Source organism: Hyaena hyaena, unplaced genomic scaffold, assembly GCF_003009895.1.
Source record: "Hyaena hyaena isolate Hyena2069 unplaced genomic scaffold, ASM300989v1 scaffold_0, whole genome shotgun sequence".
NCBI lineage: Eukaryota > Metazoa > Chordata > Mammalia > Carnivora > Hyaenidae > Hyaena > Hyaena hyaena.
Genome location: NW_024080632.1, coordinates 4,702,772 through 4,984,708, shown reverse-complemented (window position 1 = coordinate 4,984,708; position 281,937 = coordinate 4,702,772). Strand labels below are relative to the sequence as shown.

General features: G+C 42.0%; 10 protein-coding genes, 2 long non-coding RNA genes and 1 pseudogene across 22 annotated transcripts in view; 8 read left to right on the top strand and 5 right to left on the bottom strand.

Annotated features, from left to right (window-relative positions):
* PPP1CC (protein phosphatase 1 catalytic subunit gamma) overlaps positions 1–21,078 on the top strand; it is a 21,451-nt gene extending 373 nt beyond the window's left edge. Inside the window, exons 2-8 of the mRNA XM_039243478.1 lie at positions 11,024–11,155; positions 12,116–12,346; positions 16,506–16,610; positions 18,240–18,463; positions 18,669–18,803; positions 19,733–19,793; positions 20,686–21,078. Of these exons, the coding sequence (XP_039099409.1) occupies positions 11,024–11,155; positions 12,116–12,346; positions 16,506–16,610; positions 18,240–18,463; positions 18,669–18,803; positions 19,733–19,793; positions 20,686–20,756 (959 nt within the window). The 3' untranslated portion in view covers positions 20,757–21,078. The remainder of the gene's footprint in view (positions 1–11,023; positions 11,156–12,115; positions 12,347–16,505; positions 16,611–18,239; positions 18,464–18,668; positions 18,804–19,732; positions 19,794–20,685) is intronic.
* A 21,326-nt stretch (positions 21,079–42,404) lies between these two features.
* On the bottom strand, positions 42,405–49,040 carry LOC120229928. Its single transcript, XR_005527885.1, has 4 exons — positions 48,916–49,040; positions 47,922–48,047; positions 45,938–46,073; positions 42,405–43,049 (listed from the first exon to the last, which is right to left on the bottom strand). It is a non-coding gene; the product is annotated as an uncharacterized LOC120229928 (long non-coding RNA).
* HVCN1 (hydrogen voltage gated channel 1) lies at positions 46,162–82,380 on the top strand. 3 transcript variants are annotated; one of them, XM_039229175.1, is made up of 8 exons: positions 46,162–46,182; positions 47,565–47,644; positions 52,683–52,722; positions 71,919–72,200; positions 76,696–76,794; positions 79,386–79,617; positions 81,634–81,746; positions 82,056–82,380. In XM_039229175.1, the coding sequence occupies exons 3-8, from the start codon at positions 52,702–52,704 to the stop codon at positions 82,119–82,121; spliced, it is 813 nt and encodes a 270-aa protein (XP_039085106.1). In that variant the 5' UTR covers positions 46,162–46,182; positions 47,565–47,644; positions 52,683–52,701; the 3' UTR covers positions 82,122–82,380. The 3 variants fall into 3 exon arrangements, with proteins under 3 accessions (XP_039085106.1, XP_039084949.1, XP_039085033.1); XM_039229018.1 differs by lacking the exon at positions 46,162–46,182 and adding an exon at positions 47,064–47,121; XM_039229102.1 differs by lacking the exons at positions 46,162–46,182; positions 47,565–47,644 and adding an exon at positions 47,313–47,534.
* Positions 82,381–82,425: 45 nt separating this feature from the next.
* TCTN1 (tectonic family member 1) lies at positions 82,426–110,653 on the bottom strand. Its single transcript, XM_039228905.1, has 15 exons — positions 110,369–110,653; positions 107,046–107,166; positions 100,491–100,621; positions 98,999–99,150; positions 96,924–97,011; positions 95,058–95,167; positions 93,526–93,552; positions 89,600–89,734; positions 88,946–89,071; positions 88,468–88,553; positions 87,788–87,928; positions 86,180–86,342; positions 84,111–84,236; positions 83,361–83,505; positions 82,426–82,512 (listed from the first exon to the last, which is right to left on the bottom strand). Exons 1-14 carry the CDS (start codon positions 110,586–110,588, stop codon positions 83,362–83,364), a joined length of 1,770 nt encoding a protein of 589 aa, XP_039084836.1. The 5' UTR covers positions 110,589–110,653; the 3' UTR covers positions 82,426–82,512; position 83,361.
* Positions 110,654–117,353: 6,700 nt separating this feature from the next.
* On the bottom strand, positions 117,354–125,639 carry LOC120232907. The gene is made up of 3 exons (XR_005528682.1): positions 125,561–125,639; positions 123,450–123,516; positions 117,354–117,383 (listed from the first exon to the last, which is right to left on the bottom strand). It is a non-coding gene; the product is annotated as an uncharacterized LOC120232907 (long non-coding RNA).
* Positions 125,640–135,210: 9,571 nt separating this feature from the next.
* Positions 135,211–173,895, top strand: PPTC7 (protein phosphatase targeting COQ7). The gene is made up of 6 exons (XM_039244769.1): positions 135,211–135,746; positions 157,824–158,003; positions 163,064–163,262; positions 167,097–167,220; positions 168,854–168,983; positions 170,091–173,895. The coding sequence occupies exons 1-6, from the start codon at positions 135,524–135,526 to the stop codon at positions 170,147–170,149; spliced, it is 915 nt and encodes a 304-aa protein (XP_039100700.1). The 5' UTR covers positions 135,211–135,523; the 3' UTR covers positions 170,150–173,895.
* A 1,131-nt stretch (positions 173,896–175,026) lies between these two features.
* RAD9B (RAD9 checkpoint clamp component B) lies at positions 175,027–205,981 on the bottom strand. 7 transcript variants are annotated; one of them, XM_039247728.1, is made up of 11 exons: positions 205,813–205,943; positions 203,892–203,962; positions 202,953–203,105; positions 202,573–202,687; positions 195,107–195,206; positions 191,921–192,027; positions 185,617–185,723; positions 185,471–185,535; positions 184,814–184,936; positions 183,309–183,549; positions 175,027–175,149 (listed from the first exon to the last, which is right to left on the bottom strand). In XM_039247728.1, the coding sequence occupies exons 1-11, from the start codon at positions 205,847–205,849 to the stop codon at positions 175,045–175,047; spliced, it is 1,224 nt and encodes a 407-aa protein (XP_039103659.1). In that variant the 5' UTR covers positions 205,850–205,943; the 3' UTR covers positions 175,027–175,044. The 7 variants fall into 7 exon arrangements, with proteins under 7 accessions (XP_039103659.1, XP_039103589.1, XP_039103210.1 ...); XM_039247658.1 differs by lacking the exon at positions 175,027–175,149 and adding an exon at positions 175,220–175,924 and having other exon boundaries at positions 205,820–205,981; XM_039247279.1 differs by lacking the exon at positions 175,027–175,149 and adding an exon at positions 175,220–175,924.
* Positions 205,982–206,069: 88 nt separating this feature from the next.
* VPS29 (VPS29 retromer complex component) lies at positions 206,070–215,064 on the top strand. Of its 2 annotated transcripts, XM_039252095.1 has the most exons (5): positions 206,071–206,142; positions 208,207–208,218; positions 210,465–210,656; positions 214,116–214,351; positions 214,588–215,064. In XM_039252095.1, exons 1-5 carry the CDS (start codon positions 206,140–206,142, stop codon positions 214,703–214,705), a joined length of 561 nt encoding a protein of 186 aa, XP_039108026.1. In that variant the 5' UTR covers positions 206,071–206,139; the 3' UTR covers positions 214,706–215,064. The 2 variants fall into 2 exon arrangements, with proteins under 2 accessions (XP_039108098.1, XP_039108026.1); XM_039252167.1 differs by lacking the exon at positions 208,207–208,218 and having other exon boundaries at positions 206,070–206,142.
* A 1,043-nt stretch (positions 215,065–216,107) lies between these two features.
* On the bottom strand, positions 216,108–226,039 carry FAM216A (family with sequence similarity 216 member A). Of its 2 annotated transcripts, none has more exons than XM_039251974.1 (7): positions 225,502–226,039; positions 223,946–223,983; positions 220,448–220,563; positions 219,215–219,341; positions 218,949–219,135; positions 218,312–218,394; positions 216,108–216,481 (listed from the first exon to the last, which is right to left on the bottom strand). In XM_039251974.1, exons 1-7 carry the CDS (start codon positions 225,591–225,593, stop codon positions 216,363–216,365), a joined length of 762 nt encoding a protein of 253 aa, XP_039107905.1. In that variant the 5' UTR covers positions 225,594–226,039; the 3' UTR covers positions 216,108–216,362. The 2 variants fall into 2 exon arrangements, with proteins under 2 accessions (XP_039107905.1, XP_039107835.1); XM_039251904.1 differs by having other exon boundaries at positions 219,215–219,344; positions 225,502–226,037.
* GPN3 (GPN-loop GTPase 3) lies at positions 225,728–240,492 on the top strand. The gene is given in 11 exon segments (XM_039219989.1): positions 225,728–225,772; positions 225,871–225,935; positions 225,937–226,090; positions 226,138–226,401; positions 230,004–230,112; positions 235,410–235,577; positions 237,013–237,137; positions 237,987–238,102; positions 238,229–238,325; positions 239,200–239,328; positions 239,877–240,492. Coding segments are annotated over 11 exon segments (1,335 nt in total). The 3' UTR covers positions 239,940–240,492.
* Positions 240,493–243,945: 3,453 nt separating this feature from the next.
* On the top strand, positions 243,946–253,982 carry ARPC3 (actin related protein 2/3 complex subunit 3). The gene is made up of 7 exons (XM_039256157.1): positions 243,946–244,041; positions 246,178–246,277; positions 249,884–249,960; positions 251,733–251,801; positions 252,609–252,735; positions 253,091–253,185; positions 253,665–253,982. Exons 1-7 carry the CDS (start codon positions 244,036–244,038, stop codon positions 253,725–253,727), a joined length of 537 nt encoding a protein of 178 aa, XP_039112088.1. The 5' UTR covers positions 243,946–244,035; the 3' UTR covers positions 253,728–253,982.
* Positions 253,983–259,952: 5,970 nt separating this feature from the next.
* LOC120223988 lies at positions 259,953–260,105 on the top strand (annotated as a pseudogene).
* An 11,134-nt stretch (positions 260,106–271,239) lies between these two features.
* ANAPC7 (anaphase promoting complex subunit 7) overlaps positions 271,240–281,937 on the top strand; it is a 21,789-nt gene continuing 11,091 nt past the window's right edge. Inside the window, exons 1-3 of the mRNA XM_039241085.1 lie at positions 271,240–271,427; positions 275,343–275,529; positions 279,095–279,214. Of these exons, the coding sequence (XP_039097016.1) occupies positions 271,327–271,427; positions 275,343–275,529; positions 279,095–279,214 (408 nt within the window). The 5' untranslated portion in view covers positions 271,240–271,326. The remainder of the gene's footprint in view (positions 271,428–275,342; positions 275,530–279,094; positions 279,215–281,937) is intronic.

Genomic DNA, 281,937 nt, shown 5'->3' with positions numbered 1-281,937 from the left:
CGCGAGTTGGCTCGTGGGGCCAGGGCTTGCAGCCGGAGGCAGGCCGGCCGCGGTCCGGCTCGGCCCAGCCCGCAGACCCTCACGGCCCCGCTCATTCATTGCTCGGAGGTGCAGCCTTCTTCCCAGAGATTTGAAAACTCCGCTCCCCACCCCCACGCTTCCGGTCCGTACCCCCTTGCGCCCCGCAAAGGGACCGGTCTTTGGAGGAGAGAGGGCTGGGGGACCCGGTCCGACCTGCTGGACGGCATGTTCCTTACTTTCTGGTACTCGTCTTCTCGGAAGGCAATTTGATGGAGCTGTGGGTTCCGCCAGCTTCGGGGCTTCTTTCCAATCTTATTTTGTGTGTGGGGCTGGTGTCCGGTGGCCCATTTCTTAGTACTTGGTGACGAATGTTCCTATCTCCAGAGGATCTTGGAACCCATCCCCTTCTGCCCTCCCAAATACGCTTCTTAAGTTATCCTTATCTTGAAGAGGTCTCCGCGCTCTTTTCTGAACGTGCCACTGAACATGAAACCAGCGATGGTGACAGTTTCGTTAATGTTTCCAGTGTGCCAGGCTCTGTATTAATGAGGCTTTGCATTCGCCTCATAATTACATTCAGAGCAATAGTCAGCGTTTCTAAAGCGCTTACTGTGTGTCGAGACATTCTTAGAGCAGTTTCATTAATTCTCCAACAACCTTGAGAGATGGGTGCTGTTCTTTTTTTTTTTCCTGTTTTTCAGAAGAAACTTAGATACAAGAGAGAGTAAGTCACTTGACCAAGGTCACACATTAGTGACAGTCAGGTTTCAAACCCAGGCAGCCGGGAGTTAGAACTTGGTGCATCCAAGCCACCTTGTGTCTGAAGGGAGATGTTGGCGGTTAAGCAAAAGTTAAAACAAAGCTTGGCTTTTGCTTGACCTGAGACTCTTGAGGTGCCTGACAGTTGATTGATACTGATGTGGGAGACAGATGAAGTTTGGATTTCAAAGAGTGTCGCTGAAGTGAATCCCCCCACCCCACCCCAGCCACGTCTAGTAATGCTATTGTCTTTTTCTGAGGCTTTGGGAGATTTCAAATCTCTTTCTTTTTTGGGCGCTGGAAATGTAGGTTTAGCCGAGTTTTAACTGCTTTTTGCCTTTATACTGTCCTCTTAAAATATTGCACCGTAAAGCTTGAAGCATGGAGTCCAGAGCAAGAACAATTTGGGTAACTCTGGTTCTAGAATTTGCAGGTCTTTTAAATTAAGTCCTTAAAATTTAGAATCCCCTGGAAACATACTAATCCGTGCTGGGTTTTTGGGTTTTTTTACTTTATACTTTCTTAAAACAAATGAAAACCCCACTGAATGTGTATAAGGATCCCTGAAATGTTGGTGGCATTTGTGAATGAAAAACTTGTCACTCATTATTTACTTGGCATTTATTGTAAGAACTATATTTTTCATGCTAGTTAACATAGTCCTTTGATTTATAAGAGGCCACAGAAACCAATTAAAACTGCAGAATGAAAGGAATTTTTTATTAAATGTTATCATTTTAAATCTTTAACTTCTGTCTGTGCAAGGTTGTGTGTTTATTAGATGGGGTCTAGTTCACTGAGGAAACAAAAAATTGGAATTTTTGTTGATTAGTATCATCGGAAGTTTAAAAACCATTTAAGTCTTATTAACTTAAGGTCTTTTTAAAGTCATGCTAAGAAATTTGCCTTGATAGGGGTGCCTGGGTGGCCCGGTCGGTGAGCGGCTGACTTCGGCTCAGGTCATGATCTCGTGGTTTGTGGGTTCGAGCGCCACGTCGGGCTATGTGCTAACAACTAGCTCAGAGCCTGGAGCCTGTTTTCGGAATCTGTATCTCCCTTTCTTTCTGACCGTCCCCTGCTCGCTCGCTCGCGCGCTCTCTCTCTATCTCAAAAATAATAAAACATTTTAAAAATTATTTTAATAAAAAAATTTACCTTGATAAACTTAGATCATCTAAAATGAAATTAATCATTTCCTAATAGTTCCTCTTTACATGTTATGCTGCACTTGAAAACCAGATTTTTTTATATTTCATTTTTCATTGAAATTAATATAAGAAAAGCATTGTATCCTAATGCCTCCGGAATGGGCTACCTGCACAATACTGTATGCTTAAATTCCCTTTTTCTCATCAGTGTTAATTTGGCAGATAAATGGTTGAAGATGATCCATTGAGGGAGGAGATTTTATATTTGTACATTTTATATACATATTCATGTTAGAAGTTGATAATACATTTTGTGATTTTTCTTTTTTGGTAATGCCCCCAAAACATTTTTCCCTATGAATTTTAATTAAGATGTAAATATACCTGAAAAGGAATGTGAGTTTTGTGGTCTCTTTTGTATGTTCATATAAGGTGGAAGATTGGGGGCGCCTGGGTGGCTCAGTCAGTTAAGCACGGACTCTAGCTAGCGTTCATCTCACAGTGTTCCTGAGATTGAGCTCAGGTCATCGGGCTCTGTGTTGGCAGTGTGGAGTCTGTTTGGGATTCTCTCTCTCTCTCTCTCTCTCTCTCTCTCTCTCTCTGTCCCTCCCCTGCACTCACTCCCGCTCTTGCTCTCTGTCTCTGTCTCTGTCTCTCTCTCTCTCTCAGAATAAATAAATAAACTTAAAAAAAGAGAAAGGTCCAAGACTGTGCAAGCTTAGTTGAGAAGTGGCTTAGTAATAGTACTGAAGGCAACTCAAAGCGAGGTCTTATTTAAAGAAAACAGCATGTTGATTTAGAGTACAGCTTTGCCATTATTTTCTACTCTAAACTCTTGTTTTTCCTTAGGTGAGGAATCATTTATGTATCCCACCTTGGAAGCTTTATCCAAGCTATGGCTTGCTGATGATAAAACTTGAAACACTTTAATTTTCAGTTATTTAAATAACTGTACAGTAAAATTTGGGAGATTTAGAGAGAAAATAAGCCTGTTGTTGATTTGGTCTGATATTCCTACCATGTTAGAGAAGAGTGAGGGCAGAGTACTGCTTTGTGAGCGAGCTGGTTCAGGGAGCAGTGATGGCTAGTATTTTTCTTACACAGCAGGCAGTGAGACTTATTTCACATCCTGATGTGCAGAAAGCATCGTTTCCATGAAGATGGCCATTGTCAGACTGCAAGACCCTGTCAGGCTTTGCATAATCATCCTGCTTACTTTAGTGATTTAAATGATGACTTCTGCCCCAGCCTTCAGAAAGCGCCTACCATTTGTATCCTCTGATGTGTTAAGAGTTCATCTGAAAATAGTGTTGAGATACTCTAAAACTCCAAAATTCAGTGAGCCATGGATTTAGCTCTTTGGTGTAATATGAAATATGTTTATACACTTCTTAAAATTCTGATCAAAGAAAACAAAAGTAATCTTTTCTAATGAGACCTGCAGTTACTATTTTTTAATAGGTCATAATTTTAACAATACAGGTTTTTCTTGGAAGCAGTTATCATAGGGCATTTTGTTGATAAAGACAGTGATATCAAAGCTTGTTACTCATTCCCTAAGTTAGAAGTCTGTGTTGTGAGGCCTCTGCTCTTCCCTCTCGTCCCTTTCCACCATGTCTGCAGTAAGCCTCACCCTCTCCTGTGAGGTAGGAGAGGACAGATCTCGTGAAGACAGCACCTGAGGCTTGCACCAGTCCTAAACCACTTACGGCCGAAGTGCCGCCTTGTTTGTCAGTAACAGGAGGCATCATGAAATCCTAACGAGATGGTGTGGGTCATCATGTGTTTGAGTAAATGTTAGCCACAGGAGCAAGGGCCTTCTCCCAGGCTCCTGAGATGGAGACCGTGCGGGGCCACACATTAGAAATCTGTTGTCGAAGTAGAGTTGGTTGTGAGATTGTTTTATGTCTTTGACACTGCAATCCTATAATCATCTTCCCTCGACCTGTCCTGCAAAAATATGTGCGAGTGCCAGTTTACTTGAGGTAGGTGAGGATTACTGGTCCTGAAGCAAGGCAGTGGTTGATACTGATTTTATACCAACTTGACCATTTCACTTCATTTATAAGTCAGGGCTATTAGGAGACCTTAAAGATTGAAATGTGAAGGAGACAATATTCTGATGTGAATTGCTTCAAAACTGGAAAAGTCTTATTCAACATGAATAAGGAAAGATTTCATATTTTTGGACTTCATGGAATTCTGGGATGAAAGTTTTAGGATCAGACCCCTGTTTGCAGAGCATGTAGGAACAGATGATTTACTTAGGGATCTTGATTTACCTGAAATCTCCACAAATTCTCCTCTGCTCTAAGGTTTGCAGGCATCCCTTATCTAGAGTGGAGTGGGTGTCACTGATATTAAGACTTATGAAAATGAAAACTATTCATAAAACGTAGGGTCAGACTTCAAGTCTCATCAATGGTGTTTTATCAAAATGAGTTGTTAGACTGAAAAGATAAATGTTTTTCAGTAAACTGGGTTCAATCAAGGTGTAGAAAACTCAAGCTATTTTGAGAGCAGTAGATAGTATTTTGCAAATATATCCTATTTGTCTTGAAAAAATTGGTATCACTTCTAAATGCCCAAAGTGAATAACTAATGTAATACTGTGTGTCACCTATATGTCAATTAAAAAATAAATAAATAAATGCCCAAAGTATAATGGCAGCATCACCCAAAAGTGAGAAGTCTTCCTGCTAATGACTTTGCAATGAAACCAAATGATTCTTTTTTTATTAAAAAAAAAAATTTTTTTTTTTTGTTAATGTTTATTTATTTTTGAGAGAGTGCAGGCAGGCGTGGGGCAGAAAGGGAGAGACAGAATCCAAAGCAGGCTCCAGGCTCTGAGCTGTCAGCACAGAGCCCAGTGCGGGGCTCGAACTCACGAACCGTGAGATCATGACCTAAGCCAAAGTCAGACGATTAACTGACTGAGCCACCCAGGTGCCCCATTAAACCAAATGATTCTTGATAACATTTTTGTCTTTTTTATTTTTTTCAGAAAAGAACTGTTATTTGTGGAAAGTTTTAGTGTTGCTAATATTCCCTGTTTGTCTTGGTTTAAAGTCTCCTTTCCTAAATCTGTCTTGTATTTAGTGAGGTTATGGATTCTGTCATTGCGGTGAATATGATGTGCAGTAGTTTTAAGATTACCACCTACTTTAATAAGATTATCTTAAAGCAGCAAAATCTGTTGGCTTATTTTTATGCCAGTTATGTCATTCATAGATTCTAAAACTTCATTGTAATTCATCTGGGGCTTTTCTTTCTGTGTATGCTGTTCCTTCAGTAGGACTTTGAACAATTAAGGGACTTCTAATTAAAGAGCAAGAAGAATACTTTTTATTATTCATAAATAATCCCAAAGTAGTCTTAAATTTCCTTGCATGGTTTTGGGTTTTTTTGGTTTTTTTGGGTTTTTTTTTGTTTTTTTGTTTTTTTGTCTTTGCTTGTTGCCAGGCTGTCAGAAAAGTTAGTGAGAAAAAGCTGGTGTTGCAAATAACCACTGATACCATTCTTTTTATTATTTCAAATTTTGTCAGTTTGAAAAAATTTCATGGAAGTTTTTATCATATGCTCATGTTAGTGATTTGCCAAATAAATAGATTGATACGTTTTTACAGAACAGCCTTTGCTGTTAACAGCCATAATGCATTTTTCAGAATCCTCTTTTTCTAGTCAGATAAAGGGAAAAGTTTTTGCTCCACAAAGTTGTATGTTTAAGGTCTAAATTAATGTGTTAATGTATTGGTCACTTACCCACATGTTCACAATACCTAACTGATTTCCATGCAATACCTAGCGTCTTTTTTTTTTTTTTTTTAATGTTTTTTCATTTATTTCTGAGAGAGAGAGAGCATGAGCAGGGGAAGGTCAGAGAGAGAGGGAGACACAGAATCCGAAGCAGGCTCCAGGCTCTGAGCTAGCTGTCAGCACAGAGCCTGACGTGGGGCTCAAACCCACGAACCTTGAGATATGACCTGAGCCGAAGTTGGACGCTTAACCGACTGAGCCACCCAGGCACCCCACCTAGCGTCTGTCTTTATGGGAAACACTCCATCTGGAAAATGAAATTCTTATTTGTTGGAATATTTTGGATTCCTTTGGCAATTGTTGAAATAATTTGATATTTACTATTTGAACTTAGCCTCACTGCTACTTAGGAAGGTGACATGGGGTGGCCACTCTTGAATTTCCCACCTAGGGTCTCTCTTTGTGCACCTTTCTCCCATTATACATAGAGTACAGTGAGGTCTTTAAACCTCAAGTTAAGTGTTGACTGATGTTTATGGAGTAGAGCTGCACTGTTTGTAATTCTCTTTGTAGCTACTAGTGATAAAATAGAGATATTTTTATTTAAAAAGGCTTTGTCTTTTTAATGATATTGAAAATACTATCAAGGTAAACTTTTAGTTTTATAATCTTCATGGAGGGACAATTCTCACTGTAGCATTTATAACAAGATGCAGTTGCCTAGTTAGTCTTACTTTTCATGTCCTCACAAGGGAAGAGAGAGAGTTGTTGTCCATCCTGTTGTCTGGGTGTCCCAGCTTCCGCCAGAGGGTCTGGCACATGCTATAGACTCTGCAACTGTTCTCTTGAATGTTTGAAACAGTTAATAAGTATTGACAGTCTTAACAGATTGCCTCATAGAGTTCTGATTTAATACTTCTCGTTTGTAAGGATGCCTTATGATTTTATATCCCCTGTTGTGGAACTGTCTTAGGGAGCAGCGACCATATATTAGGGTTTTGGTAGTTTGTCCTATAAAAACTCCTTTGGTTTGGAAGTTAAAGAAGAACAAATCCTTAGTTGGAAGGGAAGTAGTATGGTTCTTTGGGGCCTAGTGTACCCATAAGCTCTGTGACCTTGGACCAAGTCACTGAACCTCTCCCAGGCTATAACAGGTGACACAGCCTAACTTCATAGGGTTGTTGTGAGGATTAATTGACAGTGTAAAGCCCTTTATTGCATTGCCCAACATGGTAAGTGCTTGGTAAATGTTACCTACAACCAGGAAGTAATTCTTTTTGATGGACATTGAAAATAGTGAACATCTTTTTTTTTTTTTTTATAATATTTTATTTATTTTTGAGAGTGAGAGCACAAGTAGGAGTGAGGGACAGAGAGAGAATTCCAAAGCGGGCTCTGCGCTGACGGCAGCAAGCTCAACATGGGACCCCAACTGTGAGATCATGACCTGAGCTGAAGTCAACGCCCCGCCCACCACGCCACCCAGGCACCTCCCCCTCTATATGGCCATTTTAAAGAAATACCTAGTGTTTATTTGGACTGCTAAAACCCATTTTGAAATCTTTATCTTCTAATTGTTAGACAAATCACTTTCAAATTGAAATTTAAGAGTAATCCTAGATTTTCACAACTAGAAAAATACTCTATTAAAGGCTGATAGGAAAATGACACTATTGCTTTTTAATTTAAAGCACAGACACATGTTTGTTTTTTAACTAATCAAAAGTACCTAGTCTGGTATGCATGTTTAATTCTAATACTGCAGGTCATCAGTACTTAGAGATTTATCCAGATTTCATTCATGCAACACATTTTGAGCACCTGCCACATACTGGCCGTGGGGATGTACACTGCAGAGCAAGTGGTGTGGTCTTGGGGTTCACAGACTACTGGGGGGTCCAGATGAATAGCTGAAGCAAAACGGCAGTTACAGTACAAAGTACCAAGTGTGATGTGTGCTGAATGGTGTCCAGGTGTTGTGAGAGCATTTCGGGAAGTAATAAGGCAGGCTTATGAAGGGAGAGGAGTTAGACAGAAGAGCTCTCCAGGGCAAGTGATACCTAAGCAGCCTTGAAGGATGAACAGGTATTTGTCAATTGGTAGATGATGGTTTTGGCAAAGTTTCTTTTTTCATAATTTTATTCCTTGAGCTAATTGTAGGAAAGTCAAGAAGCCTTGAGACCGTGCTATTTTTAATGAGCACTGTTCTTCAGATATAAAATCTTGATTTGTTCTGGAAAAACTGCATTTAATCCTTATTCACATTAAGAATAATCTTTAAATTATCAACAATATTGCTTTTTACTTATCTGTACACCCCACTCACAGGACAAACAGGAAAACAGAACAAGAAAACTTGTCATAAGCTATGTCTAAAGGTTGTAGTAGGAAGCCTCGAAAACCAGTAAAATTTCCATTAGATTGATTTAATCTGATGGAATTGATTTACTATGATAGCATTCTCCTATAAAAAGTATAGCCTTTGTTCCATATAGGTGTAAGGTATTATTGCATACTCTTAAAGTGGGCCATTTATTCACAAGTGTAGGGCTCTGCTGAAAAAAAAATTGAGGTTGAAAACCAGAAGCTTCTAGGAGTCTCCTCCTAGCCAAAAATAAAGTTTCCTGCTGGGCAGTCTGCCCAAGCTTCTGGCTGACTTGTGGTAGAATTGCTAATGATTGGGGTTTTCTGGGCAGTGAAGCAGGAATCCCACCTTCTTTCCATCAGGAGTGTTTCTTGAATTCTTTACTGTGTGTGTCTAGAGAGAAAATTACTGTGGTTCTGGGAAAACCATTGTTTGTTGCTCAGATGCTGTAGTATTATATGTGTGTTTAATACCTTCCCTCAAAGGTTATCGTTTCCAAGCTGTCCTCTTTGTTGCTTCTCATTTCATAATATTTTTATCGGAAGTGGAGGCTGACTGTTGTTTACTTCAGTTACATATTTTGAGGTTCAAAGTAGTGATTTGCTCAAGGCTATAGAACCAATACAGAAACTTGGGGCTGTCTCCCAGTCCACTGCTCTCTCTCAGCTTTTTCTCTTCATTGTGTCCTTTAAGAGTTTGGCCTTGCCATCATGTCTTCTTATTTACTGTCTTTCATTGGAAAAAAATAATAACCCCCTACACACAGTGCTCCAATCCTGCTCAAAATTTGTTGCTTCAGAGAGCTCAGGGTTTCAGTGCCTATTCAGGCTGAAGAATTGGTTTGCCTAGGACAGTATTTCTCAAACTTGGACATAGTTGGGTGGGTTTTTTTTAAATAATTTATTTTTGGTAGAGCATGTGTGAGGGGGGGAGAGAGAGAGACAGAGAGAGAGAGAGAGAGAGAGAGAGAGACGCGGGGCTCAAGAGACCCATGAACTGTGAGATCATGACCTTGAGCCAAAGTCAGACACTCAATTGACTGAGCCACCCAGGCATCCCATTGACACAGACATTTTTAATGGAAAAAAGTTCTCAACAGACATCCGGTTTTTTACTTGTAATTTTTATCACTCTGTAACATTAGATATTTACAGAACAAAGCAGTTAAACCTACTACTTTTATTAAGCTATTAGACTGAGCAATTTTATAATTTGAATATAAAGCCTCCAAAATTGTTAAAATTTAAACTATAGCAACAATTTATTTATTTATGTATTTATTTTTAGATGTTTATTTTTAAGAGAGAGTAGGGGAGGGGCAGAGAGTGAGGGAAACAGGCTCCGAAGCATGCTCCAAAGCATGCTCCAGCCAACAGTGGAAAGCCCGACACAGGGCTTGAACTCCTAAACCGTGAGATCATGATCTGATCGGAAGTCGGACATTTAACTGAGTGAGCCGCCCAGGCGCCCCTAAATTAGCAACAGTAATTTAATCTGATGGGTTTTGTGGTTTTGCTAAAACTAAATCACTTTATATTGGGTTTAATTGTGGAAGGGTGTAACCTGACATTCTGTATTTAGTCTGGTTCTGTGTTTTTGCTTCACTTGTAGTTTGTAGAATGCCTGCTTAAGTCTTTTGTATTAGGACTGATTGCAAGTTGAGGATAATCAATCCCTGTGTTTAACCAGACCCTGCTGGTAAGCAGGCCACTCGATAACTGTAAAGTTAAGGTAAAGTCAGTAATTCCGTGTTTTTTAATCTGTAGTTAGTGACTATCTAATCTGTTACAAGTGAAATCAAAACAGAAAATGTCATTTCCTGCCCACCTGCTGATGACTTAACTGTTCCATAGCTGGAGTGCTCTACTTTAATAGTGAGCAGAACTCCAAGAGTGCTTGCATGTGGGTAACACCTAGTGCTGTACCATGATTTCTGTCACCCTTTTCTTGCTTTTTTATCTGTTCAAATTACTAGGAAACCTTCCTTACATCATTCATGGGGCATCCTTTGTACTGTAAGGTCATGATTGTATTCACAGATGCAGACCCGAAGATTGCACAGCAAAATATGTACAATGAGCCTAAAGTGTGTTTCAGTGAAATGCAAACAACACTTAAATATTTTCTTTCATAAGACTCTTGAGATACCTATATCATCCTCTGAAAAACACTGATGAGGACAGGCTTCTGCGCATTTCCAGTCTCACATTTTAAAACAAGGAATTCTTGGGGCACCTGGGTGGCTCAGTCAAGTGTCCGACTTTGGCTCGGGTCATGATCTCACGGTTCGTGGGTTCGAGCCCCGCATCAGGTTCTGTGCAGGCAGCTTAGAGCCTGGAGCCTGTTTTGGATTCTGTGTCTCCCTCTCTGCCCCTCCCTCACTCATGGTCTGTCTCTCTTTGTTTCAAAAATAAATAAAAAACTATTAAAAAATAAAAACAAACAAGGAATTCTTAGAACCAACTCAGTAACATGACAATTTTGGAAACCTCCTGCTGTATAAATACTAATTCATTTATAAGGCTGGAGAGGAGAAGATGAGACGGGGGCAAAAAGAGATAGCCTGGTGGGCGGGCTGTAGGTGAACAAGGCCAGTTACGTGGCTTGGATGCAAAACGGAGACTCAAGCTGTGCCACAGGGAGTCTGATTTCAGCAAGGAAGGCCTTTGCTAACGGTAGTCACACACAGTGTGGCACCTTGTTCAGGGCGCCGTAAGAAGTCTTCACTTGGTATAGAAGATGCACCTAAATAATCGATGAAATCCTGTCTCAGATTTTACAGTTATAATTAGGCATTAAAACCATGTTCTTTAGAAGTGTTAAGAAAATAAAGTCAAGGCAGGAAGCCAGTTAAACTGTGTGTTTGCCTCCTCCTCCTCCTCATTAAAACTTGTGTCTTTTCAGATAATTGTAATTTTTATGTTACATTGGATTTTGACTTCATTTGTCTAACTGGGGTTTTTCTCCTCTACAGTAAGAGGGTCCAAGCCTGGTAAGAATGTCCAGCTACAGGAGAATGAAATCCGAGGACTGTGCTTAAAGTCCCGAGAGATCTTTCTCAGTCAGCCTATCCTACTAGAACTTGAAGCGCCACTCAAAATATGTGGTAGGTTTTGGCACCTGAACAGCTTTTGGTTACGCGATTGATTGACTCAAAGATAGAGAGTTGAGCTTGTATTAGCCAGCAGAATCCTTTGCTATTTATGAATAACCTGGAACTGCTTAAAATGAAATAATTTTAGCTGTAGAATAAATGCCTCTAATGGATTTAGTTTACTTAGATGTGCTTCGGATTTTCTAAAAATTATTTCACTAAAGGGATATAAACAGAAAGGAAATGAAACTAAATAGAGAGCTAAGAAAAGGTCTGAACTATATGAGTATATAGGGATTCTATTTAAGCTTAAAGTAAGACTGTTTATGCTTAAAAATAGACCTTCCTTGATAGCATTTGTCATCTGTTTCTACATGATAGATGCAGATAATCTGTATAAAAACTAAAGTTCATCTGAGTAATGTTATATATTCTAGCATACTTGACTACATTGATAAAGCTTATTTGGATGTTTTTAAAGTAGAATGCTCTTTGACATTATCTAGCAGGGAGAAATTGAGAGCTGAATGGACTGGTGGGCACAGTGTACATGTGCCCTTGTTCACACAGCCCGGGGCCCAGTAGCAGTATGGCAGTTCTGCTGACACGGTACCTGTGGACTGAGCTGCCGGAGGTCTCATATCAATCAGCCAACCTGAAAGGAAAGCCATGTTACTTGGCGAAAAGACCTACCTGGGCATTAATAATTCTCTCCACAAAATTAATTCTTAATTACTTGAGTTTTGTGTGAGATTCTGGACATACACATAATACTTAAAATTTTTAGTGAGCTCACTCGAACTGAAATATAATACAAGATTGAAAATTAGTAGTGTTAGCCATCAAATTTAATTCTGATTATTAGAGAGCAATCGCATTATGCAGTGAATGTTTAAAGACTCTGTCCAAAGCTTTGTTAGTGGATTCAACAGGAAGTGTGAAGTCCTCGTGTAACAGCTTTCTTGTTTCTAGGTGATATCCATGGACAATACTATGATTTGCTTCGACTTTTTGAGTACGGTGGCTTCCCGCCAGAAAGCAACTACCTGTTTCTTGGGGACTATGTGGACAGGGGGAAGCAGTCGTTGGAAACTATCTGCCTCCTACTGGCTTACAAAATCAAATACCCCGAGAATTTTTTTCTTCTCAGAGGAAACCATGAATGTGCCAGCATCAATAGAATTTATGGATTTTATGATGAATGTAAGTACTTTCTGCCTCTAAGGAAGAGTTACTTAAACTGAGATATGTGGTCATAAACTGAACTATCACATAGTTCTGTTAGGATTTATGAGTGCTCAGATGATATTTTATAATCTCTCATGTTTCCTATTAATTGTTTTTATCTTAGTTTTTTTCTTTCTTAGGGTAGTAAAATAACACTGCTGCTGCAGTGTAATAATGCCCTAGATCTTTTGTGATGTGATTATTAGATTAAGAAGTCATGTTCTCAGTGATGGCTTCTTTAAGATCATTTTTGTGAAAATTCACAGATAACTTAATTCTTAGTACACTCTGAGAACCTGTCCAAATACTTTTTTTTTAATAACTTTATTGAGGTATAATTTCATTCCATAAAAATCTGTCCTAAGTGATTTTCAGTAAATTTATAAGGTTGTACAACTATCACCATAGCCTTAGGAAAACACTAATCTGCTGTCTATAGATTTGCCTTTTCTGGATATTTCATATAAATAGTATCTTGAAATATGCAACTAATTGCTTTTTATTTTTATTTTTTTAAGTTTATTTAGTTTTGAGAGGCGGGGAGGGGAAGAGAGAGAAGGAGAGAGAGAATCCCAACCAGGCTCTGTACCACCAGCGCAAAGCCCTATGTGGGGCTCAGATTCACAAACCTTGAGATTATGACCCGAGCCAAAGCCAAGAGTTGGACGCTTAACCAACCGAGCCACCCAGGCACCCCCAAATAATTGCTTTTTAAATTTTGTGATGTATTTTTTTTCCTTCTAGCACATGTGTACCCAGGACTAATGGCAGTTACTGTCCTAAAACGTGCTGAAAGGAGAAAGCAAAATTATAAAACAAGAATTTATTCGTATAATATTTTACACATATTATAATCCGTTTGGCTTGTTTAATTGAAGGTGCACTTTGAGTTGGTAATTGACAAAAGCAAGATTTTTAAAGCCTTAAAAATTGCCAGTTTTGGTGGAGGTCTTTTTTGTTGTTACAGTGTTAAGTATAAAATGTTTTTACAAAAGCTTTGAGCCCATGACCCCATCCTCCTTTTGGGCTCATCATTTGTGCTAGGAGAGGCTTCAGGCTGGGAGGAGAGAGGTGGCTGAGGAATTTGGGTTACTGGTGTTTTCCAGTGATGATAACAAGACCGGTAAAGAATTGTCACTGTGGCTCTCCCCTAGGCTGTGGCCATAACCTGCAATGTGTTTTTCTAGCTCAATTGCACATAGCTCATTTGTTAGAGGCGCACTGCTAGAAAGATTACATTTCTAGACTTAGCTCTACTACTCTGGTACCCTCTCCCACAATTGTACATTTGCCTGGTGGTCTAAGGCCCGGAGACCCAGCTGGTAAGGTGAGGTGGGGAGGGGTCACCAAAGAAAAGTCTTGTGGGTTCTGAACTGACCAGGGCAACTGAGTCTGTGGCAAAAAGGTTTGTTGTTGTTGTTGTTGTTGTTGTTTTAACTAATCTCTACACACAGCACAGGGCTTAAACTCACCACCCTGAGATCAAGAGTCCGATGTTCTACTGACTGAGCAGCCAGGTGCCCAAGAAAGATGTTTGATTTTGACAGTGGATCTATCAGAGAAGTACTATTAAATAGTAAAGCAGTTACTACTCCTAAGGTAGTGAGATGAAAGACAGCGAGTTTTATAAATTGTGTTTTGGATATTTGTTACAGTTGCTACTTTTTAGAAAAGGTTTTTTTTAGGGGCACCTGAGTGGTTCAGTCACTTAAGCATCCCACTCTTGATTTCAGTTCAGGTCGTGACCGCAGGCTCCGCACTGGGCGTGGAGCCTGCTTAAGATTCTCTCTCCCTCTGCCCTTCCCCCCCCTCATGTGTACGTGCTCACTCTCAAAGAATAATTTTTTGAAAAGGTTCCTTTTATACACTGTTCAGCAAGTACTTTGATGTTTTCATTGATGAAGTTCAAATCCGGATGATCTCTTTGTTGTGACATATATCCAATCGAGAGGATACTAGCTACGTTCTTTTCAGTTTCTGTTTAATGCAGAGGACTTTAACAATTATTTTAGATGGTTGGCATCAGTGTTGATTGTTGTTTGGTCATTAAGACCCATTAACTCTGTACTCAAGCTCCCCCCAATCCCCCATTGGGCAGGTATAACTTGCTGTCCAATCTACTTGTGGGCATAGAGATGTCCTCGGCATAAGTGGCTTTCAGTTCGTGGTTTGCAGATTTTTTAAGAAACTTAATAATTTCATTAAAATTTTATTTTAAATTATAATGAAAATTTTTATTCAAATGTAGACTTTCAGGGAACAATTTAAAACCACTACTTTAAGTGATAGGCTTATTTCACAAGTATAATAAACACTCTTGTATACTACGGTTTCTCCCCACCCCAACTAATGACTGCAGTCCTGGAAAAGCTGAGGTATCTGTTGGATGAAATGAGAATGTGTGTTATCCTTTTCTGATACCAGAATGGTCTGATCTTTAGTAATAAGAAACTGCATTAGGGGTTCTGGCTCAGAATCCCTGGATTTGGAAGCTTGAAGAGATGTTGGCAGTTATTCAGGCTAAACCTTTCTGGAGCCAGATGTTCCTAGGGGTGTGAAGTAGCTTTAGAGAGGAAACTGTAGAGAGAGCAGAAAGCGGGGCCGCAGGACTTAGTTAAGATGCTCAGAGGCAATAGGAGGAAGAAACCTCATTTTTGTTGAAGAAACCAACAAAGACAGCAAAGGAATCTACAAGACAAGCTAGAGTGTGTTGCATGAATAAAGAATCAGGGAACAGAGCAGATTTAAGAAAGGAGAGTGTTCATCGGCACTGGCAAATGCAGCACATGGGCAAAGGAAGAATCCAAGTGAGCCATTGGATGGTCCATCCGAGATACAGTGGACAGTGGGAGCTAGAACCAAATCACTTTTATGAATGGAGGTTAAGACCAGCCCAGCCTTGTTCTTCTATTACCATTACTAGAAATTGGAGGTGGTGATTGTGGACAGGTTCCCTTTCAGCCTTTTGTAGAGAGGAATTCTGTTCAGCTTTCAGAAACCTCCAGTGAAGGAAGATGAGGGATAGGGAATTAGTGACCTCCAAAGAAATACAAACAGGGTGAACTGTAGGGAGAGTTATACCCAGTCACAGAGAAACAAACTATTAGGAAGGACTTCTCCTGAAGAAGGAGAAGTCAAGTATTTGTTGAATTTACTTCCAGACTCTGCTAAATTCCTTACCCAACTTGATTTGCAGAGTGGAAGGTGTGGTTCAGGAACCTGCTGCTTGTGCCAGTCTCTAATTTTCAAAGAATGTTTAGTTTTAAGTCTGTAGATGTCCCTAGAATAAGAAAGGAAAAAAGAGACAAAGGACAAACTTGGCTTTAGGAATGAACATTGTGCTTTCATCTTTGGCTTTTCTGGTATGGAGGGTATAGGAGACAAAGGCACCCAACAATTGGGCCATTCTCAACCCAGCTCTGACAGATTTGTGCTTCCAAGGTTTACGAGTAGGTTTTTAACTTGGAACATGATCTTCTTGTGGGAACAGTGCCTTAAAAGGCATGCTTCTGTCCAGATCACGCTGTGACTGAATGAATGAAATACAGGGCTGGTGAAGGGAATATAACCATCCTATAACATCGTTTCTCTGAGGAGTGTTCTGAGCCTTTGTGGCAGTGTTAGGAACGGTTATCCTGGGTGCCTGGGGTAAATCTGTATTTCCCTATCATTGTTTGTGCCTGCTACTAAGAGTATGTAGGGCTAGGAATATCCGGTACCAGTAGGATATTGATGATGGTGGGAGATGGGATGGGTGTTAATTCTCAGAAGCTTCCTCAGAAGGAAGATGGTAATGACACATGTGTAATCTGTTCATAATTGCCTTTAGACATAGGAGCTACCTGTGGGTTGAGATTGGACAAAACAGACTAGATTTCAAACAGTTGGTGCTACCAAATAATTATTGAGGGTTAATGCTAATCTTTAATCATTGCATCTGGGATTCTGATCTCAAACTTCTATGGAATTTTAAGGTATATCTAGTTTTGCTAAACCTCCTCTAATGGGAAGTTAATAAAAGCCTAGTTTTTGTTAACTTAAAAGGTAATTAGCACCTTGCTTTGGGAGAAATTGTCCTGAGAGAATGAACCTATAGAACACCAGTTTCTTTTTAACCATCCTAAAATTTTCACAGGTAAAAGAAGATATAACATTAAACTATGGAAAACTTTCACAGACTGCTTTAACTGTTTACCGATAGCAGCCATCGTGGATGAGAAGATATTCTGCTGTCATGGAGGTGTGTGGGCTGACTGTTGTTCCAAATAGATTTTGTCCCTTCTAATGGGTGTGTGTACACTTTGACATTTATGAGTTGTCATTGGGATGACTTCATCTGAACTCTCCTTTACGTATGTGTTACATCATGGGTCCAGTCTGGCACATCCAGGATCATTTGGCCAGAAATCTAAAGTGAGAAATTGATTTGTTAACAAGGAATTCTAGGCTCTAACAGGTGACTTGAACGTAGAGCAGAAAGTATTTTTAAATATAAAATGAGGAGCGATTAATATCCTCCAGAGTACTGAAAATGTGAGTAGACTTTCCTTCGTCTGTTTTTTGATCCTCTGCTTTCAGAAATTTTTCTGACTTGGACTTTTTTTCTTTTTCTTTTTTTGGGGGGGTTTGTTTATAATTTTTGAGAGTGTAAGCTGGGGAGGGGCAGAGAGAGAGAATCCCAAGCAGGCTCTGTGCTGACAGCTCAGAGCCCAAAGGAGGGCTCAGTCTCATGGATCGTGAGATCATGAGATCATGACCTGAGCAGAAATCAAGAGTTGGATGCTTAGCCAGCATACACAGCATACACAGGTGCCCCTGATTTGGATTTTAAAAGTGATTTTATTTTGCTCAGTGGTTGTGCTCTGTATAACATGATTAAAATAGTAATTGCAAGAAGAATTTCTTTCATCTCTAGGCAGAAATTAGATAACCATCAGAGAGCCAAAACAATATATTTTAATAAAGCCATTATTCCTGCCCTCCTATACTTTAGCTAGTTTGGGTAGAGCTGGGCATGTGTTTTCTAAATTGTTTTAATTTAATTTATTTTTTTAAAGTAAACTCTGTCCTCATGATGGGGCTCAAACTCATAAGCCTAGATCAAGAGTCTCATGCTCCACCCACTGAGCTAGCCAGGAGCCTCTGGGCATGTGATTTTAGATTCAGATGAAAGTTAGCTGCATCTGAACTGGTCTGATAGATTTGATGGTCCTTGGATAGCACACATTCCCTGGAAAGCTACATCACACCTGAGCATCTGTACCCTCTGTACACAATCATTACTAATGGTCAGTAGTAAAATCTGGAGTATACATTGTTCATTATCATCGTCAAAGAGTTGAAGAGTAGTTGTTTATAAATCACTGCATCTTAATTTTATACCATTTAAAAATACTGTGCCCTCCAGATTGGTTCATGTAATAAATTCTAGTGCTTTTTCAGTTGAGTTTTTTTTAAGCCAAAGGTAAATAAGAAAGCATAGCCATTTAGAAAAATCCTAACCTGGGGCGCCTGGGTGGCTTAGTCGGTTGAGCGTCCGACTTTCGCTTAGGTCACGATCTCGCGGTTCGTGGGTTCGAGCCCCGCGTCGGGCTCTGTGCTGACTGCTGGCTCAGAGCCTGGAGCCTGTTTCAGTCTGTGACTCCCTCTCTCTCTGGCCCTCCCCTGCTCATGCTGTCTCTCTCTCTCTCTCTCCTAGAAATAAATAATACATTAAAAAAAAAAAAAAAGAAAGAAAAATCCTAACCATAGATTTAATTTGAGCCTTCCAGGTTAGAGCATTGCATCTCTGAGTAAGTAAATGGAACTGGTAAAGTGCAAACATCCTTTTTAAAGTTCTATTTCCTTCCATTTTTTTCTCATTTAATAGGTTTATCACCAGATCTTCAATCTATGGAGCAGATTCGGCGAATTATGCGACCAACTGATGTACCAGATCAAGGTCTTCTTTGTGATCTTTTGTGGTCTGACCCCGATAAAGATGTCTTAGGCTGGGGTGAAAATGACAGAGGAGTGTCCTTCACATTTGGTGCAGAAGTGGTTGCAAAATTTCTCCATAAGCATGATTTGGATCTTATATGTAGAGCCCATCAGGTATTGATTTTGAATTTTACATGTACACTTAACAGCATGTGTGTGAGCACAGATTCTCATTGATTTTAGTGGGTAGGTATTGCTTATTCATACAAAATGTCTCTGCAAGTGACCTAGAGGATATCAGACGCAATGAGAAACTGAAAAGTGGTTTTACTCACCTGTAGATTACACCTACTTACACTGAAAACATTTTCTCTCCAAGGTGGTTGAAGATGGATATGAATTTTTTGCAAAAAGGCAGTTGGTCACTCTGTTTTCTGCACCCAATTATTGTGGAGAGTTTGACAATGCAGGTGCCATGATGAGTGTGGACGAAACTCTAATGTGTTCTTTTCAGGTACAGGATGTTTTCACAATTGTTTCTTACTCTTATGTCTGAATTTTACTGATTTTAAAAAGTTGCTATGCTCTGCCTGCTGTTCATTTATGTTGAATAGACTTACTTTCCTGTAACCAGTGTTTGTCGTAACTGAGTAATAATTGGACCCCTTTGAAAGGGAAAACAATTGTTCAAGAACCTTTCCTGTGGTGTTGAATTTAACTGTTTTTGCATTATTTAAATGGGGTAAAAACAATTTCCTGTCTTCTTTACTATAAATCTAAAACCATAACATCAGCGTAATGTATGTGAGAATAGAAGTAACTGCCACGTGCCAGATGTGCCGTGAGATCACTCCCTTCTCCCACCACTCTTCTCTCGTTTCTACAAACCTGTTGATCGTCCGTGACATCATTTAGCCTTCACTTGTCACAGAAGCATTTACATGTAAAGTCTGCCCGAGTCTTTTTCTCATTTGCTTATTAGGATTAAACTTGTACAGCTTCAGGCTAGCCACAGCCCCATCATAAACACAAGTAAAGCCATCGAAGTCCAGTGGCAGTAAAATATTATTTCACCAATGAACTCGGAGCACTTGCAGTCCCCAGAGATTGTGAGACTCAAACATTGCTCTAAAGAACTTTGCCTCTGTGTGAGAAGGGATAGCCTAAAGGTACTTATAAGGTCTGACTTCAGAAAATTGTTATTTTCTCCAGAAACAAAAATAATTTGTCCATTCATTTAATGTGTTCATCATAGCATTTTTAACCAAAATGTTCACATCATGTTGGTTTATAGTAATATGTTAGTAGGGCTTTCAGCATTTCGGGGGCAGTTTTAAATGGCCAAAAATGTTTCTGAACAAAGATTTGAGTGAGATTTAAGAAATCTTAAGATTTTGGGTGGAGAATATTTCCTAAAATGCACCATCTTTTCAATCTTTGCAGATTTTAAAGCCTGCAGAGAAAAAGAAGCCAAATGCCACGAGACCTGTCACACCTCCAAGGGGTATGATCACAAAGCAAGCAAAGAAATAGATGTCATTTTGACATTGCCTAGTTGGGACTTGTAACATATAGTATATAACCTTCATTTTTAAAACTGTAATGTGTATTGGTCAGCTTGCTCAAATAGTGTGTTTGTGGGGCCCCCCCCCTTCCATTTTTTGAGTTAATGAATGGCATTTGCTGGTTATAACAGCAAATGAAAGACTCTCCACTCCCAAGGAAAAATGTTTTGTTTTTTAATTGTCTCTTCCTTTTGCAAACAACTTTAATGATGGTGTTAAAGCTGTACACCCCAGAACAGTTTATCCTGTCTGAGGGGTAAGTGTACAATTGATCTTTTTAAAATTAGTTCAACCCACGAATAATGTAAATGCTTGTTTTCTTTAGGATATAAAGAGAGCCCTAGGGTGCTCAGTCTGTACATGTTATTGTCATAAAATGCATACTGTTGATACAAACCACTGTGAACATATTTTTTTTAATTTTGTTTCAAAGGGATTGCTTTTTTCTCTCATTGTCTTGTCATGTACAAACTAGTTTTTATAGCTGTCAACATTAGGATTAACTCAACCTTGCCAGCATCACTGGTATGATGTATATTTAATTAAAGCACACTTTCTCCTACCGTATACTCAAAATGACGATTAAAGCCATTATTTTAAATGTTTGTGACTCTTTCCTAAAGCCAAAGTTTCTGTTGAAATGTGTACTGGCACACCCCTACGTACAAGGCAGCGTGGCTGTGTACACACACCACCTTGGGGATTCAAAAACAGGTTTTTGGTTTTGAATAGCAATTAGTAACATAGTGCTGTTTAAGCTATTAATAATTAAAGTTAATAACATTTTGTACAATTTCCATATAGTCTATTCATTAAGTAATCTTTTTACAGTTACATCAGGCCTGAACCCGTCCATTCAGAAAGCTTCAAATTATAGAAACAATACTGTTCTATACGAGTGACCGATTATGCTTTCTTTGGCCCACATTCTTTATTCTGCGGTGAAGTTGAGGCTTATAAGTCAAAACAAAGGAACTAACTTACTATCTGCCAATTTATACAGAACTCACAGTATCTATGACTTTTTTAAACTAAGATCTGTTAAAAAGAAATCTGTTTCAACAGATGACCGTGTACAATACCATGTGGTGAAAATGAATTCAGACTTATTAAACGACGAACTTGTTAAATTCTCTCAGTGTCTATTTATCAGCACAATACACCCAGGAGAACTGTTGATGGCATATTGAATAGATTTTAATGAATAAATTGCTCTGGAAACCACACAGTTTCAATTTGGATTTGTTTTCCTTCAAAGAGTCTGTTTTGCAAAGAGGGATTATAATGTGGATGCTCATGTTTGTGGAGTTCTAACCTGGATGGAACTGCGTTTCCGAAGTGGGGTGATGAGATGGAGCCCCACGGCCCTGTTGTTTGGGAGGGGCGGGGCTTGGTGCACTGCCACGTCCCCTGCACCCATGGTTTTCTCTTGGTGTGGGCTCAGCTGAACAACTGCTTGCTTTTTCAGGTTCAACCACCAGTGTTTGCATTACCAGTACTTTACTGTCTTCTCCCTTCCCTAGTTCGTTTGGAACACGGTGTTGTGTCATGTTACATGTGTCACAAGTGTGTCAAGTGGATATTAATTTGTTAAAGTGCATTAAAAGCGGGTGAAGAGCACATCATTTGCAAAGCACTCTCTTCTGTCAAAAATCGGTTCATCTCAGGGAACTGGAGGAAGAAGCTGTTTCAGCCAGTGCCGGCACGTGGAGGGAAGAGCACAGGGCTGCTGGGGCCCGGCCTCCTATCTCCACTAACAAGCTTTGGTCCTGAGGCATTGACCACGTCTCATCTTCCTCCTCCTCCTCCCACCCATGCTCCTCTGTTGGTGAGGGGGGTCGAACCCCCAGAACCCTTGCACCTTTCTATTCCACATTCTACGACAAATCCAAACTTGTACTATTTTTAACTTTCTTGTCCTGTTCTTCCAGATCTCTTTAGGAAGAAAGATGAGCAATAATTGGTTATGTCCAAGGCACATTTCATGTGTTATTTTAATCTGTGCCCTGGACATTGTAAATTGTGCCACTTCTAAGATTTCAGAATTCTAAGGTATAAAATTGGGTTATCTACTCTGCTCGGGTTATAGAACGTGTCGTGTGGTTGCTTGCTTAAAATTCTTTCAGAAAGAATACCTAGCACCAGGTAAATAGAGAACAAAGTTCATTTTAGGACATGAAATCTTAGGAGAGGCTCATAATTTGAAACTAGCATGTGCTGATAAAACTTGAGGCCTTGCCTTATAATTCCCAGTCCTTGCATTTCTCTTTTCTTACTTAACCTTCATGTGCATCTGAAGTCCCATCTGCCTTTATCATCCAGTGGTTACACTCCGTCCAAGTTTGGCTCTCCTTCTAGCTTTGACTTAAATGTTGAGCCACAGTGTCTCTTACAGAACAGGGCAGTCCCTGCTTCATGGTGAATCTTGAACGCAGTGATAGGATACACTCAGAATAATGCTTGACTCATAATAGTATTCCTCACTCTCTGTTGCTTTATAATTAATCCCAGTTGTGTCATGGTTGAGTTATCTCTGGGCTCTAAGTAGCAACCTATATCTAATGACCTGATACTAAGCTCAAGCACTTGAGCACTGACTGTACATAAAACCCCTATAGGTATTTTCAGCAAATACAGAAGAAGCAAGCAGGATACATGAAGTTGCAGTTATTAGTGTAATATTTTAAATCCTAGTCTGCTTCTGTGTGATTTTTTTTTTTTTCTAACTATCCCTGCTCTCAAGATGACGGCACCATTATAACACCATTCCGAAAGGTAATAGCTATCTTTATGTAGCTAAATAGTCTATATAATATAATTGAAACCCATCTTTTGAAATCACTGGTTGGTGCCTACTTGTCTAGGCTTGCCCGCGTCTAGCTGCGGGGAACAGCACAGAGGCTGATGTGGCGTGCTTTTCAAGTAACAGACGCATAAATGGAACACGGGATGTGGGAACTGGAGAGAAATGATGGAGTCCTGAGCCATGGAGAAGACCCCGCATTCAGACTGAGGAAAGGGAAGAAATCACATAAGTTTCCCACTGTGGGACCATGGTGGGAGGTTTTGAAAGGAAACTTCTGGGAAGTACAGATAAAAGAATAGGTGGCAAAACTAAGGCAGGGTGGGCTGGAGCTCTTTAGAAAAAGGTTCAAAGGTTTCAAGGTCTCTGCCCATTTCTCCCACCTCATAGAAAAAGGCCCAAAGCTCATTCAGCCTTGCAAACCAGTTAGCTGGAATCTGCAAGGATCATGATTTGCTTTTTTGAGTTCTGCAAGTCAGATGTACACATCAGCCCAGACGAGAAGAATCGGAAACCCCAGACTTTGGTTTCCTAGCCTGTAAGATAGAGAACTAGAATACTGATGGGATTGTGAAGATAGGAAACCTACAAACGGTGCCTACATCTTGGCTTACGTATAAGGAGCACTCACTAAGCAGCTATAAGACACCAAAGAGTATTTCTAAGATTTACATCAATGGCAGCAGAAAGGAACTTAATTAGGAAAACTCAACCCAGGCATAGGCAAAAAAGTCAATTTTCATTCATCTTTACTGGATTACGTATGTGAGCTTCAGATGAAGAATGAAAATGAAAACCTGCTATCCATGCCTTCAACCTCATCCCAAGACCAGTGGAATGAAGACTTAGAATTCCTGTCATCCCTGAATTAGCATGTGATTGACGACTGGGTGGTCACAGAGATGATAGCTGTTGATTTGATCAGCCAATCCCTGCGGTAGCTTGAACTGACCTGGCATTCGGATTTATTGCACTTATCTGAATAATTTCACATACAGGTAAGCTCTTCAGTTGTACAGATTACGTCTGTTTTTGGTCAGTTATTCGAAGTCTAAATAAGTGTTATAAGATGAGCACTTAAGTTAATTTTGAACACTTTTGCGATCGAAAAGTTAAAACTAAGAAAGCAATAAGTAGGAAAATAAATGTTATCTAGTTAAGTTCAGGAGGAACTCTATATTCTTTAAACCAACAAAAGGTTTTAAGAAGTTTTAAATACGAGGCATGCAAACTATTGGAAGTTAGCATGGCAAAAATCTTAAGTGCTTTTGAAAATACTCAGAATGCATTTTTTTTTTTTTTTACAAATAGTTTATTGTCAAATTAGTTTCTACATAACACTCAGTGCTCATCCCCAAAGTGCCCTCCTCCATGCCCATCCCCCCTCCCCCCCACATCCATCAGTCCTCAGTTTTTGTCAGCATCAGAATGCATCTTATAATGCACAAAGCTTGAGATGGAGGGTTGTGTACAATTAAATCGACATCAGCCAGAATGTTTAAAGTCTAGGAACTGAGGAAAACCCAAATCATTATCTTACTGTTAGGACACAACATTCAATTGGGTAGTAGGGCCAGCAAAAGGCCACTTGCTCTTCCACCAACCTGATGCTAAGAAGGTTTCATTCCTGCCCAATGTCAAACTTTGGAAAATTCTGACAGTTTGAATAATTTTTTTTTTTTTTTTAGCTAGAGGGCACATTCATTTTTGTGTCCCAAGCAGCCAGTTTCTTTAAGAGTGATTTAATAGTGTATTTGGCTGTGACCAAATACAGAATTTTAACAATCGTTCAGGCAAGATGTGGATTTGGTACAACTGTAGCAGAAATCCTAGAGAGCCATTTTAAGATGTATTCCCTTTCTCTTCTAGCCACCCAGTTAGCGCAGTATCAAATACCGCATCCACCTAAGAGGACCAGCCTACACACCAGTTGTTCAGGGCTGGTGCACAAGAGAACAGTAACCAATCGTTATGTTCTTGGACAGACAGACTGCTTGACCTTTCCAGAAAAAGCCTGGCAAGTTAGGTAGGTGTGGCAGGAGAGTGGGTGGGATAAAGAGGTTTTGGCTGTGGTTGGCAGAAGTTCGTTTGCCATCTGCTGGAGATATGCTCCATTCACCAACTCGCGAGCTTTTAGAGGAGTCCGATTCTTTACCTGTTAGTTACCAGAATGAAGGCCTGTCTTTCCAGTTTTGATAACCTGCCCACAAACATGCGTCTTCCTTCACATGTTGAGTGTTGAGTGCTAACCCTCATGATAAAGGGGTAGCCGGAGATGGCTCGAATAATCACCTAGTTGGGAATCCGTGCAGTCTAAGTGATAAAGCTGCGTGGATTGGGACGTTTTGCCCACCAGCTTGGCTTAGATTGGTTTCAAGTCTGCCTCCTGTTCCTATCACTCTGCTAGGGCCATTGGGTATTTCTCAAGGCAGTGGGATAAGGACGAGAGGGGAGAGAGAGCCAGCTATCTCAAGATTTGCTGCAGTGCACATTGCTTATTGGGTGTACGTTTTGGTCCCCTCTGCTTTTACGTTTATACAGAGTTGAGAAAGGTGATTTGCATTGTTTTCCCAACTCCAAAAAGCTAGCATTCCTCTAAGACAATGCTGTTCAAACTCTCTTGACAGGTGGAACCCTTCAAACAAAATCCTATCAAAGGCATACGTAAAGTGAATAAAATCAGAATGGCTCTGTAAAAGTAGAGGCTGGGGGCTCCTTGTCCCCCACCAGCTTCAGTCCCCAAAGATTGAAACCACTGCTTTAAGAGAACTGCTTACGGGCCTGGGTTTGTAGACCAGCGGCGGTAAGGCATCAGTACAAACTCACACTCTTTAGAACTTTCTCAGCTTTGTGATCTCTTGTCTAGCATCTAAGGAATTTAATCCAGGTACTCTCCTGATAGTAAGTCAAACAGGTAGTCACTTTGGGGTTATTTAGCTTGCTTGCTTTTCTGAGTGTTGCATCACAGGACACAGATCAGAAAAGCATTCTGCAGATCTGAACACAGCGTCCTTTTAGGAGGCCAGGGTGTTTCACTGAGTGGCTCCACGACCATTGTCTTTGTTTCTGGATGTGTGTGTGTAATTTAAGTCAATGTATCTCACTGTGTGTATATATATTACCGTTTTATGTGTTACATACTTTATATGCTGTATATTTTTTAGTGCATTTTTTGTGAAGTATCTGAATAGAAATATATATATGTATATATATTTATACATCTACATCCATATATATTATACGCATAATACATATATGTGTATATTTATACATATATAAATTATGTTTATATATATTTGTTACATACACACACACATATATATGTAAAACACCCATGTACCCACCACCTGGGTTAAGAAATAGAATGTTATATCTTAGGAGCCCCCTGGGTGTACCTCCCCAATTACATATACTCCCACCAGAGTTAAGCACTGTCTTGAATTTGAGATTAATCTTTTCCTTGCTTTTTATTGTGTGTGTCCCTAAACAATATATTGTTAAATTTTGCCAATTAAAAAAATTGTTTTAATGTTTTTTTATTTATTTCTGAGAGAGAGAGAGAGCCAAGTGAGCAGGGGAGGGTCAGAGAGAGAGGGAGACCCAGAATCTGAAGCAGGCTCCAGGCTCTGGGCTAGCTGTCAGCACAGAGCCCGACGCGGGGCTCTAACCCACGAACCATGAGATCATGACCTGAGCCAAAGTCAGATGCTTAACTTACTGAGCCCCCCAGACGCCCCTAAATTTTGCCAATTTTTGAGCTTTATATGCTGTATGTATTCTTTCGTGAGTGGCTTCTTTCAACATTTAAGTAAATCTCTACACCCATTGTCGGGCTCGAACTCACGGACCCAAGATCAAGAGTCACATGCTCTTCCAACTGAGCCAGCCAGACACCTCTCAATATTTTATTTAGAGATTTATCCATGTTGACATGCTCAGTTCTCATAAGGTTTTTTGGGGTCTGGGCGGGGTTCCCTTCCTTTTTTTTAGTTCTCCTTTTGTTCTATTTGTTTGAAGTTACATTTTTTTTAATGACTGCTCTTTTAGTAGTTAATCTAGTAATTCTAATATGCATTATTAGTGTTGGAAGTTACTCTCTTTGCTTTTCTCATTCTCTCTTCTTTGGAACTGAAGATAATACAGGGGTTAGACCCCATTCTTCCATTTCCCAGTAACTTCTCTCTCTTTTCCATCTCTGTCCCTGTGATCTGCATTCTCTGTCTTCAGCTCTAGCTTCTAGTTTACTAGTTTTCTCCTCACTCAGGCCTAATCTAATCCAGCCACTGCGTTTTTAAATTTTAATTATTTTTATTTCAAGTTCTGTTTTCAAAAACCTGCTCAGTCATTCTTTGTTCTTCTTTTTCCCCTGCTGATCTTTTTAAACTTTTGTGCCATTTCTCTAAGTATAATAACCATGGTTGTTTTATATTCTATCTGATTATTTCAATATCTGAAGTCCCTGGGAATCCGTTTCTATCATTAGTTACTCCTCCTGGGTTTTCATTATTGTCTCTGTGTTTTGTGATTTTTTTTTTTTTTTTTTTTGAGCGGGAGTTGCCCATTTTCCTTGCATCTTTACCCGTGGAGAGTCCTTGTGGCCTGGCCTGAAGTTGAGTTCTGTCAGTCAAGATTGAGTTTGCCTCTGCCGGTAGAGTGGGCCAGTGATCATGTAGAAATTTTAAATTCCTCACTTGACACTTTTCAGATCATGCAGGTGTCAGGAAATTAGGCCTCAAACCTAGGGGTCCTCGTGAATTCTCAGAAGAGAGCTTTTCATTTCCCTCTACCCAGTGCCAGGGTCTAAACAGGCAGGTTTCTTTGCTGTCCCCTTATGTGTAGCAGTGATATTTCTTTATCTTTATGCCTCATACCCGACTATATTCACTGTAATTAGGTTGAACCATGTGAGGATACCTACAGAATTCAGCAATGTCATAAAAAATGGCAGCTTTCTAGTAGCCCCCCACCCTCCGCCCTTTAGTAGGTTCTGGACTTTATCCCCCTCCCCAGTAGCCCTAGAGAGTCCCAAGAACCGCAGCAGAAGCCTTGAAGACAGAAGCCATTTTGATGCTCACCTGCCTCCCCCAAGCCCAAGGTTCTCATTTCCACTCTGTTTAGGATCAGTCTGTTAATCCCTTTAATGCCAGCCCTGTAGTTTATTTTTTTAAAACCTAATTTTTATATTTAACCTTTTAGGTGTTTTAATCAGGAGGGTCACTCAGGGTCTTTCTCCATACTTTGGCCTCACCAAATCTCTCAGCTCATTTCTATGTCAGTAGTTGGTCTAATTAAGTTGAACTCTTGGCATTGTTTTCCCTGTTTCATGAATTCAGACACACCGCCACTTAAACCCAGAGGCTTTAAGGCCTTGGGTGCCTGTCTGGTTTCTCTTTAATAGTTTCATCCTTTGGTCCTAGACCCCCCTTCAAATGGGAGTTGTTTTTTACTTCATATTTAAATTGTTGGAAGTTACCACCTGCAGATGCTTTTAAGGTCAGAGTTTGATGTAGAAAATAGTTTACTGGATAGGTATGTTGCTACTGTTACTTTTAAAGCCTCCTGGTGATTTCCTGTGCGGTTTTCCTCCCGTAAGAATTTTCTACCATTTGGCTTCCACACCGGAAGTGAAGCTGCTGTCATGGAGAGATTAATTATCAGGACTGACAGAGGCCAGACAACGGATGTGGGTCTGTGAGCTCCCTGATACTGTATGCACTGTATTACCTGTGAGTGCATATGTGAATCTTTCTAAGGAAAGGATTTACAGTTTCATCAAGTTTGCATAATTAGAGGGTGTAAGTTGGTGGTTTAAAATGAGTGAGTGGGCTTGGGTACTACCTCAAATTTCATTTGACTTGAAGGTGGACATTCTCATAATTACTACTTTAATTCTAGAGCACTTCTAAAATACAAAGATAAATTCTTAGGCCTAGGATTGTTAATTCTCTCTCTCCCCTCCCCCTCTTTGGTCTCTTGTTTTAAAATGGTATTTATGCACTCTTATTAGTAATTATTCTCACTCATGGTTTCTTTGCCAAGTAACAGAGATCCCATTGGTAATAACTAGTATTTATGTTATAGACCACGTTCGCATTCATTTTGATGAATAAGTAGTAGAAGCATACATCTTCCACCTAAACGGAACTTTGTGAGTTGTAAATAGTTCCTCAACAATATAGATGGGTAAGATTCAGTTTAGGCTTTCTGTTCCTCTAGGAATCATTTGTTAAGGGGGTTCCAGGATGGCTGGCTCAGTCGGTTAGTGTCTGACTTCAGCTCAGGGTCATGATCTCATGGTTTAGACTTTGAGCCCCGCATCAGGCTCTCTCTGCCCCTCCCCAACTCGTTTTCTCTCTCTCCTTTCTCTCAAAAATAAACATTAAAAAAAATTTTTTTAAGGAATCATTTGGTAGGAAGAAGTAGGAACACAAACTCAGTATTATATAAGGTTTTCTACAAAGTAAGCTGCTCCAGCGACTTCCTACATAAACAGAGAGAGGTACCCGTTTTTGTAAGGAGTTTGAATACATGTGGCCTTGGGCTGGTTGCACTAGCTTCCCAGTCTAGGAACTCCCCACGGGCAGCAGCATTCACTCCTCCCAAGGGCTGTGCTGGGCAGTGTTTGGAGCACGGGCTCTGCAGCCCAGAGCCTGGCAGGGGATGGGGGGGGGGGGGGGGGGGGGGGGCGGTCCTCACTGCCACTTCTGGTTGTGTGGCCTTCCTTAGGTGAGTCATTTAATCTCTCAGTGCCTCGGTGCTTCCCTTGGATAAAACAGGGATGATAACATCATTTACATTAGTGAATGCTGTGAGATTAAAATTAAAAGCTAATACATGTAAAGAACCAAGACCCAGACCATAATAGCTGTGCAATAAATATGATGCATTATTATTTTATTATTATTTATTATTATTATTATTTTCTGACTATTTCCTGCCATCACATCCAGGAAGCATTAAATGAATGCTGTGAAACAGTTAAAGTGAAAACAAAAAAACAAAAAACCTTCATTTCCCGCCCCTCCCACCGCCCGCCACCCATCACCATCATGTACTTGGTAACCAAACATAGAATTAGTTTGTGAAAAGCGCTGTTAAAAAATTCCATTCTATAAAGATCTACAGGCTTTCTGCAAGTAACACCAAGCTAACCAGAAAACTGTAATTTTATACAGTCTCAACAAATCAGTTATATATTAATCTTTTTAGCATTTTTAATCTTTTAAATTAATTTACTTTTGAGGCATAATATATGTAAATCATTTTCCAAAACTACAGGCACCAGAAGTATTTTTTTTTTCGTTTTTGTACTTTAGTTTTTAATATTAATTGATGGTATCAGAATAAAATTGTATATTATACATATAACAAAAATATATAGTGAATATATTATGTGGAAAGAAATGTATTTTGTGTACTTTATTCTTTAATTTGTGTTATAAATTAATGACTGTCACATAATAGGAGGCTAGAGACATGACAGACAAATTGTGGGTTCCAGCCCAATGTCGGGCTCTGTGCTGACAGCTAGCTCAGAGTCTGGAGCCTGCTTCATATTCTGTATCTTCCTCTCTCTCTGACCCTCCCCTGCTCACGCTGTCTCTCTGTCTCTCTCAGAAAAAAAGAAGAAGAGACAGAGTAGTGATGAACTAGAAAATTCAGGGAACATTGGCTAAAAAAATGAGTTTATACCTCCTACATGAAAGTCACAGTGAATTTGCTTACTCCTGTTCATATCAGCTTTGAGCCTTTGTGACCATATTATTTAAATAGTGATTAAGCAAATATTAGATATATTTTCATCAACTAATACACATCAAAGGGATTATAGCTAAAATACTATACATTGGTTTGTTGCTTTACTTTTGTGTTTATTTTCAAATTCTTAGAATGCACATTAAGAACACATTGTGTTTCATTTCCTATAATTGGATATTGTCTCTTTTATATTTAATATTTATGGTTCAATGGTTCATTGTATTGCCTTACACAAAAATACTTAAAATAGCTCTATGCCTACAATAGTTTTCTATTACTGCCATAATAAGTTACTGCAAATTTAGAAATTGAAAACAATTTTCATTTTTATCTCAAAGTTTCTGTGGGTCAAGGATCTTAGCACAGTGAGTCTCAGCTAGTTTCTCAGCTCTGATTCTCACAAAACTAAAATCAAGGTGTTGGCTAAGCCACCTTCTTTTCTTCACCATCTGGAGAAGAATTTGCTTTCAAGCTCATTCAGGTTGTTGGCAGAAATCAGTTCCTTGAAGTTGAAAGACTGAGATCCCTGTTTCCTTTCTGGCTGTCAGCAATGGGCTGTCTTCAGCCCCCCTCTCTTTGCTTGGGGCCATCCCTGTCACAGAATCAGTCATGGAATCTTCTTGACTTCTCTGATTGCTATATCTCAGGCACCAGAAGTATTAAAGTCAGTCTTCCCTTCATCTGGTTTTGGTGCATTGTCCAGGGGTGTGCCACGCATATGCCAGCATGTATGAGCATGTGTCTCCATCTTTTTTATTTTTAACACAGACAATACTGAAACATTGTTTTCGTTACTTAACTGTATACTGTAGACACCCCATATTAGCATATTACAGAATTAACTCATTCTTTCATCTCAACCGTTGATCCTAATGTTTCAAGAAGGTTATTAGAAGAACATTCTTCCTTTTTTGGAAATAGGAAATTGTGAAGTCAGGAGTAACAATAAAAAAATGTGGGGGATGGGGAGCCTTATCATGATCCGATACAGGGACCTATTTTATGCCAGCAGAACTGACCGTATTTACCTAGAAGCATTTGTTCTTGTAACAGGCCACGTTCCCAACCCTGGTTCCTCAAGTCCAGGTTGAGGAGTGTCTACTGATTGTTGCCAAAAGAGGGAAATGAGCTCAGTGGGCCCCATGCAGCCCTGTGATTGTGCCAGGAGGAGGCAGGGGCCACACCCCTGAAACCAAGCCAGGGCTGGACCTTGAGGGACCTGGGGCCGGGGGGGAGGGAGGGGAGTGCAGGGGTTTCCCACTAGGCAGTAGCTAATGGTCATGTATGTGACTGAAAAGTTTTCGAGGATAGACGCTGTCAAGTCTTCTAAGCCACCATTTTCCTCCCCAGAGACAAGGAGTCCCTAATTCTGCACATTTATAAGGATAAGTTGCTCCTTTTTTCCTTACACACTAACTTTTTGCACACTTCTACATCTTGCTTTACGTGAGTCTACTAATAATAGGTGTTGGAGATCCTCCTATAGCATGTGTACTAGGCATGTTGCTGCCTTCTGCTTTTTAATAACTGCACAGTGTCCCTTTGCATGGCTTTTCTCTTCTTTGCTTAACCAGCTGCCTGTGGATGTGCTGGTAGGTGGTTTGCTACTATAAATGACACTAGAAGAAATACCGTTGACCGTACTGAGGTGTGCACGTGTTCACTTCATGTGCTATGTTTGAATGCATTCCATGAAGTCAAATTGTGAATCAAAAGGAAGGTCGATTTTTTTTTATTTTTTTTAACTCTTCACTCTGGAAAGACGTCAGATATGTACAAAAGTAGACAGAAGAGCCCTGAAGCCCCCTGCAGCCGCCACCTCAGCCGTAACAGTCGCCAGCTCACATCTGAGCTTCTATCATCTCCTTCCCTCCCCAGCCCAGTCGTTGTGAACACGCCCTCCTCATCACTGCATGCATAGACACCTCAGTTTGTGCTTCTGAAAGACAGTTTTTAAAACTGTAACACCATTATCCTCCCTAATATCTAGTCAGCATTCAAATTCTGAGATCCACGAGTTTATAATGATACAAAAATCCCAGGGATCACACAATGTTCGTGCTTTGATTTTGTCCTGCTGCTTTCATTTGTCACCTAGAATATGTCTACGCCCAGGGCGCCTGGGTGGTTCAGTTGGTTTTGATTTCAGCTCAGGTCATGATCTCACAGTTTCTCGGTTCAAATCCACGTTGGGCTCTGTGCCGACAGTGGAGCCTGCTTGGGATTCTGTCTCCCTCTCTCTGCCTCTACCCTGCTCACTCTTTCTCTCTCAAAAATAAACATTAAAAAAAAAAGAATATGTCTCGGGCAAGAAGGCGAGAAACTTCCCTTCACCTGTGACTTGATTACCTGAATTACAGTATCTGCAGGAAAGTCAGGATAAATACTTGGCTCTTCCCTTTTACCAACTTTGAAAACAAATGTGTCCCCCAGCATCGTCTCACAGGTGACCGGTGTGTTAGGATGTTCTTTTGTTTTGCTCTGGTTCCATATCGTGATGAACCCTTGGAATTCAGAATATTTTAAATGTTTCGATCTATTGTAATTAATAATTTTGCTCATGTTCACAGTCACTATCCTTAGCCAGTCAGAGCCTCTTCACATCTCCTGTGTCCTTTTTTTACCCCGCGTCCTTTTGACGTGACCCTCCTAGTTGGTATCTTTGCCTTCCGCTCTAAGAGGTTCTAGGTGCATCTTGAGCTTGTCTCCATCTCTCCAGAGAGCCATGATTCCCTTCAGAGGGAAATGGCATTTAGTCTGGGTAATAAGGTCGATGTTCATTGCCACTGAGCTGTTAGTTTCTAGGGCCTTTCATAAGCCAGAATATACATATTTTTAAAGAGAAAATACGTCATTAGTTTTTGCTAATATTTCCAGTCAAGATTTAGGATCACACAATTTTTACTTTGATTTTACACTGTTATATCTCCTGAATAGTGAAGATCTTCGTTCCTAACAATAGTAACATAATAATTTGCTTCATCCTGTGGTCCCTCTAATGGTTTCAGAATAATACTGTATGAATATTACTAACATTAAGACTACTAATTTTTTTCCTACAGTTCTTCTTGTCCTTAGTGTCATTTCTAGTCCTTCTGGGTGCATCAAGTGCTGTTTTAAAGTCACCTGAGATGATTCTTTTAAAGTTACATTTATTTAATTTTGCTTTTGTACTGAAGGATAAAATATTTACATGGTCCCAAAGTCAAGTACACAGAGCAAGGTATATCCAAAGAAGCCCATCTTCTCTCCCTGCCTTCTCCACCCTGTCCTGACCTCACTCTGTTTATCCTAAGTGTGTGTGCTCGTGTGCATGACCAATATAAGTAATCCGTCTGTATATTCCTAGGCCCCCTGTTCCTTCCAGAATGGGGGGATATCACACACTTCATTACATCTTGCATTTTTCCTCAACAGTTTCCCTTGGAGACCATTCCATGGCGGTATTTGAGTTATTCTCACCCTTTTCCAGCTTTGTGATGCTCCAGGGTGGGATGTACCATAGTTTAGTCAACCAGGTCTCCACCCGTGGTCACTGGGGCAGTTCCTGCCGCACGCTGTCACGGCAGTGCTGTGGTAAGCAACTGCACATACATCTTTCTGTGTCGCTGGCCCGGTATCTTTGGGATGGGTCCACAGAAGAGGTATTGCTGGGGCAAAGGGCAGATCTATATGCTTTTTGTTAAGTTCGATATATTAACTTGCCCACCTGCCTGCCAGCAGCAGCGTTTGAGAGTACACTGGTCCTTTGAAATGCATGTTTGCAAGACAGTGGCGCCTGGTTTGCTAACCCTGTGTGTTACAGACGTCCTTGCTTGGCCCTTAAGCTCCTGGTTAGTAACTGGTCACAGGAGGTAGATGCGGGGCCTCACTGACCAGGTAGGCAAGGAAGGGATAGAACTTGCTGAGTTAGAACCAGGAACCAGGGCCATTTTGATGCCAAGTCTCTCTTGGTCTTTTCATTTCTTCTGTGTTGTTGCAGGTCATTTCTTTGAGTTTATGAGCACATGCCTGTATTTGTGAGTGTGTGCATGTCTACACGTGTCAGACATCCCATCCCAATAACCTGTCAGCAAGTGCCTTCTGATTACAGGTCAACACACCCCCAGTTCCTTCTTTCAAAGACAAATATTGTTGAATGGCTGAAATGTCCTGAGTGGACACTAGAGGTGCCAGAACAAACCCGTCACCCTTCTTGGCTTCAGAATTATTTCTACAAGGGCGAAGTTGGAAATGATTAGGAAAACACAGGGCCTCCCCAAGGTGATGTGGATGGGAATTTCAGGCTGAGGAGGGGATGTATCCCTGGGCTCGAGTATCCCTTTCCCTCTCAGATCTACCCTGGCAGGCTCTGTTGCTTACAGTTAAATACTCCCCCAACTTTTTAGATGCAGGTAATCCAAGCTGGTTGTCGTGGACACTTCAGACAGAATAGTTGTCTCTCTAACTTGCTCCCCACCGTCTCCATAGAGCCAAAAGTTGAATGGAATTAACCCACAACTCCTTGACAGAGACTTTGGCTTAACAATAGTCAGCCCTGGGGCACCTGGGGGGCTCAGTCAGTTAAGCGTCTGACATCGGCTCAGGTCATGATCTCACGGTTCGGGAGTTCAAGCCCCACGTTAGGCTCTATGCTGACAGCTCAGAGCCTGGAGCCTGCTTTGGATTCTGTGTCTCCCTCTCTCTTTTTCCTTCCCCGCTTGCACTCTGTCTCTCTTTCTCTCAAAAGTAAACATTAAAAAAAAAAACAAAACAAAAAACACCAGTGATCAGCCTAGCCCAAACCCTCTGGCGCACAGTATTCCCCTGGCCAGAGTGTATTTAGAGGTGAAAGATAATCCAGATTGATCTAATCAAAACAGAGGGAAGCCTAAGCTTTGTGATCCAAGAAAACAAGTACTTTTGGGGCGCCTGGGTGGCTCGGTTGAGTGTCTGACCTCCGCTCAGGTTATGATCTCTCAGCTCATGGGCTGGGGCCCTGCGTCTGGCTCTGTGCTGCTGGCTCGGAGCCTGGAGCCTGCTTCAGATTCTGTGTCTCCCTCTCTCTCTGCCGTCCCCCACTCACACTGTCTCTCTCTCAAAATAAATAAACATTAAAAAAAAAAACAATTGGTGCGCCTGGGTGGCTCGGTTGGTTAAGCGTTCAACTTCGCTCAGGTCATGATCTGATCGGGTCCTGTATCTCCCTCTCTCTCTGACCCTTGCCTGCTCATGCTGTCTCTCTCTCTCTCTCTCTCTCTCCCCGAAATAAATAAAAAACATTTAAAAAAAATTTTTAAAAACAATTACCTTATTCCTTAACCTGGTGGTAATGACATAGTTTTTATAGTACTCGGCATAATTATTTGAGTGTCTGTGACATTTCTTAACCAAGAGCTGAGATTATGTAAAAATGCTCTCAGTACTGTGGGGAGCAGGTCTGAGGAAGGCGAGTGGAAGTGGAGACACTGTTACAGCAAGAGGCAGTGGTGACACGACCCAGGGTAGCTGCAGTGAAGACCAGAGGATGTGCCCCAGCGACATCCGGAGGCAGAATCGGGGGCTTCGAGTGACTCACGGGGGGGGGTTTTGGGGTTGGGTTGGTATTATCTATGTTCTTTTTTTTTTTTTTTTTTAATTTTTTTTTTTTTTTTTTTTACAAATAGTTTATTGTCAAATTAGTTTCTACATAACACTCAGTGCTCATCCCCAAAGTGCCCTCCTCCATGCCCATCCTCCCCTCCCCCCCACATCCATCAGTCCTCAGTTTTTGTCAGCATTCAAGAGTCTCTCATGGTTTGCCTCTCTCCCTTTCCCCCACCATTTCCGCCCTTCTTCTCCCGCTTGTTCCTCCGTCAAGTTCCTCCTAATCCTCCTTTACGTGCAAACATATGATATTTGTCCTTCTCTGCCTGACTTATTTCGCTCAGCATAACACCCTCAAGGTCCATCCATGTTGCTACACATGGCCAGATTTCATTTTTTCTCATTGCCATGTAGTATTCCATGGTATAGATAAACCACATCTTCTTGATCCATTCATCTGTTGATGGACACTTAGGTTCCTTCCATGTTTTAGCTATTGTGGAGAGTGCTGCTATGAACATTGGGGTACATGTGCTCCTATGCCTCAGCATTTCTGTCTCCCTTGGGTAAATTCCTAGCAGTGCTATTGCTGGGTCATAAGGGAGTTCTATTGTTAGTTTCCTGAGGAACCTCCACACTGTTTTCCAGAGGGGCTGTACCATTTTTAAACTTATTTTTAATGTTTTATTTATTTCTAGGAGAGAGAGAGAGATAGCGTGAGCAGGGGAGGGTCAGAGAGAGAGGGAGTCACAGACTGAAACAGGCTCCAGGCTCTGAGCTGGCAGTCAGCACAGAGCCCAACGCGGGGCTCGAACCCACGAACCGCGAGATCATGACCTAAGCGAAAGTCGGACGCTTAACCGACTAAGCCACCCAGGCGCCCCACCAAGGTCCTTTTCTAACGTGGAAAGTCCACATGCCTAACGAGAAAGAAGTTCTATTTTCATTCTAAAGACAGCAGGCAGTGAAGCATGGTGTTGACTGGTGGCGATTTGGGGACAGAGAACTGGTTTCAAATTCAGCAGCAGTGACATGAGGCAAGTCAACCTCTCTGAACCTCCATTTCTTTCCTTAAAATAAGACACTCAGTGGCTGTGTAAGTAAGGGCGGGCACACTAAGCATCTCCTCACACAGGGCCAGGTGCAAGTGGAACAGCCCGTCAGTGGAAGGGCTCCGTTTGGTCGTTATGAAAACCTGGAGAGACTTTGAACACCCAAGATGGCGGCAGGGTCTGGGCTGGATCCCAGGTCACTGGTTCTCAGACTGGGTGCCAGTGGAACCCTCTGCAGAGCTGACAGAAATATAGGGCTCCGGCCTCGCCTCCAGAGACTCTGACTGGGAAGTTGGGGCCCAGGACTATGTGGTTTTATGGAGTTCAGTATCAGAACGATGCAGACACTGGGTTCACGGACCACACTGGGCATTCACATTGCACCAGGCCCTACTATAATGAAACACACAGATATTCCCCGACCCCCTGCCCAGGTGGTGAGAAAAAGAGGCCTGGGGGCGCCTGGGGGGCTCAGTCAGTTACGCATCTGACTCGATTTCGGCTTAGGCCATGAGCTCATTGTTCATGAGATCGAGCCCTGTGTTGAGCTTTGCGCTAACAGTGCAGAGCCTACTTGGGATTCTCTCTCTCTCTTTCTCTTTCTCTCCCCCTCCCTTTCTCTTTCTCTCAGAATAAATAAGTGAACAAAACAAAACAAAGGCCTGCCATCCCTGCTTCTTTTCGTAGGCAGTCTTCTGATGGGAGTGACAGGAACACCAATCAAACTGGCTGCAGCAAAGAGGGAATTTATTGGCTCGTGGGGACTCACACGTGCAGGGGACTCACTGTGCGGGGACCTCTCGTGTGCGGGGGACTCACAGGTGCAGGAACTCACACATGCGAGGAGCTCCGAGCACAGCAGGGTGTGGGCTCCACTTAGCCACCAGATGCCTCTGCTCTTTCTGTGTCGGCCTAACCCCCAGGCAGGCCTTCTCCACATGATGCCCCCCGGATCCAGGCTCCCCCGTCCTTGCAAATGGCAGTCCCAACAGAGGAACTGTCAGAGTCCCGGCTGGAGGCTCCTGGGGAGCCCCAGTGGCCTGGTTGGGTCAGCCACTCTGGAACCACCTGGACTGAAACACAGATGCCAAGCAGGGAAGAAGTGAAGATGACCACCACACTCCAGAGGAGAGCTCTGATGAGAAATATCCCTACACGCAGTGAGCTCTCACAGGCATGAGCCCCCTATTGCTGGAGATGATCGGGCTGTGGCCAGAGAGCATTTGTAAGGGGCTACCCCAGGAAGGGAAGTTTTCTTCCAGATAGTTCTCATGCCTCTAGACCTCAGCTCCTAAGGTGTCTGTCTTCTGCCTTTTCCTAACCCAGGAAACCCAGCTTAAATCTCACTTTCCCAAGAAGCCTCCTCCCCCAGCTGCCCTGTGGCCTTGCCGTCTTCCATGTTACTGTGGACAGAGTGGGCTCAGGTCCTGCCCTGCTGCTTCATAGCTGGGTGGCCTTGGACAAGGGACTTCATTCTCTGAGCGTTGTCTGTCCCACCCGTGTAGTACCTGGCATTTTCTCACAGTCCTCTCTGCACGTCCACAACCGTCATTGACTTTCTAGCTGGGCGCACGGTGCCCTAACCGCCACATTCCCCGTGTTCCCTTGCAGCTCGGTGTCCTGGGACTAAGGGCTGCCCGTGGGGTGGGGGCAGCAGTGTCAGAGGCTGCTCTGAAGAGATGGCTGGCGAGCCTCTATGGTCTCTTGCTGGGTCCTGCTGCCTGGAACGCAGATGCTGGCGTCTTTGACCAGGACGAAGGGCCTGGGAGTGCTCTGTGGAACGGAGGCACCTTACCTGCCCTGGAATTGCTGCCTCCAGCCTTTGGCATGAGAAGTAACTTGTGGCTTGTTTAAGCCACGGGTCGTTTGGGGGCCTCTATTACAGCCTCCAGGGGCTGACGTGGAGACTAAAGGAGGGAGAACGTGCTCGGCGCGCCCAGCACAGGGCCTCGTGTGCAGTTGGCGCTCCTGCAGTGCGCGTGGCTGCTCTCTTCTCCCAGTTGTGGTTATTACTGTCCACTTCCTTCTGCCTCACATCCGAGTGGCTGGTTCACGGTCTGCCTCCTGCGCTAAGGCCGTGCACCTTCATGGCAGGGACTCCATCTTCTGTCTGTCTCTCTCAGCTCTGGCCGGGGTTCCTTGGATGCAGACGATGGAAACCAGCTGAGGCTAGCTCACCAGCTTCCTATGCCCGGCACCCACAGGGTGGCAGGGGCGGTCGGCACCCAGGGGGGCACGGACAGGCACCAGCAGCCGCACAACCCACCCTGATGTGAGCAGATGCCAGCTGTCTGCTGTCTCCCTGTGTCTCTCCCACTGCCTCTGTCTGGGTCACGTGCCCACCTCTCAGCTAGAAAGTAGGGACACCTGGGTGAACACTTCCACTGGACCTGACCCAACAGGGGTACATCCGTTCCCCAAACAGAAAGAGGATGCTGTTACCAAGAGAAAGTGAAATGGCCACTAAGCAGCAAATGCCCAAGTTTGGACGGGGTCTGGATGCTCTTGGAAGTGAGACATAAAGACCCTGACCCAAACAAGAGTCACTTCTCAAAAACAGGGTCTGTACATGGCTGCTCAGGGTGAATGGGTGGGGGGCTCGGCTGCAGCTGCTTCAGGGCCCAGGAGCTTTCCACCCCTGGCCCTGCCCTCAGGCTGCGACTAGGAAGGCGAGAGGAAGGCCACTCCTGGGAAGAGGACACTTCGCAGAGGCCCCAGCAGACAACCCCCCGGGTCTCAGTGGTCAGAGCATGGCATCACACGCCCTTTCCGGAAACATAATGGCAAGGAGGATGGACTCGCAAAGGTGAGTTTAGACTAATCTCCCGAGTGCAGAGAAGTTGCGGGGAGTCTATCCCAGGTCTGCTTCTGGGCCGATGTGGGACCCATCTGGTCGAACCTTCCCCAGCTGGCAGGCTACACCACATTGTTGAGTAGTTTCCATGAGTAACCAGCAGGTGGAACAAGGCAGTGCTGCTCAATCCTTTAGTTTGAGGTTCTGCTCATCAACACGAGAGTCAGAAAATACTTCCAGGGTCCTCTGTCCACTTCACCCCCGTCAGTAGGCAGGAAAGATTCCAGAGAACTGTCGAACTCACCCCCCAAACATTAGCACCCACTGCTCCTGCCGCAGGCGAGGAAGGAGCCCACTGAGAACCCTGTATGGAGAAGCCTCCCATTCCAGCTCTGCCCCTTACCTGCTGTGTGGCCTTGCACTTAACTTTCAGTCTCTGTCTTCTCCACGAAGTGGGGACTGGATGCTCAGCACACCCTAGTCTGACGATCTTATGTTCCAGGTGCCATCTAGGCTGGGGGCTGTGTGGGCTGCCAGCCCTCCGTCTGTCATCCCGTCTCTAGGCTCCCCTTCATGAGCAGCCATTGTTCCGTGAGGGGTTCCTGTGTCTCTTCTCCACGTCCCTCGGCTTCTGACACGCTCACACTGCTGGCTTCCTGGCCTCTGGGACCCACACACTGATGGCTTTCCCTTTTACCTCTGCTTAAAGACAGACCTCTTTGTAGTCCCTCTGCAGGAAGGGCAGAGCCCTCTAGCTCAGCTGGACCCTTTGTCTACACCTGAGGAAGGAGAAGGGTCTCCGCCTGGTCCAGGGTTTTCAGCTATGAGCTGATGATCTTCTCAAAGAAAACCTCAGTGTGTTTCTCTACATTCCATACTTTTGTTCCAACAGATGCGTGGGTGCTCTACCCCCAGGAGTTGGACACTAACTGCCTGGAGTTAGCGCAGACCTCACAGGTTAAGTGCTCAGTCCCGCAAGACCCCACCCCCACCCCCACCACTGCAGACACCAATCGCATAGGTTGTCACCTGTGTCTCTCTTACAAATCAGAGGTTCCCATGACCCCTCCTCAGATTTGATAATTTGCCAGGATGGTCCACAGAGCTCAGGAAAACAGTTTACTTATAATTTAGGATTTATTCTAGAAAGACACAACTCACAAACAGTCAGATGGAAGGGATGCCTAGGGCAAGGTATTGGGGAGGTGGCATGGAGAGCTTCCACGCCCCTTCCAGGGACGCCGCCTTCCCAGCACCTCCACGTGTTCACCAACCAGGAAGCTCTCTGGCCTCTTCCCCTTAGTTTTTAACAGAGTCTCCATCATGCAGCCCCTGTTGATTCTGTCACTGGCTACCGGTGACTAACGCAGCCTCCAGCCCCTCTCCCCTCCCTGGGGAACAGGTGGGGGTGGGACTGAATGTTCTAACCCCTGGCCACCAGCCCCCCATCCTTAGGGGCTCCCAAAGATGCTAAGACGCTCCCTGTGCTCTTATCACTTAGGAAATTACAAGGGTTTCAGGAGCTCTGGCCCGGAGCCACGGATGAAGACCGAAATGTCTGTTTCTTCTGTCACAACATCACACCCCAACACACTCCGCCGAGTTCCAGACTCAAATCCTACTGCCCACATGACGCCTCCACTTCGACAATCCAAACCAAACATTATCACAGACAGCTGGGGTGTCCCTTCCCAGGGTTTTCCATCTCGGTGAGGGCACCGCAGGGTACTCAAGCGCGTCCTCCCCCCACCCCCACCCCCCCCACATCCAGGCCACACACTGTTCTCGTATCTGCTCTACCTCTGGAATCCATGCCCTTCTCTGGCCTGCACTCCCACGCCTGCCTTCCCTAAGATCCATCCCTACCCAACCAGAGTTAACTGCAGTAAAAGCAAATTCTATCAATGGATGAAAGAATCAAATAACTGTATGGCTACAGCCACTCGATGGGATGTTCAGCCATAAGGGAATGAAGTACTGATCCACGCTTCAACATGAAGGAGCCTCAAAAACACACCGAGTGAGAGAAGCCAGTCATGAAAGGCCACATATGGTATGACTCCATATATAGAAATGTCCAGGGGCACCTGGGTGGCTTAGTCGGTTAAGTGTCCGACTTCGGCCTAGGTCATGACCTCACAGTTTGTGAGTTTGAGCCCCGCATTGGGCTCTGTGCTGACAGCTCAGAGCCTGGAGCCTGCTTTGGATTCGGACTTCCTCTGTCTCTGACCCCTCCCCTACTCATGCTCTGTCTGTCTCTCAAAAATAAATAAATGTTAAAAAATTAAAATAAAAAAAAGAAATGTCCAGAATAGGCAAATCCATAGAGATGGAAAGCAGGTGCTTTGGGCTGGAGAGGAGTTGGGAATGGAGACCAACTACTTAATGGGTACAGGGTTTCCTTTTAAGATAATGGAAAATTCTGGAACTGAGCAGTGCTAAAGGCTTTACGTCATTGTGAATGTACCGAATGCCACTGATTGTAAACTCTGTAATGGTTAAAGTGGTAAAGTTTATGTTATGTGTATTTTACCACAATAATTTTTTTAAAATCAAACTATGTCCCTCCCCTGCTTAAAGTTCCCATGGCTTCTTGCACTTCATATGAACTCCAGTACTTCCTGTTGGCCTCTGCTTCCCTCTCTGACCTACTCTCTTCCCCTCCTCCCATGTTTGGATAATTCTGGTCTCCTTTTGGTTTCTCAACAGGCCAAGCTCTTTCCCACCTCAGGCCCTTTGCACATACTGTTCCTACTGCTAAGAAGCCTTTCCCCTCCCTTCATGATTGGCTCTACCTCAGTTTTCAGTATTAATTTAAATGCCACAGAGAGGCCTTCCCCAACCATCCTACCTTGGTGGGACCTCAACTCTACCCCCACCACTATAACTCTCTGTCATAACTCCCTGGTCATTTCTTTCATAACCATCATCAGGTCTTTGTGTGCATCCCTATGGAGAGAAAGTTCCACAAAAGGAGGCGGGACCTGTCTGTCTTGTTCTCTGTGTTCTCAGTGCCTGGCACATAGTTGGCCCTCAGAAGCTTATTTCCTTAATTAATTGAAAGATCACCCAGCTATCAAGGGAAGGGATGGAGGGAGAATTTAAACCCAGGTCTCTTCGATGCCAACTTCTATGTTCTTTCTACTTCCAGATGATTCTGAACTGTGTATGATGCAGAAGCTTGAACCAAGTATCAGAGAAGGGGGTCAGAGTTAGCCATGACCTTTAAAAAAAAAAAAAGCATTGTTTTTTTGTGGGAGAGAGAGAGAGACAGAGACAGAGAGAGAATTCCAAGCAGGCTCCATGCTGTCAGCCCAGAGCCTGACACAGTGTGCAGTCTCAAGAACCCTGAGATCATGACCTGAGCCAAAATCAAGAGTTGGACACTCACCCTCTGAGGCACCCAGGGACCCCTGGCCATAACCTTTTAATGTAGCTATGTGATCATGCATAGGAATGCAAGCCTTGTTTGGCCGTCACTGCTATAGATGAGTCCTATCTGGTGGCAAGGCAGCCTCGAGACCCAGACACAGACGTAGCTCTGGGAAATCCAAACAGGGCCCCTGCTGAGGTCTCATGGACTCCTCTCTCCTCCTTTCTGTGTTTTGCGTTCTCCTAAGTTCTGGGTTTTGCCCTAGGAAGGGAAGTGATCAACGGCAGCAGCTGAAGACACTGGCCAGGAGGAACCAAAACCAGCCGAGGCAGCCCTCTCTCTTCCCACCAGAGTAAAGCCAGAACTGGCCAATGCCCTGGCCCAGTGCCAGCCAGCCTGGGGCACAAGCAGACCCAGAGCAGGGGGCGTTTTGACCTTCCTTAGAACGTCCATGAACATCAAAAGGCGGGCACACAGAAAGCTCCTGGAACCGTGACAGACACATACTTGAGCAAGTCGGGCTTACTGCTTGGGAAGAGATGTGAAGGTTGGGGCAGGGGCTCCCTTGTGCAAGAGAACTGTGTTAGCCTTGCCCAAGCCAAGTCCTTCCTCTAAAGCTGGAGCTGCTAGTCTCTTTTGTGTCATGAGTCCTCCCCTCAGGGTAATGTCTTTAAATCCATGATATAGAATGCATTCCATTACCAAAAACCCATTATCTTGAAATGCAGTTATTGAATTATTTTTTAAAATGTGATAAGTAAATGAAGTTATTTGCTAACATATTTAAACTATGAGAACTAACAGCTGGTTTAGTTACTTCGGTAATTTTGCAGTAGTGGTGAAGGGTGAGTTATATTTGAAGGTGTCTGCAGTAACTATCTTGTGATTTGAAGACTTCTGTGACCTCGATCTATGACGAAGTCGTGGGTACTGCCAATACAAGGATGATTTGCTACCTACATTCACCATGGAAGGAAATGGCTCAATTTCAGTTAGAGGTTATTGAAAATGAAGTAATTTTTCCCCATCCTAGACTACTGGCCTCTTAGACTCTGGAGCATAGAGGAATGTGCCCCACTCTCGCCTCCCCAACTCAAATGGGAGCTCTCTTAGGACAGAGCTGTTCCTTCATCTTATATTAAGCGTCAAAAAAGAGCCTGCCTACCACACGGTGGGCATCCAATGCTACTCGGTTGAGTCTCTTGGATTTTCTAGGTAGACAATCACATAGATTACAGATCAAAGGTTTTCTCTTTTTCTTTTTCTTTTCTTTTTTTTTTTATATTTCTAGGAGAGAGAGAGAGACAGCGTGAGCAGGGGAGGGTCAGAGAGAGAGGGAGTCACAGACTCAGAAACAGGCTCCAGGCTCTGAGCTGGCAGTCAGCACAGAGCCTGACGCGGGGCTCGAACCCACGAACCGCGAGATCATGACCTAAGTGAAACTTGGACGCTTAACCGACTAAGCCACCCAGGCGCCCCAAAGGTTTTCTCTTTTCAATCTTTGTCCTTCTCATCTCCTCTCTGGTCTCACTGCCTTAGCTAGAGTCTTGGTACAATGTTGAATAGAAACCCTGATGGTGGGTGCCCTTATCTTATTATGCTCAGTATTCACTTATTAATTCATGCAACAGAAATGTAAAGCACCTACTACGTGCCAAACTCGGAGCTGGGGATAAAGATGTAACAAAGTTGAGCTCTTTTCTTGTCCAGCTGAGAAGCCTGAGTAGTAGAGGTATTTCTGTGCACAGAAATCCTGAGAACATTACTAAATTCTCCAGACTTGCTGACCTGCTCTCTCAGGATCCTGATCCCTAAAAGGTGTGGAAATAAGTCCCTGCTGGTGGTCCCAGTCCCCAGAGCATAGGTGAGGCTGGTGACTGCTGGCCTCCCTGGGGCCTGCTGCAGAGCTGGGCAGGGAGGCATCACCGGGAGGGAGGGATAATGAGAGATGCCTCCAGCAGGGGTCAGCCAGAAGATCAGGCCTGGGCCAAGGTTGAGCCTTGCCTTCCTAGGGCCTGTTGAGGCCACCACCTGTTTGCACTAAGTTGTAACTATAGGCAGGACCAATTGTTAAAACCCATGGAAGGAGGATCACAGCTTCCAGGTGGCGGGGTGGAGGGGTTTAGGTGGGGAGATACCTGTTACCTGTTCTCTCCACCTCTTCCCTTCCCAGACCATGAGGGAGTGAATGCAGGGGCCCGTTCAGTGCACATATCCTCTCCACTCTGTCCAGCTGGCATTGGTGGGGGGGAGGGACATTTTTAATAAAATAGAAGGTTGAGGGGTGTCCAGGTGGCTCAGTTAGTTAAGCAGCTGACTTCAACTCAGATCATGATCTCACAGTTAATGAGTTCAAGCTCTGTGTCGGGCTCTGTGCTGACAGCTCAGAGCCTGGAGCCTGCTTTGGATTCTGTGTCTCCCTGTCTGCCCCTCCCCCACCCATGCTCTGTCTCTGTCTCTCAAAAAATAAATAAGCATTTAAAAATTAAAAAAAAAAAGTTGAAGTTTAAAATGGACCAGACTGTGGCTTAGGGATCAGAATAAGAATGTTGTAATAACAAAATGTGACTGAGAAGTCAGATTGAACTGAGATGTTTTTAAGAAAGCCTACTGCCCAGGAAGAGGTTGGGGGCAGGATTGGGAAGAGCAGACTCAATGGAAGCCAATGGAAACAACACCCCTGGAGACTACAGGCCCCCAGAGATGTCCCCATTCTAAGCCCCAAGACCTGTGAATACCTGGGGAAAGGGTGTGATTAAGTCAAGGGTGTTGCTGATGGGCCCAGTGTAATCAAGGGGGTCTTCTTTGAAGGGAGGAAGGCCAGCTCTAGAGGAGATGGGATGATGAAAGCACAGGTCACAATGAAGCCACCAGCTGGAAAAGACAAGAAGTTCCCCACTGGAGCCTCCAGAAGGAACACAGCCCTCCCACCACCGCAACTGTAACCCTATTAAGACCATTTCGACTACCGACCTCCACAGCTGTAAGATTCGGGACTCGTGTTGTTTTAAACCACTGGGTTTGTGGTGACCTGTCACAGGGAAGCTCCCAGGACGCCCAGGATTGAGACTCCTCCCACCCCAATTAAACCAGAAGCAGGGAGGTGCGCAGGAGAGTGCCTCTGCCCAGAGGAGTTTGGGACAAATGGTCTTTTTAGGAAGACGGAAGCTCCCAGAAACTGATGCCAGCACAGCCCCGGAATGAAGTGTGAGCGGCGTGCTGGAGGAACCCGGGGGGGGACACGGGAGCTCCGGGAAGGTGGGTTCGAGTCAGCCTGGCAAGGGGGCTCGGCCTGTAGCTCTGTCCTCCTTGCCAATACCAGCCCCCAGCAAGGACCCCCGCTCCACTGCCAGACACAGGCCCCCATTCAGGGGTGTCCTGACAGCCTCAGGGTTGGCCAGACCCTGAGGACATTCTGCCCAGTCTCCCACCCCTACGTGGCAGATGCAGCGCAGGGGACCGGCAAAGCCACCCAGAGCCACCCCGAGGTAATGAGGGCGGGGGCGCCGCCAGAAGTCAGGCCCCGCTTCCCCGAGGGTGTGCGGCGGGGAGGGGAGTGTTTCCGCCCCCACCGCATCCCGCAGGAGGAAGGAAGCGGTTCCCTCCTCCCACCCCTTCCCTCAGGCTCGCCTGGGACAGGGTTCTCGTGACTCGCGCTTGGCTTCCACGGGCGGACCTTTGTCCATCCGCGGGGCCGCGGGAGGCCCAGGCCAGGCTCGGGGCCGCGCCCGGGAGCGCGCCGGGTGGGGGGCGGGGCGAGCCGGAGACCCCCGGGTCCAGGGCCAGGGGGACCGAGACGCGGGCGGGGGTAGGGGGCGGGGCTAGGGGGCGGGCCGGAGGGGGCGGGGCGGAAGGGGCGGGCGGGGCGGCCGGGCGGGCCCGAGCTCCAGTCGCTGCGGTGGCCGCGGGCGGGAGGGGCGCGGTAAGTGCTGCGGCGCTGGGACCGGGTGGGGTGGAGGGCGCGGCCCCTACGCCAAGGCCTCCCAGCCAGAGCCCTCGGGGAGCGCGGACCCTGGCCCGCGTCGCCGCTCCCCCGCCAGCACTGGGACCCCGCCCCCAGATGCCCCAGGTTCCAGCGTTCAGCAGCGCCGGCCGAGGCGGGCGGACGGTTATCCCCGGGGGACCCCGCGCACCCCGTCCGGAGGGTCCTAGAGTCCAGAGGAGGGGAAAGGCAGGAAACAGTATGCCGCAGGGCCTGCGAGGGAAGCCCCTCTTGGCCTCAGTCACCTCCCCTTGAAAACGGGAGCGTTGATAAGAGCTGCCCGTTTGTGTGGCGCGCTGAACGTGGGGACAGGTGCCTTCGTTCATCCCACGCGGAGCGCGGCAACAGGTGAGGTAAGTACCATCCTTGTCTCCCTCTCGCAGGCGAAGAAACCGAAACTCGGGCCAAGCCACTTGCCTTGGGTCACCCAGCCGAAGGAGGCCGAGGCAGAACTCCCACCCAGGTCTGTGTGCACCCCTGAATCCTTTTATTGATCATCCTAGCCTCTCCCTGCCCCGCTAGGGAGGCTGCAGGCCAAGAAGGGGCGGTAACCGCAGTACTGGGGGCCCAGGGGGGAGGCTCTGATGAGGGGGCAGCAAAGCCTTCACCTGCAAACACTTGAAGCACTCACCTCTTGGGGCAGGGTGGGCTGAGGAGCAAGAAGAGAGGGCTGAGGACACGTTAAAGCCCAGGACACAGAGGTACAGCCGCCCTCCCCCCACCCCCAGGAACTTACAGACCTTTACCCAGCACCCCCGCTGAGTGCAGGGGTCCTTGCAGGCTTGGCCTCGGGACTTCACCTCTCCATGCCCGGGTTCCCTCGTCTGTCCCGTGGGGTTGAGCCTGGTACTTCCCTCACAGGGTTGCTGAGAGTAAGCGAGATGATTGGTATAAAAGCTTAGCCATGCGCCTTGCCCAAGTTTGCTACCGAGCCGTGTCCCCGTCCAGCCCCACCCCACCCCTCTGTCCTGGACACCTTTAACCTAAGGTCAGTTAGGGCGACCTGAGACCTGCAGTGTTTCCAGAAAGCCCCGCCACCAGCTGGAAGCTTGAATAAGACCAAATCGGGCAGCGGCAACTTCTTACCCTCTGAGTACCTCGGGGAGTGTAGGGACAAGGTTTTGAAAATCTTTGGGCTGAGGCTTGCACAATTCCAGAATTGCTCCGCAGTCCCCAAGCCCTCCCTATTTCTGGTTTAGTAAGAAGGAGGAAGTCTAGAGTATTGTAGCCCCAAAACCAAATTCTTGCTCTTCATCTCATGTCCAGCATGTAAGCCAGCAGCAAGTTCTACTTCTCGGCCTATTCTGAATCCGGCCATTCCTCTGCATCCCCGTGTATTCTGCCTCCTCTCGGCCTCCCTTCCACCACCCTTGACCCTGAAATGTTCAGCGTTGTTTACCACGCCCTCTACAAGATTAGACCCTTGCTTCTTGCCCACCGCCCCCTTCCTGCCGCCACACTGACCTCCTCTTTCTTCCTTGGACTTGGTGAAAGCTTTTTGTGTTTTGTGTTTTTTTGCCCTTTTAGGGCCTGTGCACATGGTCTTCCTTCTCCAGGGAATGCTCTTCCCAGCCATCTTCTTGTTACTTAACTTCTCTGCGACTCTGGGACTGCTATACAAGTCTCCTACCCAACTCTTCCCCCACTTCTCCACCTGCGGGAGCCACACTGGCCTGGTCTCTTCTTGCATTGCTGTTTGGCCTTCTTCCCACACTTAGCTTTGGGTGATGTTACCTTATGTGTTTCCCTGGTTCTTTCTTTGTCCATCCAGCTAAAGTATCAGTCTGTCAGGGCCTGGCCTTGATCTTCTTGGCTTCGGATTCCCCAGAAGTCAGCACAGTGCCAGGCACACGGTAAATGTTCCAGTTCTCTTGTACAATTGCAACCAAGTGTGTGCACCCATCAGGGTTCTCCTTTCGTTACGTAACAGAATTCTTTCTGTGTTTTGACATCACACCTCAGAATTGACACGCCGTCTGTCAGCCCATTGTGTTCCTCAGCTTTTCCTGAGGGTGGGCCTTGCGGGGTCTTTCCAGGTTCTAGCTGTCATATCCAGCTTCACTTGTCCACACTGTACATGTTTTTTGCTATCATATAATTTCTTTGAGATAATAGTTCCCAAACTGATGTGTTCAAGTCAAGAGTATGATCATTTTGAAAGCACTTGCCGCTTCTCTGCAAATGGCTATTGAGGAAAAACTATGCCTGGCAATGTGTGCAAGTTTCCCTCCAGCCCCACAAGCATTGAGTTTTATCACTTTTGTCTAGTGTAATGGGCAGTTCATGGTAGGATTAAATTTTCTGTTGCTTGAATTAGTGAAGCTGGGGTTTTTTCTATATTTGTGCTGGTTCTATTTCCTGTCTTGTGAAGGAAGGAAATCTCCAGGCACCTTAATTGTTCCCTTCATCTTTGCTTGGGCTAATGGTTCCACTTCAGCCCATCTCATGAGAACAGGCCGGGGCGGGGGGGTGCCCCCAGGGGCCAGAACAGGAACACACTGAGCTGAAGGCTAGCAAGAAACTCTCTGGAGTCCCTTAAGCCCTCAGCATGGTTCTGAGGAGAGAAAGAACTTTCTTCTTTTTTTTTTTTTTTTAAGTCTATGTGAATTTTTTTTTTCCAAAATGATCATTTCTTCCCCTCAAATTATAAAAGCACACAGTGTGCAGAGTTATTCATTGGAACATTGGGGCAGGAAAAGATGGGGAAATAATCTAAACGCTGATCACGAGTGGGACTACATACATTTTCTACAGGAAAGTCTTGGGCTTTCATTCCAGAGAGTGCACTTGATCTAGCACACACTGATATAGAACAATCTGAAATACTGTGTTAGTTTCCTATGGCTGCTATAACAAATCACACATTTGATGCCTTAAGACAACACAGATTTATTAGCTTACAGTGCTGGGCATCAGAGTTCCAAAATCAGTCTCATTGGGCCCAAATCAAGGCATTGGCAGGGCTGCATTCCTTTTAGAGGCTCTAAAGGAGAATCTGTTTCTTTCCAACCTTTAATGTGTTTTAAATGTTTGTTTATTTTTGAGAGGCAATCAGAGCATGCGCAGGGGAAGGGCAGAGGGAGGAGGAGACACGGAATCCGAAGCAGGCTCCAGGCTCTGAGCTGTCAGCCCAGAGTCTGACACGGGGCTCGAACTCATGAACCGTGAGATCATGACCTGAGCCAAAGTCGGACGCTTAACCGACTGAGCCACCCAGGAGCCCCTCCTTCCAACTTTTAGGGACTATCTACATTCCTTGGATTACAATTCCTTCCCTCCATCTTCAAAGCCAGTAGCATAACATCTTCAAATCTCTGGCTCCAGCTTCTGGGTCAGTACTCAAATATCCTTCTGTGTCTAATTCTCCTGCTCCACTCTGTTCACAAAGACCCTCCTGATTACATCGGAATCCTTAATGTAATCACATCTGCAAAGTGTCTTTTGCCACGTAAAGGGACATATCCACAGGTTCAGGGGGCGGCTCATCACTGAGCCTGCCACACCCTAAACGCCTAAACGGAAATAAGTGAGATTCATAGCAGTATGTGTGGGCTCACATTTGTTTAAGTTTTGAAAAAAGAGAAAAAGTAAATATAGCTGTGCTTGTGAAGGCATCGAACACCACTGGAGGCCACATAGGAGACTGGTAAGAGCGGCTGCTTCTTAGAAGAATGGCCAGAAAGGAGGCGTACTTGTCATGTATTTTTTTTATGTTATTTCACATTTTGAAGTTTATTTTGAGAGAGAGGGTGAGCAAGGGAGAGGCAGAGAGAGCTTGGGAGCCCCTATTTTACTTTTTAAGTATCTGCATATGTCACCTACATTAAAAATAAAATTTTTAATGTTTATTTTTGAGAGAGAGTGCACATGAGTGGGGGGAGGGGCAGAGAGAGAGGAAGACAGGATCTGAAGCAGGCTCTGTGCTGACAGCAGAGAGCCCCATGTAGGGCTCGAACTCACAAACCATGAGATCATAACCTGAGCCGAAGACAGACGGTTAACTGAGTGAGCCACCCAGGAGCCCAGAAATAAATTTTAAGAAGTAGTACAAACTCATTTTAAAAGTTCAGAACTTCTAGAAGTCAAGAGAAAGAAAATTCCCACACTCCCTTTTTGTCCAGCCATAACCACTGTGAAGAGTTTGGCTATATCCTTACAGACCTATTTTTTAAAATACATGTGTAGGGTCACCTGGGTGGCACAGTTAAGTGTCCGACTCTTGATTTCAGCTTAGGCCATGATCTCACAGTTTGTCAGATCAAGGCCTGCATCGGGCTCTTCGCTCATAGTACAGAGCCTGCTTGGGATTCTCTCTCCCTTTCTCTCTGCTCCTGCCCTTCATTTGCTCTCGCTCTCTCTCTCTCTCAAATAAAAAATAAAAATGCATATGTAACTTTTCATGTAGATGGAGTCATACTGTATACACTATGCTGTAATATGAATTTTTAAAATACATTTATTTTGAGAGCTTTTGTGCATGTGAGAGTAGGGAAGAGGCAGAGAGAGGGAGAGAGAGAATCTGGCAGAGTGCCCATTAAGGGCTCAATCCCACAAACCATGAGATCATGACCCAAGCTGAGGTTAAGAGTTGAATGCTCAACCAACTGAGCCAGCCAGGCTCCCCTGAATTTTTTTTTATCTTACTATATTATTCACCTCTTTCCTTGTCTACATACGAAGATTTAATAACACTAGCATTGGCCACTGCTCAGATGTACCTTCACTGACTTAACCAGACCCTCATTGGTGTACATAGAGATAATTTGATGCTTTCCAGAGCATCCCCAGCTCTGTAATGTATGTTTGTGTTTTGGGGTTTTTTTTTAGTTTAAACTAGAGTGAAAGTCACATAACATGAAATTAACCATTTTACAATTTGGTGAACGTTAGGTAAGAATCCCATGGCATTTAGTGCATTCCTAATATCATGCAACTGTCCCCTCTTTCCAGCTCCAGAACATTTTCATCAAATCAAAAAGAAACCCTGTACCCTAAACAGTCGCTCCCTGCCCCCCATCACCCTCCTCTGTGGCAGCCAGACAGCAATCTGCTTTCTGTCTCTGGATTTATATATTCTGGGTATATTTACATATCATTGGAATCAGGTAATATGTGATGTTTTGTGTCTGACTTCTATGATTTAGTGTAAATCACTCATGTTGTAGCATCGATCAGTACTTCATTTCTTTTTATGCCTGGATAACATTCCATTGTATAGATACAATTGATTTATTCATTCATCCCTTAATGAATACGTGGGTTATTTCCACCTTTTGGCAATGAGCATTTGTGTACATGTATTTGAGTGCCTGTTTTCAATTCCTTTGGGTATATACCAAGGATGTGCATCCTTCCACAAACACTTTGAGCTTTATGCTATTTTCAGCGGCTGTTAACGTAAGCAAGTTAAAAATAATTTGTAACAAAGTGTTGCAAAAGCACATACTAAGAGAAACGATAGCAGAATGTCAGATCCAGACAAATGTTTTCTTGTTTTCCAGATCCAGAGAGGACAGGAAAATGGCCACCCGGGATGAAAAGGTAAATTAATTCTGGTGGACCAGCAGCATTAAAGGACTTCCTGGCCTTGAAGACAGTTCTGCTTGGTGTTTCAAACAGGATAAAAGGAAAACACCTGCTTGGGGGTGTTTCTGCTATACCAAAGTGTTTAGTCACAAAGGTGAAAACTCTAGCAGGAATTCACAAACCTTTAGATGGCCTAATAATCTGAATTAGACCACTCAAACACCACCTCTGCATTTTTTTGGAATGTTTGCTTATTTTTGAGAGAGAGAGAGAGAGAGAGATAGAGAGCATGCACACATGTGTGCACAAGCAGGGGAGGGCCAGAGAGAGAGGGAGAGGGAGAGGGAGAGAGAGGAAGAGAGAGAATCCCAAGCAGGATCCACACTGTCAGCGCAGAGCCCGATGCAGGGCTCAGACTCACAAACTGTGAGATCATGACCTGATCAGAAGTCAGACGCGTAACTGACTGAACCACCCAGGCGCCCCCTACCTCTGCATTTTAATAACCATGTGTTATTAGGCTAAGACCTTCACCTCCCTGAGTCTCTGTGTCCTTTTCTGGAAAAGGGAGATAAAATTACCCTTGTTGGGAGGAGTTGAGGAGAACCGTGGTTTCAAAATGCTAGGCTGATAGTGAGCCTATAAAGGCCTTTTCCCTACTGCCCATGTTACCATTTTACACATAAAGGCACTTGCACAAGATCACACAGGTAGGCAGTGGCTCAAGTAGAATTTCGCCGTGGCTTGTCTCCGAAGAGAATGCCTTGCTTCCTGTGTCATGAGACCATCCCAAGCAGAGCTATTAAACTCTGTCCTTGATATCTGGATGCAGGTTTGTTGGGTTTGAAGGGACATCGGTTGTGAACGGTGAAGATCAGGTAGAAAGGAAATGTTGGCTTCCATTTCACCTGTTCACTAGGAGGTTCTGGGGGCCTGGCCAGGTAGAGCCATCAGGGCAGTGTTCGAAGCTCAGGGTGCAGCAGGGTGATGAGGGCAGGGTCCAGGAAGCAGGGCCATGAGATGACAATGACGACCGTCCTATATTTCATTAAATTGATGACCCCTTTAATTGTAAGGTTTTCAGATTTTAGGGCTGTTGACAGTGTAGTGGGGGAAATGTCCAGGGCTAGGATGCCACCAACTCTGATTTCAGAAATGTTGAAATCTGAGGAAAAACCTGGAGAAAATGTTCATCGTTGAGTTAGTGAAGCAGGGTGGCAAAAGTTGTGGTAATCACACGAGCACCACCTATGAGGTGCTCAGTCCGTGCTGGGCATGTGCAAAGGGCTTTCTGTGTATTTGGTTTTTTAATCCTCACAATAGCCCTATGCATTAATTAAGTACCATTAATTCTTTCCCCCATCTTGCAGATAGGGAAATTGAAGCCCAGCAAGGTTTAGCAATTTGCCCAGGGTCACAGAGCTGGCACGAGGTTCAAACCCATGCCGTCTGGCCGCCGTGTCCTAATTACTGACTAGTGGTTGTGCCCCGTCTGTCTTTCAAACACAGTCTTGCCCGAAGACAGGATAGGTCTCCAGAGGGAGGAGCCTGAGGAAGGGCTCACCCCCAGCAGGAAGGGAGCAGGGAGTGGGGAGCACAGGGGCTACATGGGCTCCCTGAGGAGGATTCCTTCCCTCATTCATTCATTCACCCATTCACCTAACAAATGTGTATCAACACCAGCCATGTCCTGGCACCAACCATAGCTATCAGGCCGTAGCAGCCAAGCTGAAGACATTGGTCTCTGCCCGCCGGTGGCTTCCTCTCTAGCTGAGCGACCCTTGTCAAGTCACAACACTGAATGTGTGAAGGTGCATATGGGGTGAGTGGTAAAGGAGAAGCCATGGTTAGTGTGGGCCCCTCACAGGCCACTGAGACCTCCCGATCTTCAGATCCGAGGCCTCCCGGACCTGACACCAGGCCTGAGGAGGAAGACCGTGTGCAGCAGCCAGAAGGTGGGGGGCCAGCTGGGGCAGCGTGGCAGGGGCCAGGACGTGCTCAGTCCGGAGAGACCTGACCAGGCCAGGCAGAGCCCAGGGGACACGGGAGGTACTGGTGGTGGTGCTAAGAATGGTGAGCAGGGCAGCCACCGATGGGGCCTGGACTTGGAAAAGCCTCTGTGGTGTCCTGTGGAGATGGTGGAAATGCCAGAAAGGACGTACAGGCAGCAAGGAGGGAGCCCTCCTGTGGGGAGCAGGGGGACACGCACTGGCCCTGGAGAGAAGCGAGCGGGTTGGGAGGGCTTTACGATCTCGGTGCCCAGCATCTGGGAAGGATGGAAGTGGCGTGTACACAGGATGTGGGGCTCATGTTCAGAGGAGGAAGTTCCCTTTCCTTTGGAGGGTCGTGGACGGTTCTTTGAGCTGGGCCTTGGAATTTGACCTTATGGGGTCCAAGGGAAAGGCATTTCCAGCAGAGGGAACAGCATCAAGAAGGGCCTGGAGGCAGGCTCATGTAAAGTTCCACAGAGCCAAGGGGAGTTGGAGGGTGAGGTGATGGTGAAGGTCCCCGAATGCCCAGCTGAGGACTCTGCACTTTGACCATGAAGAACCCTAGTTCTGGAGATTTGCTGTCGGTCTGGGAGATGCTAGCTTACCCCCTGTGCAAGCCAGCCTTGAATTGCTCTGTGGCTCCAGCGGGTAAGCCCCAGTGAGAACAGCTCAGGGCCAGAGAGCCTGCGTTCCAGTCCGACATCTGTCCGTCCCTTGTGGGCTGTGTGACCAGTTTCCGTGCCAGCCTGAGCCTCTGTCTCTGCGGTCGTGAGTGAGGTCGACAGTCATCACCACGTAGAGTTACAACTGTTCCTCATAAGGTGCTGGATGCATAGTGCCTGCCACCTGATAGCGAGGAGCTCCAGGATTCCAGTGATTGTTATCAGTCAAGGGCAAATGGAAGCCATTCCTTCTTTCCTTCATTTGTAGTCCCTTTTAAATCCGGCAAACCAAAACAGCAAGTGGTTATGCTTGCTCAGTGCTGGTTATTTTGTAGTGGCACCTGTCCATACTGTTGTTTTGAACAAAATTCAGTAGTGTGTGTTGAGCATCATGAAAATGTTCATAACCAAACCTGGTCATCTCACTTAAGAGGAAATAACCCATGGAAAGAAAACTAATAGCACCATATTTCTTAGCACATAAGGTGCCATCGGTGATGGATGCACCATTATTTTATGTGTTACAAAGAAAATACTGCTATTTACTGTGACCTTACGTAGTAGAGCGTTGAAGCTGGTCAATTGTGAGACATTCAGATTTCAGGAATGTCGAAATATGAGAAAATACGGTCTTTGAATTGGTGATAAAAGTACTAAAAATGCGGAGCAATCAGTAAGTGCAATAGTGAGAGCATTAAGTTCTTGGTGAAGTTTTTGGCCATTAAAACATCTGGAGCGCCTGGGTGGCTCAGTCAGTTAAGCGACCAGCCTTCCCATTTCAGCTCAGGTCACGATCTTACAGTCGTGGGATACAGCCCTGCATCAGGCTCCAGCTGGGTGTAGTGCCGCCTTAAGATTCTCTCTCTCCCTCTTCCTCTGCCCTGCACACACTCACTTGCTCACTCTTAAAAAAAAAAAAAAAGGCATAAATCTGATGCACATAACTAGAGGGAACAATAACATATGAGATTGTCTGTGGTCTCTCATTACAATTGTAAAAGAGACCTTAGATGGACGATAAGTCCGTTGTATTAGGATGATCATGAATGTATTTCCTTTTGCTCATGTCTTCACAAGGCTAAAAGAAATAGATCTAGAGTAAAGGTCTGTTCGTCGGGGTGAATGACAGCAGATAAAGTGGGGGTAAGGGGTGTCCAGGGAATCTGAATGAAGCCAGGGAGCTGGTGGGATGGGGTGAGGGTTGAAGGCGCAGAAGCAGCAGATGCACAGGACAGGGGTGCAGAACCAAGGACACGCTCTGGGGGTGGACCATGACGACAATTCTTGGGGTGGAGGGAAATGACTGGGGAGGGGGGACAGAGGAGCCTTTTTGTCGTGACCCAGAGGCCAGTACGAGGGCTGGCCCCAGTGGCTGGCATTGTCAGGGGAAGATTGAGCCAGGACCACTTGTAGCACCTGAGCCTCTATTGATTCAGAGAAGAAGTTCCTCCAAGTAACTTACCCTTGTGGAGTTAACTCTGTGTGTGTGTGTGTGTGTGTGTGTGTGTGTGTGTGTGTGTGTGTGTGAAATGTGTTTATTTTGAGAGAGAGTGTGTGTGTGCATGAGCAAAGGAGGGTGGGGGGAGGAGAGAGAATCCCAAGTAGCATCTGTGTTGTCAGCGCAGAGCCCAGTGTGGGGCTTGAACCCACAAACCATGAGATGATGACTTTAGCTGAAGTCAGAAGCTTAACCAACTGAGCCTCCCAGGGGCCTCAGTTGTGGGTTGGGTTTGGTTTTGTTATTTTAGTTTTCAAGTTAGTTATCATACGGTGTAGTCTTGGCTTTGGGAGTAGAACCCCGTGATTCATCTCTTACATAGAACACCCAGTGCTCACCCCAACAAGTGCCCTCCTTAATGCCCGTCACCCATTTAACCCACCTCTCAACTGTGTTTTTAAAAAAATGTAATAGAATTGCCTTGTCCAGCTGCCCTAGTGTTTGATCATGGTGGAAGGTAATGGTGTTGTGGGAACAACTGGCGGGGGTTTTAGCCCTGGTTCAGACCCAACTCGCTGCAGCCGGCTCTGCAGAGAGCCACCACTCTGCACCTCAGAGTTCCTCTTCTGTGAAATGGAAACAGAAACACTCCCTCTCGAGTTGTGGGGATCAAAGAAGCTGGTGCATGAGAAGCACTGAGCAGGGCCAGGCTGCAGTGCAGACTCAACCCACGGGAGCTGCTCCCTGGGTCCTGAGGAGGAGCTTCCTCAACCCCTTCTTCCACTCAGGTGATTGTGTGTCACCAGCCACATGTGGGGATCCTGGGAGCCAGCGTGCTTGGAAATCGCTATAGCCCTTTGCTCATTTCTCATGAGCCAGAGGCACTGGGTTTATGGTGCACATTCTCAACTTTGGTTGCGTATGGGAGATCCCAGCACCCAGGCCACCTCCAGACCAATCACAGTCTTGGGGCCTGAGACCCAGGTATTGGGTTTGTTTGTTTTTTTTAAACCTTCCAGGCGGTTCCAAAGTATAGCCATGGCTGAGAGCCACTGGTTAGTCTGTGGCTGGGTGGGGTCTCTCTCCATGGGCCACTTCACATGAGGGGTGTCCTGAATCCTGTTTATGCCCAGTATCCAAAGCATCGCTAGGATGTTGGAGCCACAAATTTCCTGGATGCCTTGGTCTCACACTGGTGATAGGTCTTAATTTCTGGCTGAAAAACTGTTTTTTTTTTTTTTTCTTTCTATGCTTTCGTTTTCTTTATGCTTTTGTAAACAACATGACTTCTGCTTCCCAGTGAACATGGCTGATGTCACAGACCTTGGACAGGCCTGTCTCCTCTCTGGCAATCCTCGTTTCCTTACCCCAGGGAAACAGACTGGGCTTGGCCTCCCCGTACCTGTATCTTTAACACTCAACCCATTGGTGACTCCTGCAATCGGTCGTTTAAGCAGCAAAATAGAATAAAATGGAAAATACAAGGGTGCTCACACTCAGAAACTTGAGTGTCGGTTGTAGAACACGTGTGTGTGTGTGTGTGTGTGTGTGTGTCAGAGTGTACTAAAAGGCAGGATGTAAAATGTATTTTTCTCCTTGAGTAACACTTGGCTGAGCTCCCCGCGTGGCACTGAGCTCCTCGCAGCTGTGAGCCTGGTCTGCGCGGTGTTCATCAAAGAGATTGTGCAAGGGGCCCTGAGCCAGGCAGCCTGTGGCAGAATCCGAGCTCCGCTTCTCATTCTTGCTGGCCATGTGACCCGGGGCACATTGTCTGGCCTCTCTGTCCCCCATGCCCTCCTGTTGACGGAGACCTCACGAGGTCCCTACCTCACGAGGTTGTTGCAGTGTATTATTAGAGGACTTTGTACAGAGTTCAGAAATGGCAGATGCGGGGGCGCCTGGGTGGCTTAGTCGGTTAAGCGTCCGACTTTCGCTTAGGTCATGATCTTGCGGTTCATGGGTTCGAGCCCCACGTCGGCCTCTGTGCTGACTGCCAGCTCAGAGCCTGGAGCCTGTTTCAGAGTCTGTGACTCCCTCTCTCTCTGACCCTCCCCTGCTCATGCTGTCTCTCTCCTAGAAATAAATAAAACATTAAAAATTTTTTTAAAAAAATGGCAGGTGGGGGTGGGGGGAAGCGCTCACTGTGCATCACTGCTACCAGATGTTATTTCCCGCACCATCTCCACCCAGCCTCACCATCCTCTTCCCAGGTTGGCTGGCCACTCTGTCAAGACAGGAGGGATCCTGACCCCACAGGAAAAGCAGAGAAGTGCTGCAGCCTTTCTAGGAGGACAGGGGGCCACCGGCCGGGCCCCTCGGCCCCTAAGCAGCAGCCCCCACAAGCGGGTCAGCCATCAGTGGTGGTTGTTTTTGCCAACCTCAGACTTCCTCCCCACCCTAGAGAAGGAAAAGCTGCCACGCTTATTTAAAGACTTCCCTGATTTTAAAAATAGGCATTCCTCTGAACACCAATCTCTGGGGGGTTGGGGGCGTGGCCCTGGGGTAGGTGACCTTTCTGCTGGAGGCCCTCCTGCCTCCCTCCCCAGAGGAGAGCTTTGCTCCAGGCATTCAGTCCACCATCTAGGTGTGTTCAGGCGTGGAGGGCCCAGATGGTCTCCCACACAGGACTCGCTCAGTTTCTCTGGTGGGGACAGTGTGAAGTGTCCCCTGGGAAGCCTCTTAGAGACTCAGGGCTTGAGGTTTCTGCTGGGGGCTGGTCAAGGAGGTACCTTCTGTCCAGCACTTAGAAAATTCCAGACTCCCTGAAGGAAAGCAAGTGTGCAACATAAACTGCGTTGTGTACACAAACGGTCTAGGCCCACTGAGCTGTTCTTAACAGTAAATGGTGGAACTCTCCAGGTGCCGGCCAAGGGCCAAGCAGGCCCTTTCTAAGGACAGCGGCCTCAAGCCTGTTCTGCACAGAGAGTGACAGGATTATCTTCCGAGTAGTGCTGTCTAGCTGCAGGTAGAGCTGTCATGTCCTCCACTGAGAGGTAGATGTGGGGCCAGGCGATGGCAGAGGGCGGGAGAAGGGGCGCCACTGGGCTTAGTGCTGAGTGGTCCGAGGGGGAGGGGAGGTAGGCCCTGGGGACAACTTCTCTGACCTTCCCTGAGTGTGTTTTAAGTACTCTGGACTGGAAAACAAGAGACCCAGGTACCCTTCTGGGACTATTCGTTGACTGGTGGCATTTGCCTTGTTGCAGGGCCTCAGTTTCCCCATCTGCTAAGGGAGGGAAGACAGCATCTCAGGACCTTATTTTCTACCTCTTACAAAATCATCATCTTGTTGCTTTAAAAAAAATCAGCTTTTCCACCATATTTTCCGCTCATTAGAGCATTTTAGAAGGAGCAAACCTGGGAGACTTGAGTTCATATTTCTGGCTTTACCAGTCACTTATGTTTGTTTTTAGGTATTCTGTTCCATTGTTTTGTTTCTTTTTTACTTTCTTTTTTTTTTTTTTTTTTAAGAGTGAGTGGAGGAGAAAGGCAGAGGGGGGAGAAAGACAGACAGACAGACACCATCTTAAGCATGCTCCATGCTCAGCATGGAGCCCGAAGCAGAGCTCAATCCCACCACCTGGGATCATGACCTGAGCCTCAATCAAGAGTCAGTCACTCAACCATCTGAGCCACCTAGGCACCCCTGTTTTGATTTTCTTATTCAGGGATTACAGTTATTTGTGTGTTTGTGTGGTGTCATTATATATATTTATGACATTATTATTTATATTTATGTGTGTGTATATATATATATAGTGTCATTCTTCCCCCTTCATTCATTACTCAATTCTTTGTAGGCGGGATCTCCCTCCAAAAATGGCGGGATTTCTCATGATTAAATCTAATAGAATTCAATTTGAAAGTTTGTTTTCACCCTCCAACCCAAGCAGACTCCCTTCCCAAAGGGAACTATTTAGTTTGGGATATTGATTTTGTCTGTCTTTAACAAAGATGGTGTCATATGATACAGTCTGGCCTGCAACACGCTGCTTTTCCTTTGGATTTCATACAGATCAAGGACACCGTTCTGCGTCCACGCTTCCAGGTACAAGGGCTCACTGCCGAGTGTGGGTCTGCCGTTGCGTGTTTAATGATGGACTTTGAGGTCATTTCCAGCTTTGGGCTGTTGTAGCAGGACTATTGGGAGCATCCGTGTGCTTGTGTGTGCGTCCCTTGTCACATCAAATTCTAGGCACATTTTCCGTTTTGATAGAAACCGGTTAAGGCTGATCCCCGCCTTCGCTCCCATGCCTGGCACACTGGAGATGCTCAAACATCTTTTCAAAAGATGACAGGACCTGTCCTGCTGCCCTTCTGAGAAGGGCGTACCCGTTTACACGCCCCCGTCCCTTGCCCCCGTCATCCCGCCATGCCGTGCAACTGTGGGCAGTTGGTCCTCCCTCCCTGCATCTCAGTTTCCCCTTCTCTGGATTAGAGAGCCTGCTGTGCACCCCACCCCCTGCCCTGCTTCTCTCTCAGGATTGTGACAAGCAACGAGCAAGAGCAGAGGTGGGTGGAGATGGCCTGTAAGCCATGAGCAAAAGGAGGCAGCTGGTGCCAGAGTTGGCTGCAGAAACAGGCTTTCCCAGGTGCTTTCATGACCTCTGAGAGCCTGCTTTCTCCTTGGAGTCCAGGGTCATGGGGGGGGGCCCATCAAGTAAAGTGGGGGGCACACCATCTGAGGCTGCCCGTCGTAGGCCGACTTGGACTCAGGCACACGCTCTCTGCATTCGCTTCCTGGAGCTGCTGTGATAATAGCCACACACTGGGCGGCTTAACACAGCAGAGACGTCTTCTCTCTATTCCGAAGCCTCCAAGTCTAAAATCAAGGTTATTGGCAGGGTCGGTTCCTTCTGGAAGCATTGAGGGAGCATCTGTTCCATGCTTTTCTGCCAGCTTCTGGGGGTTGCTGGCAATCTTTGGGATTGTTGGCTCGTAGATGCAGCACTCCCGTCTCTGCCTCCGTCCTCCCATGGACCCTCCCCCACTTGTCAGGACATCAGTCCTTGGATTTAGGGCCCACCCCAAATTCTGGTTGATTTCATCTCAAGACCCTTCATAGTTACACCTGTGAAGACCCATATTCCAAGTAAGGTTATATTCAGAGGTTCTAGGTGGACATGACTTTTGGGGCAGCCACAGTTCAGCCTGCTATACCGTCCTGGAAGGCAGATCTCCAGTCATTGGCTGCCTGCCTCTTTCTCGGCCTGTGTTCTTTTTTTTTTTAATTTTTTTTTTTAATGTTTTATTTATTCTTAGGAGAGAGAGAGAGACAGCGTGAGCAGGGGAGGGTCAGAGAGAGAGGGAGTCACAGGCTGAAACAGGCTCCAAGCTCTGAGCTGGCAGTCAGCACAGAGCCCGAAGCGGGGCTCGAACCCACGAACTGCGAGATCATGACCTAAGTGAAAGTCGGACGCTTAACCGACTAAGCCACCCAGGCGCCCCTCTCGGCCTGTGTTCTAAAACACGGTTTCCGGGTCATCACAGCCCAGGGGCAGATCATGGCTCTGCCGTCTCCTAAGTTGTGACTTGGGACAAGCCACCTTCTTCAGCAAGACCCAAAATGATGGCCTGAACCTCAGAAGGTTGTTAGGAGTAAAATTAAGTAGTTCGTTTAAGGAACTTTAGTGGTATGTTAATATAATAAAACAACAATAATTGAGAATAATAGATGTTACTGCTATTGTGTCTTACTGGAGTTTGGGGGGCAGGAGATATTGAATAATATACAAATCAGGTCCCCAGAAGTAGGCTCTGGGAGGGAGTAGGGAAATGGGGACTTAAGGGACATTGGGAGTCCCCCCAATTTCTTTTTAAAGTGGCTTTTTCTGTGATTGTTGGATGCCCATGAAATAGGGACTCCCTCCCCCCCACAGATGGCAGCTTCAGAGCCCGTAAAAATAGATGTTCACAAGAACATTTTCTTTCTCTCCCTCTTCTAGGTCTGTTTCCCTCATTTCTCCCCCTCTCTCCCAGGTAGTAATCTTTCTGCTATGATCCTTGACATGTGTAAAAAAATAAGTAGGCAATACATTTACCTCTGAGGGGTAGCTCCTGCGGTTTGCTGTTAATTCATTTATTAAATAGTTAATCACACCCCTCTCTGTGATGGGGGGGGTGAGGGGGGAATGTGACCCCCCCCAAGTTTGCAGACCAAAGCAGGACACAGACGACACAGGCCCCAGCACGAGTTAGCAAGTAACAGGACATGGAAACAGGAAGGACTCTCACCCAGCAGGTAGTGGCGCAGGAAGGCCTCCCTGGGGAGGTAAAATCTAGACACAGCTGTAAACCCTGAAAGAGCAATCGCGTGCGACAGGCAAAAGATGGCCCAGATCGTGGGCACAGGCGCGTGGAGTTCTAGAGCCAGGGAGTGAGGTTTGTTCTAGGACCACAAGCATTGGCAGCAGCTGGGGTGTGGTGGAGGCAGGGGCCCGAGGAGACCGAGAGAGCCTTTTGCCTTTGTCCTGAAGGCAGTGGTTGGGGATGGGGGGGGGGGGAAGGTAGAGGACTGAAGGTCCTGGGGGAGGAGGCAGGTGAGTGCAAGGACACAACCGGGTTGTCACCACAGAAGGGGGACCCTGGCCATCGCTGTGTGGAGAAAGAACCAGGCAGAAGGCCAAGTGAGCAAGGAGGCCTGTGCAGATGTCTAGGCAAGGGGTGATGTCAGTTGGAGAGGGGAAGAGGGAGAGGGGCGAGAGCCGTGTTAGGAGGTTAGATTGCTGGGGCGCCTGGGGGGCTCAGTCAGTTGAGCGTCCAACTTCAGGTCAGGTCATGATCTCACAGTTTGTGGGTTCAAGCCCCGCGTCGGGCTCTGTGCTGACAGCTAACTCGGAGCCTGGAGCCTGTTTCGGATTCTGTATCTCCCTCTCTCTCTGACCCTCCCTTGCTCACTCTGTTTCTCTCTCTCTCTCTCAGAAATAAATAAAACATTAAGAAAAAAAAGCGGGGGGGAGGTCAGATTGCCAAGGCTCAGGGAGGGAGAGGAGCCCAAGGTGATCTTTGGCTCTGGGCCTGGGCGGCAGGGTGGGTATGACACTATGCCCTAGGGGAACATAGAGGGAGTAGTGGATGGGGTGCAAGGGAGATAAATGGATTCAGTGTGGTCACAGCAAACTAACCTGGCAGGATGCCACACATCACACTGATTTGCACATGAGACTGATTTGCACGTGTTCTCAGTGTTGAGAACACAGGTGTGCTGAGGACTGCCAAAGGGGGAGGGTGGCCCTGCACCCGCACTGGGTCGGGTGTGGGGTCTAGGGGACTTCTGGTGGTGTGGGGGCAGGGCCATGGAAGCTGAGGAAGGTGGCCGGAGATGGGAGAAAAATCAAGAGGCGAGATCGTCAAACCGAAGCAAGTCAACAGTGTGAGAGGATGCGGTCCGGTCCAGGTGGGAACCACGGTTGTGAGCTTTGCTCCAGGTGACCCTTGAGAGAGTAGTGTCAGGATAGGAGGGGCCAGTGGAGGTTAATGCAGGGGAGATGGAGATGGGTGTGTCCAGTGCCACGGACCCTACTGGGCTAGATTCTTGGGGTTGCCAGCGACAGAAACAACTCAGTCTAGCTTAAGCCTGGAAGGGAACCTGTCGGTTTGTGTGACTGCAAAGTCTGGGGGTCACAGAGGCAGGCAGTGGGCCAGTGAGCAGAGAAGCGAACTACCCCCGGCCACGGATGACGTCCAAGGGGCAGAAATGAGCATTTGGGTCCCTGAAGGGGAAGGATAGTGGGCATTCATGGAGGGGCTGCTCCAGGCCGGGGCCTCAGGCTCATGCTCGCTGTAGCTCACTGAGGCAGCCCTCCTATCTGCCCAGGCAGGGTGTGGAGGAGCCCAAGAGCCCCAAGTGGGTGGTGAAAAGTTGCCGAAGCCCACAGCATTTTCATGATCAGCGATATCTTTGACCTTTTCTGAAACTCCTGCTTTTGGTATGTCGTACTTTTGACTTAAAACCAGAGTTGTTTTCTGCTCTGCTGGGTGCCATAAATATTTTCATCCCAAATTACAGAAAGTTGCTTTTTACTGGTCGCAAGGTTTCAGAAAGAAAAATTCTGTCTCCCGTAAAATATAAATGCGGTTTTTGCAAAGCACCCCAAGGCTCCCATCATGCTGAGAAAACTAGCCCCGGAGGTTTCTGTCTACCAGGTGAGGTGTTTTAGGGGGAAATCATGCCAGTAGCTGCCCAGAGAGCTTCAGGACAGCCGTGGAGCTGGCCCTTGGCAATGGAGGGAGGGTCTGGACTGAGATGAGTGACAGCCCAACATGGGAGACAGGGTACCAGTGTCCTCAGCTAGCAGATGGTGGGCTTCTCCTCCCAGTCAGGTGTCACATGAGACTCTGGGGACACAGGCCTTCCGTTTATGGGACTTAACTGCTACCGTGGAAAGAGGAGTCATAGATAAATGGCCACACACACAAAATTCTGATTAGAAACTCTCATGAGGCTCTCTCAAAAGAAAAGAATATAAGGAGAGGCTATAAAATTGAGAAGGGGTCTGATTTAGATTTTGGGGGCCAAGGAGGGCCTCTCCAAGGAAGGGACGTTTCAGCTGAGACTTCAAACATGAGTCAAAGTGAGCCAAGCTCAGAGTTGGAAGAAGAGTAGTCCAGGCTGAGGGAAGATGCTGTGTGAAGACCAGGCGTGGGGAGAATGCAGAGGGCTGGGGGACAGAAGGGCTGCAAGAGTGGGCACATCATCAGAAGGATCTTTAATTTTGTTTAAAAATTTTTATTTTTTTAACGTTTATTAACTTATTAAGAGAGACAGAATGTGAGTGGGGGAGGGGCGGAGGGAAGGAGACACAGAATCTGAAACAGTCTCCAGGCTCCGAACTGTCAGCACACAGTCTCATGCGGGACTTGAACTCACAAACCGTGAGATCATGATCTGAGCTAAAGTCAGATGCTTAACTGACTGAGCCCCCTAGGCGCCCCTGTTTTAACATTTTTTTGATTTTTTTTTTTTTTTTTTTAAAGAGAGAGAGTGTGTGCAGATGGGGGAGGGTGGGCAGAGAGGGAGGGAGACATAGAATCCAAGGCAGGCTTTGGGCTCTGAGCTGTCAGCACAGAGCCTGATGCAGGACCCCAACCCACGAACCGTGAGATCATGACCTGAGTTGAAGTCAGACACTTAGCTGACTGAGCCACCCAGACACTCCTAATGTTTTATTTATATTGAGAGAGAGTGCGAGCCAGGGAGAGGCAGAGAGAGAGAGGGAGGGAGAGAGGATCCCAAGCAGGCTCCACCCTGTCAGTACAGAGCCGTATGTGGGACTCAGTCTCTTGAACCGTGAGATCATGACCTGAGCCAAAATCAAGAGTCGGAAGCCTAACCAAGTGAACCATCCGCGTGCCCCAGGATCTTGGAATTTTATCCAAAAAGCAGGGGGCAGGGATAGGATCAGGTACTAAGATCAGGGGTGAGGGTTTATGAGGCCTGCTTGGGCTGCAGGTTGGAGAATGCATTAGAAGAACTAAGTCCCGGGAGAGAAATTCTTAAGGGAAGTGTTGCAGTCTTTGGGATGAAGGCTTGGACTGAGGAGAAGGAAGAAATGAACATACGTGGGGACAGGAAAGCCACACAGGCTCCGAGATTGTGGATGCGGTAAGAGTCAGAAGGTTCACTCTCTGGAGGCTATGCAGTGGACTAAGTTCTCCTTGGACCTCTTCGTATCTGAGAAGTCTCAAATCGGGAGCTCCTGAGGCACCCGAACCGTATGGGAGACTTAGCCACCTGGAGTCAGAGTGGGGAGATCAGACTGGTTAATCCCTTTGGACTCTAACCCTTCTGAGCTCGTGAAGCCTTCCATGAAAAAGTCTGAATATGCATCAAAGGTGTAGTGTTAGAGAGAGATCGTTTTATTTTACTTTGAAAAGTGTAAAAATATAAGAGAATAAAAATACTGTTGAGTACTTATATAATCCTCATCCTGAATTGACAGCTGTTAACATTTTGTCATATTTTCCTCAAATCTTTTTGTAATTTAAAAAGATGTTCGGAGGCACCTGGGTGGCTCATTCGGTTGAGCATCCAACTCTTGATTTCGGTCATGATCCCAGGGTTGGGGGATGGATCCCCATTTCGGGCTCCACACTGAGCATGGAGCCTGCTTAAGACTCTCTCCCCCTCTGCTCCTCTCCCCTGCTCGCATACTCTATAAAATAAAAAAATTTAAAATAAAATAATAAAAAGATGTTTTTCATAGAGCATTCAAATGCTTTTTGAACCCTTCCATTTTTAACCCTACGTCTCCCTGAGCGCAACCACCATCATGAATTGGGTATCTCCTTCCAGTTCATTAGTTTTATGTTTGTTCTCCTTAGTGTTCAGTAAGTTTCTTGGATCTAAATGTTTATACTTTTCCATCAAATTTGGAAATTTTTTCAGTCATTATTTCTCCAAATATTTTTCTGTCCTAAGCTCCTTCTCCTTTTGGTGCTCTACATACATGCATATTAGACCACCTGACACTGTCCCTGAGGCACTGGGTTTTTTTTTCCCTGACTTTTTTCTCACCATGTTTCCCCTTGCTATTTTCTATTGCTCTGTCTTTAAATTCACTTATCTTTCATCCTGCATTATCCAATCAGCTTTGAGCCCATTTGGATTTTTTTCAGTAGTTTCCATTTCTCTATTAAGATTCTATATTTGGGGGCACCTGGGTGGCTCAGTCAGTTAAGCGTCTGACTCTTGATTTCAGCTCAGGTCATGATCTCATGGTTCATGAGATAGAGCCCCGTGTCAGGCTCTGCACTGACAGCGCGGAGCCTGCTTGGGATTCTCTTTCTGTTCCTCTCTCTCTGCCCCTTTCCTATTCCCACTTGCACATGTGCTCATGTGCTCTCCCTCTCTCTCTGTCTCTGTCTCTCTCCCTCCCTCACGTTCTCTCTCAAAATAAATAAACTGAAGAATTTTTTTTAAAGATTCTGCATTTCTTCATTAAGCTCCTGTTGTCTTTGAAATCCTTAACATATTTATAATAGCCATTTATAAGTCTTTGCTGGCCAATTCTATCATCTCGGTCCATTTTGAGCTAATATAATGTTTCTACTGGTTATGGGCCACATTTTTCTGTAATTTTTTATTGTATGCTGTCCATTTATAAATGCTACATTGTTAAGTGTATTTTGTTGTCCTCTCTAATAGAATTTGAGTTTTGTTCCAGTAGGCAGTCCTTTACCTGGGGAATCTGCTGAATCTTTTCAAGGCTGCTGCTTAAGTGTATCTGGGACAGGTCTAAGGTGGTTCTTACTGTAGAGCTTTTCTGGAATTTCTTCTGAATGCCCAGAGTCTTCAACAAGATCTGTACTCTGGATATTTGGAACTCACACATCTTCCAGCCCAGCTTTGGATCATCTCTGGCAGCTTTTTAGCTGTGGAGAATTCAGCCAAATTTGGATTTTTGGCGCTCCTTCTCTGTAGAGCTTCCTTTTCTTGGGTACTTTGCCATGCAAATTATTGAGGGCGGGGGGGAGGCTCAATAGCCTTGAATGATAATCTTTGCTGCCACAGTCCAGAAAGTAACTCTAGGCAGGAAGAGAGGTGGTTGTGGGGTTCACCTAATCTCTCAGGGATCACCATAAATTTCATGTATTTTACCCAGTTTTATAGGTTTTTTGTTTGTTGTTGTTTTTTTTTTTTTTTATGGCAAGAGGCCTAATCTGATACTGGTTACTCTGTCATGACCAGAAGCAGAAATCCCATTCTTTTGTATGTTTGCACTCCCACTTTTTTTAAATGTTTGCTTATTTTTGAGACAGAGACAGAGTGTGAGCCAAGGGGAGGGGCAGAAAGAGAGGGAGACACAGAATCTGAAGCAGGCTCCAGGCTCTGAGCTGTCAGCACAGAGTCCAACGCGGGGCTCAAACCCACAAATCGTGAGATCCTGACCCGAGCCGAAGTTGGACACTTAACTGACTGAGCCACCCAGGCGCCCCTACCCTACACTCCCATTTTTACACATTTCCAAAACAGCATATAGTAATATTTTGCGTGTATTTTTAAATTTTATGTAAGTGGTATTATATTCATATTCTATATCTTTCTTTTAAACTCAATATATGTTTAAAGATCTACCCACATTTCTGTGTTTGTTCAGTCCCTTAAACATTTGAGTGTTTTCAAGTGTGTATTACGCACAAGACACTGGGTATGCCATTTGCACAAGATGGAAAAAGTTCAATTTTTATGGAGCTTAGGGTCTGGGGAGGTAGGCAGATAATACACAGGTAGACATATATATATATATATATAATGTCGCCAGTAAGTGCAATAAAGGGAAGTGAAGCAAGGTAAGTGGACACAGTGTGTCTGGCGAAGGGCAACCAGACAAAGTCTCAGTGGAGGTGATATTTAAGCAGAAGCCTGACCTAAGTGAAGGTGTGAGACATGCAGATGTCTAGGGGAAGACATTTCCCGGGAGAGGGCCTGAGTGCATTGAAAAAAAGCATTTGAGAGTTTTAAGGAAGGTCATGAAGTGATCTTGTTTATGTTTGAGAAAGTCCTTTCCAGTTGCTGTGTGGAGAACGGATGTTGGGAGCAGGTGGGAGGCTGCTGAGGTAATCTAGGCAAGAAAAGGCAGCAAATGATGGGGAGAAGTGGTCTTCCTTGGAAAGTTAGTTTACAGGCAATGCCAACAAACTTTTCTGTTGGCTAAGTATTGAATGAAGAGGAAGACATTTAAAGAGTGAAGCCAAAGGCCTAAGGATGCCATTGTCCTAAGGAGTTAGACAAATAAAATGCCGTAACCTGGGTTGGGGACGTTTGGGTGGCAAATGAATAATTCTGCCTTGAACTTGCTGGGGATAAAATAGCTCTTAGATAACTAAGGGTGGTGTCCCTCGTTGAGATGGGGATTGGAGCTAGTGTTTACGTACGATCAGCGTACCGATGGCCTTAAAGCTGCGCCGCTAACCAAGAAGCCCTAGGAACTGAGTACAGAGAAGAGAGGTGGTCGTAGGCCCGAGCCATGGAAATGTCAATTCTTAAATGTAAGGTCTTCCTCTTCTGGAATCCAGCGGAAGAGACTGGTAAGAAGTAACCACCGGGGCGGGAGGAAAACCAGGAGAATATGGAATCCCAGAAGCCAGTGAAAGAAGTGAGGGAGGGAGAGACCTACCGCGCTTAGTGCTGCCAAGCGAGTATATGGACGTCATCAGGCACCTATAGAAATGTGGTTCGTTCGTTTTAATTGCTGTGAGGTATTCCATCATGCGAATGGAGAAGGCTCATTCTTCTGTCTCCCACCATTTAGGTGAATGTTTGCAGTGAACGGTCTTGAGCAGATCATTGATTTGAGCACACATGGAGGAGTTTCCCTTTGGAGCCTTTCTAGGGATGGAATCGCTAGATTATTAGAAGGATATGCACCATTTCCGCTTGACAAAACAGTGCCACATTGCTTCCCACAATGGTGGTGCCAGTGTCCATGCCCATGTTCAGTGTTCAAGAGCCACCCCCCCCCGCCCCCGCCATTGCTCCACATCTTTGCCAACATTTGCTGTTGCAGACGTTAGAAGTCTTGCCATTCACATTTTCCTGAGTACTAGTGGGATGGTGTGTCTCTGCTACTTGGGTTTCCTTTTATGTAACCTGCCTGTTAAAATCAGGCAGTTTTCAATGGAGTTGTCTTTTTTTTTTTTAAGTTGTATGATTTCTCTCTCTGTATATATTCTGGACGCTAAACCTCTGTCTGTTAAATACATTGCAAATATGTGTGTGTCACACCCCGTCTGTGGTTTGTCTTAACTTGGTAGGGTAGTGTGTGTGTGTGTGTGTGTGTGTGTGTGTGTGTGTGTGTGAGAGAGAGAGAGAGAGAGAGAGAGAGAGAGAGATAAAGGCTTTTTATTTCTCATGTTGATGTTGTTTTTAGAGAGCAGCAGCAGCAGGGGAGAGGGGCAGAGGGGCGAGAGAGTATCAGCAGGGGAGAGGGGCAGAGGGAGAGAGAGAATCTCAAGCAGGCTTCATGCACAGAGTGGAGCCCAACGCAGGTCTTGATCCCACACCCTGGAATCATGAACTGGGCTGAAATCCACAGTTGGACACCCAGCTGACTGAGCCACCCGGGTGCCCAAAATAGATTTGAATTTTGATGAATCAAATCTATCTGTTTCCTTTGTCTTGTGTCTTACTTAAGGAACCTTTTTCCCTATTTGAAAATCATAAAGACACTTCCCTGTATTTTGTTTTGAGACTTTTAAAGTTTTTTAAAAAAATTATAAATGTTCTGGTTAATGCATCTAAAATTTATTCTGTGTAGGGTGTGAGGTGGGGATCTTTTATGTTTGCCTCCTCTCGTGAAGGCCAGGCCTTCTGCCCTGTCCAGTCTCTTCCCTCAGATCTGCACTGCTGCTGCCATCACACCCAGTTTCCTACAGGGTATGGGTCTGGTTGTTGCTAATCCACTGGTCATAGTGCACACTCTTGGACTCACGCCTGAAAGTTTTCATTCTTGAACTTCAAAAGAAATTTGCTATCTGGTAGGGTAAGCTGGGCAAAGGGAGGAGGATCTTTTGGTTTTTCGGCCCTGATGTCATTTGTCTTTAAACAGCTGTCCATAGGTGCACTTAAAACAGCACTGGCTGAACTTAGGAAAAAGCTCTTTGCCACTCACATTTCAAGAACTAATCTGTGGCATAAAGGGAGGGGCCTCACTTTTCCGTGAAACTCTGGGTACTTTTACTTTTGGCTTTCCACACCCCTGCCCCGCCAACTCTCACCTCCGGTTTTTCAGGTTGTGATGTCTCTGAACTATGGGGCCACTCTTCCGGTATTTACACGTGGTGGGTATTTTGTGACTGAGCTGTGGTACCAATTTCATTGGTTACTGCCAACCAGACCATAGTGACAGGCCTGACGGGTTCTGGGGTTTCCTGTTGCCTCATCGGCACTGAGACCCTGGATTCCAAAAATAAAAGCACAAGAAACCACCGTGACCTCACGGTCTCTGCGTGCACTGTGCTCTGAGCGCTGGGGCTGTTTCCCCCCATCACCACCCCCCCACCGCGGCCTGGCCCAGCCTGGGCCCTGCTCCCCGCCAGAGCACCGTGGGATCTAAGTGGCCTGGACAGGCTCTGAGGGCCGCCCCCCCACCTGAGAGCTTGCTCGCTGTCCCCTCTCTCCAGGCCGTCTCCCGCAGGGCCAGAGTGGCTCCAGCCGAGAGGATGAGCAAGTTCTTGAAGCACTTCACCGTCGTTGGGGACGATTACCATGCCTGGAACATCAACTACAAGAAATGGGAGAATGAGGAGGACGAGGAGGAGGAGGAGGAGCAGCCACCGCCAACCCCTGCCTCTGGCGAGGAGGGCAGAGCTGCCGACCCGACTGCGGCCCCTGCCCCGGCACCCAGGCCCCCCCTAGACTTCAGGACTACATTGAGGAAGCTGTTCAGCTCCCACAGGTTTCAGGTAGGTGGGCAGGGACCCAAGATGCCTGGGGTGGGGCAGAGCCATCAGCCAAGAGTCACGAGGCCAAGGTGGGGACCCGTCTCCGCCACCGTACGCCTGCTGAATGCTCACCATGTGTCGGGTGCCCCGTCCGGCGCGGGGCAGATTCCGTGTTGTCAGGGATAAAAGAAGTCACAACGCAAAGTCAGCTAAAGGTACACAAAATGTAGTATGTCCCTATTCGGCCACGAGGAAGGAGGAGGCACAGACACCTGCTACAACGTGGATGAGCCTTGACAACGTGGTACTCAGTGAAGGGAGCCAGACACAAAGACCACATAGTGCATGATTCCATTTATGTGAACTGTTCAAAGTCGGCAAATCTGTAGAGACAGGCAGCATATTGGTGGTTCCAAGTTGGAGGGAGGGTGGAATGGCAACGGGCTGCTTCCTGGATACAGGTTTCCATTTGGGGTGATGAAAACGTTCCAGAACTCCATAGTGGTGATGGCTGCACCGCCTTGTGAATGTGCTAAATGCCCCTGCACTGTAAGCCGACTTTAAAATGGTTCACGTGTTATGGTAGATTTTAGCTTATGCAGATTTTACGATGTATACACAAAAAGTAAACTAACAGGTAAGCGTTGGAGGCAGAAAAATGTTCTGCATTCATTCGGCAAACATTGAGTGTGTGCCCCGAGTTGCACGAGGCTGAGACGGTCCCGCGTCCCACAGACACATCACCATGGGGGCTTCAGTCTCTTATTTTGTGGAGCGATCTGCAGAGTGTGGCCCGCGGCTGCCCTTGGGGTGCGGTTAGGAGAGAACATGAGAGGGAGAGGTGGACTCAAGAGCAAAGTGTCCGTTGGCATCTTCTGACTTTGAAGGACAAGTGCAGGTTGAGTCTTGCTGGCCCCGTCTCAGCCCCCAGCCCTGAAGTGGGCAAGCAGTGTCTGGAAACACGTTCTGAGAGCCCAGAGCAAACGGAGGCCCAGGGACCCCAGGGAAGCACGCAGCTCCTTGTCAGCCCAGGTCCTGCAATGGAGCCATTTCGGGGACCCTGTTGCAGGAGTCCTACACCCAGATAAACCAGCGCCTCCCTGGAGCTGACTTCCCTCCTGGAAGCAGAAACAGCCCCTACCTCTCCCATCACTGCCTTTGTTCCAGGGTAAAACAGGAAAAAAAAATTTAGACAAAGCAGGACAAACAGCCCAACAAGCCTCGCAGCTCAACGCTTTTCTCTGTGGCTGTGACAGGAAAGGAAACGTGGTATTAAGTTGTTGGGGTTGAAATCCCAAACCCTCAATTTCAGGAGCGGAAGGAAGGAGGCAGTTTCCCTCCAGCTGCAAGGGGGCACCCTGGCCCTCCCAGCTCCGGGAGGGCCTCCATCTCCTGAGGGGGCCCCAGGGCTGGCCCCCTGTGCCAGGAACCCTAAGGACACTCCTACAGAGAAGCCTGATGTGACTTACTCATTCACTGGACAGTCACTTCTCAAGCCCCATGTCCCAGGGGTCCAGCAGCAAGCGTGGCACATACATTCCTGTCCTTATTCTTGGGGGGCCCACGGCCTGTGGAGAGGCAGGCACTCCAGGAACCATCACCCAGATTGATGCTGATTATGGGGGAAGGGAAGCCCTCGGTAGGAAGAGAAGGGGGCTCCCAGACCTCCTGGGGGCAGGCAGCCACCTGACCCAGGATTGGGTGTCAGAAGACATGTAGTGGAGGAGGTGACCTTTCAGGTGACACCTGAAGCTTAGGCAGGGCCGAGCTCTGTGACTGGGGAGGGGAGGGGCTTTTCAGGCCCTTTCCTGTTTGCAGAGGGCCAAAGACAGGAAAGGATCTGTCCTGTCCCCGGCATTGAGAAGGGTCCACGTTGCCTTATGTGTAGCAAGTAAAGGGATAACTTGGCAAGAAAGGAGGTGCTGGAAGGTCATCTGTGGGCAATGGGCAGCCCTAGAAAGTCTGAATGTGTGGGTGGGAGTGACACAACTAGATTTGTGGAGAGGCTCAGGGAGACCACCACGGAGTGGGGATACCAGTTGAGGGGTTTGATTCTTGCATGAATCTGTGGGCAAGAGGATTCTGGAATCCGTTTCTTGGGTGCATTCTCTACCCGTTCCCATGGGTTGAAGCAGCCTAGGTGACCGAATATATAGTGAATATATAGTTAATTGCCATCACTTTTCACACTGGATGATACAAGCAAGGGAAGAAAGAATATAGGGTGTGTTGGGCCTCTGTGGAATCCATGGGTGGACAGGGTAGCCGAGCCGGGGAGGACAATGTGAAGGTCAAGGAGCTTCACTTTATTACCTGCTCACTGTGGCCGGGCCCTGTGCCTTACAAGCACCCTTCACATGACCTCATGTAATGCTCCCTCTGTCATTCTAGGGTGTAAAATGTGGTCAACCCCATTTTCCCCTAGGGTATGCTGAAGCTTAGAGTTAACACTTGAGAGATGTGCCCAAGGTCTAGGCTAATGCAGGAGCCGGCCCAGGGCTGGCGGCCCCGCAGCCTGCACTCTCATCACGGCCGTCTTTACCCCATCTGGGTTTGGAATCTACCAGCTTCCCTGAACTCTCAGCTTTTCTCTTTGTGACCTGACTCCCCTAAGAAATAGCACTGCCCTTGTGAAGTGACCATTTCAGGGTCTGGGGATTTGTCACAACGGTCAGGATTGGGGCCCAGACATTGTAGTTTTGTGACCTTGGGTCTGTCTCCCCTTTTTTAATTGAAGAGAAATTCACACAAGTTAATCATTTTATTATTTTTAAGTTTATTTATTTTGAGAAAGTGTGCACGCCAGATGGGGAGAGAGAGAGAGAGAGAGAGAGAGAGAGAGAGAGAGAGACTTCAAAGCAGGCTCCACCCTGACACAGTGTAGAGCCCAATGCAAGGCTTGAACTTACTGTGAGATCATGACCCGAGCTGAAATCAGGAGTCCTTTGCTTAACTGACTGGACTGAACCAGCCAGGCACCCCTAAAGTTAATCATTTTAAAGTGAACAGTTCAGTGGCATTTCATGTATTCACAATGTTGTGCAACCCCCACCACTGTCTGCTTCCAGAATGTTTTCATCACTCCAAAAGGAGACCCAGTACCCACTAAGCAATAGCCCCGTGGCCCCTGGGGACCGCTGATCTGCTTTCTGTCTGTACGGATTTGTCTGTTCAGGACTCTTCATATGAATGGATGCAGACAACATGTGGTCTGGGCGTCCTCCTCCTTTCTCAGCATCGCGTCTTCTCCGTCACTCACGCTGTAGCGTGTCAGTGCTGCTTCCTTTTTATGGCCGAATATTCAGTCGTCTTTTAATGTCTCTGTGCCTTGGTTTTAGACCAGATGAACTCTCACATCCCTTCAGCTCTAAAATAAAACCAGGGATGAAGAAAGAAAGAAAGAAAGAAGGGAAAGGAAAAACAATCCACCAGAGGCCAGAATCTTTATTTGAGCTACTGAATTTAAATATGTGTCAAAACTTCATCACAAAGCAGTTTGTGAAAGCAACTTTGATAGTAAACCATGTCATCAAACACTTGAATTACTGAAATAATTAGCTACAGGCTGAAATGAAATAAAATATGAAAAGGTTTACTAGTCCATTCTTACACAGGCCTGTTTAGTTTCAGCCCGAAACTGCAGGCACAGCCAAGACAATGGCAGATGGACTTGTGGGATCTACCTGAGAACGAAGATGTGGGAAGCAGGGCCCTGAGGGAGGCCAGGGAGGGCCCACAGTTCCCAAGGGAAGAGAGGGGTCACATAGTGTCCTTTGGGTTTCCTCCCATTGCTGCCATTTCTACCGCCAGACACTGTCACCCCCAGCCTGCCCTTGGAGCCCTCACCAGCGTCATGGCTGCCTCCGTCACCATACCCCCCACCCCGGCCGTGGGAGCGCACCCTCACTGCACCCTGTTTTCACGGAGCCCATGAGATGGTCCTTCTCACACCACTCTCCTCAGTCCCCAGGAGACCCAGGACTCCCACTGCCCTTCGCCCCCCAACGAGCACACACGAACTGGGCCAACTATCTGTGGCTCCGGACGGAAGCTATTTTATGTGTCCCATGGACATCACTGTAATCCAATTGCCTAAAGCAGGTAGTCCCTGGAGGGCCTTCCATGACTCGGATCTGTGAGGCAGATCTTTTTAATTATTTATCGAACATCTGGTCTGGGCATACCTTGGCAAGGGGATCTCTAGAAACAATAAAATTAAAACTTAAGAAACATTTTTTTGCCATCTAGGAATCAGCAGTTTGGCTTGAGACCTGCTGAGAAACAGTGAATGAATACGGAGACCAGTGGTGACTGAGTGTCACTCAGCCGCCCAGAGAAGCTCCAGGGGGACAGACACTTCTGGCGGGGGTGGGGAGGTGGGGGGAGGGGCGGGCAACAGGCCTGGAAGGCGCTTGGCTGTGGGCAGCAGCGTCCCATCCTTGGCATCTTTACCCAGGATGGTCTCCCCTAGATGTCTCCAGCCTAATGGTTTCGTGCACCTTCGCTTGGTCTGCAGGTTATCATCATTTGTCTGGTCATCCTGGACGCCCTCCTGGTGCTCGCTGAGCTCATTCTGGACCTGAAGATCATCAAGGCTGACGAGAACACCGTCAAGGTAGTGTGTCAGCAGCCCTTTAATACGGCTCAATTCTGTTACCCTTCCTGCCGCGGGCAGAGTGGGAAAGACAGCACCCGCTGGGAGCTGCAAGTCCTTAACAGAGTAGGTTGACTGGGTGCTTTTAACCAAAGAGCAGAGAAAATATCTTTGTTTCCAAACTACAGAAAGCATTGACTACAAGCAGGAAACCTTTTCGTGTGACGGCTCGAGTCTTGAGTGGTGCTCGACCGCTGAGCAGGAGCCTGCCACTGCTCCTAGAGGGAGGATCTGACCGAGAGAGGGATACTGTCCCATCTTTAGGGGCAGAGCACCTATTTCTCTGCCTGCCAACTTTCTGACGCGGTCCCCAGGCTGGAGATGTGCCCACTGTTTACTCCCCAGTTCACAGCTGCTGCCTGAGCCCGTCCCAGACATTCGTCCAGCCTTCCCAAGGCAGCTGCTAGCTTTTCTTCTGTGGCCAGCCTGAGTCCTTCCACAGATGGAGGAATATTTTTCCTCTCCCTCTAAGCACAATCAGTGACATAACTGCTGTACTCACCATCTTGTGACTTTTTCTTCAACTTTTTATTATGTAAAATGGCAAATAAACATTTTGCTGTATTTGTTTTCTCTCTCTATATATATATCCACAAACACACCCATGTATTTTTGACCATTTGAAAGTAAGTTAGACATCAGGGCACCTGGGTGGCTTAGTCGGTTAAGCGTCCAACTTTCGCTTAGGTCATGATCTCGCGGTTCGTGGGTTCGAGCCCTGCGTCGGGCTCTGTGCTGACTGCCAGCTCAGAGCCTGGAACCTGTTTCAGTCTGTGACTCCCTCTCTCTCTGACCCTCCCCTGCTCACGCTGTCTCTCTCTCTCTCCTAGAAATAAATAAAACATTAAAAAAAAAAGAAGAAGAAGAAAGTAAGTTAGACATCAGGACACAAATATTTCAACTTGCCAAAGAATAAGGTCTTTCTGGGGCGCCTGGGTGGCTCAGTCGGTTGAGTCCAACTTTGGCTCAGGTCATGATTTTACAGCTCATGAGTTCAAGCCTCGCATGGGGCTCTGTGTTGACAGTTCAGAGCCTGGAACCTGCTTCTGATTTTGTGTCTCCCTCTCTGCCCCCCTCCCCCATTCTCTTTCTCTCTCAAACATTAAAAAAATTTTTTAATAAAAAAGCATAAGGTCTTTCTCCTACAGAACCATAATATTATCAATGATTCCATAATAACCAGTTTATATTCAAATGTCCTCATTTGTCCCAAGACTATCTGTTATAATGTTTTGATTTTTCTTTTCCAAACTAGGATCCAGACTTCTGATATTATACTTGGTTGTATCTCCACAGGCTCTTTTAATCTAGAAAAGCCTTTAATTTTTTTCCCTTAGGACACTGACTTTTTGGAGTCCATCCAGTCATCTTGTTAAGATGTCCCGTGTTCTGGATTTGTTTCCCCAGAGGTCCTCAGCTTGTTCCCTTATTCCCTGTACCCCATAGGTGAGGTCCAGAGGCACAATTAGCAAAGAGTTGTTGGCTGGTGAGGGGTTTTCTTTATAGCAGAGCACATCGCCATCAGTGATCCTCGGTGGGACCACATAAGGTAGTAACTGCTGAGCTGTTCCACCTTCCCTTTGCCGTTATAGATCATGTGCATAGTGACACTGGACTGCCACGCACAGATATTCTCCACCAGTTAGCATCCACTCAGGTCACTGCCTGAGTCCGTGAATACACTGGGGGATGCGAACTCAGAGTTCCATCATTCATTTTGCATCTAGTAGGTGGTGGTGTTTTTTGTTTTGTTTTGTTTTTAATGAAGAAGAGCTTTCCTTTTCCCCCATGTGTGTATATGTATCACTACGGACTCATGGAATTTTTTGTGTGTATTCAGTGTATGATTATCAGTCATTCTGTTAAGTGTTCACATTGTCCCAAATTTGGTCATTGTGAGTCTCTTCAAACTGACTACTGTATCTTTTTAACATGACTCCATTGGCTCTGAGCATTTCCTTGCTTTCTGGCCCAAGATGACGTCCTACCTGAGTTTGTACTTTCCCCGTCCTAGAATGGAAATGGTTACTTTCAGGAAACCTAGTGTTTATAAATAAAGATCTGGCAAACCTCTTCAGTTACCTTGGAGATCATTTCTAGTCAGTATGCAGGAGTCAGCCTTGGTCCTTCGCACAGCGCTCCGTATGGAGGTACCATAATGCATCTGACAAGCGCCCTCTAATATTTCTATTCTACAAAGAATATAAAAAATCTTTTGTCTTTAAATGATGCTGCGGTGAGTATCCCTACGACGTGCCTTTGTGCCTGCATGAGCTTAGCTGCAGGATAAATTCCTGGGCCAAAGGGCATGGCTTTCAATGCTGCCATTGCCCAACTACCCGTCAGAGGGCAGGCAGGGCAGAGCCCCGGTCTGTGGTGTCCCGGCCGTATTTCCAGGTCGAGAACCGCGCGCGTGGAGTTTGGGGTCAAATGAAGGAGTTCGCCCTTCGGTGGACGGGCAGGCGCGCTCAAGGCCAGCTCGTCTGGGTGAGCTGCCCCGGCCCGTGACGGGCCCCGGATCCGTGCTCACTGTGCCACCTTGTCCTCTCCAGGTGTTCCACTGCATGAGCATTGCCATCTTGACCTTCTTTATGATGGAGATTTTCTTCAAATTGTATGTCTTCCGTTTGGAGTTCTTCTACCACAAGTTTGAAATCCTGGACACCATCGTGGTGGTGATCTCCTTCATCCTGGACGTCGTCCTTCTGTTCCATAAGCACCAGTTTGAGGCTCTTGGCTTACTGATTCTGCTCCGGCTGTGGCGGGTGGCCCGGATCATCAACGGTACGTCCCCTGCACTCCCAGGTTGCAGAGGGGACTGGCGGGTGGGCAGCGCCTGGGAGTGGGCCCGGAGGCTGTGGCTGCTCCTCCTCCTGGCCAGCATTTCCTAGAGAGAAAGGAGGCGGTCTGAGTTGGTTCCCACCACCGCCTCTGTGGCTACGGATTGATACAGAGTCACATGCTCGAAGAGGAACCACATTTCTCCTTTAAGCCTTGTTTTCACAATTATTAGAAGATATTTATAGAAAGGGTCAGACAAATGCCTCGTTGGTCCATCCAGCCTGGTCCCCAGAGCACCTTTGTTGTTAGTTTGGTGTTTCCCGAAGAATGTTCCACCGCACCCCGTCCCACTGGGAGGGGTACCGTCCAAAAGGGGTGCAAGTGAGCTGAGAAACGCTGTACACTAGATTCTGGCCCTTTGAGGAGGTCACAGCACTTGTGAGCATGAGGAAGACTCTGAAAACTCTGTTTCCCAAACTGACCAACTGGGCGGTTTGGGGGGAAATCACCCCTCTGTTAAGGGGTGCTGCAGACTTTAGCTCTAGAGAACACACTTGGGGAAAGACTGCTACCGTATGCCTCACACACACCCTGCTGGTGCGGGGAGGCTCCGTTTCAGAGAAGCCATGTTTCTGCTGTTATTGGGTGGACATAGTGATGACCAACTGGATGAGCCCTCACTGAACGAGGCAGAGTTGTTCCGAAGCCTGCCTGTGGACCCACCGCACCAGAATCCCCTTCAGTGTGTGTGTTTTTTCACTGGAGAGTCTGATGCGGAGTCTGGGGTGGACTGTCACGGGGCTGCCTAGTTTTGAAGCACTACCAGGTGATCTGGGCGTCCAGCCAGGCTTGGGAATCCCTAGACAGGGCCCAGTACGACAGGCTGCAGGTCACTGCCAGGAGAGTGAAGCAGGCAGGTCCTGGGACATGCAGCTCCTTCACTGGGCAGCACAGAGTCCCACCCCAGCCTCCCATGCTGGCAGGTGAGGGGTCACATGTGCTCCGATGCAGGGCTCTGCCTGTGGGCACTACGGGCTCCCATGGGCTTTAGGAACCAGGCCAGATCTATTTTGAGGTTTATTAAGAGTATTCATTTGGGGGTGGGGGGGAACGCCTGGGTGGCTCAGTGGGTTAAGCATCCAGCTCTTGATTTCGGTTCAGGTCATGATCTCAGTTTGTGAGATCGAGCCCTGTGTTGTGCTCTGCACTGAGAGCAAGGAGACTTGCTTGGGACTCTCTCTCTCCTGCTCTCGAACACAAAATAAACAGACATTTAAAAAAATTAATTTGGGCTGTCAAAGGAAATCAAGGAAGCTTTCCACTTACTACTGAATAGGCTTATGCTAACAGATTATTTCACTCATCAAACAAATACCCTGTGCAAAGGCCACACACGATTGAAGTGGATCAACCTTTACGAAGTGTGACTGACTCAGGAACAGCTCCTACCCATTACTGTCCCATCACACCACTGTGAGATAGGCTTTTACAGACAAAACCAAAAGCCTGAGATCACACTGTGGTGTGGGCATTTGGGAGCCATCCGATAAGGCCGATGACCCCATGTCAGCCCAGACTTAGTTGACTGCCTGGCAGCTGAACTGGCCACAGCTGTGGGAGGCTGAAAGTCAGGAAAGCGACAATCCCAGGGCCAAGCTTGAGTGTTCCCAGCCTCGTACTTTTGTGGCTCTGGTGCACTGCCGCTGAGCCACGCTGCGTGAACAAGCTTGGTGTTGAGAAGCTTGGCCCCTCCGTGGTTGGGGACTGGTAGGACTTACCCCGTGCGAGCTGGAGGGGGAGCTTCAGCAGCCAGTTCACGGCTGCAGAAAGTTCATGAAGAATAGTCGTTTGGGGAGCACCTGGGTACTGAGTAGCTCAGAAATAAACCCTCCTAGTTCTGATGCCTTTCAGGGACTGACCGTGCTGTCACCAGCTGGACACATTTATAAAGAATACAGGGTTTTTTCCAAGTGGTTCAACTAGAAACCTCTATCACAGAGACCCTCAATTATTTTACAGGAATAATTATCTCCGTTAAGACACGTTCAGAACGGCAACTACTGAGGTTAAAACAGATGAATATACAGTTGGCCGCCAAGATCCAACACCTTGAGTTCAGCTGCTCTGAGAAGGTAAGGCAACACGTGTGGGGAAAATGCCACCTGTTTACCTTCAGTTTGTGCTTCTCCCTGCCAGGCCCTTGCTCAGACACTGCCCTTGGCCCAGGCTTCCTATTCCTTCAGACCCAGGTTAGGCATCCCCTCCTCCTCCAGAGCTACGCCCGGTGTCGCTCCTCACCCACTGGACCCCACCTGACTGAGGCAGGGCCCGCTGACAGACTCCCAAAGGGAGTGCCGCTTCCGTGGGGCCCGCTGAGTCCTCACCACCTCTCTGGTAAGGCTCAGAAGGTAAACTGAGTTGTCTACTTTTTGTAATGACAGGAACAAGAAATTGAAAGGCTTAACAAGCTATTGAGACAGCACGGACTTCTTGGTGAGGTCAACTAGACGTGTGCCCGCTCCGCCCCAAAGATAAGGCCCTGCTTCCACAGGCTTGTGTCTCTGAGAGAAGACAGCTGCGTCTCCTGGGGCCGTTTCGGGAGAGGTTTGGTTCAATACCTTTGCCTCCCCTCCCCTCCGCTTGGATTCTTGGGGGGAAGGGGGCGGGCAGCCTGAGAGAAAGGCTTGCCCTTCCTTTCTTGGTGTGACCAAGAGCTTCCCATCTTCACATCACCATGTATCATAAACTATATTTTCTCATGTTGAACACTTTACTCTTGCTTGAAAACGAACAACGAAGCTGGACAACTTCTAGTTGTGTATAAAATTTTATCTCATCAAGTGTACTTTTCACATTTCACGCGCATACTGAGGAATCAGGGCGTTTCATCTAGGTGTTCTGAAAGACAAAGGAAAAAAGAAAGCTACCTTAGCTACCAGCCCATTCTAGAAAGTCTTATCTTCCCAAGCTGTTCTCAACAGCTCCTCTTGGTGCATATTCCCCCGGCGAGGCTGATCTCAGGTACCCAGCCCCTCCTCTGCTGCACCCAGCTTCTAACTGGCTCTACCGAGTTCTGCCACCTGACAACTTTTTTCTCTATTACTGTACAAAAGAAACTCCTTCCCTCGGGCTCTCCTATTCTTTGCAGCATCAACTGCTAGGAACTGCTCTGTGGCATCCCGCACAGCACACCAGTTGGAGAGCTCCCGTGACTGCCACCGAAATAGCAATTAGACCCAAGACTCCATGTAATGAAGGTGACACTGGGGAAAGATCCCCTCGTGAGGCCCTGTGCTCTACGTGCATGATTTTGTACAATATTTTGCTATTTTTGTATTCGTTTCCACGGGACCGGAAAAGGAAAGAAAACCTGGACTACAATGACTATTTTAAAAACAAGTCACGTTGAAGCAGAGGATGGATAAACCCTCGATGCCTGAGCTACTTCAGGGTCTGTCCCCTGTACCATCTTCCCGAAGGTGCAATTTGCTTTCCGCACATGACCTGTGTGCTGACAGTGCTGGAAATCACCCAGACCAGATGGTGCCCCATTCTAAGGTCACACCAAGTAGAACAGAATTTCCAAAAGGAAAAAGGAGGGAAATGAGTGGAGAGGGGAGGCGGGTGGGTTGAGGGCAACCCCACAGGTCAGAGGTATAACACCACAGGAGGTCTCCAAGGGAGTCCAGGCCCCATAGCACTTGATTCTAGAGGGTATGGTGTCATTTCCTTGATTAAAAACTTACGTCAAACAAATGGGAAGAAGAAATTAAACGGCAGCTTGGCATTGATGGTTGGCCGAGCTCGGAAGCCCGCCTCTGCAGGTGCAGACACATCCACAAAAGTAACCGCAGTGGAAATAAGAACCGTTCTTTCATTTCCTGAGTTGGTCTGTAATAAAAAGAGCGATGCAAGCCCTGCCTTCCAGTGTGCTAACAGGATACCAAAGATGGGACATCTCGTGTTCTCTTCCACACGCGACCACGGTCAGTGCATCTCATAGGTAGGTGGAGGGCCCACCAGCCACTAACTTGGATGAAAGAGACCACTTTTACCCAGGTTGTCCTAACCCCTCAAAGTCCATCACAACTCAATTTTCAGTGAATTTTAAAGACTGAATCTAAACAAGAATGCTGATGTGAATTCAACTGTTGTCAGTGGAATTTTCTAATGACTGCTAAATCGTTTTAAGAATCCACATTGTTTAAATTTCAATAATTTTTTCACAAAATAAATTTTATTATCACAGTTGAGTTTTGTCTGGATTTAGATCTTAACCAATACCTTTATTTTTTTAAGTTTTGAGAGAAACATGAGAGGGGCAAAAGGAGAAAGAATCTTAAGCAGGCTCCATACTCAGCGTGAAGCCCAACACGGGGCTCAATCCCATGACCCTGGGATCATGACTTGAGCTGATATCAAGAGTCCTGATGCCCAACCAGCTGAGCCACCCAGGGGTCCCTTGACCAATACCTTTGTACTCAAGTCAGACCTACCTCAGGAAAGGAAGATGCAATGAGATTGGCAGTGACATTAACTATTTTAGCCTGTGGGTTCAGTAAGGATCCGTACTTTGTCCACTTCACTTCTATAACCAAAGCCACTGGGAGCTGGCAGGAATCCTGCAAAACAAAATGCCATTCATCAGTCTGAACATTACACAACCTCATGTCAAACTTAATCTGCAGTTCAGAGTTTTAATTATAAAATGTTTCACATATTACAAAATGTTCTGAACAAGAGAGTGAATAGACTCTAGAACTTCAGATGAAAACAGCTGAAAGCACATATTTTAAAGCACTCAGCGCTCCAAAAATATTTTAACACCTAAAGCATCATTTTCCCATGCTCTCCCTTGTTTCTAGAGAGGCCAGCCTTTACTTGGAAGTTGTGGAGATGCCGACACCAAACTGTGGAACACTGGGCTTCAGATGCCCCAGCTGCAGCTCCGAGTTTCTCTTAGGGGAGAAGCTGGCATCGGGTGGGGACAGGAGAGAGGATGGGGTTATTCACAGAAATTAAACCTAACTGCGTATCATGTTAAAACGCACCTGGAAGAAATGTAGATGCCTGCTTTCTGTTTATTTAATTTCATCAGTTGGCGATTGAAATGGCACACAAGGGTGTACAGACGGGTCTGTGAGTTGTCAGATACTGACCCTCCTGTGAACTGAGAGCACTGCTCCCCAGTGGCCCTCCTGAGGCCTGCGCCCAGGGCGGCATGGGCCAGTGGCCGCCCAGCCTTCCTCCTGCCTTTGCGTCTGGTTTGCTGGCAAATGTGATGACCGCTGAAGCTGCCTGACGGGTAGCAGGGATTCCACGGTCATACTCTACTTCTGTGTATGTCTGACATTTTCCCCACAACACATTTTTTAAAATCCGCCTCTTCAGGGCACAAAAAGCTAGCAAGCCTGCTAAATTTGGTGCCTGCCAAAAAAGCACTGGTGGAACTCCCTAGCTTGGAACTGCCTTTTAAGAAGTTTGCAGGCGGAAAAATCCCTGTGACCCTCCTGTTATTAGGAGAAGATGCGAGACGCCGCTGGGAGAAACCGAGCTGCTGAGCACAAGCTCTCCTGCCTGCCACTCCCGGAGTTTCCTGGAAGGAGGTACAAACCCGCTCCAAGCCCTCTGAGCTCCCTGGACCAGCAAAGACCCTGCAAATGCTAATGTCTGCCCTGCCTCTCTTCCCAACCTGTTTTCCCTTCTGAGGGGGTCCTAATAACTGGATGTCTTAACCCATCTGCGAGAAGCCAGAAGCAATTTGCCTCGTTCCCTGAGGTGGCAGAGCCGAGCCAAGACTTAGCTGAACAGCAGGGACTTGAGTAATCATGGGTCTCTGCCGGGGACTCAGGAGGAGGGCCGGATCAGAGCTAGAGAGCTAGTCCTCAGCCCCATTGTCCTCATGCTATAAATACGCTAAGCAGATAATGAGAGGCCCGAGAAGCTGCCACAAGCAAATGCTGGGCAATTAAAGGATAAGATGGAGAGCACGCCTCCGGTGATGGGGACCGGCCCACACTCTGACGGCTGAGACAAAAGAAAAAGGTGGGCAGAGGAATCACATGTGATCAGGAGCCTCTCTGTAGGATGTCAACTTCCATTAAACTCTTCGGGGAACTTGGGAATGGAAAGCTCGCACGTGTGGGCTGCCTTTATAGACCAGGGAACAAGAGACGGGAGACCAATGCGGACGGAGTCTCCCTTTTGTGACAGTCCTCATACCCCTGTCCTGTCACGACGCCTTGTGTCACACCAACACCGATCGTAGAACAGTCAGGATGGTGATGGGTGGTAGTTTCCATGTCTGGAGTGCCCACTAGGCGCCATGACTGTCACCTCATTTGATTCAACCGCACCACGAGGCTGACACTGTAGCCCTCATTCTCTATTTCACAGATGAGGCTCAAACCCTCAATGGCAAGAGTGCTAACAAGGAGCAAAATCCATTTTCAAGACCCAGGCCTATCTGAGGACAAAGCCTGAGCTGCCTCTATCTCCCCATGGGGTGGAGGAGCAGTGGGAGCAGGAGAGACCGCTCGCGTGCGGCCTTCTACTCCCCGTTTACCTTCACGTGGGGCGCCTGGGTGATGAAGTGGATGGGTACCCAGGCCAGCACATCCTGGGCCTGGGAATTTCCAAACGGGGCCACATAATCCGGGAAGCCATGGCCCTTCAGGAGGCTCTTCACTTTCTGCACTGCGAGCGGACACGTGATGGCTTTGGTCAGTCTTGTGGGAAGGAAGAAGAGGTTGATGCAATGAAGCTGTTGAGCATTCTGACCGTTTTCACAGGCCTCAACAACACACGTGCCCTCTCTCCAGCTGCTTTACTTTCTCACTCCAAATGGATCATTTGACAGGAGCCAAAGCGTCTCTTAACTCTGAGAAATCTTGGTTAGCTCTGTACAAGAAGAGTTTCCGTGGCCAAGAGTTTGGGAAATTCTGCATCCCCACGTCCCTCCTGAAGCACACTGCCATATTAAAGGCTCTGAGAAGCACTCACGGTAAGGAATCATGTTTGTAACTTTAATTTCGTGTTCCTCAAACTAGTGATTGGACCACAGACATATCTCTACTGACTCTTGTGGAAATGTAGTCCCTGGAACTCCGAGAAATACTGGTCTAAAGTGATCAGAACCAATAATGTAAATGGAATGTGTTGGTCTAACCAAAACAATGCTATAATTACCCTGAGGGGATTTGGGGGTGGGAAGGGAGTGGGTGGTATGGTGGGGAAAGAAAGGGAGAAGAGCCAAATCTTTGTCTTCCATAGTGGGGACTCAGCAATTCGTAAAACCACAGTATCAAGAAGTAGTATTACATAAAGGTTATTCACAGATTTGGGAGTAAGTTTCCAAAAACTCAGCTACAGGAATTGCACGAGACTGCCTGCAGAGTGGGGGAGGCGAGGGTGAGAACTGGTGTCTTTATAATAAGCCGTGCAGAGCTATCTGACGTGTTACGTTACATGCATGTTTGACGCTAACACGATAAAAACAGAGATCTCAGGCAGGCTTCCTCTCTCTAGGCTTGTTGCACCGTGTATATTAAAATTCAGAAATCTAGAAAGGACTTTCAGGGACAGCTTTTTTTTTTTTTTTTTTTTTTTTTTTTTTTTTTTTTTTTTTTTTTTTGCTATGAACTCAGGTGCTATGTAAGCAACCTTAAAACCAAACCTCCAAAAGTCTTGGGATTTTTACTCTGTCACATCTGATAAGAAAAATGATTTTAACAATTTTCCTTTGAGTCATGACAAATGGCTGATGGTTGTGAAAATTAAAATTAGAAAACAAAGGTACTGGGGCACCTGGGTGGCTCAGTTGGTTAAGCATCTGACTTTTGGCTCAGGTCATGATCTCGTGGTTCATGGGTTCGAGCCTCGCGTCAGGCTCTGTGCTGACAACTCAGAGCCTGGAGCCTGCTTCAGATTCTGTGTCTCCCTCTCTCTCTGCCCCTCCCCTGCTCACACTATCTCTCTCTCTCCCAGAAATAAGTAAAACATTAAAAAAAAAAAAAAACAAAGATACTGTCACAAGTGCTAACAGGTCACACTGTGGCTTTCATATGACCTTCTGGGCTGATGGGGAGGTTTGATTAAAATAGGGGAAGAGCAGGAATACTTTGTCTTCTGATCAACACAAAGAAGTTCCAGAAGAGACAACTTCCTCTCTTACCTTAGTTTACAGCCAGACTGCATATCGTAACCAAACAGTACTGGAGTCCGGATCCCCTCGAGTGCTAAGCAGTCTTGCTCCATTGTGCTTCGAAGAATAGTAAGTTGTCCATATCTGTTCATGGTCTGAATAATCCCGGACATTCACAGAAAGTTAAGAGACAATCATCCAGTGATAAAGCAGTCCGAGTCTCAGAAGACAGTGACACATGTGTGACATGAAGTGACACCCAAATATCCCTTCTCTGGGCATCTGCAATTTTGACAGTTATTTTCCAGGACAGACTCAAAAATGGTTCTATTTTCCTTGATTAGGAGATCCTCAGAGGAGACTCCTCAGAAACCGTTCCTCCTTTAAACTATTTCCAGCTTTTCAAAATCTAAATTTGTTTAAGAGTCTCTGTTTAAGTATGCAATTAAATACATCTAAAAGTCTGTCAACTTTTCTGTCTTAAGATTTTCCATTATAAAACACGTTTTCCACACTGTTTCACCCCCAACCACCAGTGTCCACACAGCCCCACGTACTGTGTGGCCAGACCCACCACCCACCAGAGCTGACCTGAGAGTCCTGGCCAGAACCAGCCTCCAGCTCACAGGGTCCTCAGCAATAAAGAGAAGAGCGACACACACACACATGGACAGAGAAATCAACCACCTCTACGGAGCCAAAAAGGATATCCCTTCTGAGGCTGAAATCCAGCAGCTAATGGGAGACCCACAACATAACCAGGGTTTCCACTGAGAGGAACTGGCTTTGTATTTTGCTGAAAGACAATGAAGAAATCCCCCCAAATAATTCTCAATTTAATAAGGAAAAAGGGTGAAAATAAAATGCTTTCCACAGTGATATCTAGGATTTCCAACCAATAAAAGAATTCCTCCCCCCTACCCAGAACTATAAATATATCTTCTCAGTGTAGGAGTAGATCATTCTATAAAAGAACAAGCTCACATGGAAGAGAATCTTACTCCCAGAAAGGAAAAAGATACAAGGACTCTGCCTGATTTCCTCACAAACACATGCTACATAAAGCATAAAGCCCTTTGTTTAGTACAAATGGATAGATGGTAATAGTTCTAAATTGAGATTTTTCTCCCAAGAAGTTATGATTTCTTATCTGATATTAAATACATGTACAAAACTGATCAAACCTACCTGAATGAAACGAATTTCAAACTTCTGCTCTAGTGGAAGCGATGCGCTGCTCACTGTCCCCAGAAGGAGAGAGAGATCAGCTTTGGTTATTTCCCCTGCGTCTGTATACGTGAGGCTGTACTTTACCTAAAAACAAAACGGTGCTCCAAATCCACCTGTTCCCATTGCATTTCCGTAGCTGTTATTAATAACTCAAAATACATACAGGAGGCAAATCCTTTCCCATTTCTCTACTCATGGGAGCCTTTCTGTCCTGGCCCATTAGATTTCAGGATGTGTTGCCTCGGCCCCGCCCCTCCCCCCCCCCCCCAAGCTGACAGGGTCCTCTGAGCCTCTCTGTACCGAGTTATGTGTGTTCCAAATTAGCAGGTTTGAGCAAACTGATCAGTCTCCACAGAGGAACTGTGTGTTTTAAAACAAGAGCAACAACAACAAATTTTGGTATATTCTTGAAGTCACGTGATTCTTTCAAAGACCCTAAAGAGGCATCCTCTGATGACAGAGCATGAAGGCAAGCAGGAGGGCAAGCCAAGGAAACCAGTGCGTCAGGATGGGCCGGAGCCCCCTCTGAAGGGCGTCCAGTCCCTCCCCCGGGGCCATGCAGCCAGAGTCTGCTCCACAGACTCAGCTTTCAAAGCCAAACCAGGCACCTACCTCAAGAACGACATTAGTGCAGATTTTAACATCCCCAGCCTCGACAAGAGTCTGGTTCAGTACAACCATGTCGTCCAGTTGGGTCAGTGTTTTATTCAGAGACTCCTTGAGGATGGACTGAACAGTGATAGGGATCTGCAAAATAAAGGAGACGGCTCACGGAGGGTGCTGCCCAACAGAGATGAATGGGTTACAGTAACAAAACACTGGAGACAAACCTCCGCCAAGACTGCCAAGCAGGAAAAAGCATGATACACAACAGTGTGCATATTATAATTCCACACTTGCAAAAATACATTTGCTTATATGTACATATATTTACATAAAAAATACTAGAGAAGGATATAACCAAAACTTTCAAAGTGGTTATCTCTGAAAATCTATGTTCACACAAAAACTCGTACACAAATGTTCACAGCAGCATTCCTAACAGCCAAAAACTGAAAACAGTGCAAATATCCATCAACTGATAAATGGAAAAATGTAGTATATCATACAAAAGAATATTATCCATCCATAAAATACACTAAAGTGCTGATTCATTCCACAACATGGATGAATCTTGAAAACATGATGCTAAGTGAAAGAAGCCAGACACAAAAGGTCACATATTACATGATCCCATTTATCAGAAATTTTCACAACAGGCAAATCCACAGTGACAGAAAGTAGATTAGTGGCTGCCTAGGGGTTGATGGAGAGGATTAGAGAAGAATGAGGAGTGCCTGCTAATGAGCACAGGGGTTCTTTTTGAGGTGATGAAAATGTTCTGAGTGGCTCGGTTGGTTGAGCATCGTCCGACTTCAGCTCAGGTCATGATTTCACATTTTGTGAGTTCAAGCCCCGCTTCAGGCTTGCTGGAGCCTGCTTGGGATCCCTTGTCCCCTCTCTCTCTCTGCCCCTCCCCAACTCACACGCATAGGCGCGCTCTCTCTCAAAGTAAACATTTTTTTTTTTAAATAAAGGACATTTTTCATTTATGGCCATTGCCAGCAGAGTAATAAGCCGCAAGCAATCCTTTAAATGGCTCAACCCTCTAGGGAGTTGGGCCTCTTCAGACCATGTGACAGATCTGAGGTCTGCTTTAAATGTCAGTGCTCAGAAATCACTGTTTAGGAAGGAATCTAACTTGTATTTGGCTGTTTATATTGCTTTGAACTTTGCCCTCAATCATGTACCATGCTGTTTATAATTCAAAATTACTAGGTATTTAAACTGTCATTTTACAGATAAATAAATAGTTCTTACACGTCTGCTCCCATGACCAAGAGGACCTGTAACTGTCCTTATAAGTCAGACCTCTAAGAATGTGACATGGCTTGGAAGCAAAGACAAGCTGTCATGTGACAACAGTGGCAAAAAGGTGTCACCAAGCACCACAGCGCCCTCTGCATAGCAAGCCCCACCAACTGATGTAAGAGCTATATTGGGAGTCCCTTGCTATGAGTCAATGAACTCTTCAGTTTACATCCTCAAAAGACAACCCTGGATTTTTCTGAACCTACCGATCCCTGGTTCAGCATCAACACTGGGTTCTAGGAAAGTGCACACCCTTCCACACCAGCCTCTGACGAAGCCATGCTGGTGGTATACAGGCGTAGTTGGCAAAAACCAAAGGGCCCAGGTTAGACAAGCGTTGGAAAGACTGAGGGATGGGGGTAGGTGGCAAGAGCTGCACTAGCCTGTCAACAGCCACTGGAATAGTCACTGAAGGAAAATGGTAGGGCTGCTGCGGTTTCCTGAATGTCCTACTCAGTCATGTTCCATCCCCAAACTACCCTGTGGCAAAGAACTGCAGCATACATAATGGTGGAATTACAGAGCCGTAATGTAATCTTTCATGATGGCTCAACAGATACAACGATTCCAGGCAATCCTAACAGGCTGCACTTAATGGGGAGCCTGGATCCAATTTTTATACTCTCGATCCTCTAACAAATCTTGGAAGTTGCCTTTTAAAAATCTTCATAAACAAACCTCTGATATCCGTCAATATGTTCGTCCTTTAGAGCACAAGCTTTGGTATCTGAGTTCGAATATGTCAGAGCAGAGGAACATGGATCTACCCCTTATTTTTGGGTCTGCACCCTATGCCTATGAATACAGTCCCTAAGGAGGCCTAAGGCGATGGCCTTGTCATGGTCTCCCAAAGCTTGTGGAATTGATTGAGCTTGGTTCAAAATTCAGCTTCGCCATTATTATCGAACTCACAGATCTGAGTTCGAAGCCCCAGTGCCACAGGGTACAGAGAAAGCAGGTGTGTGAAGCTTGTAACTTGGGGCCTGGCACACAGCACAGCTTGCCCAGGGTTGTGGTGGAAGAGTTAGGTCTTTGGGGATTCCTGTCCCAGCTCTGCCACTTCCCCACTGTGCAGCCTTGAGCAAGCGGATTCAATTGCTCTGTCCCTCACATGCCGAGAGTGACAACAGGACCTACCTCCAAGGACTGCTGGGACTAATGGACTAACGGACTTCAGACGTGCACAGGACTGGGCACGGTGCTCAGCACGCAGCACACCCCTTCCCATAACACCCGTCATCCTCACACTAGGCCTTCCCCGCTTGACTGAACCAATCCCCTAGGCATTCATTCAATTAACACATAACCCACTGAGTACCCAGTACACACTAGGCACCGCCTTAGCACTGTGGATATGTCATGAACAAGATGGACAGGATCGCTGTCCCCACAGACGGTTCAAATTTTGAATGGTAGCATCAAAGCACTTTGATTTGAGGTATTTGAAAGCTAGTCTATTGTATGGTTTTCAAACTGGGTTCCTGGTAGCCATAGGATTCCTCAGAGGGGCCAAACAGGAGGGAGATGGGGAGGCCGGGCAGATGGAGGGCTCTGGGCCCCACCCGTGCTCCAACCAGGCACTTTGGATTCAATCCAAGTTACACACTAGGGAGAGTTCTGCTTTAGATCACATTTGAAGGAACTCTGACCAAGACTGAAAACACGTTCAGAGATGAGGAAATCCAGGCCTACACACAATAGTGTGAAGTCCAAAGTCACACAACTACTTCCTTTCAAATGTCTACCTCAAACACTTTTCCGTCTAGAGACTTAACGAAATCAATTACAGTAGGCATCACTGTCCCAAGTGCTCCCTGGGCACGAGACGCTGTGCAGAGCACCTATGTACATTCTCCCACTCAAGCCTTATACCTGCCTCTGGGGTAGACACCATCTGCTCGACAACTGGGGAGAGTGAGGCATACGTCATACGAGAAAATAATGGCAAAGCTGAATTTTGAACCAAGCTCAATCAATTCCACAAGCTTTGGGAGACCATGACAAGGCCATCGCCTTGGGCATCCTTAGGGACTGTATTCATAGGCATAGGGTGCAGACCCAAAAATAAGGGGTAGATCCATGTTCCTCTGCTCTGACATATCCACGAAAAGACCTTGCCCTCCTGACCACAGCCTAACAGAGCCCCTAGAATGGGGTCGAACAGTATCGACACCCATACCTCAACCCCCGAAGCTACACCACGAGTGTTCAGCTCCTACACAGGTAGGGACATTCACGTGACCATTCACTGTTTCTATCTTCTACCCTGGACAGACGGCATCCTGGGAGCTAGCCAGCTCTCCTGACAGGAGACCAAGAAGATCTCAAGGGATGCCTGGAAAGCACAGAAGCCAATCACACCCATCGTCAGTAACATAGCTAAACCATTTAAATATGAAAAAGTGCAAACTATGAAAACAGGGATTTTGAAAATCTGTCCCTTTTGTAATTACAAAAGGGCCCCCTACTAAGGAGTTTCCCTATTTCATTTCTATTGCCTTTTGGCAAATATTTTTGTTACTGGCAGTAAGGTACCCTTCTAATCATAAGTGTATTCATTTCAACGGGCTCAGAAATAAAACAGAGTATTATAAACTATCTTACTTCCCACCAAGAAATACTCTTACCTCTGCCTTTGTTCTTAAACCAGGCACCTAAACAAAAAGAAACAACAAATTTGGTGAAGTACAATCAAAAGAAGCATTTTTATTGCTTTTTCAGACCATAAGTTAAAGGATATATTCATCTTATTACAGACTCCACAAGGGAGAAAACAGAGTTTCCTTAATCAAGACTTGCCACCTCCATGTTTTTATATCTACGTCAGAATCCAAAGGTAACTTTATGTCTTGCTTCTACATCCACTTCTTTCAGACTGCAGGCTTAATGGAACAGCCCGACAGAGCTGGTCTCTGGAAGCCTCCATGCTTCACTGTAATCATTATGTACTTTCCACATGGTCACCAGTGACACAGCGCTGTGGGAGATGTGGCTCCTATCCTCCGGGGATACCCTCCTGCACCTGTCCTCACTGGAAGGCCACTGTCCCTGGTCCAGGAGATTCCACAGCCTCCCAACTGCTCTTCCTGCCTTTAGCCCAAACCACTCAATGGCGAGCTCCTGCGTCCCCCACACAGCAGAGCACTCCTTCCAAAGGCCTCGACTTCCCTTCGCTTTCCACCCTGTCTCCCCCAACCTCACTTCTCATCACAAGACATCCTACCAGGCCAAAGGGAGCTTAGGGGTGGGGGCTGAGTAGACTTGTTTGGGGAAGCCCTGTGCTGAGAGAGCTGAGTCTGCACACTTGAGGCACTACTTCCAGAAGCACCATGAGAGGTCAAGTAACTGCAAGAATTCACAGACCTACATGGCTGACTTATGAGAAGAGGGGAAGGGAAGGGAGAGAAAAGCTTAAACTTGATTCTGAAAACAGCAGCCCAGGTGAATACTGATGTCATGGACCATCTTCCTCCCTTCCCGTTCCCCAAAAACAATGAAATCAGGAGCTGGGCGTTCACAGCAATCATATGGTTTTTCATCATTGAAAATAACCTTCACCTCTTACAACCCTCCATGCCATCCACCAAGTGGGCCAGTGGCCTCTCCTACTTACTCCTTTCCAGCTTCAGTCACTGCAACCAGAAAGAAGGGGCCTCGATACCACCGTGACCTCTTCCCCTTCTCCAGCAATCCTATTTCCTACCTGTCCTTTCCTGCTTATTTTCTCTGCGAACCAGAACGTGGATTTTCTATTCTTTTCCAGCCTGTTTCTCAGAAAGGTATCTTTTTGGTGCTAGTGTGATTATTTCTGCCACAGACATTAAGATGTTTTTATAATTTCTGAAATTTTCAGTTCTTAAAGTCTTTTTTTATTCAGGAGACAAACACTATCGATTACCATCAAAATAAATGAAAGCCCACCCCCACAAAACCCACAATGACTGAAAGCAAAATATGAGCTAACTATATAAAAATAAAAATTATTTTAAGTGATTATTTCAATATCTTTGGTAACAGTATACCGAAGAACTAAAGAGGAAAATTTTAACTTGAGTTGTCAATCATGTACTGAAATTATTCTATACTTGTCATATTTCAAAAGGTGCAAAGAACAGAAAGCCAACCTGACGAGTAAGTTTCACTTCAAAATAATTCTTACCCTCAAAATTTTAGGGCTGCTGTAATAAGCCATGCTCAGGGCTTCGGTTTCTTCACACTGTTCCAAATGTATCCTTCTGGTGCACTTAACAGCTTGGTTCACCAGAAATGCTAGAAATCATAACATTCCCCAGGGGGAAAAAAAGCGAGAGAGAAATTTTTCAAGTGTCCAATGGTAACTAAAAACTTGTAATTGAACTAACACCATAAAATAAGTTAGAACACAGACATACAACATGCTTAAAATAGGGTTTAAAAATTATATTTTGAATAGGTTATACATTCACACAATTCAAAAGGCACAAAAGGCTATTGAGAGTCTCCCTCCAGCCCTTGTCGCTTCCGCCATCCCCTCCAGCCACCACCAGAGACAACTGCTTCTCTCCAGAGACAATCAGCATCAAGTTTGTTGTGTATTTCTGGAAATATTCTATGCAAATAAAAGCGTGGGTATACGTATTTTTAGTATTTCTTTCCCCTTTTGGAAACAAATACATGCTATACATTCTGCCCTTCACTTTTTTTCACTGAACAATATATTTTGAAGTTCATTCTACCTCAGAGTATGATGAGATTTCTCCTCCCATTTTTTAGGGATAATTAGTACTCTATTAATATATCTGTCATAATTTATTCAACCAGTTCCACACTAACGGATGCTGAAGCCGTCCCTGGCTTTGCCATCATGAACAACGCTGTAATCTACGATTTTGCATGTGGGCCAGAAGCTCTGTAGGACCAACTCCTAGAAGCAGAACACTGGGTCAAAGGGCATACTCATTTGCAATTTTGAGACATCCTGCTAAACTGCTTTTCACAGAGGCTGTACCGACTTATGGTCCCACCAGGTATGTAAGATCAATGCCTACTTCTCCAGAGCCTTAAATTTCTTAAGCTGTGCCAATCCATTAGATGGAAATGGTACCTCGCTTTGGTTTTAATTTAGACTGTTCCTTTTGTGAGCAAGGTTGAGCATCTTTTCAACAGAATCCATTTCCATTCCTGTACGAAATGATGTTTCATCAGGCCACATGCGACCACACACTACTCAGCTAGCTTCTTCACTGTGGTGCCACCTTACGGATTGGAGAGCTGTGCCAGCTGCCTCTCACTGCCAGGATGGTGACTCCACAGCGTCTATGATGCTCCTAAAAGGAGAAGCAGGCCCCATGGGAGGCAGCTGCGTGGGCAGCATCCCTGCTCTGCCACTGCCTGAGCAAGAAACTGAATGTTTCTCGGTTTCCTCATGGAAAAAACACAAGCAAGCACTTAATACAATACCCAGCACAAAGTAAGTGTTTAATAAACATTTAGCTATTGACAAATTTTAGCTCCAGTAAAGAAACAACTTCCTCCAAACTTGGCAGGGTTAAACAACGGTGGGCTGGTTTCGGGTAGTGAGTTCCCCATCACTACAAGTACTCCTGCAGTCATATGATAGAAAAGATGTGGGGACTGGTTGGGAATCTGAACTGCATAACCTTTGAGACCTCTTTCAAAGATAGACTGTTTCTAGTTATGAAGCCTGTTCCATTATGACTACTATAAATTAAAACTAAGAGCAAACTGGGGCGCCTGGGTGGCTTAGTCGGTTAAGCGTCCGACTTTCGCTTAGGTCATGATCTCGCGGTTCGTGGGTTCGAGCCCCGCGTCGGGCTCTGTGCTGACTGCCAGCTCAGAGCCTGGAGCCTGTTTCAGTCTGTGATTCCCTCTCTCTCTGACCCTCCCCTGCTCACGCTATCTCTCTCTCTTTCTCTCCTAGAAATAAATAAAACATAAAAAAAAAAAAAAAAAAAACAAAAAACAAAAAACTAAGAGCAAACCCTGCTTATAGAGAGAGGAAAAAATGCCCACTGTCTTGTCTTACCTGCAGGGTTATCATCAGTGCAGAGAGACGACGTAAGGGGAGAAGGAAATCTCAAGAATGAATCTGAAGTCTGCAGACGAACCCCATACTGTGAACAGACCAACCAATAGCTATTATGGTGCTATTAAAAGCATTCATTCAACACTTACTAGACACCTACTATGTGCCAGGCAGCATTACAGGCATCAGGAACACATTGATGAGCAAAAAACAGATACAGCCCCGCCCACATGGAGCTTACACTCAGGTGCTCCATCCCTTTCTTTTAAGGATGTATGTCTCTGTGTGTGAGCATGTTATTGTATTTGCAGCGTTTTTTTATTACAGAACTCCTCCGGAGAGGAATGTAAGAAGCTGATATAGTATCTGCCAATGCAGACAGGAACCGGGTGGCCAGCAATAGAGGTGAGAAAGGTAATTATTTTTTACTAGCAATACTTATTTAATAAGAGATACAGTATGCATTAAAATAATAAAAATGATAGGCCTTCTTTCCCAAAACCAAACAACATGAAACTTTCCCCAGTATTCAGAACAAATTTACAGCTATTGGGTACACAGCCAATTTTCTTGAATGTTGATGCCAGCAAGGATCTAGGGAAACAAGCCCTCTCCTTTACTGGGCCTGGGAGTTTAAACTCTTGTAACCTTTCTGGAGGGCAACCTGATAACAGAGATTTTAAACTTCCATTCATTTTGCCTAAATTAATCTGGTTATAGGAATGTATCCTAAGGATTTAATTAGACAAGGATATACTTATCTATCAGAATGTTCCTTATAGATTATTTATAATAGCAAAAACTGGAAACAAATGTCTGTTAATAGTGGAATGGTTCAATAATAAACAATGATACGTACAAAGAAGGTATACTTTGTATCAGTAAACTCTAGCTCCAACAGTAGCTGTGACAAGTTACTTTCCTAGACGAAGTTTTTCTTTTTCTCGTCAGTTACATGGGGACAAGCTGTATCACTTTCAGGGTTATGTGAAGTAATGTCTGGAAAGCTTTGCCCAGTGCCTGGCACATGGAAAATGATCAAGAAATGGTAACTTTTATATTGATATGGGAAGATGCATAAGATTTATCGCTGTATAAAAAAGGAAGCTTACGGAACAACGTAGAAAACTATAAATCCTACTTCTGTACAATACTATACACACACACATACACACACACACACACACACACACACACATATATTTATAGATGCATTTAAAAATGCATACACTGGGGCACTTTGGTGGCTCAGTCAGTTAAGCGCCCGACTTTGGCTCAGGTCATGATCTCACGGTTCATGGGTTCGAGCCCCTCATCGGGCTCTGTGCTGACAGCCAGCTCAGAGTCTGGAGACTGTTTCAGATTCTGTGTCTCCCTTTCTCTCTGACTCTCCCCTGCTCACCCTGTCTCTCTCTCAGAAATAAATTTAAAAAAAAAAAAAAAACATTTAAAAGTATACATAAAACATTAAAAAATAAAAATGCATACACTAATCTATTAACGGTGATTTGCAATGTGCATTTTCATGGACACTGTGGCCTTTCCATCATATGTACCTCAATACTTTTACCTTTCAGAATTAGCACGGAATGTTTTTATATTTCTCTATTAAGATGCTTTCAAAAAATCTGAAGTTTATTCAAAGTTAATGTATATTACATTGAAAGGTTTACTAATGAATAGAATTTAAAATAGCTCATATGTTCCTAAAATCTGTAAAACTAAATATAGCTTCGAGAAGAGGACCAGGCACCCAACTAACCCACTCTGGGTCCCCAGCAGCATAACTCATGCACTCTGCTGTGTCTTTTGAGGTGGAGAAGCACAGAGAATTCTGCAGAGACAAATGCAGGCTTACTAAAGAGTTAAAAAAAAAAATCTATGTTAGAATTCATCTACTCAATTTTAATTTTTGTGATCTTTGATTTGTAGGCACTAACATGATGTTTTTCCCTCTATAATGTGAATTCTGTCTTGGGGAAGCCAGTTTTGCTTAAGAACATACTGAAAAATTGACTTACAAGGACAGGATATTTGCAACAAGATGAATGGACTTAATCAAGTTCTTGGCTCACCTCGTATTTAGCAGTACCTGGGGTGTCCGACTGGGTTGTGAAAGAAATCTCTGATTCTGAATTCAAGGAAAAGCCATCAGATGTTTCCATCAATTTATCAAAATTATTTTCATCAGGCACTTCTGGATTAATAAAGGATAATGCAGGTTTATCTGTTTTTAGAAAAAGTATTTTAAATCAGCATACAATATAATATGAGCATTATATATAATACATAATATTTTGGAAACAGCTTTTAGTAGCACTAAGGCTGATGTGAGGGGCGCCTGGGTGGCTCAGCCAGTTAAGAATCCGACTTCAGCTCAGGTCATACTCTTGCAGTTCATGAGGTTGGGCCCTGCATCAGGCTCTGTGCTGACAGCAGAGCCTGGAGCCTGCTTCAGATTCTGTATCTCCCTCTCTCTCTGCCCCTTCCCCACTCATTCTCTTTCTCTCTTTCTCAAAAATAAACATTAAAATTTTTTTAAAGGCTGATATGGAAAAAAAAGCATCTCTTTCCATATTTACTTAATCCAAAATTTCTCGAGTCTTAAGAAATAAACAGTATCCTCAGACTTGGCCTATTTCTCTAACAGTGTAGAAGTAATGGTTTGTAAAGCTTGCAGGCGAAGCACAACAAAAGCCAATAATAATCAGTCTTTCTCCAGCCCGTGGACCAAGGAGCTGGCTGCATCAACCTCTGAGGTGCAGCTCTCTGCAGATGGTGACAGGGACGAAAGACTGTTTCTACCCTCACTCAGCCACCTCCAACCAACGCCCAGGAGAACAATGTGCTGTGCATGGAACAGAGAGGAGGAAATGGGCTGGTATGCTCACTCGCCTGGTCTTACGTCATAGGACCCGACAGTAACTGACCAGTCATTACTTTAGATTACCAATCGCAGAGCATTCGCCTGGTTTTCAACTGCAAGAGAATGAACTCAAAATATAAAGACGTTCTGAAATGATGATGAAGTTTAAGATAAAATCATAAATCTGTCTCTGATCTTGGATATCTTGGTAACATTTTATACTTACATGTACTTTTGGCTCTAGATACCTATCTGAGCTCAATGCTCAGATAAAAATAAAGATCCTGTTTTCATGCAAATATTCTTAGTAAAAATAAAAGAGAAAAAAGGAAATTGAAACCAAAGCTGAACCTGATTTTCAACCATTAAACCAGGAGGCAATAAAAAAATACATAAATGTACACACAACCTAAATAAGTCTAAATTCCTATGCATGCCTACATATTATAAACACCTGTGAAATAAAGTATGCAACTTCAAAAGACAACTGCATAAGCACATTAGTTTTAATGAAACGTGCATGCCCACAAGCCTATAAAGTTATTTGTAGTCGCCTATGAAAAGGCCTCAGAAGATATACCTGAGCCAAACCATAAAATAATTGCTTGAAATCTAACTGAATGAGACATTTTTCCATAAAAGAACTTTCTAAAGAAAAAATTTCCAGGGCTTCTCAAAGTATATTACCATCAAATACTTACAGTTTGTAATATGAATGCAGAAAATAGATGGATTAATCTGGTCGACGAGTTTAAATATCCTTTGAGGTGGATTTGCTGTAAAATTTAATAAGTAGATGGCTGCTTTATGACTACAAAACTGACTATCACCCCTGGAAATTAAAAAATAATAATAGAAAATTTTAAGGCATATGCACACAATCTTAGCAAGATTATTTTAAAACTGTCAGATGCTTGTACTGTACTATGTTAACAACTACATGGAAGATATTTATGAAAGTGTGATGTTAGAACTGAATCCATTTTTATTTGGTTTATTCAGTGTTAAAATGTTTGGCATTTGAAACCTTTTCCTTTAACAGAGAAAATATTAAGACAAGTAGAATAACCTTTAAGGAAATCTTGTCAAGTACGGAATATAGATCAGGGAATAATTTTAATGTAAATGAACCTTGTAAACTCTGACACCATCAATTATAAAAGTTTGCAGAACTTCAGATTTTTTTACAAGTACCCAGAATGGATCCAAAGTTCCTTGTTTATAGAATAAATCTGCCTTCAAAAGACTGAAAATCAGAAAATGTGAAGTCATCTGGAAGTTTGGGGGCTTAGAAGTTAGGGTACAGTCAAGACTTCCACTGATCCCAGACTTGACAAACTCTAATCATTTTGATACAGGTAGGCTGTGAAGATAGTAATGTAACAAAAATGGGATCATATTCTACATGCAGCCTTAAGGCCTTTTCTCAGTATATACGGCCCAACATTTCCCATGTCATCAGTATGTTTTTGCATTATACGAAATGGCTTCATTCTATACCAAAGTATGTAAGTAAGATATACCCCAATTTTTTTTTTTTTTTTTTGCCAATTCTCTACTGTTGGCCTAGGTTGTTTCTCATTTTCCCCAATTACATATAACACTATAACATCATCCTTACACATATTTATGAATCTCTTCAGCTATTTCTTCAGGCTGTGTTCCCTGAGGTAGAACTGCTGGGTCAGAAGGTAGGTGTACTGTTCAAGGCTTCTGAGACATATTGCCAGATTCCCTCCAGAAAGGGAAGGCGCGTACTCACCAGTACCGCAATAAGAGTGCCTATGTCCCTGTACTCTTGCCAAGAATACATATTATTCAGTTTCTATGCTCTGCCAACTTCACAGGCAAAAATCTGTTACCTCATTGTTTTAATTTGACTTTTCTCATTTACTAGTGAGTGTAAACATTTTTCCATATGGTTATTGCTCACTGGTGTTTCTTCTTAGGTAAGGTGCTTCTTTATACCTACTGGACACTTTTTATTAGAATGTTTGTCTTCTCATTGGTTTGCAAGAATCAATATTTTTAAGAATCTCCTTTGTCATATGTTGTACATTTTTTCCATTTACTACCTTTCAATGTTATGGTGCTTTTGTCATAAATAACACATAAATATGGTGTTTTTTAATTTTTTTAAGATTTTATTTTTGGGGCACCTAGGTGGCTCAGTCAGTTAAGTGTTGGACTCTTGATCTTAGCTCAGGTCTTGATCTCAGGGTTGTGAGTTCAAGCCCGGCATTAGGCTCCATGCTAGGCATGGCTCCATGCTGGGCATGGAGCCTTACTTAAAAAAATATTTTTTTTTAACCTAAAGGTTTTATTTTTAAGTAATCTCTACACCCAACATGGGGCTTGAACTCACAACCCCGAGATCAAGAGTCACATGCTCCACCAACTGAGCCAGCCAGGCACCCCTTAATTTTTTAAATAAAATTATTAATCTTTTCTTTTATGGTGTGCCTGTGGGCTTATGCTTAAAAGACATTCCTTAACCTAAGATTAACAAATGTTCATCTATATTTTTCATTTATTCATTAATTTTTTTTTTAACATTTCACCCTTTGATCTATTGGTAATTTACTTTGGTATAATGCTATAAAGCAGAAGTCTAACATTTTTATTTTTCAATAGTTATCATCTTACATCATTTAATGAATGATCCAAACTTTACTCCATTGTTGTAAAATACCATAGTTACTATATATTAAATAAATAGGAAAAAAATACACAACATTATGTGGGTTTTTAAAATCAGTACACAGAACTGATTTTTGGCCTTTCTATTCTCACCCCATGATTTACCTATCTATCTTGAAGTAATATGCATTACTTTCATTATTATAATGTTACATGTTTGAAAGCTGATAGTTTGCTCTTCTTATTCAATGTCTTGGCCATTCTCAGGTTTATTTTTCTAGATGAATTTTCAATCATGTTGATGCATTATCCCTCCTCCATCTGACAATGGAATTACACTTACACATTTTTTAAACTTTTATCTATTTAATTATTTGAGAGAGAGAGAGAGAGAGAGAGAGTGAGCAGGGGACAGGCAGAGAAAGAGAGAGAGAATCCCAAGCACACTGTGTGCTGCCAGCACACGAACCACAAGACCATGACCTAAGCTGAAATCAAGGGCCAGATGCCCAACGAAGCCACCCAGGCACCCCCACAAATTAAGTTTTTACAAGTTGGTTTAAGTGTTTACATAATGATTCTTCTCATCCCACTACAAAAATTCTCTCTCCATGTATTCAAATTCAAATATTTTAGGTCTTTCACCATATTTCAGTTTTCTTCACACAAATTCTAAGTACTTATGTTTTATGTGACATTTCTATGGGGTGTTATGAATAGAAGCCATTTTCATTGTATTTTTTTGATGGTTATTGCTGAAGTATAAGGAAGCTATCAATTCATTTTATAAGTGGCCACTTTTCCAAAAGCTCTGTATAGTTCTAATGGCATATCGGTCATTACTGTGGGCATAAAGAATATTTCTGAAAACCGGTAAGTAGTATTTATAAGATCCAGCACTGAAAAATTTACGAGACCTACTGGGTCTAAAAGGCTGCACAAGAGTTAGAGAATACAAGGATGGCATTGGCCAAGGATGGGTAATGTACTGATGGAGTCTAGAAAACTCTTGAGTACCAAAGTTAGGCTGTGTAGAGGAGACAAGATGGGGGTTAGTGGGAAATAGGATCTGAGTTTGGGGATAGATCTGAATTCAGGCTAAGAAGTCTGTAGTTAACGAGAGCTTCTGAAGGCTTTTTTATGGCAACTGACAAGATGTGACCTCATACAGAGGGAGTAGCAGTGGACAGACGCAAGTCCTAGTGTAAGGAATCCAGTAGAATGGGACTCCTCACTCTTCCCCTTCCGGTCTGCCCACTCTCAAATCCCGTGCAGTGGAGGAGTATCGGTTCTGCGTAGGTCTCTCGTCATGACCGTCCCCGTGGAGAGGAGGGCACCTGTTCACACCTCCAACAGTTTCTTACTTGGTGCCCTGCCACCAGGCTTAGGCCCTGTGACCCATCATCATCCGTGCTGCCACAGAACTGCTTAAGGTCGGAATCTAATCCCCTCATACCCTGGCACCCTGCAGAATTCAGGACGAAACCCAAACCCTTCAGCCTACACCCAAGGCCCCTCGGGATCTGACCCTGGCCACTGCGACACACTCCTCTCAGCCCTGCTCTCCAGCTGCACTCAGCTACCTGCAGTTAAGGCAATGGGCCGTGCTCCCCCTCATGTACTCTGTCATTCGGCTCCCTTGGCCTAGAATGCCTTCCCCTGATTCCATGCTGCCAACTTCTACTCGTCCTTCAGGACCCAGCTCAGATGGTCTTTTCTAGAAAGACTTCCCTAGGCCAACTGCCTAGGTTAGATGCCATTCCTCTCCGTTGTCTCAGTGCCTGGGGCAGAAGTGCCACCCACTCCTCTATCTCCCTTTGTGAGTGAAGTCTTTGAGGGCCTGGCTGCATGTAGCTCATCTTCTATCCCTGGTGCTCATGGAAGCTACAGCCAGGTGTGAAAGACATCTAGACTGAGAAGGCAAAGAAGCGGCAGGAGTCAGGGAAGCATCCAGGTTCTGGCCTGGGTGTCTTCCTGAGAGAACAATGGTAGAGAAGTCAAAAGAGAATACCAGAGGGCCGGTTTGGCATGGAGGGGAGAATCTCACTCAAACAGTCAACTCACTTCTAATGACGGCCAACTATGTGGCAGGGGCTAGACTAGACACTAGTGACAGAAAGTGTGTAGGAGGGATATTATTCTTGCTTTCATGAAACTCACATCTAGTGAGGAAAACAGACATTAATCTAATAGTCTTAACAGTAAATTTACAAATCATTAGATAATAGAATTAGCTGTTGACAGTTTAGCAAATGTAAATAAACCTTTTATGAATTAGAACCTACATAATGAAAATAATCAATTAATTAGGATTATTAACTTTTATTTCACTATTTTTACACTTCGTATTTAAGAGAAAATCATAAGTAAAACTAACTCATGGGAACACAAACTCGTGTAGCCACTCTGGAAAACAGTATGGACGCTCCTCAAAAAAATTAAAAATAGAACTACTCTACAACCCAGCAATTGCACTACTAGGTATTTATCCAAAGGATAAAGGTGTGCTGTTTCAAAGAGGCACGTGTACCCCAATGTTTATAGCAGCACTACTGACAATAGCCGAAGTTTGGAAAGAGCCCAAATGTCAACTGACAGATGAATGAAGATGTGGAATATATAGATACAACACACACACACACACACACACACAATGGAGTATTACTCGGCAATCAAAAAGAATGAAATCTTGCCATTTGCAACTACGTGGATAGAACTAGAAGGTATTATGCTAAGTGAAATTAGCCACTCAGAGAAAGACAAGGATTATATGACTTCACTCACATGAGGACTTTAAGATACAAAACAGATGAACATAAGGGAAGGGAAGCAAAAATAGTATAAAAACAAGAAGGGGGGCAAAACATAAGAGACTCTTAAATATAGAGAACAAATTGAGGGCTGCTGGAGAGGCTGTTGGTAGAGAAATGGGGTAAATGGTGGGGGCATTGGTGAGGACACTTGTTGGCATGAGCACTAGGTATTACACACGGGATGAATCACTGGAATCTACTCCTGAAATCATTGTAGCACTATATGCTAACTTGGATGTAAATTAAAAAATAAATTAAAAAAAGAATATTCATAAAAGTAACCACTTTTTAAATGTAAATAAATAAATAAATAAATAAAGGGGGGGAAAAAACTAAACAAAATTCTGAGATTCTTTCCTGAGGGCACTATGGATTCAGCTCTAACATCTATACCAGAAGTCCACAAACCACACCTAACTTTGTAAAGATTTATTGAAACACAGTCATGCCCATTCATTTACACACCACCTATGGATGCTTTTGTTCATTGATGGTAGAGTTGAGGAAGTTGCAACAGAGACCACTGGTCTATGAAGCTTTTTTTTTTAAGTTTATTTATTTATTTTGAGAAAAAGAGTACACATGAGAGGGTCAGAGAGAGGGAGGCGAGAGGGGTTGAGGGAGAGAGGGGGAATGAATCTCAAGCAGGCTCTACATTATGTTGGTGTGGAGCCTGATGCGGGATTCAAACTCATGAATCATGAGATCATGACCTGAGCCGAAATCAAGAGTTGGTCACTCAACCACCTAAGCCACCCAGGCACCCCTGGCCTGTGAAGCTTAAAGTATTTATTATGTGGCCTTTTACAGGAAAGTTTGCTGTCCCACATTCTAAATAGTCTATATCTAAAATTCAGCTCTAATAAAAAGAAGACATTCTAAATAATGATCTCAAATTGGGATCCGAAATCTCTCTCAGGCTCCTGTTACTTACTAAGGCAGAAAAACAGAATAATTTAACCATGGTGTAGACCAGTTAGCCAGAAAAATAATCTAACTAAAACATGTCATTCTCCAAACATTTTTACAATATTAGGAGTAGATTCAATTCCTCACTGGTCAAAAAAATAGTTCCTCATGGGACAGACACATCCTACTTCCAAAAAGCATTCAATCTACCAAGTATCAACTGCTACAATTTACTACAAGACTAAATTTAAGTTAGCTTTCTCTGAATAATAAACTGGTCCCATCCTGAATAAATTAACCTTTTTTAAGTGCTATATTTTTAAAAGAGCTTTGAAATCGGAATTATGAGAAACAAATCATTCAGAAGAGATTATTTCTTCACCTTATAACAGACTGGGAATGTTAGCTGCCATTGTTCTCCAATACAGTATGAACGGTGAGAATTTCCAGTAGATTTTACACATCAGAAAAGTATGAACCAAGCTTTCCTATGTTTAATTTTTGTTACAAGTACTATATCCACAACAAAAGCTGTAAAATTAAACTGCACTTTTCACCCTAGGCTATATATAGATGACAAATTCACCTATACAAAAATGTGCACATTATCGGTTTACAAATCAGAGTGAAATGTAATTCAGTCTCCGGAAACAAAGATTTCCTTATACTTTCAACAAAGTAGACTCTCTCTTCTCTTTTGCCTGCACAATCAGCTGGCTAGATGCAAATAAGGCATACTCCAAACATATTGGTTTGGACAGCATGGCTTCTGAAGGATGCAAAATTCAGGAAGCCAGGTTTGGGTTTTTCAGCCTGGAAGAGTTTTCACTTTCTGTCCCCAGATCTTATAATCTTGGTCCAGTTCCATCAAAACTGCATGCATCACAAACTTACGTTACACTCGGAACTGAACAGGCAGAAAAGACACTGAAATCCACGGAGCTGCAATCGGGATCACAACAGCAGTTGACGTCACACTGTGCTGGAGACAAGTCACAGACACACAGAGCAGCAACTATAGAAACAAAAGAGGTGGGATGGAGAGCTTCATAATCAGCAGGGAGTGACTGCCCCCTGCCACTGCAAAGTACCAAAACTCCATAGCATACAAAAGGTCCATTTTATTTTTCCTACTGCACTTTGGGTTGACACTGGGGAGCAGGACGGATTTGTGAAGTGAAAATTAGTCGGTTTGAATACTCCTCAATCTGAAGTTTCCCCAAAATAGCTAATCCTCTGACTCATTTGGAAAGTTCTGTTTGTGCTTTACCTACAAAGATTTCTCCTAAGCTGACTATGAAACCTAGACATTTGTATTTTTCAAAACATCCAGGTGATGCTGATAATTTAAGAACCAGCAATGCTAAATCACTTGCCGGACTGTAAGAACCACTGGTGTAAGAGTACAGATTCCCAGGCCCCTCTTTGGGAGGTCCTCACTCAGAGGAAGAGCCCAATGAAGGCCGCCAGGAATCAGGGTGCTCAATCTTGTTTCTCTCCTCAGATTCACCTGTGGCTTTGAAACTGAGCCCACATTCACGAACTACTGACATAAAATCAAACTGGCTCAGGTGCTTTGTACTTGGGGTTCTGGAAATATCTCTGATAACTTAGACAATAAAGCACAGGAGGGGAGATAGAAAGGGTAGAAATCTCCCCAGTCTGTAATATTTAATTTTTAATAATAATGACTATCTGAATTTTTAAATCCCTATTTTGTTCTGTCAAACAGGAGAGAAATAACCCTTTTAAAGATGGCAGAGCATAAGAATGACACATACTGGGGCACCTGGGTGGCTCAGTCGGTTGAGTGGCCGACTTCAGCTCAGGTCATGATCTCACAGTTTGTGAGTTCGAGCCCCACATCAGGCTCTGTGCTGATAGCCTGGAGCCTGCTTCCGATTCTGTGTCTGCCTCTCTCTCTGCTCCACCTCTGCTTGTACTCTCTCAAAAATGAATAAACATTTAAAAAAAAAAAAAAAAAGAATGATACATACTGAATTCATGGTAGTAATTATTCCTGGGAAGGGGAGAATAAGATCACGCTTTAGTCTTACCTATAATGTTTTGTTTCCTTTAAAAAAAAAAAAAACTCACACAAAACAAACAAGGATCTCAAGCAAATATTGGTAGAGAGTCAACATTCCGATTTGCATGAGGGAACTATTTCACAACAAAAATCAACTTTAGAAAAACATAGCTCAAAAAAGGTACAATAGCATACTCTGGAAAGAAGTGTAAGAATAAGAGGAAGGTTTTGCCAATAAATACACAATCCTTTCTTCATCTGAGACACAAAAGTTTCCCCCTTAAGCTTACATACTTCCCTCTAGCCAAGGACTCTCCAATGTGCTTAGTGAAATGAAAAGGCAACTCGCGCACACTAGCGTTAAAAAAAAATAGTGTTGAGGTTCCCTGTCTTATGTGTTAAAATTACAGTCTTGACTTGTTTTTCAAAACTCAAAACCCTTGAAAGTAACTATAAGACTAGTAAGGACAAAGCAATAGTGTTTAATAACTCCACTTAGGGAAGAAGAAAAAAAAAAAAGGTCTCTATCCAGGATGTGAGTGTACTTAATCAGCCAACAAGTATCTGCTGAGCACTCCCAAGGTCTAAGTAGCACTCAGCTGCTCTTCTATACCTCTTAACATCTACATGCCTGGCTCCAGAGCAAAATACTAATGACCAGAGCTCAGACCGAGACTAAAGTTATCATTCTCTTCCACCTGTAACCCTTTCTGCACATGGTGTCCAGTTCTTCACTCAGTCAGCTCCTGCTCCAACACATACCAGGGATGGGACCTAAAATCGGGCAAGTAATTCACCCACCTGGAAAATAGGGATAACCTACACCATCGGGGATTAAATGAGATACATTAAAGATGAAAAGCTTAGCAGAGCCTGCTACACAGTAAGCAGTTAATAAATGCCAGCTGTCGTTTATTATAGTCACAGATCTAGAGAGGGATCTTATCATTATAATCCCAGATCTAGAGAGGGATCATTTAAAAAGATGAAGTGCAAATGCACCCTCTATACTGGAAAAACTGCCCTGAACACATGCCCTAATAATGATGGTTCACAAATAGATCCATTTTGGGGAGAAACCAATAAACAGATGAAAATACTTAGATGAATAAAAGACAACTCAGTCCAAACCTTAGAGAATTTTGGATATTGAATTCTGTTCCCATTTATCATTTATTTACCTCCCCTACTAATTCACCAAATCAACAGTTTCAATATAGAAGTTTGATTTACATACACTGAAAAAGAAAATGTATTTCTCTGTACTTTTCCTTACTCATAAAGGAGGCCCTCTGGAAAAATGATATTTCAGGAACTGAAGTCCTAGAGTACACAGTGTCAGCCGATCACGACTTTGCTACTTACTGAGACTTACTCAAGATCTTTTTCTCACAAGGGGAAAAAAGTACTGCATACCTACTGGGGTTACAGTCAGAGGACTTAAAGATTTTGGTTTTTGGTTTGGTTTTTTTTACTAAGAACCCTCACCCAAAAAAAATGCATATTCACAAAATTTTGCATTCTGGGCATCTCAGGGTTACAGCCATCCCCTTACTCATCCATGTCATATCACATTATAAAATATTCACCAATGTGTAACTCCAGCATTAGATTACTTTCTGAGAAATATGTTAATTATCCCTAATGATGAATCCTAAGAGGTGGGCATAACCCCTCACCTCATCACCTCCCACCTCCAACTCAACATGGGAGGAATCCTGGGTTTTCATAATTCGAGTTAATGGACAAGGGCCTAGTCACATTTAGTAAGCTAGACACTTGGCATCTCTAATAAAGGAAAAGTTCAACGCATCTTATGCATTCAACTTCCATAATTTCCCAGAAACGTTGGATTTACACAATTTCACCTTCGGCTGCAAAGGTGTAATGATTCGTTCATTATTACCTTTAGCATTAATGTTGTCGAGGACCCCTGCAAGTAATTTCAAAGATTTTATATTGTTCCACTATGCTCTGTGCGCTTCGATTTTCTCATGTGTAGGGGAGGGATACTGACGTCTACCCCTAAGGGCGGCTGAGAGAATCAAGGCCTATGAAATACTCAGGAATACCTGCACACATATAGGTGTTCCATAAATGTTAACTGTCATTGTCACATCCTCACCCGGGCTAACCGCTCCAGGTTGGATCACTCTGGATCCCCCAGGAGTTGCCACTTGGTACCCACCGTCCGTGACCGGGGTAGGCCTGGGGCCAGAGAACGACCCGGGGGCCTTGGGGGTTCCGGGGGGCCTAGGAGACAAGGCGGGTCGGAGAGTCGTCCAGGCTGCCTCCGTAGAGTTGAAGCCCTCCGTCGTCACAGGCAGAGTGGCTGCGGTCTGGGCACTCACGGAGGCCCAGCAATCCAGGAGCACAAGAAGGAGCGGCCGAAGGCCTTGGGAACCCATCGCCCCGCGGAACCCCACGCGACCCGCAGCGGGGACCACGCGCGTTGCCTGGCAACCGCGGCGGCCTGGCGCGGGGCATTATGGGAAGGGTCCCGCGAGGCCACACGAGACCGCGGGGGCGGTGGGCGGTGCCTGGGTACGGCGGGCTACGAGGGGCGGGGACGGGGGCGGGGCGGGGCGGGGACGGGGGCGGGGCGAGGGATGAGGACCTGGCGTGGTGTGAGGCTAGTGGGAGCTAGTAGGGGGGAAGGGATTGTAAATGTCCGCGGTACTTTGCAAACCAACTTCCAGACTTGTTTAAAAAATGCGTGTTTTCAAATACTGTCCTGGGATTCAGACTCAGTAAGTCTAGAGTAGGGTCCAAGAATCAATATATATGTTTTTTTAATTACGTGATTTTTTATGGTATTTTTGTGGTATATTGCCAGACTTTATTTTTTATGTTTTATTTTAGAGACAGAGAGCATGAGTAGGGGAGAGGGACGGGCAGAGAGAAAACCTTAGGCAGACTGCACACTCAGGGAGGAACCCCACGTGGGGCTCAATTCCACGATATTGGGATGGATGGTGACCTGAAGTGAAACCAAGAGTCCAGTGCTTAATAGAGTGAGCCACCCAGACACCCCCAGGAATCAATATTTTTAACAAATGTCCTGACGCAACCAGTAATGGGAGGGAACTTTGGGAACCTATCTCCTAAAGCTACTAAATATATATATATATGTACATATATATATTTAATTTGTAATGTTTATTATTTTGAAAGAGAGAGAGACAGAGTGTGAGCACAGGAGGGGCAAAGAGAGAGGGAGACACAGAATCAGAAGCAGGCTCCAGGCTCTGAGCTGTTAGCACAGAGCCCAAGGGACTTGAACCCATGGGGCTGTGAGATCATGACCTGAGCTGAAGTTGGCTCCTTAACCAACTAAGCCACCCAGCCACCCCTATAACTACTAAATATTAAAGGAACACAGAGAACAGATCACTGTCCTTGAATTTTCTCTGTGCCATATGATGTTGACACTTGCTTTGCCTTTTTTGTATTAGATGGCCAAGTCTAAGGGGACTGCCAGATAACTTCTAGTCACCCGGTTGTAATAAGGGGACAAATGAACACTTTTTTACAGACAAAAATTGATGAAAATTAAACAATGATTTACAAGTTTTAAAAGAAAAGAAAGAAAACAAATCTGTATGTAACTCTACCAAAGGGGATGGAGACCACAAGACTTAAGGAAGCCCCTACAATGTAAGCTGGCTTATTTATTTATTTATTTATTTATTTATTTTTTTTTTTTTACTATTAGAAAATAATGTTTATTTTTATTTATTTTTTTTTTTACAAATAGTTTATTGTCAAATTAGTTTCTACATAACACTCAGTGCTCATCCCCAAAGTGCCCTCCTTCATGCCCATCCCCCCCTCCCCCCCACATCCATCAGTCCTCAGTTTTTGTCAGCATTCAAGAGTCTCTCATGGTTTGCCTCTCTCCCTTTCCCCCACCATTTCCGCCCTTCTTCTCCCCCTTGTTCCTCCGTCAAGTTCCTCCTAATCCTCCTATACGTGCAAACATATGATATTTGTCCTTCTCTGCCTGACTTATTTCGCTCAGCATAACACCCTCAAGGTCCATCCATGTTGCTACACATGGCCAGATTTCATTGTTTCTCATTGCCATGTAGTATTCCATGGTATAGATAAACCACATCTTCTTGATCCATTCATCTGTTGATGGACACTTAGGCTCTTTCCATGTTTTAGCTATTGTGGAGAGTGCTGCTATGAACATTGGGGTACATGTGCTCCTATGCCTCAGCATTTCTGTATCCCTTGGGTAAATTCCTAGCAGTGCTATTGCTGGGTCATAAGGGAGTTCTATTGTTAGTTTCCTGAGGAACCTCCACACTGTTTTCCAGAGGGGCTGTACCAGTTTACATTCCCACCAACAGTGTAGGAGGGTGCCCGTTTCTCCACATCCTCGCCAGCATCTAGAGTTCTCTGATTTGCTCATTTTAGCCACTCTGACTGGCGTGAGGTGGTATCTCAGTGTGGTTTTGATTTGTATTTCCCTGATGAGGAGGGATGCTGAGCATCGTTTCATGTGTCTGTTGGCCATCTGGATGTCCTCTTTGGAGAAGTGTCTGTTCATGTCTTCTGCCCATTTCTTCACTGGGTTGTTTGTTTTTCGGGCGTGGAGTTTGGTGAGTTCCTTATAGATTCTGGATATTAACCCTTTATCTGATATGTCATTTGCAACTATCTTTTCCCATTCCGTTGGTTGCCTATTAATTTTCTGGGTTGTTTCCTTGGCTGTGCAGAAGCTTTTAATCTTGATGAGGTCCCAACAGTTTATTTTTGCTCTCGATTCCCTTGCTTTTGGGGATGTGTCAAGTAAGAAGTTGCTGCGGTGGAGGTCAAGGAGGTTGTTTCCTGCTTTCTCCTCTAGGGTGTTGATAGTTTCCTGTCTCACGTTCAGGTCCTTTATCCATTTTGAGTTGATTTTTGTGCATGGTGTGAGAAAATGATCTAGTTTCATTCTTCTGCATGTTGCTGTCCAGTTCTCCCAACACCATCTGTTAAAAAGGCTGTCTTTTTTCCATTGGATATTCTTTCCTGCTTTGTCAAAGATCAGTTGGCTGTATACTTTTGGGTCCACTTCTGAGTTCTCAATTCTGTTCCATTGGTCTATGGGTCTGTTTTTGTGCCAATACCATACTGTCTTGAGGATGACAGCTTTGTAGTAGAGGCTGAAGTCTGGGATGGTGATACCTCCCGTTTTGGTTTTATTTTTCAGTATTACTTTCGCTATTCGGGGTCTTTTGTGGTTCCATACAAATTTTTGGATAGTTTGTTCTAGTTTTGAGAAGTATGCTGGTGCAATTTTGATGGGAATTGCATTGAATGTGTAGAGTTAAGCTGGCTTATTTATAAAGATACCCCAGTCCAGGGATGTTGCCTATATCATTGACCCTTAACCTCCTTACAGTTCAGAAGTAAATGTCAAAATACTTAAAATCTCATGGTATTTACTCAAGAAACACATTTACCAATTCAGAAAAATGCCAAAACAGTACATATATCTAGTTTGTTAAATTTATACAGCAAAACTGAATCATCAAAGTGACACTTGTAGCACCTTTCTCTGGCATACCCGCAAAAGTATAGAAAAATATAATTGGATCAAATGTATACTACAGATATTTTTTTTTTTTCTACAAAGGATTATTTTAACATCTGACTGAAATTCTGGATCACTTTTAATAACTGATGTAATGCTTCCCTTTAAAAAACAAGAACAAAAACAAAACTGTATTTTCCAAACCTTAATTTCATAACTTCTAAATCCAGGACTTACTGTTGTTTTTTGAAACCTTCTCTTTGCTTCCAGGTACTACTTTTCTTTTTATATTTTATTGTTTATTATTTTTTTAAGAGAGAGAGAGACTCTCAAGCAGGCTTTGCACTGTCATCGCAGAGCCTGATGAAGGGCTCGAACTCATGAATCGTTAGATAGTGACCTGAGCCAAAATCAAAAGTCAGATGCTGAACCGAATGAGCCACCCAGTAAACCCTCCTGCCCTGTACTACTTTCCTTTCTGTTCCTTAATATTTGTGAATCTCTTTGCCCTGTTTTCTGTTTTGAAATTTTAGACTGCTGGATTAAATTTTGATGAGGTGCCTTTTGGCTCCAACATTTTCATTTTTATCATTTGGGAAATAATCTTCCCACCCCTTTTTGTCCAATTTCAAACACTCAGTTGGTTGCCCAAAGGTAATTTTATGACATCTTGCAAAGTTGAAATGAGGGCCACAGTCAACTCAGATCCATTTTGCAAACCTTGGGAACATTGAAACTTTTCATTTCACATGTGACCCATTTCTGCCAGGCTTTTTCATCTTTCAACCCAGATGGTCTTTTCTCCCTGCTTTCTCCCCAGCCCTTGGCAGTTTCCTTCATTAGGATGGAAGGACACAAGGAAGGCTAAGATCAATTTCCATATTTTTTCCAACACTGCATCATTTGGGTTGAGCATAATTGCCTGTGATTAAAAATGTCCATCTGTTTCTCTAGGATTATTGGCATTGAGAATTCCTTATAGTCTGTGCCAACATTGGGAGGAATCAAGACAATTCAGCTTTCTGGAATTCTGCATTTGGAGGCTGCCTCATATGAGGAGACTGGAAAACAAAGACAGGAGGGGCTCGGTGGAGAAATAGCTAAGGCTGACTTTTTAAGGCAGAGTTAACTACTCTTTCTCGGTCTTTGGTATGGTTTGGGGTAAATTGGTTTCTAACCTGTCTAAAATTAGGTATCCGGTTTTTCCTATCTTTATTCAGTTTAGTCAAATATGGTACAAAGAGGGAGGCAGAACCATCTAGCTTTATAAAGGAATTGCTTAGCACTACAAGGAGATCAAGGCTGTGTGAGGACAAAGGACTGACTCCCATTTTGACTGAAGTGAACAGACCAGTAGTTGCTTTCTAAATCAACACCTGGGGGAAAAATAATCCTCAACTTCTCTCTTCCTCTCATTCCTCACGTGCCCAGTCAACCACCAGGTGCTATTCTTGTTCTGAAACATTATAAGGACAGGAGAAGAATTAGAGCAGACTTCACATTCTTAAAAGGTCTCAGATTTACAAGTTTGACCTTTCCTAAAAATGACATAATAAATATGGTCACAGACATACACTTACAGGAATGAAATAAGAATTTCTTGTTTACTAGACACTTTTCTAAAAAAAATTTATCTTTGAGAGAGAGAGAAAGCATGAGCAGCGGGAGGGGCAGAGAGGAAGGAGACACTGAATCCAAAGCAAGCTCCTGGCTCTGAGCTGCCAGCACAGAGCTCGATGCAGGGCTCCAACCCCCAAATTGTGAGATCATGACCTCAGCCAAAGTCGGACGCTTCACCAACTGAGCCACCCAGGCAGCCCTACTAGACACTTTTAAACCTGTATCCTACTAATGGACCATACTGCAGTTAGAATAAACCAGTTAGCTTTTTAAGAATCATTTTTAGTTTTATTATTTATGAATTGAAACACTTCAATCACAATGAAATTTACAAAAAAGAATACCACATTCATCGTGGTGTGTACCATGATCAGGTGTGACATTTTGCCATATTTACTCATATTTCTTTTTAGTCATTTTTAAGAGGGATAATTTATATACAGTATAAATTTCTTTGTATACAATTTTTGATGTACAGGTTTTTCTCATGCAGCAATGTACAGGGGTTTTTTTTGGGCATAGTTTTATAAATTTTAAGAAACACATACAATCATGTGACCACAATTACAATCAACATATAGAACAATTACAATAAAGATACAGAACATTTTGGGGCAACTGGGTGGCTCAGTGGTTAAGCAGTGCTGACATCTGAGTCTGAAACCTGCTTCAGATTCTGTGTCTCCCTCTCTCTCTGCCCCTACCCTGATCTCTCTCTCTCTCTCTCTCTCTCTCTCTCCCTCTCAAAAATAAATAAACATTGGGGCGCCTGGGTGGCTTAGTCGGTTAAGCGTCCGATTTTCGCTTAGGTCATGATCTCGCGGTTCGTGGGTTCGAGCCTCGCGTCGGGCTCTGTGCTGACTGCCAGCTCAGAGCCTGGAGCCTGTTTCAGATTCTGTGATTCCCTCTCTCTCTGACCCTCCCCTGCTCACGCTGTCTCTCTCTCGCTGTCCTAGAAATAAATAAAACATTAAAAAAATTAAAATAAATAAATAATCATTAAAAATTTTTTTAAGATATAGAACAATTTTATCACCCTCAAAAGTTCCCTCGTGACCCTTTATAGTCAACCCCTCCCTCTGGCCCAGCCCTTCATAACAGTGATCTATTTTCTGTCCCTAAGGTTTTCCCTTCTCCTGAATGTCACATCAATGGGCTTACACAGCATGCAGCCATTTGGGCCTGGCTTCTCTCATTTAGCCTAATGCCTCTGATATTTATCCATATTGTTTGTATCAACAATGTAAAAACATGTAACATTAAACTTGCCATCATAGTAATTTTTAAGTATACATTTCAGTAATGTTGAGTGTTTTCACATTGTCATGCAATAGCTCTCTAGAACTTTTCATCTTACAACATGGAAACTCTACTACTTCCCTTTCCCCTCCCCACGGCCCTTCGTAACCACCTTCCTTTCTTTTTTCTGTTTTTGTGATTCTATTTCAGATACTTCATATAAGTGGAACCACACAGTATTTGTCCTTTTGTGACTGGCTAATTGCACTTACATTATGTCCTGGGGGTTCATCCAGGTTGTAGCTTGTGATAGGAATTCCTTCTTTTTAAACCTGCATTGCACATATGTACCCCATTTCTTTTTTTAAAAAATTATCTGAGTGTAGTTGACACACAATGTGACATTAGTTTCAGGTGCACAACATAGTGACTGGACAGGTTTATATATTATGCTATATTCACCACAAGTGTAGCTATACCTGTTACCATATAACTCTAAATTATAATATCATTGTGTAGTCTTGGCACCCTTGTTGAAAATCATTTGACCATATATGCAAAGGTTTATTTCAACCCACTCCTTTTTATTGCTGACAAGTATTCCATGATGGATATACCACAATTTCTTCATTCACCAATTGAAAGTATCTGGGTTTTATGGGGCGCCTGGATGGCTCAGTCGGTTGAGTGTCCGACTTTGGCTCAGGTCATGATCTCACGGTTGTGGGTTCGAGCCCCGTGTCGGGCTCTGTGTTGACGGCTTGGATCCTAGATGGAGCCTGCTTCGGATTTTTTTTTTAAACATTTTTATTTATTTCTAGGAGAGAGAGAGAGACAGCGTGAGCAGGGGAGGGTCAGAGAGAGAGGGAGATACAGACTCTGAAATAGGCTCCAGGCTCTGGGCTGGCAGTCAGCACAGAGCCCGACGCGGGGCTCGAACCCACGAACCGCGAGACCATGACCTAAGCGAAAGTCGGACGCTTAACCGACTAAGCCACCCAGGCGCCCCAACCTGCTTCGGATTCTGTGTCCCCGCCTCTCTCTGCCCCTCCCCCGCTCACACTCTGTCACTCTCAAAAATAAATAAATGTTTAAAAATTTAAAAGAAAAAAGAAAGTATTTGGGTCTTTCCAGTTTGGGGCAATTACAAATTAAGTCATTATAAACACTCACATACAGATTTTGTGTGATCATCTGTTTTCATTTATCTTGGGAATATATACCTAGGAGAAAGATTTCTGTGTTGTATAGTGGGTGTGTGTTTAATGTTATAAGAAACTGTCTACTTTTTTCCAAAGCAACTGTACATTTTGCAATCCCACCAACAATGTGTGAGATTTCCAGTTGCTCCATCCACATACTCGTAAAAACTTGATATCATCAGTTTTGCTTTCATTTTTGTTTTTAGCTATTCTAATAAGTATGCGGTGCTGTCTCACTGTGGCTTTATTAGTTGGCTTTAATAATTTAATGAACTTAATAAATTCAGTCTTTTTGTGATGACACAAATTACATTACATTTCAATCTTGGGGTACCAGGAGCACTTTTTAAAAATTAAATGAAGAAATGAATTCTTTATTTTTCTGCAGACGAAGAGCCTCAAAAAACTGGAAGTGAGCTGGCCTCTTGGTGCAACTGAGAAGCACTGCTCTCTCCTCCCCCACTTCTGTTTCTATGTCTGAGCTGTAAACATGTTTTCATCGTTGCCCTCAGGACGGACGTTCAGGTAGTTCTGCTTTTATTCACCCCTTACTGGAAGCCTGTTAGTGGATTCTTCTTGAGACCTGAACCTGCTTAATTTTGCCCTGTCATGAGGTCAATCATTTCTGCTATAGCTTGTTTCAAAGAGTGTAACTTTTGTTAAGCCAAATTTGTTGGAAAGAATGTGGGGACCAAAGAAGAGCAAACACAAGATTGTGTAAGCCTGTGTCAAAAGCATCAACCTCACAATGTGGAAGCATGTTTTTCATACCCCAAATCAGGACCCATGATCTGACAAGGATGCATGTAGTGAAAACATTGGAAGGGCGTGGAAACTTCAGAATTATTATGACCATAGTTATGAAAAATATGGATGGAATAAATGCTAATTCCAAATCCCAGAATCCCCATCTCTATATTATTGTCCATGTATTAGGGGAGGGGGGAATGGCCTGGTGAGAAAAAATAAGAAAAGATTTATTTTATCTGGGTCTGTTTGGACAATTGATATCTCTTTTTTACTGAGATCATTTGTGAATTCCTTAAAACAAAGAATGAATGTCCTTCCGATCGGAATCCAGCTACAAGCTCTCCCTCAGAGGCAGCTGCTTATTGTATGGTATAGTATCAGTCATATTTTAACTTCTGTCGCCCCTACAGGAAGCATGAACAGGCCTAAAAATTTTCTTTTAAAATGTTCTCTTCAAGATATAAGAAGCTGGTAATTGTAACAGTTTCGGGGGAGGAGGAAGGAAGGAGAGTCCCTCTTCAATCTATTGTTTGAATGCATTACTTCTCAGTTAAAATCAAACTGATTTTTTTTAAGGTGCCTGGTTGGCTCCGTAGGTGGAGTATGTGACTCCTGATCTCAGGGTCATGAGTTCAAGCCCCACATTGGGCATTGAGCTTACTTTAAAAAAATAATAAAATAAAATTAATCTTTAAATTAAATAAACACAATGATAAAACAAAATATTAAAGCCTATGTTCCCTATCTTAATCATATTCTTATATTCCATTAGGGGGAGAAATTGGAAAATAGGGCAAATATCCTTCCTTCTTGCCACCATTGCCTAATACCTACTGCTTAAACTAAGCTCGAAAGCAAATTTTAAAGGTTATTAACATTTTCAAGTCTAAAAAATATTAGACTCAACAAATACTGTAAGCTTGTACTATAGGAAGTGCCTACTTCCAAGAATTGTTAAAAATATATGTCACTCTTATAAAAATCATTTAAAGGGATGGTACAGAGGGAGACCAGTTGGCTACCTGGGTAACTTCTGATGGTCACTGATCACCATGATTTACAGGCTGGCCCTTTGTCAAAATGTCTGTTTGGACATTTCAGAAAAAAATCTTTTCAGATCAGCCACCATTACTGGGTCATGGTAAGCAGATCTTCCAGAGATCATGAGAAAAAATGTCCATTTGTTGCTCTGACTTATCCCTCAAATCTCACCTCCTCCAGGAGGCCCTCCTGTCCTGACGCACCAAGGAGGCAAACTCTCACAAATTTCGGAGCAAGACCAGTCTGGGTTAATCTAGTTCCACCTCTTATTAACTGGGTACTTAACTTTTCTGATAAAATCCATCATACCGATGTTTCTAATTAAAATCAAGACTAGGGGCACCTGGCTGGCTCCGCCTGTGAAGTGTGTGATTTTGATCTCGGGGTTGTAGGTCTGAGCTCCACATTGAGTGTAGAGATTACTTAAAAATAGAATCTTTAAAAAACCAAAAAGTAAAATCAAAATACCCCAAAAGTAAAAACAAATAAAATCAAGACTAGAGGGGTTTTACTTAAACACATTGAGCTTGCATGTGTATTTCTTTTCTCCCACACCATAAAGGTTGGTTCTCAATAACTCCAACATAACTCATTATTTGATTTATCCCCCCCCCAAAAAACACATTTAGCACAGGGATAAATCTCAGAATAACAATGCTGATATTTCAGTAAATACATGGTTACTGAAAAAAAACAGGAGAAAGGACACCTGGGTGGCTCAGTTGGTTAAGCACCTGACTTAGGCTCAGTTCATGATCTCACTGTTCATGAGTTGGGGCCCGACATTAGGCTTGCTGCTTATTTATTTATTTATTTTAATTTTTAAAAAACCAGATTTCTTTTTAGCAGCATGTGTGCCTTTAATCCCTCTGTTTTTAACATTTGCCTCCTCTCTTTGCTCTGAATGCTATCTCTGAACTTAGAGCTGCTCTGTTTGATGTTCTCCAAAGAATAAACACCTAAACTTCTGCAAGGATCAGTGCAAGGAATCACAGGAGGGGAATCTGAGGTTATGTTATTCGAATCCTAGTGTATGTTACTGGTGCAATTAATGATCTGCTTTCGCTCCTACCTCTCACCCCAGGTACCTGGGACCCTCAATCCCTGAGCCCTTCTGGAGTTCAACAGCTGCAACTGGCTTGCTCCTGATAGGCATCTCCTTCAGCAAAACCTAGGGTTTCTCCACCCAGCCAAATCATCCCTCCACTCTCTAGCCTCCAAAAAGGATTTGACATCTCTCATGAGCAGTCCTCATCTCTCCCGTTCTGAGTCTGGATCTCTTTGATTCTTCTTTTATTGTGCTAGTAGTGTTTCAGGCAAGCACAGAGATAAGTGCCCAGGTTCTGTCCACTGTATTTCTGTATGTTTCATGTAAAACACCTGATTTTCCACATCAGGTGTACAGAGGTAGCATAGAAAAATGATGAACAGCACATGTTATGGCCCCATGGCATTTGGGCTCAGATCCCTAGATCTGCTGCTTTCTAGCTGTGTAGTCTTGGGCATGCTGTCTATGCTCAGACTCCTCATTTATAAAATAGGGATAATAGTGGTACGAGTCGCAAAATGGTGTGTGCGGCATGGTATTGGATGTTTATTAAGCACTCCAAAAGTTTTCAAATGTTATTAAAGAAAGGGTACAGGCACCTAAGTGTTCATCAACTGACAAATGGATCAAGAAGATGTGGTTTATCTATACCATGGAATACTACATGGCAATGAGAAAGAATGAAATCTGGCCATGTGTAGCAACATGGATGGACCTTGAGGGTGTTATGCTGAGCAAAATAAGTCAGGCAGAGAAGGACAGCTACCATATGTTTGCACGTATAGGAGGATTAGGAGGAACTTAACGGAGGATCACGGGGGAGAAGAAGGGGGGGAAAATAGTGGGTGAGAGGAAGGGAGGCAAACCATGAGAGACTCATGAATGCTGAGAACAAACTGAGGACTGATGGGGGGGAGGGGAGGAGGGGGTGATTGGCCGGGAGGGGGGCACTTGTGGGGATGAGCACTGGGTGTTGCATGGAGGCGAACTTGACAATAAACTATTTTAAAAAATAAAGAAAGGGTACAGGTTTCCTTAACTGGAAAGGACAAAGTGGGGTGTCTAGCTGGCTCAGTCAACAGACCATGTGACTCTTGATCTCGGTCTCATGAGTTTGAATCCCACGTTCCACATAGAGCTTACTTTAAAAGAAAAAAAAAGGAAAGACAAACTGATGTTAATTAATTCTGCCAAAAGCTGAAGAAAAACAATTAATTCTCTGGTAAATCTTGTCTCGAAGTTGACTGTATTTACCTCAGGGCTTTCTTTAGCGACTTTGAATCTTGCAGATTCACTTTTTCCCTGCAGGTGGCAACCTTTGTCACCAAAACTTCGTTCCTCCGCTAGCCCTGACCTGAAGGAGGAAATAAGCCCTCTAACTTTATTCTTTCATTGGTTGGATCATTTACTCAGTATTTACCGAGTACCTACTGTTTGCCAGCAACAAGGGAAACAATAGTGGTCAAGTACATACCACCACTGACTTCTCAGAACTTAATGGTTTGCGACAGGTCTGGAACTTAATTCAAAGAAGCTGAGACGACCCTCCCTCCCCCCACATCCCTCTTCCAAGAAAACCTTCCATATGAATGTGCTTGTATGTGCAAGCCCTAACTGGAGTTCTACTAAGAAACAGACTGTCCTCCAGAGCAAAAATAATGCTGTAAAGGACAATACTTAACAGCAATAATTTTTCGGGCCTTCTTGCACTTAAAGATGTTCCTAAGTCCCACCTTCCAAGGAAAGGGTTGGGAGACTAAGGGGCACTGAGATAGTCACCAGTGCAGAAAGGGGTGCTGCAGTGTTGAAGTAGCTGGACAGGAGGATTTAGGAATTACAGGCCAGAAGTAACAACTCTCAAAGTGTCCCCCAAATTTTTAAGCCAGACATCTTTTGAAGAAAACATTACCCAGAATTTGGAATTAAGACCAAAAGAGGGCAGCATAGTTCTTTCCATGTTACCTGAGACACTGTTTAACAAGCCCACCTGAGGATGGATTCTCTAACAGGGGTCTGGAAACTTTTCTTATAAAAGTCTAGGTAGTAAATATTTTAGGCTTTCAGGTTATATGCTCAACTATTCAACTCTGTTGTCTTAGCATTCTTCCTTACTGTACAGCAAAGGCAGCCTTAGACAGTATGTAAACAAATGGCCATGGCTGTGTTTCAATAAAACTTTATTACAAATGTAAGCAGAAGGGCCAGATTTGGCTCTCTGGTCATATATGAAAGCCAAAGAATGTAACTTTTTTTGCCTAGCTATTTATTATTGGTTAAAGACTTAGGTTTTTGTCTGGTAAAGTTTCAAATAATTTCTAACTAGTACCAAAAAAAAATGAACTCTGAAATTTATAGTTTTTATTACCCTGTGGAGATTAACCAGTTTTGTATCTTAGTTTCATACTTCTCAAAATGCTCTCTGAATCAGCTTTACGATCTTACTGTTTCCTCTTTAACAAGTTGAATAAAATTTTGACATGTTTATCCTGTATTTGAATGAGTCGTGTTGTAACTTTTGACAATTGTTGTTATTTTGACAAATAACATTGTTATTTCTTCTACTCTTATTGTTCCCTAGCAATTAATAAAACCCATGAGCTTAGAGCCCTGTGTTATCATTATCATGGAGGGTATCAAAGAAATAGTTTAGGAACTTCATCCTCATCTGTTGTCAAACACAGAGGAGAGAAACCCCCTATGGTAGGGACAGAGTTTTTGTGCCTTTGGCAAGGAACATTTTTAAAAGACCGTATCATTTCCCCCTGATTCCCCTTGGCATGAATACAGAACAATTATTTATATTTCAAAAAAATGGACTATGGGAGGATTCATTCTATCTTACCCAGCCTCCATTGATCTCTAGGATTTCACTTCCACATTTTAGTCCCGAAATCCTGGCTACCACAAGCCTACATTTAAAAAAAAAAAAAATGTATTTTATTTATATGAGAGAGAGACAGAGAGCAAGCAGGGGAGGGGCAGAGAGAGAGAGAGAGAGAGACAGAATCTGAAGCAGGCTCCAGGTTCTGAGCTGTCAGCACAGACCCCAGTGCGTGAGATCATAACCCAACTTAGCTACCCAGTCAGCCCTCAAATCTACTCTTTTAAAGCAAACTCTTCAACAAGGTGTTATGAACTAAATGTTGACGTCCCTCAAAATTCATATGTTAAAGCCCTAATCCCCAATGTGACTGTTATTGGAAACAGGGCTTTTAGGATATAATTAAAGTTAAATGAGTTCATAAGGATGGGAATTATGGGTGAGGTAATAGACAAGCCAGAAAGAGAGGCCTCACTAAAACCCAACCACATTGGCACGCTGATCTCAGACTTTCAGAACTGTGAGAAAATAAATGCCTGTTGTTTAAGGCACCCAGTTTATAGTATTTTGTTATGGCGGCCAAAGCTAAGACATCGCCAAATGTATTCCCAGCCCAGGACATTTGCACTTGCTGTTCCCCCTGCCTGGAAAGTCCTTCTTCCAGAGTTATGAATGGTTGGCTGTTTTTCCACAAATTTTCACTTAGGTTTCAGATCAAATGACACCTTTCAGAGTGGTCTTCTCTGCTCTGCTCACCCTAATGTAGCCTCCCTACTGTAGTCATTTACCTGACTGATCACGAGATTGTCTATCTCTTCATATGTCTATTGGACAATTGGCTTTTCTCTTCAGAAATGCCCTTCCCTCATTAAAAGATAAACTGAGTCATATTAAAAATTTTAGGAGTTTACTTGAGTGCAAATCCATTTTATGAGGTAGCACCAAACCACAAGTGGGTTAGAAGAGCTCCATCAACAGGAGCTAGGAGCAAGACTTCTAGAGAAGACCAGGAAGCAAAGCGATTACTTGATTGGCTATACCTTAAGTGATTGCCTTATGTGAAAGAGCCAGGTTGACTCTTTGTGACAGGTTGTGCCTAGGTTTCAATTTCTTAACCTTGAGGCATTTACAGACTTAGCTTTTGGTTCACTTACCTAGGCTGCTCCGGCACTAAGCCACCTCACTCTAATGGCTTTGTTTAATTAATTTAACAGCCCGTTGGGCATTTTTCATATTTTTCTACTTTTTTATTGAGCTCTTTTTCTTTATTAATGTAAAGAAGTTCTTTATATACTCTAGATACTAATCCTTTTTGACTTTCACATTACAAATATCATCTCTCAGTCTGTTTCTTATCTTTTTATTTAAAAATATTTTGGGGGTGGTTGGCTGGCTCAGTCAGGAGAACATGTAACTCTTGATCTTGGGGTTGTGAGTTCAAGCCCCATGTTGGGTGTAGAGATTACTTAAATAAATAAAAAACTTAAGAGGAATATTTTTAATGATGTCTTTTGTTGTGTGGAAGCTTTAAAAAATGCTACCTTTGGTAAAATACGCATGACATGAAATTCATGTTAATGGGTAAAATATGTATAACATAAAATTCATGTTAATTTGTGTTAACATAAAATATGCATAACATGAAATTAAGTGTAGGGTTCGGGGACATTAAGTACATTCACATTGTTCTGCAATCATCACCACTGTCCATCTTCAGAACTCTTTTCATCTTGCAAAATTGAGACTCCATATACATGAAAAAATAACTCCCCATTCCCTCCATCCTCCAGTCCACAGCAACCACCATTCTACTATCTGCCTCTATAAATTTGACTACTCTAAGTATCTCATATAAGTGGAATCATACAGTATTTGTCTTTTTGTGTCTGGCTTATTTCACGTAACATAACATCTTCAAATTTCATCCATGTTCAAGCCTGCATCAGAATTCCCTTCATTTCTAAGGCTGACTAATATTTCATTGCATGGATAGACCACATTTTGTTTATCTAACCATCCATTGATGAATACTTGGGTTGGCCCCATTTTTTGGCTATTGTGAATAATACAGCTGTGAACGTCGATGTCAACTTTTCAGGTCTCAGCTTTCAATTCTTTTGGTACATACTCACAAGTGGAATTGCTGGATCATATGGTAGTTCCATGTTTAATTTTTGAAGAACTATCATACTGATTTCCACAGCAGCACCATTTTACATTGCCACCAACAATGCATAAGTGTTCCAAATTCTCCACATCCCTGGTAACATTTGTTACCTTTTGGTTTATTAGAAGAAGAAGAAGAAGAAGAAGAAGAAGAAGAAGAAGAAGAAGCAGCAGCAGCAGCAGCAGCAGCAGAGGCGCCTGGGTGGCTCAGTCGGTTAAGCGTCCAAATGTCCGACTTCGGCTCAGGTCTTGATCTCACGGTTTGTGGGTTCGAGCCCCACGTTGGTCTCTGTGCTGACAGCTGAGAGCCTGGAGCCTGTTTCAGATTTTGTGTCTCCCTCTCTCTGACCCTCCCCTGCTCAAGCTGTCTCTCTCTCTCTCTCTCTCAAAAACAAACAAAACATTTAGAAGAAGAAGAAGAAGAAGAAGAAGAAGAAGAAGAAGAAAACAATTATTATCTTATAGTAACCACATCCTAATGGGTGTGAGGGACTATCTCTGTGTTTTTGATCTTCATTTCCTTAATGATTAGTGATGCTGAGCATTTTTGCCTGTGCTTATTGACCATTTTATATATCTTCTTTGGAGAAATGTCTGTTGAAGCCCTTTGCCCAGTTTTTAAATTTTTTTTCCCCTTTCTGTTGTTGAGTTGTGAGAGTTCCCTTATATATTCTGGATATTAACTCCTTGACAGATATATCATTTGCATATATTCTCTCCCATTTCATGCATGCCTTTTCACTTTGTTGATTATGATCTTTGATGAATAGAAGTTTTAAATTTTGATTTAGTCTAATTTATCTATTTTTTCTTTTGTTGCCTGTGCTTTTGGAGTGATAGCCAAGAAATCACCGCCAAATCAAATGTCATGAAGCTTTTCCTCTATATTTTCTTCTAAGAGTTTTATAGTTTTAGCTCTCATGTACAGACCTTCGATCCATTTTGAGGAAATTTGAACTTTTAACATAACCAAATTGATCAAAAAACTTTTTAATTTTTAAAAATGTTATTTTTATTTATTTTAAGAGAGAGAGAGAGAGAACAGGCAGGGAAGGGACAGAGAGAGAGGGAGAGAGAATCCCAAGCAAGCTCTGCACTGCCAGAGCATAGCCTGATGTGGGGCTCTAACTCATGACCGTGAGATGATGACATGAAATGAAACCAAGAGTCAGATGCTTAACCGACTGAGCCATGTAGGTGCTGCTCATCAAAATTTTTCTTAACAATGTGTGTATTTTTATGTATTATTGAAGTCATCATATTCTATCTCAATATTCTATATTTTCTTCTAAAAAGCTTTGAAGATTTCCTTTTTTTAAAGTTTTAAAAAATGTTTATTTATTTTTGAGACAGCAGAGCATGAGCAGGGGAGAGGCAGAAAGAGAGGGAGACACAGAGTCCAAAGTGGGCTCCAGGCTCCAAGCTGTCAGCACAGCTAACAGAGCCCAACACAGGGCTCAAACCCACAAACTGTGAGATCATGACCTGAGCCGAAGTCGGCCCTCAACCGACTGAGCCACCCAGGCATCCCTATTTGCTTTTGATCCCTGAAATTTACTCTTGTATATGGTATAAGTTAAGGCTCCAGTTTAGTTTTGTTTCATTTTTTTTTTCCAGAGGGATAACCAATGTTCTCACACCATTTAAAAATAATTTTTTTCCCTCTGGGGCACCTGGCTGACTCAGTTGGTGGAGTGTACAATTCTTGATCTTGGGGTTGTGGTTTCAAGTCCCACGTTGGGTGTAGAGACTGTTTTAAAATAAAATCTTTAAAAATAGTAATAACCATTTTTTCTGATTAATCTTTAATATTACCTCAGTTTTCTCTCAAGTTCCCATATATGCATGAGTCTCTTCTCCCTCTTAATTATCTGCCTAGCCAAGCCTTCAAAAACTCAGTCCCCTTTCATATCTGTCTGTTCTGTCGACTAAGATCACAGGTTCTAGCTTTAAAAAATCCTTGCCTTCTTCCATCCAGTTTAGTAAGCCAGTCCTTTATTTGCCTGTCACTCTTCCACTGGCTCTGTCTAGTAGTATGACAGAAGCATATTTTTAAAAACAACTTCATCCCTCCCTGATTTCCTCAGCAAACCTGTTTCCCAGAGACAAAATCTTCTGGGCATAAGCTTCATTAACTGCCTTTTTAGCTGTTAGGTTTTCATTAGGTTTCTCTACCTCAACCCATGAAGAAACATTATCTCCTGTTTAATAAGGGCCTCGTTCTTTTCCTTTGTTTTCATTAATAAAATAGACTCCTGTTCTATGGGTAAAGGTGGAGTCTGAGCTCCTTAAATACAAAGCCATGATCAAGGTTTATGTAATGAACAAATCAACGCTATTCTGGGATCTCAATAGTGAAAAGAGCCTTACCAGCGTGTGACAAACCAAATGTTAAGAAATTAGCCCCTTCGTGGGTCTTGCTCATGGCCCTGAATGAAGCTCAGAACAACCTACAGAAGAACAGATTTGGGGCTATTAACTTTGTGGCGTCCACCTACACCCTGCATTTGTGCTGCCAGGGGGCTACAATCTCACAAACAAGAGTTCTGCCGACCCTGTATAATATAGCTGCCTCTACTGTTTTAAAGTTTAGCCTAAGGCTTTGTTGAAAGACATACTACAAGAAGCAAAAACCTTCCGACCACCAGAGCCTAAATGTTTGGAGACTAAAGTTCTGCCCTCTTTAAGGTAAGCCTTTCCTGGGACAAAAAGATTTTTTTCCAATGGCCTAATCCCTGTCCCTGCCACCTGCTGAGGTCAAAGCTGTGCTCACATGGGTTAGGTCAAGGCCTTCCCCAGAGGCCCTTGTACTCAGGGCCCTGCCATTTAAAATCGTGCCAAACAACTGTAGCTGTCACAAACTGCCCAGGTCAAAAACCCACTTGACCCACAATTACCTTTGAGCCCAGGGCTCCAACTGCACCGGAAACCTGATCTCCGTGTGCTATTTTAGCCCCCCAAGTGTCAGTCCTCATGCCCGCCTCTCAAAGTTTTCCAAAAAGAAAATTAACATGCTGGGGGTTTACGGGGTGATAGCTAATTATACCCTTCTCAGCCTTTCCAAATTCTAAACCCACTAAAAAGTAGACGCATGAATCAGGCTGCCTGGGCTCAAAAGCATCAGCTTTATAAGGCTGATTGGAGAACATGGCTTCATTGTGCACTCAGTTCCCCCTCCGGATTACATTGATTGACCTGATCGCATGCTGGATTACTGCAAGCCTCCTCCTCAGGGACAGGCTCCCAAAGGTGGATGAGGAAATGTGAGTACTACAGTCAGGTCACAGCAAGAAAAGAAAAAGGGAAAGGGACTGGGCAACATGCTCAGTGTCCATCTTCTCCCAAAGGCACCGGTCAGACCAATCACTCCTCGTCCCATGGAAGGAGCTCAGGAGTTTTCCTTCACTAGTTTTTCTAATGAGAAATAGGAGCTCCTCCTCCTCCATGTAAATAAGCACAGGATAAGTTCCCTTCTCACAATTGTCTTTGGTTTGGGGACCTATTTTCAGTTCAATAAATATAACCATGGTACCTGGATCACATGATATGTTTGTCAGGATTCACTGTGACTTAAGCAAACCAGGGAATTAACACGAGTTCCTTTTTCAGGTAAAGCTGGATTCCAGGGTTTGCTCAAAGTCCCCAGGCCTCCGTTTCTTACCATCTGTAGGCTCTGCTTCTCTTTGTATTGCCTTTATTCTCAGGCTAACCCTTCCTAGGTAGTGGCAAAAATGGGTATCCGCAGCTCCACGCTTACATTCTCACCACCTTACAAACCCTGGTAAGAATGTCTCCTTGTTAATACTTTCAGCAAAATTCCATAGTGGAATCTCATTGACCCACCTTGGGTTATGTTGCCTTCACTCTGGACTAATCACTGTGACCAAGAGAATGTAATGCTCTGATTGGTGAGGCCTGGGCCATGTGTCCACCTCTGGTCCAGTTCTACCCGGTCTGTACGAACCAGGGGGGTGTTGGAGTACACCACCAAGGAAAATCTAAATGCTATTATCAGAGAATAGATTCTAGGTGGGAAAAACATGACCATCACGCATAATGCAAAGCAAGGTAAGTTCAAGGAAAAGAACAGCCTGTGGCTAGTTTCTTCAAAAGGGCTTCAAAGGGCAGGCTCCAAGAGTCTTCCAGACACCTCTCCAGTTCAGTCCAGCTCTGCCCATTAACTTCATATGGGATGAACATGCTACTTGCTTCCTTTCTTCAACTGTAAAATAAGTTGCTTGTTTCATGTGATCTCTAAAGTTCTTTTATTCAACAGCATTCGCTTATTAGATTTATTTAGCAGCTATATACGTGCCAGATACTGCTCTGGACACTCGAGGTAGAGTAGTGAAAAAAAAAACAGATAAAATCCCCTACTTTTCTGGAACTTACAGTCTAGTCAGGGGGGAGCCAAACAATAAACAAAATAAATAAGTCCTCCCTGCTGTGAAGGAAACTGCTATGAAGGTCATCCCATGGTCAGGTTGTCAGAGCAGATGCTATGGGTAAAGCACATAGCAAGTGTTCCATCTATGGTGTCTATTGTTCTCACTCTATTATTCTTTTCATCATGATTGTTTTTTATTTATTATAATTCTATTACTATTTATTACTGTATTATTACTACTGGCATATTAAAAGCATTCGGTGACCCCTTAGTGTCTCCAGCATTAGGGATCCTCAGCATAATAAGGCCCTCTGTAGCAGGTCCTAATCTATTTTTTATTAAACTTTTTGAAATTTATTTGTTTATTTTGAGAGAGAGAGCATGGGAGGGACAGAGAGAGAGAGAAGAAGAGAATCCTAAGCAGACTCTGCACTGACAGTGTTCCTATGTGGGGGCTCAGAATCATGAACTATGAGACCATGACCTGAGCTGAAACCAAGAGTCAGATGCCTAACCAACAGAGCCACCTAGGTGCCCCAGGTCCTAAACTATTTTTTAAATTGAGATGTAACTCACATACTATAACATTCACCCTTTAAAGTATACAGTTCATGGGCACCTGGGTGGCTCAGTCAGTTAAGCCTCTGACGTTGGCTCAGATCATGATCTCACAGTTTGTGAGCTTAAGTCCCACATTGGGCTCTGTGCTGAGAGCTCAGAGCCTGGAGCCTGCTTCCGATTCTGTGTCTCCTTCTCTCTCTGCCCCTCCCCTGTTCACACTCTGTCCCTCTCTCTTTCTTAAAAATAAATAAACATTAAAAAATTTTAACTCTACAGTTCAATGCTTTTTAGTATAAGATTGTACAACCATTACCACTATTTAATTCCATAATATTTTCGTTACCACAAAAAGAAACCTCACACCCATTAATAGTCACTTCCCATTCCCCGCACACCCTGGCCTATGGCAACCATTAATCTGCTTTCTGTCTCTGTGGGTTTGCCTATTCTGGACATTTCATATAAATAGAATCATACAACATGTGGTATTTGGGGACTGGTTTCATCATGTTTTCAAGGTCATCCATGTTGAGGTATGTATCAGCGGTTCACTCCTTTAATGGCCAAATGGTTCCTAAACTACTTTCCTAGCTCCATTTCTCATTTTTCTTCACTCAAACCCTAAGGTGGAGCCGCACTGGACTGCTTGTCCTTCTCCATACTCTGCTTTTGTTTCATTTCTTTTTTTTTTCTTCTTCTTTAATGTTTCTTTTTGAGAGAGAGACAGAGTGTTGGGGGTGGGGAGGGGCAGAGGGAAACATAGAGTCCTAAGCAGGTTCCAGGCCCCGAGCTGTCAGCACAGAGCCCAAGGCGGGGCTCCAACCCGTGAACCCAGAGATCGTGATCCAGAAGATCCGAGGCTTAACCGCTTAACCGGCTGAGCCACCCAGGTGTCCCTTTTGTTCATTTCCTGCCCTCCTCTGACCTTTTTCTGTGCATTCACGCCTCTCACAAATGTCACCTCTTCATGAAGTGCCCTGAGTGTTCTACCCATCCCCCCCACAAAGGGTCCCATTTCTCCTCCCCATGCTCCTTTTTTTTATTTCAGCCGATGACTATTTTTGCTACATATTGACTTAACTTTAACCCTCCTACTCCACTGTGATTGCCGTAAAGGCACCAACTTTTTAAAATCCCTTTCCCACAGCTTCAAACGTAACAAGTGCTCATCAAATATTTGCTAACTTGCATGGTATTGGTATAACCCAGTGGTTCTAAACTGGGGACAGCTTTGTTCCCCAGGAGACATTTAGAAATACTTGGAGATATTTTTGGTTGCCCTAACTAGGAGGTGAGGTGTGCTACTGACATCTAGTAGATAGAGGACAGGGTTGCTGCTAAGCCCCTTCCAATGCACAGGGTAGCCCCTCCCCGCCCCATACAACAAAAAATTATCTGGCCTCAAATGTCAATAGTAGCAAAGTTGACAAACATTGCCACAAACTAATTAATGCTCCTTTTTGAATAGGTTAGCAAAAATAAATTAGGAGGGATCAGTGTACAACTCTAGCAGAAAATCGTATTAAATAATTTTTTTTTCTTTTTTTAGCAGCTGAGGGTGACTCCAGTGCAAAGCTCTTTCCTAATGCCATAGTAGGTGCCCGGGGAACACAGATGGTATTTTCACCACTTGTTCGCCTTTGAGAGTGACAACTGACCTCCCAGGAATCTTTGAAGTGCTAGGAATGTAACTCTGTTAAGGAAGAAAACTCTTAGGGCTTTTTAAATCTATCAAAATGTCAAAAGTGAATAATACTTCTGGGGGAGGGCAGGGGAAGGTGTTTTTTTTAAAGTACCCTCTTCTGGGGACGCCTGGGTGGCTTAGTAGGTCAAGCATCCAACTTTGGCTCAGGTCACAATCTTGGGGTCTGTGAGTTAGAGCCCTGCACCAAGCTCTATGCTGACAGCTCAGAGCCTGGAACCGGTTTCAGAGTCTGTGTCTCCCTCACTTTCTGCCCCTCCCCCACTTGCAGTCTGTCTAGCTCTCTCTCTCAAAAATAAATAAACATCCCAAAAAAACTTAAAGTATCTTCTTCTGGCTTCCCCATGATGGTGAAACTGTCTCTGGAATAAATGATTCAAGGGAACCTGAGGTCCGGTCTCCTCTCCTTTCTAAAAACTGCAAAGGAGTTTTGAGAAAGGGTTCTGTTCACACTGGGCTCCAATGAGCAACTCATTTGCAGGAAATTCAAGGCACCTATATCATTTAACTGAACACAGCAGCCCCATCAAAGCAGAGGTTACCAGCTTCAGAGTCACATCTTATGTTCCTGCCCTTCTCATCCAACCGGTTCTTTTGAGCGACACGGAAATTAGATAATATATGCCCTGAAAATGAAAGGTAGGACAGTCTGAAGGAGTTTGACAAGGCCAGGAATAGGGGTTGATGTGCTATTTTAAAAAGTTTGTCCTTGGGGTAGAATTACATGACAGCCTGGCTGGGATTTGGTAGCGGTGTGTGTGTTTGAAAGAACAACCTTTAGCACAGCTGGCGTAGACGTAAATGCCAAGCAGAGGATCCGCAAGACATTACCCCCTCTTCTGGATGTATCTTATTCTTATGGGCCATAAAAAATAGTAAAGTGTGACTGCGTTCTTGGAACAGACATATCTTTATATCCAGTAAATAAACTTTTTTAGTCTGCATATTTGACAAAATGCCACTCACTCTGTGATTTATTCAGTCCAATTTTTATGAAAACCCTTAAGGACAGAAACATATAGAGTACTTGGCACACTGAAACACAGAAGTGTTTTTTTTTTTCTTTAATTTATTTCTGAGAGAGAGACAGCGTGAGCAGGGGAGGGTCAGAGAGAGAGGAAGATACAGAATCTGAAACAGGCTCCAGGCTCTGAGCTAGCGGTCAGCACAGAGCCCGACACAGGGCTCAAACCCATGAACGGTAAGATCATGACCTGAGCCAAAGTCAGATGCTTAACCAACTGAGCCACCCAGGTGCCCCTGAATCACAGAAGTGTTTAATGATGACAGTAATTAGGATCGTGGAACAATGTCCTTTGAGTGAATGTTTGGCAGGACTTTAGATATATTAAGAAAAGAATCATGTAACGAATGAAATGGGAGTCCCCAGAACTGCAGTTCTGTCAAAAGTGAATTGGAAGAAGACCAATGCGTCTGAGTGATATTTATGTCTTAATAAAACTAAAAATTATTCCAAATTGGATTACTTGCCTCAAATCTCACTTTTCTTTTGTAACCACTCTTCATCCAATCATTCTTTTATTTAATATTATTTTTTATATTATTTATGGTTCCTATTTAGTTATTTCTTCATTTATTCAACATGCATTTATACCCCCCCACCTCCTATGTGCCAGGCTTTACATTAGATTCTAATAATACAATGGCAAATGATTCTTGCCCTTGGGAGTTTAGAAAACAACTATTCATTCTTTCATTCATTTACTAAAGTTTCTACTGTGCGCTCATACATTCTGGGGATACAGCAACAGAGAACACAGGACCCTGATATAATAAAATTGCATTCTAGTGAGTAGAAGGAAGATCAAGAGCAAAGGTCCTGAAGCAGCTGTGAGCATGGCTAGAGCCCAGTTAGTGAAGGGGACATGGTACCAAATGGGATGGAGAGGTACACAGAGGCTAGATTATGTATAGCCCCACCATGCATGGTATGTAATCTAAACATTCATACACACAAACATTGCACATATTTGGTGAGTTTACCTTTCCATTAGATTACAAACTAGACGTTAAATTTAGTTATTTACCTAAATAATTTCAGAGGAAGTGTGTTAATAGTCAAAATCTGGAGACGGCTACTGTGCTTTTTTTGTTAGGGGTGGGCTGAGAGCTTAATTTAAAAAGTAAAGGAACTGCCTTTCTTGCCAAGGGCTGTCCTTATGAAGAGAAGAGGTAGCAGCCATAGGAGAGAGGAAGAGACCTCATCTTTGCAAGTCTTTGGCACTGCACCTCTCTGGGCAATTTGAGCCAGAGGTCAGAAGACCTGTTCTTGAGAGGTGAAACCTCAAGAAAATTAAGATTTGGAACAAAGAAATATAAGGCTTGGAATTTTTTATTTCCAAATTGGAAGAACCATTTGCAAAGTCTGAACACTTCTATATGGTTTTGTCTACAGTGACTTTTGTGTATGCTCTTCACCATCCTCCCATTCAACCCCCAGTCTAATTAGGACAGTTAACATCTCCCCGAATTTTCCTAAATAATATGCAAAACGGCTCTTCTTTCCAGATTTCTGTCTCTTAACCCTTCCAGTATATAAATTCTGGAGATGTTACTAGAGTTGTGTATTTCAGCGTCTTATATACATTGCAGAGTAATTTTATGCGACCCGACTCTAGTTCCTTTTGGGTTTTTCTTTGAACGGATGGTGGCATTATTTAAAACAATAGCCTTAATTCGTGATTAAAACGGAGGAAACTTTCAAACAGCCCATCTACAATTCTCAGTAAATGAATTTAGGTTCCGCATCTGGGGAATTCTCCTACGTCCTGGATGGTAGGCAGTGAGGTAATAAACATGGACTACAACTCCCAGGAGACAGTGCGTCCACATCCCTCTGCGCACTCTCGACCCCGAAGGCCGCCTGAGGCACGGAGCCCGAGGGGGCGTGGTTTGGGCCCGAGCCGCGAATCGTGGGCGGAGCTATAGGCGTGGCCAACGGAGGGGGCGGTGCTGCCGGCGCGGCCCGGAACACGCTAGTGGAGCGGAAGATGGCGGCGGCAGCGGTGGCTGCAGCCGGGACCCCAGTCGGGCTGAGGCGGAGGAGCCGCCGGCTCTGACCTCGCTCTGGCACCGGTGCGCGCGGCGCAGCGTGTGCGAGGCCCCGCGCGTCGGGTAGGGGCGGCGGCGGCGGCTGTGCGCCGCCCTGAGGAGCGCCCCGGCGGCGGCGCTGCTGCGGCTGAAGAGAGAGCCGGCTCCGGGCCTCCGCGTCCTCCTGCTCCCCGGGCCCCCCGCCTCCTCGGGGGGGCGGCGGCGGCGATGTTCTCGGTCCTCTCGTACGGGCGGCTGGTGGCCCGCGCCGTCCTCGGCGGCCTTTCGCAGACCGACCCCAGGGCCGGTGGCGGCGGCGGCGGCGACTACGGGCTGGTGACGGCCGGCTGCGGCTTCGGCAAAGACTTCCGTAAGGGCCTTCTCAAGAAGGGCGCGTGCTACGGGGACGACGCTTGTTTCGTGGCCCGGCACCGCTCAGCAGACGTGCTCGGTGAGTCCCCGGCCCGGGTACCCCCGCTCCAGCCCCGTATCCGCCTCCTGGGGACTCCCCTGCTCGGGGCTTTCCCCAGTTCCTCCCGGCGGTGAGAGGAGCCCGAGAGCCAGTAGTAGCTGTAGGGAGGGAGCGCTTACTATGTGCCAGGCGCCTTGCCAAGCGCTCCGAGGTGCGTTTTCCATTGGAACAACCCCCATTTTAGAGATTAGGAAACTGAGCCGCAGAGCGGTTGAGCTCTGCTCAAGGTCACCCAGCCCGAGCTGTGACCAGTTTGTCCGAGCCCAGAACCGCACTGTTAGTCACTTAGCTGCCCGGGAGACACCTGCAGACTCCTAACGTCGCTCTTGTTCCCTCCCCGCCTCCTCCCTCTGCGTGCCCGGGAGATCTCTGATTCTTCGCGGACTCCTGACGCCACAGCCTGTCCATAGGCTGCGGGATCCAGAGCGGACTGTCGCGAGCCCCAGACAGCCCAGCCGCATTCTTTCACCGCTTCGATGGTGACCAGATCTCCATCCTTTTCGCAGTCTCGCAGGCGGTGGCGCTGGCCTGGTGAAAACACACTCGCAGTGCATTCTCCCAAACTGATCTTGCCCGCCTGAGGTCACTTGGGGTGGAAGAGAGTCTCCTTGACCCAAAATAGAATGGTCGAATCTTCTTCAAACTGCAGCCAAGAAAGGCTTGAGAAATTGGTTCAAGCCTTTTCAGGCCACAGGTGCTTCCGAAGGCCTAGTCCAGTTACACTTTTGGGTATGGGAGACTAGCGTGAGAACTTACAGAAAGGGCTAAATATAATTCACAAGCAATCATAAAGTTTGTCATAACGTACGTCTTTGGAGACGAAGTGTATGCTGTAGGATCATGTGCCATTGAATCTCCTTTAATGAGTAAAGCACTTCCTTTGAAAGTGAAGGGCATGCTGTCATTGAATTTGTGTTCAAATGTCACTTGGGTTTCACTTCCCAGGTGAGATCGAGTTTTTGATTACTTTAAATTTCATATGCCAAGGCAAAGTATGGCACTGGAACAAATGGTCCTGTAACTTTTTATGACAATAATTATTTTTTAATTTGTTCTCAGAATAACTGCCTATTATCTTTGTTTCTACTACACCTAGTGTTTGTGAGCATGGTGTGGAAAGGTTGTTCTCGTTTTAATTTATGAATGACCCCATTCCCCGGGTAGAAAAAAAATCACTAGTGTTTAGACAACACTTTTGATGTTAATTTTAGAGGGTGGGAGAGGATTCCTTAGTGAAGGAGATCTACAAGCTCCACTTTGAAGTCGACTTGACCCTGACTCCTTATCTTTTTTAAAGGGTGTCAGGAGCTGTCTTTTCCCATTACATTTAGAAGCTTTCTTTAATGAGCTTGTGACCTGTGCTGCTTTTTCAAATTGCACTCATGGATGCAACAGGATAGGTGATAACGAGCCGCTAAGGTTCCCCCTTATAAATCTACGTACTGGCTTTTGTGAAATATTTGCAATTTGATTGACGATTTGGGGTCATTTTAACGAGCCAAAACTTAAGCTTGATTTAAAAATTTTTGAAGGCTACTTTCTTAATGAAGTGGGGTATTTCTAAGGATAGGGGAATTTTGCTCAAACCCATTTTGAAAAATACAACCCTACCATCTTGGCAGAATCCCTGCCTGATTTGGTGCTGAGCTTTGCCAGCCTGGCTCTGTGATCTGTGGTTTTGGGCGAGAGCCTCTCAGCTCATGTTCCTCATCTAAATTAGAGGATGAAGAGAGTGGACTATCTGACCCTTAGGGACTTCTGACCACTGGATCATATTTTCTTTTTGTTTTGAATAGACAGCACCCTTTGCTATTTTGCACGTGAAATAACGGGCATCAATTCCCATCTTTTTCACACGGATACCTTCAATATATTTCTTTTGTTTTGTATGTGGCGCTAAAGCAGTGGTTCTTAACTATCCTTGGTTCACAGCCTTAGGATTTTTGACTGCCCAAGGGTTCTCTCTCCAGAAAAATGTGCTTGGAGACAAAGTTTTGCATAGGCATTCAGGGACTTTACTGACCCCATGAAGTCCCTCTGTGTACCACTTAGAGGTGCACGCACGCGGACCAGATTAGGAACTGCAGTTCTGTACCCCCTTCAAAAGAGAGGCTGCCAGGCATAACCAGACGTGTGTTGTTTATGTCACCAAGGGGTAGTCTTTGGCCATATTTGACAAAGAGCCATTTTAAGAGAGAGAGAGAGAGTGTATGTGTTTGGTGTGCAGATCAGAGAAGACAGGTTCTCTTGGACTGTCCTGTTTTGGAGGAGCTCTTCCAGAAAGCCATCTTGGAAGCCACCTAATAAAACTTCTGAGTTGGCCTCATTTGATCTTTGGCTTCCACTCTGTGTGATGGTTACTTCTCTTTTATTGACACTATCCCATCACAGGCAGGTCTGATTCTCTCTTGCTGCGAAAGAGGTGAAGCATCTCAGCACATCTTTAATAGTGCTTTTTCTCTAGAAGTTGGAGTTCTAAACTGAAATCCATTAAAAGACTGTTGAATAATGTGTTGAACCTCAGTGCTTCAAACCTTCTAGTTCTACAGATAATTCATTTTCTTTGGGTTGACACTGTTGCTAAATATATGTGCAACTCACTGTGGTCATTTAGAACCCCTAGACTGCTTGGAATGAAAGTTGTTTGTTTCTTTTTGTGAAAGAGAAAGCTGTTGTATCTCTTTAATTTAGAATTGATTGTTCTATTAGTCATGCAATGACTAAAAAGTACCTGGTGCTTTACAACATTTTGTAGAGTCCCCACTGGATTTCTTTTAGGAAAAACCAACTATGGTGGGTGTGGTGAGACACAGGAACCACTCCTATCCCTTGGAAAATTGGCAAAGGTACTTTCTCTTTATTAGGTCCAACAGGAGTAAACCAATACCAGCAGGGGCTGTGTGTGCACTTTTCTTTTTTCTTCTTCCTTGTGGCTAATCCTGAGTTCTTTCAATACTCTATATGGCATGGATGCCTAAGTACACAAAAATATGAGAGCTGCCTAGTGTGTAATTGCTGGGCCTCCCACAGCCCTAAGCTACTTAACAATAGAATCCAAGACTGTTGAGAGTTGTAAGACTTTAAAACCTTGGAGACCAGTGAGAAGATGGATGCCTGCAGAGGGGCAAATGATTTTGCTAAGGTTACTCCACTAGTTAATAGCAGACCCAGGACTAGCACCCAGTCTCCTCATTCCTGTCCTCTTTCCGTTGCATCGCTAGTTAAGTTTTCTAGATAAGACAGGCGAATTCAAAACCAGTCTGTCTTCAGGTACTGTTTGTCCTTCTAATGCTTTTCTGCTTAAGGGTGTGTGTGTATATTTACAACTTCTGTATTCACACTATGACTCATAATTAAAATGTAACAAAAACTCTGCGTACTAAACCACAGTTACTGAAACCAGTTTACAAATGGCAGCATGGTCTCTGCCATCTAAAAGCTGACCTCCGAATATTGAGTTGTAATGTAATTCTTATAAAACTACAGGGTGTTTATTTAAACTTGATTTAAGTTGAAACCTTGAAGAGAAATGAAAACAATTTCATATTGTAGCCTTTGGATATGATTTTGATTGTGGTCAGGGTTTCTGAAGTGTTTTCGTGAGTAATGCCAGTCTTAAAGGTAGTTGTCTTTAAGGTGTAAGGATTACGTGAACAATATAAAGATTAAAAATTGATTTAGGAAATGAGTATGCCAGGTAGAATTTTATGTTTCCTAGCAGTCATGATAATTTTAATGTATTTATTTGAACCTCTGTACCGAACAGTGAGTTATCCTTTTAATAGCATAGTCACCCTGGGAGAGCATGTATGTATGCTAATTTAAGCCTTTGAAGAAGTCCTTTTTGAAACTTCTGTCAGCTGAATTTTAAGCTGTATCAGGAAAATAGTCTTATTATTATATAGTCATAATGTTCTGAAAGTCAAATTTTATTATTTTTTAATGTTTTATTTATTTCTGAGAGAGAGACAGACCGCATGAGTAGGGGAGGGTCAGAGAGAGACAGAGACACAGAATCCGAAACAGGCTCCAGGTTCTGAGCTAGCTGTCAGCACAGAGCCCGACACGGGGCTCAAACCCAGGAACTGTGAGATCATGACCTGAACTGAAGTCGGACGCTTAACCGACTGAGTCACCCAGGCGCCCCTGAAAGTCAAATTTTAGCCTGATCTACATCTTAACAGCAGACATAACCTTGGTTGAATTTTTAAAAACTGAGATACAGAATTCATCTGCCATAACATTTACCTTTTATATTAAGAAAATTCATGGGGGCACCTGAGTGGCTCAGTCAGTTGAGCATCCCACTCTTGGTTTCAGCTCAGGTCATGATCTCACGGTTTTGTAGTTTTGAGCCTCACATTGGGCTCTGTGCTGGTAGCTCAGAGCCTGCTTGGGATTCTCTCTCTCTCTCTCTCTCTCTCTCTCTCTCTCTCTCTGCTCCTCCTCTGCTCACGCTGTCTCTGTCTCTCTCAAAAATAAATAAAACTTTAAAAATTTTAGTACATTTAGTACTAAATTTAGTATTTAGTAGATTCACAAGATTGTGCAGCCGCCACCACTGACTAGTTACATGTTCGTCCCCACAAAAGAAACCCCCTATGCATTAGCAGTCACTCCCGGTCTCCCCTCCCTCAACCCCTGGCAACAGAAAGTAGATTCTTACAATAGATTTGCCTATTCTGGACATTTCATATAAATGGAATCATACAAAATGTGGTTTTTTTATATCTAACTTTTTTCACTTAGTATATTTTCAAAGTCTGCCCACATTGTAGTCTGTATCAGTGCTTCATTCCTTTTAATGGCTGAATAATATTCCATTGTATGGATATACCACATTTTATCCATTCATCTATTAGTGGACATTGGATTGTTTCCACTTATTAGCTGTTGTGAATAGTGCTGTTGTGACACATTCATATACAGGCTTTTGTGTGAACATATGTTTTTCATTCTCTTGGGTATATATCTATAAATGGAATGGCTGGATCTTATTGTAACTATAACTTTATGAGGAATATAGTTGTTTTTTATATAATTATTTTTACATACTTATAATTACTTTATCCAAGGGAAAATATTTTTTAAAAGGTAACAATCAAATGTAAGTTCTAAGATTAACCAGTACTTTAAATATGTCTGATTTCATAAGCCATGTGCTTTCAAGAGAAAATTGTGGAATATTAAGAATATATGAGAGTTGTGGGTTTAGTAAAAGAGCCTTCTAGGACCCATAGAAACAGTAGGGCTTGTGAAGTCACTGACCAAAAAAGGAAAGAAAGAAAACAAAAAGCCATGCATTTGACTAGTTGCTTTCTGATTTTTCTGAGTGGTCTTTCATTGTGTATTAAATAAGATTACAGGGTTGCTGGGTAGAGGAATTTTGCTATTTGTTCTTTAAACCCTTGCTCCCTGATATTTTTCTCATTTTGCTATACAGATATATTGTACTTTTCATGAGGTTCTTATAAGGCACATTATTTTTAAAGTCATTTCCTTATTTGTTACACTGTCAGAACTACTTTTCCTTTGTTCAGTCTTTAACCTAGAGATTTCTCAAGCTTAGTTTAAAATTTTTCTAACTTTCAGCTTCTCTCTCAATGTGTTAATGTTTATAAAGGATTCTGGATGAATCTTTTTTATAGAGCAAGTAACTGAATTTTGAAAACATGACTATTGATACTTTTTAGAAAAAAATATTTTTTAAAGGTTTTAAATTGTAGCAGAAGGTAAGATGCATGTTAGCTGGTTGTGGTGGGGAATTTTTTGGAGGGTGGAGGAGAAGGGGCTGGATCCCAGGAGGCTGTTCCCTGAACTTTAGCACTGCTTTATGAAACTGGGCAATACATAACCTGAATAGTTGCAACAGTATCCAAATGGAGTTTGTACTCATGTGTGACTCACAAAGCATTATATCCAGGCCACAGTATTTGACCTACAACCATGTCCTTTGAGTAAATGCTGATGTCAAGTTCAGGCTGAATGTCAAATGCATTTTATGTAGGTCCCCTTCCCTTTTAGAGAGGCCTCACTTGGGACTTTAGGTTCAGAATTTTCAGGAAAATGCCTTAGGAAAGTAAGTTAACAGTATTTCTTTTTAAAGAAATTTGACTTTTTAGGGGCTCCTGGTTAAGCATCTGTCTGACTTTGGCTCAGGTCATGATCTCACACTTTGTGGGTTCTAGCCCCACCTTGGGCTCTGCCCTGAAAGCGCAGAGCCTGCTTCAGATTCTCTGTATCCCTCTCTCTCTACCCCTCCCCTGCTCATGTTCTCTCAAAAATAAGTAAATAAACATTTTTTTAGTAAAAAAAAAATTAGACTTTTCAAACCAGAAGTTCTAGTTAGCTGAAAAACGGTGTGCCTTGTGAGTTTTCCTTTCACAATTAGTGTTAACTTTTGGTCTCATTTTAGGAAGTGTGCCCTGGATCCTAATTTTTGTCATTAGTAATAAAATTTAGTGATCTATCTTGGTTAGGAGTTGTCAAATATTTTTTTTTTATGGTTTTTTTTTTATTTATTTCTAGGAGAGAGAGAGACAGCGTGAGCAGGGGAGGGTCAGAGAGAGAGGGAGTCACAGACTGAAACAGGCTCCAGGCTCTAAGCTGGCAGTCAGCACAGAGCCCGACGCGGGGCCCGAACCCACGAACCGCGAGATCATGACCTAAGCGAAAGTCGGACGCTTAACCGACTAAGCCACCCAGGCGCCCCTGTCAAATATTTTTTAAAATCAGGTAGTTTTCTGTCTCCTTGAGAGCTAAATTATTTGTTTCCTATTATTAAGCAATATACACAATTTACAGATTTGCATCATAAATCAAGACTTTTTGCAAAAACTGACTCACTGCAGAGGGCATTGGGCTGATAACATACTTAATCATTTAAATTTCAGTTGACAAGTGGTACAGCTCTTTCAATTTAGTTTAAAATTTTGAAGAAGAAAAGATGTTCTGTTCTTTTGAATAAGATCCCAAACAGGATTTTGGATGTATTGGGAGAGGGGACAGGTACAAAGCTTTTCCTTGAAGAGTGAAAGTACTTCACTCTTTTTCCTAAGCATTTATTCAGTATTTTGACACAGTATATGATTCATCTTATCATGCTTTATAGGTAGTGCTTTAAGATTTTACATTACGTTTTTGTGTTTAACATTATTTAATCTTTTAACTCCGAATAGCTGTTTTTATCTCCATTTAATCTGCATCTGTTTACTCATCTGTGAAGTTGACTCCTCAATAAGGTTGTTAACAGCTAGTATCATAGCTGGGACTTGGGCCTAAGTTTCCTGCTTGCATATCGTATGCTTTAAATAAAAATGCTTTTGTTTTGTGCTTAAAAAAGTAACCCATGTTCAGAAAAGCACAGTATAAAACACCTGTACCTCATAACTCATCTGTAATCAGTATGTTTTCCTCTAGTTTTTGTGTATTTACAACAATATATATATTATTAAATAAAATTGAGTTAATAGTAATGTTATTTTTTTGTAATGTAAATTGAGCACATTTCCATGTGTAATTGCATCATGTTTTACTGCGTGCATAGTTCATAATTCATTTAACCAGTTCTCTATTTTTAGTTATTTAGATTATCGCCGATTTTGTTTCATTTTTAAAAAGATTTTATTAAGTTTTATTTCTTTAAGTAATCTCTACACCCATAGTGGGGCTTGAACTAACAACTCCAAGGTCAAAAATCGTATGCCCTACTGACTGAGCCAGCCAGGTACCCCAGTTGCCAGTTTTCTGTTTTGAGTAACATTAGAATGAATAAATATCTGCATCTGAATATTTCTTTAAAAAAAATTTTTTTTTACATTTTTTATTTATTTTTGAGAGACAGAGTGAGACAGAGAGTGAACTGGGGAGGGGCAGAGAGAGAAGAAGACACAGAATCTGAAACAGGCTCCAGGCTCTGAGCAAGCATTCAGCACAGAGCCTGACGTGGAACTCGAACCCACAAACCATGAGATGATGACCTGAGCCGAAGTCGGACGCTCAACCTACTGAGCCACTCAGGCGCCCCTGAATATTTCTTTAGAATAAATTCCTTGAAGAGTTCTTGTGTCAAAGGCTATGAACATTTGTAAGGCCCCTGATAAGAATATTAGCACAGGTCCCTCTAAAAAGGTTGTAGTAATTTATCCTTTTCTAGTTGTTATGAAATTGTTCCCATTAGTAAGCTTATTATTGATCTTGAGTCTATCACATTTAACTAACAATTTATAAATGTATTACGTTCTTAAATAGTTGTTTTTGGGTGAATAAGTTGGGTGAATAGTTCTAGAATTGATTGAATTGTTGGTATGAATCCCACAGACTACAAAATGACTGCAAAAACTTTGCCAGAGCCTACAAAAGTGACTTACTACAAAGAGTGCTTTCTGTTGAAAGACCCAGTACAATTTTGACTCAGGCCAATTCTAACACATTTTTGTACCGATTTTTCTTTTACTCATTAACAGACTATTTGAAAAGAAAGGGAATTTCTTTTTGTGAGTCTCTGTGTCACTGTGACTGTACATTTTGATCTTTCAAGGATGCTGTCATCCAGCAGGTTTTTTGATTTATCAGAATTCGTCCATGCTGTCATTTGATGTCGATGAAAAAGATTAGCTGTACTGAATGAAGCAAACAAAAAGTGCTTCTGTTTTCACATCAGTGTTTGGATAGCAGTTTGGGATAAGAAAATAGAGGTGAACTACTTGCATAAGAGCTAGAATACTTCATGGCTGTTATTCGACCACGGATTGGTAATATGGTCATTAATGGTTCTGTGAAATGAGGAAGCCTAAACAAAGATGTCTTATGCATACACTGTTTTTAAAAATTCGCTTCTCTTAGTTCTTGAGCAGCAAATTTGATCTTACTGCTTTTCTTTTTCATGTACACTAAATTCACTGAGCAGTCAGTGGTCTTTGGATAACAGTGTGTTTTGTGAATACATTCCACATATACATATTAATTTCTTTACAGATCAGATTAATTCAGTGAAGTAAATTAATACTAATCAATAGCCCTCTTTTATTCTTTTATCAGAATTTCAAATTGAAAAATGGTTGGCTTGACTTTTTGTTAGGCTTAGTTAGACTTTTGTTAGGCTTAAAGAAGAAACCTATTTCCAACATTTTAGGTGGTTAAAACTAATGTAAAAGGACATGGGGCAGTATTCTTATCCTCTGAACCTGTATTGAAACTTCTCTGAAAACATACATGTGATGATGTAATAAGGAGAAAGGAAAATTGAGGAAGGTTAAAATGGAGCCTTTGCTTCAAAACTAGCTCGTGCAATAAATGTAATGTTGTATGTGAAAAAGAAAGCATAGCTGTATGTTAACCTTTATTTTATAGTTTCTAATCATGTTCCCTTTTCTTTCAGTGTGATTTAGAATCCCAGAATGTTAGATCTTAGAAAAAGGAACTGAAGAGAATTTGTCTTTCCTGTCCCTTACTTCAAAGATAAGAAAAGTAAAGCTTAGAGAAGTGATTTAGTCAGTGTCCTACAGCAGGTTAGTGGCAAAGAAAGGTGGGAGTGGTGTTCTTTCCTGACTCCCTTTCAGGATTCTTTCCATCAAACTGTCTTATGGCAGTCTGTGAGAGGAGCATCCTGTAAGTAGCTGGCTCCAACCCAGGGCACAGCACTTTGCGCAACTCTATGATCAAATACTGGGTACATTCTCTTTTTGGAGTTCTCAGATGAAAGTTTGTATACCAGAGTGTTGGTGTTCTAATTTTTCAGTGCAGTCAACCGAATTCATTGTTTACAGGTTGTTGCCCTGGTGCAGAAGACCAAGAACAAAACAAACTTCAGCCCGGAAGTTTCGTAGAGAGATGGGTTTTTCAATAAATTGAGGCAAGTGAAAAAAAATGGTTAAGCTCTCCAGATTGAGGGTTCAGCAGAGACACTGGAGATTCTCGGAACTACAGCTGTTTTGTGGCTAAAGAGTGATTGGGGCTGGCTGGGTGGGTTTGGGAGAGTGGTTGAGAATCGAGACCAGACTGTTGAAGGTCACAATTGCCTTGTTAAGTAATTGGGTGTTTCATTTTTGTTGTTGTTAGGAAACTGTAGAAAATGTTTTTACTTTTGTTTTGAGTTTGGTTTGGTTATTTTTGAAGAGGCACCACATTCAAACGATACAAAAGTCAAAAGATACTCTAAATCTTAAAAGGTGCAGAGTAAAAATCTGTCACTTTGTCTTCTAGCTGCAAAGTTCCTCTCTCAGAAGGAACTAATGTTATCCATTTCTTGTGTATCCTTCTAGAGAATGTTTTTATATGTACAAGTAAAAAAGTGTATATACATGGAAGGTATTTGACTAGAAGAATAACATGGACATAGTAAGCTTGTAAAAAGTGAAAAAGAAAGAAAAGAAAATGATACAGAGAGTGTAATGGAAGAACAGGAAGCAAAAGACCAGTTAAGAAGCTACTGAAATAATCTGAGCTAGAAAAGGCTTTAACTAGGGCAGTGGAAAGTAGTTGGGCTTCAGACACATTGCAGGCATAGAATCAATAGGACTTAGAGATAATTGCACAAAGAGGATGAAAGAGAAAAGAGGAATTGACGTTGATTTTGAGGTTTTGCATCTGGAAGCTTCCTTAAGGTTTTGAGCCTACAAGTGTGGGTGGGTTGGGCTGCCAGTAGGAAAGTCAAGAGAAAGATGATCAAATTTGGGAATGGGATACAGGGAATTGCTTGGTGGGAGAGGCATTTCAGAGGTGGAATCATCTGGCTCATAGAATGTTTAAATCAAGCTGGCCCTAACTGAGTTTCTGAGTGCTCTAGCAGTAATTCTCATTAGAATCACCTGTGCATTTTGGGGGTCATACAGGGCCACAATGGGCATACTGACTCAGGAAGTGGGGCTTGGGTTCCACAGGTAATGTCAGTGTGCAGCAAGAATTGAAAACTGTTATGCCAGCTACTAGGCTGGCACCCAGAGATGAAAAAGATGGTTGGTCTTTCTCTGCCTGACACATTTCACTTAGCATAATACCCTCGAGTTCCATCCACGTTGCTACAAATGGCCGGATTTCATTCTTTCTCATTACCATGTAGTATTCCGTTGTATATATAAACCACATCTTCTTAATCCATTCTTCAGTTGATGGACCTTTAGGCTCTTTCCATGGTTTGGCTATTGTTGAAAGTGCTGCTGTGAACATTGAAGTACATGTGCCCCTATGCATCAGCACCCCTGTATCCCATGGGTAAATTCCTAGCAGTGCTGTTGCTGGGTCATAGGGGAGTTTTATTAATTTTTTGAGGCACCTCCACACTTTTCCAGAGTGGCTGCACCAGTTTACATTCCCCCCAACAGTGTAAGAAGGTCCCCATTTCTTCACATCCTCTCCAGCATCTATAGTCTCCTGATTTGTTCATTTTAGCTACTCTGACTGGCATGAGGTGGTATCTCAGTGTGGTTTTGATTTGTGTTTCCCTGATGATGAGTGACGCTGAGTGTCGTTTCATGTGTCTGTTGGCCATCTGGATGTCCTCTTTGGAGAAGTGTCTGTTCATGTCTTCTGCCCGTTTCTTCACTGGATTATTTGTTTTTCAGTTGTGGAGTTTGGTGAGTTCCTTACAGATTTTGGATACTAGTCCTTTATCTGATATGTCATTTGCAAGACAGATACCATATGTTTTCACTCATATGTGGAACAGGAGAAACTTAAGAGAGGACCGTAGGGGAGGGGAAGGGGAAAAATAGTTAAGGAGAGGGAGGGAGGCAAACTACAAGAGACTCTTAAATACTGAGAACAAACTGAGGGTTGATGGGGAGTGGAGGAGAGGGGAAAATGGGTGATGGGCACGGAGGAGGGCACTTGTTGGGATGAACACTGAGTGTTATATGGAAACCAACTTGACAATAAACTATATTTAAAAAATTTAAAAAATTAAGAAAAAGAAAAAGATGGTTGGTTAACAGTGTGAAAGAGACTCCACCCTGAAGGGGAGTCACAATAGATAGAGAAAGGAGACAAAAAAAAGTCGGGATAGAGCTGCTGTGATTATTGTAGTGACCTAAGGGAATGGTTTAGGCCAATCTGTGTATCACCAGTTGTTATATAAGATTTTCCATTTAAAATAAGAAATCTCTCAATCTGACCCCTCACACATAGGAGACAGCAGGCACTTAAGAGATTTTTGTTAACCGAGGTTATTTCAGAGTCACTTCTGAAAAAGGAAAACTAATTTCTTCAAAGTGTGGGTGGATCTGATTTTCCTTGTGTGTATTTTAGAGACATATATGTTTGTTCCTTAGTGCCTGTTAAATGTTTAATGAGATATTGAATGGTGGTGGATGTGTGATGGGAAAAGCTGAATGGACTCCATTCACCTTTTATCTATTACCTGTGAGTAGGAATTGTCTTTTGGTTGTGACCACAGAACAGTGTTTGTAGACTATAAATACTGATCAGAGATTGCTTGATATAGATTGTTCTATATGCTGTTATCTGGTCTCAAAGAGAGGCATAACTCTCTCTTACTGCATGTCCACTGTGAGCTGAGCATTGTGGTAGGCACTCTTTAACACATTTTTCCTGTTCCTCCTATCAGCCTGTGATATCCATGATATTATACCCATTTACAGGTGAAGATGCTGAGGCTCAGAGAGCTATCCAAGAGACACCATTGGATACACATTACCCTGGTCCTGGAGCTGCAGTTTGAACCCAGATCTGACTCGAAATCCTATATGCCCTTGGCTAATGTGTATACACTGCTTTTCAAGTCAGAAATGGTCATTAAAAACTTTGTGGTTTACTAAGGTGATCTTTGCTGAGTCTGAATACTACTTTGATATTAGCTATTCCTAGGCTAGTAGTTGAGCAAAGCCCCTTCATTAAAGCAAGTAAAGGCCTCAGTTGAACTAGTTCAGTGAGCCACGAGGACTTTGGTGGTTTCAGGCCAGCCCTTTCCTTCCAGGCACCTCCTTTATGCCTGAACTCCTGCAGTGTATTGTTTGGGCTGATTGCTGGTCAGAGGTTCCTGGCAAGAATGTAATAGGCATTTACCTGGAGGTCAGATTTCTCAGCTCTTGAGTTCTACCCTCCCCTTTATTACTGTACCTTATCCATATTAGTCAGAATCTTAAGGAACTGCCCATATTGCCTCTCTTGTCAACCTCCTCCCCCATGACTCACGTTTACATCCTTCAAGGCTCAGATCAGGCACTTCTCTTTTCTATGAATACTTTCCTGATTCCTTCAGCTAGATGTAATCTGATCTTCTTTGGTTTAGTTTTTATGGCTGCATATTTATTTTGTTAGAGCCATTTATCATACACCTTTCCAAACCTTTCTTCCCTGCCACAATTACTACCACTAGATTTTAAGCTCCGTAGGCAGGAAATCTTTTATTATATGTAAATCCCTTTAGCTCCCTTTCACTACAGTGTCATGCATATAGAAAATGTTCAGTAAACTGTGTTGAATAACTCAATATTGAGTGTAAGTGTAAAATGTAGTTCTAACTGGATTTATATAGGTTTTGTAATCCCTCCCATAAAGGTAACATATATACTCATTACTGAAAAGTGGGAATATCGTGGAAAATGGAAAGAAGAAAAAACAATTATTGGTCCTACTGCCCAAAGATAATTACTTGATGAAACAGTATGTAGGAAAAAAATTTAATTAGTGTTTAGAAATTAAGGAACAGTTCTCCACTTGGCAGGCTTATTCAGAGGAATTATGTTCTCATTTTTTAAAAAAAAGAGTGTTTGTGCCAGGGCTACATGTGACTCTTGACCTCTCCCAGAGGGTGGTATTTTAGTAAAGGCCAGCTCTTATTTTTATAGATGGGTGAGGAAAGAAGGGAAGTAAATAGTATCTTCTTTGGGGTTAGGTCAAGGATATATAGCTTAATTGTCATAAATATGTTAACCTTTAAGACCAGAATTCTAGATCTAATCTTATAAATTACAAACAAAAGGAAAAATTCTTTTTTAGCCTGATAACTAGACTTTAATTGCTGTTGTTTTCGTATTTAAAGATTAAATCATTAGGTGTTATATAACATTTTCTACTATTTAGAAATAGAAGTCTTGGCTTTAGTAGAAGCCCTTAATTCTATAACATACTAAGGGGCCTGCCCATCCTGTTCATAGTTTACAATAAATGTGAGCCCCATGATTTGCCTGTTGCTTCCTTCTGTTCAGAAAGCACTGCTAACAGCATTTAGCATTTGAGAAAGATACTGTTGCAGCTCAGAAAGGAGTGAAGTGACCTTTTCTGTGACTTCACCTTCAACTCTTCAGTTTGATGAAGAGGTAGTGATTCATACCCAAGTCTATAAGATACCCAAATTCCCCAAACCACACTGAGCCAAACATTCCACATTAAGTGCTTGGTGTTTAAACAGAAGAGCTAAAGTTAGAGGAAGAACATTTTAATTTTAATTTTATTTTATTTTGCCTTCACAGTATCATCTCCTAATCCTTTTAGCATTTTTCACTACTTTTTTAAGGCAAAGCAGCAGAATAGTCTGGAAATTACCATCTCTAGATAATGAAGTATTCTGAGCAGTAGGGGTGAGTGTGTGTGTGTGTGTATGTGTGTGTGTATGTGTGTGTACATTTTAATTTGATTAATCACGAAGTAATTTTGTGTTTACTAAGCTAGAAAGGAATAGCTATATTGTTAAGAATTCTAAAACCTAAAATGGACCATTCTGCTTTGAATCCTTGTTTAAGTGCCTCAGACAGTTCCCTTTCTTTAGCAGAATTTGAGTTTTGCTTACTTTCACGCATTTTACCACAGGGTTGAACCTTTCTGCCTTTCCGTTCTTTTTAGCTTCACGGCCTCAGCTTTGAGTTTGCTGTTCTGCTTAGAGATCTTGAGTTCTTGACGTAGATTTGTTCTCTGGAGAATCAGAAGAAGCAGGTTTCACTGTGATTAATGCAGAGTGGTTGCTTTGGGGAAATAAACTTTTTGCAAAGGAAATATATCACTTGCTTGTTAAAGCAGGAAGAGCATCATAATCTATATAATTTCACCTCTAGAGAACTGAAAGGACTATTAGTCAAAGTAAATTGTACTTTTCTGAGTAACTCAACTGTTGAATTTTTTTTTTTTTTTTCAGTAATCCTGCTTTTTGTTCCCTTTGGGATAATTATTTGCAGATACAACATTTCACAGTCCTGAATCACAGGGGAGTGTTCTTAATGCCCAAATAGTTGAGGCTTCAGCAGTGTTGATACAAATATGAACTATTCTATTTGATAGAAATTGAGTTTATACTCTGATCTCATTTTTCTTTAGTTATAATGCTTCATGTTGTGATATCTCTAGACAACTAAGGTTAGCTCTGAGAACACTAGATGATAGTATTTGAAAAAGAACCTTTTCATCTGAAGAGAAGCTGGCTGTAGCACTGCAATAAGTACTGCCTAGCCAGGGCTTCATTAGATGAATACTTGCTGCAGACAGTGTAAAACCAGATATCCTGATCCCTCCTCGTTCTACTCTTGTGATCTAGCCAGAATCTTACTCAGTTTCTCTTCTGGAGTTTCAATTCACTATCAAGTACCCATCCTAGTAGATAGATGTGTTTCACTGATGGAAAAACAATCCCTGTAGAACTGTCTTGCTTCACTAGAATGTGCGGCTCAATGTAAAATACCTCGAGATCACCAAAGATGCAAAGAATAAAGCTATTATTACCTTTGGGTACTAGATAATATTTGAAATTCTGCCAGAGTCTATTTTTAGATAAAATTGTTAAATCTTTTTTCACTGATACTTATGTTAAAATTGAAATTTAGTATTTATTCTCTAGGCATCACTTTCTTCTGGAAAATGTTTGCTTTATAACTAATAGCATGTCAGTCTGAAGATGAGTGTAGTAGGAAGGGCTTAAGAAGAATGGCACCCTCATGCTTATGGCTGATAATGGACCATACTAGAGAGACACAGGCTAATGTTGGCTTAGTTCAGAGTCTTTTTCAAGTTGAGCCTTTTGCAGGTAGGTGACGGTAAGTAATTGGAAAGATAGAGTTTTTAAACTTCCACAATTTCAGCTTATCAAATCTTTTCTCCTTCAACTTTTGGCCTAGAACAATGCTATTAAGTAAAATTTTAAGTTTAATGAAAAGCTAAATGATTTTTTTAAGTACAGAAAAATTTTGTTTTTATATGATTAAACTAAGGAAAAGACAAAAATGTGTTAATAAAAAATGAAAATTGGCTATTTAAGAATTTTATTTTTATTTCTTTTTAAGTTTATTATTATTATTAATGTTCACTTATTTTTGAGAGAGAGACAGATCACGGGCAGGGGAGGTGCAGAGAGAGAGGGAGACACAAAATCTGAAGCAGGCTCCAGGCTCTGAAATGTCAGTGTGGAGCCTGATGTTGGGCTCAAACTCACAAACCGTGAGATCATGACTTAAGGCGAAGTTGGACGCCCAACCGACTGAGGTACCCAGGCGCCCCTAGAATTTTCTTTTTATAAAAAAATATACTTAAATGATGGGAAACACACCAGAATTATCCTTTCTGCTTTTCTCTTAACTCTTCACTTCAGAAAAATAGTCTATGGGAAACTTACCAAATTATTATGTGAAAGATTGGAATTGTCACAAATATTTTCTGGTCGATTGTCTCCCACTTTACAAAACTGACATTTCCATGTAAATAGTACACCTAAGTGAGTTTTCTGTGTTCTCTAGTCTCCTCTCGGCCTTTTGTTTGACTATTTCAGATATGTAACCATTATCTTAATCTAATAATGGTTTTTAATTGGATTTGGGGGTCAAAGGAAACACTTAAGCTAGCTGTATGCTGACAGAACGTTATTAATGGAGACATAAGATGATTATAGTGAATTAAAGGAAAGAGCTTCTATATTCAGTGTAAACTCTGTGTTGGCATTCAAACATTCCCAGTCATTAACTCAGTCCTGCCTTTTCAGCTTCACCTCTTTTCACCTCTAAAAAAAATATATTATTTTGCTAAAATGGATTATTTCCTTAAACTTTGGTAAGTTATAAAAAAAACTTAATCAGTTATTATATCTGCGATTGTAATTTGATGCCTGGAGTAAGATGCAATTCACAAATGAGCTGTTTGGCCAGGAATTCTCATTCCTAAGGTCTCAACTCCTTGAACTTACTACTTTCTGTGTTCTCCCTGAGCATCTCATCTACCCCTAATGGTGTTAATTCCCAATCTTTGTCAAAGATCTGGCTCTGACTACCTCCCCAGCTGCAGACTTACAGTTCTTGACTTCATACATAACATTTCCTTAAAAATGTCCTCCTGATGCCCAGAACTCAGCATACCCAAAACGGAATTCAGTATTTTCTAAAGGCATTTCCACCCCTTTCCCAACTGGGGAGTCATCTAATCAATACTCATTCCTGAAATCCAGAAACCTGTTGACATAAAATATATTGATATCGAGTCCAAGTGTCTTTCTATATTCATTCCTTTGTATTTCCAGTGAGTATTCTATTTTTCTTGTTACCTCTAACCTAAAATCTTACAGGTGATGCCTGACCTCCAACCTCTTCCCAACCGTTCTCTCCACTGCTATCAGGATTATTTTTCTAAAATATAGATTGGTTTATATCACTTCTACCCAGAAACCTTGATGACTTTTTATTGTTTGTAGCAGTGCTATATACTGTAAACTACGTATGTAATCTTAAATTTTCTAGTAGCCACACTTAAAAGAGTAAAATGAAACAGATGCAATTAATTTCAATTAATATATTTTATTTAATCCACAATATCTAAAACATTTCAATCTATTCAGTATAAATAGATTATATACTTGTGTAAAATTTTACAATTTTTTTGTACTGTATTTTTGGAATCCAGTGTGTTATTTTACATTTAACAGCATATTTCAATTCAAACTAGCCACATTTCAGACTCAATAGCCACATGTGTCTAATAGCTCCCATATCAGTGTAAGTCTATAGCATCAAATTTAAAGTCCTTGGATCACAATTTTGAGCCCGCAACTTCAGCTCCTGCCCTGTATTTTTCAACTTCTCAGCACTCATCCAAACCCCAGCCACACCTCATTGTCTACCATTCTTGTCCTGTTTTTACTCCCCTTTGTTTGTGGAAGTAACTTAACTTCCAGAGCCTAATCTGAATGTTATGTTCTAAGCAAAGTCTTGCTCCATTCACACAGGACCCCATGAGCATTAACCATTTGCTCTTGACCCTCCTATCGCAGCATTTATGGGAGCTGTTTGTCTAGTCCCTGTGTGAGTGAGTAGTTCCTGCCCACAAGAAGGGGAGCTGCTTTCTCATAGGCAGGATATGTCTCCCTCAACCTTGTTTCTAGTATTTATTGTGGCCTCCATTTGCTCTTAGGTATGTTCTTATTTGCCATTTCATATCTTTGGGATCTTAAGCAATCTCTCCTTTAATAGTTGTTTTCTTTACCTTTGAAATGTATTCTGAATGAAATTTCTCTTTATATCTGGATTAATTCCACCGTTTAAAAGGTGTTCTTCCTTTGTGGATGGAAGCTTTTGCTTGTGCATGAGAGGAAATACTTATTTCCTTGTAGAAATAATTGCCTAATATGAATTAAACTAGGTTTCAAATGTACATGTGGTAGGTTATTCTGGTTTTAGCCTGATTCTAATCCCAAATATGACTCTTCCTATTACATAACTTGTTCTTTGTGAGTAAATTATTCATGTATACTAAGGCCTTTTTTCCCACAGCTTTATTGAACAGTTTATAGGCTTTTTGAATCTCTTTCTTGCCCTAAAGAGATTTCACCAATGGAGTTTTGGCCTAGGATTTTTTTCCTCCATAGAAAAGTAAACAGGTGCTTGAAAGGTTACACTCTATTCTGGGAGAAATCTGATTAATGTTGAAGGGCTGTGTCAGGTCAGACTCTATAACCTGCTGACAGATTATTTAGTGAGTGCCAGGATCAACTCCCAACGTTATCTCAGATTTTAATGGTTTTCTTGTGAAGGGCATTTGTAGATGAAACCACTTTGTATTTAAAATCAATTGTGGCTCTTAGAGACTGGCTAAAAAGAAATTCTTTTCTCGAGCAGGCAGTAATTTCGAGCAGCAGAAAAGAATGAATGATTCATCAGATAAAGTTACAATGTTTATAATTAACACAAATTGTTGCATTTAAAATAATGGTGAGGGGTACCTGGCTGGCTCAGTCGGTCAGACATGTGGCTGTAGGTCTTGGGGTTGTGAGTTCGAGCCTCATTTTGGGTGTAAAGATTACTTAAAAATAAAATTAAAAATAAATAAAACAATGGTGAAATCTTGACCCCCAATAAGGACTCCTCGAAAGAAGTTCCCATTAGGCTATCTTAAATTCTGTTAAAAATTTCCAAATAGCCTCAAAATTGCTTGAAAAACAAAAAAGTGATATTTCTTCCTGGTAGGGTAGACCTCAGTCATCCTTGATACTTGTCTTTCTCCACCACTGCTACACACCCTTCCAGTTACCCCAACGAGTCCTTCTGTTTCACCAGCTCTCCAATCCCTGCACACTGACTGCATTGCCACCATTTCACCACTGCTACTAAGATAGATTCCTGACTCGTCCCCTTTTCCTGCTCTTGCTCTCTACACAGCCAGCAGAAGAATGTTTTTTTCTTTCTTATTATCATTATTTCTATTTAAACCGTATAATGGAAAATTTCTAAGATATATCAAAGTAATGGAAATATCATTCCACTTTATAGTTTTCCATCCATGGCCAATCTTATTTCATCCATTCCTTCATCACTTCTCCTCCCATTGTTTTGAAATAAATCCCAGACACCATATCATTTAATCAACTAATTTGGAGCTGCTCCATAGTGAAATTTTGCTTACTGGTTGGTCACAAAAGGTAGGAAAAGTTGCAGCCCTAAGAGGGATATTGATTGTTTGCCACCTTCTTTATACCTTCTTCCAATTATATTTCCTCTCATTTTTTTTTTTCAGGATGTATACCACTTCTGTTGGAGAAATGCCATCAGCAGAAAACTGATGTGTCCATTTCATGTTTGCTTTTTCTGTGTCCATTTCATGTTAAGCCAGATTTTTCAGGATACATATATAGATATTTTCCTACTTTTGTACCAAATAAGTTTTAAAATGTGTGTGAAAGTTGAATGTACAAAACCGTAAATATGTATGTGGGGAGGACATCTAATGCTCAGCAAGCCTTAAAAACGATATAATTCCTAATATTTTTATTAAAAATCAATACATAATCATTATAAAAATAAATTTTAAACAGTACAGAACAGTATGAAGTTAAAAAGCTAAAGTCTCACCATTTGTTCACTAATCATTTCGTCTCTTATTTCCAAAACTACTATTAATACTTCTTACAGATCCTTCCAGAAAGATTGATATATGGTCATTTAAAGCCTTAATAATGTATATATCTGATTTTTTAGTTCCCTCAGTTCATCTGAATTTAGCAAACAGAAATTGATTTTAATGTTGAACAACTAGCTCAGAGTTTTGCAAGGAGTTGAATAGGAGATAGTATGATGTTGACTTTGATGTCTTACTTTCTTAAACACTAGTTTCCTCTTGATAAAGGAGTCTTGTACAGACTCTTAACTCATCAGCAACGCTGTGGGCCCATGAAAATCTCAATACCATTCCTGTCCAGTAGAAATATAATGTGAGGAGCACCTGGATGGCTCAGTCAGTTGAACATCTGACTCTTGATTTTAGCTAAGGTCATGATCCCAAAGTTGGGAGCCAAAATGGAGCCTGCTTAAGATTCTCTTTCTCTCCCCTGCCCCTTTTCCCAGTGCACGCTCTCGCTCACCCTCTCTCTCTCTCAGGAAAAAAAAAATGTGAACTCACACATGTCATTTTACATTTCCTAGTGAAGGGGTGCCTGGGTGGCTCAGTTGGTTAAGCGTCTGACTTCAGCTCAGGTCATGATGTCATGGTTCGTAGGTTCAAGCCCTGCGTTGGGCTTTTGTGCTGACAGCTAGCTCAGAGCCTGGAGCCTGTTTCAGATTCTGTATCTCCCTCTCTCTCTGACCCTCCCCTGCCCATGCTCGCTCTCTCTCTCTCAGAAATAAATAAAACAAAAATAATTTTTAAAATAAATTTCCTAGTGAATACTAGAAATTAATAAAAGAGTAGAAACAGGTGAAATTAATTTTAATCTCTAGCACATTATATCCAAAATATTATTTCAACATGTAATCAATATAAAAATTTAGTGAGAATTTTACCCTTTTCTTATACTAAGTTTTCAAAATCCAATGTGTATTTTATACTTAGAGGACTTCTTAATTTGAGTCAGCACCATTTCAAAGGGTCAGTAGTCACTTGTGGCAGTGGCTGTCGTATTAGACAGTACTGGCCTGTGCAGAAAGGGTAGTGGTTGTCTCTGAGCGAGGAGGAAAGAGGATGGGATGTGTGGGGTTTTTTTTTTTCTTTATTTCATAGTTACTGACCAAAATTTGAAGGTAGAGTTTGCTGTGTTTGATATCCTGAATGATTGCCAGCTCTGGCTCAGTTGTATTATCACTAGTATCAACATTTCCAAAAAAAATCATTCTTATAAAATAGAACACAGAGTAATAACGTAAATACTTCTATACAAAGATGATAATCCTGCTGAAATTGAACTCTTGGCTAGTAGGCAATGCCACCCTGTGGTAACACACATACTTATTCATCAATTTATGAAAGATCAGATTCTAAGTAGAGAATGTGAATTAGGAGTATTAGTGTATAATACATTATTTTTGAGAGAGAGAGAGAGAGAGCACACAGGAAAGGCAGTGAGAGAGGGGGACAGAGGATCCAAAGGGAGCTCTGCATTGACAGCACCAAGCCCTATGTGGGCTCGAACCCACGAATCATGAGATCATGACCTGAGCCAAAGTCAGACGTTTAATCAACTGAGCCACCCAGGCACCCTTTAGTGTATAGTACATTAAATTTGAGCACTTTTCATTCTGAATTCCAGGGTAAATACATGTACTAGTATGTAGTAAAATTAACTGTTAGGAGGAGACAGGGATAAAAATTCCTGAGAAGTGAGTAAGAACATCCCTTCAGTGTAATTTTTTGTCTTGTTTTTAGGGGTCGCAGACGGTGTAGGAGGATGGAGAGACTATGGAGTTGATCCATCTCAGTTCTCAGGGACTTTAATGCGGACATGTGAACGGTTAGTAAAAGAAGGACGGTTCGTCCCAAGTAATCCCATTGGAATCCTCACCACAAGCTACTGTGAGTTGCTACAAAATAAAGTACCCTTGCTTGGTAAGTACATATGCTGTGTGTTTTCCTCTGTAAAGAAGCTCAAGAGACGGTCATCAAACCCAAGAAAATCACTTGGCAGCCCACCTTCTTTTCTGAGGCTCTTTATTAAGCAGAGTTTGATAGAGAAGCTCTGAGCTTCTTTCATTCTCAACATACGTACTACTGCTTGGAGGGAATGTAAATAGGTGCAGCCACTTTGGAAAACAACTTGGAATTATGGAATAAAGTTAAATGTCAATAGATAGTATGCCCTAACATTTCTACTTCTACCTCTGTACCCTAGACCAGAGAAGCTCTTGCATATCCGTGTACCAAGAGATAGGTACAGGAATGTTCATATAACAGCAGAAAACTCAGAACAATCGAAAAAGGCCATTTACTGTAGAAAAATGCATTTTGAAAAGGAACAACTTAAAGTTGCATGCAGTACTCAAGAACATGATGTTGAGGGAAAATGAACATGGCAGAATATCCCCTAACAGTCTAATTCCACATTTCAAATTCAGAAGCATAAATAAGTAAAACCTCACAAATATTGCTTCTAAAATGTGATAAAAGAAGAAAGAAAAGTGGTTGTATAATTCAGGATAGTGGTCCTCTCCATGGAGGGAAGAAAGGGAATGGGATCAGGTATGTAAAATTAAGTTGATTATACCTGTGGGGAGTTCAAGTTGCATGTAGGCACTCCAGACTGCTAGCAGGTAGCTGATAACCGTGTGAAATAGCATGACACAAAATAGATCCCTGTTAATCTTGTTTTAGACAACTTCCAAATACCTAGTGTATATTTATCTAGTGTGCTAATGGAGCATCTTTTGGCCAAAGCTTCTACATTTGTTTGTTAAATGGTTTCCTGGGAACTTACCCAACAACTTACCCAGGCTTCTGAGCAAGCTCTCAGAAGGATGTTCTTAAGTGTCTGCTAATTGCCAGCATCTTTCTGGTTACTAGAAGTAGCCTCCTTCCCAGTCACCACCCCATATTTAAAATCAGCCTCTGATCAGTGTAAATGGAAATCTCCGTGTTGTAAAGTTTTGCCTTCAATTTAAATCTTTTATAAGAAGGGGTTCTTTTTATCACGCTGCCATCTTCTGTCTTAGTGCTGTGACTAATCAGCTTGTTTTCCTTCTAACTGAAGAGAAACCTTGTCTTGAGGTTTCAATATACCGCTTTGTCTTAATCTGGTCTTTTGGACATGCAATGTGGAGTTTGCCTGGCACAGTGAAACACCCTAGATTCTATTTCTAGTACTTCTCTGTCAACTTGCCATATGACTTTGGGCAGACTACTTAACCTCTGACTCCCTTGCTTCATTTGTTCAATGGAGAGATCTTTTTCTGTGAAAAGGAACGACTCACAGCTTCATGCAATACTCAGAAGCATGTTGAGGGAAAGAGGACATTGCAGAATACTATCTAAAAGTGTAACATCTGACAAAGAGCTATCCTATAGACACAGATTCCATGTCCCAAGTCCTGTTTGTTCCCATGAGTCCTTTGCTGACACCCCCCGCCCCCCAATCCATTCACTGCAACTTGGAATAAGCAGTTGCAAAACAACAACTATCCTGATTTTATACTTTGTAAACTTTATTTTTTGCTGTGTTTCTTTCTTACCCCTCCTTCCTTTCCTGTTTACCCTCGTGTAGTTGGAAGATCGTAAAATAAATTTAAGGACTTACTAGAAGTTTTCTTACACTGAATATTATACCATTTCTTTTCTCCCAAAAGACATGTTGAAATAATCCTTCATTACTGTGTTTGACACATATATGCTTCTCTCACCTAATCTACAACCTCTAAGCTGTTTAACTAACCTCAAACATCTTTTGGCGAAGACAACCTGCTGAATTTTACTGAATCTCAGATATAATTGCAAATAATGATAACTTTGGGTAATTTTTTTTTTAATCCAGAAATTGCTAAAAAGCCTATAATGCAATTCCAATATAAAGGTCAACTACTCATTTCTTGAGAATTTCTAGCTGCTTTTAGACCCAAGTTGGCATCACAGGCTAATTGTCAGTATATATTTTCTCGGAAAACCTTAAGTGGAGTTAGGTCTTATAAAACCAACATATCTTAAGCATATGAGGGTGTGAGTCATAATAAGGTTTTTTTCTTTCTTTACTGCACAAAAGACTCCATAGTAGTTTACAAAATTAGGGGCCAGTGATAAAAATTTATTTCCATGTTAGTGTGAGTGATTTGCTTGGGTCCCTGTCTGGATTGGTCAGTGGACTGAACATCTTGACACTGTTGTCCTCAGCACTTTTTTCCTTCATTTCCTCCATATTCCTCTACAAATACATAAGAATAATGCGCTCCTCTCCCAGGATTAGGCTCTCAGGGCCTGAGCCACCTGCACACATCAGTTATTATGAAGAGGCAGAGGAGGAGTATACACTTCCAAGTCCAGATGATTCTGTAAGACTGGGCTTACCTTCATTTGTGCTGCTTTGCATGTTAAAGCTCTGTCATTCACAAGGACCGTTTTGACTCTAACTCAGCAGGTGACCGTGACAGCCACAGGGGTAGCAAAATGATAGCCTGGGTTTGTCCGTGAGTAATAGTGAGTCAACATGAGTCCTTCCTGCCCCAGGATTTTCAAGGTTATGCTACTCATCTGTCATTTTTCCTCCTCAGATTAATCCCATCAGCTTTCAGAAGATCTTTTGTGTGGTGATTCTATTAATGAAAAGCGATTGGAGTTTTTGTGCATTGAGTTAGGAAGGAAAGGTAATTGGTGATCTTAACATAAGCTATGCAGTAGATCATCTGGTGGCACTGCCAGTTCGTGACAGTGCTGTTTTTCTCTCTGATGTTTGATGGCTAGAGACTAAATAGCTTAGCATTAGGATGTCAGGTTAGATAACAGGGAAATCGAATTTCTGAACATTACGATGACCTAAATATTTAAATTTTAAGTGTTTTTATATTAACTTATACATTTTTTTAAGGAAAAATGAATAACAAATTATCCATAATCCCACTAAGAAAACTATGAATATTTTAGTGATTATGCTCTCTGATTTTTCTTCTGTATATGTTTGTGTAGAGACTAATAGTAATAGGAATTGTGAATCTACCGTGTACTACAGCAGCCCATGAGATAGATTCACAGGTACTTCTGTTTCTCATCTTGTTAGGAAGAAACTGAGGCCTAGAGAGAATAAGTGACTTGCCCACAGTCACACAGCTAGAAAATAATGGAGCCCTGGGATTTAATGCAGCTGGTTCCATAGCCTGTTTGTTTTATTTCATTTTGCTATTAACAGTCATCTTAACAGTTTAGCTTTTGTCTACTATTGTGTTTTTAAAATTACATTGAATTTTACTTTTTTTGATGTACAATTAAGTTTGGTAACACTTTTTATTTAAGGAAACTTAAAAATTTTGTTTAATGTTAATTAACTTTTGAGAGAGAGAGAGAGTACAAGCAGGGGAGGGACCGAGAGAGAGACACAGAATCCAAAGCAGGCTCCAAGCTCCGAGCTGTCAGCACAGAGCCCGACCCAGGGCTCAAACTCACGAACTGTGAGATCATGACTTGAGCCTAAGTCAGATGCTTAACTGATTGGGCCATCCAAGTGCCCCTATTTAAGGAAACTTTAATACCAGCTTGTAATCTACTTGTTTTCGCTTTAGTTATCTTTCAGTTTCAAATATATTTTTCTTAACAATTTTAGGGACTATCAAATAGCTAACACTTATTATGTGTTGTAAGTGTTTGACATGATTTAACTAACTTTATCCTCACAAAGTACTCTAAGAGGTAGGTACTGTTATCCCTGTTTTGTAGATGAGGAAACTGAGGTGCAAAGAGGTTAAGTAATTTGCTCCAGGTCACCAGGTAAGCGAGCGACAGAGCCAGCAGTCAGATGGGGGCAGGCTGACTGCAGAGTCTATACTCCTAAGTATTCTGTGATAGTGTCCAGGCTCCTCCTGTATGGATGTGATTTAACCAATGTAACTGATTTAGCCAATCTCTTAATGTTAGATGTTGAGGTTGTTCCCAGTTCTTCAACAGTGGTTTTGTACTTATTTTGTTTTCATCTCTAGTTGTTTCTTAGGAGTTGCTAAATCAAACAATATGCACATTTTCCAAGGCTGTATTGCCCTTCAGAAAGGTTGTTTAGTTTTACCCTCCCACCATCATGAAATAAGAATGACCATGTTCCCTGCACTCTTGTCAACACCATGCGGGATCCTTTTTTTTAATTCTTGTTAGACTAATAGGCAAATGGCTACTAGTGTGATGATGATTTTTTCATATATTGAAAGACCATTTACATTTACTTCTTGGCGAACTGTTTATTTTTCTATTTTGCCTTTATTTCTATAGGTATAAGTTTAAATTTTAGTACTTGAAAGCAGTCATACTGGTGGTACATCAGCTTTTCAATCTGCAGAAGGTCATGTGAGCTGTGTGCTGCAAAGCTACATGGAAGCTTTTTGCTCTCTTCTCTTTGAACATTAGTGGTCTCTGTAAGGTGAACAGGTGGATTCCACAGGCTACCTGAGAAAATTGGTCTTGTCACTTCATAGTGAGTCTGATGAAGGTTCTTCATGACCTCGACAGATGGAAATCTGGTTGATAATTATAGTTATGTGCCCTGCCTTAAATTTTAGTGAATTTCATGGAGAAGGCTTCCTGCCAATGACTAATGAGAAATGTCAGGAAAATGTAACATTCTTTTTCTGGCATTTAAGTATTAAAACTTAATATCTCAACAACATGCTTTTGAGCGTTTGGCACAGATTATAGTGCTATTGAAATGAAAAAGTGTGGTTAAATACCAGCCATTTTTATTGTTTTCTGTCTCTGAAAATGAAAGAATTCAGATTTCAGGGGCTGGCCTACTATGTGTAATATTTTTTCCCCATTATGTTGACCCTGATCAGGTTACTGTTGACATCTGTCGGAGATTTGAAGCATGACTAAGATGGGCAAAGGAGGTTCCAATTGTGGCATGTTGCTTTTTGGGGTGATGTGATAAAAATGTGGATGCAAAGATAGTGTAGGAAGAGAAAATAAATGGGGATCGTTTTTGTTTCTAGGTAGCAGTACTGCCTGCATTGTGGTGCTGGACAGAACCAGCCACCGCTTACACACGGCAAACCTGGGCGATTCGGGCTTCCTGGTTGTCAGGGGTGGTGAAGTTGTGCACCGATCAGATGAGCAGCAACATTACTTCAACACTCCATTCCAGCTCTCAATTGCACCACCTGAAGCCGAGGGAGTCGTCCTGAGTGACAGGTAATCCCCCCTCTTGGCCATTACATTAAGAGCAAGTAGGACTTGGCTCGCCCACATCCTCCTCCCATCTCCCTTAACTACAGTGGAGATAGGCATTTTCAGTTCCCATATGATATAAGGCACATTGAGAATGTTCTCATCAAAAAGGCCTGCCTTTTAGTTTGACTTTGAAAGATATTTTGCTGGCTACTGCAGCCAAGTTGAATTCTAATAAACACCCAATAATTTGACAAGACTGAAAATACTCTTCAGGCTTGTAGAACATCAGTTTTTCATACCAAGACCCACAGGGTATATACGGTCATATTTGTTAAATTGTGCTGAAGAAATGAATCATTGTCCATGCATGCCACTGCCTGTACAAGATTTTGCATATGTTGTTAGGGAAGAGTTCAAACAGACATCTGCTTTATTTATCAGAATAACTTCCTGATTCTCGGGGCCTCCCATTATATGCATCAAATAGAACTTTTAAATTGTCAGAACCTTTCAAGACAGTAACTGCTTTTCTGAATCAAATTTTACAGTTTGTCTTTCCTGAGATCAGAGTACAGAATAAGACAAAGTCTCAGATTCCTTTGCCTTTAACAACCTTAAGGGACCTGTGCCAAATGATGATTATGATTAATGAATGTTGTAAAATGGGTAATGAACCTTTTGTAAAAATAGAAATCGTCTTGCAAAGGTCTATTGTCTCTACTTAATAGTTCTTATTAAGCCAGATCTTGAGTACAAACTAAGATAGAATGATTTTTTTTTTTTTAATGTTTTATTTCTAGGAGAGAGAGAGAGACAGCATGAGCAGGGGAGGGTCAGAGAGAGAGGGAGTCACAGACTCTGAAACAGGCTCCAGGCTCCGAGCTGGCAGTCAGCACGGAGCCCGACGCGGGGCTTGAACCCACAAACCGCGAGATCATGACCTAAGCGAAAGTCGGACGATTAACCAACTAAGCCACCCAGGTGCCCCTAAGATAGAATGATTATTACTGCCATCTTTTAAACTGGAATGAGTATATTATAATTAGGTATTCAGGATTGTCCATCTAGGTCTGTTGCTGACTCCTAGAGAGAGAGAAGCATTTTTTACTTTCAGATTAAGGTATGTTAACGTAATCGGAAGAATATTTCATTATAGGCCCTTCTTCAGTTGGCTATAGTACATATTCATATTAGCCATATAGGAGTGAAGAGAAAGCAGAACCCCAGGGGCTTGGTAGATACCAAGCTCAGCTAACAGAGAGAGCTGGGTTTTAATTCTCCTTTACATGATTCTTGTTGTGGCACCTGCGTGCCGGAGCTGCCCTGCCATACCTCGCACGCTCTCTGGGGGACAGTCTGGGGAGGGCAGCGTTCTGCCTGGCCTGCCGGCGGGGTGGAGGCTGCTTCCCCCCGGAGCCCACAGACAGCTTGCTAGCATGTGACTTCAGCTCGTGTTTCAGTGCAGTCAGAAGTTGCCAGCAGCACAGTATGTTCAATCAAAATGGGCACAACTGCAGCTGGCAGAACACCAAGCTTGTGGGTGGGAGTGTTGGGAGAAGAGGACAGACCGTCCAATGGTAACGAGTCTCGCGCAGGCAGGGTAGCAAAGGACACTCCTGGGGAAGGAAAACCTCAGCATAAAATAGAGCTTCACTGCCAACCTGGTCATTAATCTAAACTTCTAGAATCGGATTCGTTTCCAAAGTCTGAGCAACTGTGAAGTGTCTTGCGTTGTTTCTCTTTATACCACAGAAGAAATCGACCTGGTTTCCACCAGTTTTACAGTCTTTTCCTCCTGCTGAATGACATTTCTCTTATCACTTAGTTCCTCGTATCTAAAAGTACAATTTTTACCTTAGTTTACGAGTTTTCCTTTAGTAGCTGTTTTTACAGAATACTTGTGATATAAATGTGTAAGTGATATGTGTAAGGGAAAGTTCCTTGCCAAAGCCCGTCACAGAACTTCTAAATGTGCCACTTCTTTTCCTCAGTCTAGAGTAGATGAACCAGAAATTTTCTCAGTGCACTTTGTGTAAATCCCCAGCAGGCATGGGTGGGTGGGCTTTTATGTTTTCTCTTCCCATATTTCATAACATATCAGTCATACAAACACATTTTGGGGTCTTTCTCTCAAACTCAGGGTACTTGGTTCTGGCTTCTCCTGCCTGGGTCAGTGTCTAAATTTTTTTCTTTGCATTTGTTCCCTAATTACAGGTTAAGGCAGATTATTAGATATTTCACCTTTTCCTCACCTTGGAGGCTTGGATTCAATGAAGATGGCCTTTGGAAATGGCTGAGAACAAGCCTTTGGGAGAGGGCTATTGACTCTTGGAATATATGATCTTTTCTCCCCACCTGGTGTCCTTCCCCCACTCCCAGTTCTTGTTACTGTTTTCATCAGGTGTTATCACAGAGAAAACACATTCCCATCTATTTTTTTTAAAGTTGCATACAAAAAGATGCAGTGAAAAATCTTACCTCCTACTCCATCCCCCAGGAATACGTTTTCTCTCCTCAGCCACTGTTGTCTGTTTCTTTGTGTCCTTCCAGATTTATTCTCTGCATATGGAAGCATCTGTATTTATGAATACCCCCCACCACACAGACACACAGACACACACACACACACACACACACACACACACACAATGTCTGTACATTCCTCTCTTCATTAACAATGTATTAAAGAGTTTTTCCCAGTTTGGAGGGTTACTTTGTTTCTTTATTTATTAGATATTTCTTGAAGACCTGCTATGTGCCAGGCATACTAATAATTAAATACATGATGACAGGGTGCCTGGGTGGCTTAGTAGGTTAAGCGTCCGACTTCAGCTCAGGTCATGATCTTGTGTTTGTGAGTTTGAGCTCCACGTCAGGCTCTGTGCTGACAGCTCAGAGCCTGGACTTTGCTTCAGATTCTGTGTGTCCCTCTCGCTCGGCCCCTCCCTCGCTCACATTCTGTCTGTCTCTCTCTCTCTCTCTCTCAACAATAAATAAACATTAAAAAACATACTTAGATGATGAGCACTCTTTAAGCCCTGTGAGACACACAGTCCTACTCTCTGCCTTACTAGTCCATACTAATATTAATATAGTAGTAATAATACTGGTGATTACTGGTACTATAGTAAGAAATACCATTGTAGTATTTAATGTGAATTAATTCTTAGAAGATTTGCATGCTCTTATCTGTGGTGCTCTGTCATTCCACTATACCACACCCTCCTGAGAGCCAGAGTCAAGCCTGCAGGGAAACTGACGAGTACAAAATGAGTAAGAGAGGATGGAATTTGGCTCTAAAGAATTAGGAAATAAAGACTCATTTCTACTAGGCTTTTAGAGGCATGTTAGTCTGACTCAGAAAAGAACCCTTCCTCCTTTTAAGCCACATGTGACTAGTTTCAGTTAAGCTTTTGAACTATTTATATCAGGTTTTTCAATTAATTTTTTTCACGGTTAGGAATTTCAGAATGACTGAGGTTTTTTTTTTTTTAATGTTTTTTATTCATTTTTGGGAGAGCACGTGAGCCAGCACAGGCGGGGGAGGGGCAGAGAGAGAGGGAGACACAGAATCTGAAGCAGCTCCAGGCTTTGAGCTATCAGCACAGAGCTCATTGCGGGGCTCAGACTTGTGAACTGTGAGATCATGACCTGAGCTGAAGTCCGACACTTAACCAACTGAGCCACCAGGTGCCCCATGACTGTTTTATTATTATTATTATTATTATTGATTCTGTTATTATAAATTAGTTTTTCTTATAGCCTCATTACATTATAACATAGTGCCTGTTGGAAACTTCGAGCATATCTCTGAAGGCCTCTTGTAACTTTGCCCCTACCCTGTCCTTGTCACAGCCCGGATGCTGCTGATAGCACATCTTTTGATGTCCAGTTGGGAGACATTATCCTGACGGCAACAGATGGACTTTTTGACAACATGCCTGATTATATGATCCTTCAGGAGCTAAAAAAATTAAAGGTAATTAACTCAAAGGTTGGTTCATGGAAGGAGTGGCCCTCTCTGGGCAGCTAAGTGTTATTGGCCCAATTGTATTATCTCTTTTTGGAGGAAAGTACTCTTTTGTAATTTACGAAAATAATAGTAGTTCTGGTCTTTCAAGCAATTGTAATTGGAAGTATTCACAATTGAAGCACTTGAGAAAAAAGAGCTTTCCCACCTATACCTTTCAGTAGAGTGGTAAAGGTTAAAAAAAAGGAAAAGAGTGGTAAAGGTAGGAAAGTCCAGATGAGACATTTCTTGTATTTTTAATTGTATTTTAATAGTGCTGGCTCCTGGTTTTTTCTCCTTTTATTCTCTTAACAGACTCAGCAGGTGTTGAGGTTGGGAAAGACAGGAAATCACCACACCAGAGCCAGCCAAGCCAAGGGCAGCAGGCAGCTAGGGGCCTTCATGTGATCTGAGCTGTTGCAGTAACGAAACAGTTCAGACTTGGCCCATACAGAGAGTGGAAGGACGTGAAAACCAGTTTTTTCATATTTTTCTGGCTTTGTAAAAGTAGTAACTCTGGGGAAAATTAATCTTTTCCTATGACCATACCAGTAAGCAGTATGACTTTAAGTAGGTTGCTGAACTTTCTAAACAATATTTTCCTCACCTTTAAAATGAGGGGTACCAAAGGTCCTATTATAATTTATTACAGCGTTGTGGTGAGGATTAACTAAGACCATGTATACGAGATCCTTAGTGGCATACCCCATCTGTGGGGTACAGTAAAGGTCAGGTGTTTATATGGTGCTGGCCCTGTACTCTGTGTGGGGACAGTGTGGTAAGCAGAAATGACACATTCCCTGCATATGGAGTTGACATTCTAGTGGAGAAAGATAATACAGAGAAAGAAATATATAATAAGTGTTAGTGGCTTAGAAGGAAACTAAAGCAGGGTGAAGGAATGGAGAATAAAAGGAGCTGCTGTTTTAGAAAGATTGACCAGGGAAGGCCTCAGAGGAAGCAACAATGAAACAGAAGCCTGTTATAATTTATACTAAAACGATTCCGAGTCTTAGCATGTTAAAGTGGACCTTGTTTCCCATCCCCGTTGTACAGATGAGGAGGTTGAAGCAGCAAGGATAAGGGTGTGGATCAAGGTCCCACAGCTAAACAAGAATCTTTCATCATGATGTAAAATTCTAAAGGTATTTTCAGTAGGACACCTGGCAGCTCTTACTTGGAGAGCAAACTGTGGTTGGCCAGGGTTGCATTCCGAAGCAAGGAAACTTTTGAGGTCACCCCTAAAGTGCTATCAAAATCCACCTTTTCAGTCCCATCCAGTTTTAGCAAGAATACCGTAAGAATTCCAAATGGGGAAAAAAGCAAAAATGGAAATGCAACCTTCAGGGCCCAAGGCCACCTGAGCAAAGAACGACATCTGACTGACATCTTGTGCAGGCAGCACTGGTGGTCTTGTTCATTTTACTAAAGGTGTAATGTTTTAATGTCTTCTCTAACTGGAGTAAAAACTTAAATGCTGGAAACTGTGGCTAGATCAGCATTACTGTCTCAAAAAGTGGTATTTACAAGAAGTTTGTGTACTTGTGTGCAGAAATCATTTGAGGTATTATGTAAAAATAACTCCCTCATCCTTTCATCTTAGAATTCAAATTATGAGAGTATACAACAGACGGCAAGAAGCATTGCTGAGCAAGCCCATGAGCTGGCCTATGACCCAAATTATATGTCACCTTTTGCACAGTTTGCATGTGACAATGGATTGAATGTGAGAGGTAAGCATTCCTTAGGAAGGGCACAGGGACTAACTGGGGACACAGTAGGACGGGAGCATTGTGGGCTGTGGAGCGGCGTAAACTAGAACACCGGGGTGAGACTGGTAAGACATCCTCTTCCAGCTGGGAGCCTGTGGCTTTGAGCTAGGTCAGCAGGCCCTCGCGCTGAAGGACGAGAGCAAGTACCTGTCATCATGTCTTCCCCACAGAGGATGCCCTCCAGAGCTGAACTCCATTGGCTGTAGAGGCCAGCGGAACCTGAAGCCCTTTATTGCCACCGCCGCACTGCTTGGACCTGAGCCCAGAAGGCCTCTAAGTCTGCCTAGAGGCCCTGGACATTCCTAACAGTTTAACATTCTGCCCTTCACGGGTCTGACATTTCACTTCTCCCTTCCTCTGGCTTTGTGGGACTCGTTGACAGTATTTGCCTGCCAAATTACCACAGCAGGTTTTGAAGGGGGAAGCAATGTTAAACTGCCCTTGCCTCAAGAGTCCTTCTGTCTGCTGAACGATATGTAACTTTGGGAGCAGGCCAGTAGCCCAGTCTCAGAGCTGGGATGACATGTTGGTGCTATCATATCAGAACTTGTGGAGTTGGTCAGTTTCTTGCTGATATAATATTATGACATGTAAAGCATTTCTTAGTCCTCCAGAAAGTTTTAAAATAGAAGAAAGCACATGCCATAGCTGTTTGGCAGATTAGAATACAAGACTATTCCTAGCTTCAAAACATTAGATATGTTTGTCCAAATTAGGATTGTGAGTAAAGCATGTAAGTTTCTCATCAGGCAGAATTTATCCTAACCAGATTTTGTCTTTACTGTGATTGCTATAAACAGAGGATGTGGTAGCCATTTTAATAGAGCTCCTGTTGTAAAGAAGCGTAAAGGTTTTTTTAAAGCTCAACTAAACTACATATAACTTATTTTGTTTAACTATTTCTCTTTATCAGATATCATTCACATCAAATATTTTTCTACTAGAGCATGTTGACACACCAAACCCGCCTGAACTGCAAGCATTTGTCTCTTAGTACCTGCTTAGGCTTACATTTTTAATTGACTTTTCCTTTTAAGATCTGTGAATATATTTTCATTTTCATTTTAGGTGGAAAGCCAGATGACATCACCGTCCTTCTTTCAATCGTGGCTGAGTATACAGACTGACCTGCCTAGGTGTCAGCTCCGGCCTTTCCTTTCATCCTCTCGAGTCCCCCTGCCACGTGAGCTGATCCTGCTGGCAGGACCGTGCTTCTTTGCCACTGATCTCAAAGGCTGGGGATGGAAGCCTTTGTCTTTTTGAGACCTGGTTGGGATCTTTGTGGAGAACCACTACTGTCATTCACTAGCTCATTTTCTGCCAGCAGCTTCGAAGAGAAACAAGATTTTGAAGATGGGCCTTCACTTCCTACTGTCCTTTCTCCGATGGGATGGAGGTGTTCAAGGCCAAAATGGCTATTGCGTTTCAAAAATGGTTTAAGTATTGAAAATGACGATGCTGGTAAAGTGAATTCAAAATTACAATGTGTAAAAGGGATTTTTAAAGTCTAACACAAATTGTATGTTATGGTACATCTACTAGAAACATACGTTATCATCAAAAGAAATGTTACACACGTACTACACAGTCTTTGTTAGGATGATCGGGTGTGGCTTTATGTTTTCATTATAAACTCCTATTTTTCAGGGGCTTATAATTCTGCTCTAAAATACTGCTCTGGATTATGAAATCTTTATCCCAGGAGCTTTTTTGTTACAAATTGGAAGAAAACTTCAGTTTAGTTCTGTGGATGCAAATGTTCTGTGGTTTTTAAATGATGCCCAAGTATGGTCCTGTAAGGAAAGTTTCAGCAGTTTATTGATTAGTTCAAACCATAGGCTGGTGGCCTGATCTGCAGGAGGGGTTGGGGAGACTCCCTGCCAACATTTCTCAATGGAAATATTACTCAATATTGTAAACTTCTCAAAGTCTAGAAAGTTAATGTTGTGGACGAAGTTCCTCCCAGCTGTCTGATATGACGCCGCCGTGTGGGAGCCCTGGGCCCACAGGCCTCACAGTGGACAGCTGTAACTTTGAGTTTTGTTGGCTTTTGATGGTCGTGCTACTCCTAGTCTCCCTGTCAGACTTGTCATTAGTAGGCTTGCTCTCTGTAGAGCATGTACCACATTCAGGGAGTCTTGTGTGGAAAGAGCACCGTGGGCGGTGGTAACAGCACGAGAGTCCACGGGGAAAACTCCTGGTGAGGATCTGACATTTGCATTTGCCCTACACAGAAATTTAGGGGTTTCTGAATCAAGCTTAATGTTTACAGTTTACGAATAGCCATCTTGAAGTGTATAGTTTCCTTATAAAACTACCCCGCATTCAGTTTTCCCTTTATCTGCAAGCTCAAACTTATTTTTAAGGTTTGTGTACAAGTCGACTGCTGTAAAGATATATATTTTTGGGTCAGTTTTTTTCCTTCATTAACTTGGTGGTAGAAAATATATATATACTTAGAAATCCTTAAATTAAAGCCATGTTTTATATATAAGTCAGGTAACATTGGTGTATAGATGAGAATGCAATTAAACCTGATGAGAATCTACTGGAGGAGAATACAGAAAGTCTCTTTCTCTAAAGGAGATACTTATTCCCTGGTTTATTGCATTAAAACTTATGTTTGAGGTTACCTCAACTTGTTTTAAAAGATTTTGTTTTGTGAATTTGTACTGTATATTTGAGTAACTGTCAAGCTTTTATTTAAAATTGTTTAACATGTACCATGTACATGTCATTACTATATTTCAATGCATCATGCTTGTAACAGGCATTTCATTTATAATAAGAATGAGTTATTCATTTGTAAGCCGTTCAGTAATTTATCTACTATTCCTAAATTGGCATAATGTTAGATATCTATTTTGAATCACCTTTAATTACATGTCAGAATGCCTTAACTACCCTAACTTGACAAAACAGAATTCTTTGGTAGAGGAGAATAAGAGACAGGGGAGGGCGGTGGAGGGGAGACTGTTTAAATAACGAGTACCCATCGTGCTTTGATAAAACACAGAAGCGAGACTGGCAAGTGGCGGGGTATTTATTTTGCACAAACTGTTTGCAGTCTCTATGTATTTAAAAAGTAAAGAAAGTTGCATCCAGAAGGGTTTTTGTTGGAAGGAATACATTTATATTGGGCTGACAATTTCAGTTCTTTTATTTGGGTTTTTAATTATTTCCGGTCAGAGGTATGTATATAGCCTATGATCTGGATATATTTTGCATTAATTTTCCAATGCCTACCTTTAATTCCTTGTAGGAGCAGTGCTGGTCAAGTCACTGCCTTTCCTCTGCTCTCATTTAACCCATCAAACACAATCTGTATAAAGCTAGATTGGTGGTGTTTTACACAATGCATTTATTTAATCAACTTAGTCTTCTTTGAGAAACGACTATTAGAAATCGACAGTGTTTGTGTCAGTGACGTTGAAAATAGGGGGACAAGAATTGAGTTTCACAGTGGAACTAACTTTGGACCTGGCCTGTAGGTTAGTGACACAAAATATTTTTTCTGTTTTCTTTTGCCCTGTCCTTTGTGTGTTGAGCACTTAATTTTACAACTGCCGGTGGGGGAGGGAGTGGTCAGTTGGAGTGCTGCTTAACCGGGAACTCTCCTTTCACTCCCAGTGATCAGAGGCTCTGCTGGACCCATACTGGAATTTTCCAGGTCACAGAACCCAAGTCTCTGGGGGATGTGACTGAGATATACTACTTGGTGGGTCTGATTCTGAACTTGATGTGTGTGTTAACTGTATTTTAAATCAAGCAGTATAAACACACACAATTTGCCTCATCCAGTGGACTTTTATAACAAAAGAGAATTTGGATCTCTAATTAAAATGGCAAATTATTTATCCCTCTCTGGATGCACCAAAGACCAGTAAAGTTTATAGCTTTTCCATCTATATTTATAAAGCAATACTGTATTATAAAAATCAATATTTTTATCACATGCTTGAAATTTTTATTTTATTCTGTTTTAAAATGTGCACTCTAAACATATCAGAACCTTATTTCTTCCTGTGAACTTAAGCTGCCTGCGCACAAAAAAAATTACTGAATGGATAATGCAGTAGAATCCATAGGCTCTTCAAAACTGAAAGAAGAAATGGGGATGGGGGAAACAAGTTATTTGTCCTGAATTACTGTACTGGCTTGATGTGGTTGATAGGTACTAAATCACAAAAGAATCCATTCCAGGTATGCATGTCTGGGGGGTGGGCTGTGTCTAGATTAGAAATTAGGTTTCAAGCTTTGCATGATAGGAGGGTGCCCTCTCCTGTCAGCTGCATTTGTTCTGGATAGAACAGTAGCCTTCAGTACCACCAACCCACCACCTTGAGCAACGAGGCAGGAGTTGTGGGGATTCACTGAGTCAGTTTTGAGCATTTTGGAGATTGTAAACGAGATTGGCTAGAGCTGTAAATGTTTGTACTCTGGAATAAGTTCATGGTTCCTTGTCACCTGATACCAGCTATCTTTGGTAGAAGCTACAGCATCCAGTTTCCGTGGAAACTATCACATTTTGCAGTTAACAAATTTTACAATATCAAAAAAAATCTGCTTATAAAATTGAAAATATGAAGCAGAAAGGAATCGGTTCTCTTTGTGAAAAAAATTATTTGCAAAATTTAACTTCTCAACTAAAAATCAGCAGTGTCCATGGCAAAATTTTAACTGTTAGCAGGTAGTCTGTGGCAAAGATGGCTAAATAATGAAGCAAATTTGAATTTGTGTATACTAATGAGCTGCTTTTTTCTGTTGAGACTATCATTGTTTGTCTTACCCAAGAGGCAATGACCTGAATTGGATGTCTAAAATATAACTTATGCAGGAATAGTTCTGTAAATACATTTAAATAAACTGTAAAGATATTTAATAAATATAGTATTTATACTAATCTGTGTAACTCCTTAATTTGAACCGTAACTATGTAAGACACCAGCCCTTGACATTTTGTGGGTCTCTATCAAATCCTCATTTCCAAGCCTCTTAGTCATTCTAGCAGTGACTCCTTACTTTGTAGCTGTCATTTTCTGTCTTTTACTAGTTTATCTCACTTAGCTCTTTTTCACCAGCTGGTTTACTACATCAGTTTAGCTGCCTCGAAAATTCATCAAAATGGACTGATAACTGAGTGTAAAATTATAGATGTTTTCCCAACTGAGCAAGCTTTCGCATCTTCCAAAAATGATATGGAATGAAGCCACACAAAAATCTGGTGTCATTTAAACTTACCATTCTGTATGCAGATTCTAAAACCCAAATTACATACAATTTAATAGTGTGACTATCTCTTCCAGACTTGTGCTGCATCCAGGCAATTATTGTTGATGGTACCTTCACAACCTGCACCCCTCAGCCCATGTCAGCGAGTGAACCAGAAACTTCATCCTCTGCAAGGAGACCACCTCCGGTTACTCTTGGGTACACCTGCTCCCCGTGCAGTCATCTGCAGTTTTTAGGAATATGTGAAATTCAGTGTTAATCATCAGTGCGAGCCTAAGATATGTAAATCTTTAGCCTACAGCGTGAAAGGACTTGAAATTATGTGGGCATTGCCAATTTCCACAAAAAGCTTGGTGAAAGCCCATTTTCATTCATTGAGGAACATTTTGGGATGAACCTGAGTTTTTATTAGGTTATTGTGGGTAGCTCTGACTCATGACTAAGCTACAAGAGCCAAATTCATTGTGGTTTTAGTTAGAGCTCTGTTCACAGTTCTAAAGTTTACTAACTCACTCTGCCACCTTTGTGTATGAAATCCTCACAAAATGTACAACTGCTTGCCAGTTAACATTTCCTTGTGATGTGTTGGTTCACAAAGACTGCACAGTAAGATGTTATAGAAGTCGAGTTTGTCAGGTTCTAATGGACTGTAAACAGGTTCGGGGAAGGGAGAGGCTTGCATCAAATTACATAACAGTGGTTTTGTGCCAGAGTTTTTAGTCTGTTTGTACAGGTAGGAAGCTAATTCTCAACAGGACAAAGAACAGAGACATTCATAATCTACCTCATTTTACTCCAGATCTAGTGTCTCTGGCAGCGGAGGCTGCTGCTCTATATCAGATAACAGAAATAAATTTTTTGGCATCAGTTCCATTAAATTCTTTTCTGCATCACACTGCAAAATGTAGAAACCACATACGAAAATCAAAAAATTAAATTTTACAATGTATAAAAAAACTCCAAAGTGAATGGGGTAGCTATTATTTTTATTCCAGACCTTTTTTCTCCAGAGATTGTTTTACTTAAAATCTTAACAAAATATAAAAAGCAATGGACAAAAAAAGTCCTGCATTACATGAGAAAAGATTGCATAACTTTTAATGATGTCTGAAAGCACCAAACGTCAACTGTTTGCAATCAAATACAAAAGCTACCTACTAGTCACAAGACTACAAGGCATACTCATACACTCCAAATAGCTGCCGAAGAAAGTCTAAATACCTTTATAAAACTGGCAAAGAAAATGCTAAAAGCTCTAGTGTGAGCGTACATTGAATTGGAGAACTCAAATGGGCTTTTATCACTGCATGGAAAACTCTACTGTCTCCCATGTAACATAATGGTTTTAAAGCAAATATGTACACTGAAGCAGCTATTTCTAGATACGGCTGTTAGACCAGATGATTTGGGAAAAGCAGAAACCCATGCCCCGTTTCAAGGAAGGCCAAGACAGTATCTTTATCGACTGAATGTGCAAATGTGTCTGAGGTTGCGAGTGAGCTAGCAAATGGGCTGGGGGCCAATTCAGCCATCATTAAATGTTAGAATGTGGAAAAACTGCCATTATTCATGTCCTCCTCACTGTCACTTGCTGTTGCCAGACTGTCAAAAGGGTGGTTGAAGTGTTCTTGCTGGTCAGAAGAAACTGCTCCAAAGAACATGGAAGAAAACTGGAGGGGAAAAAAGTGACTCTGCTGTTTATTCAAGCAAAGGTTAGTGCTTGTTAGATGCTCCAGGTTAACAGCCCCTTTTCAGAAAGCTGGCCAATATGGTCTCCCTAACTTGGACAGTGATGGTTCATGGAACACCCAGAACAACCTTCATGACTGGTCCAGCACATCCTAAAACAAAACCTTTCCCTGCCTTCAAGGCACAGTTTGGGGTCAGTGATCTGCTTCTGACTCTTCTGCCTAAGCCATTAAAAAAAAAATTTTTTTTTAAGCTTGAGAGAGAGAGCAGAGGAGGGGCAGAAAGAGAGGGAAAAAGAAAATCTCAGGCAGGCTCTGTGCTGTCAGCACAGAGCCCAATGCAGGGCTCGAACTCACAAACCATGAGATCATGACCTGAGCTGAAACCAAGAGTTGGACATGTAACCACTTAACAGACTGAGCCCCCTGCCTGAGCCATTAAAACTCACACCAAGGCAGTGGGAGACAGAGACAAAGGGACCCTCCGTGGGCATTGCTACCTGACTAATTCATCTTCTTCCCCTTCCCTCCTGCTGCAGCAGAGGCTACCACTCCCAGGTAATGCCATTCCTTCTCTCCCCGTCTCTGCCTCCCAGGCCTCTCTGTTGAATAGGAATATCAGCACTTTAATAAAATGTCACTTTTAAAAATATATATTTATTTTTGAGAGACAGAGCAAGCAGGGGAGGGGCAGAGATAGAGGGGCAGAGGATTTGATAGCAGAGAGCCTGATGCCGGGCTCCACCTCACCAACCGTGAGACCATGACCTGAGCTGAAGTCAGATGCTTAACTACTACTAAGCCACCCAAGCGCCCTTCTCATCTTTAAAATATAAAATAGCCTTATCCCATTTCCCACTTACCACTGTTGCCTGATTTCTGCTGTAGAGTTGTCTGCATTTACAGTCTCCATTTTCTCATTCTCCTGTTCCTCAGTCCGACTGAAACAGCTCTGACCCCACGACGTCACTAACTGTTCTTGTAGTCATCTCAAATCGCCACATCCTTGTCAATGACCATTTTGGGTCTTCATCCCATTTGATACTCATGCTTTTTTCTCGTACCTTCCTCCTGCCACACTCTCCTGGTTGCTTTTAGAATGTTCAGCTGGCCCACCCTTTGAATTAGGGTTTTGCAGTCAGCACTACAGACATTTTTGGGCTAAGGGTTCTTCGTTGGGACTGTGCTGTGTAGGCAGGGGATGGCCTCTACCCACAAGATTCCAGTAGCCCCTCCTCCCCAAATTGCAACATCCAAAAATGTCCCCAGACATCACTCAGTGTCCTCTCTAGGGAGCATAACTGCCTCAGTTAAGAACCACCACTTTGGGGCACCTGGGTGGCTCAGTCAGTTAAGTGTCTGACTCTTGGTTCAGCTCAGGTCATGAGCTCACGGTTTGTGAGACGAAGTCCCATGTTGGGGTCTGTGCTGACAGTGCTAAGCCTGCTTGAGATTTTCTCCCTCTTCCTCTGCCCCTCCCATTCTCACATGCACACGCACATCGTCTCTTCCTCCCTCTCTCTCAAAAAGTAAATAAAAATAATTTTAAAATAAATAAAAATTTCACCTCAATACAACTGCACCCAAAATAATTAGATACCTAGAAATAAGCCTAATCAAAGAGGTGAAAGATGTGTACTCTGAAAACTATAAAACACTGATGGAAGAAATTGCAGAGGACACAAAGGAATGTGGATTAGAAGAACAAATATTATTAAAATGTCTATATTACCCAAAGCAGTCTACTCATTCAATGCAATTCCTATCAAAACACCAACAGCATTTTTACAGAAATAGAACACATAATCCTAAAATTTGTATGGAACCACAAGACCCTGAATAGCCAAAGCAATCTTGAAAGAAAAGCAAAGCTGGAGGCATTACAATTCTGGACTTCAAGTTAAATTACAAAGCTGCAGTAATCAAAACAGTATGGTACTGACATAAAAAGAGACACATAGATCAATGGAACAGAATAGAAAATCCAGAAATAGGGGCGCCTGGGTGGCTCAGTTGGTTAAGCGTCCAGCTTCAGCTCAGGTCATGATCTCACAGTTTGTGGGTTCGAGCCCCACATCAGGTTCTGTGCTGACAGCTAGCTCAGAGCCTGAAGTCTGCTTCAGATTCTGTATCTCCCTCTCTCTCTGACCCTCCCCTTCTCATGCTGCCTCTCTCTATCTCTCAGAAGTAAATAAAACATTAAAAATTAAAAAAAAAAAAAGAAAGAAAATCCAGAAATAAACTCACAATTATATGGTCAATTAATCTTTGATGAAAGAATATCCAATTGGGATAAAGAATGTCTCTTCAGCAAATGGAGTTGGGAAAACAGGACAGCGACATGTAAAAGAATGAAACGGGGCCACTTTCTTACACCATACACAAAAATAAATTCAAAATGAATTAAAGACCTAAGTGTGAGACCTGAAACCACAAAAATTCTAGAAGAAAACCCAATCAGAAACTTCTTTGACACTGGCAGTAGCAACTTCTTTATAGACATGTCTCCTGAGGCAAGGGAAACAAAAGCAAAAATAAACTATTGGGACTACATCAAAATTAAAAGCTGCTGCACAGTGTAGGAAACAGTCAACAAAACTAAAAGGCAACTACAGAATGGAGGAAGAGATTTGCAAATGACCTATCCCATACTGGGTTAGTATCCAAAAAATGTAAAGAATTTATAAACTCAACACACCTGGGTGCCTGGGTGACTCAGTTGGTTAAGCATTCGACTCTTCAGCTCAGGTCATGATCTCATGGTTTGTGAGGTCAAACCCCACATCAGGCTCCGTGCTGTCAGTGTGGGATTCTACTTGTCTACTTGGGATTCTCTCTCTCTCCCTCTCTCTGCCCCACACCAGCTTGTGTGCGATCTCTCTTAAAATAAATAACTATTTAAAAAGTAAAAAAACAGCAATGCACTTTTAGGAATTTGCCTTGAAGATACACTTTTGACAATATGAAAATACATGTGTAAAAGTTACTCACTGCAGCTTTTTAACTGCAAAATATAAGTGGGGGGAGGGGGCTATCTAAATGCCTACATATAAGAGAATGGTTGAATTAACTATGGTACATCATGGGTGAAATACTACACAACTGGTGGTGGAGGGGGGATACAGAGTGATTTGTAGTACATACTACTTAGGTACAAAAAGCAAATTGGAAAACAGCATTTATAGTATAAGAAAGAAGAAGAAATAAAATATACGTATCTGCTCATTTGTGTAAAAAGTAACACAAATGATCAATGAAAAACTAATGAATTCTCTACAAAGAGTGCAGAGAAGGGAGTGATGCCGTTCTGCAGAGACGCTGACATAGTTCTGACTTGTAGTGCGGCTCATGGCTCAGCACTCAGAGACCAAATCAGCACGGATTTGGGGAGAGCCAAAATGGAAGACAAGCAAACAAAGCTATCTGTGTGCCAGATGATTAACATAACCATACTGAAATATGAGTGAAGGAAGAAAACTACCCTAAGTAATGCTGAAAAACTGTTGAAAAAAGTCTTTTGAATATATACTTGAAGACACAAAAATGTTCGCAAATATTATACCCCTGTTAGCAGATTCATTTTTCCAGGAGTATGAGTTAGCAATTCTGAAAGTATGTTCTCAGGTTGAACAGTAGGTAAACATGTTGTGGATAATAACAGCCAAGTTTCTCCTTGCCAGACGAAGGAGTTCTAAAGAAAAGGGGGAGGCCCGTATAAGCCTGCGGTGTTGGGTTAGAACTGGAGGTTATCAGCATGAATGCATGGGTTTTCATGTACACAGGTGTATATGTATACATACAAATAGATACAAAAGTTGATCGATATGTGTGTATGTGTCAAAAAATACACACATTTCCTAGTTCTGTCTGCTGAGAGGGCCTAGAAGCAAAGAAGCCCAAGTACAAAAGAGCACAAAACCTACTACCCAGAAGTTGTTTCCATCTACCATCCCCAAACAAAGGAACCAGGACTCTGGGAGAAATGGCTGATTCCATTTGGACTGGAGTCAGAGAAATACAAGTTAAACCTAGCACACTTTAAATTTCCAGAAAGTAAGGAAGTGCTCAAAAATGCTGGAGACATGCCGAAGAGACAGAGGCTCCCAGTGGCCAAATATGGAGAGGTCAAGCAACAAAATAAATGACAGTCATGGATCATTAGCCAGAAAATAATATCCAAGAGCATTTTGTGATCTAAATAATCGAATAACAAATGGGAAGGAGAGTTATTAAAGTTCAGTTTCATCTGATAATAGAAAAATTACCCAAAAAATTACCATTTGTCAAGCATCACAGTAATAACTATTTTAGACAAAAAAGCATCAATGGATGTTGAAATTAGTAGGCAAAAAGTATGATGAGAAACGGAATATTTATATAGTTTCAAAGTATCTTCCACCATGACAGTTTGAATTACTAACGGAAAACAGTACCTTTACTAAAGTGGAGAGATCTGGCAGAGAACACCTTAACTCTACGATAAAAATTAGGATTACCAAGAAGGAAACATGTCTCCATCATGTGCCTCCAGATATGATGCAGAACAACACAGTATCATTCTGCTGCATTCTTGCTGAAAATACACAGCTGAAATTTAATCATGAAGAAATCATCAGAAAAATTCAAATTCAGGGGCATTCTGCTGAAGTGTCAAGGTTAAGATAGACAGACCAAGATTTAGAAAAACGTTCCAGACTAAAGGAGACTCTTAACATTTAGGGAATAGGGTAAATGGTATGTGGGAATTCTATACTAAATTCTAGAAGTGATTCTGAATTTATTTCAAAATTTAAAAAAGCCTGATGTGCATGTGTGCAAGTATGAGTGCGTAGAGTCATAATAAAGTGTTTGTAATGATTATCTCTGAAAATCTCTTATTTGTATTTTCTGATTTTTCCCTGATGAAAGGATAATTGTACTATTACACGTAAATGTTAGCATTTGGAGAGTCTAGGAGAAGGGTATATAGGAACTCTTTGTACTAATTTTACAACTTTTTAAAAGTGAAATTATTTTAAAATGAAAAGTTAAATACAAGCGAACAAATAGGATGGGCCATATTATACGAATGTCACTAGCACCATAATGGCTACAGCTTGAGTCTGGCTCACAGGTGCAGCCCCTCAGTGCAAATGGCGGACACTGCTAATCAACTAGATACAGCTTTAGCCATTCTCAACTTAGCTCACCGACTGGATGACTGACTGTGGTGGTGAGAGGAGAGAGGAAACCTATCTGCCACTCCCGGCATAGAGGGTGTTTTGAACCAGGGCAAGAGGGAGGAAAGGAGGCCCGGTGAAGAGCACATTAAATATCTTAGGGACGTCCCTGAATGCCATTCCAAGGAGTTTAGGTGTAATCCTATGGGAAAAAGGGAATGATCCAAGAGTTTTGAAGACAGGAGAGTGATGTGTAACAATAACTTAACATTTAATGAGCACTAGCCATGTGCCAGCTCTATATATTAGTTCAATTAATTTCCACAGTTCTATTTAATAGGTGGTAGTATTATCATCTCCATTTTACTGATAATAAAACCAAGGTAAAGAGGTGTAACTTGTCCAAGTCACACAGCTAATAAGTGGCAAACTGGGATGTGAACCTACGAACTCAAAATCTGGAGCCAACACTCTGAACCCCTGCACTCTACCTCAGCTGCAAGGTTTGGACAAACTCTTCTCTAACACTTGGAGGAGAACCTGAGTGCAGGGGAATGGGGCATGGAAGCCAATTTGAAGGCTCACAATAGTTTGGGAGGAAGATGATAAGCATATAAATACTTAACTATATTGGAATTTGAGTTTTGCAGGAATTTGTCACATTCAGGCAAATTAATTCCCTTTAAAAATAGAATTTCCTTTTTAGAATTTAAGTGACATGATGGGAAATTTGACAAAGAGCCCTGTAATGGTGCTCATGGAGCTTACAGTTCTTTATACGCATCACTTTCCCTACTGAGGAAACGGGCAATCTTAGTGAATTTCAGGGAGTTGAAGCAGTCAGAAATGTTTTTGGGTTGTTACCTGTGAAAAAGTAAGCACATTATATTTATATATAATCAAAGGACAAATTTCAGTTTTCATTATGTAACCAAGCTAAGAATACACAAGAGAAAACTGCCATAACTCCTAAGCATACAACAGGTATTCAGTAAACACTTAAGGGGCACCTGGGTGGCTCAACTGGTTGAGCGCTGACTTCAGCCCAGGTCATGATCTCACAGTCTGTGAGTTTAAGCTCTGCGTCAGGCTCTGTGCTGACAGCTCAGAGCCTGGAGCCCTGCTTCGGATCTTGTGTCTCCTTTGCTCTCTGCCCCTCCCCCACTTGTGCTGTTTCTCTCTCTCTCAAAAATAAAACATTAAAAATTTTTTAAAAAACACTCATAGCATCAAACTGAATAATAAATGGAGTTTACAACCCAACTTTACTGTTCTAAAATAGAGCATAAAACAGTGACTTTTAGAAATACTTTCTCCCTTCAATTTTCTAATTCTAAGAAACTCATATTTCCAGTAAAAGAAGCTTGAATAAAACATAATGTAAACATGTTAAATTGGGACTACTATTTCAGATACTTCAGTTTCTAAGAAATCATATTTATCTTCAGTTCAATAGATATCATAAGGTTTAACTTAACAATATTCTATAAAGCTTATCATCCAGCTAATAAAATGTTGGTAATATAATGTTATTAGCTGGGACTCCACTATGAAAAAAATTTATGATGTTTGTTGGGATGAAATTTATGTTTGTTCCACAATGAGTAAAGGGTTTTCCAGCCAAATTTGAAAAATAAAATGAGAAGGACACTTATTTTAAAAAAGAAATTATATGACTTTGGCATACTATTTGTACTCACAGATAAGTATCTTGTAAGCAATCACAATTTATTCTTTTAAACAAGTGACCCAAATCTCTACCTGAATGTACTTTGTTACTCAATGAGCAATTAAACTCTTTTGTACTGACAGTCTATGTAAGTCATTTTTTTAATTGTTTATTTAGTTTAGAGATGAAGAGAGGCAGAGTGTGAACAGGAGAGGGGCAGAGAGAGAGGGAGACACAGAATCTGAAGCAGGCTCCGGGCTCCACGCCGTCAGTACAGAGCCCGATGCGGGGCTGGAACTCACAAACTGTGAGATCATGACCTGAGCTGAAGTCGGATGTTTAACTGACTGAGCCACCCAGGGGCCCCTATATAAATCAGTCTTTATACCATCTCAAACTGGTTTCACCTCTGCCCTGTCAAAAAGTAAGGATGAACTAAATTCAGGATATTGGGGTGGGCCTGGGCAAGGAGACTGCAAAAGGAGACAGATGATGAGAATTCCTAAGACATGGTCACATCTCAATGCTTTCCCTTTACCTTCCTCTGATTCAGAGACCCTGGCACCTCCTCCGTGTTGCTGACACTGCTTTCCGGCACTTCACTCAGGTCTCCATTGGCTCTTTTCATTCTGGGGCTGTCACGGTTTTCCAGCGCAGAGACATCTGTGAGAGTCTCCTTTGGATAAAGTCTTTTAGGTGCTACTTTTCTCTGGATACATTCTGGGGCCTTACTGGTTACATTTTTACCAGCCTCTGAATTTGAACCCAGTCGATCTGACCTGAGGTATTAAGAGATTGAATGAACTGTTTGCTTAGGTATATATACTTTCATATAACTGATGAAGCAATATGGGATAACAGTGATAATACTGGCTTAGAGAATATATTGAAACAACACGGAGCTAGTTGTTGAAAGCTAAATTTTACATATTAGTTAGAAATATGTAGAATTACTTAGAAATTTTCCCTACAGATTCAAATTCTTCAGTGAAGCAACCCAGTGTGCATGAGACAAACCTGTAATATAGTTACAGGTCTGAAGTTAGAAAAAAAGTCAAATACTAAACATCTGTATGATAAAATTTTATACAGTCATTAAAAATCATGTTTCCAGGGCCACCTGGCTGGCTCAGTCAGTAGAGCGTGTGACTTGATCTCGCGGTTGTGAGTTCAAGCCCCACATGTTGTGTGTAGAAAGTACTTAAAATCTTAAAGAAAAATCATGTTTCCAAGTCATAATCAGTGATACTCGAACATATTCACAATATATTCCGTGGGGGGAAAACAGGATACAAAACTACATATGCTATATGATCCTGATCTTATTTTAAGACACAAGTGTATGCAAAATAAGAGAAAAAAAGGTGAGTCAAGTGGTAGCAGTGGCTATCTCCAGGTGGTGCAATTTTGATTCTCTTCTTTGTACTTTTCTGTATTTTCCAAATTTCCCATAGTACCTTTAAGCTACTTTTACAGTGAAGCACCCTGCACCAAAAAGGAAGGAAGGAAGGAAGGAAGGAAGGGGAAGAAAGAAAGAGAGAGAGAGAGAGAGAGAGAGAGAGAGAAAAGAAAAGAAAAGAAAAAGAAAGAAAGAAAGAAAGGAAGGGAGGGAGGGAGGGAGGGAGGAAGAAAAAGAAAGTTATTAAGAGACAAAAAAAAAAAAAAAGGAAAGAAAAACAATGGCTGTCCCCTTGTCTGAGAAAGAGAATTCTAGGCAGTGAATAGAAACTGTCCGGTGAAGCTTAACACTGTATCCCTCCTAAAAAATGACTACCAAAAATGGAAATGAGTTTTGGGTAATAACAAAGATAAGCCAGACAGTCCTATTAAATTCTGATCAGAATAGAAAAAGCAAATTTATAATGCATTACTGAGGATATTTCAATGCTTGTTAGGTCCCACAGTAGCTCTTCCTGATTCAGTCAATCTGATCTAATGTTTTGTTCCTTGATTGTTTCCTAAACGAATGCCAATAAATTATTTCAGAATAAGACTGCAATAGCTTTTTCCCAAACAATAAAAACGTTGAAACATTGGCCTTACCTTTTTTGTTTTTGCGAAAGACACAGTGACTGTGGAGAAGATGCTCTACTTGGCTCATCAGCTAATGTAGCCAAAATAAAGTTAGCTTCCAACAACATATCATCAATACTTAAGGCCATAGGTCTAAAAAAAAGGCAAAGTCAGAGCAAACATCATACACATTTTCTGATGGATATTGGGAAAACATTAGAAAATGACACTAAATTCAAGAGTAAAAAGAGACAATAGAAGTCCTTTTGGTCTTTTCACAAATTTAACACAGTCCTAAGAGCTGAAAGGGACCTTGACATCATTAGATCCAGTTTCATAAAATACATCTACCCTAACCTAATCTCATTTGAAATTTTAGTTCTGAAATACCATATAAAATATCAGAACTTCATAGAGATTAGATTTATTTAAGCCATGTATAATTTTCTAATTAGGCAACTTATTTGGTACCATGTCAAATTTATAAGTTTTCACTCTGCAGAATATATCTTCCTCAATTACCAATTAAAAATGCTGTGTTATGGCATCCTTCAAAATTTTAGTTTGATAAGTGTTGCTAATAAAGTAAGCAATTCCTGAGGTGTGAATTAACTGCAAAGCGATCCAAAGGGTTTTATTATTGATATATAACAATAAAAAAACTCAGAAAAATTCCCAAGGACCTACTTCCCAGGAAAATCAAAATGAATGGCTATAGGAGCATGTGTAGCTTCTGAAAATGTCAGCATTCCCTGAAAGAAAAAAAGAAGAAAAATACTTGTAATATTTAGTTAAAAACTACCAGTGAAATTTTGACACAAACTTTTCTTTACCTTCAGTTCTTTGAAGCAAAATGTTATTTCACTATCAACTCCAATTTGAAAGAAGTCAAACTCATCTGGGGCAACAAACATCTCACTGTACACAGAACTGGTCAAATCTGTTCAATGTTATAGGAAAATAATGAATAAAATTAGTTCCAGAGGTACTTGTGAAATTTTTAAAAAACATTTTGAGAGAGAGAGCATGTATGAGCATGGAGACAGAGAGAGAGAGAGAGAGAGAGAGAGAGAGAGAGAGAGAAGCCCAAGTAGGCTCCACGCTGTCAGCACAGAGCCCAGTGTGGGGCTCAATCTCACAAACTGAGATCATGACCTGAACTGAAATTAAGAGTCAGGTGCTTAACCCACTGAGCCACCCAGGCACCCCATTTGTTAAATTTTAATATGAAAACACAACTGTAAGTGGTATATTAAAAGCCACAAATCCTTTGATATTCCTTCATTGAGAGATGGGGTCTATGTCCATGTCCCCTTCTCTTAATTTTGGGTAGGAGGGCTCTCTGACTACTGTGACGAGTAGGATATGGTGCTATAGATGAAATGGCCTGGCGCTGGTTTCTGATCCCAGGCCTTAAGAAACTGGCAACTTCTACTTCCTCTATTCTCTACCCACTTCTTCTGTCCTATAACACTCACTTTTGGAACTCAGCCAGCATGGTGAGTTCATGCCATATGAATGAAGTCTGAGTTAACGGAGAGGCCATATCTATTGCAGTCACTCTGGTTAACAGCCCACCTGCATTCCCAGCATCAACTACCAGAGATCCTGGATGTCCAGATGATTCCAGACCCAGCCACTATCTAACTGCAACTGCATGAAAGACTCCCAAGTGAGAACTGTCTAGCTGAGCCCCACAAACCCGCAGAAACATAAGTGACAAGAATACATTATTTTGTTTATTCACTATAAAAATGTTTGATATAAATGCTCAGAGGTATATACACGCACAAGTATGTTTTCTTCCATTTTCTTTTTATACCTTACTTGAAGTGTAATTAATATACACTGTTTTTTTTATGTTTTATTTAGTTCTGAGAGAGAGAGAGAGAGAGAGGCAGTGTGAGCAGGGGAGGGTCAGAGAGAGAGGGAGACACAGAATCTGAAACAGGCTCCAGGCTCTGAGCTGGCTGTCAGCACAGAGCCCGACGTGGGGCCCGAACCCACAATTGGTGAGATCATGACCTGAACCGAATTCGGACGCTTAACCGACTGAGCCCTAATATACACTGTTACATTAGTTTCAGGTATATAATAATTCAACAATTCTATACATTCCTCAGTATTCATCAATATAAGTGTACTCTTAATCCCCTTTATATCATCCATGTCCCCACTTACCTTACCTCTACCAACTACTAGTTTGTTCTCTACATTTATGAGAATACTGGGGTGCCTAAGTGGCTCAGTTGGTTAAGCATCTGACTTTGGCTCAGGTCATGATCTCACAGCTTGTGAGTTCAAGTCCTGCATCGGGCTCTGTGCTGACAGCTCAGAGCCTGGAGCCTGCTTCAGATTCTGTGTCTCCCTCTCTCTCTGCCCCACCCCTGCTCATTCTCTGTCTCTCCTTCAAAAATAAATAAACATTCAAAAAAATTTTTAAAGAATGGTTTTTGTCTCTTCTTTGTTCATTCATTTTGTTTCTTAAATTCCACATATGAGAGAAATCATATGGTATTTGTCTTTCTCTGATTTATTTATTGCACTTAGCATTATATCCTTTAGGTACACCCATGTTGTTGCAAATGGCAAAATAACATTATTTTTTATGGCTGAGTAATATTACATTACATACATACCACATCTTCTTTATCCATTCATCTATGGATAGACTTGGGTTGCTTCCAAATCGTGGCCATTATAAATAATGCTGCAGTGAACACAGGGGTGCATATACCTTTTCAAATCAGTGTTTACATTTTCTTTGGGTAAATACCCAATAGTGGAATTATTGGCTCATATCGTATTTATTAAGTTTATTTATTTAAGAGAGAGAGAGAGAAAGAGAGAGAGAGCATGAGTGGCTAAGGCGCAGAGAGAGAGGTAGAGAGAGGATCTCAAGCAGGTTCCATGTTGTCAGCACAGAGCCCGAGACAAAGCTCAATCTCACAAACTATGATTCCATAACCTGAGCCAAAATCAAGGGTCGGACACTTTAACCAACTGAGCCACCCAGGTGCCCCTGGTATTTCAATTTTTAGTTTTTTTCAGGAAACTCTATACTATTTTACACAGAGGCTGCACCAATTTATATTCTCACCATCAGTGCACAAGAGTTGTTTTTTCTCAACATCCTTGCCAACACTTGTTATTTCTTGTGTTTTTTATTTTAGCCCTTCTGACAGCTGTTAAGATGATTATCTCATTCCGGGTTTTTTTTTCTTTAAAGAAAAGCAGACTACCACATGCAGCACCTCATCTGGATGTGTCTCGAGTCTTGGAAGCTTGACTACCCAAGTGCTCCTGCAAAAGGACCATGAGAACTTGTTTGAAGGCTCTAGCAGGGGAGAGCAGCTACTCCTGGACAGTCCTCTACTGGGGAAGGTCGTCCTCTTCAACTGAGCATACAGCTTTGGGAGGGACATACATCGAGGAGTGAGGGAGGAAGAGGACACCCGCCTAGCCAGCCAGATCAGTCGAATCAACCTTGGTGATGGATGGGTTAACAGATATTGCAGCCAGGTCGCCCTCACATCCTTACTGTGGTTTGGATTTGCATTTCCCTGCTGATGAGTGATGGTAAGCATCTTTTCATATGTCTGTGGCCATCTGTACGCATTCTTTGGAAGAATGGGTATTCAGGTCCTCTGCCCATTTTTAATTGGATTACTTTTAATAGCTTTATAGTATTTCATTACTTTCACTCAACCAATTTTCTGTCGTTAGATCTGAATTATAGAAGATGTTCCAAAGTATTAAAACTGCTTATCTCTGAATAGTGGGATTTCAGGTGACTTCTTTTTTATTAGTGTTTATTTTGTGTTTTTTATTTTCTTCAATGAATGTGAATTGTGTAAAAACAAATGATAAATGGTATATATTTTTTAAAAGGACCAAACACTATCCTAAAAATACATTCATATCAAAGAAGAAGGCTCATGTCACTTCCAGTGTACTAGCACAGAGTGAGTTCAATAATAAACAACTGGTGGGTGACTGGGGGGCTCAGTCAGTTAAGTGTCCAACTATGATTCAGGTCATGATCTCACGGTTTGTGGGTTTGAGCCCCACATCAAGTTCTGTGCTGACAGCTCAGAGTCTGGAACCTGCTTCAGATTCTGTGTCTCCCTCGCTCTCTGGCCCTCCCCCACTGCATTCTGTCTCTGTCTCTCAAAAATGAATAAATTTTTTAAAAATTAAAATAAAATTAACAATTGGGTCCCCAATTGCTACTGGTGCCTGAATGTCCCCAGTCAACCATAACTATAATTACTCATTAGAAAGCTGCTCACAAGGGACAGTGTCTCCTGGTAACTAAATGGCCACCTTTATTCAGAGATGGCATTATGGAATATAAAACAGATCCTTTCACTAGAACAAACATATATTTTCCAGATCATGCACTTCTGAGTGTCAAAAGACAATGCTAGATAAGACCAGTGAGAAGTAATAATAGCACAGTGGTATTGAGCCTGTGCCTTGAAGCCTACATTCAGATAATAATCCAGCACTTACTGTGACACCAGGCAAGTCACTTAATTTCTCTGTGCTTCATATTCTTCACATGGAAAAATGGGCATAACAGTACGCACATCACAGAGCTGTTACAAAGATCACACCAATTCATAAACGGAAACCACTTAAGAAAGAACATGGCGCAAACTAAACACCACTAAGATCATCTGATCCAACTTTAGCCCTGGTTCTACTGGTTTTTCACTTCAAAATAATACAATTCTCTCCCTTTGCATTCTTCACTGCTATCACTCACACACACACACACACACACACACACTACACAAAAGTTAAAGAGTCACAAACAGCTTGTGCCCAAAAGACCCTAGTCAATTGATAGCAAAACTCCCAATTTAATCATGCCTTAGTTTCTCCATTCAATCCAGATAGCTCTTGAAAGAGCTGACTTAAGTATTCACATTTTTTGCCAAGTGTATTTGCCATCTGGAATATCCTACATCTCTAATTTGAAGCCACTTTTTCTTCTTACGTGATCAAAGATAATCTCAATTGAATTGCTCCCTCTTAATTTTTTTGTGCTAAACACAAAGGGTGATAAAAGATGAAAAACAGGGGCAAGTGGCTGGCTTTTTAGAAAAGCATGCAACTCTTGATCTTGGGGTTGTGAGTTCGAGCCCCATGGTGGGTGTAGAAATTATTTAAAAAACAAAACAAAACTTAAAAAATAGATGAAAAACAGATAATAAAATCTTTTTTTTAATGTTTTATTTATTTCTGAGAGAGAGAGACAGTATGAGCAGGGGAGGGTCAGAGAGAGAGGGAGACACAGAATCCGAAACAGTCTCCAGGCTCTAAGCTAGCTGCCAGCACAGAGCCCGATGTGGGGCTCGAGCCCGCGAACCATGAGATCATGACCTAAGCCAAAGTTGGACGCTCAACCGACTGAGCCACCCAGGTGCCCCGAAAAACAGATCATAAAATCTTAACTGAAGATATACTTTTCTCAATAACCATTCTCCTAATTGTATATTTTTTATGTTTTTTTTAATGTTTATTTTTGAGGAGAAAAAGTGAGTGCACATGTGGGGGAGAAGCAGAGAGAGACACAGAATTTGAAGCAGCCTCCAGGCTCTGAGGTATCAGCACAGAGCCTGAAACAGGGGGGTGAACTCGTGAACCGTGAGATCATGACCTGAGCTGAAGTTGGATGCTTAGCCAACTGAGCCACCCAGACCGCCCACCATTCTCCTAATTTTAAAACAATCTGTATTTCTAAAAATAAACTCAAAATGGATGAAAGACCTAAACATAAGACAGGAAACCATCAAAATCCTAGAGGAGAAAGCAGGCAAAAACCTCTTTGACCTCAGCCATAGCAACTTCTTACTCAGCAGGTCTCTAGAAGCAACAGAAACAAAAGCAAAAATGAACTATTGGGAACTCATCAAAATAAAAACCTTCTGCACCGCAAAGGAAAAAATCAGCAAAACCAAAAGGTAATCAACAGAATGGAAGAAGATATTTGCAAATGACATATCAGATAAAGGGTTAGTATCCAAAATCTATAAAGAACTTACCAAAGTCAACACCCAAAAAACAAATAAGTGAAGAAATGTACAAAAAACATGAGTAGACACTTCTCCAAAAAAGATATCCAGATGACTAACAGACACATGAAAAAACGTTCAACATCACTCATCATCAGGGAAATACAAATCAAAACCGCAATAATATACCACCTTACACCTGTCAGAATGGCTAACATTAACAACTCAGGCAACAACAGATGTTGGCAAGGAGGATCTCTTTTGCACTGCTGGTGGGAATGCAAACTGGTGCAGCCACTCTGGAAAACAATATGAAGCTTCCTCAAAAAATTAAAAAAGTAGAACTACCCTATTACCCCAAAATTTCTCTATTAGGTATTTATCCAAGGGGTTTCATGCTGTTTCAAAGGGGCACATGCACCCCAATGCTTATAGCAGCGCTACTGACAACAGCCAAAGTACGGAAAGAGCCCAAATGTCCATCAATGATGAATGGATAAAGAAGATGTGGTGTATATATACAATAGACTATTACTTGGGAATCAAAAAGAATGAAATCTTGTCATTGGCAATCTAATGTGGATGGAACTAGAGGGCAATATGCTAAACGAAATTAGAGAAAGACAAATATCATGTGACTTCACTCATATGAGGAACTTAAAATACAAAACAGATGAACATAAGGGAAGGGAAGCAGAAATAATATTCAAAAAAGGGAGGAGGACAAAACATAAGAGACTCTTAAATATAGAGAAAAACAGAGGGTTACCAGAGGAGTTGTGGGAGGGGGGATGGCCTAAATGGGTTAAGGGGCATTAAGGAATCTACTGCTGAAGTCATAATTGCACTATATGCTAACTAACTTGGATGTAAGTTTAAAAATAAATCAATTAATTAATATTTTAAAAAAACAACCTGAATTTCAAAGCCAAATATTTTAATTACTGGTTGTGTTCCATTTCCTGGATCTCTCACAATTGTTAATGATCTTTCTACATCTTACTTCTTTTTAGACAAGAATAAATGTTATGGCACTAATGTTTATTGTGGTCAGTAATCAAGAAAGCCAGGAAGTGACATTCCATCCAAGTGTCACGGCAGATGTAGTCCTTACCCATTGGTTCGTCACTGGAACTCTTAAGGCAAACACTGAGTGGGGTAACGGCAAGAGTAACCTCCTCTTGACTTGATGTGAAAAGAACAATTGCCTCAGCAAGAACTCTACAAAATGTAAAGAAAAGTATTACATTATTTGAAGAACAAGCAGAAAAAAATAATCTTATTAAATATGACTCAAATCTTTAATCTGGAAATAAACAGGTCAGGCTAGATTTTAAAAGGCTTACCAAAATTTTTTTTTCTTTCTTCTATGTGAGCTGCAATATTTTTAGTATATTTTAAAATGGTAACTTCATTTGACAGGCCAAGAGAATAGTAAAATATATTCTTAGTAAGACATGTGAAAGCTGCAGGATAAACCAGACCTTGGAAGAAAATGTCTTTAATTCTATGTTTTTATATGCTCAATATATTTTGTAATGGCCTGCAATCATATGCCCAAGGGAGATATAAGAAAACATAGTTGTTCAAATAGAACCTGCTGGAGACCCAGGTGAGGGTAGAAGTTTACAAGCAGCCTACTGCCTATATTCTCTTTCCCTTTGTTACTTGACCTACATTATTACCTATTACTTTCAAGGTTGTCTTGACATCCCAAATGCCCTTTTATCCTGGGGCTACCTTTTTAAAAACATCTTTATTGATATAGAATTCACATACTGCACAATTGACAGATTTAAAGTTTTTAATTTGTATTTCTCTAACTACTAATGAGCACCTTTTCATGTGCTTTCAGCCATTTGTATATCTTCTTTGGCAAAATATCTATTCAAATCCTTTGCTGGCTTTTAATTAGGTTATCTTTTTATTATTGCATTACAACTTCTGGGATGTTTTTAGAATTGAGGCGTTGTTAGATAAAAATGAGGTTCTTAGAATTCATGTAATGTTGGTGTTAACCCAATGCTAGACATTAGCTCAGCAGTGTTTCTTTTTTTTTTTTTTTAAAGAAGAATATTTTTATTTATTTTATTATTTTTTTTTTAATGTTTTATTTATTTCTAGGAGAGAGAGAGAGAGACAGCGTGAGCAGGGGAGGGTCAGAGAGAGAGGGAGTCACAGACTGAAACAGGCTCCAGGCTCTGAGCTGGCAGTCAGCACAGAGCCCGACGCGGGGCTCGAACCCACGAACCGCGAGATCATGACCTAAGCGAAAGTCGGACGCTTAACCGACTAAGCCACCCAGGCGCCCCCTCAGCAGTGTTTCTTGATGTCAAAATATCAGGAACACCTACCAAGCTCACCTAGAACTTTTCCAGTGTTACAGGGGAGGTGTTTTATAAGTTACCAAATAACCTGATATTAAAAAGTGACAGCATAGGGGTACTGATTGGCTTAGTTTGTTAAGCAGCTGAGTCTTGATTTTGGCTCCGGTCATGATCTCACAGTTTGTGAGATCAAGTCCCACGTCGGACTCTGCATTGATAGCATGGAGTCTACTTGGGATTCTCTCTCTCTCTCCTCGCTCTCTGTCCCTCCCTCTGCTCTCTCTCTCAAAATAAATTTAAAAACATTTTTTAAAAATGACAACATAGTGTTCAAATTCAAAAACGAAGAAAAATACAATTCCTAAAAAAAGTATGAAAAGATGCTTAAACTCCCTAGCAATAAACACAACAAAAAAGAACATCTAATAATATAATTTTCTACCTATCAGGTTGGCAGAAATTTTAAGGATTGATCATATCTTTTACTTGAAAGGATTCCCCTATACTTCTGGTGGGAATGTAAACTGGCACAACTTTTAAGACCACAATTTGGGGGTGCCTGGGTGGTTCAGTCGGTTAAGCATCCCTTGGCTCAAGTCATGATCTCACAGTTGTGAGATCAAGGCCCACATTGGTGTGGACCCTGCTTGGGATTCTCTCTCTCCCTCTGCCCCTCCCCAACTCTCTCTCAAAAAAAAAAAAAAAGAGTAAGATTGATTTAAGGGAACTGATATAGAAACTTAAAAAAGCAAGTTGCCTGGGACAACTGGGTGGCTCAGTCAGTTGAATGTTTGACTTCTACTCAGGTCATGAGTTCCTGGTCCATGAGTTTGAGCCTGTGTCGGGCTCTGTGCTGACAGCTCAGAGCCTAGAGCCTGCTTCAGATTCTGTGTCTCCCTCTCTCTCTGCCTCTCCCCCACTTGCTCTCTGTCTCTCTCAAAAATAAACATTTTTTAAAATTTTTAATAAAGTATTTTTTAAAAAGTAAGTTGCCCAACAATAGCAGGATATTTGCTTTGAAAAAATCATTTATAAGTATGTGTCTAGTATGTAATATAAATCTGAGAGAGGGGAAGGAGGAAGAAAGATACCCACAGCTATAGGGGGAGGGAGAGCTATAAAGACTGGCTATTAGAGAAGATCTACAAGGATATACACCAAATTGTTGACTGATGTTAACTCTGCCAAGCAGGACAGAGGGAACAAGTAGAGAGAAAGACTTTTCATTATTTTACCTTTGCACTCCTCTATAGATTCTAGATGCTTTCATAATTTATAAACAATAAGGATAAAATATCTCTTGGCTCACAAAGTAATTAATGTTTAATGCTACAGCTTAACTTAAAAAAAATGAGTGCAGTTTTACTGACAAATGAACCTAACTCATTCTCTAAAGAAAAAATGCAAACATTTGGGATAAAATCAGTTTACATCAAAAATATTAAAGTTTCCCTGTGTGGTGTGTTCTAAGACTCAGACAGAGGCCAGTCAGTTGAGTTCAGGTCATGTTCTCATGCTCATGGGTTCAAGCCCCGCATTGGGCTCTGTGCTGACAGTTCAGACCTGGAACCTGCTTCAGATTCTATGTCTTCATCTCTCTCCCCCTCCCTCATTTCCCTCCTCTCAAAAATAGATAAACATTACATTTTTTTTTAATGATTCAGAAGACAATATATAAATGCAAAGTATTATTAGGTAAAATCTCTCTCTCTTGGTTTCACTTGATATAAAAATCCACTAACAGGACAGTTTTAGAACTTTCTTGCCACTAAATTATCATTGCTACCATTATGCAGCTACATTATCTGCTATTATCTTTCTGATGGCTTCCTCTTTACTTTGTAAGGTGATTTCTACAAGTTAAATATTAGCATTTTAAAAAATACATATAATTGATTCTACAGCTTAATTCTTTACTCTGTGCCCATGTTATATTCAGAAAAAGAAAAATAAAACACCGGAGAATTCATTACCTTGGTTGAATCATTAGTGTATTAGAACACATATTCTTTTCAAAAATAACTTGCAAGGGCTGACTTTCTTGAAAACATACATTATGAGTTCTTCTAATACCTTAAAAAGAATAAATCAACCTATTAATAATTAAGTCCAAAATGAACTATTTAAAAGGTCTAAGTGTCACAGCCAAGTTAAAATAATAAAATTAAAGTAACATTTACTATCAGGCAGATGCATACATAGCTTGAAGGAACACTATTCCTTTACGAAATGTGTTTATCGCCCCCTAGTGGACACCATGCAACATGCTAGGTCCTTGGACACTATCAGTCAGTAGAGGTCCCAAGTTCTTTTGAAATACAAGTTATTTCTTAAATTGTGTGTAAAATAGTGGTTGCCCATTACAGTTCACATACTTATGATTCCCTTTCACCACCTTTTACCCAGGTTTATTATTTCCAGATTTCTCAGACTTTCAGAAGTCTGACATGAACATATGGTCCGTGAATTCTCTTCTTCTGAGAGGAGGAAGGGAAGAGTGTGTAGCCATAAAGGCTATGACCGTAGGTGCCAGGAACTGTGGTACACATTCTACATACATTACCCCTAATCTTCACAATATTCCTATGGTGTAGGCACTTAATCTCAGAAGAGGAAACTGTAGCTTGGACAGACTGACTGACTTGTCAAGCCTATGCTATTTTAACATGTATAGTTAGAACTTGAATCGAAGTTTGAATACAGCACCCATGTAAAAAAATCCAAGTGGGCTGTAACTTTCTACAGCACGATAATGTTGCAGTAAGAATCAAAAGGGCTGACTAGAAACAACCTTTCTCAACCAACTGGGTACCAAATTAATAACAGCGACATTTATTAATTTCTTAGGTATTTATTGACCACCTACTTTGTATAAAGCTGCATTAGTTAGCTTTTTATGGATAACAAACCAAAATAACAAACATTTGTTGTTTCTCACAATTTGGCTGAGTCCTGACTTAGCTCGGCTTAGCTATGGCTGAACATCGTGGATGGCCTCACTTTCAGGTCTAGGCCCTCAGTAGACAACAGGCATAGCGAGAGCCTGCAGGGCCGGCATTGGCCTCTCACCACATGGCCTCTCATCCTCCAGAAGTCTACACTGTGCTGCATTTATTCTCATGCTGAGGAAATGTTCCTACATTAACAGAGGAAACTGCCAAGCCTCTTAAGGCCTAGGCCTAGAACTCACAGAATATCACTTCTATTGTATTTAATTGATAAAGGCCAAGGCCAGCCAAGATTCCAGCTGAGGAATCTGACTCCAGCTTCTGAAGAGGGGAGCTGCCAATAATTTGCGAGACTTTTTTTTTTTTGGTAATCTACCACACAAGAACAATTTTAGGAGCTGGGGATTAGCAAGAACAAATCAGACAAAAATCTCTATCCTCATAGTGTACATGTTCTAGGGAGAGGAGACAGACACTAAGAAAATAAATAAGTAAATAACTGATATGTCACATGGTGATACGGGCAAAGCAGAAAGGGCACTAGGGAGCCCCAGTGGTAGTAGGCAGCAATTTCAAATAGAGAGGCCATGGAAGACCTTATGGAAGCGATGCCATCCGAGTAAAGACTCGGGGGAGGTGAAAGAGCGAGCTACCTGCTACCTGGGAGAAGGAGTCTGCTGGGCAGAGGGCTTCTAACCCACATAGAGCCTCATTGGTGATCTTTTTTTTTTTTTTTGGAGAGTTTTGAGGGCTGGAATAACATAAGCTGACCTATTTCATCTTTGCTTTAATCCATACATTTTAGATGTACCACAGAGAGCGTGGCGTTGCAAGGCATCACTGTGATTTCTATTTTGGGAAGACACAAAGTTAAAAGTTGGCAGAGCTTACCTATTTTTAAAAATATGTTCAAGTTACTTTTGGAGGGCCAGATAATAAATGGTTATGGTTGAAAGCTCAAATGATACCAAAGAAGAGACAGCAGAAAGTAAGTCACCCTCCACCCCTGACTCCCGCCAGCCCTGGAGCCTCTGCAGCCCTGTTACCGGTTCCGTAGGTCCAGTTCACAAACAGGCCCGGCACACACAGCACAAGCGCACCTCTAAGTATTTCACACCAGCGAGTACTGGCATTGCCAAAGATGTCCCGGCTGAGAAATGTCTAATTTGTCGTTCCTGATGCTCCTTTTCTCGCCACCTGCTTCCTTCACCTTTTACCTTATCAACAGGTGCTAAACTTTCAACCTAGACCTTTGATCACACTGCTCCCTCACCGCAGAATGCCTTCCCATTTCTGCCTACCGGAAACTTACCCATGTGATGCCACTAGCCAGAAAGCCTCTACTCTGCAGCTTTCTCTCCTTTGACTCTCTGGCCCAAAGCACATCCACTGTACCCTTTTTAAAGCAACTTAGCTTGATGTACCTCTTCACAGTGGTTTTTCTAGTTTCTAGCTTAATAACATCTCCCTTGATAGCATGCAGATGGGATAAACATTTAGAAGTCCTGCTTCCCCCCTGGGTCATTTATTAGCTTTATCTTATGCTGCACAAAGTACTGGACTGTAAGTCCAGTAAGGAATTTTTCATCAGAATTGACTTCTGGGCAACCCAGGGGGCTCAACTGCTTAAGCATTGCAGACTCTGGATTTCAGTTCAGGTCATGATCTCACAGTTTGTGAATTCATCAGCCCTGCTTTGGGCTGACGGTGCAGAGCATGCTTGGGATTCTCTCTCTTCCCCCTCTGTCTCTGCCCCTTCCCCACTTGTGCTCTCTCTCAAAATAAATAACCTAAGAAAAAAAAGGACTGCCTTCACTGATAAAATATTACTATTTAAAACAATAACAACATCTGAACTAACACAATGCTTAGTAATGTGTTTGGCCTAAATTCTGGCATAAGCTCCTTATCTTTTCAAAGAACAGTAACAACAATTTGGGGTGCAGCAGCCAGCCCACAGAGCACGCTGAGTAGTGGGTGTCTTACACTATCTGCTCCTGGCCATGGGACTCCTGAACTTTCCAAGTCCTTTCAAACTTTCCTCAATGGGTCCAGAGAACTCTTTCAAACCTGAAGGGGTACAGCTAAGGAGCAACCATTAGTTTGGAGATGCTTCATTTGTAGAGTTTAGAATTTTGGCGGCTACTGATACTTCAGAAATCTTGTAAGCTATTCAAAGATTCCCCAATCCCCATAAGTTCACAGTTAACGTGAGTTTAAAGTCATTAGCACATCTGTAGAATGCCCTTTGACAAAAAAGTGAAACCATGAAGTGGGAGTCCAACCTCCTTAACATCACTTCATTAATATATGCATATGAATCAAAGTTTTGTTTTCACTCAGTGTCCTAGTTCACCTCTCTTATGGAAGCTCCCCTGTGGTGGAGTCCTGTCCCCTTGAGACAGGACAGAACACACTGCAGGTGTGTTCTTCAGAAACTCACGGACTCGTTTTTAGCAACTCTAGGGCCAGTGCAAAAGAAAGTATAGAGAATTAGTAGAATTATTAATGAGACAAATATTTCAGCTAAATCTTGGTTCTCAGTGATATAAATTCTTTTTTTATCTATTAGCAGATGCTAAATAACTCAAGAAATCACTGTTCCAGAAACTTTTCATGGTTAGATTTAGAGAAGTCAGTCCTTATTAGTAGCCCGTGGTTTTTTTTTCAAGTGTTTTCTATCAGTGAAGAGAGTCAAATTTACATCATTATCCTTAATTTCTTACCAAATCCCAAATATGTATTCCTAGCAGCTTAGTGGATATCCCTGCCCAGGTGATTTTTTTCAACCAAATTTGAATAATGTTTCCCCACCACATTATAGATATAAAACTGCAAGTATAATTTGCTGTGTACATACAGTTTTGGGAAGTATAACTACTTAACTAATTAAGTAGCAGCATCTGTCTCCTATGTTCACCTTCCTTCCTGAGCTGTCCCTCCCCCATTTTGTAGCTACCATGAGGTCTGGGTGGGACTGACTCTACTTCCAGCATCACTGATGGGCCCTCCTTGGTATAAACTGATTAGTACAATTAAATCTGGACCAGATATGACACTTAGAGACTGAATTTCCTGGCCACGAAGATTAGTTTAGGTTGGTCCAATCAGAGCGAAGGCAAGCACTTTTGTTTAATGGATCCATGAGGTGAGGCTTTCATTCCCACTGGATGTGAAAGAGGAAGCACGTAGCCCCGGTTGCTGCTGCAAACCACCTTGTTATTGAAAGTTTATCAGAGAAGCTGGCCTTAGGATAAGTCACATGGAGGAAAGTAGAGCTGAGTGAATTTAAAAAAGAAAAAGGAGAGGGGCACCTGGGTGGCTCAGTCCATTTAGCGTCTGACTTCAGTTCAGGCCATAGTCTCACGGTTGTGAGTTCGAGCCTCTGTCAGTGCAGAGCCTGCTTCAGATCCTGTCTCTCTCTCTGCCCCTCTCCTACTCATGCTTGCGCTCTCTCTCTCTCAAAAAATAAAATAAAAAGGAGAAGGAAAAGAAGCAGTGGCTGCTGCAGGCTAAATCAAACCCACCCTATGACTTAATGTTGAACTTTGCATTTACATGAGCCAATATTTCTCCTTATTAATTTTTTGCGGGAGTATTTTTTCCTGTTACTTGCAACTTAAAGCATCCCAACTCATACAGCTTTCCTACAAATGTTATTGAAAATGAACCAACTGGGGTGTCTGGGTGGCTCAGTCAGTTAAGTGTCAACTCTTGATTTCAGCTCAGGTCATGATCTCATGGTTCATGAGTTTGAGCCCCAGGTCAGATCCGCAATATTAGTGTAGACCCTGCTTGGGATTCTCTCTCTCTCTCTCTCTCTCTCTCTCTCTCTCTCTCTCTCTCTCTTCCCCTCCTTCACTCATGCTCTCTCTCTCTCAAAATAAAAAAAAAAATAACCTTTAAAAAACCAACCAATCACAAGTAGGTATTAGATATTAATCTAATCAATCCACTTTAGAGATCTTAAGAAACTGAAAAGGTGGCTGTTTAAAATCTAGCTCAAAATAAGGGTTGAGGGTTAATAACAGCAGTCACCGACTCCCTCGTACTTCCTTACAGACACCACCCCATATGCTTCACATGTGATCTCTACATTCACAACAACCTCGGAACGTGAGGGTAAGAGTATCCCCATTTTACAGAAAAGAAAATGGAAGTTCAGAGAGCTGATGAGAGAAACACTCTCTAAAGGCCTGATCTACAAAAGAAGCCATGTTAGATTTCTAAGTTAGCATGGCTGTACATAAACTTTGTTCAAACCAAAAGCCTGACTTATGGTTGGCCACGCACACATTGTACATCTGCTTTGCGAATGCGCAGCCTAGAGGAAAACCATGTGGTCAATGCTCCTGCTCCCTGCATTCCTCATGGTTCCTACCCATATGCTAATCTATACTCTTTTGAGCTTTTACAAGATGTAAAAATGTATTTAACCCAGTAAAAACCGTTCGTTCTCTGGAGCATTTTCTTCCCTGTAAACAGTGTGTTTCCCAGGCCTAACCTGGCCTCGAATAACACTCTTCCCTACTTTCAGAGATTCTAAAAGGTTTGTTCAATTTGCGTTGACAAAGCTCATGAACTTTCACAAAGCTAATAAGAAGCATAGAAGGGGTGCCTGGGTGGCTCAGTCGGTTAAATGTCTGACATTGGCTCAAGTCCTGATCTCACAGTTTGTGGTTTTGAGCCCCGTGTCGGGCTCTGTCCTGACAGCTCAGATTCAGTGTCTCCCTCTCTACCTCTCCCCCACTCACGCTCTCTCTCTTGAAAATAAATAAACATCAAAAAAAAAAAATGAAGAAGAAGCACAGAAGAATTCATACCCAAGTCTATGATGTCAAGGCTTGCTATGCTTTTAATCATAGTCTTTACGTGATTCTGCTATTACGTGAACTAAAGTTCAAAGAAGGGGGAAATCATGTTAAATCATTGATATTTTGCAGGGGAAAAATTAAAGAGTATAATACAAATAGGTGAAATTTAAATATTAAGATAAATGTAAGGCAAAGTAAGAGACAGAAGATAATTGTAACACTACAATAACCTTCCAGAAGACCATTCCACTAAAAAAATTTTTTTTTACAAAAAAAGATGCAGACTAGGGCACCTGGGTGGCTCAACTAGTTAAGCGTCCGACTTCAGCTCAGGTCATGATCTCACGGTTCGTGGGTTCGAGCCCTGCATCGGGCTCTGTGCTGACAGCTAGCTCAGAGCCTGAAGCCTGTTTCTGATTCTGTATCTCCCTCTCTCTCTGACCCTCCCCTGTTCATGCTGTCTCTCTCACTCTCCCTCAGAAATAAATAAAACATTTTAAAAATTTTTAAAAAGATGCAGACTAATATCACAAGTGTGAGTTTTTTTCTTTATTTTTAAATGTTTATTTAGAGAGACAGAGACAGAGTGTGAGCAGGGTAGGGACAGAGAGAGAGGGAGACATGGAATCCTAAACAGGCTCCAGGCTCTGAGCTGTCCACAAAGAGCCCGACGCGGGGTTCGAACCCACAAACCGTGAAATCATGACTTGAGCCGAAATCAGACGCTTATGTAACTGAGCCACCCTGGTGCCCAGTGTAAGCTTTTTTAAGGCATACAATTCTACCTGCTAACTTCAAGTAAAATAGCAGCAATCATAATAAATATAACTGGAACTAACAGAGAATGTGCCAGCATTCTTTTAAACACTTTAGAACTCTAACTTCCTCTAACTCATTGAATCCTCCTCCAAAACCTAAGGAAGCTGGTACTAACATGACCCTATTTTACATTTGGGGGAAATGAGGCAAACAGATGGAAAATAACTTACTCAAAGTATCAGCAAAGAAAGGGCAGAGCAAGATTCCACCCTAGACCTTATGGCCTCCAGAGTCCATGCTCTTAACCATCGTGCTATCCATACTTCAGCAGATAACCATCCCATGGGTACAACACTTGAATATCCACCATGCAAGGCTGGGAGGCAGCAAATCTGTTTTACAGCTTCATGTAACAGAGAGAATGTATAAAGGTTTTGGCTCCTACTACTATGACTTACTAGTTTTGTGACCCTGGGCCAGTCACCATGCTTCCTTCAGCCCCAGATATAATACTATGTGCCTCCTAGAGGACTTTCAATACAGGTAGGCATTATTTTCTGTTCTTACCAAAGAACGCTGTTACCAATGCACTCTTACAGAATATCACCAAGCAGCCAGTTAATTTTAGAATCACCAATTGTTTGAATTCAAACAGACATTAAAAAAAAAATCAGTTTGTATGCAGGCCACGCTTGTGCCACTGATAAGTCAAAAGAGGAAAACATGAATACAAATCAGTTCATAATATGTCTACAGAGACAAGATCATACTTTCCAAGTACTTACAATGACCCTACAACAAACCCACATAAATTCTAAGCAGCAATGCAAGGAGAAGTCTTGACATGCACTTTGAATATTCTAAACATGAAACATATTAACAAAAAACACACGATACTTTAGCTTTAATTATACCCACCATGTCGGCAGAAGAATTGAATAACCACTTTACACTTATCAGATGTGGTGAATATTTTGCACTTCTCCACGTTTCTTTCAAGAGAATTCAGGCATCTAAAGATGGGCAGAACTGACTGTAATACAAAAACGTTATAGAACGTGGTTTGGTGTTTGGTTGTTTGATTAGTTTAAAAGAATCAACAAGAGTATGTATATTCATAAATGAATAGATTTGCTCCCCATGCCCTTTAAACCATATATTAAATGCAAAGTAGATGTTATACTGTATATATAACAGATGTTATATATATATGTATATATACTGTATATATACAGATGTTATCCTGTATAATAAATATTTCTACGAAACAAGAGAAAACCAGGGCCACTTATATTTACCTTCATTCCCAATTTGCAATTTAAGTTTGACACTGTCGAATCGTTATCATTCATTTTCACGGAGTTTGACCATTGATAATGTTGAAAAAACACAGGAGAGAAGAGAACACATCCATATGCTGACCGACAAGAATTCACAGATCTTAAAGCAAGCTGGAAAAATAATAGTTATTAAGGAAAAAAAATCAACTTTCTTTAAAGGATTAATTCAAAATATTCTATTATGTTTAACATTGCAGTTAAATATGGGATGTTAACTGTATTCTATGGGCTACATTACGTATTTGAATTATTATAGATATTAAATAAGTTGTATTATACACTATGCATTGAATTTGCATATATATATACACACATGGCTACATATCTATATTGAACACATACAGATATTAACTCTAATATCTTGCATGTTGAAATTATAAAGTTGTAAACACCTTTTAACTTTAATGCTCAAAGTGGAAGAAACCAAGTAACAGGCAGTAAAAAGATTGCAGCAAAACGGCAGTCTCTCGTCTAAAGGGAGAAATCATCATCAGCGCCAGACAATTACTTCTGCTTGGGAATGCTGGCCACAAACTGTCAGATATTAAGTCTTCATGAGAAGCACAAAACTCTGATCATTGTGTGGACTCTCAATTTTTTAAGTTTAGAAAACTATTTCATTTTTTTAAAAACACAATGCAGTCTCACAAAACACTTCTGTGTCATATCCAGCCTCTCAACCACCAGCTTGCAATTTCTGGCTTAAAGCTCTTGTGGTTTTCTGCATACTTAAGTTTAATATGCTCTAAATGTATTCACATACATGAAATAAAGATAAACAATGAAAGAAATAATTACAATTTTTGGATTTCCTAGTTAACATTCAATCTGGACTGGGCTCTATAAACATCTTCTTTTCCCTTAATAGACAGTCTATTTGTTACTTTTCTTACTTACACCTTTTTCAGATGGGTCTAGCCATAGCTCGTCACTGATTCGTGATAGAGCTTGGATTGCTTTCCCAAATACTACGGAGCAAAAGAAAAGTACTGCTTACATTCTTTCTCTCAAACGATAAAAGTAAATCATAGGACTACTTCAGCATTCACAGGGCTCAAAATATAATTCAAAAAGAACAGTGTTTTATAGACTAATGCTACAAATTGCTTTAAATACAGAATAATACTTTTGACAAAATGCTAGACACATAGTAAGAGCTCAATATATTTACAGAATGAGTGTGCAAAATGATAAAGTGCAGTAACATTCTTCCTTTCTGTATGTTTGCATGGAGCTACTGTAGCCAGCCAATTTCCATACTAATGTATTTTTAGACTTGGTTTACTACCCCCTCAAGAAAAAAGAAGTGTGAAAACAGCATGGAGAGGTTGAAGGGATTCAATAACTTCACAGGTGGCAAGGTCAAAACAAGTCACGAGAAAGAAATTAGAAGCATTTAAGATGCATCTCTGATATTTGAAGGTAGCATGTAAGATGACAGACCTTCCCACCAAACACACTCAGATGTCCTATAAGAGAGGCTAGGGTGGATGACATATTGGTCTAATCTGGTATGACACAGTTCATAGTCTTATGAATTATGAATAAGAACAAAATTTGGGAAACAGATACGGAATACTATGTTGCAATAAAAACAGATGGCCATATCATTCCATGAACAAGTAGAAAAAAGAAAAAATAATTCCAGAACATAAAATCCGGTTATAATGCTTAAGAATCAAGAGTATGTGAATTGGGGGTGCCCCTCTCAAACTGAAATGGGATGACCAATGAGGGAAAAAAAGAGGCATTTCTCCCTCTTTACCACTTCACTTTCAACACTTTTTCCTGGAGCTGCCTGATGCAGACCCTTCATTCATCCAATGACTAGTTTTTGAGCACCCGCTATGTTTGGGGTACAACCCAAGGCAATGGGGGTAGAGCAATGAACAGGACAGGAATGGTTCCTGCCCTCACCCTGCATACAGTCCAGGAGAAAAAGCAAAAACAATCATACAAATAATTGTGTTGAGAACTGAGCTATACACTGCAAGAGAACCTCCTAGAACTCTGAGAACATGGAACAGCTGACCCCTTGTGCTTCGTTTCCTGTTTATTACTACTCTTCCATCTTTGTCCTCAACACAGGGGAAGCCAGCCACAACACAAGATGGCTTTCTAGGGTCACTTCCACGTTGCAAAATGTAGGACACCATTGTTTTCCTAAATAGAAACTTTCTTTAAAAACTTACATTTAAGTACTATTTGTAACATGTAATAGTTCCTATACGTTCCCATCTATTATTGAGCTCTTTACACGCATCTCCTTTCCTTCCTACAAGGCCTATGACGAAAATGTTATTATTCTCATTTTACAGATAAGCCAACTGAGACTCCACCCCACCCCCGCCCCCCGCCGTGATTCAGTGGCCTGTTCAGGTCCCACGCCAAAAAATAGTAGAATCTGGAATAAAAAACCAGTTTTATGTTTTTCTAGTGGCACTAAAATACTTCAACCGTCTAAACGGTTTTTCCCCCAACTCCTCCCCACGCTGTCCTTATCATTTGGAGTTTGAGACCCGTGCTCTCAGTCTCTGTTCCAATGTGCAACTTCATTTCATGGACACCCAAGAAAATAAATACTACGCATAAATAAAAGAAAATGGGCCACTTTCCTTCCTTCAGAAACTAACTAGGAGCCTGGGTGGGCGGCGGCTGCTTGTGGCCAGGCCTGTGCCACCAGTCCTTGAGCCTAACGGCAAAGGGGACTCTGCTGCATGAACCCGAGGCTTTCCCTTTTTTCTTTTACTTTTTTCTCTCTCCCCCCCTCGCCCCCGCTTTCCTTTTTCTACAAAGGTAGGCAAAAAGGCCGCTCCACCTTTCACCTGACTGCCACTCATCCCGCACTTCAGCATGGCCGCGGGCCCTAACAAGCGCGGCCCCGAGGCGCGCCTCAGCTCGACGATCCCAGGTGCCCGGATGCTGCCCGCACCCTCCGAAGCTTCGAGATCTTACTCCTCCCGCCACCCTCCCTTTCCCAAAGGGCAGCTGCGTTTGACGGCGCGTAAGGGCCCATACGGGCTTCCGTAGGCCGTCTCCCGTCGACCTCATCTGTCATTGGTTGAGAGCGAGGTGGGCGGGTCGCCCGGAGCCCGAGGAAGAAGGCGGCGGTGGTGGTGGTGACTGAGCGCAGCCCAGTGACAGGATGGTGAGGACTGCAGATACGGCGGCCGAGGCCTAGCTCTCAGCCGCGGTTCTGCATCGTTGGTAGCCGCTGGGAGCCTCTGAGCGAGGGCATGGGCGATTTCGGGGGCGTGGCGGGCGCAGCCGGGCCCCGGCCTGGGGAAGGCCCAGGGGGAGGACCGGGGAGGATCAGGAGCAGCCACCGCTGGGTGCGGCCGGCTCGCACTCCCGCCCCAGGGACCAGAGGACATCCGAGGGGGAAAAGGACCCCTCTCAGCGGCTCGTCCTGTCACGAGACCCGCGCTCCCGAGCCGGGAAAGACCTTTGGGGCTGGGGCTCTAGCACCCGAGAAAGGGGCATGGTCTCCTCCGTTTCCAGACGTTTCCCTTTACTCTTTTCCCTTAAAAGGCACCTCCCGCTGGTTAGGGTATACCAGTTGCCTCCCGCTTACGTGGAAAGCTGGCTTCTCAGTTGCAGACCGGGAAGTAACGATCAGAATCCCCTATCCATTTTAGTATGCGGCCCGAGGAAAGGGAATACAATTGTCCCTGCAATTTAGTGCAGCTGCCATTGAAAATTGGTAGCGAGCCCTCAAAGGACTGGATTTGGTTCTTAGAATGGCTGGAACTATTGTTTCCTTAATGGTTTATGAGCTCCTTGAAATTGGAAAATTTTGTGAATATGTACTTTTTCCGGGTAAGGAGCCAGTGTGGGCGCCGAAGGGTAGTTTGTGGAGCTTTACATCATCAGACTGCTCTGCCAGCTTCAAGGCCAAACCCCTCACCTCCATCCCACCCCCACCCCCCACCCTCAACTGGCTTTCCAGTAGGTTTCTGCCCCTACGACCGTCCGACATGAAAACCCAGGAGCTGCTACTGGAGAGGGCTCGTAGCTATAATCAGATTTTCAAAGGTGTCCTTCACCCCCTGAAAAGTTAACCTGTTCAAAAGGAGCTCTGATTATCTTGGTGTTTGTGTTGGTGAGGGTAACTGTAAAGGGACTTCTCTTTCTGATGGGCATCCCATTGCATATTTTAAGATTCCCACGATTCTGTGCAAGAATCACCTTGGAGGTGGCTATAGACGTGACAGCCAAAGATTTATGGTATACGCTTCTTTAATGTATATATGTGAAAGGCTTTAATCGCCTTTTTGATTGTTGCTTCTAAACAGACTAGTTGAGAGGGATCTGATTTACAATAATTGTGAGGCAGTTATTCCTGCGAGAAGATGACATATGATTCCATACTTATGTTTCTGAAGGGTTTTTTTTAGAAATGAACACTTTTTGAGGGTAGTTATACTGGAACATTACTTGTCACGTGACATAGAACTGGGCAAAATTTAGCACTAGCTGACTCTTTTATGCCTAAAAATCTTTTTTTTTTTTCTTTCTTGGCAAAGTAAACTAGAAATGTTCAACACCTGGTGTCCAGGGTTTGTGGGCAGCAAATTCAGGTGTGGAGAAGGTCCCGTTGTAGCTGGAGGAACGCGTTTGGTTTTTATCATCTTTAGTTGGTGACTTCATCACTTGATAATGTATTCATAGTGCTGTGTTAGATCTTCTATACAAAATAATGATCTAGCTGCAGCATAAATTTTCTAACTACTAGAATTTTGAGCATAAGAGAATTAAAATTAGTATACTTGAGGAATTAGTCCTTATGCATCCAGAAAATGTTAGTTTTCATTTACATTGTTACTGATGAATTTTCCAAACTGTCTTACAAAATTTGAAACAGAACAGGAAGCAAAAGGGATTGGAGTCATTGTAGAGAAGACAATTAGGAGAAGTAGAAAAAATTGACAAAGCAATTTTTTTTTTTTTTTTTTTTACAGTACGTGTGTGTGTCATGTTTAAAAATACAGCAAATGGTTCTTTTGGTATTGTTTTGAGCAAAGCCAGTTTTTAACATTTTCTTTCATAACACTCAGAAATCATTAACAAGTGTTTGCACATTCATTTGATATGAGTTTTTTGTTGCTCTGTTTTTGGTTTGTTTCTTTTCGTTGCTTTCTTTTAACATTGGTCATGTTTCACCCTTTTTTTTCATTCCCCTGTCTGCAATCAACTTCTTCATTCCACTAAGGCTGGGCACAGAGTAAGTTTCTTCTCTTAGCTCCTACTAACAATGGTGGTCGGGTGGCTGATTACTGGGATTTTTACCCTTTTACGATCTATCAAATAGGAAATAACCAAATTCCTATGCTTTGAATGGGTTGATTCTTTATTTGAATTTAACAAAGCTGCTATTTCCAGGATCTTTTGCTGTCTCAAAAGACTCTAAACATTGTCTAACCTAAACTGTCAAAGGTATGGAATTTGGACAAGGACATTCCTCAAAATATGACATTTGTTATTTATATACTATTTGGCTTAATAACTTAGTCACCTATATGAAACAAGAGTCTTACTAAGAATCTTTACTAGTTTGGAATAATTTTTGTTTGGTCATTCATATAGTTATATCTTTAGACTGCTAATAATCTGGGTACACTTGGGCATAACCCATAATACATGATAGAATTTAGGTCATCAGCCATTATAAAATACCATGTCTTACTAATATTCTTCTAGCACATTTAGACTGAACAGCTGATTCATTAGCAGTCCCAAAGATTTTCAACCTGCTGTAGACATATACCCTTTTATGAGTTTGAGGTGGTTTTTTTTTTTTAATGTAGACCTCTATTTTCTACCTTTTTCTCAAATGCCAGCTTCCCACATTAACAATGTACTTCAATCCATATCTGAAGGGATCCCCCTCTTAAGATGAAGATTGTTCTGTCTCCAGGTACTTTTGCATTGATTACCAATGAGGGTGGAAACTTCACAGTGGTCTTTAGCTTTACAGTAAGATGTTTTATCCACTAAGATCTGGATTGAAACAATTAAGTCATTGAACAAATAACCAGCTGAAACTACTCTTTAAAAAGAAGAAACTTATTTAACAATTTCTTTTAAAGTGTGCTTATTTTGTAACCTTGTGTTATTTCAGTTACTCTGTGTCCTGATAACAGTTCCTTTCTTTTGTAATCATGTTGGTAATTTGTTGCAAGATGAATCAAGTTTGTTTTAGTAATAATTTTAGTTTGACACATTTTCATTTTTGATTAATTTCAGTTTACAAAGACTATGGTGGCAAAATATTTTCTGATTTTATCCTATTTATTTAATGTTTTCTTTGTTATTATTAAGGAATAGTCATGCCTTCTTTAAAAGCAGTTAAAAGGCATGTACATTTATGGATGGCATGTCTGTGTGGGAAAATATCCTGTTACAGAATGAAGGTGCTTATACTAATTAACATAAAAAATTGATTTATTGTCCTTTGGGAGGCAGATATTACTTTAAAGCTACCTTTTGACAATGTTCCATTAAATGACAGAATTACATAATGTTTATATTCAAATCTTGAAATTTTAAAATTATAATTTTACAGGATTGAGGTTTTTTATTTTTATACTTAAATGCAAAATTTATTTTTGTCATCGAGACTATGTTGCAACTCTAAACCACCTCCTGCTAAATTCATTACTTATTTAGCTGATCTCTCTCTTTCTTTTTTTTAAATAAATCTCTAATGCACATGAAAGAATGTGAAAATGTTATTTTAAATTTGGGAACCAAGCTGAAGGTACATAGGCAATTTAGGCAGTAGAAATAGGACAGTGAGGATTTCCAATAAGGAAAGAAGATAACAGAGATTATAATTCAAAAGCACTTGTTTGTCTTATTGAAACTCTTTGAAGCATAGGCTGTTTTTATTCCTGTATACTGTATAGCTAATTGTTTTAAGTAAAATATTACAAATTTTGGCTACTGTTCCTCTATGTAGTTTAGTAAACAGTCTAGTAAACATAAATTACAGAATTTTTTTCTCTATCACTACACTTTTAGCAATTCTCTTTATTAATGTTCCTGGACCATTGGAATCAGTATATTAGGTTTTATGTTATAGCTGGAGAACTATGAATTACCATATCACATCTCAAAAATGCCAAATTCCATAGGACCCAGTAGTGTAATTTTCATTTGGCAATTTTTTTCAGTGTCATTTATAGGTCTCTTAAATGCATTGCTTTAAAAGTCCAACCTTTTTCTTGGTAAATAGAATGATGACCTGTATTATGAATGCACACCTGTTTATGACCAGTATAAAATAAGGTTGATTAGAACAGAGTGGGTTACCATAAGTGTGTTTGTTTAAATGGTTACGTTAAGAACTGTATAGATAACTTGTGCTTTTATGGGTTCTGGAATCTCTGCTTAGTTTAATTTAAAAGGGGAAAACTTGTTTTGACGTCCTGTTTGACATGACATCTGTCTCACCTTGACACTTTAAAGTTGGTGTTGGTATTAGGAGACCTGCACATCCCACACCGGTGCAACAGTTTGCCGGCTAAATTCAAAAAACTGCTGGTGCCAGGAAAGATTCAGCACATTCTCTGTACTGGAAACCTTTGCACCAAAGAGAGTTATGACTATCTCAAGACTCTGGCTGGTGATGTTCATATTGTGAGAGGAGACTTCGATGAGGTGATGTATTTCTCTTTCCATTCACTTCTTTTTCTTAATTTTTACATATATAAACTTTATCCTTTATACCTGAGTTTTTCAGCTGTTGCGGTCTTTTTGTTGTTGTTAACACCCCAAATGCAATTTTTTTAAAGCTTATGTATTTATTTTGAGAGAGAGAGAGAGAGAGACAGAATCCCAAGGAGGTTCCACACTCTGCACTGAGCCTGACGTGGGGTTCTGTCCCACAACCATGAGATCATGACCTGAGCAGAAATCAAGTCATCGGATGCTCAACCAACTGAGCCACACAGGTGCCCCCTGAATACAAATTTCCTACACGTACTTGTTTCTCACCCTTTGCAAATCACTGATATTATGTTACTCAATAACCGTATTAAATACTTGTTCTAACTAAATTGATAGGGACTAAAAGTGATTGTGTCACTTTTTTTTTTTTTGTAGTGCTATCATTTAGTTTATAAAGTTTAAGAAATTTTTTTAATGTTTATTATTTTTGAGAGACAGAGCGTGAGCAGAGGAGGGGCAGAGAGAGAGGCGGGGAAAGACACAGGATCTGAAGCAGGCTCCAGGCTCTGAGCTGTCAGCATAGAGCCCGATGAGCTCTAACTCACAAACTGTGAAATCATGACCTAAGCTGAAGTCGGATGCTTAACCAACGGAGCCACCCAGGGTGCCCTGTAAAGTTTTTATTACAAACTTCTCGCTACCCCCTCTACTACCCTTTTCCAAGCCACCATATATATCACTCCTGTATTCCAGCTTTCTCATTCTACCCATCCTCCGTCCACAGTTTGTTCTCCAGGTAGCTACCAGTATGATCCTTTTTAGGTGAATTAAGATCACATCACCACTCTGCTGAAAACCCTGCTGTGGCTCCCTAATTCCAGGGTTAATTATAAAGGGGCATGAGTAAGTTTGGAGGAGTTATAGAACTATTCTGTGTTTGATTGTGGCAGAGCTTACGTGACTATATGCATTTGTCACAACCCTGAATTGTACACTAAAAAAAAAAAATTATACACTAAAAAAAAAATTGTACTAATTTTGCTGTATGTGAATTATACCTCATTAAACCTGACTTTAAAAAGTTAGAAGTTCTGGAATTCCAGCTATGCCCATTAGTTAATAATGAGATTTTAGGCAAATTATATACTCTTTCTGGCCTTAGTTTCCTCTTATGTAAATATGATTGGAATGGATGATTTTTAAGGCCCCTACTCATGCTAACACTGTATGATTTAGCATGATAAGTCAGATTCTACTGTAAATAATTGCCTTTTATTTCTGGGAATATAAGTTTTTTCATAAATTATTGAACTTAATTGGTGCTGTTTAATGGGGGTTCTTTTATACTAAACTGAATAAGTATAGTGTCTCTTTCTTTTTTTAGTGGATTTAAAAAAAGAGTTTGGGGCACCTGGGTGGCTCAGTCGGTTAAGCGTCCCGCTTTGGCTCAGGTCATGATCTCACGGTTCATGGGTTCGAGCCCTGCGTCGGGCTCTGTGCTGACAGCTAGCTCAGAGCCTGGAGCCTCCTTCGGATTCTGTGTCTCCCTCTCTCTCTGACCCTGCCCTGCTCACACTGTCTCTCTCTCTCTCTAAGAAATAAATAAAACATTAAAAAAAAAAAAAATGAGTTCAGGGGTGCCTGGGTGGCTCAGTCAGTTTAGCATCTGACTCTTGGTTTTGGCTCATGTCATGATGGTGTGGTTCATGAATTTGAGCCCGATATCAGGCTCTGCACTGACAGTGTAGAGCCTGCTTGGGATTCTCCCTCTCTCTCTCTCTCTCTCTCTCTCGCTCTCTCTCTCTCTCTCTCTCTTCCTCTCCCTCCTGTGTAGGTGGTCTCTCCCCTCTCTCTCAAAGTAAATAAACTTAAGGGGCGCCTGGGTGGCTTAGTCGGTTAAGCGTCCGACTTTCGCTTAGGTCATGATCTCTTGGTTCGTGGGTTCGAGCCCTGCGTCGGGCTCTGTGCTGACTGCCAGCTCGGAGCCTGGAGCCTGTTTCAGTCCGTGACTCCCTCTCTCTCTGCCCCTCCCCTGCTCACGCTGTCTCTCTCTCTCTCCTAGAAATAAATAAAAACATAAAAAAAAATTTAATAAAAAAAAAAAGAAATCTCATGCTCTACTGAGTTTCTTCAATTTGAAAAAAAAAAGTAAATTTAAAACAATTAAAAAATTAAATTTAAAAAAGAGTTTGGGTAACCTTTCACTTGGAAGCAAAAGACAGGGAGATGAGAAGGAAGGGGCAGACTTCTTGTCAATAATTAGAATATAGGTTTGGTATGGGGTGCCTGGGTGGCTCAGTCGATTGAGCATCCAACTTCAGCTTAGGTCATGATCTCACTGTTTGTGAGTTCGAGGCCCTCGTTGGGTTCTGTTGTGGACAGCTCGAGCCTGGAGCCTGCTTGGGATTCTGTGTCTCATTCTCTCTCTGCCCCTCCCCCACTTATGGCCTGTATCTCAAAAATAAATAAATGATAAAAAAAAAAGTTTTTTAAAAAAGAATATAGGTTTGGTTTGTTTAAAACATATTTGGGGTTCTGTTTGTGTTAGGCTAAAGTCAGTTTCAGTAGCAAGAATTAAAATTTTTTGCTTCTGATTTGCTAAATTCAGACCCTGGAGCCATACTACCAGGGTTTAGATCTTGGCTCAACCATTTACTAAGGTGTGACCTTGCACAAGTTATTTTAACTTATGTGCCTCAGTTTCCTCATCTATAAATAGGAGTCATAATAGAAGCTACCTTTTAGGATTGCTTCTAAGTATTAAAGAGGCTGATGTTTATAAAGCCCTTGGAATAGTGCCTGCTTCATACTAAGTGCTGAATAAGTGTACTATCATTATTATTTGAAACCATCTATATAATTATCAAGGCCTGGGATATAATTTGAACACACCTTGTTTATACGTTATATGCCTAGAATCCTTAGGTAGAGAAAACTCACAAATTTGAAAGAATAATTATTCTCCACAGCATGCCCTAAAGAACCCATCTTCTACAAAAAGGGTAAACACAAGAAAGGGATTGTATGATAAATTCCAGTTTACCTGGAGTAAGTTATGTTTTGAGTATAGTTGTAGCCTTAGAGACTGAGGAGAAATCAAATATTTAATAAATGGGGAAACCTGGGTGGCTCAGTCTGTTAAGTGTCCAACTTAGGCTCAGGTCATGATCTCATAGTTCGTGAGTTCGAGCCCCGCATCAGGCTCTGTGCTGACAGAGTCTGGAGCCTGCTTCAGACTCTGAGTCTCCTTCTCTCTGCCCCTTTCCTGGTTGTGCGCTCTCTCTCAAAAATAAATAAATAAACATTAAAACAAATATTTTTAATAAATGTATTGGTTGTGGAGCACTGTATCAAAACATCCATATGGGATTCAATGTTTAAGCAGGTTGTTTTTTAATCAGTATCTCTGAAATATATATGTGTGTTTTCATGTCTTGTTTCTTATTTTAGAATCTGAATTATCCAGAACAGAAAGTTGTGACTGTTGGGCAGTTCAAAATTGGTTTGATCCATGGGCATCAAGTTATTCCATGGGGAGACATGGCCAGCTTAGCCCTGTTGCAGAGGCAGTTTGATGTGGACATTCTTATCTCGGGACACACACACAAATTTGAAGCATTTGAGCATGAAAATAAATTTTACATTAACCCAGGTTCTGCCACTGGAGCATATAATGCCTTGGAAACGTGAGTAGGAATTTGGGGATTTTTTTTAAGTTAACAATTGCATGTGTCACGTTTCATAAAGGAGAAGTGCAACCATTTCAGTGATAGCCTTTTTGGCAGTCTTCTTTGGGTGATTATTCTTTTCAATTTGTAACAACCAAAACTCTCCCTGAATCCAAGTTGTCGTTGTAAATTGAAATTTTTAGTGCTGGTGGTTTTTAGTACAAAACACTGACATTATTTATATTTTCTTTCAGAAACATTATTCCTTCATTTGTGTTGATGGATATCCAGGCTTCTACAGTTGTCACGTATGTGTATCAGCTAATTGGAGATGATGTGAAAGTAGAGCGAATTGAATACAAAAAATCTTAAAAGCCAGGCCTATCTTGCTGTCTTTTTTTCATTCCCTGTTAAATCAAGTAATTAAACATTTATGAGCCACAGAATTGTATCACTTTTATAATATTTTGCAGTAAAATATATCATCTTCTGTTAATAGTGTTTCAAGCTTCTCATAAACTATAAGAATATATTCCATTTCCATATGATTTATATGAAAAATGTCCACCACCCAGTAAATGGTCATGTGTTAAGAAAAATTTATCCTTGTAAATATCTTGAAAGTTGATATTTGGAACTTTATTACAACAGTAGTGCATGAGGAAAAAGAATCTAGACTTTCTTGTATACATTTTTCTCTTCAGTAATAAACAGTTAACCTTTCATTTATACTTTCTTGATAAACTTGTTTTAATTTTTAAAAATCATAAAAGGGGTGACTGGCTGGCTTAGTTAAGCATCCAACTCTTAATTTTGGCTCAGGTCATGATCTCATAGTTTGTGAGATCTGTGCTGACAGGGCAGAGCCTGCTTGGGATTTTCTCTCTGCCTCTCCCCTGTACCTGCACTCTCTCTCTCAAAATAAATAAACATTAAAAAGAAATAAAAGGGTTGTGTGGGTGGCTCATTCGGCTAAGCATCCAACTTTGGCTCAGGTCATGATCTTGGAGTTTGTGGGTTTGAGCCCCGCATCGGGCTCCCTGCTGTCAGTGAGGAACCTGCTTTAGATCCTCAGTCTTCATTTTTCTGCCTCTTCTCTGCTCTCTCTCAGAAATAAACATTTTTTTAAGTTAAATTTTTAAATAAAAAAGAAAAGAAAACTAAATGCACCTAAGCATTAAAGTGATGAGGTAGATGGAGTGAGCTTTCAGGGTGTTCTCATTTCTTACAACGTTCTGGCTCATAATATAATGTTGGGCTCAGATTTTATTTTCCAAAGAATATACTATATTGACATATTAAATCAGCAATAATTCCTCAAACTGTTGCTTTAAATTGCCCTATTCCTATTTTTCAAATTTTAACTGTGTGTTGTTTATATGTATATGTGTATACGTATTTTTTTAAACACTAATGTTTAGAAATTCTGGAAGCACACTAGAGTGATATATAAAGAATCCTCTCATTAGTACAATCACTCCCAACTTACTCTAGCTTGAGAGGCCAAGTGCTTGGCAATTTTCATAAAATAGGGCAAATCAATATTTCTATTTTTAAGTGTTTTCAAGTAGCAAATATTTATTAAGCATCTTCCTTGCAAGTCAGGGTGTTATGTCTATTAAATGCTGTTCTGTATCAGGATATTTCAGGGCTTTTCTTAGCCCAGTCAAGAAAATAATTTGTAGGGAATTCTAATGTTGCTGTTTTAGAATTTATTGTAAGCAGAAAAAGAATGATACAATTTATTTGTCAGGGTTAAAGAAAAATAATTCAATTTTAAGTGACAAGAAAAGTTTTAATTGTATCTAGCTAGAAATACAAGCAAATATTACACATAAATTTTATTACACAAGTATCATTAGTACATGGAACTACATCAAACCAGTTACACTGCTGTAAAAGTTTCTGAACAAACTAAAATTACTTAATGACTTACTGTTGAATAACAATACTATCCTAAATGTAGAGAGAGGACACAATTCACAACCCCAGCCCCCCACCTTAGGCACCTCATTGACTCACAAGATTGTCAAGTTAACATCACATGTTCTCCTTGTTCTTCAATTGACATTGATTGCATGCACTTATTTAGTAAATCTTCTTCCTTTTTTTCTTCATTCATGTACGATTCAGAATCATTTGTAGAAACTGAAAGGAAAACAGGTTTATAATGTCTGTTTTGGAAATAAAGTTGTATTTCATCCTGAATATTGAGATTTGTACATAAGGACAACCTTCAAAATGGCCTACCTTAGTAATAAGCCTTTCACAGAAATAAATGGCCTGCAATTTTCAAAACTTAATCACTTCTCCCTTCCCCCAAATCTCTTTTTAAAATAAGATACCCCAGTAAGTACTGTATTCAAGCCACGTTATGTATAGCATATTCTCGGTTACTGAGTTCTATTTTCTCTTTGCTTTCACAATCTCTTGGTTACAGGAAAGTTATGGCTTCAGCATTCTCATCTCAGTATGCCTTAAGTTCTTGCTCATCTCCCTTCCCTTGGTGACCGCAGACACTTTCCCCCATTGCAGTTCCTCTAGCTATTCTTTCTGGAGCCACTTTTTCCCCCTGCCTTTTCCCTCATTTCTTGGACAGGCATACTATGGTATTTACAGCAGAGCTGAGCAGCACTGTCATACAGCAAGGGGCCAGGAGTTCAGAAGGCCTAACTTTCCCACTTCCTTCCTACCCACTTCTCTACTCATTGTGTAGCAACTAGGAAATTGTTTAACTTCCACTTAGTCCTCTCCAATTTATCAATTCTGAGGAATACTTATGAGCATTCTTTCTTCCTCTTTTGCCTTTTTCATTTTGTTATATTCTGTACTTGGGATAGATCCTTTATGCTGATCCTTACCAAATCTGGATTTGTCTGAGCTGCCCTGTAAAATTTTGATAATAACACTTGGTTGGCTTGCTTCCACTGGGTTGTTGAATATTAAACAAAATGATATAGATGATAAAGCCCTTTGTAAACTATGATGCTATACAAAATATGTTGTCCATCCAAAAATAGCACTATCTCATAAAAGTGCTATGGCTTGGGGCGCTTGGGTTGTTCAGTTGGTTAAGTGTCTAACTTCAGCCCAGGTCATGATCTCACAGTTTGTGAGTTTGAGCCCCACCTTGGGCTCTTTGCTGACAGCTCATAGCCTGGAGCCTGCTTCGGATTCCGTGTCTCCTTCTCTCTCTGCCCCTCCCCTACTCGCACTCTCTCTCTCTTTCAGAAATAAACACTAAATTTTTTTTAAGTGCTATGGCTTAAAAAAAGTCATGTTTGTGGCTCTGAGTTCTCAGAAATTCATTCTCTTTTAAGTCTCTTACCCTGATATTATAAATACCTTTGTTTAGATTTAGAAGTGCCTTAAACTTTACTCCCCTGAGCAGTGTGTTCATTTAGATAAAAACAAACTATATTTCGTATTTATCTTATTTGGAGAATTAAATCATATTCTAAATTTTTTAATGTCTTCTGTAATAGAAATGAAACTATGTTGGGTTATTTTTTAAGCATGGGGCACCTGGGTTGCTAAATTGGTTGAGCATCCGACTTCGGCTCAGGTCATCTTTGTCTGGTTCATGAGCTCAAGCCCTGCATCTGGCTCTCTGCTGTCGGTACAGAGCCTGCTTCAGATTCTCTGTCCCTCCACTGCACACTCTCCCTCTCAAAAATAAACATTTAAAAAATATATTTTTTAAACATAAGATCTTTAAAAATGCTATTTTAAAATTCTGTGTGTAACAAAAAAAAGATGGCAAGGGGCACCTGGGTGGCTCAGTCAGTTGAGCATCCGACTTTGGCTCAGGTCATGATCTCATGGTCTGTGAGTTTGAGCCCCATGTCAGGCTCTGTGCTGACCACTCAGCCTGGAGCCTGCTGAAGTTCTGTCTCCCTCTCTCTCCCCCTCCCCTGTTCATGTTCCTTCTCTCTCTCCCTCTCTCTCAAATAAACATTTAAAAAAATCCACATTTACCTGATTGCATGAACAGTCTGCCTGGTTTTCTAAAAATTTTCAGTGACTTACATCTTGTTTTGGATGCATATCCAGTTTTCAAACTGTAAGAAAGAGAAGTATCTTAACTGGAGCCAGTGAAATGAACAACTGTCTAATGCATATAGAAGATCATACAAATTCTTTTTATTAAGCTGCCAGCAAAAAGACTCTTTCAATCTCTGAATTCTCCCGTGACTTATTAACCCTGAAATGCAAAGCTTACTATTATAGTGCAGGTTGAGTAATCAGGCTTCTTACTCTCTTTTTTTCTTCTTTCCTTCTTTGTTTATAGTATTCCCCTGTGCAGAAGCAACCATATGCTCCTTTTGGAAGTGTTTGTATTATTTTGAATTTGAGTGGGAATTACTAAAAAGGGCAGTCTTCCATATCTCTAGCTGATCAAGAAATTTTTACAATTCCACAAACTGTGTTCTAAAAGGAGTGGCATATTCCAGTCAGAGCAGTAAAGAGACCATAAGATAACATTCCTTTGTGCTTTAACCTACTCTGAAGGTAGCAAAATGAACATATTAGGAAACAAGCTGTAATCTCATTTAGCTATCCTTCAAAGAAAATTGGGATATATTTTCCTCCTTTTAAACAATAAGAAACAGACCCTTCTTTGTTTCTCACTGGTCGCCAGAGCGAATGTTGTAGGATCATTTCAGGTGCAGGTGCAGCTGCAATGTTAGAAGGCGCCGCCGCATCCACTCTCTCCAACTGGTGTCGCCATGTAGTGCAGGGGTAATGCTGCTTCTGTGAGTAAGGAGTACCGAGGCGGCTCCTGTGATGAGTGAGGATACCTGTCATACAGATCAGCTCTGTTAGAAGACCCTCTTGTTTCATGTGAGACCTAGTGAGAAACGAATGAGATGCACCTGCCTGGCTTTTGTGAGCTGCGCTGGATCACGTGCATATACTGCTTCTTCATTAATATCCGCAGGTAGTTCGCATTATAGATCTTAGCAATGCTGCACAGATAACGCTTCTGGCCTAAGGTGAGGTCTGGCTGCTAAAATACAAACAAGGTGTATAAGCATTGTAGAACAGAGGCTGGCAATATTCTTTATCTGAAAGGATGAATGTTCAGGAGAGCTGTACCATCTGTATGTTTTACTTCCTCCAATTAAACTATGCTAATTTAGCCAAAAAGAGAACGAAATGGCCATTTAAACAGTACAAGTGACTCTGCCTACTGTTTCCACTCAAGTGATTCATATGCCCAATGAGGTTTGAGAACCAGTGCCCTAGAAAAATAAGAAGAGTAGAGATTGGCTGTTCTGTCAGTGAGTCTTAGTTCCTGTGTGCCTCTCAGTGAATGTGGGTATCTTGCCTTCCAAGGATTTTTGAGGTTATCATGTGGTTATCTCAACTACTCTACTTAGTGTTAACTAAAGAAATAGTCTTTTCTAGCCCCAGAAAAATAACTGTCTGTGTTAAACAGAGTAAGGAATAGTCCATTGGTCTTTGATGAAAGTAATTTTGACTTAAGATTTTCACTTGCTGATTTTAGATGGTAACACTCACTTAACATGCAAGGCTCCACTGTATATGTATATGTGTATACACACACAGCTTTTACTGAACTGAACAGGTAATAAATCCAATGAAAACTCAGAATGCTGGTCAGAAAAACTGACCAGTTTGCACAGATCTTTTGTAACCTTAATTTGCTTTCCTCTAACAAGGACACATCTGGCAGTTACGACCTTTAATAGGTAATAGAGGTTCAACAGTTGTAAAATGCTTATTGCCATTTTCTTTATTAGCTTGCCTCTAATTTTGCAGTCCTTCAGTGAAATCTAGGAGTCTGGGTTTCCATCTCTGGAATGTAACTTTCCTGAGGGCCACTGAGCTTCGTGAGTAAAGGTACATTAGATGTCAAGTATCATGAAGGCTTGAATGAACTCTTATAATAAGGAATCTATAATGATAAAATCCTTGCATACATTCATGAGTTTACTCAGATGTTTACAGAGTCCTAGACAATATGCTGGGTGTACCTTGTCTTCTGAAATGCCTTACGCTCTAAGCAGTAGATCTTCAATAAAAAGTTCAGCTCTGAATACAAAGAATTTGGTATTTAAATAAAGCATTGGTATCTAGTTACCATACCTTTAGAAAAGACGCATCTGCCATTGATTTAGGGATGTTAATTGTTTGAATTTGAGGAGCTTTCCATAACTCTTGCAGTTTGGCTATGTGTGTGTTGGATCCGTCTTTGATTCTATCTGTGGGCAAGAACATTATTAGGTGAATTTCATGAGCAAAGATGTGCTCAATAAATTATTAATATCTATATAGTTACACGTGTCCCTAACTATCCTGGAGTAGTAATATGAGTCACTTTGTTAAATTTGAAGAGGCTATATGATATGCCATTTGGTTTTAGAGCATACAGAAGGCAAGATATTTATAAATATTTACTATATATCGATATATCATTATATATAGACTACATTATTTTGAACTCAGCTGAGATACAAACTATGTTGTTTAGTTTATCGTATGTCAGACCATAAAGACAAGAAAATACATGCAAGACTTGCATTTTAAAGATTTATGACAATATTTTATCATTAAACTCAAGGTAGAGGGTAGAATAACACAAATTTTATACCTTTAATGAGGTAGTATTAAAACACAAAGGGCTTTGCAGAAACTTATTTTTACATAATTTCTGTTATTTCAATGTTTTTAATACTGATGTGGGTAGATTAAAAGAATAGTCTTTTAATACAATAGAAGAATAGAAGAATGAAACTAGCTTTCAGTTTCAGACTTATTGAGACCAGTAACTTAATTTAGGGTAAACACTTCATTAGCAGTTTGGGGGAAAGCAGTATCTGGCAAAATTTAACCAAGAAATAACTCTTTGAAACACTCCCCACCTTCCCACATTCTCTCTCCTTCCAGGCAGCCAGTGATGTGCTTTCTATCACTACAGTTAGTGTCACTATAGAGTAGTTTGCATTTTCTTGATAAAAGTTTGATATAAATGTAAACATACAGCATATATTCTGTTTTGTGTCTGGCTTCTTTCACTCAACATAATTATATTGAAATCCACCTGTGTGATGTGTAACATTACTTCATTCCTTTTCTTGATATATACTATAGATACAGATATATATACATATAGATATCTATCCACCTGTTGGTGGACATTTGGATTGTTTCAAGTTTTAGGCTATTACAAATAAAGCTAGCAGAACAGATTTTTAAGTTAAAAGTTTATATTCAGCAAGTTGAATTAAATAAGCACACTTTTGTTTCAATATTGACAACAAAGGCCATTACAATTTTACATATTAAACTTTGGTTATTTCTTCAAGATTTTAAAAAATGTTTTTAAGTGTTTTTTATTTATTTCTGAAAGAGAAAGAGACAGCATGAGCAGGGGAGGGTCAGAGAGAGAGGGAGACACAGAATCCAAAACAGGCTCCAGGCTCTGAGCTAGCTGTCAGCACAGAGTCCAACACAGGTCTTGAACCCACGAACTGTGAGATCATGACCTGAGCTGAAGTCAGACGTTTAACCGACTGAGCCACCCAGGTGCCCCTATTTCTTCAAGATTTTGACAGGGATGCCTCAGTAGCTCAGTTGGTTAAGCATCTGACTTCAGCTCAGGTCATGATCTCACAGTTCATGAGTTTGAGTCCACCTACCTGGGATTCTGTCTCCCTCTCTCTCTGTCCCTCCTCTGCTTGCTCTCTCTCTCTCTCTCTCAAAATAAATAAAAGTAAACTTTAAAAAATGAAAACAGAGATGCGTGAGTAGCTCATTCGGTTAAGCATCCAACTTCAGCTCAGGTCATGATCTCAGTTTGTAAGTTCGAGCTCCACACTGGGCTCCGAGCTGACAGCTCTGAGCCTGAAGCCTGATTCGGGTTCTGTGTCTCCCTCTCTGCCCCTTCCCGCTTGAGCTCTGTCCCTCTCTCTCTCTCAAAAATAAACATTAAAAAATTTTTTTTAATGAAAACAGGTGTTAGCTAGACGTGGAGAAATCGGAACCCTGTGCATTGCTGATGAGAATGTAAAATGGTGCAGCAGCTGTGGAAACAGTGTGGTGATTCCTCAAAAATTAAACATAGAACTGCCATATGATCTAACAATTTCATTTTAAAGCAACCACTTTATTCATATGTATGTATGCATTTTTATATATAGACACATAGACAGATGTCTGTGTTTTTCTCAGGTAACTGTAAGGACTGTAAATTTTCCAAGGAAAAATAAAGTGAATCCAAGTTTATAGATCATAGAATTGAAATTGCTCCCCTCCAAAAAAAATTAGTGAGAGGCCTTTGGGGGTTCTGTCTTCTTTTTTTTTTTTTTTAATTTTTAACGTTTTATTTATTTCTGAGAGAGAGAGACAGAGAGAGAGAGACAGCATGAACGGGACGGTCAGAGAGAGAGGGAGATACAGAATCTGAAACAGGCTCCAGGCTCTGAGCTAGCTGTCAGCATAGAGCCCGACGCGGGGCTCGAACCCACGAACCAAGAGATCATGACCTGAGCCAAAGTCTGACGCTTAACTGACTGAGCCACCCAGGCGTCCCTCTGTCTTACTTTTTTACCTCCAGCAGCTTTATCCTTTATTTAAAGTGAAAGGAAAAACAGCAGCATTGAGAAATATTTTGTCCTTTGTACTTATTCAAGTTAGAAATTTTCCCTTCAATTTGTTACAAACCCCAGGCCATCCCCTGGGCATTTCAAACACCAGTTATAAACACAGTTCTTTTCAGATTCGTTGCTATTTTGAAGTACTCTTTTTAAAATGGTTGATATAGGGGGGGTTGATATAGGGGGCACCTAGGTGGCTCAGTGGGTTAAGCTTCCTAAGCATCTGACTGCAGCTCCAGTCATGATCTCAAGGTTCATGAGTTTGAGCCTTGCATCAGGCTCTTTGCTGTCAAAGAGAACCTGCTTCAGATCCTCTGTACTCCTCTCTCCGCCCCTCCCACGCGTGCTCTGTCAAAATAAACACTAAAAAAAAAAACTTGCAACAAATTTTAAGAAATAAAATGCTTGATGTTAGATATCTTAACAAGAGAAAAAGAAACTGCTGGATTGTTCTTTGAAAATTTTAAGTTCACCAGGATACCAATAAAGTCTTTTTTTTTATGTATTTATTTTATTTTGAGACACAGATACAGAGAGCAAGCGGGGGAGGGGCAGAGAGAGAGGGAGACCCAGAATTTGAAGCAGGCTCCAGGCTCTGTGCTTACAGCTCAGAGCTCGAACCCACGCAGGGCTCGAATCCACAGATTGGGATCATGACCTGAACTGAAGTCAGATGCCAACCGACCCACCCAGGCACCCCAATAAAGTGTATTTAAAACTCCACTGTGAAACATAAGAGACTCTTACATATGGAGAATAAACAGAGTTACTGGAGGGGTTGTGGGAGGGGAGATGAGCTAAATGGGTAAGGGGCATTAAGGAATCTACTCCTGAAATCATTGTTTGCACTATATGCTAACTAACTTGGATATAAATTTAAAAAATAGATAAATTTTTAAAAACTCCATTGTGTTTGTAGTTACAGCAAAATTAGCATCTCTAAACCATGTTATTTATAGATATTATCTGTTGTATATGCTCTACTCACCAATACCCTTGGAATTCTGATAAGGAAGTCCAGGTGATCTGTTGGGGCAAAAAAAACAAAATAATAAATAATATGTAATAATTGACAGCTTTATAAGCATTAAAGAAAGCACATATTTTAGGTGGCTGACTCTGTGAGAAACCGATTCTTAATTTAGGCTCAGGTCATGATCTCCTGGTTGGAGGGTTTGAGCTCTGAGCCTGCTTGGGATTTTCTGCCTCCTGTCTCCCTCTCTGCTCACACACGGGAGCACTCTCTCTCAAAAATAAATAAATAAATAAACACATCTTTAAAAAGTATTTTAAATGAAAAAAAGGGCAGTATTGTGTATGCTTTTTTTTTTCATGTTTCCATCAGACAGAATATCTTGTAAATTTTCTCCTGTAATCCTGGTTATATCCTAATGGCTCCAGGCTTTTTCAAAGTGAGTTATCTGAGGTTTTTAACCATACTAGAAAGGATTTACTTTAAGCCAGACTTGGTCTTACTTTTATAGCCTTTTAATCTAATTCCTACTTTGAGCTCAATTAAATAGTTTGGGGTATTTTCTTGCTGTCTTTATTTTTAATAAAGTAACTTGGATACGGCGAAAACTATCTTGTCCTTTATATATTTAAGGTGTACTAGAACTGATAACTTGGTCTGGAATATTTCTATTTTTGTACAAGTTCTTTTTTCTAACTAAGAGAAAACACCCTTCTCTCTTCCTTCAATGTATTCAGTGACCAAGTGTCCATTTATCTCTTGATATACTAGGATCCTACACTTCGCCAAACACTGTAATGAACAAAAAACAAAGACCAGACCCCATCTTTAAGTCTTCAGTACGTTATGGTCATTTTCTAAATACGGTGATGGGTGCAGAAGGAGCCATGACTGTGTGCTGAACTGGGTAGGTACACCCTGCAGCTCTCACTTTTAGGGATTAACTGATGGAAAGGATGAGGAGGTACTGACGACTAATTGCCTTCAGCTTCCAGTAAATAACAGTTAAAAAAAAAAAAACCCAAAACCAAAAAACACCCCGCTTAAAATGGATTTATGAAGAAAAACTTCTATGGGGAAAAAAATCAAGATCAAGGTGCCTTTAATATTCATAATTATGTCTCATTGGCATTATGAATCCCTTGGACACGTAGGTGGCTAAAGTCGCACATATGTCACTGATTTACTGACTTGGAAGCCCTCCGTTGAGCCTCGGTTTCTGCTCTGTCCCCCACCCTCTTTTTGTAGAGATCCTGTGACGAGACGGCATATTTTCCAGCAGGTTTCGCAGCGCCCCCTCGGGGCAGAAAAATGCACCCAGGCCAATTGTCGCAGTCCCCGCGTTTAGTCACTGCACCAACACTCAACCTTACCTCACAAGCCCTCCCCTAAACTGTGAGTCGGCTTCCATTTGTGCCACCCTGGCCACAATAAAGGCTCCCCCTCCTCTCACGTCAGTGCACTGCGGACCAGTCCGTTGGAGCAGTCAACTGCCACCCCCTCCACCACAGGGGATCACGACCCGAGGGGGTGGCCGTCCTCCCTAACCCGTCAGGGCCCCTCAGCCTCACCCGCCGCCGCCACCCTCAGTTCTGGCCACTGCGGGAGGCTCTGCGGAAGAGCTGCATTCTGTCCAGTCGGACACCCGACCCTGGCCCGGCATCTCCTCCCGGGTGCCCGGACCTCGAGCTGCGTGAAGAAGCGGCTTCCCCCTCTCCCCTCCCCCGTCAGCACGCGTGCGTCAGGCCGGGCGATATCGCGGGTGAAGAGGCGGACGCGGTATTCTAGCCCCCTCCGATGCGCTCCGGACACTGCCCGAATAGCTTCGGGAGCGCGGGGAGGGCAGATGCGCGACGCTGGAGTTAGAGTGGGGGAGGGGCAGGAGTACTTTAGTTGATCGTGTGCTTGCACGTTTGCATCTTTTTTGTGGAAAGGATTAGTCACAAGAAGGAAATATACACGTCCCTAAAACAGGAGGTGCCTTGCACCTCAGTATTCCAGACCCTCTACATTTGCAAATCTTGAGAGTCACCACCTAGGTCGAACCTCAGTACACAAACCAAGGACCAAAGCTCCAGGCTCAGGGACGCTGAATGTTGTCCGTTAAACCGTGATCACCAAGGCAACCAGATGTCTCGAGCCTTCCAACCGCCTGTTTCCGTCAGCTACTTCTGCGCACGCGCAAACCGCCCTCCCGCCCCTCCCAGAGTTTCCGGAGAACGCGTTTCACACGAGATTTGACCTGCGGGACGCTTCGTAGTCAGGGATGCAACCGAGCAGAAGCCACAGAAGGATTTTGGATTGCGATTGGTTCGCAGGACGTGTTCCCGGAACTCAGTGAGCGCCGCGCGAAGGCTGAAGGGAGCGGGGTGGTCGAACCCGGTGTTGATCCGCCGGTAGCACCCGGGACCCGGAGCGCCGGTATGCCTCGGTATGCGCAGCTGGTCATGGGCCCGGCAGGCAGCGGGAAGGTGAGCATTTGGCGGGAGAAGGAGAGAAAAGTCTGGGCTCGTGGGAGGCAGGGAGGTTTTGGTCCTGACGACGGGACCGGCGCGTGCGTGTACTGGAGATCCTGGGCAGCTCGGCTCTGCAGTCTTCTTCAGTGCTCTTTTTGTTGTGGTTTTGAAAGTGGAGAGTAACGATGCTTGTTAATGTTTATAATATACTAATGCCCCAGATACTGCGTTTAAACACTGTGAGAGAAGTCCTATTATTCTCATTTTACAGACGGGAATTTTATAGAAACAGACACAGAAAGGTTCAGTTCTGTGCCCAGGATCACACGGCTAGTAAGCGGTGGCTGGAATTTAAATCTAGTTTTGTGTAACTCCAGAATCCGCCCCCGTCTCGCTCATAGACGGTTCAAGTGTGGTCTCATTAATCACTGTTTCTTAGACGTTTGAGACATGGATTTCTGGTATTTGAGGCGCCTTTAGGAGGTATATGGACCTAACATTAGTGAACATCGAATCGTTTATTGAGAAAGTTATTCCCTTTTCAGTTCTCTTTGTTTGAATTGAGGTGAAATTGTCAGTTTGGTACTTGTATATCTAACACTTTAATCCCCAGGTCTCTTCAGAGGTCAGATCTTAGAGCTTTTGAGAGACCTTTGTATTTAGCTAGAATAAAAAGACCTTTAAAGTACATTTAATTTTACGATTACGTTCATGTTATGATAAATATACCTGGTTTCCTGTTTACAATAAAGGTATTTTTTTTCTTGTAAGCAAGTGTTAGCGGGATGATATGAGGAGCTTTCAAATATTACAGAAATGGTGAAGATATCAGTCAAATAACAGGAGTGTGAAAAGCTCTGGAATTTGGAAGCATTGTCTGGTTTCAGTCTTGAAGACATTGTTCTGAGGCTTGACCTCTTCTGGGTGCAGGCGATCTACATGTGACTATAATATAGCCCTTGCCTACCCAGAGCCTGTAGCCTATTTGGAAAGACTTGTCATTTAAAATATAGTGCAATGCAGGGCACCTCGGTGGATCAGTTGGTTAAAAGTCCGACTTCAGCTCAGGTCATGATCTCATGGTTCCTGGGTTCAAGCCCCGTGTCAGGCTCCGTACTGACAGCTCAGAGCCTGGATCCTGCTTCAGAATCTGTGTCTCCCTCCCTTTCTGCCCCTCTCCTACTCACCTCTGTCAGTCTCTCTCTCTCAGAAATAAATACACATTAAATATATATGTGTGTGTGTATACATATATATATGCACACATATACATATATACGTATATATATGCACACATATACATATATACATATATATACACACACATACATATATACGTATGTATACACACGTACATATATACGTATATGTATATACACACACGTACATATATACGTATATGTATATACACACATACATATATGTATATACACACATACATATATGTATATACACACATATATGTATATATGTATATATACACACATACGTATATGTATATACACATATGTGTGTATATATGTATGTATATACACACACATATATACACACATACGTATATGTATATACACACATATGTATACACACATATATACGTGTATATATATATATATACACACACACATATATATAGTGTGTGTGTGTGTGTGATGTATGGAGAGGGCCTCCTGTTATGCAGAGAGAATAGTATGTGAAAAGTCACTGAGGAGAAAGGATAATAGAAGTTATCTTCTGTATTCCAGATTAATTTTCTGACTGTTAGACAAGTACTTTTCTACAAATTTTTGATGCCTACTATCAGAAGTACTCACCGAGCATATTCTTTGTGCCAGGCACTGTTCTGGGCCCTGCGGATTGTGTAGTGGATAACACACACACACACACACACACACACACACACTCATCTCTGCCCTTGTAGAGTTTTTTTTTTCTAATAGTTTATTTTCAAGTTGGTTTCCATATAACACCCAGTGCTCATCCCCATAAATGCCCTCCTCCATGCCCATCACCCCCCTTGCCCTTGTAGAGTTTATATCCAAACATATCAAGTCAGTCAATTAGAAGTAATTATGTGTCGGATACCATGCTAGTTCCTAGGCTTATAAAACTGAAGAAGACACATCCTTGCCCTTTCCTTTTTCTTTTTTTCTTTTTGTTTAAATTTAGAGAGCAAGCACACGAGTGGGGGAGAGGGAGAGAAAGAGAAAAAAAAAATTGCAAGAGGATCCACACTGGTTCTGGAGCCCGACACAGGGCTCAATCCCACAACCTTGGGATCACCACCTGAGCTGAAGTCAAGAGTCAGACACTCAACCAACTGAGTCACCCAGGTGCCCCAATACATCCCTGCCCTTAACTAGAGAGTAGGAAAGACAGAAAAGTAACTTAGAGATTTTAACATAGTGTATTAAGGATTACATGAGGAATAAGAATTCTCTAAATCAAAAGTTGCAAACTGATAGCCCACCTCTAGGCTATTTACTGACCTCAATGTGCTGTCGTCTTGAAATGCTCTTCCCCTGGCTTGGCAAGCACATTCACATCCCTTGGCTCAAACACCCCTCTCCCCTTCAGCGACATCATCCCTGAACACCCTACTTAAATCTTTGGACCGTAATCATCCTGGTAGAGATATTGTGTTACACAGACATTGTGTGTGCTGCTTGGTATCCTTAGAAATCTTTTTAAATTCCACTTTTTGCATGTTAGAGCAACAAGGAGCCTTAGTGATTGTTAGAGGCCATTCCAATTAAGAGATAAAAAACTGAGGGGCAGGGGCGCCTGGGTGGCTCAGTTGGTTAAGCGTCCGACTTCAGCTCAGATTATGATCTCACGGTTCATGGGTTTGAGCCTCACATCAGACTCTGTGCTGACAGCTAGCTCAGAGCCTGGAACCTGTTTCAGATTCTGTATCTCCCTCTCTCTCTGACCCTCCCCTGTTCATGCTGTCTCTCTCTCTCTCTCTCAGAAATAAATAAAACATAAAAAAAAAATTTTAAGAAAACTGAGGGACAGGGCACCTGGCTGGTTCATTCCGCAGTCTTGATCTTGGGGTTATAAGTTAGAGCCCCGTGTCGGGTGTAGAGATTATTTAAAAATAAAATCTTAAGGTGCACCTGGGTGGCTCAGTAGGTTAAGCATCCAACTCTTGATCTTGGCTCAAGTTATGAGTTCAAGCCCCACATTAGGCTCTGTGCTGATGGTGTGGATCCTGCGTGCGATTCTGTCTCCACCTCTCTGCCCCTCCCCTCTTTATGCGTGCACGCACTCTCTCTTTCTTTCTCTCTCTGAAAAAATAAATAAATAAACATAAAAACCTTAAAAGGGGGTGGAGGGAGGAAGGAAGAAACAAAACAAACTAAGAGGCAAAGTAGAGAAACAATTTCCCTAAAGTTACCCATGAGTCTTAGCCAGGTCTGGATCTGCAGCCCAGTCCGGTGTCCCCAACTCCCAGCCCAGTACCTTTCCTGTTTTCAGTCAGCTTTTTGGTCAATAAAGGCATAGTTTTATTCTCCTTAATGGATACTGACCAAAGGATATGGGACGTCCTTCTGGGAATGCAGGGGGAGGACCACACTGCCTGTTGCTTTGACCCCTCGTGCCTTATGACATTACAGAGCACCTACTGCGCCACCATGGTCCAGCACTGTGAAGCCCTCAATCGATCCATCCAAGTTGTGAACCTAGATCCTGCAGCAGAACACTTCAACTACTCCGTGATGGCTGGTGAGTCCTGAGCAGGGCCTGCTCCCTCCTTCAGGAAAAATAAGCGGTGGAGAAGCAGGCTGCTTGGCACAAAAGCTGAAAATTGTAATCACTACAGTCCGCTTCCCTGTTTTATGGTGAACAGCATGAGGCCGAATGTCATTTGGTGACATGCACTCATGTGGACATAGGTGGCAGGATCCTTTCCTGGTCTTTGGTTTAAGTTAAGTGAGGAGACTCCTCCCTCATCACACTTCCCTTCTGTCCCTTTCATGCTAGTCCTGTTGTGGTGAATCAGGTTTATGCTGATCCTAGTATAAGGGAGCAGCCTAACTGTTTGTTTTTTAACATCCTTTCCCTTTGTTCATTCAGAGATCTGTTGAACACGTGCTTTATGCCAGACACCAGCGTTCCAGCAGAGAATGGTAGATGTTATCCTTGCCTTCATGGATCTTTTAATGGGGAGATAAGCAAAATGATAAACATGCGGATTGTCATAAAGTTGCAAATAGGCTGATGAGAGGGAATAAGTGGGGAAGTTGCTTTAGGAAGGGTAGTCGGTGAGAAGTCTCAGGAAGGGAGATTTGGGCCCAGACCTGATGACGATAGTCATGTGCTCACCAGGCTGGGGAGAGGCCTTCCAAGATGAGGGAACGTCAGGGCAATAAATTGCCTAGAGACAGGAAGGGGTTTGGTGTGTTTCCGAAAAAGCAAATATGTCAGTGAGCTGGAACTGAATGAGTGAAACAAAGAAGTGGGTAGGTGCCAGTAGGACGTGAGAAGTTTGGGTTTTATCCCGTGTTCTTAGTCCATTTGGGCTGCATTAACAAAACACCACAGGCAGGGTAGCTTATAAACAATGGAAATGTATTTCTCATGGTTCTGGAGGCTGGAAGTTCAAGATCAGGGTGCCAGGAGAGTCAGGTTCTGGTTAAAGTCCTCTTCTAGGTGGCAGGCTGCTGACTCCCCACTGTGTCCTCACATGATGGAAGGGGACAAGGGACCTCTTTTATTAGAGCACTAAACCCAATCATGAGACACCACCTTCATGACCCATTGCCTCTCAAAGGCTCCACCTCCTAATGGTATCACCTTGAGCATTAGGTATTCAGTATGGGAAATTTGAGGGGACACATTCAATTTATAGTACGTGTCAGCGGTGGAATGCTATTGGAGGTTTTAAAGCAGGGGAGAGGATTGATATATATATATATATATATATTTCTTTTTTTTTTTTAAGAAACACACTCATTTTTTTTTTTATTTTAAGTTTATTAATTTTGAGAGAGAGAGAGAGAGAGAGCACAAGTGGGGAGGGGGGCAGAGAGAGAGAATCCCAAGCAGGCTCCACACAGTCAGTAGAAAGCCCAAAGAAGGGCTCAAACTCATGAACTGTGAGGTCATGACCTGAGCCAAAATCAAGAGTTGGATGCTTAACCGACTGAGCCACTCAGGTGCCCCAATATCTATTTTTAAAGATACTAGCTCTCAGATGAAAAACAGATTCTGAGGGTCAGGAGTAGAAGCAGAGGCTAGCAGTATGGCTCTGGAAGATGTCTAGGTGGCTTGGACTAGGGTGGGCATAGTGCAGATGGATTCGGTATCTACTTTGCAGGTAGAATTAGCATTCTTTGGGAGAGTGAACCAAAAGGGTATAAGAAAGGGAGGAATCATCAAGGGTGACTCTTAGATCTCTGACTTGAGTGGCCTGAATTACTGAAGAGAGCGTGTGGTGCCATTTCAGGAAGGAAGACAAGTCTCTTTAGTTTGGGGCAGACCTCTTTGCACTTACTGAGCTTGAGATGTCTGACATATGTAAGGGGCAGTATCAAGGAACCAAGTGGATATAATAGTCTGGGACTCCGGAACAAGGTCTGGCCTGGAGATATAAATTGCCAAATCAGCAGCATATAGACAGTCCCTAAAGCTCCAGGCCTGGATGAGACTGTGGGAAGAAGTATGGTGAGAGAAGAGAACCCAAGACCAAGCCTTAAAGTTATCTGATCTTCAACAGTCCGGTGGAAGAGGTGGAGTCAGTGAGGTAGGAAAGCCAGAAAAATGTGGCATCACAGAAGCCAGAAGAAAAGACTGTTTCAAGAAAGAGCTTGTGCTTGTTGGTGTCCGAGATGGCTGGGAATTCGTGTAAGATAAGAACAGAAGTGGGTGTTAGACGTGGGGACATGGAGGTGGTGGTGACTGTGCCTGGCGGTTTCAGTGGAGCGGTTTGAAGAGTGGCCTGGAGGTGATGCAGTGTCAGCGCTGACAGGAGACGAGGAAGTTTCACTGAAAGGAGCAGAGAAGTGGAGTGAGAACTGGAGAGGATATGAGGGTCAAGGGAGGTTTCCTTTGAACCTTGGAGATGCTAACCGGAACACTGGAACGGACTTGATTGGTGAAGAGAACGTCCCAGTGGAGAAAGAGAAACTGAAAATGCCAAATGGTGGGAGTAACTTCATGAGTGAGAAAGGGGAGGGGAAATCCCAAACAAGTGGAGGGTTTTGCCTTCACTACAAGTAGGATGCTTTTATTTTCCTCTTAAAGATTTTATTTGTAAGTAATCTTTACACCAAACATGGGGCTCAAACTTACAACCCCCAGATCAAGAATTGCACGCTGCACTGACTGAGCCACCAGGTGTCCCTGGAGTGGGGTGCTTCTTCCTTGTAAGCAGAGCGAAGGCAGGGTTCAAGGCACCAAGTAACAGTGCTGGGAATATGGTAAATTCTTCTTTGTTGGTTTCTGATTTCTATTAATGACATGTGTGCCATTGGGACATCAGAGTGGCTGGAAGTGGTGCGAGTGGGGGTGGGGGAAGGCAAGTTGAATCAAGCAGAGGAGACATGAAATAGTCATCTTCCTTGAGAAAAAGTCATTGCATTGCTTTGGGATTGTTTCGTCGCACAAGCCAGTTTATGTAAAAGGATTATTTAGGAGAAATTAGGGAATCTCTTGCAAAACCAAGAGCAAGGCTTTATGAGAGACTAGAACCCAAAACACAAAAACTAACAGAAACTAAAGCCAGCTTTCTGTCTTTCTCTGCCTTTTTATCACTCTTACAGACCACCTTTCTCAACTTCACGTGGCCCAGCAAAGTGCCTCCAACTTCAGGTTCACATCACTTTGTGGTCCGGGTGTCCTAATGACTGACTTGTGTCCTTGAGTCATCCTTTTACTTATTTTTTTAATTAAAAACATTCTTTTTATCGCCAGTTTTTGAGAGACAGAGCATGAGTGGGCGGGCAGGAGAGAGGGAGGGGAGAGACACAGTCTGAAGCAGTCTTCAGGCTCTGAGCTGTCAGCACAGAGGGCAGTCCTCAAACTGTGAGATCATGACCTCAGCCAAAATTGATTGCTTAACTGACTGAGCCACCTAGGCACCCCTTGAGTCATCCTTTAGAAGATCTATTTTATTGTCCCAACTTGAGTCAGATGTTTAAATCCTGGATAGGGAGAGGAAGTACACAGGAAGATATTTTCCATATAAACATGGCTAAGAGTGAGACATTTCTCTGTGAACAGAGATTATAGGGCTTTTTTTTTTTTTTAATGTTTATTTATTTTTGAGAGAGAGAGACACACACACACACAGAATGTGAGCAGGGGAGGGGCAGAAAGAGAGGGACACAGAATCAGAAACAGACTCCAGGCTCTGAGCTGTCAGCACAGAGCCTGACACGGGGCTCAAACTTGGGTATGGCCTAGTCCGAAAACGGACGCTTAACCGACTGAGCCACCTAGGTGCCCCCAGAGATTGTAGATTTGAGCACAAACATAAAAAACCCACAGTAGAAAGTTATAAATAATAGATTTCCGAGGCACCTGGGTGGCTCAGTCAGTAAGCACCCGACTTCAACTCAAGTCACGATCTCGCAGTTTGTTAGTTCGAGCCCCACATCCAGCTCTGTGCTGACAGCTCAGAGCCTGGAGCCTGCTTCAGATTCTGTGTCTCCCTCTCTCTCTCACTGGCCCTCCTGCTCTCTCTCTCATTCTCTCAAAAATAAACAAACATTAAAAAATTTTTAAAAATAATAAATTTGGGGCACTGGGGTGGCTCAGTCAGTTAAGCATCTGACCTCAGCTGAGGTCATGATCTCATGGTTCGTGGGTTCGAGCCCTGCATCGGGCTCTGTGCTGACAACTCAGGGCCTAGAGCCTGCTTCAGATTCTGGGTCACCGTCTCTCTATGCTCCTCCCCGGCTCATGTTCTCTCTCCCTCTCCCTCTCAAAAATAAATAAAAGCATTAGAATTTTTTTTTAATAAAATTTAAAAATAGATTTGGAAATAGATTTCCAAAATGAGTAGTAGAGGAGAACTATGCATATACCAGAATTTTTAAGCTCCTGCTATAGGTGATTTATTTCCATTGTTCCATGGAGTCTTCATCCCTCTACCCCAGGATATATGATTTGTCCCCCGCTTTATAAATAAGGAAAGTGAGTTGCAGAGAGGTTAAGTAGCTTCCCTGTAGTCATCATGTTAAGAAACGTAATTGGTTTTCTTGGTTTGGTTTGGTTTTAGTTGTTTTAGAATAGGTAGTGTATATTTACATGGTTCAAAATGTAAAAGGTACAAAGAGTAAGTACACAGGAAAATGTCTCCTCCCAGCTCTGTGTCTCAGTAATCAGCTCCCCTGCCTGGAGGCATCCAGTGTTGCCAGTTTCTAGGATGTTTTTCCATAGAAAGTCTGTGCATATAAAATCAAATATGTGTTTTCTGTATATATGAATCTTTGTCTTTTGTTGTTGTTGTTAACACATATGATGGCATTTTTACAGAGTTCTGCTCCTTGCACTTTTCACTTAAAAGTATACCTAGGAGGGGCTTCTGGGTGCCTCAGTCGGTTAAGGGTCTGATTTTGGCTTAGGTCATAATCTCATGGTCTGCAGGTTGGAGCCCCATGTTAGTCTCTGTGCTGACAGCTGGGAGCCCAGAGCCTGCTGCGGATTCTGTCTCTGTCTCTCTGTCTCTGTCTCTGTCTCTCTCTCTCTCTCTCTCTCTCTCTGCCCCTCCCTGCACTATGTCTCTCTCTGTCTCTCCTAAAAATAAAATAAACATTAAAAAAATTTTTAAGTATACCTGGGAGATTTTATCATATCCATACTTAAAGTGCTTCTCCTTTTTATGACTACATAGGACTCCACTATCTGGCTCTACAGTAATTTACTTAATTAGTTGCCATGAACACTGCTACGGTAATAATCATGTAGAGAAATAGTTTCACATATGTGAGTTGTTATATAATTGTTAACTCTCACTAGCGAGGATAACAGTTTTTGAATGGATGTTCTTATGTTCCGGGCCCTTCTGTCTTGTGCAGACATTCGGGAACTGATCGAGGTGGATGATGTCATGGAGGATGACTCTCTGCGGTTTGGTCCCAATGGAGGACTGGTATTTTGCATGGAATACTTTGCCAATAATTTTGACTGGCTAGAGAACTGTCTTGGCCATGTAGAGGATGACTATATCCTTTTTGACTGTCCAGGTAAGTCTGCAATTTGAACGTGACCTTTTCCTTGAAGTTGTGCTGGTTCTATCCTCAGTAAGAAAAAGTGGACTGAGCCTTCATAGCTCTAAACCATTCCGCAGTGAAGTACAAAGCTCTTACTCATTGCCTCTAACTCATTCATTGAGTCTACTGAGCGTTTACTTTGTATTCTGGAAATACCATACAGAGCCAGGAATCCATGGTCTTTGCCCTCACAGAGCCCTCAGTCAAGTGGAAGTACTAAATAGAATGAACAGAATCACTCATGTTATTATTTAATATTCATTTTTGATGGGTTCTCCGCAGGAGTAGCACAGACCATCACATAGCAAGATTAGGAGGCTTCTGATCAAGTGGCCTGTAAGCTGGGCTGTGAGGTGAAGGTGAGGGAAGCCATGGTCCAGGCGGGGGACACAGCATGCCAAAAGCTTTGAGGCAGGAAAGAGTAAGGTGGGTTCAGGCCACTGAAAGACCTGTGTGGATCAGGGAAATGTCATGAGGTGAGGTTGGTAGGGGACAGATAATCACATGCAACTTTTTAAGCCAAATTGTGAATTTTATTTTACTTTTAATATTTATTTATTTATTTTGAAAGAGAGAGAGAGAACAAGCTGGGGAGGGACAGGCAGTGGGGACAGAAGATTCAAAGCGGGCTCTGCTGACAACAGAGAGCCCGACGTGGGCCTCGAACCCATGAACTGTGAGATCATGACCGACCTGAGCCAAAGTCAGGCACTTAACTGATTGAGCCACCTATTTTTTTTAATTAATTAATTGATTGATTTGTTTGTTTATTTTGAGAGAGCGCATAAGCAGGAGAGAGGCTCAGAGAATCCCAAGCAGGCTCCTGACATGGGGCTCAATCTCACAAACCATTAGATCATGACCTGAGCCAAAATCAAGAGTCAGACAACTGACTGAACTACCCAGGTGCCCCAAAATTGTGAATTTTAGACTTGAGTCTAACCTAGCTGTGATCAGTTGTGCCCTCACTTTATTTTCCCTTGCCTTCAATTGAGCCCACAGAAAAGTGCATATATCCCAAGCATACAGCTTGATGAACATTCCTAAACAACACACACCTTAGCGCTTGCTTTTGATTCCCTTCTTTAACCATCTTTTGGGAAATTTAAAAAAAAAATTTTTTTTAATGTTTATATATTTTTGAGACAGGGAATAACACAGCATGAGTGGGGGAGGGGCAGAGAGAAAGGGAGACACAGAATCGAAAGCAGGCTCCAGGCTCTGAGCTGTCAGCACAGAGCCTGACGCGAGCCCCAAACCCACGAACCGTGAGATCATGACCTGAGCCGAAGTTGGACGCTCAACCAACTGAGCCACCCAGGCGCCCCAAGGGAAATTTTTTTTCACGTAATTTAATGAGTTCACTTATTTCCTGTTTATAGTAATCTTGTTATTATTCTTCATGTAGGTCAGATTGAGTTGTATACGCACCTGCCTGTGATGAAACAACTGGTCCAGCAGCTGGAACAATGGGAGTTCCGAGTCTGTGGAGTTTTTCTCGTTGACTCTCAGTTCATGGTGGAATCGTTCAAGGTTTACGTTTTTTTTAACCTTTATTTACTATCGAGAGACAGAGCATGAGCATGGGAGGGGCAGAGAGAGGGGGAGACACAGAATCTGAAGCAGGCCCCAGGCTCTGAGCTGTCAGCACAGAGCATGACATGGGGCTCAAAGTCAAATCCAAGAGATCATGACCTGAGTTAAAGTTGGGACACTGACCAACTGAGCCACCCAGGTACCTCTCAAGGTTTAGGTCACTCATGTTGACTTTTTAGCAGATTACAGTCTTCTTTAACCACTGTGTGATTCTGGATATTTCAAAACTATATTCCAGATATATTTTTAAGTCAAAATATGATATCATATAGATTTGGGGTAACTATTTACCAAGAAAAATGAGGCAAATGCATTGTTTATAGGTCTATTTTTAATTCTCTGAGGGCCTTTTATCTAGTTTATGAACTGTATTTCCCATTCTTTAAGAGCATTCCTTAATTGCTCTTAATAAGGAATATTCAATGAAAAGGGGTTAAGATAACATCTTAACTTTAAATTGAGGTTTGTGATCACTGTACATTTTTTTTTTTAAGATTTTATATTTAAGTAATTCCTACACCCATGTGGGACTTGAACTTATAACCCTAATATCAAGAGTTATGTGCTTAGCTGACCAAGCCAGCCAAGGCTCCCATAATCACTGTAAATTAAATCTACCAGGTCAACCATCTGATTAGTGGACTGTCTTTTCTTTAGGATTAGCATTTCTTTTACTTAGGCCAGTTTTGGTTCCAGTGAGGAGCAAAAGCCTCTCTTTTATGTGGAGATCACCAAATTTTGTTGGCAACAATTAATTCATCTTTCCTTTTCTTTTACCTCCTTTAGTTCATCTCTGGCATCTTGGCAGCCCTGAGTGCCATGATCTCTCTAGAAATTCCACAAGTTAACATCATGACAAAAATGGATCTGCTGAGTAAGAAAGCTAAAAAGGAAATCGAAAAGTGAGCTTACTTCTTCCATTATCCTCAGATCTTAATTGCGGAGATGTAAAGTTCTGTCAGTCTGCAAAACTAGTTTCCTGATTTATTCTTCCTTTTATTCGTCAGTTGTTTTTCTCTCCTTTGAAGGTTTCTAGATCCAGACATGTATTCTTTATTAGATGATTCTGCAAGTGACTTAAGAAGCAAAAAATTTAAAAAATTGACTAAAGCCATATGTGGACTGGTAAGCTTTTTTTTAAGTTTATTTATTTTGAGAGAGAGAGGAGAGAGAAAAGCAGTGGGGGAGGGGCAGAAGGAGTGGGGTACAGAGGATTCGAAGCTGGCTCTGTGCTGACAGCGGAGAGCCCGATGCAGGGCTCAGACTCACAAACTGTGAGATCATGACCTGAGCCGAAATTAGGAGTCAGATGCTTAGCCAACTGAGCCACCCAGGTGCTTCTCAAAGTTGTTTTTAAATGACCTGGTCTGCTGTTTACCCAGAGCTAGTCAGTAGCCACCATTACAGGAAGCAGAGTCCAATCCTGTTCCTCGTAAAAGGGAGGAAGGTAGGGACAGGCTGTGGGCTGGCCAGTATGTAGCTTAAATTAATTAATTATTTAAGAGAGTACACGTGTGTGCATGCATGAGAGAGGGACAGAGGGAGAGAGAATCTTAAGCAGGTTCCACACCGAGAGCAGAGCCAGATGCAGGGATCATGATCTGAGCCAAAATCAAGAGTCAGACACTTAACCAACCGAGCCACCCAGGCACCCCTCTATTGGCAGTAGCTGATAAGTTAACTGACATGTCTACTGTTCTAAGCTTTGTGGGAAGTTCAGAACTGTCTGTGCCTTTTTGAAATTCCCGGTGGTTGTTGAATTCAGATAAATACCTATGAAATAGTGTCTAGTTAAGTAGTAAGTTCATGAGTATCAGGGAGGTCAGAGGCCAGAAAAATCAACGATTTGCTCTTGTTCTGTGTCTATTCCTCCTCCTCCCTCCTTCCACATGCAGATGTTTTAAATCAGAAACACAAATGCTTATAAACTAAAATGTAAGTTGAAAATTAAGTCTTGTACAGCTTCAGAATGACCTTTTCTGAAATTCCCAACTTGTAGATTGACGACTACAGCATGGTTCGATTTTTACCCTATGATCAATCAGATGAAGAAAGCATGAACATTGTGTTACAACATATTGATTTTGCCATTCAGTATGGAGAAGACTTAGAATTCAAAGAACCAAAGGTAATTTTGATTATTGACTTTTGGTATCAGTTTGCACCAGCACTCAGTGGCCTCTTGCATACTCCCAGCAACTCCTTAAATTTCGTCTTAGCAACAGTGGTAACCTGGGCTTTCCTGGGAGTTCTCCGAGATTCACATCTGCGCTCAACAAGCAGTATCAGTTTCCTGTTATTGAGGCTATGGTATTATTAAGTTTCTTTGTCCTCAGGGCTTGGGCGCAAGTGCAAAGAGGAGATGAAATCCAGTTGAACTTGGGCTGCCCTCACATGTCACTGGGAAGCCTGGTGGTAGTTATCGTAGGCCACTATCTCAGCAAAGTAGCTGAGAGTCAGCAGGTGTGAACTCAAGTAAGAAATGCTTCCAATGAGATAAAAGCACTTTAATTTAACCTAGCTGGAAAAATTCTATCACCCATGCCTTTTGTCACTGTAAAAGACACCTAAAATGCATTTGGGCATTATCTCCTGGTAGAGTAATACTTGAAAAATAGGTGAGCACATACTAGATCTAACTTAGGGGAAATGAATATTTTCTGTTCTTTGTGTCAGGAACATGAAGAGGAGTCGTCTTCTATGTTTGATGAATATTTTCAAGGACACCAGAATGAATGAAGAGTTTTTAAAATAGTAACCATATATGGGAAGCACTGTGGCTGAACCAGCAAGACATGGTTCTCTTCGAAGGATGCAGTACTAGAAAGCTACTTATTTCAGTGAAGAAAGTAATACTTGGCTCTTTAGCAGCAGCATGCCCGGATCAAGCTCTAGCTGTTCTTCAAAGGCTGGTGTTTCAGGTGGAATGTTGTAGTATCATTTTAACAACATCAATGCAGATTTTAAATGTTGGAATTTAAATGAATGCACATAGACTTGTATATAGTATGAATGAGCACCTGGGGTACGCTTAGGACCCAGTCTGCTTTTATTTCTATTGTTGGATTTTTGTTACTTTTGAAGGTTTTTTTTTTTTTTGAGAGGCAGGAATTATTGTAACAAAATATACATGTGTGTCCAAAGGTAAAAAAAATCTAGAAGGATATAGTTAAGACCTTTGCTTATCTATATCTCTGAGTTTTACTACATTGAAAATGTATCATTTGTGTAATTAAAGAATGAAAAGTAACTTAAAATATAAATGTATGTAAATAAATAAAAGAAATAGAAAGTAGCACTAACCTTTTGTTACTCTTGTTTTCTAGTCAGAATTTGGAATACTCAGTCAGGGGCACCTGGGTGCCTCAGGCAGTTGAGCATCCAGCTTTTGATTTCAAGATCAAAAAAAAAAAGTCAAGATCCCAGGGTCGTGGGATTGGGCCCCACGTCAGGCATCAGGCTCCATGCTGAGCATGGAACCTTCTTGAGATTCTCTCTCTCTCTTCCCTGTTACCCCTCCCCGACTCACATGTGCGCTCTCTGTCATTCTCTCTCTCTCTCTCTCTCATAAAAAAAAAAAAAAAAAGAAGTACTCAACCAGGGCAAATTTTTGAATGTGTAAATTTGCCCAGTCATCAAAACATAGTGATTTCTTTAAAAATGCAGTTTTCACTATTTATTTATTTATTTATTTATTTTTAAAGGTTTGTTTATTTTGATAGAGCAAGCCGGGTAGGAGCAGAGAGAGAGGAGACAAAGAATCCCAAGCAGGCTCCGCACTGGCAGTGCAGAGCCTGATGCAGGGCTCAAACTCACGAACTGCGAGATCATGACCTGAGCTGAAATCAAGAGTCAGACACTTAACCAACTGAGCCACCCAGGTACCCCAAAAATGCAGTTCTTAGTCTCTGAGCAGTTAAAAATGTACACTTTCCCGAAATAACATGCACACAAAAATGCGAAAGACATAATTTTTTTATTTTTAACTAATGTGCACATTGGTCGAATTTTTTATTTTCAGTGTTTTTAAGTTCAGAGGGGTTGGGTGTGAAAGCATGGAGAATGACTAGTCAGTCAGTCAACAGATACTTCTCTAGAATCTGCTGTGGACCAGGTCCTACTAATGCCCATTGAGTTCTGCCAGGCCATGTGCTAAAGAATATCTTACATAGTCTTGGGCTGCCTGGGTGGCCCAATTGGTTAAGCGTCCTACTCTTGATCTTGGCTCAGATCACAATGTCACAATCGTGAGGTAGAACCCATGTTGGGCTCTGAGCTGACAGCATAAAGCCTGCTTGGGGTTCTGTCTCTCTGCCCTTCCCCTGCTTTCTCTTGCACGTGTGTGCTCTCTCTCAAAATAGATAAACTTTTTTTTTAAGGTGAAAAAGAAACGTAGTTTCTTTCACTTTCATATAAGCCTTATAACGGACCCAGGCTTCATTGGTCATTTGGTCCCGGATCTTATATCAATACAAATTAAGCCCTTTAACCTGCAACTCCAGTTAAATTTTAATCATTCTTGTACATAGATAGCAGGAGTACACCTGTAGTGTCACATTTTAACTAAAGACGTGCAAACTGGGAGGAGCCATAGCTTTCAGTGGTAACTTGTGTCTGGGGGCTTGGGCTACAGGTACAAGTCAGGTATTTGCATCATGGTCCATTGGTTTGAGCTATTGCCGGGGGGTGGGGCAGTTTGGGGGTCAATCAGTAGAGAATAAGCAGTACTGTCCTGCTTAGAGACTCCTTGTAGCCCTGAGTATGAAAGGGTGAAAACACGCTCATCTCCCAATGTTGCAAATTAGAAATTTTATTGCCATGGAAGACAGGAAAAGCAACTAACTTCATTTGCCCTCGTTGCTCCTTGAACTGTTTTTCCCTGGTTTAGCTTCTGGAATCTGGTATGTGCCTCTGGACAAGAAGTAAAGGACCAAATTGAATTTCCTTCCCCTCTAGACATGGGTTTCAAAGATGAGTATGTCCATTCCAGTCAGCCCTCAAGGATTTCATTATCTTGATGGAGAGCCTCCCATGATTCTGTGGAAAAATTTACTGGTAGGTGCCAGGCACTGAGGACAAATGGGAGCACTCAGACCAGACAAGGCCCTAGTCTCATGGAGTTAACATGCGGTCCCTTGAGACCATAAACAAGGAAACCTTGATAAGGAATGGGAAGAAATGAAAACAGTAATGAACTGGAGAGTAACTAAGGGGCTACTTGGGCTCATTGTCAATGAAAGCTCCTAAATGGTGCTATTTGGCTAGAAACCTGAATAAGAAATCATTTGTGGGAACATGGGCCAGAGTATTCCAGTCTGAGGGGCTGGCAGGAGAAATGGCCTGAGGCAGCAATGAACTTGGCACTTAAGGTGATGTTGGAGAAGATCATCAAGAGGATGTGACCACTGGTTGAACCTTAAACGAGGTTCCTCATCCCTCCCACCCCTCACTGTGGGAGATGTTGTAAGGACATAGTCTTGAGAGAATATGATGTTGAGCCCATCTGGATATGACTGAACCCAATTATGGCCTCTATATAGACTTACTGTGGCAGGTAACTGGGGACATCTACTCTTGCCTTGTCAAAGATAACTCTTATAAGTAAGTTCCCTCACTTGATTAGAACCACGACCTGTATATCAGGATTGGCCTTCCTCTAGTCTTCTTGCCTTCTATATACAAGGGCCAGTTTGCAAACTAACACATGAGGTGGTTCCTAGTAACAGGTAAAAAACTCCTGAGCTTTTCGTATGTTCCAGGCATTTAAGTTTTACATACTTTACATGTAATTCATTTCATCTTCACAAAACAGTGAGGTAAGTAGATTATCTCCAGTTCGGGTGAGGAAACAGACATAGAGAAGTTAATTAACTTACCCAAAATGACACCACTAGTAAATATTAGAGCTAGGATTCAAGCCCAGAGTCCATTTTTGCAGTTTTTACACACACAAAAAAGTGGAGTTGGGTAATGCATAAATCCCTCTCTGCTCTCCTTTCCCCATTATTAGAACCAGTTGTTTTCATTCATACACTCATCAAATATTTATTGATGCTTTCCGTGTACATCACTGTTACAGGCGCAGGGGATACACAATAGTGTACAAAATGGAAAAAATCCCAGCTTTTTTGACGTTCACATGAGTGGGGAAATAAATACCAAAAGTAAGCTAAATAATAAAAGAATCATATCTGTGGGTAAAAGAGAAATAAAGATAACACAGGGGAGTGGGTTGGGGTTGAATTTAAAATAGTGTGACTCTTGTGCTCAGTCAGTTGAACATCTGACTTCAGCTCACGTCATGATCTCTCAGGTCATGATCTCTCAGGTCATGATCTCGTGGAGTTCCTGAGTTCGAGTCCCACCATGGGGCTCGCTGCTGTCAGCGCAGAGCCAATTCCGATCCTCCGCCCCCCACCCCCATCCCTCCCCCGCTTGTGCTCTCTCTCTCAAAACTAAACATTTTTTAAAAATTAAAATACTGTGATCCAGGGAATGCTTCACCGAAAAGATAATCTTTGAGGAAAAACAAAGTTTTGAGATGAGTGATCCTTAGGATTCTGTAACCCAGGAACCCGCTCCATTTTGCTCAAACTTCACGCAATGAGCGGCACTCACAGGCCCTGCCTAGTGTTCGGGTGCCCTCTGGTGTCCCTTTCCTCCCTGAGCAGCCTCAGCCGCCAAAGCAGAGCGACAGCAAAACCGGAAGTGCCGCGTCCTCCCCTCACCCTCCCCTTCCGGCTCACTTCCGCCTACCCCGCCCGGGACGCCGGACCGGAAGCGTAGCGCTCTAACTCCAGCCTCCTGGTCTAGCTTGAAACCGGGAGCCTCCAAGATGCCGGTAAGGGGGCGAAGTCGCGGTGTGGGGAGATGGCGAGAACTGGGGAGAGCGGCGAGGAATCGTGCGTGAGCTGAGAGAAGCGGGCCGAGGAGGGCAGAGAGGAAGCGGGCCCTGAGCAGGGGAGAGGCGAGGGGAGGGGGCCTGTCGTTGTAGGATTGGGTCGGCCAGCGGGGACGGGGCCGCGGCAGAGTGGGCCAGAGACCCCGGGCGTGCAGAGGAGGCTACCTCGGCCCCTCTCGCCCCTTTCGCTCCAGAGCCGACCCCTTCTCTCGTTCTTCCCGTATCCCCGGACCCCGGCAGGATCCCCAAGGCTTCACTAGAGCCGAGAAGCCAAGGACTGTGCTTTTTATTTTTTAATACTGAAGGCTAGGGTCCGGCTTCTCATTTTCTACCCCCCGCAGGCCCACTTCCTCCTTAACCCCCGGGGGCGGGTCCCTCCCGCTGCTTGTCACTGTCATACCCCACTTCCCGGACTCCTCCTCTGTCGCCCGGCTGTGGTGGCCACACTTAGCTGCTGGGTGTAGGGCCGCCAGCGCAGACGCAGGGTCGGCTTCTGGTTACCAAATGTTTCTATTTTCGTGGGCATCAGAGTAGAAGTAAAATTGATAGTAGTCTGTTTGTCCTTCCTTGCCGCCAGCCAGTCTTGTGGGGCAAATTTATCGTCATCGTGGTCTCCATTTTGCGGATCAGGAAAAGGAGGTTCAATAACGTGATTACTCACACAAAAAATTTACTGAGCCCCTGCTGCTTGCGAAGTACTGTTAATAGCTGTGAATAAGTCCAACAATCCCCTACGCTCGAGGTTACAGTCTAATGGGGAAACAAACATGTAAATACAAAGAAGGTCGTTTTAGATAGTGACAAGTGCGATGTTGGAAATTAACAAGACAGCTGGTGAAGGTGAGGGGGGAGCCTGCTTTAGATGAAGCATACCTGTGACAAAAAAGTGCAAGCCTTAGTTACATATTTAATGAATCCCATAGCTACCATTTGATTCCTCATGTGTGCCAGGCAGACCCTAAGCTACACACTGCATGTAAATTATCCCATTTAATCCTCAACAATAACCCTGTGAAGTAGCTACATTATTGTTCCCATTTTGCAGAGGAGGAAATTGAGGTTCAGAGAAGGTAACTTACCCAAGGTTGTGTACTGATGGTAAAGCCAGGTTTTAAGCTAGGACTTTAAAGTCCTGTGCTCATTCCTCACCTTTCCTGGGATTACTTATTTGATATCTGCCAACATTAGGTTGAAAGTTCTTCAAGGACAGAGATCGTTCTGGTCTTACCTACCATTGTATCACCATGCTTTGCACATAGAAGGTGTTTGGTTATCATTTGGTGAATGAATGAATATATGAATGGGGCCCTTCTTGTGTTCCTGAAAGCCTTGTAAAAGGCAGAACTAGGAATCATCACACAAATTGCTTTCATAAATATGGTTTCCCTTGCTCCTTTAACACACATCTACTGAAGGCAGTAGATAACTCTTCATTTTATACATTTGGAAATAGGCTAAGAGCAGAAAAGTGATGTCTTGGTCAAACACATAGCCAGGAAGTGGCAGAACTGAAAAGCCAATGCTTGGGTTCTGGTTTAACAATAGCTTGGGGAAGGGGGATTGTACCCCTGATTTACATAGTGTTTGCCTATCTCTGTAGCAAAAATACTCCCACCAGTTACAAATGTGATGTCACTGAACATGAACTTGGAAGATGCACAGTAGCACATCATTACATAGTATTTCTACCACAAAGATAGAAAAGTTATAGATAACCTTAGGATCATAGCCAATAGTGAAATAATTTTTAAAAACAGGAAGTAATGAATTCTCAGTACTTATTACATTTGTCTTTAATATAATTTATTTAATTGCAAATTTATATAATTTTTAGTAATGGCTGTGTTTAACAACCAGCTTGCTTCTAAATTTTAAAAACTCCTCAGAATTTTACATCTCGTTTTCATGAGCCAGTAAAGAGCCAGCTCCAGAACATGGCTGCTGCCATCCCCTTTCCCCCTTCCCTAGTTAGTCTTGGGTGGGTTACTGTTTTTCCCTCTCGAGAAATGTTACTTATCTGCCCCACTGACATTTACTCTTTCTGTTTGCCTATTCTTACCTGGCTTGCCACAACAGGCTTACCACTCTTCTCTCATGGATCCTGACACCAAACTCATTGGAAACATGGCACTGTTGCCTATCAGAAGCCAGTTCAAAGGACCTGCCCCTAGAGAGAGTAAGTCAAAACTTCTTTCCATTATTTTCAGATTTTAGTAGGAAACATCTAGCGATCTTCAGACATTATCAAGTCAGGCAAAGTCTTAACTCAGTCCTTGGTCTCATATTGCTCTTGTATTTTCTCTCCGCTTGGTGGATATTGCATTCCAGGCCTTCCAAGATGAAGAGTAAATGTTGCATCTAATAAGAAAGTGTATTATTGCTGCTGAGTTCTCCAGGATATTTGGTTGAGAGGGAAGAGGAAATGTGCTTCTGGACACTGTTCAGTCATCCCACTATCAGTTCTTACAAAGTGATCTAATGCTGCTATTTCTGTAGAATAACGACTCCCCATCCTTTCTCTGTCTTCAGGCCGGTGGAGAACAAAACAAAACAAAACAAAACTTTTTAACCCCTTCCCCCATCTAATTCTACTTCCTTTATTCATTTTCAGTACCTTCATTTTCAGCTGTACTTCAATCTTAAATCTTACATGTCCTGTATAACATTGCACATTCTTTCTCTTGCTTTTCTGAATTTTAGATCTTTGTTTTCTTTCTTGGTACTCACTTTCTCTTTTTTTGAACCATGTCTTACTGTTTAGAAAGCCCCATTCTTTTTAGGCTCTTCTGACACATTCTGAGATGTTCTGCCACCAGTGTGATTTGTATTGTATTAGACATGGTTTCCCTGTACCCAGAAAGCATCTTACTGATTTCCATTTTAGGTCTCTTCCACCATAGTTTTCATTGTCAATCTTGTACTGACCCTGTCTCTATTCCTCTGCTAGACTATTTGACTTGACCTCTTCTTAATTTTGTTTTCAATACCAGTGGAAAGCTCAGTAAACTCAAAAAATTTGGTGAGTTGCAATAGGTTTTACTTGATTCTGAGATGAAGAAAAAGAAGAAAAATAGTATAAAAGAAAAGAATTACAGTGCAAAGAAAGAATAAGAGTCAATGTTGGGGGCGCCTGGGTGGCTTAGTCGGTTAAGCGTCCGACTTTCGCTTAGGTCATGATCTCACGGTTCGTGGGTTCGAGCCCCGCATCGGGCTCTGTGCTGACTGCCAGCTCAGAGCCTGGAGCCTGTTTCAGTCTGTGACTCCCTCTCTCTCTGACCCTCCCCTGCTCACGCTGTCTCTCTCTCTCTCTCTCTCCTAGAAATAAATAAAAATAAAAAAAATAAAAAAAAAAAAAGAGTCAATGTTGGCCCAGATTCCTTGAGAAGAAGCCTTTTCAGATGGTTACAAAACACCACTGTAGCAGATTAGAAGATGCCAGGGTTAGAGTATGTCTAATTACCACCTTTGCGATATTTCATGGGCCCTTAAGGGAGAAGGGGGCCCCAGGAAACCAGATCTTCTCGTGGTTTCTGTAGATAGGAAATGACCTGTTAGCTTTTCCTCAGGAGACAGGATTAGACCTGAACAGGAATAAGGAAGGAGTACAAGCCTGTGCTCTGAGCTAAATAATAGGTAGCATTAATCCATTTGATTTATTTATGGGGCACCTGGGTGGCTCAGTCCGTTGTGCGACCGACTCTTCATTTCAGCTCAGGTCATGATCCCAGGTCAGGGATTGAGCCCCGTGTTAGGCTCCTCACTGAGGGTAGAGTCTATTTAAGATTCTCTCTTTCTCTCCCTCTGCCTCTCCCTGCCACTTGCTCTCTCTCTTTCTCTCAGAACCAAAAATAATTTTTTTTACATTGGACAGATACCTTTTGAACACTTTTCTTTTTTTTTTTGTGGGAGACACTCTTCTAAGTTCTGTATTTTATAATCCACTCCCCCCCCCCAACAGTTTTACATTTAGGAGAACTAGCTGGTTTTGTAAACAATACCACATCTTCTGAGGAAGTTTCCTTTTCTGCAGATAAGAAAATAGATTGGGAGAACAGAGTCTAGAGTTAGAATTCTGTTGAAATTCTTTAGCAAGGGAACAAGCAGTGTTAAAGTCAGCTGAATCACAGAGTGTTCAACCTTCAGCATCGCCTTGCATTTCTGCTGTGTGAGAGCGATAGCAGTCACAGACAAGAAATATAAATAACTATCTCTGGAAAAAAAAAAAAAACCAGTCTGTGCATTTCTGCAACCAGCTGCCGGATATCAAGACCCTGGGATTTTGACCTTTTTAAAATAAGAAAAGGAAAACAAGACTGCCAAAGAAATTGTAAAAGGAGATCTGTCTTTGTCGCAACAGTATTCCTGGCTTTTCTCAGTCTCTAACCACCTAAAACAGCTTGTACAAGTATATTTTTTAAGTCTTAGTTTTCACAGAAAGATGTATACCTGAGCCCAGTGTGTTTCTAAATGACAATTGAGACTTTTCCCCCCTGAAACTGCAGTATATGTAAATTCAAATCAAATTACATTGACTACTTTTTAGTTTTAAATAGCATTTTATCAAAGTTAGTCTGTGTCTCAGTCTGTTTTTATAAATGCATTGAGAAATGTCTGGAATGATGTTCAACAAATGTTAATAGTTATTTGTAGGTAGTGAGATTTAGGGTGACAGTAAAATATGTTTTTGTGTTGATTAATTTGTTTCTAATGAGTGTATTTTTTATGAAAACAATAAAGCTATAAGAATAAACCATGGTGGGGGGGCGCGCCTGGGTGGCTTAGTCGGTTAAGCGTCCGACTTTCGCTTAGGTCATGATCTTGCGGTTCGTGGGTTCGAGCCCTGTGTCGGGCTCTGTGCTGACTGCCAGCTCAGAGCCTGGAGCCTGTTTCAGTCTGTGACTCCCTCTCTCTCTGACCCTCCCCTGCTCACGCTGTCTCTCTCTCTCTCTTTCCTAGAAATAAATAAAACATTAAAAAAAAAAAACAAAACCACGGGGGTGCCTGGGTGGCTCAGTTGTTTGAGCGTCTAGCTCTTGAGATCAAACCCCACATCAGGCTTTGTGCTGACAGTGCAGAGGCTGCTTGAGCTTCTCTCTCTCTCTGCTCCTCCGTCTCTCTGTATATAATAAACTTTAAAAATAGCAAGATTTTTTAATGTTTTATTTATTTCTGAGAGAGAGAGAGACAGCGTGAACAGGGGAGGGTCAGAGAGAGGGAGACACAGAATCTGAAACAGGCTCCAGGTTCTGAGATAACTGTCAGCACAGAGCCCGACACGGGTCTCGAACCCACGAACCATGAGATTGTGACCTGAGCCGAAGTCGGACGCTTAACCGACTTAGCCACCCAGGTACCCCAAAAAATAGGAAGGTTTTTTTTTTTAAAAAAAAAGAATAAACCATGTACGTACTTATTTTTCTAGAAATTGTTTCTAAAGACCTTATGTCTCAGTAACCTCATTTTATTTTATTCAACTCCATTTTTAAGTTTGTTTGTTTTGAAAAGAGGGAGCAAGTGGGGGAGGGGCAGAGAGAGAGGAGACAGAGAATCCCAAGCAGGTTCTGCAGTCAGTGCAGAGCTCGATACGGGTTTGAACCCATGAACCATGAAATCATAATCTGAGCCAATGTCAGACGCTTATCCGATGGAGCCACCCAGGCGCCCCTCAACTCCAAGACTTTTGACCATCGAGCTGGGCTTTTTTTCTGTATAGCTTTTTTTAAAGTGTTATTTTTGCATTTGGCTAATGTTCTCTGCCTTCCTCCCCTTATGTCCTGCTTAGCAAAAGATACAGATATTGTGGATGAAGCCATCTATTATTTCAAGGCCAATGTTTTCTTCAAAAACTATGAGATTAAGGTAAAGTACAGAGCTTTTAATATTTAATTTAGTTTCCTGATGAGGATAATAATCCACCTGGCTGTTAGGATTCTGAAGAATAAATAAAATTGAATGAGATTGTATGACTTTAAAAACCTAGAGAAGTGCCTAATATTAGACCCTATATCAACATTAGTTTAAAGTCTATACCATGGGTCAGCAAACTACAGCCTAAGGGCCAAATCTGGCCCGCTGCCTCTTTTTACAAATAAAGTTTTATTGGAACACAGCCACATACATTTTTAATACATTGTCTATGGCGGCTTTCGCACCACAGCAGCTGGGTTGAATAGTTGTGACAAAGTTTGGTCCACAAAACCTAAAATATTTAATATCTGGTCCTTTTCAAAGGAGGTCTGCCAACCCACGATCTACACATTTTTATTTATTATCAGCATTAGTAAATCTCCTACTATGTGCCATTCCAAAACTAAAAATCCTACATGATATGATATTTTTATGTACTTCTGTGTCTTGGACCTGAAATGGAGAAATAAAGAAACTTCAATGCTTCTGTCCCTTCCCTCGACTACCCTTTTCTCCTTTCTGCCCTTAGTTCTTGGGGAGGAATGAGGTCAAGAGGAAGGTAGAAGGAGGGTGGCAGAATAGGAAAGGGGGAGATGGAATAAATTAAAAAAAACTTTTCTGAATTCCTCCTATGAGCAAGTTATAGGAATGTCAACAACTTTTCTTGATAATATTCTAGAATATGGAACCTCTCCTTACCAAACCTTGACCTTTCGGAATCAGGGTGTGAAAATCTTTTGGTTTGTAGGCTTTTGTTCTACAAATTGTCCTATGATACAGTGTTTTCTGTATTTAATGCATGGTCTAAGTGTTATGTTTGTAACAGGTGTAAATAAATGTATTTCTGCCACATCTCATTCTCCTGAATGTCATATGCTCTTAAAAATACGGACATGTGTAGTTTGTTTGTTTTTAAGACTGTAGATCTGTGCCAGTTTGACCTGAAGTATGTACCACATCTCAACATCCAGTCTTCACATTTTCCTTTTGGTTAGATCAAGAGGTGGGCTCATGGAGCTCTTTAAGAACAAGGCACACATGAAGGGGCGCCTGGGTGGCTCAGTTGGTTAAGCTTCCAGGTCATGATCTCATGGTTCCAGAGTTCGAGTCTCGTGTCAGGCTCAGTGGTGACAGCCGGGAGCTGCTTCAGATTCTGTGTCTCCCTCTCTCTCTGCCCCTCCCCTGCTCATGCTCTGTCTCTCTGTCTCTCTCTGTCTCTCAAAAATGAATAAACATTAAAAAAAGAAGAAGAACAAGGCACACATGAAATAGCTGTTTCCTCCATTAAAGTCATGAAAGCTTTTGTTCTTGGCAGAGATCCTGAACTGAAAGAACTTTAAAAATTAGCTGACCATATGGTGCACTTCACATTTTCCAGGCAGTTCTAGTACCTCTCCTTCTACACAGAGGGAGGTGCTGTTGGCACAGCTTCCCAGGGACTGAGAGGCAAGGAGGATGTAGAGATGAGGGCAGCCGAGGTGAACAGGAACAGCCACACAGCTCAGGATGGTAACAGGCGACTCCCTTCCCAGGAGCGGACAGACAGGTGGCTCGAGAAGACTGCAGTTGGAGAATGGCAACTTTTGATGCCATAGGAACTCTACTTGCAGTTTTCATTTGACGCTCAAAAGACAAAGCTTGAGTTTTTATTGCATGTGATCATTATGTTTTCATCAGGACTGTTTGTAACTTATGTGTTTCTACCCCCCACCCCACCCCTGCAGAATGAAGCTGATAGAACCTTGATATATATAACTCTTTACATTTCTGAGTGTCTGAAGAAACTCCAAAAGGTAATTAAACGTGGATGATTGTCTGTGAGGAAAACACAGTAACACATGTTCACTCAGCTGTCTGGACTTGTTGAGACTTTCAGGACAAGTAGATAATACTTTCTCTGACTTAGAGCCCAGACCTGAGAGGAAAATCTGAATGTGGATTATAAACCTATAATTTAGTTGCTAATGAGCAGATAAGGGTGTGGTGTTTTAAGCCATTGTGTGTGTCTTCCCAAGACAGAAATCTTTCTTTTAAACTCTTGGCTCAGAGGTTGTTAACCTGGGGCCCAAGGATATATAATCCAAGGGTTGATGAGCTTGAATGGGAAAAAGATGATGTCTTTCTTTTCACTAACTTGTAGCTGAAATTTGGCATTTACTGTAATTATTAACGTAGGCAACAACCCACAGTAGCCTGCGCCATATCTGTGACTTTTTCTTCAGTAGAAATCACAGCATTTCCCTATTACATTCAGAGTTGAAGATGTTTTGAAATTTTATTTTCACTCATTATTACTTCAAATTTTAGTTATTAGGCCCCTTGCCTGGATCTTGTCATGTAGTGCATTAATAAAGAAGTGCACATATGTCATTAATTTGGCTTTTTAATATTGTAATTATTGTGTTTGACTATATGATTTCTTTCGTAATCTTGTATATTTTGGTCATTTAAAATAGTATTCTGCGAAGGGGCCCACAGGCACCCAAAAACACTAGTAATCCCAGCCACACCTACTTAAACTAAAAAATTACAAATTGGACATTATTATCCTTTTCCTCTGTAAAATATGTGTCTACAATTTTTTCTTTTTTTTTTTTAAGTGCAATTCCAAAAGCCAAGGTGAAAAAGAAATGTATACACTGGGAATCACTAATTTTCCCATTCCTGGAGAGCCTGGTTTTCCACTTAATGCAATTTATGCCAAACCTGCAAACAAACAAGAAGATGGTAAGAACAGGGTTTCCACCTCCCTCTCTATGGCCCAAGATTTTCTTGCTTTGACTTCTTACCCCTTCCTTTCCTTATCTTGATTGGTATACAGGTTGAGAGTGGAATCATTAGTACAGATACTGTCTTACCATTCACTCTCACCAAAGATTCTTGGCAACAAGTATAACATGTAGAGAATCTTTTGAACCAAAATAGTTATAAAACCATTTGGACTGTCATTTCTATTTCTTATCTTGTCTGAATGTGTAGAAATGTATTGCCAAGGTCACTGTCCAGACCAGCAACCAGCACACTTTGGGGATGCATTCTCAGACAGGATTTTTCTTATTGTACTCCCGGCTCTTGATTTTAGAGATGATGAGGGCCTACTTACAGCAGCTGAGACAAGAGACTGGACTGAGACTTTGTGAGAAAGTTTTTGACCCTCAGAATGATAAACCTAGCAAGGTAAGACCCTCTTCTTTCACCTATTTAGTTGATAAATAACCTTTTACCACGTAGCTACCATTAAATAAACTAAGATCTTTCGTTGCAAGATTAGTTTCTGCACTGCCGTGTTGCTTAACTTTGAATGGGTGCCTAGTACATAGTAGGGGTTCAGTGAGCCACACTGAATAATGAACTGCGTATGATAAACAGTTTGGGTTCTATGTTCTCATGTTAGGGCATTGTAAACCCATAGGGCAGATTTTCTATGTGAGATATCTTGAACGTATTACATTTTTTTTGTCACCATAATTTTGACTGATTGGTGAGTCAAAAAAATTTTTTTACGTGTGTTTTCAAGAAGTCTATAACATAAGAGATGCCAGGCCAAGATGACATTTTGTTATTACATAAATTAACAATTTAATTTATGACCTTAGCTTGAACTTGCATGGTGATTTGACAGCTACTATCCATACTGTTTTATCCCCTCTTGTTAGTGGTGGACTTGCTTTGTGAAGAGACAGTTCATGAACAAGAGTCTTTCAGGACCTGGACAGTAAAAGGAACCTGGGCAGACACTTCCCACAGCCATGGGCAGCGTTTTACAGCAAGATGTACACAGTTCTTTGCCTTTATTTGATAAAGTTTTATACAGAAGAGAGAAGAGACCATGTCTTCACTTGAAGAGCTCTTTATCAAGAATTTGGGTATTGGGGAGGAAGAACAAGTTGTCGAAGGGTGATTTGAAATTTTCTGCGTTATTAAGCTGGTGCTTAATAAGAATAGGAAATAATAAAGAAATTTCTAACATTCCATGTCAGAAACCTTTATTGCTTATCTTTGACATTCACTTAAAAATCTTTTGAGATAACATTCAATCTTTTAAAGTGTACAATTCATGGCACGCCTGGGTGGTTCAGTCGGTTAAGCATCCAACTTCCACTCGGGTCATGATCTCATGGTTTGTGGGTTCGAAACCCTCATAGGGCTCTGTGCTGACAGCTGAGAGCCTGGAGCCTCTTCGGATTCTGTGTCTCCCTCTCTCTCTGCCCCTCCCCAGCTCGCGCTCTCTTTCTCGAAAATAAATGAACACTAAAAAATAATAAAGTATACAATTCAGTGGTGGTCACCCTCCTGTCCATTCTTGTCCTCCCTCCCACCCCGTCAGTCTCTGGCAACCACTGATCTATTTTCGGTCTATGGATTCGCCTTTTCTGGACATTTCACAATAATGGGATCATATAACGTGGCCTTTGTGTCTGGCTTCTTTCACTTAGAATAACATTTCCAAGGTTCATCCATTTACAACAATAACAGCACTTCATTCCTCTTTTCTTTTTCTTTATTGTGGTAAAACATATAATGTTACCATTTCAGTCATTTTTTTAAGTCTATTTATTTATTTTGAAAGAGAGAGCAAGCACAAGCTCGATCCTATGAACTGTGAGATCATGACCTGAGCTGAAATCAAGAGTCAGACGCTTAACTGACTGAGCCACCCATGCGCCTCGTTTCAACCATTTTTAAGTGTGTAGCTCACTGGCACTTAATGTTCACAGTACTGTGCAACCATCACCACTGTTTATTTCCAAAGCTGTGTCAGTACCCCAAACAGAAACACTAACCATTAAACCACTGGTGACTAATACCCAGCTCCTGGTAATCTCATTTCTACTTTCAGTCTCTGAATTTGCCTCTCCTGGCACTTCATATAAGTGGGATCAAACAGTATTTCGCCTGTTTTATCTGACTTCTTTTACTTAGCATAATGTCTTCAAGATTGATCTATGTTTTAGCCTGTATCAATACTCCATTCCTTTTTATGGCTGAATAATATTCCATCATATGTCCATGGTGTATATATACATATATATATATGTATATATACACATATTTATACACATATATACAGTGGGATATATATATATATACACAGTGGGATATATATATATATATATATACAGTGGGATATATATATATACACACACACAATGGGATATATATATATATATTGATTACCCATCAGTTTATGAATATCTGGGTTGTTTCTACTTAGGGGCTGTTAGGAACAATGTTGCCAGGGACATTACTGTACAAATTTTTGTGTAGATCTGTTTCCCTTTCTCTTGGTTATATACCTACCGGTGGAATTGCTGAATCACGCTATGTTTAGCTTTCTGAAGAACTGGCAGACTTTTTCCACAGTGGCTGCACCGGTTTACATTTCCAATAGCAAGAAATAAGAGTTCTAATTTCTCCATGCCCTCTCCAACACTTGTGACTTATTTATAGCCATCCAGCAGACATGAAGCAGTAACTCGTGGTTTTGGTATATATTTCCCTAATAACTAATGATGTTGAGCATCTTTTCATGTAGATATTGCCCATTTGTATATCTTCTTTGAAGAAATGCTTATGCAAATTCTTTGCCCATTTTTTACTTGATTTTTTTTATCTTTTAGTTGTCGAGTTGCAAGAGTTATTTATATTCTGAATTCTAGACCCTCATCAGATACATGATTTGCAGAAACTTAATTCCATTTCTATAGTTTTTTCTCCCCTTTGGTAGCTTGTGCTTTTGGTGTTATATCTAAAAAACTATTGTAGGGACACCTGGGTGGCTCAGTTAAGCCTCCAACTCTGGCTCAGGTCATGATCTCGTGGTTTGTGGGTTCAAGCACTACATTGGGCTCTGTCCTGACAGCTCAGAGCCTGGAGCCTGCTTCAGATTCCGTGCCTCCCTCTCTTTTTCTCTGCCCCTCCCTGGCTTGTGCTCTCTCTCTCTCTCTCTTTCTCTCTCTCTCAAAAATAAGCATTGGAAAAAAATTTTTTAATTAAAAAGCTATCGTATATCCAAAGCATCATTTTACACCTGAGTAATGATTTCCTAAGTGTTTTATACTCTTAGCCCTTACAGTTGGGTTTTTGATCCTTTTTGAGTTTCTCTTTATATATTATGTGAGGCAGAGGCCCAGCTTTATTCTTTGGGACATGGCTATCCATTTGTTGCAGTACATTGGAAAAAACTATCCTTTCCCTTTTTTGAATTGTCTCTCTTGTTAAAAATGAGTTGACCATAAATGTAGGGGTTTATTTCTGGACTCTATTGTCTATCCTTATATGACATTCACTTTTCTCTTTGGCCAATTTTTTAGCATTTAAGGCGTTTTCGTGATTTGGCTGGCAAAAATAGCTATCATGAGTTGTTTCAAATACTGATGAGACTGAGTATTTCCTGGTATGTTAGGTTATAAGTTAGATACTTCAGAAAGTGCCTTGAGTCCTTTGGACATAAAGTTACTGCAGTGCCATCTCAATGGAGCCTACATGTGTTTGGCTTTTATTTTAAGATGCAGTTGTTTCTGTGTCTACATTGGGATTGTATTTGGCCACAAGCACAGAAAACCCAATTCGCAGCACCTTGGGGGTCTTGTTTTTTCTTTTGAATCTAGAAGTAGTCCCTGAATGGAGCAACCATTTAAAGAGGCCAGTGGCGATCAAGGCTTCTCCAATTCTCTTGTGCTATCCTTTTTTACATACCACATGTAACGCATCTTTAGGTGCTCCTGCATCCCTGGGCTTCGCAGGAAGAAGTGAGGAGAATATGAGGACCACACCAGCTGAGAGCATACCAGCTGAGTGCCACCTTGAATATCCTTCCCAGAAGTCCTGCCCAGAGACTTGTACTATGTCTCCTTCACACATAGCTATAAGGGAGTCTGGAAAGAGGAAAATTTTAGCCGAGCATGTTGCTACTGTGCCGTTAAGGACAAAGGGAAAGCTACATAGAAGCAGAACTAAGTTCAAAATTGTATTAAAACTGAAGCTTTATGGTATTACTTAATCAACTAGAGAAGAGTGGATCCCAAACATGAGTTTGAACTGCTTGGGTCCACTTACATGCAGATTTTGTTACAAGAACGTACTGTAAATGTTATTTTCCTTATGATTTTCTTTTTTTTTTAATTTTTTTTATTTTTTTCTTATGATTTTCCTAAAAACATTAACTTTATATAAGAATACAGTATAAAATACTTATACAGAATATATGTTAAGTGACTGTATATTGTATCCACGAGGCTTCCAGTCAAGAGTAGGCTGTTAGTAGTTAAGTTTTTCAGGAGTCAAAAGTTATATACAGATTTTCAACTCGGGGACTGGGGAAGATCAGTGCCCCTAACTCCCACATTGTTATGGGTTATTATATAATTGTATGAGTTACAGAAACCCAAAAGAGGGTTTCTGAAATCAAATTCTGGGTGTTTGGGTTGGAATTTCTAAAAAGAACTCAGAGACATGTCAGAAAGAAAGAAAAAAAAGCCACAGTGACTCATATCAAGATTACAGGGTTGTTTATAACTGATGAGGATTTTTTTATTTGTTTTGTTTTTTAAATTATGGAACCTTTGTATCAGCAACCAATCGCCATGGCGCCTGTTCCATAAGTGTCAGCAAGGGGATCACAGACAATAAGAACTAAAACTTGGCTTCTAAAACTTCTCCATTGGTGCTGTATTACAGGACTTTGGTTTTGGTTTTTTTAATGTACCTAAGAGAACAGTTTCCAAAGAATCCAAAATAAATTATACGTGAAGTGTAGCACAGTAGATTTTAAAATACAGCTGTCATCAAAATGTAATGCCAACATTAAAAGAAGATTGTTACAAGGTATACATGGCTCTTTAGGGAAGGTAATTTTGTAAGTATCTTTTTTTTCTTTTCTTTCTAAAATTGTATCAGAGTTTTAAATGTTCATTCTTTTTGATCCAGCAAATGTCGAATGCTGAAACACACGCACACACACACACACACACACACACACACACACACACACCTGGAAATAATTCAGTCATTTTATAATAGAGAATTGAAGAAAATATGGTACCTCCGGAAAATGAAATATGCAGTCATTAAAAATAGTAAAGGACTCAATCTATCCCATCATGGGAATATACCTTAGTGTATATATATATATAAAGACAATATTATAGTGTGATTCCATCTTTGTTGATTTAATCATATGCACTCCAGGAAAAACTTTGGGAGCACACACACCAAACTGTTAACAGTGATTATCTTGGGATAGAAACAAAATTATAAAGATGTGTCCCTTCTAAGTGATGCATACTATAATTCAGTCATATATATGGTACCTTAATAACCAGAGGGAGAAAACGCCTTTTTCAAAAAGAGGCAGGAGCACTTGACTGGCTCAGTCAGTGAAGCATGCGACCCTTGACCTTGGAGCTGTAAGTTCAAGCCCCAAGTTGGGCATAGAGACTGCTTAAAAATAAACTCTTTTTTTAAATAATAAAAAAAAAATTGGTAGAAGACCAAATACTAGAAAATTTAACATTAGCCAAAAACAAGGAAAGGACAGCAATCATCTTGCTTTTTCTTAAGCATCCTGTTTACATTTATCATTTTAATTTGCCACTAATTACTGTCATAAGCATAGGAAGGTTACAGTATGTGAAAATACTCAATAAGATTTATGAGGATTATTTTATTTTGCGTTTTCCTTTTCTCCAAAATTACGAGTACTGAAAACCTTAATGAGTTCAGAGCTGTGTCCAAAAGGATGTGATACTACCATGTCAAAGCCATTTGGTTTGTCTCTCCCTTCATTTTGTTTATAGAAATTTGGAAGAACATTCCATTAGGAAAGTATAATGTTAGGGCTACATCTGTTCTGTGTTGATGTTGAGATAAATCATCAGTCATGATTTTCTTCTTTGCTTTTATACCACAGCTCCAATATACAGGTGATCTGGCAGTATACTAAACACTTTACATTTTAAAATTCTCTTTAACCCTTGCAAGAAATATTGTGGCAGATACAAGTATTCTCCCCTTTTCCAGGTGAAGAAGCTGAAGTGTACAAAAACTAAATAACTTGACCAAACACACACCTGGGAGTTGGCAGAAATGGTGATTATACTTGAGGCACTTTGGGTGGCTCAGTTGGTTAGATGTCTGACTTCAGCTCAGGTCATGATCTCGTGGTTCGTGAGTTTGAGCCCTGCATTGAGCTCTCTGCTGTCAGCACGGAGCCTGCTTTGGATCATCTGTTCCCATCTCTCTCTCTGCCCCTCCCCTACTTGTCCGCTGTCTCTCTTCTCTCTCTCTCAAAAATAAACATTAAAAAAAAAAAAAACACCTTAGTCTTTTTGAATCCAGGGCTGTCCCTCCTGGCCATTATAAGATGTTTGCTGTATTCAGGCAACAAGACCAGGAGATTGCTCTGTTTATTCTGCTGTGCCAGCTACTGAAAGGATTTACAGGAAATGTAAATATGAACTCTCCTCTCCAGGATTTAACCATGTCATGAGAAATGTGTGTAACAAGATAGAACCAAGAAACACTGAGAGATTGGCATTACTGCCCAGTACTGTAGGAGCTCAGAGACTGTTATAGCTGAGGTCAGCTGCAGAAGATTTACTGTAGATGGCATTTAACTGACTTTAGAACAAGTGAGCCAGATTGAGCGGGCTTGATGAGAAAACGGCATTGAGCCAGCAATGTGGTATGACCAAGCCTCCTGTGAAGGAAACATTAGGGCAAAGAGCCTGATAGGGAAGAAGCTGCCATAGCAGGAGGTGTGTCTCACATTTTTTGAGAACCAGGGTCAAGCTTAGAACTTTCAACTTTATTCTATTCGCAAGACAACAGGACACATTCTCCATACAAGGACACCATTTTGGTCTTATCTATCACCATGAGAACTATTTGTCTGAGCGACTATCATTTTTCCTGCTCTTTTTTTTTCTTTCCAAGCCATTCCAAGCTTTGCGCAGTGGCAGTATCGTAGCTAATGAGATTTATCCGAGGCGCAATTATTGCTAATTGAAAAGTTTTCCCAAGCCATTCCATAGTTTCTGCACTTGACTCTCAAGTGCTTTTTTTAAAAAAGTTTTATTGAAACACAATTTAAATTTTATATAATTCATCCATTTGGAGTATACAATTCAATGGTTTTTTTTAGCATATTATCAATTTTTGTATATAACATAAAATCTTCATTTTAGCCATTTTAAGTGTGTAATTTGGTGGCATGAATTACACTAATAATGTGCAACCATTACCACTATCTATTTCCAAAACTTTATTACCCCAAACAGAAACTCTGCACCCGTTAAATAATTCCCCATGGCCCTTCCTCTTAACCACTGGTAACCTCCAATCTACTTTTCTGTGTCTGGATTTGCCTATTCTAGATATTTCATATAAGGGGAATCATACAATAATTATCCCTTTGTGACTAGCTTCTTAGCTTGATGTTTTAGGGGTTCATCTATATTGTAACACTTATCATAACTTGATCATTTTTTATGGTTGAATAATAATCATCGAATAGATGGACCACATTTTTTAATCCATTTATCTGTTGGGTTGTCTCTATCTTTTCATCATTATGAATAATGCTATAATGAACACTGGTGTATAAGTGTCTGTTCAAGTTCTTGTTTTTCAGGATGCTTTAAAAAACAAATCACTCATTTGCTATTTTGTCACAAGTCCTCTTAAGACTTCTCTCTAGGGGTGTGTGGGTGGCTCAGCCTGTTAAGCATCCAACTCTATTTCAGCTCAGTTCATGATCTTGCAGTTCATGGGATTGAGCCCCATGTCAGGTTCTGTGCTGACAGCATGGCGACCGCTTGGGATTCTCTCTCTCCCTCTCTCTCTGCCCCTCCCCTTCTTGTCCTCATCTCTCTCAAAATAAATAAATAAACTTAAAAAAAAAAAGACTTCTACACATAGATCAGTGGCCAACTAATCTTTGACAAAGCAGGAAAGATTATCCAATGGAAAAAAAGAGTCTCTTTAGCAAATGGTGCTGGGAGAACTGGACAGCGACATGCAGAAGAATGAAACTAGACCACCTTCTTACACCATACACAAAAGTAAACTCAAAATGGATGAAAGACCTAAATGTGAGACAGGAAACCATCAAACCCTAGAGGAGAAAGCAGGCAACAACCTCTTTCACCTCAACCGCAGCAACGTCTTGCTTGACATGTCTCCAAAGGTGAGGGAAATAAAAGCAGAAGTGAACTATTGGGACCTCATCAAGATAAAAGCCTTCTACAATGCAAAGGAAACAATCAACAAAACTAAAAAGCAACCAACAGAATGGGAAAAGATATTTTAAAATGACATATCGGATAAAGGGTTAGTACCCAAAATCTACAAAGAACATACCAAACTCAACACCTGAAAAACAAATAATCCAGTTAAGAAATGGGCAGAAGATATGAACAGACAATTTTCCAAAGAAGACATCCAGATGGCTAACAGACACATGAAAAGATGTTTAACATCACTCATCGCCAGGGAAATACAAATCAAAACCACATTGAAATACCACCTCACACGAGTCAGAGTGGCTAAAATTAACAACTCAGGAAACAACAGATGTTGGCGAGGATGTGGAGAAATGGGAACCCTCTTGCACTGTTGGTGGGAATGCAAACTGGAGCAGCCCCTCTGGAAAACAGTGTGGAGGTTCCTTAAAAAATTAAAAATAGAACTACCCTATGACCCAGGAATAGTACTTCTAGGAATTTATCCAAAAGATACAGGAGTGCTGATTCATAGGAGCACATGTACCCAATGTTTATAGCAGCGCTTTCAACAATAACCAAATTATGGAAAGAGCCTAAATGTCCATCAACTGATGAATGGATAAAGAAGATGTAGTTTATATATACCACGAAATACTACTTGGCAATGAGAAAGAATGAAACCCTGCCATTTGCAGCAATGTGGATGGAACTGGAGGGTATTATGCTAAGTGAAATAAGTCAGTCAGAGAAGGACAGATAGCATATGTTTTCACTCATACGTGGAACTTGAGAAACTTAACAGAAGACCATGGGGGAAGGGAAGGGGAAAAAATAGTTACAAACAGAGAGGGAGGGAGGCAAACCATAAGACACTTCCAAATACAGAGAACAAACTGAGGGTTGATGGGGTGGGGGTCAGGGGAGAGAGGAGAATAGGTGATGGGCATTGAGGAGGGCACTTGTTGGGATGAGCACTGGGTGTTGTATGTAAGCAATGAATCATTGGAATCTACTCCCAAAGCCAAGAGCACACTGCATACACTTATGTTAGCCAACTTGACAATGAATTCTATTTTTAAAAATGCAACTGTAAGTTGTAACAATATCATGTTATGAAACAAAATATAAATAAAACATTAAAAAAAGACTTCTAAATCATTATCTGGCTGTCTTATATTGCTATTGAAGTTTTTTTACACAACCATAGTCCATGCCTATCAGCACCGTGCCCCAATGCCTACAGAGGTAAGATGCATGCAATAGGCACTCAAATATAGACTGAATGAATGAAACTTTTGGAGGGCCAAGACAGACTGCTTCTCACACAGTAAATACATAGTAAATATTCATTGAATTATTATATTTAAATTTTCAAGCAGAGTAGTGAGAGGAAAAATCAGGATTCTTAAAAGATTGGGCAAGAGAATAAAATTAGGGTTTTTATATGATTGTGTTATTTACATCATTGTACTAAGTGGATTGGAGTGTAGAGAGATGGGAGAGAGATATATCAGGGAGTAAGAAGCACTGTCCTGATATAAGGGCTTAGTGGGTGTTACTGAGAATATAAGAGTAAGGGGATATTTGAGGGACATTCTAAAACAAGGTTCTGTTTTTTAAGGGTTTTTGTTTCGTGTGTGTTGTTTTTGAGAGAGAGCGAGCGAGCACATGGGCAGGGGAGGGGATAGAGGATCTGAAGCAAGCTCTGTGTTGACAGCAGGGAGCTCGATGCGGGGCTTAAATTCATGAATTGAATCGTGTGATCCTGACCTGAGCCGAAATTAACCCACTGAGCCACCCAGACATCCCAAAGGAGGATTCTCCTACATTGGATTTAGCAGCTAAAGAACAGGTTGAGGTTTTGAGTCTAGTTGACTTGAAACATAGTGGTGCCTTTGATGGAAATAGGTTGGGTGACAATATAACTTGTCATCCAAGTTCTTGAGTGTAAAAGAGCATGCTATGGTTCTCTTCGCTCAGTAGGCATAAACTGGTATTGTTCCGAAGAAAGTTCTGGAAGTAAGGAGTTGGGCTTGAAGTCCTTCGAAAGGGAAGTGGGAGATGAGTTTAATTTTGAGCACACTGAGCTTTTGAGGTGGCTGCTGATGGCCTCGGTGAAATCCAGCAGCAAATACAAATATTTGAAAGATCAGGAATAGAAATAAAGACTTCTAGTGGAATTTGGAAATAGATTTGATCCCTGAGGCAAATCAGCAGTTATGAATCAGGAAGGAGGAAAAAATTAGCAAAGAATCAGTCTAAGGTTAGTCAGAATAAGAGGTTTGATCAGAAAAGCATGGGAGCCATAGGAGTTTCTTGGAGGGGCTGTTAAATATTATTAAAATCATTAGAAAACTTTATTTTATGGCAGTTGAACACTGACTTGAGCAAGCCCTCTTGAGTTTGCATTTGTATTTGAATGAGTTAGCTGTTCTAGCCTTACTTATCTGCCCATTGCATAAATAAAATGGATACCTTAGCACCCAAAATATTCCCTTGCCACCCACTTTTACTGAAAAGGAAGAAAATAATTTAGAAAGATGGCCATATGCATTCCCTCCAAATTCTTTGACCTGAAGTTACTTTTCCACTTGAAAGGAAGGCTGTCACTGCCAGGAGACACTTAAGAGATGTTAAGTAATGTTTCCCTTAGAGCAATTTACAAGTGTTGTGTTTTTCTCCTTGTACAAAAGACAGATCTAAGAGAAATGTCTAATGCAGCTGGGAAACATTTCAATTCTTAGGAGGCTGCTGAACACTTAGAAACGAACTTAAGTGGAACAGAACATTTACATTTATAAATTGTCCCTCCAAGTATCTGATTCAACACCCCACGTTATCCATGGTATTCACATCATTCAACATCTAAGTGGCTTACCTAAAAGTTCAGGGCCAGCTGTTCATCTGCTTACATCAATTACCATCCCAGAGCCTCAGTTTCCTTACTGATAGAATGGAGATTAAAGGTGAGATGACCTCTAAAGTCCCCTCTAGTTCCAAAATGATCATTTTAGAAGATGATTCCATGAGAAAGAGGAGGCCTTGTCTTGGGTGTATCTCTTGAGTGTCCCAAATTAGTTTTAGCGGGATACATGTCCTTTAAACAATATTAAAATCAGTATTATCTGACTTCCATTAGGTTAATGGAACTTGACCATAAATTTATTTTACTTTGGGTTATTTAATTTTAAAAAGGATTTGTAGGGGAGGGCCTGTGTGGCTCAGTTGGTTTAGCGCCCAACTTCTGCTGAGGTCAGGATCAGCTGTCAGCACAGAGCTCACTTTGGCTCCTCTGTCCCCACCTCTCTCTACTCCTTCTCAGCTTGTTCTCTCTCTCTCTCTCTCTCTCAAAAATAAACTTTTTTTTTTTAAAGGATTGTAGGGGCGCGCCTGGGTGGCTTAGTCAGTTAAGCATCCAACTCTTAATATCAGCTCAAGTCATGATCTTACAGTTTGTGAGACTGAGCCCCGCATTAGGCTCTGTGCTGACAGCATGGACCCTGCTTGGAGTTCTCTCTCTCCCTCTCTCTCTGCCCCTCCCCAGCTCACACACTCTTTTTCAAAATAAATAAACATTAATGAATACATAAATAAAAAGGATTGTAAAAAATTTCCAAAGGAGCATTCTCCTTTGTCTCTTTTTTTCTCATAAAGTTTTCACTTTGTGATTCTTTCTGTGGGTTTTTCAAATGCACAGGTGTGTTTTGGCACTATTTCTTTATAGAAATTATCAACTTTTCTCCTGCCATTTAGCTGGTGATATATATGTTCTCCTTCATTCCTATCAACATATAAACATGTTCTACTTTCTTAAAATCCTTAAAATCCTCTCTTTATTTTATTTTCCCCATCTGCTACTACCTATTTTCTCCTTCCCTTTACGTTTAGACTTGATATTTAAATGTATACATTTACATTTCTGCTCCATTTTATTGTGGGGGGTGTGTCCTGTGCATTTCAGAATGTTTAGTAACATTCCTGGTTTCTACCCTCAGATGCAAATTATCCCCTGCCCCCCGCCAAAAGGTCTCTAGACATTACCAAATGTCCCCTAGGGACATTTACACTGCAGCAAAACTCCTCGAAAGAAAGATCTACCTTCACTGTCTCACATTATGTCCTCCCATCCTCTCTTTTTAAAAAAGTTCTTTTTAATGTTTTTTTTTTTTTTTTGAGAGAGAGAGAGAGAGAGAGTGTGAGTGGGGGAGGAGTAGAGACCACAGAATCAGAAGCAGGCTCCAGACTCTGAGCTGTCAGCACAGAGCCTGATGCAGAGCTCGAACTCAAGAGCTGTGAGATCATGACCTGAGCTGAAGTTAGATGCTTAACCGACTGAGCCCTCTTCCCATCCTCACTTGACCACTACCCTACAGAAAATGTTCTTGTCAGGGTCACCAGTGACCTCCATGCTGTTAATCTGATGGCCATTTCTCATCTCTTTTGATCTCTTATCGGCACTCTGTATATACAGTTGATTATTCCTACCTTCTTGGAATCATATTCTTCATTGGGTTCCAGAACACCACTGTCTTACTTTTCTTTCCACCTCACTGTCTGTTCCTTCTAAGTCTCCTCTACTGATTTCTTCTCTTCTCTCTAACCACTTAATGGTAGGATGCCCCAGGGGTAACTATGTGCCAAAGCCAGTTACATTTTAAGAAATCAGTATGTTTGGGCCACATGGGTGGCTCAGTTGGTTGGGTGTCCAGCTCTTGATTTAACAGCTCGGGTCATGATCTCATGGTTCATGGGCTTGAAACCCACACCGGGTTTTGCACTGACAGCTTGGAACTCTCTCTGTCTCTCTGTCTCTGTCTCTCTCTCAAAATAAATAAATAAGCAATTAAAAAAAAGAAATTGGTATGTTTAAAGAATTGTGCCGGACTCTTAAGACTATTGGCACCTTACAATTGGCCATGGTAAAATATTTACACCATGAAAACTGGCAAAACCTATGATTCATGGCTTCCACCTCACCAGTTAAACATTTACCTGTTTATCAACTGCCCAATCCTCAAACCTGCCCAGTACTTCTAACTACATTCATCCACTTGGTGATCTTATCCAGTCTCATGGCTTTAAAGACCATCTTCATTCTTCATGAAATAAAATGCAAGGAGTAAAAAAAAAAAAAAAAAGGGAGGAAGAACTTAGACAGTTTAAGAGACATATCAACCAATTGCAAGAATCAATCCTTCTTAGATCCAGATTGGAACAAACCAACAGTAAAACAAACATAAATGGAGGCAGAGATTACATAATCTTTTCTGTCTGGCTTGCTTCATCTAGCATGATTTTATTTTTAGCATGAGATTCACTCATGTTATTACTAGTAGTTTGTTTTCATTTTTGATTTTTTTGCTGAATAGGATTACACTCCATGGATATACCGCCTTTAGTTTATGTAGTCATCAGTTGGTGAACATTTGAATTTTCTCCATTTTTTAGAAATTATTAGATGTGTTTTTAATTATGAAATATTTTAAATGTAGAAAAAAGTATAACAGCAACCATTTATATACTGTTAGTGTGTGCTAGCCGTTGGTCTAAGTGTGTTAGATACAGTAGTGTATCTAGAATGTTTGACATCCAGAACAGGTCAATTTTTACATCCTCTCCACTTCTTTCTTCTTCTTCTTCTTCTTCTTCTTCTTCTTCTTCTTCTTCTTCTTCTTCTTCTTCTTCTTCTTCTTCTTCCTCCTCCTCCTCCTCCTCCTCCTCCTCCTCCTCCTCCTCTTCTTCTTCTTCTTCTTCTTCTTCTATTTTTACATCCTCTCCACTTCTTTCTTCTTCTTCTTCTTCTTCTTCTTCTTCTTCTTCTTCTTCTTCTTCTTCTTCTTCTTCTTCTTCTTCTTCTTCTCCTTCTCCTCCTTCTCCTTCTTCTCCTTCTTCTTCTTTTGGTAAACTTTATTATTTAGAGCAGTTTTATCCTCAGAGTAAAATTGAGTGGGGTGTACAGAGAGTTCCCATATACCTCCTGCTTCCCCACATGCACAGCCTCCCACACTATCAACATCTGACATCAGTAGAGTACATTTGTTACAAACTGATGTACCTACAGTGACACATCATTATCATCCAAAATCCACAGATTACTGTTAAGTTTCTTTGACTGTTGTACATTCTATGAATTTTGACAAATGTATCTGCCATTACAGTATCATATAGAAGTTTCATTGCCCTAAAAACCCCCTGTGCTCCACCTATTCCTCCCCCCACACCACCCCCCAGCAACCAATGATCTGTCTCCAGTCTCATCTTTTCCAGAATGTCATACATAGTATGTAGCCTTTTCAGATTGGCGGCTTCTTCTCCTTCCCCTTCCTCCTCCTCTTCTTCCTCCTCCTCCTCCTCCTCTTCTTCTTCTTCTGTTTATTTATTTTGGAGAGAGAGTGCAAGCAGGGGAGGGGCAAAGAGAGAGGGAACAGAGGATCCAAAGTGAACTCTGTGTCTGTGCTGACAGCAAAGAGCTTGATAGGGCTCAAAGTCACAAACTGAGATCATGACCTGAGCTGAAGTCAATGCTTAACCCACTGAGCCACCCAAGCGCCCCCTTCAGATTGGCTTCTTTCACTTAATAGTATGAATTTCTATTTCCTTCATGTCTTTCCATGGCTGCGCTCCAGCAACTGACAAATAGGTTTATACTGTTTATGGAACACGGATATTCAAAGATGGTCAGTTTATGTGTGTGTGTTTTGTTTGTCTTTGAGAGAAAGGGAGAGGGAGAATCTTAAGCAGGCTCCACACCCAGCTCAGAGTCCCATGTGGGGCTCAATCTCGCGACTGTGAGATCATGACCTGAGCCCAAATCAAGAGTTGGAGGCTTAAGTGGCTGAGCCACCCACATGTCCCCAAAGATGCTCAGTTTTGACAGTCATTGACAAGTTTGCAGAAACTGTATCATTCATTTCTTTACTAATCCATTATGTAGGATAAAAGTTCTTAAAATACATTTATGTAGGGGCACCTGGCTCACTCGGTTAAGCATCTGACTTTGGCTCAAGTCATAATCTCAAGGTTCGTGAGTTCAAGCCCTGCATCGGGCTCTGTGTTGATAGCTCAGAGTCTGGAGCCTGCTTCAGATTCTGTCTCCCTCTCTCTCTGCCTCTCACCTGCTTGTGTTCTCTCTCTCAAAAATAAACATTAAAAATTTTTAAAAATACATTTATGTAATTAAAAAGTATTAATCTTTTACCTTTTGTGCTATAATAATAGTTTTATTTTTCATTAAACATTTTACTGGTATCTTTATTATTTTTCTTTTCTTTAAAATGTTTTAAAAATGTAAATCCAAGTTAGTTAACATATAGTGTAATAGTAGTTTCAGGTTTAGAATTTAGCGATTCATCACTTATATATAACACCCAGTGCTCATCCCAATAAATGCCTTCCTTAATGCCCATTGCTCATTTACCCACGCCCCCACCCAACACCCCACTAGCAACCCTCAGTTTGTTCTCTGTATTTAAGAGTCTCTTCTAGTTTGTCTCTCTGTTTCTGTATTATTTTTGCTTCTCTTCTCCTATGTTTATCTGTTTTGTTTCTTAAGTTCCACATATTAGTGAAATCATATATTTGTCTTTCTCTGACTGACTTATTTTGCTTAGCATAGTACACTCTAGTTCCATCCACATTGTTGCAAATGGTAAGATTTCATTCTTTTTGATTGCCGAGTAATACTCCATTGTGTGTGTATATGTATGTACATATACACAAATACCACATCTTCTTTATCCATCAACACTTGATGGACATTTGGGCTCTTTCCATACTTGGCTATTGTCAATAGCACTGGTATAAACATTGGGGTGCAGGTGCCTTTTCAAAACAGCACACCTGTATCCCTTGGAAAAATACCTAGTAGTGCAGTTGCTAGGTTGTAGGGTAGTTCTATTTTTAATTTTTTGAGGAACCTCCATACTGTTTTCCAGAGTGGCTGCACCAGTGTGCATTCCCACCAACAGTGCAAAAGGGTTTCTCTTTCTCTGCATCTTCACCAACATCTGTCATTGCCTGAGTTGTTCGTTTTAGCCGTTCTGACAGGGGTGAGGTGGTATCTCAGGGGTGAGGTGTGGTTTTGATTTGTATTTCCCTGATCATGAGTGATGTTGAGCATCTTTTCATGTGTCTATTAGCCATCTGGATGTTTTCATGTCTTTTGCCCATTTCTTCACTGGGTTATTTGTTTTTTGAGTGTTGAGTTTGATAAGTTCTTTATAGACTTTGGATACTGACCCTTTATCATTTGCAAATATCTTTTTCCATTCGATCAACTGCCTTTTCATTTTGTTGATTGTTTCCTTCCTTGTGTGGAAGCTTTTTATCTTGATGAGGTTCCAATAGCTCATTTTTTATTTTGTTTCCTTTGCCTGTGGAGACATGTCAGATAAGAAGCTGCTGCAGCTGAGGTCAAAGAGGTTGTTGCCTGTTTTCACCTCTAGGATTTTGATAGCTTCCTGTCTTAGATTTAGGTCTTTCATCCATTTTGAATTTATTTTTGTATATGGTTTAAGAAAGTGGTCCAGTTTTCCCAACACTATTTACTGAAGAGATTGTCTTTATTCCATTGGATAGACTTTCCTGCTTTATAAAGCTTAGTTGGCCATATGTTTATGGGTCCATTTCTGGGTTCTCTATTCTGTTCCATTATCTATGTGTCTGTTTTTGTGTCAATACCATACTATCTTGATGATTACACCTTTGTGATACAACTTAAAGTCTGGAATTGTGATGCCTCCAGCTTTGGTTTTCTTTTTCAATATTACTTTGGTTATTTGAGGTCTGGTACCATACAAATTTTAAAATTATTTGTTCTAGCTCTGTTATTATTTTTTTTCAACAGACCACAAGCTAGCATCATTGTTTAGATGACATGTAAAGTTTTAAGATAATATTTTCACTATTTTCTGGCCATTATTAGTCATTTCATTTCAGGATTTTACTGAAAGTAATTTTTTCCTAACAGTGAGCAGGTGGTCAAGACGCTAAGGAGACAAATCACAGACTGGGGAAAAATATTTGTAAAATATTTTACAGTCCTGATAAAGTACTGTTATCCAAGATACAAAGAACCGTTAAAACACAACAGTAAGAAAATGAACCTGGAGGGGGTGGGGTGGGGCCAGGCTGGTTCAGTTACAAAACGTGTTACTCTTGATCTTAGGGGTCCTAAGGGTGAGCTCCACGTGGGGAGTAGAGATTACTTAAATAAAACTTTTTTTTTTTAAAAAAGGAAAAAAGTACATGAACAACCCAAATAAAAAATGGGCTAAAGATTTTAACAGATATCCCACCAAAGAGGACCTACAACTGGCAAATGCGATGCTCAACATCACGTTGTCACCAGGGAATTGCAAATTAAAAACAAGTTACCACTACACAGATATTAAGATGGCTAAAACTCAACCTAGTCCTTATTCACTCTGAGCCAATGAGTCATTTTAAAGGGTAAAAATTTACCCTTTTTCACTCAAGGAAGTTATCCAAAGGGCGAAGCCTGACTTCGGCAAGCACACACAATACCTGAAGGAAGGGGGCGTGGTGCCTTCAGCCTAGTGCGCAAGCCGGAATGTAAAAGCGGTTAGGACTGCCCCTAGCGCCTGATGAAAATATTTAACTCCAGCTGTAGGAGATTCTCCCCTAAGTCACCTGTATTGACTTATTTATAATAAATCCATACGTTTTTATTAATTTTTGAGACACAAGTTTCTCTCCGAGCCATCTTATTTCAATTGAGCATGTATTCATACTAAAGTGCCTTTTGTCCCCAGCCCATTGTAAGCCCTCAATAAAGTTTGCAGCTTAGAACGATGACATAATTTTTGCTAAAAACAAAACAAAATAAAACAAAAACAACCCCAAAACCAGAGCATTTCACTTCATAGGATGTTTGGGGGAAGGAACGGAGTTTTTGTGTTTTCTTTTTTTTTTTTTTGCTCAGGCACTTCAATAGTTGCCTATTTTCCTGGGGGCGGTGCTGCTTGTGGACCCGATGGACCCCGGAGAGGCCGCCATTTTGGAGTCTTCCCTAAGGAGCTTCTACCGGCTTTTCGCGCCGCTGCCGCCGCTGCTAGCGGCCTTGCCGGGCAGGATGAATGTGATAGACCACGTGCGAGACATGGCGGCCGCGGGGCTGCACTCTAACGTGCGGCTCCTCAGCAGCTTGTTACTTACAATGAGTAATAACAACCCGTGAGTTGAGGCGGGGAGCGGCCTGGGGCTGAGGAGAAAGTGGCTCCGGTTTGGGAGCGGGGGCTGAGGGGGCCTGGGGACTGGCGGGAAGAGCGACCGCGGGCCTCAGCTGAGGTTTCGCGGTCAGCGAAGGCGTCGTCAGGCGGAGCCGATCTGGGAACGCAAGTTGAGTTCAGTCGGTCTCTGCGCTGTGCCAGACGCTGGGATGAGCTCCCTGAGGGAGATGTGGCGAGCGGCGGCTTCGAGAAATGGAAGGCGGAGGCTCTGAGGGCGAGCTTGGCTAGGGTTTCCCGAAAGTTGGGAGCGGCGGGTTTCCTGAGGCACCTGTCGCCCGGCAGAGCGCCTGTCACTTCCCTGGGCTGACTCCTCTCCCTGGCTTTTTCCCGAAGAACGTTTCCTCGCTCGCTGCCGCTCAGAAAGGCCCAGTCTTATACCTCGTCCCCCATCCGAGATTGATTCCCCCCCCCCCCTTGAATGTGTCAGAAGGGGCCTCTTTCTGGCCTCCAAAACCCCTGAAAACGGGAGACTGACGGGGTGGGAGTGGCGCCTTTTTAAGGACGTGCAGTGGCCCTTTCTTGTTTTCAGAGCTGCCCTTTCTCGAGTCTTATGACGGCTGCAGCACAGGGCTGTTTCCAGCCTGGAGTGCGCGTTGCCCCCCTGCTTAAATTCCCCCCGTTGCACTTGAAATTCCTTCCCGTGGCCTCCAAGACCAAACATTGTCTCCCCGACCTCCTCTCCTGTCCTCTGCTCACTGAACTTCAGCCTCGCGGGCTCTTTCGGTCACTAGAACACACCAAGCTCAGTTCTCAACTCAGGGCTTTGCATTTGCTGCTCGGCTTGGAGTCCTCACCTCAGCGAACCGTGTCCTCCGTCAGGTGCCCGCTCTCACATCCCTCCCAGAGAACAGCTTCTGTAACCATCCGAATTGTCCCCAACCCTCATTGTTCCATCCCTTTGCCCTGTTTTATATTCTGTGTCACTCTTTTTTTTTTTTTTAATTGATAAAGGTCAGAAGGTGTTCCGTAGCTTCAGGGAGGTCGGTTTGAATTCTGACCTTTTATCATTTATTGTTAAATTTCTTATTGAATTGGCAGTATACACAGTAAAAAATTAAAACTACAGAAGAGTTATGCGGATAACCTAATTTGCAGAAACCTGGGCTAAGTCTAGTTGGTGGGTTAAACTGCTTCTAATTATCCTGTAACATTCGCAAGAACCAAGAGTAATGACTAACTGGTGCATAAATTCCCACGAAGGAAAGTGTGCCTTGACCAGTCACTCAAAACCAACTGCAAGGATCCAGAATAAACACAGAAGGCTGAAAGAGACCAGGGCTCCTCACTGTCAACACTAAGTGGATGGTGGTGAAATGACGGTCTCACCGAGTGAGGTCCAGAAGCACACGTGTGGAAATAAAATAGCAGCTGCATGACATGCACTTAACAGGCTTTTCCTTTCCGACCTAGACAGCTTCTAGAGCAGGCCAAATGCAGATGGGTCCAGCCTGAGTAGAAAACTCAATTATGCCACTCACAAGTAGACTGTGGTGGGTCGGACTGAAGACTTAATCAGAAGAACCAAAGTCTAGACATCATGGCTCTCCGCTACATGTGTGAATTTGGGCAGTTTTACCTCCCTGAGGTTGTACATAGTTCCTTAGCACTTTCAATAAACACGTGAGTGCTTACTCCACCAAAGCACTGTACTGACCTCCCTAGGTGTTAAGAGTGATTAGAATACAGATCTTAAAAGTTCTTGCCACAAGATCTCACCCTACCATATCCATTTTCCACAGGCAACAACCATTAACAGTTTCTTATGTATCATTCCAGACATAATTTATGGGTGCATAAGTAGGCATATGTGTTACAATATGTAAATATCTGAATGCTTTCTCTTGAGTGTAGCAGTATTTTCTGTCAAGTCTTATTTCTCAGCAGATACAAAGATTCTCAGAATTGGAAGAAATCTTAACTAACTGGACTAAACCTTAAAAAAATTTTAAATGTTTTATTTATTTCTGAGAGAGAGATACACCGTGAGCAGGGGAGGGTCAGAGAGAGAGGGAGACACAGAATCTGAAACAGGCTCCAGGTTCTGAGCTAGCTGTCAGCACAGAGCCCGACATGGGCTTGATCCCATAAACTGTAAGATCATGACCTGAGCCGAAGTTAGACACTTAACCGACTGAGCCACCCAGGAACCCCAGGACTGTACCTTTTAGTCCTTGAATTTCCTTTGTAATTTTATATCCGGTGTTCAGCATACCTGCCCTTTTTTTTTTAAGATTAAAAAAATTAAGATAAAATTGACATACCATTAGATTTATCCTTTTAAAGAATACATTTCTGTGTTCTTTTTAAAAAAGTTTATTTTTTTGAGAGAGAAAGCAATGAGTGGAGGAGGGACAAAGAGAGAAAGAGAATCCCAAGTAGGCTCGACACTGCCTGAGTAGTCCCCAATGCGGGGCTCTATCTCACCACCTTGGGATCATGACCTGAGCCAAAAAAATCAAAAGTTGAATGCTTAACTGACTGAGCCACCCAAGAGTCTCCATTTCTGTGGCTTTAAGTGTTCACAGAGTTGTACAACCATCACTGCTGTCTATTCCAAACATATTCATTATCCCCCCAAGAAACTCTGTATCTATTACTAATCACCCCTGACCCCACTTTCTTCAGCCCCTGGCAGCTGCAAATCTCTGGTACCTATTCTTGAGTATCCTTCATTTTTTTGACAAATTAACTGTTTACACAGTTGACCGTGACTGTTGTTTCATTTTAAATGGCTTTTACTTGTCAAAGAAAAAAGTGTAAATTCCTCTTGTCAGGAGTGGTGGGGAGGTGGAATTGGAGATCAAAAATATTTGCGAGGCGCCTGGGTGACTCAGTCGGTTAAGTGTTCGACTTCGGCTCAGGTCATGATCTCACGGTTTGTGGGTTCGAGCCCCATGTCAGGCTCAGTGCTGACTGCCAGCTCAGACTGGAGCCTGTTTCGGATTCTGACCTCTCTCTCTGACCCTCCCCTGCCCTCTCTCTCTCTCAGAAATAAATACAACGTTAAAAAAATTAAAAATATATGAGTTTCCCATTAAGAATGGTGGCCAGATTCTGAGCAATTATGCTTGTGAGCAATGTTTAACATTAGTGAAACAGTTTTGAAACATGTTGGTTCTTTTACACTGTCCTTATCCCTATAACTCAAGGAGATAAGAATTCTTCTAGTGTTAGTATAAGTTTACTTTAGTATTTAAAATTAGGAAAAAAAAAAGTTTCATCAAATAAAGCTAATCCTCTTTCTATCCCACTCTATCCCATTGGCTTATTCTGTTCTATTTCCATACTTTAGTATTTTAGTATTCCTTCTTCAGTATTTGAAGTTTTCAGTTCCTTTGAAACCTCTTTTCATCACTTTCCTAAAAAGGTTTCAGAGGGTGAGGTTTCTCTCTTCCAGGTTGTTCAACCCTTCTTGGTAGTAGTTAAGTCATTGTGATTTTTCTCCTTTGTCTATATTATGCTAAAAACTGATGTTAATAAAAGAAAGTGTGAATGTATATCAGGTTTTAATTTACGAGGGCTTGGACTAAGGAAGGGGAGGAAAAAATGTATAACATTTCTCTTCATATATCTGTGTATTATTGAATTTGATTTAGAGGTATCATTACTTTTTTAGTATATAAAGGAGAAAAACATTAAAATAGAGCAGTTTAAAGCAATTTCCTGGATGTGCTGACCATGTTAGTGTAGAGTATAACTCTCATGCCTCTCATTTTTGGGATTAGCATTTATGGCACATTGAGTTTTTTGTAAACTCATTATATAAGGCTTTATGTTAGGCTTATGCGGACACTAAGGAGGGTGTTCTGCCTAACATTTCAAAATAACCCATGTAGTGGGTATTTTCTTTGTTTTCTAGTGAGTTATTCTCCCCATCCCAGAAGTACCAGCTCTTGGTGTATCACGCAGATTCTCTTTTTCATGATAAAGAGTATCGGAATGCTGTGAGTAAGTATACCATGGCTTTGCAGCAGAAGAAAGCCTTAAGTAAAACTTCAAAAGTGAGACCTTCAACTGGTAATTCCGCATCTACTCCACAAAGTCAGGTAAATGGAGATGGAAGTGTGATCTTTTCCTTTTTTTTTTTTTTTTTTTTTTGAGAGTGAGAGACTGAAAGAATTTATGAGACTGTAGACTAGACGTAGAGGATGGAAAAAATAAATAATTTTAAAGGAGAGCTGACTGGAGAAACAAAGATGAAAAATCACTTAGATGGAAGAGTGCAAAATTCACTTTGGATGAATCTAAAAATGGAGTTAAATATAAATTATATGGGTTCACCAAGGTTCTGCATTGTTCCTCCCCTTTTATACAAACAGAACTCAAAATTCATTGTTTTTATAATTTTAATTAAAGTATAACTTTTAGGGGCGCCTGGGTGGCTTAGTCGGTTAAGCATCCAACTTTCGCTTAGGTCATGATCTCGCGGTTCGTGGGTTCGAGCCCCGCGTCGGGCTCTGTGCTGACTGCCAGCTCAGAGCCTGGAGCCAATTTCGGAGTCTGTGTCTCCCTCTCTCTCTGACCCTCCCCTACTCACGCTGTCTCTCTCTCTCCTAGAAATAACTAAAAAATATTTAAAAAAATAAAAAATAAATAAAGTATAACTTTTAAAATGTAACTCGTTTATTAGGATTGTGAATACCTAGGGAAATTTATGGGAAATACTAAGGATTCCTGCCAGTTTTGGTTGCCTTATAATTACATAAATGAAGGGAAAAATTGTAATTTCATACAGTCCTCTGATTTGATGGAGACATCCAATTACTAGAAATTAACCCTAATAGTAAACTCACAGAAGGTTTACAGGGTGTATAACTAAGGCTGCTTATTGTAGCATTGTTTGTAATGGTAAGAAACTGGAAGCAAAAGTATCCATCAGTAGAGTCTAGTTAAGTTAGAGTATAGCCATAAGATGGGATATGACAGAACTGTTACTGAAATGAAAAATGAGATAGAGGTGCACTTGCTGATTTGGAAATAACTACATATAATAGTAAGAAAAATAAGATTTTTAGAAATCTGTTCAATTCTCTTTGTTCAAAGGGGATAGATTATAGATATATAAATGTATCCTGGTGTATGCCTAATATATATGCTAAAAATCAATGTTAATATAAGGAAGTAAGGACATGTATCATATATGTATATCTGTTATATATGGTGTGTGTGTGTGTATATGTATGTAAAATATATGTATTATGCATGAAGGATTTTGTGTATAGGAGGAAAGAAATTTAATGGTGGAAAGCTTTATTTAAAAAAAAAAAATTCTTTTTTTAATGTTTTATTTATTTCTAGGAGAGAGAGAGAGAGAGACAGCGTGAGCAGGGGAGGGTCAGAGAGAGGGGGAGTCACAGACTCTGAAACAGGCTCCAGGCTCTGAGCTGGCAGTCAGCACAGAGCCCGACGCAGGGCTCGAACCCACGAACCGCGAGATCATGACCTAAGCGAAAGTCGGACGCTTAACCGACTAAGCCACCCAGGCGCCCCATAATGGTGGAAAGCTTTAGAGAGAGAAGAATTTTTACTTTGCAATTTGACCCTGTCTTTAAGTTTAAATTATACATGCAACTTATATTGAAAAGGAATGTCAGTAAGATGAACTGGGAATGAAATTATAAGTCATGTTTTTTCTGCTTTGTATTTTTCCACATTTTGAAAAAAGACAAATTAATATAGTTGCTCTTTTTTTTAAGCCTCTAAATCTTCATCTTGTTTTTTTTTCTCTTTATATAAAATCTTTTGACTTTTGTTATTAAGGAGCTTGATTGTCAGGGTTTACTGTATTTTCTTTTTCTTTTTATTTATTTAGTTTATTTTTTAAGTAATCTCTAGACTCCATGTGGGGCTTAAACTCTCAGTCCTGAAATGAAGCACACTCCAACGACTGAGCCAACCAGGCACCCCAGGATTTTGTCTGTTTTCTGACCCTGAACGGAAATCACGTATGTTAGCCACATAGGGTCATTTATAGAAGTAGCTAACTTTTTGAGCATTCAGTATGTCAAGCACCATGCTAAACCATTCATGTTAATTAAATTTAATTTTTGGGATGACTGGGTGGTTCAGTCGGTTAAGCATCCAACTTCGGCTCAGGTCATGATCTCATGGTTCATGGGTTCAAGCCCTGCATCAGGCTGACAGCTCAGAGCCCAGACCCTGCTTCGAATTCTGTGTATCCCTGTCTCTCTGACCCTCCCCTGCTGGCTCGCTCGCTCGCTCGCTCTCTCTCTCAGAAATAAATTTAAAAAACATTTAAAATTTTTTTAAAAATACATTTAATTTTTAAGGAATTTTTCTTTACCTCATATTTTAATTTTCTTAAGTTTTTGTTTTAATTCCAGTTAGTTAACATACAGTGTTGTATTAGTTTCAGATATACACTGTAGTAATTCAACACTTCCATACATCTCTCTGTACTCATCACAACTAGTACATTCTTTTATCCCCATCACCTCTTTAACCCATCCCCTCAGCCCTCCCCTCTGGTAACCATCAGTTTATTCTCTATATTTAATTTTTAAGGAATTTTTCAAAAATTAAGATATATTTTACGTCACAGGAATGAACAATTCAGTGAGTTTTAGTATATTCACAAAATTGTGCAACTATCATCACTTTTTAAAAATTTATTTTTTACATTTTTTTTTTTGAGAGAGTGAGACAGAGTGTGAACGGGAGAGGGGCAGAGAGAGAAGGAGACACAGAATCTGAAGCAGGCTCCAGGCTCTGAGCAAGCATTCAGCACAGAGCCTGATGCAGGGCTTGAACTTACGAACCATGAGATCATGACTTGAGCCGAAGTCGGACACTTAACCGACTGAGCCACCCAGGCACCCCAACATCACTTTGATTCCAGAACATTTTCATCACTCTAGAAAACTTCCGTGCCTTTTATCTCATCAGCTTCTGGGAATCACTAACCTTTTTCTGTCTCTATGGATTTACCTATTCTGGACATTTCATATGAATAGAATCATGCAATATGTGACCTTTTGTGTCTGGCTTCTTTTACTTGAGCATAACGTTTTCAGATTTGATCCATGTTATAGTATGAATCAGTTCTTTGTTTTTTTCCTTTTTATTGCTGAATAATATTCCATTGTGTGATTATTAATTCTCCTATATCTAACTCTTCATTAGTTGATGAACATTTGGGTTATTTTCACTTTTTGTTTTTTAAATGATTATTTAAAAAATTTTTTTTAATGTTTATTTATTTTTGAGAGAGACAGAGACAGAGTGTGAGTGGGGGGGGGGGGTGGAGAGAGGGAGACACAATCCAAAACAGGCTCTAGGCTTTGAGCTGTCAGCACAGAGCCCGATGCGGGGCTCGAACCCACGAACTGCAACATCATGACCTGAGCCAAAGTCGGACACCTAACCAACTGAGCCACCCAGGCGCCTGGGTTATTTCCACTTTTTGTCTGTCAGTAATGTTTATATGAACATTTGTGTGCCGGTTTTGTACAAATGTAGTTTTTTAGCTCCCTTGGCTGCGTGTGTAGGGGCAGAATTGCTGGGTCATATGGAAACTCTATGTTTAACATTTTGAAGAACTATGTTACTGCTGAAGTAATATTTTGAAGAAATTCTTTCATTGTCTCTTAGTGTCTTCCATCTGAAATTGAAGTGAAATACAAAATGGCTGAATGTTATACAATGCTAAAACAAGATAAGGATGCCATTGCTATTCTTGATGGGATCCCTTCAAGACAAAGAACTCCCAAAGTAAGTTGAATTGGCAATTTGTTATATATTCTTCTACCCGGTCCTTCCAGCCCATTTCCTCCATGTTTTCTCCATGCATTAGGGAGTCCATCTGAACATTTTACTCTTCACTCACTTTGTTCCCCTGAAATTGGAATAGATGAGGTTCAGAGAGATAGAAGAATTACTTTCTTATGAAACCCTGAAAATTCAAGTTGATGAAAATGATAGCTGGCGAATGCTCCAAGTGCTCATTCTTTGGTATTTCTTACCATTGGATATAGCAATTTGCAAATGGTTCCAGGTGGTAACAGTACTTTTTAAAGAATCTCATGTTTTGCATTCTGTAGGTGTCCCCATTTGATAATATCAGTGAGTTTATTAATCCCTTTGGTTTCAAGATCCAGGACTTCAAGATCATTATGTATTTATTTGTATGTGAAATTTATATTTGTGTTTGATTTGGTAACATATGAGTAGAACACCAACTGAAATCAAAAGATCTTGTCTGAGTTTAAGGCATACAAGCTGTGAACTGTGTAGTATGAACTTGGGAAAGTTACCAATTTGTACTTTTTTTCATTTATAAAATGAGATTAATAATACTTTCCTCTGCTAACTTTTGGAACAATAAGTTAATATATGAAAGAATACTTTTTAAAGTACTATTCTGTAAGAAGTTTATATTGGGCATCTTTGATTACAGGGTTTTTTGAAGTCCCGTTTAGGGGAACAATGAGAATCTTTGCTCTTAGTATTGAATTCACATCAGCGGTTAATATTCTACCATGTATTCTCATGTCGCCTGCCTTCCTCACTTCATTGAAGAACTGTTCTGTGCAGCTTGTGCTTAATGATAAGGAATTTTATATGTAAGATGCCTGTGTACTTCCTCCTGCCCTTAAAAAAAAAAGGAATCTAAGCGGTGGTGTATTTGGTGTTTTTTCTCCTAAGTGTTGCTGAGTTTTAAAAGTAACCAGTCAAATTTGATAACGTGTTTATATATCTCCTCAGTGAGGATTTACTATTTTCTGAGTTTTTTAAAACTAAGCTATTACCCCAGTTTATTTTACGGTAGTGGCTGCTATTAAAAATATTTGGAAGCATGTTTTAGAATAATCTGTTTCATAATAAGCTTCGATACTATATGCTAAACTGTTTTCTGATACCCTATGCAGTCTTATTCCAAGTATAATTTTTTTTGCCTTTGTGAGGAGTGTCTTTCTTTTGGAAGATACCATTTTGATTATAAACTTTGAATGATACCTGTTTCCTATTTTATTGGAAATGTACCATATTTGCCTCCTTAATGACTTGAGGGTGGGGACATTTTTTGAAAATGAGTAATGGCAAATAAGATCAGCTTTGTGGTATCCAACATCATTTTAAGAGGGACTAAAGGAACCCACATTTGTTAGGAGTACATCCTTCATTCTGTAGAGCTGTTGTAGCCAGGAACAAACAAAGATGTATGCCTCAAACATAAACCTATAATATTTACAGTTTTTCTTTCTTGTCCGTTAGGGAGTTAACTGGCTTCTCAGTCTGTGTAAAGGACAAGGAAGTGAGTCAAAATACGTCTAAATGAACGTCTGTTAATGTATGGTAAACACCACCACACATTTCTTCACATTTTAAAGGAAAATTCCAGTGTGAGATTATTAGATCTTGGTAAATCTTCAACTTTTAAAAGTAAACCTATCAACATAAAATTTCTCAATCAGTTTTTAGAAAATGATGACTGCTTGCGTTTATAACTGGTGGTATGTGGCTTTGTGATGTTCTCAAGTAAGGATCCGTTTTAAAAAGAAATGACTTTCTCATAGATAGTACTTAAAACTCATTCTTTTGAAGTGACAGGTAGTTTAAAGGGAATTTTCATATTTGTTGAGACAGATGATCTGTTGGTCATAGTTTGTTAATAACAAGCAGTCAAGAAAGGATCTTAAATTTAACCTTTTATTCTTTTCAAGTATTGACACCAATACTGGAGTTTTCCTTTAAGTATTTTCTTTTGCATTTTCAACATAGCCTAAAATGGAAAAGCTGAGGCCAAATAAAGTTTTATTTCTAGTATTTCATTATTTCATTGTTTGAATCATCAGTATGGATTAATATAATTGGAACAGATGTTCTTCATCTTCAGAGCCACTCTTTTGAGTAAATATCTGGCGTACCAGGCTACAAATAACCGAAGAGATTGGGGATTGGCTTTTTTTCTTTTGTGTCTTCATGTTGACTGCTTCCTTAGGTTAATGATGTAGCAAAAATTGCTGTGTTTAAGATCTGTTAATTTCAAATTGGAATGTTCTCTTTTTCTCCCTGTACTATTAAGAAGATCATTTACTTTTCCCTGTAACTTCTATGTTCTTTGGAACTTTTAGGTTTTCTCAAATTTTCCCTGTTGTGTTTTTAGCGTTATTTTAATAGAACTGAGTTAAATGTTTGAATTGTGCTAAAAATGCATTTTCTGGATTTAAGTGATGTTGCTAACCTCTGGGTTACTGTCACCTCTAGAGGTCATTTAGAGTTTGACTTCTGTAGCATTACTTTGATGAATCAGATAGTACCTATAGGTCCAAGCTTTAAGTGTTAGAAAGGCTAGAGTCTAGCTGCTAGAATAACTGTCAGAAGCCAAGTATGTAACTCTGTCTGTCATTTCCTTTTTGGGGAAAATTCATCTGGTATTTCTTAACAAACTATGTTAAGAATTCCTCTCTTTCTTATGCCTTGATATTAATTGC

What these genes read in the sequence shown, in the direction of transcription:
- HVCN1 (XM_039229175.1), top strand. Translation starts at nt 52,702, where the DNA reads ATGGCCACCCGGGATGAAAAG. An exon ending in TGGCCACCCGGGATGAAAAG is followed by an intron (nt 52,723 to 71,918) that starts GTAAATTAATTC and finishes CCCTCTCTCCAG; the next exon opens with GCCGTCTCCCGCAGGGCCAG. An exon ending in AGTTCAGCTGCTCTGAGAAG is followed by an intron (nt 81,747 to 82,055) that starts GTAAGGCAACAC and finishes TTGTAATGACAG; the next exon opens with GAACAAGAAATTGAAAGGCT.
- TCTN1 (XM_039228905.1), bottom strand. Translation starts at nt 110,588, where the DNA reads ATGGGTTCCCAAGGCCTTCGGCCGCTCCTTCTTGTGCTCCTGGATTGC. An exon ending in GCACTAATGTCGTTCTTGAG is followed by an intron (nt 89,072 to 89,599) that starts GTAGGTGCCTGG and finishes TTTTGTTTTTAG; the next exon opens with GTAAAGTACAGCCTCACGTA. An exon ending in CAGTCTGGCTGTAAACTAAG is followed by an intron (nt 86,343 to 87,787) that starts GTAAGAGAGGAA and finishes CCTTCCCACAAG; the next exon opens with ACTGACCAAAGCCATCACGT.
- PPTC7 (XM_039244769.1), top strand. Translation starts at nt 135,524, where the DNA reads ATGTTCTCGGTCCTCTCGTACGGGCGGCTGGTGGCCCGCGCCGTCCTC. An exon ending in CCGCTCAGCAGACGTGCTCG is followed by an intron (nt 135,747 to 157,823) that starts GTGAGTCCCCGG and finishes TCTTGTTTTTAG; the next exon opens with GGGTCGCAGACGGTGTAGGA. An exon ending in AGGAGCTAAAAAAATTAAAG is followed by an intron (nt 167,221 to 168,853) that starts GTAATTAACTCA and finishes CTTTCATCTTAG; the next exon opens with AATTCAAATTATGAGAGTAT.
- RAD9B (XM_039247279.1), bottom strand. Translation starts at nt 205,849, where the DNA reads ATGCTGAAGTGCGGGATGAGTGGCAGTCAGGTGAAAG. An exon ending in TCAATTCTTCTGCCGACATG is followed by an intron (nt 195,207 to 202,572) that starts GTGGGTATAATT and finishes ATTCTTTTTAAG; the next exon opens with GTATTAGAAGAACTCATAAT. An exon ending in CTTTCGCAAAAACAAAAAAG is followed by an intron (nt 183,550 to 184,813) that starts GTAAGGCCAATG and finishes TTAATACCTCAG; the next exon opens with GTCAGATCGACTGGGTTCAA.
- VPS29 (XM_039252095.1), top strand. An exon ending in TGAGAGGAGACTTCGATGAG is followed by an intron (nt 210,657 to 214,115) that starts GTGATGTATTTC and finishes TTCTTATTTTAG; the next exon opens with AATCTGAATTATCCAGAACA. An exon ending in GCATATAATGCCTTGGAAAC is followed by an intron (nt 214,352 to 214,587) that starts GTGAGTAGGAAT and finishes ATTTTCTTTCAG; the next exon opens with AAACATTATTCCTTCATTTG.
- FAM216A (XM_039251904.1), bottom strand. Translation starts at nt 225,593, where the DNA reads ATGCCGGGCCAGGGTCGGGTGTCCGACTGGACAGAATGCAGCTCTTCC. An exon ending in ACTGAGGGTGGCGGCGGCGG is followed by an intron (nt 223,984 to 225,501) that starts GTGAGGCTGAGG and finishes TTGCCCCAACAG; the next exon opens with ATCACCTGGACTTCCTTATC. An exon ending in TCAGAATTCCAAGGGTATTG is followed by an intron (nt 220,564 to 223,945) that starts GTGAGTAGAGCA and finishes TCTTGCCCACAG; the next exon opens with ATAGAATCAAAGACGGATCC.
- ARPC3 (XM_039256157.1), top strand. An exon ending in AGGACCTGCCCCTAGAGAGA is followed by an intron (nt 246,278 to 249,883) that starts GTAAGTCAAAAC and finishes TGTCCTGCTTAG; the next exon opens with CAAAAGATACAGATATTGTG. An exon ending in TGCAAACAAACAAGAAGATG is followed by an intron (nt 252,736 to 253,090) that starts GTAAGAACAGGG and finishes TCTTGATTTTAG; the next exon opens with AGATGATGAGGGCCTACTTA.